At 34.2% G+C, this 234,747-nt stretch overlaps 20 protein-coding genes and 1 long non-coding RNA gene across 30 annotated transcripts; 8 read left to right on the top strand and 13 right to left on the bottom strand.

Moving 5' to 3' along the window:
- Window positions 1-13,838: 13,838 nt before the first annotated feature.
- Window positions 13,839-22,198, top strand: LOC113502509 (putative mediator of RNA polymerase II transcription subunit 26). The gene is made up of 4 exons (XM_026884106.1): window positions 13,839-13,999; window positions 18,575-18,829; window positions 19,696-20,208; window positions 20,290-22,198. Exons 1-4 carry the CDS (start codon window positions 13,957-13,959, stop codon window positions 21,642-21,644), a joined length of 2,166 nt encoding a protein of 721 aa, XP_026739907.1. The 5' UTR covers window positions 13,839-13,956; the 3' UTR covers window positions 21,645-22,198.
- Window positions 13,930-17,883, bottom strand: LOC113502510. The gene is made up of 3 exons (XR_003401359.1): window positions 17,347-17,883; window positions 15,335-16,240; window positions 13,930-15,115 (listed from the first exon to the last, which is right to left on the bottom strand). It is a non-coding gene; the product is annotated as an uncharacterized LOC113502510 (long non-coding RNA).
- Window positions 22,199-24,891: 2,693 nt separating the features above from the next.
- On the bottom strand, window positions 24,892-47,889 carry LOC113502411 (elongation of very long chain fatty acids protein AAEL008004). Its single transcript, XM_026883975.1, has 9 exons — window positions 47,473-47,889; window positions 33,259-33,405; window positions 32,899-33,006; window positions 32,726-32,806; window positions 31,673-31,729; window positions 30,407-30,512; window positions 27,526-27,662; window positions 26,794-26,949; window positions 24,892-26,528 (listed from the first exon to the last, which is right to left on the bottom strand). Exons 2-9 carry the CDS (start codon window positions 33,397-33,399, stop codon window positions 26,382-26,384), a joined length of 933 nt encoding a protein of 310 aa, XP_026739776.1. The 5' UTR covers window positions 33,400-33,405; window positions 47,473-47,889; the 3' UTR covers window positions 24,892-26,381.
- Window positions 47,890-60,311: 12,422 nt separating this feature from the next.
- Window positions 60,312-85,141, top strand: LOC113502299 (elongation of very long chain fatty acids protein AAEL008004-like). Of its 3 annotated transcripts, XM_026883811.1 has the most exons (9): window positions 60,312-60,647; window positions 66,092-66,161; window positions 75,434-75,515; window positions 76,610-76,800; window positions 77,253-77,333; window positions 78,990-79,152; window positions 81,634-81,770; window positions 82,659-82,844; window positions 83,765-85,141. In XM_026883811.1, the coding sequence occupies exons 3-9, from the start codon at window positions 75,467-75,469 to the stop codon at window positions 83,894-83,896; spliced, it is 939 nt and encodes a 312-aa protein (XP_026739612.1). In that variant the 5' UTR covers window positions 60,312-60,647; window positions 66,092-66,161; window positions 75,434-75,466; the 3' UTR covers window positions 83,897-85,141. The 3 variants fall into 3 exon arrangements, with proteins under 3 accessions (XP_026739612.1, XP_026739614.1, XP_026739613.1); XM_026883813.1 differs by lacking the exons at window positions 60,312-60,647; window positions 66,092-66,161 and adding an exon at window positions 69,144-69,331; XM_026883812.1 differs by lacking the exons at window positions 60,312-60,647; window positions 66,092-66,161 and adding an exon at window positions 71,017-71,114.
- Window positions 85,142-106,711: 21,570 nt separating this feature from the next.
- Window positions 106,712-136,003, top strand: LOC113502686 (elongation of very long chain fatty acids protein AAEL008004-like). Its single transcript, XM_026884338.1, has 16 exons — window positions 106,712-106,955; window positions 121,917-121,962; window positions 124,374-124,442; window positions 125,280-125,362; window positions 125,446-125,553; window positions 126,998-127,081; window positions 127,970-128,026; window positions 128,158-128,400; window positions 128,542-128,694; window positions 128,771-128,911; window positions 131,830-131,910; window positions 132,212-132,373; window positions 133,262-133,318; window positions 133,450-133,692; window positions 133,834-133,986; window positions 134,063-136,003. The coding sequence occupies exons 3-16, from the start codon at window positions 124,385-124,387 to the stop codon at window positions 134,204-134,206; spliced, it is 1,767 nt and encodes a 588-aa protein (XP_026740139.1). The 5' UTR covers window positions 106,712-106,955; window positions 121,917-121,962; window positions 124,374-124,384; the 3' UTR covers window positions 134,207-136,003.
- Window positions 136,004-136,106: 103 nt separating this feature from the next.
- Window positions 136,107-139,494, bottom strand: LOC113502722 (formylglycine-generating enzyme). Its single transcript, XM_026884375.1, has 4 exons — window positions 138,531-139,494; window positions 138,186-138,357; window positions 137,654-137,813; window positions 136,107-137,539 (listed from the first exon to the last, which is right to left on the bottom strand). Exons 1-4 carry the CDS (start codon window positions 139,057-139,059, stop codon window positions 137,396-137,398), a joined length of 1,005 nt encoding a protein of 334 aa, XP_026740176.1. The 5' UTR covers window positions 139,060-139,494; the 3' UTR covers window positions 136,107-137,395.
- Window positions 139,495-139,569: 75 nt separating this feature from the next.
- On the bottom strand, window positions 139,570-143,697 carry LOC113502721 (traB domain-containing protein-like). Of its 3 annotated transcripts, XR_003401373.1 has the most exons (9): window positions 143,495-143,697; window positions 143,266-143,417; window positions 143,015-143,139; window positions 141,581-141,710; window positions 141,278-141,420; window positions 140,722-140,879; window positions 140,430-140,535; window positions 140,214-140,299; window positions 139,672-139,735 (listed from the first exon to the last, which is right to left on the bottom strand). XR_003401373.1 is itself a non-coding variant. In XM_026884373.1 (8 exons), the coding sequence occupies exons 1-8, from the start codon at window positions 143,586-143,588 to the stop codon at window positions 139,633-139,635; spliced, it is 1,011 nt and encodes a 336-aa protein (XP_026740174.1). In that variant the 5' UTR covers window positions 143,589-143,697; the 3' UTR covers window positions 139,570-139,632. The 3 variants fall into 3 exon arrangements, 2 of the variants coding, with proteins under 2 accessions (XP_026740174.1, XP_026740175.1); XM_026884373.1 differs by lacking the exon at window positions 140,214-140,299 and having other exon boundaries at window positions 139,570-139,735; XM_026884374.1 differs by lacking the exon at window positions 140,214-140,299 and having other exon boundaries at window positions 139,570-139,735; window positions 141,581-141,707.
- Window positions 143,698-146,435: 2,738 nt separating this feature from the next.
- On the bottom strand, window positions 146,436-151,459 carry LOC113502538 (traB domain-containing protein-like). 3 transcript variants are annotated; one of them, XM_026884147.1, is made up of 11 exons: window positions 151,309-151,459; window positions 150,838-151,054; window positions 150,455-150,553; window positions 150,253-150,374; window positions 150,042-150,166; window positions 149,507-149,633; window positions 149,000-149,139; window positions 148,653-148,804; window positions 148,305-148,410; window positions 147,755-147,895; window positions 146,436-147,578 (listed from the first exon to the last, which is right to left on the bottom strand). In XM_026884147.1, the coding sequence occupies exons 2-10, from the start codon at window positions 151,037-151,039 to the stop codon at window positions 147,781-147,783; spliced, it is 1,188 nt and encodes a 395-aa protein (XP_026739948.1). In that variant the 5' UTR covers window positions 151,040-151,054; window positions 151,309-151,459; the 3' UTR covers window positions 146,436-147,578; window positions 147,755-147,780. The 3 variants fall into 3 exon arrangements, with proteins under 3 accessions (XP_026739948.1, XP_026739947.1, XP_026739946.1); XM_026884146.1 differs by having other exon boundaries at window positions 150,253-150,383; window positions 150,838-151,102; window positions 151,309-151,458; XM_026884145.1 differs by having other exon boundaries at window positions 150,253-150,383; window positions 151,309-151,458.
- A 224-nt stretch (window positions 151,460-151,683) lies between these two features.
- On the top strand, window positions 151,684-153,064 carry LOC113502544 (protein stunted-like). 2 transcript variants are annotated; one of them, XM_026884154.1, is made up of 4 exons: window positions 151,684-151,814; window positions 151,889-152,019; window positions 152,551-152,583; window positions 152,951-153,064. In XM_026884154.1, exons 1-3 carry the CDS (start codon window positions 151,786-151,788, stop codon window positions 152,562-152,564), a joined length of 174 nt encoding a protein of 57 aa, XP_026739955.1. In that variant the 5' UTR covers window positions 151,684-151,785; the 3' UTR covers window positions 152,565-152,583; window positions 152,951-153,064. The 2 variants fall into 2 exon arrangements, with proteins under 2 accessions (XP_026739955.1, XP_026739954.1); XM_026884153.1 differs by lacking the exon at window positions 152,551-152,583 and having other exon boundaries at window positions 151,687-151,814.
- A 94-nt stretch (window positions 153,065-153,158) lies between these two features.
- Window positions 153,159-154,806, bottom strand: LOC113502536 (probable tRNA N6-adenosine threonylcarbamoyltransferase, mitochondrial). The gene has a single exon (XM_026884144.1). The coding sequence runs from the start codon at window positions 154,475-154,477 to the stop codon at window positions 153,224-153,226; it is 1,254 nt and encodes a 417-aa protein (XP_026739945.1). The 5' UTR covers window positions 154,478-154,806; the 3' UTR covers window positions 153,159-153,223.
- Window positions 154,807-154,885: 79 nt separating this feature from the next.
- On the top strand, window positions 154,886-167,055 carry LOC113502539 (1-acyl-sn-glycerol-3-phosphate acyltransferase gamma-like). Of its 2 annotated transcripts, none has more exons than XM_026884148.1 (8): window positions 154,886-155,016; window positions 155,757-155,972; window positions 156,101-156,273; window positions 159,375-159,536; window positions 160,620-160,820; window positions 161,938-162,075; window positions 163,758-163,977; window positions 164,422-167,055. In XM_026884148.1, the coding sequence occupies exons 2-8, from the start codon at window positions 155,762-155,764 to the stop codon at window positions 164,496-164,498; spliced, it is 1,182 nt and encodes a 393-aa protein (XP_026739949.1). In that variant the 5' UTR covers window positions 154,886-155,016; window positions 155,757-155,761; the 3' UTR covers window positions 164,499-167,055. The 2 variants fall into 2 exon arrangements, with proteins under 2 accessions (XP_026739949.1, XP_026739950.1); XM_026884149.1 differs by lacking the exon at window positions 154,886-155,016 and adding an exon at window positions 155,114-155,347.
- Window positions 167,056-167,324: 269 nt separating this feature from the next.
- Window positions 167,325-169,108, bottom strand: LOC113502542 (gonadal protein gdl). The gene is made up of 4 exons (XM_026884152.1): window positions 168,842-169,108; window positions 168,599-168,759; window positions 168,015-168,148; window positions 167,325-167,493 (listed from the first exon to the last, which is right to left on the bottom strand). Exons 1-4 carry the CDS (start codon window positions 168,931-168,933, stop codon window positions 167,356-167,358), a joined length of 525 nt encoding a protein of 174 aa, XP_026739953.1. The 5' UTR covers window positions 168,934-169,108; the 3' UTR covers window positions 167,325-167,355.
- A 304-nt stretch (window positions 169,109-169,412) lies between these two features.
- Window positions 169,413-171,235, top strand: LOC113502540 (osteopetrosis-associated transmembrane protein 1). The gene is made up of 5 exons (XM_026884150.1): window positions 169,413-169,601; window positions 169,686-169,987; window positions 170,069-170,304; window positions 170,706-170,877; window positions 171,042-171,235. The coding sequence occupies exons 1-5, from the start codon at window positions 169,495-169,497 to the stop codon at window positions 171,089-171,091; spliced, it is 867 nt and encodes a 288-aa protein (XP_026739951.1). The 5' UTR covers window positions 169,413-169,494; the 3' UTR covers window positions 171,092-171,235.
- LOC113502541 (chromatin modification-related protein MEAF6) lies at window positions 171,227-172,492 on the bottom strand. Its single transcript, XM_026884151.1, has 4 exons — window positions 172,185-172,492; window positions 171,903-172,106; window positions 171,776-171,812; window positions 171,227-171,693 (listed from the first exon to the last, which is right to left on the bottom strand). The coding sequence occupies exons 1-4, from the start codon at window positions 172,323-172,325 to the stop codon at window positions 171,251-171,253; spliced, it is 825 nt and encodes a 274-aa protein (XP_026739952.1). The 5' UTR covers window positions 172,326-172,492; the 3' UTR covers window positions 171,227-171,250.
- A 477-nt stretch (window positions 172,493-172,969) lies between these two features.
- Window positions 172,970-174,782, top strand: LOC113502357 (peroxisome biogenesis factor 2). Its single transcript, XM_026883902.1, has 5 exons — window positions 172,970-173,155; window positions 173,352-173,429; window positions 173,511-173,936; window positions 174,023-174,244; window positions 174,518-174,782. Exons 1-5 carry the CDS (start codon window positions 173,123-173,125, stop codon window positions 174,599-174,601), a joined length of 843 nt encoding a protein of 280 aa, XP_026739703.1. The 5' UTR covers window positions 172,970-173,122; the 3' UTR covers window positions 174,602-174,782.
- A 43-nt stretch (window positions 174,783-174,825) lies between these two features.
- Window positions 174,826-181,156, bottom strand: LOC113502351 (signaling mucin HKR1-like). 2 transcript variants are annotated; one of them, XM_026883893.1, is made up of 4 exons: window positions 180,563-181,156; window positions 179,114-180,469; window positions 176,437-176,536; window positions 174,826-176,084 (listed from the first exon to the last, which is right to left on the bottom strand). In XM_026883893.1, exons 1-4 carry the CDS (start codon window positions 180,569-180,571, stop codon window positions 175,972-175,974), a joined length of 1,578 nt encoding a protein of 525 aa, XP_026739694.1. In that variant the 5' UTR covers window positions 180,572-181,156; the 3' UTR covers window positions 174,826-175,971. The 2 variants fall into 2 exon arrangements, with proteins under 2 accessions (XP_026739694.1, XP_026739693.1); XM_026883892.1 differs by lacking the exon at window positions 180,563-181,156 and having other exon boundaries at window positions 179,114-180,510.
- Window positions 181,157-198,128: 16,972 nt separating this feature from the next.
- LOC113502360 (cuticle protein 19-like) lies at window positions 198,129-200,397 on the top strand. The gene is made up of 5 exons (XM_026883906.1): window positions 198,129-198,520; window positions 198,906-199,032; window positions 199,176-199,213; window positions 199,412-199,572; window positions 200,105-200,397. Exons 1-5 carry the CDS (start codon window positions 198,500-198,502, stop codon window positions 200,346-200,348), a joined length of 591 nt encoding a protein of 196 aa, XP_026739707.1. The 5' UTR covers window positions 198,129-198,499; the 3' UTR covers window positions 200,349-200,397.
- Window positions 200,398-200,537: 140 nt separating this feature from the next.
- On the bottom strand, window positions 200,538-201,994 carry LOC113502684 (histidine-rich glycoprotein-like). Its single transcript, XM_026884337.1, has 4 exons — window positions 201,983-201,994; window positions 201,479-201,697; window positions 200,945-201,117; window positions 200,538-200,625 (listed from the first exon to the last, which is right to left on the bottom strand). The coding sequence occupies exons 1-4, from the start codon at window positions 201,992-201,994 to the stop codon at window positions 200,538-200,540; spliced, it is 492 nt and encodes a 163-aa protein (XP_026740138.1).
- Window positions 201,995-211,881: 9,887 nt separating this feature from the next.
- LOC113502376 (sarcoplasmic reticulum histidine-rich calcium-binding protein-like) lies at window positions 211,882-213,368 on the bottom strand. The gene is made up of 3 exons (XM_026883923.1): window positions 213,097-213,368; window positions 212,781-212,953; window positions 211,882-212,638 (listed from the first exon to the last, which is right to left on the bottom strand). Exons 1-3 carry the CDS (start codon window positions 213,298-213,300, stop codon window positions 212,083-212,085), a joined length of 933 nt encoding a protein of 310 aa, XP_026739724.1. The 5' UTR covers window positions 213,301-213,368; the 3' UTR covers window positions 211,882-212,082.
- Window positions 213,369-219,066: 5,698 nt separating this feature from the next.
- Window positions 219,067-223,677, bottom strand: LOC113502683 (histidine-rich glycoprotein-like). Its single transcript, XM_026884336.1, has 4 exons — window positions 223,652-223,677; window positions 221,770-222,061; window positions 219,718-219,884; window positions 219,067-219,286 (listed from the first exon to the last, which is right to left on the bottom strand). The coding sequence occupies exons 1-4, from the start codon at window positions 223,675-223,677 to the stop codon at window positions 219,220-219,222; spliced, it is 552 nt and encodes a 183-aa protein (XP_026740137.1). The 3' UTR covers window positions 219,067-219,219.
- A 7,561-nt stretch (window positions 223,678-231,238) lies between these two features.
- Window positions 231,239-232,648, bottom strand: LOC113502361 (cuticle protein 8-like). Its single transcript, XM_026883907.1, has 4 exons — window positions 232,224-232,648; window positions 231,889-232,137; window positions 231,608-231,774; window positions 231,239-231,487 (listed from the first exon to the last, which is right to left on the bottom strand). Exons 1-4 carry the CDS (start codon window positions 232,233-232,235, stop codon window positions 231,355-231,357), a joined length of 561 nt encoding a protein of 186 aa, XP_026739708.1. The 5' UTR covers window positions 232,236-232,648; the 3' UTR covers window positions 231,239-231,354.
- Window positions 232,649-234,747: the final 2,099 nt, after the last annotated feature.

The raw sequence follows: 234,747 nt of genomic DNA, 5'->3' as shown, positions 1-234,747 counted from the left end.
AGGCAATTTAAATTTTAGCTGTGATTTATTGCCCTGTTACATTTATATCCAGCATAAACAACTGTTTCCTAGTTTGAAAAAAAAAATATTTTGTACCGAGAAATAACATAGAAGGTGCTTGATGTGTTGGAGAATGAGTAATTGGGCAACTTAGGTTGTTTACTTTATGTGATTGTTAATAAGCTGACAAGGTCAATATGAGGATGTGCTCCATATTTTATCGAGTGAGGCAATTTTATTGATTGATTAGATTAAAGTGGTAACCATTCGGATGTTTTGAGCGAATAAATTTACAACACGCGAAGTGATGGTAAAATGCTATTAACTTGATGATGAAAGCTTTTAGATGTGAGGTCCAGTAATTAATTTCCTCACAACAACTGCGGATGCTCTTTTGAGGATGAAATCACGAGACCTTTAAGACATATTGAGTTACCTTGACCTAAGACCGGATCTTCCATAGTTTATAGTTATGTATCTGGGTTTGCGTTATTTTAATGTTAGTACGGCGTCTACGATGAAGGCCTCAAATGCGATGACGAACTGTGGGTCTGCCATCTCGTCTAAAAGTAATATTATTGCTGGTGTGAAACAGAGACACCGATCTTCCCCATGCGCCGTCTCTCTCCACACTCGCAATGCCCTCTCCTCGGGGAAGGAAGCGACTATTAAGAGTCTGACACTATCCGATTCCTTCTCCAATAATGTCAGTAACCGAGTGGAAGAGCGATAGAGTATCTTGGCGCTGCAGTTACGGCTGGATAAAAAAAAAAAATAAGCTACATCTCATTCTATGGTATACAATAATCTTTATTTTTTTGTTACCAAAAGCGCTGAAGATTTTTCAAATGGGTTGATGGATGATTAAAGGTCTGTAAAGAAAAATATTTACACTAAATACTAGTTCAGGCTCAAGTTAAAAATATTAGAGCTAAAAATGTAACCGTGTGTTCCCACACTCGAACTCAAGGACATAGATTAGTATATAACAGTAAGTAATACGCAGAGTTTATAATTAAATGTTCCATTGACATTTACATTTGACTTTTATATTTTAATGGATCTATGTTTATTACGCTATGAGTACTTAGGTATATTAAGTCTTCATTAATCCCATTCGCCGTCTAGGCAAATGCAAGACTTAAGTGAATTGATATAAACAATTAAATCCGGGTCTTTTTCGTAAAGCTATTTTCCAACACACAACACGATTGATCCCTGGGCTTTTCTCAAACTAAGAAAATTACATTAGAAAGATTATTTTTCTAGCCATAAATCATGGTATATTTGTTAAAGTTAGAGAGTCATTTGAATAAATGAAGGTATATTTCTCTTATTTAATTGAAAAAGATGTTTGTTTGAGTCAACAGCTAGTTGTCATAATATTGGTGTCAGTGTTAGTACGCAATGGTATTTTACGTCAAAGCTTAATACATGCAGGATCAATTTGAGACTACCTTGGAAAACATGGAACGTAATTGGCAATACTTAAATCGCAATATTACTAACTTGAAGACTTAAAGATTTTAACCTAGATAGATGTGCAAGATGTAATGCAAACACATTTATACATACAATCAAGAAACACAAGTTTTAAAGTAACTTTTTTGAATTGAACTTAATTGTTAAAGGAAGCGCATTGTGATTTTATTCAAGGCTTGTCTTAAAAGCTTAATGAAAAAAATACTTCAAAATATTTTAGATTTTATTTTTTACAAGTTGTGAAAAAATAAGTGTGTCGGATTTCTGGGTAACGTTTCATGCATAAATTACATAAGACTCGTACCTACACAGGTATTGTAAAGAAGACACGCCTGTTTGGATTAGTCAATACTATGGGCGGGACGATACACGCTTTACATTAGCATACAATTATCTGTATTCATTCTTAAAAATAATTTGCATATTTGTCCTCAAATGCTATCTCATAGCATTTGAGGACAAATATAAAAGGCTTAACATTTGTATATGCCTTGGTAATCTTCCATGCGTCGTGAATCCTTAAGAGTTGGATTTTTTTATTCGAATGGTGGTCAATACTTTTTTATTAATGACAGTTATAGTTTAGTAACATTGTTCTAGGTTTTAAAGACTGCATTTAACTGTTTTAATGCTTTATTGAGTGCGTTTATTCCATGGCAAGGAACAGAACACTGTTAATTGTTCGTGTGTAATGTTAACTTAACTTTCAATCTTGTGATCACTATACGCAACGTTCAAATAATTATTTTGTACACAATGACAAACAAAAGCCAACATGAAGCCAGTGATCCGCGTCAACTAGGAGTTGTTGTCTCAAATCTCGTCACACGCAGATAATCAACGAGTACCTGTGTATCCATTATCCCATCTTTGTCTGCATCACAGTTCTTGTATGCATAGTAACAAAGCGCATTGTTACAACAATTAAAGAATAGCCAGATAGATAATATTAAACAGTTTTTGTTGTCCTAATGAGGGGCTACAATAGTCGTGTTTAATTACAACAGAATGTTCACGAATAAACACTTGTTACACCGACATGTGTGGCCTTACACATGTAATTAATTTTGGTAGCGATGCAACCACAAATTGCTATTGGTAACTTACTAATTATATTGCCTATTGATTCATGTTTTTTGTGCTTGGAAAATCTAAGATTATTCTTTAGTGACGAAATGAAGTGTTACAAACGTAAATATGGCTAATGATGTTTATTTGAAGTTGAAGTAATGTGTTGGTACTTTAAAGAAGACGATTAGAGTTTAATCTTCTTACGTGGTATTATGAAACCAAATATGTATGTGCTCATTTTAATTTGTTTTTGTATCTTTTGATAAAGTTCTAGTACTAAAATATACTACAGATAATAAAGACACCTATCCTGATATGTTTGAATAAATCCAAAAGTAATTTAAGCTAGTCAATTTTGAGCAATTCACTGCTTAATTTATTTAAATACTACCTCAAACGTGAAGTGAAGACGAATGAGTCAAATATCACATAATATATGGTAAACAATAAATTGGGTACATCCCTTGGAGATAACAATAGAGAATGGAGCAGAAGCCTTGCGCGGGCGCATGGTCCGCACGACCGCCGCCGCGCCGCCGCCGCCTCGGAGCCGCGGATGTTGCTATTAATTTAGGAACTACCACAGATCACAAAATGCAATAGAGATTCTGATTGAATAAGAAAATTTAAATACTTACGTAACACCGTAAGACGCTAAAGATTAACCATGAAAAACAGACAAGTACGTCGCAAAATAATAATGTAGCATCATACCAGCAACTTTTCATGCTGTGATCTTTTTTGTCGAAATAAACAATTACTTAAGTTAAGTATATTAAAAACTAGCTGTTGCCCGCGACTTCGTCCCCGTGGGTAGAAGATATAAGTTATGATTTATACCTGCCCTGCTTTTTTTCCACATTTTCCATTGTATCTTTGCTCCTATTAGTCGCAGCGTGATGGTTTATAGCCTAAAGCCTTACCCAATGAATGGTCTATTCAACACAATAATAATTTTTCAATTTGGATCCGTAGTTCCTGAGATTAGCGCGTTCAAACAAACAAAGAAACTCTTCAGCTTTATATATTAGTATAGATATAGATATAGATAAACACTTCACCTTTAACAAAGGCGACAAAATTAAGCAGATTTATTTTGGACTTAATTTAAATGTTCAATTACCCATCTACATTTTTGTAACTCTGGTTGATTAATTTAGGAACAACGTGATTAATGATGGCAGCATAATTATGTGGTCGGATGTGCGACGTGAGAACATTCGTTGCACCATACGTGGCTTCTTCAAGTAAAGGTAATTGTATCATTATCTCGTTTAAGGTGTTAGACCTGCTCACTTGGTCCGTGCTCACGGTTAGTGCAGGCATTGTTTTGGCTTCAGCATTGAAGTGAGTACAACAGGGTCATTGGAATAAAGTTTAGCAGAGGATACTTCGACCTTCATGTGACTTCACTTTCGTTAATAAGATATTTTTGTCACAACTTGTATCGTGGCCACTGCTTTGCATTTAAAGTATTAATATTTCTTTTGTACCGTATAATATTGATTAAAAATAGGGTAAAGAAGAGTAATTTCTCAATACACGGTACTGTATAATTTAAAACGGTGTATATAATTTATATGAACAACATAATATAAACTCCCAGGTACTTAGGTTCTCTTGCAACAGATCCAATTTATTCATCACTTCTAAAATACGTAATAGTTTATGGATATCAATAATAACTAGTTGTTACCGTACTGATTGCTGCGTTTTATAATAATAGTATTCTTTTAAATAAGTACGAAACAATGGTTGAGTTTACATATAAGTATACCCTTTGAAACGTTGCCGGGTCGGAATGTGAGCATCCTCGTTAAAGGTCAAACCGAGGTCACAGAATGTAATGAAGATACTGGAACGTACTTTACTCACAATAGGAACGTTACAATTTCGTAGAAGGCTAACCACGGAATTTACTCTAATTAACTTAATTTGCTCCATTTAAACAACGTTTATTATCCAGGTAGTTATTCCAAATAGTTTAATGTTCAAATAATTTTACGGATACATTAATGAGATATGCAATTCTAAAAGCCCATTTGGATATAAATGAGACCAATTTATGTACAGCGCGCATTGAATTCCTTTTACTTGACAATTTACATAACGTCCTCGAAAATAGTCTGCAGACCGACAGACAATTAAAGAACATATGCTGCTACAAATATATTTTAGAGGTTTGGATGTACACGTGTATGATTGGGCAAAGACAACGTTTTCACGGTACCTAGTCACGATTACAATCAGTGTATACAATTACATGGGTGGAGTAAGAGGTGACTATTGGATTGCACGCGAGGATGGTCATTAATTTCAAGCTTGATAACGATTAAACGCTTCCTGAATGAATTTGGAAATACCACAGTACATATGTTGGAAATTAATAGATTTTCACCATCACTTACGAACTTGCGTTATGTCATAGTATTGGAGGTATGTCAGAAGATGATTTAGACTTATTAATACATTGTAGTTTTCACAATAGAGATACATAAATTGAAGTTAAATACAAAATTTGCTTTGCGAATTTAATGGCCAATATATTGTCCTAAACGATAAATAAGTCTTACGACACTCAAACAAACACTAACATTAAAGCCCTTAACATACAAACAACATGCCATCAAACTAACAAGCCGTCATAAAAATAACATTCAACGACACGAGTACTTACTGTTTGGCATTCCTCACTAATAACAACGAAATAAAAGACGGTTTACAACGATAAGGTTATATCTTGATGAAGAAGTTATTCCTCTGTAACGTCGGTGTGACCTCGGGATGACGGCGTGCGTCAGTGGTACCTACCGCGGATGCTGGCGAGATGACCCCCGGCCCGGCCCGCGGCGCTCTGATGCAACCGGCCATAGCGTCGTAACACGTCGCGGTAAGGACTCTAAATTGAGTACCCATAGAAATTGACTGTAAGTTTGGCTTTGATATACGTTATTTAAATATTATTTTTAGACAAAGTTTTTTATTATTTCTTAGGCAGTCGATAAAACTTTTAAACAATAAATGACTTATTAAAATGTTTTATAATGATTTTTATTTTCAAATAAATAAAAAAGGTTTGTATTTAGTTGTTTATTTCATGCTTCAAAATTAATTTACAGTACTGAAATTAAAGGAACGTCTAACTGGCGTGTTTGCGTGAATAATTATATGGAAGCGGAAGGTTTGAGATTATACCCATTGGCACTTACCTGTTTCTGATGTATTTAGTTGCATACAACGAGTAATTAGAACCCGCCTCATAACCACACGTGATTGTTTCAGTGAAAGTTTGTTAAAGTTACATTAGTCAAGCTACGGTTACAAATTTAATTGAAGAATCCAAAAATTTACATTGAATTCTGATAAATATTTATTGAAGGAATTATTTATTTATTTATTTATTTATCTTTAAACAAATAGGTAGGTAACTTATTAACTAAGCCCCACAAAACCGTTGCAATGGTTTGACTGTGGGGTCGGTGAGTCTCTAGACATAGTTACTATCTTACTTAAATGTACTTATTACTAAATATATATAATAAAAACATAAATGAGTCACACACATGTGCACCACATACACATAGATACACACAAAATATAGACACATACATACATACGTACAAATACATGCGTGTACATACACATACACATACATACACGCATACGCATATGCACACGCATATATATACACACATAAACATACAGTACACATATGTACGACTCATAATATTTCTAAATAATATAACTTTAATTTACGTTTAAATCTATTTGTATTTGTTTCATTCCTTATGTCTGCTGGCAGATTGTTCAATTGTATTTTGCATTTTACTGAGTCTGTGTGCAAGTGATTTGAGTGTGTTGACGCTTGTCCTTTTCCCACGAGACGCGTGGCCCAGATGGTATTTAAATGTATTGTTGACTTTTGTGTGACTTGCGAAGTCTCGTTTGAAGTATTTGATCAATTTAAAAGCAATCTATAGTCAGAATACGAATACCAGTATGTCATACAAAAATAAATCACAAAATTCATTTCAATTTGTGCATCTTTAGCCGAGTAACTCTCAATTGTTTGGAAGTGATATTTCGTTTCGATAACATGTGACTTGCACCTGTCATTTCCATACGTTCAAGCGTTTTCTAGTGACCGTTTACTATTGTGGAAATGTACCTTGGCTAGAGAGGCTGCAGTATTGTATCAAATGTTTTGTCATTACCGCGAGTGCGTGCGTATATCGGGCAGCGCGCTCATCTCATGCGAATTAATTGGCTAGTCCTATCCCGCACCGCACCGCTTCGCGCATAGCCGCATTGGGCGGCATTCTACGCACGTTTCACAACGATGCCTTTAACGTAATAGCAATCTCCACATCTCTCCCGTAATGATGCCACCTTACAACTTTGACGTGCTAGATCTTTATAAAACATACTAATCTAAAATACACCTGCAACCCATTTCTTTATTCAATCCCTTGTAATACAAAATATATTGATATTTTAACTTAATATTAATGCAAAAAAAACAATATTTATAGAAACAAGAACATACTGCGTTCATGTTATAAGTGAGTGTCGATTGTACAATTACTTATGAATATCTGTGCGTTGCAATCATTTATCGGATGATACAATACTGATCTGTAATGCCATTCTCCAGTGCGATGGTTTTATGGTTATTGCAACACTCCGAGTTATAATCGATTTGGTTCTATCGAATATGTTGTGAAAACAAAACTTGTTTAAAATCTTAATTAGTGACGGTTGGTGAAAGAGAATAATCTCAAACTGGAACTAAACACTGTTGTATTTATTAGTTTAAACTATATATCGTTACCGAAAATTGTATCAAACTTTCTTTGTTAATCTTAGGTTTACTGCTATTTATTTGTTACTGCTTCCTCTCTCCTAAGATATTGCTGTGCCTGACAGGGTCCATAATGGTTCTGAATTATTAGATTTTAAGACCTTGATGTATATTATGGAACGCAATAAATAATTGATTATTGATTATTTATGAAGGACTCAAATGAGATAAATGGTCTATGTTTTATCACGAAGGAATACAAAACGAAATCCTATAACTTAAACAATAGTAAACAGTTAACAGTTTTTAATTAGTTATTTCTATTTTAAAACAAACAGCTTAATTTAATCAAAGCAAGAACCAAATCCAACAGATGCTCAGGAGTTACGCTCGATCTGTTATTTATACTTTTATACATTTTGTAAACTAGAAAACCTTTAAGACCTTTTAAAATAGGTTTGGCATTGAGATATGAACGGAATAACAAAATTCCATAAAATTTAACGCACCTATAAATCATAATTCAAGTTCACACTTCGTTACCTTTAAAAGACATCAACGCGCGCCACTTTTAAAAACATCTCCATAATAATTTTATAACTATTTTCTGCAGCTGTACTGATAATAAATCATGTCAAAGTCATCACGAATGATACTTAGTTGATTAATTGAAAAATTTAAAGTGTGTATGGAAAACAAAGTTTATCATCATGTATTACTGGCTGGCTGACCGTGTACACGGATGTGCATAGATTCCTTCTAATATTAAAAATTATTTTGCTCATTTGCGCAAAACAGTGTAATAAGAACTTGCATACGCTATTGTGCTGTTATACCCGGGATCAACGTGGGTCAGACCGCGGGACGTAACTAACACATAAATAAAGTTAACAAGGTCGCCCATAACTAGTATACTTACACAAAGTTTCGAAACTGAAAGTTGGCAGCTGATCCCGCACTAACATACAGCTTCTTCATATGTATGCCGTCCAAGAACTATGGAAATACGGGTCAGATGCTCGGCAGTTTGCGACATTAGCCGGAGCACACGATTGCGTCCTTAAACGACTCAAACCCGTTTGATGCATCTAACACATAACGTTTCCTTTAAAACCTAGTTTAATCAGGTGCTTATTATGGATATTATGCAAGTGGGTTATGGCAACGTTTCTGTTATTAATGTTATTTTTAATCAGTCCCTATATCAGGCTAATTGGCTTATGGTTATGCGCATATGAAATTTAATTAAACTTCTGTTCCTGTTGAGTGAACTCACATATCAGTGTGACATAATATTTTGCATATTTCGTTCACGACTGCATGTTACATTAGTGGGTGACAGACCGACAGATGAAAGTGATTATAGTTTTAGTCGGTTACTCGGGAGCATTTCTCTCCAGTTCAAAGATTTCCCTCAGCAAATGTTATGAATATGCAAAAATATACATTAATGAGTACGTGGGGGTGCCTCGTGTTGTCTAACATTTTATCTCGTTTTGTTAACACGAAGTAAGTTAGCGAGACTCGAAAACTAAGATATGAATCAACAACTTTTTACTTTCCTGCTTAATGTTTTGAAACGTGTCTTGAATAACACTACAGAAAAACATCGGGTTTCGTTAATCTTTTACACTAGAGCGTGACTACAGCGAATGCTTTCGATGAAATTCGTTTTCAATATAAAATTTCAAGTAAAAAAATATCAATCTCCTAACTTTTACAGTATTTGTTCTACTACATAAAATTGGATTCAATTACACATCGTGTTTGAATAGAAATATTTAAATTCGTGTCACAGCTCGTGCAATATCGCTCACATAGGCAAGTCATCTTGCACCACAAACAAACAATTTGTAACGAGGCTTCTGATACCACACACGTACGGACGGGGAGTTATTTCTGTTGGTACATCTCCACATTCGTGCGTCCATTGTCTTGATCATTATAGCGGTCCAGACGGACGCAACAATACACGCCGCTCATTAAGCAACCAGGTGACAGTTTAGTAACTCTTATTACGTTGACATAAAGTTCATTATGTATTAATGATTTCCCCGTCAGGAGCAATCATAGAACAAAAGCAAAGAGGTGATAAATGAGGTATAATCGTGACCGCAGCGGATTTCAGCTTGAAAGTTGACCTCTCGTTGTTTAGTGTCTTGAAATTTGGTTTTATTTACAATACATCTTCATTAGGTACATTAAGGCAATGCCTCGAAAGGCTACGTATGCTTTTAAACAAAAGTAAATATATGATTACTTTTTATAATAAATTCATATTGGGAAATGTAATGAAATGTTATAATTATTATTTATTCATTACTAACTTTTAAGTAATAAGTAATGACATATTATATCATGCAACGTAACGTGAACACGCATACGTTCGACTCATCACTGATTTTAACAAAGACTTATTAAAAGAATAATTTATGTCGTGAAAGCGTCCACTGAAGAGAATAGACACATAAACTTTAATATTTCCGCTGTTGATATAACACAGTGCATGAAGATGTATGTTGCACATAAGTCTTAAAGTATCTACAGCAAGAAGGCTTCATACCAGTTCGCTAATCTTCATTATGAAATGAGTATACACTCAAAAAGTTTTAGCATCGTTAAAGGTTTTTATCCAACTCCGGTTGCTACTTCTGCGTAATTGTGTAAGAAATATTTAATCATCCGACGTATTTACAGTATAAGTGTAAGTTTCCTTAATCTTAGTATAATATTGGCTTCAATCGGGCTTCAATATAGGTGAGTAAATAAGTTAGGTAATTATACTTTAGTAACAACTTGCGACAGTTTATCACAAGCGGGGCGTTGCGTCGTGGCGTCGCGTCGTGTCATGTCGTGGTTGGTGGCTCGTTACCATGGGAACCGGCCTCCATCACGATTTATTATTTAGTCTTCTGCTTAGCTCAAGCCTATTATTTATATTTGTGAGATTTTACTTAATTTAAAAGATAATGTCACATTGTTTGCATCCTACATCCGGATCCGTGTCAACGGATGCTAATCAGAGATCTTTTATTTTATTTTTTTACAAATAAATCATAGTATAATTTTATACGCCTCTTTTTAATTTAAACTTTAATAAGGAACTTCAATTGAATTTAACAGTACATGTCAAATTAATTGTCCAAATACAATCAGGAGAATTGCCGCAAAGGCGCAAAAACACTTACTTACAATTATCTAATATATGGCTGATTGGCTTTACTCAATTTTAATTCGGAACTCTTTTAACGAGTAAGTGCATCTTGGTAGATGCAGTAAAACGTGTTCAGTATACACGGAGTAAGTCTCGGGTGAAGCAACGCGAGCAGTGCGCCCGCGCCGCGCGGGACACCTCATGAGAATCTTTCACGACTTAGCGCCGCGCTTCACTCGCGCGCTCGTGCTAATGTCAAATGTTCACCCTTATTTATGCGTGCATTGACTTGGCTAAACCTGACGCAATACATTTTATACATTATCTAACAAAGTTAACGAGTGAGATACCTAAATATGTTCACGTTATAAACTGAAGTAATACCAAAGTCGAGTGCAGTCACTTTCAGGTTTGTTGTGGTACATCTAAATACTTACAAAGACACGGACAACGTTGACGAATGTAAATTTATACAAAACATGTCCTGAAAGACAATTGGAAACTTTTTGGACTCGCAAATATTTACTACTTGAAATTATACACATTACGAATGTCTCATCTAAACAATACACAGTAGTATAAATATATATACATATATATAGTCGGCACGTTTAATTACATAGATATAATGCGCAGCTGTTTAGATAATCCGCATCCTTGTGACTATCTAAATAGTTATTGTATTCCTCAAATAGATACGCCTTCTTAGATAAATAACAGCGGCAGTGTCTGTTGAGCTCAATGGCAGCTTTTAGCCGTGAATCACCAAATAACAATATACTTGGTGTTTAATTACGCGACTAATGTACTAAACAGTGGGCCGCAAGGAACTGCATGTAGGCACCATTGGTATGGCGTCCCACGCTTGATATTCATCTCCAGTCTATGTATGCTAACGACAAAAAGATTACAAAATAAAAAAAATGTGTATAATACTAATGTATTTTATATTACACAGAGATTAAATGTAAAATACTTACAGAACTCAGCTGTGAATCTCGGCGAAGTATGATGACGGTCGACTCGCAATTGTTTACAAAGCTCTATGGATAAACTGTTATTTGTCTAGATACCATTGGACAAGTGACTATTATATGTTAAGTGTTACTACTTGGCTGACCACACAAATTTAAGTTTTAATTTGTGTCGAGTGGTAAAAGCTTAAACTAAGTTTTCAAAGCATTCCCAAAAATGACGGAAAAGTTCACCTTACATTAATTCCAAATCAATACGTTTCCCAAGATATACATGCACACCATTTTTATTTTACTTCTAATAGTATGTAAATCACCACGAACACTGCAATATTCTTCATTGTCGGTACAAACACGCTTCATTTTAACACTATGCAACAGGTATGAAGACACAGCAATCACATTGTTATGACTTTATTATACATATTTACATAATTCGAGTTACGTGCGCGTGAGTGCGTCTGTATCATAATCATGCAGTTTTGAGACGCATTGTATTTGCAAGTAAAAGTGTTATGTTATTATAGTGTTAGTACTCGATATGTTTACAAGCTGTCTCGATTGTCACCTTTCATTGTTGGCGTGTTTACCGTTTGATTGTAAGGTATAATGTAACAGTGAGATGATTTTGGTTACACCGGTTTGTTAATACTGAGGCTGTAAGTATGATTCACATTGATTACTTTTGCTCATATTTATGATATGTGCGAGTCCTGTATAAAGATTGCGGTTGATTATTTAGTGTTATAGAAATAATATGGGTAGAAACAATTAAAAAGCTTAAAAAAAAATTGATCTCTCTTGGACTAAGGCTATTTCCTGAGAGAATGTATAATAATCCGAGAATTTATTTGCCCATTTTTTTTTTTTATATATAATAATTAACAACCAACTCAGCCTATTATTTAATAATGTAGACATTATAAAGGGTAGGTACTAAAATCATATTCTCTGAAGCGAATTCTCGCAGAGAAGCTTTTCCGATCTCTAATTACCAATCATGTTTACTAACGACTTTTATATAATAGTAAGAGTGTATTCCAGTGACCCATGTTATGCGTCATATGCGTGTTCAATGAGGAACCGACGCATAAACTGGGTCACTTTAACTTGTCATAAAGTAATAAATTACAGTTAAAAGTGTTATAAGCTAATGTAAATTAAGAAGGCAATCCGAAATAGACAGTAAATTAATTAACTAAAAGTGAACATTGATTTATAGTGAGCAAACTGTATTCACATATTCGAATATTATTAAATTATAATACTGTTTTTTACAAATTGTTTTCCAGCAGTTAACTCCATATAACTTTTTACCTGTTACTAAATGATCATTATACTAAACTCGCATTACAGTAATGCAATATATGGAATATGATTAAATCAATCTCATCTCACGACATTCACCGTGCGATATTCTCATAATTAATTTCATCTATCAAAATGTTGGTACACTATTGTATAATTTGATTACAATAATTAATTATACATATAGTTTGGCATTTAATGTAGTCATCTAATTGATAGTTTTTCCCAATAGATCGGTATGTAGATATTAGATTCGGCGGTGTCGGGTGACGTAACACGATAAAATGTATTTGACTAATGAGCATGTAAAACAATAGTTCATTGAGATTAGACATCGCTTACGGTTAATAAATCACGCGCATGTTTTCACCACTGAATGCCACAGCGTAAACATAGCGAACTTATTGTACTTACTGTAGTTCGATGAAAAATGTTTCTAATGACATTTTTTCATATAGCATTTTTTATATCCCACTGCTAGGCAAAGGTCATTTGCATTTTGCTCTCTATCTTTTATCTTTCATTTTATTTTAATTATTTTTGTACACAGAAGGTGCAGTGAAGCCGATAAAGTAACACTAGCAATTAAATAAAAAACACAATTAAAAATTCAAACCTCAGTCTTCGTAAGTCCGCCATAAGAAGATACAATGAACAAATTTAAACACTTGCTCAGTGGCCTTGGTAGCTTAGTTAGTGAAGCGATATCCGCGTAAAGCCAGGAGTCAAAAGTTTGAGTCCTATAGAACTGTAGATAGTAAATTTGAATTCCAAAAAAATAAAAAGTATGAAAAATAGTCCGAAGTCGAACGAAACGTCTACTCTTTAGTAAAACATATTAGTATTTATAGTAGAGTTTGACGTAGGTATCTCAGTTTCTATTGCGGTAAACTTCTGCTACACTACCCGTATAAGATTGTTAAAGTACCTATCGATACCTGACTTTGAAAGCACAAATCCAAGAGCAATTCAAGTCAAACAATGAAAATTGAAAACTCATAACAGTAAACCATGTTAATGTTCTGCGAAGAGATTAGACTGTGTTTGCAGCGAGTAGAGCTCGGCGGCGGGGCGGGCGGCGAGCTTTCAGCGCTCCCCTCCCGAGGCCGGGCGGGCGGCGCGCGCGCAGCTGCCGCCAGTCCCTTCGCGACGCACCTCGCGACAACATGTCCCCTCTGTGGATCTTGCTCACATTGCTCCCCGTCCTGGGTAAGTCCCGCGTGTGAACATCAAACCACGCCGTTGTGCTCGGAAGTGACCGGAATATGTTTTTCGTGCAATTTTCTTTACACACCTTTAAAGCAACGCTGCGCTAAATCGTTTGTGTGCCTTTTTGCAGTATATATTTTGATGTGTTCTGCGGGGTTGTGAGGAAATGGTGTTAGTGCTGTAGAGCATCGCGCGTGCGCATCTCTGTGAAAGTATTAATTGTAATTTGTGTGTTCTTAATGTGCAGGACGTCCGGGAGCGTGGGAAACTGACATTAATTAGGAACCAGCAGTTAGACAATTAATTGTCACTAAAGTTGTGTTGTGAAGCCTTCTTTCAGTTTTTAAAGTTGATTGAGTTAATTATTTCAATTTTTTAATAACTAGCTTATTTATTAAAAAAAACTCATGATAACTTATATAACACTCACAAAGAACACTGTTTTGTCATAATAGTAAAATGAAAATCGGTTTTATTAATTAGGATTTTTTTTAATTGTAATTTGAAATTAAAATATTCTTTATGCAGAACTTTTTCAGGCACTTTAGTTTACATCAGAAGTAAATTTGAATCCAATAAGCCACCACTATAAAAAAATCGTAAATTATTGTACTTCCATTCTATTTGTAGAATAGGTAAAGTCGGTATATTTTGTAACACAGCGGCGGCGCCTTCACAAACAGTAGGTTGCACATTAGAGATGCTCCCTGTATGACAGCGCCGTGCACGTCGCTTGCGCAACCGATGCACTTTCCATTCGGCGCTGCGCCCGCGCCGCCGCAGATCGCGCATCGCCACGATAATCGATTCCCCGGATTTGCATAAGTGATTTTCCCACGCTCCGCTCTCCGTAAGAACTAGGGCGGCGTGACGGCCGGCGAACGGATGGGTAGCCTCAAGGTTCATGTGTTTGGGCACTTACCGGCAAATATCATTACTCCGCTTATTCTAGCTGCGGTTGAGGAGGTCGCTGAGACCGTTCTCGCACTCACTCACGCACTTGGGCAATTGTGGCCGAATTGTGGTTAATCATTTGTGTTTGACATGTGATCCCTTCCTTCAATAGCGTGGAACTAGGCCGAATTGGTAGCAAATAGTATTTCGTATCTAGATCACCTGATGAACTAGATATCATGAGACATTCAATACAATTTTGTAATTCGTTATTAATGAAAGAATAACTATAGGTTCCATTGTTAATAACGTCCTTAATACAATGCTATAATATTTTGAAACAATGTAAACCAATATTTTTTTTGCCACACTATACTTAATTGTGTGGAAATTCTGAAGTATTGAACTGTAACAATCAAAGCGTGAGAAAAATAGAATTACCTTGTTATGAATGAGAGCGAAAGTAGATACAAACAGCGACACTCAGGTGTGCGGACGACGCATTTTTCATTGACGCCAACTTAACGACGCCGCCGGTCCATACTTCACTGACTCATCACAACAATGTGTTGCGTCAGTGCATACATTAGCTCAAATCACCGACTGAACCAATTGTCTGAAGTATCACAAATAACAAATAAACAAACATGTTTCCGGTGTAGTTATATTTGTGTAAATTATTGTGACATTGCTTCTAAGTAGGTATTTGTTTTGTAGCAATAGAAACGATTCGTAATTACGTCACTTAATTTCACGGAGCATCAACTGCGGCCTATATGTTTAAGAAAGTAAAAAAGATCGTCGGTTTTGCAATCACATGTTTGGATCTACATTTTTTCCAAATTCAACTCATGTTTGCCATGTAGGCCTCGCACGCGATCCTTTCAATCTAGTTATGTAACCGACAAAAAAGTTTCGTGAATTATGTGATTTTAGAATTTTATGTAGCCAAGTTCCGACTAATAAAAATATTTATAATCTGAATACCGATCTTAGAATGCCGAATATACAAAGTAAACTATTTAAGTTAGTTTTCTTTGCATATGCACAAATTCCAAAGGAAGAGGAAGAGCTAATTAAATTAATGTATCTATTTGTTGTACACCATCATTACAGCCTAATGCTGTTAACGAAACCATTATGAGATCGCGCATGACCTTTGATGGTTAAAAAACTATTACAATTTGATTGTGAATGTTCTATAGTTAGTCCGTAGTCGTTATTACTTACATAAGGTGGTATGGTGACCTTTCGCGGAGGATGCTATGGCACCTTACGGAGCGCGCGCCGTTGCGCAAGCCGATCGTATCGCTCACCCCACTGCCCCCTCCCACGCTCTGCAGGCACCTAACACATGGGATAACAACGTTATTTAACATTTTATGAACCTTACAAACGTGGTAATATTGTAGAATTAATATAATAATTTTATCTACAATTGTTTTCATTGGATCATGTTTTTCATCAGTTTGATCGATGTTGAAGCAGGGATAGGGGTTTGAAAGTCTTCTTGTTGTACTGTACTAGAACCTTGGCCTTCAAAGTTATTGTATTTTTCAGAATTACTGTTTTGATTTTTTATTAATCAATAACAGTAAAATAAAAAATTATTATCACATAGTTAAGAATGGCCATACTTGACATGCCATATCCAAAATAGGAGCATACGGTGATGTTACGTAGCTATTCTTAATATTAATGATTTGTATGACCTTATCAATGTTTCTATAGATATTTCCCTAATCGCCGCGTATCGTAACTCTACCATTGCGTGCACTTTGGCCCTTACATTATTATTTTTCTTGCGTAACTTCTATAGATTTTCCTTTACTGTGATTGCGTACTTATTATTTTGTACACATCTTTATATTGGGAAACAGAATCTGTTTTTCTGTTGCCTTTTAGCCCACATAAACATATTTTATTGCAGTAATTATGTAAATATTTAATTGATTTTAAGCGCTCAAATTGTGCGGTTTCTTTGACAAGCGTTGATTGATTAGGCCATAAACGGAGTGTAGGTATTGTATTTTCAATTATTTTCTCTCGGAAGTCCGAAAGTCTGCTAAAAATAACATCCTAGCCTTATAGGAATACATTATAGCATTATCCAGTAACTTTTACAAAACTACAATAACAAATTTATTGCTACTTACTCAACCTAAAAAGACATCTATTCGATGTCGTTTAAATAAACACTTTTTGTCATTAGCCGTAATAGCAGCTCAATGTATCTTCTCCACAAACTTTCGTAACAAATGGTAACAGATTCGATTTAAACTGTACCGTAATGACTATTCTGTGCGCTGTAATCTACGGAATATCAATTTATTTCAATTACTAAGAAAATCGCGGGTACAAATTGTTTTGCGTTATAAATGTCCATAGCCATACATGTCCAGATGGCTTGGCATTACAAGACGCTACATTCACCGGGATGAAGCATGCCTCACCTAGATGTCGCAATGTACTCGTCTCATTAGCTGCGTTTTGCTTCCAACTAGTTATTGCAGGTTGTCGCAGCCACTCAGTACAATAGTCGCCTTGGACGATGAGAAAATTCTATCATTGCCATCAAATGTCCAAAGTCAAAGGATTGACGGCAATCACTTGTTATCAGTGACAAATCTGGATATTGTGTAAATAACTTTGTATTCTTGGATTTTATTTTTTCTGTTTGAACTTGAAATATGCGTCTGTTGTCGTTTTTATATTAAATATTTTTCTTACAGTTGTAGAAAGTGTTTGCAATGTATATAAATGCAAGCTGATTTTGAACGTTTTCACTGTATTGTTGATTAAGTGTTTTTTTCTTTTAGTCATTCATCTAGTCTTATACGCAATAAATTTAAAAAATAGAATGCACTTCAAAACGTTCAGGAACTTTTGCAATTTAATTCAAATTTGTGTTTTGTAATAGATGCTTTTTCAGACATGGAACAACGTAACCGGTGATTATTGTATAATTTACCACAGAACTGAAATAATTACCATTAAAACAACATTCATAATGTGCACGCATTCGAACTCAGAAACATATCTTACAACTGTTTATGTAACATAAACAAGTGAAACTCATTTTTGCATTTTTTTTCTTGATGACGTAAAATCAAAATACAGTGATTAGAAATCAGTAGTTGTTTAGAGGAGCTCAGAAGTAGTTAGAACATAGTAGGTAGGTAATTATAACATCAGAACCGTGTCAGTTATTAAAGTTGAATAAATACAGTTCCGTAACATCAATTTATGGTACGCGTTTAAGAAACGATGGTGATTTTAGTATGCGTGTGTTAGCGGTTGTATGGTATTTTTATTGAGATAAACGAGGCGTAATAAATCATGTTATGAACTCAGTTATTGGTGTAAACTATAGAGGTTAAATGTATGCCTTTATTTCGATTGCGATTGCGATAAGGCCAGTGGAGATAAAGGCGTTCTGTGATAGATTTTGGGCGTGAAACTTCTCACAACAATGAATAAAATGAGAGAAAATTTCCAACTATAAAAATAGAGAAGAAAGAAGAAGAAATCCAAAGTAATACTAACGTATTCTTGTTATGCAAATCGAACATAAGTATTTCAAACGTTGCCGCAACATTCGGAAAACCACTTTTCGTAAAGAGTCATAAATAAAGAACTATTGTTTAAGAAGTCTATCTTACGTAACACTTTCATTCACAGGGGGAGCAGAAAGGTTCAACTGTAAAAGTCGGATCTTAGGCGCATACTACGCGGACGCCAAGTCAGGATGCAAGGCATTCCATGTGTGCGTGCGCGTCGCCGGCGGAGGAATACGAGACTTCAGGTTCTTCTGCCCCCCGGGCACGCTGTTTCACCAAGAGGCCCAGACCTGCACGGACTGGGGAGACGACGACCCTCTGGCTTGCCCCGCAAACATCTACGACGGTCAGTTCGATCTCTACAGGATCGGATCCGGTGAGACAGCTTTGCTACTAACAAAACACTCACAAATATCTCCTATATTTATTTTAAACTTTTTTTAACCCTCTATTGCCGTGTTTTCCATATTTCGTTCTAAACGGCTCGGCATTATAAGTGTTCATTTAATAGTAAGTATCTATACCTAGTCGTTAGTAGAGACTGATATATATTTTTTAATTTGTGCCTGAGAACGTTCCTTTTCGATTAATATTACTAGCCAGAACTGCATTTAATTGAATAATGTTCTACTTTTTAAATATGTTAAGGATATTATTACGTTTTTCAGTAGGTGTGCAGAATTGTGTCATAACAAGTTTTATATCTAATCACCATCATTTTGATATTTGTGAGTGCTGCGATTTTTATTAGAGCTGTCAAACTTACAAGTAATTAGAAAACGCTTAGAGCAATGTTCTATCTTCTTATCTCTTCTATCTTCTTTCAATGTGTATATCTAAATATCTACCATTGATTAGATGATAAACATTTTTTATTGGTGCAAACAAAACAACAAGGAAACTATGGTATGGCAGGTCATGGGAAAACTTTAAGTCAGACTAAACTGACGATTTTTCTTTACTATGTTGCAAACAGGCGAGTTTGTAGCGTAAATGCACACACACAACTTCTGCAATAGGAGAAATATTGGTAAAGAATTGCAATATCTTTAAGCTTCAGCCGATATACGCTTGCATTTAAAAGCTTTTAGTTTTCGTAGACGGTTCTAAGAAACGCTAGTAAATAACGCCTCTCTGATGAACACTATTTCTGCAAGCTGGAGCCTTATAAATACACTAAACAAGCAGTTGCGAGACATGTGTTTAAAAGATGAGTGTCAATAATTATGTTTTATGTAACAGGATTTGACAACAAGAAGTTGTCGTCTCAAGGAAATCGCGATGATGAAGCCGAGTTTGGTCTGCAGCGTGCTGAGACCGGCGACCGGCGTCTTTCACAGAACAACGCCAATCCTAACCGCCCTGACTCTGACCTCCGCGCCGCACACTCGTCAGATTTCTTCAGTGGTCAGCGTGACCGCGGTCGTGACGAGCTCGCTAACTCCGCGCCCTCCTCCACTCCTGCTCCCTCTCAAAACCCTTACCAGCGACAGTCGTTCCGTAGAGCCACCACACCAAGATCATTCCCCACCACCCAGCGAACGTTCCCTACAACTCAATATACCTCTCCTGCCCCATCCCCGACGACCCAACCTCCAGTACCACCTCAACAGTACGACGTCGCTTCAAAACGTAAACTGGTACGAAAACGTCCAATTTACGTGTCGACAAAAGCACCTCCCACGACCTTGCCCAACATCTCACCCGAACAAAACTACCCAGAACCATTTAAGCAACAACAGCAAAAACAACAAAATTACCAGGAGCCATTCAAACAGCAGAAACAACAACAGTACCAAAAACAACAACAACACTACCAACAACAACAACAACAACTGCAAAACCAGCAACAACAGCAACAGCAAGAGCAGCAACAACAGGCTCAGCAAAATAACTATAACCGTCGTGTACCCGCCCAGAATAAGCAAGCCTACACTGCCGCTCCAAGCGTGCCTCCACAGTACAAACAATACAAGGATGAATATGTTGAGGTCCCCAGAGTGACTCCAAAACAGAGTAACAGATTCTACCCGAGCATCGCTCCTTCTACGTCCTTCCCACAGCCACCATCTACTGCTGCTCCAAGATTTAACAAAAAGGACGGTTTGATCGAGTTATACAACTATGATGCACAGTCGACTCCGGGTCTCAACACACAAAAAGATAACCGCCCCTTTAAAGTTAAGAACAGTTTCAATGTAGAAGACGTTCCAAGAGATCCCGAATTCTCTCGCGTGAAGAACTTCAATAACTTTAATAAAGTGGAAAACAATAGAGAATTCCCTACGACCACTGACTACAGCTTCTCTGCGAAAACATTCCCCACTACCACGCCAGCATACAAGAACTTTAACAGCGTATCGTATGAACCAGAAAAAAATAATTTCTTGCCTTATTCCAAACAAAATCAATTCAACAACCCAACAACTACGTTTGCACCGAGCACAACTATTTACACGACTTCCCGTCCCGAGCCACCACCGAACTTGAACACTGTAGCGTATAATACTAACATCGCCTTCAACACGCAAGCCGCTAACTTTGCTGACAACGATGAAGATGATGGTCAGTATCACCCTCCTCAAGGTGAGGACGACGGGCTCTACCGACCTGAGATATACGAGCGAGAACTGCTCTCGGGCGCACACTCCCTGAACATTGCTGCTAGCGGCAACAGGCTACCAGAAGACAGGAAGACTTATGCGAAGACGCAGCACCCACCTAAACACTCGGGCCAGACCGCTGCCCCTAGACCATTCAGGCCTGCCCCCACACAGACTGTGCCTCCGACTACGAGGGCACCTGAAACAACCTATCCTACAACGTCCCAGCCACAGACAGTCAACACGCAGCGCACATTTGATTACTTCCAAACTTACACGACAACGTCTAGGCCTAGTAGTTATCAAGCAGAACAAAACTTTGGTAATGACGCACCCGCTAGGCCTACGACGACACTAGCTCCCAGAGCGCCGGAGACGAGGCCGCCGCGCCCGCCGAGCCGCGCGCCGCTCCCGCCCGCGCCGCCCTCCACGCCCGCGCCCCGACCGACAACCCGACAACCGCACTTCGCTAACCCCGCCAGCAACAAGGAAGACAACAGCTACGACTACGCCTACTACGACTCTGATCCAGGATTTACAGAATATGATCATATAGAAGAATTTGGTAAAACTAAAACAAGAGCGTAATAATTAATGTATTATATTAAATCACTGCCATTAAATTAGTCGCCTCTTTAGGAACATACTGACGAAGTACTTAGTTCTCTCATGCTACGTTATGTCTATAATTGGCCCTAAAACTAAATTCTATTTGACTATTCATGACAATTAAATATATAAGTGTCACTGTCCGTTTTATAAAAGAACACTTAATGATATAGTGACTATCAAGTACAACATTTGTAAATAAAGCATGAAGATATTTATTAGGATTATCCGTTACGTAAACGTAAAAACAAACACCAGTTTTATTTATATCTAGAGAGGCTTACCCGTAGTTACCCTAAATTATTTGTGATATTACTATTGATGTTTCTATTGGAATAAGTCGTTTGTTACTGTGTTAGTATTTACAAACAATCGATGACGTATTTATGCAAGTACATGTCGTAGGTACTCTCACTTGCTGACATTGGTGTTTACCGATATAGATTTATGTTTTATCTATGTACAATAGAAAGTAAGTTATGACGATAGATTGTAAAATATTTCATTGTAAATAAAGTTTTCTTAATAAACAATGGCTTGTGCAATTTGTGTCACTTCTCAAAGCACGTGAGAACCAGTGAACAATTTAGACGTTTAGCCGAGCACTGCACATATGCAGACAAACAAAAGAACACTTTCGACACTGCGACGGAGATAAGTATCTGCATACCAGCGCCGAGTCACATAACACTGCAACGTGTTAACTTGTCTGGTGAAATGTTTAAACACGTTCTTCCTACACCCAATAGCTTGAATATAGTATGTTACTTTAGAAAAGACCGAACTTTCCTTGTTAAAAATATTTTGTTGCTTTTGTCAATGTGACCACATTCACTTCATCAAAGGAATTTATTATTTGCCTAGAATTCTGAACATTTCGACGGCAATTAAAACTTAATGAGCAATTGAGCTTATATGAGTAAGTTTTGAAGCCAGTTACTTGTTTTCCACTGATAACGACCTGCATCTGGAATGCTACCCATCGAACCATTGCATTGGTTATGCTAGGCTATTTAAACTAGTTGGTCTTACACACAAATTGTTGACTTTTTGAATAATATTTAGCTACGGAATACGAAGTCTTAAAAAGATGTTTACTTTCTAACGACGAGGTAAAGCTCAAATAACTAAAAGGCTTATAAATGTAAATAAATATTCCACAAATCGGTAGGTAAATTAAAGAAAAGAATGGTTGTTTATCTACTTGTATCCTTATTTATTCAAACTTCCTTGAATTAATAACTTAAAGTGAAAGTCAGGTCTTCCTATACATATAGGCTGGTCAGTTCCTCAAATCAAATTCTTAAGCTTTGAACTACAAATTTTGATTTCATTGCCATCTATCGGCAAATAGCGTAACTTTTATAAATCAAATGACTTATAACACAACATTGGCTACTTCTCGAAAGTAAAACTAACTTTTTTTTACTTTTACAAAATTTAATATCACGTAATATCTTCCTTCGTAGAAAGCTATGGATAGAAAACGATTGCAAGAATATTGTCAACTCGGCAATAGATGGCGCTGCACTTAACAACCAAACGTGAAGTCGCATTTATTTTACATTCGTAAGATTGATTGAAATGCTCTGATCTTTGTAAAGGCGCTAATAAACATGAACAAAACTTTATTAACATGACCTATCTGATCATCTCTCCAGATGTGGGTCCACAACACTGACTTGTTCTTTGACAATCTTATTTCCTTTTATTACAAGCACGTACCTCATTAATTTTGTTCTTTTTATTAGCTTAAGTGAATAAAATCATTGCTTGGCCTTCGTGCAAGATGCCATCTCACTCCTTCTTCTTCAGGCGGAGCCACTCCAACTAGTGAAGGTTAGAGATCAGGTTGGAGATCAATTTTGTTGGTACATATTATCGGTCTTATTCTGCACATTATATTCATGTATATCATACAAACTTATTGATGAAGTTTATGTAATACAAAATCATTGTTCAGCAAGTCACCATTGGTAAATTCCGCCCAGAGGCGGGTTTCCCTGTAATCCACGTAGGTCTGGGATTGGCGAAAAATTTGGTCGTTTGTTTGTAGTAGTAGCAGTAGTCGCGCCTCCTGCGTACACAGATGTGTTAAAATTCAAACTGACTGATAGAAATTATGCCGATTTCTATACTAAGCATATTTTTAATGCTATACGGCCTACAGGAGAGCTTCAACCAATCGTTGGCTTAGAGCAGCAAATATATCGAGCCCCCTACTCCGACCTTCCATCAAGTTCCATCACCGCCTCTTTATACAGTTCTGTTCTAGTTGAGGAAAAGGAACAGCGCTCTACAAGGCGTCTTGCGGACATCTCTCATCTGACACATTTCAAGAGATAGTGGTACCTACGTTGGTAGTTAAGGTGTAGGTACCTACCTTCCTATCTACCTATTATTTCATGTTGTTACTTTGCGAATCCTGTTAAGCAAAGATTCCGTTCTCTACTATAATATAATTATAGCAAACTATTCGTACCGTATCCGTCATTTTTATAATAATTCGTTCGATGGTTATTTAAGGAAATTCCGTATGAAGTCATCAATCAATAACGTAGTTGTCCAGTTGTATACAATCATCAACATCCAATAATTGTAGCAATTAACACTTTATAATAATTATTTCTCGAGACAGGCTAAATAATTCCAATATTATATCGAAGTTTAGATATTTAAGTATTCCAGGTACCTACTATTTATATCTACTACTTGCACAATTATTCTTATTAATTATCTCGGAGTAAAATTATTCTAGGCAACCTTCTTTAATTCCTTTCCATCCTTCGCTTTAGGTAGTGTGTAATAATATGGCTCATATATCAGTTTTATGAGCTTACTGACTAGTAAAGAATAATAAAGTGAATGCTAACTCTTGTAGAACGTAAATGTGTAATAGCTGTGAAAGAAAAAAATACGCAGGAACCATTCATTTGAAGGATGGGTACAGACTGGTTGTCTTGAATACTCTATTTTCTGTTTAGTTTTTAAATAATTTTAAATAAGTGTTCTATTAAGCTTCGTAATCTTTCACCCTACGCGCATGACACCTCTATTTCCTTATATTTGCAATTTGGATTATAAGCATGACGTACTTAAAGATATACCTACCCAAGGTACTTACTCGCCCCAACTCTTGAGTACTTCAATGCGCATAGAAATCACAAAAAAATAGAAATCGTTAAAGAGATGGAAAGGGATCAAGGATTTAAGAAAAACAAACATAAATAGTATAATTCTTTGTTATTAACTTAAGTATCACAAAGTATAAATGTAAGATTACCCTTTAGCATATTTACAGCATGTCGATGTTAGGTACCAACCGAGCTTACAAACCAAACATGGATAGCCTTGATTCCTGCTCCGCCCTGCTAACAATCAGGGAAACAAACAGGCTTCTAAATACAATACAAAATAAAAAACAATACAAAACATATACTAATAAATATTTGTAGAGTCCATTTGCTAGGCTACAGGTACCTATATACATAAATGCCATAATACAGTCAGATCACCACAAAAACAATGACCATTCCACAACAAACTTCCTTGTAGCATCAATTAGCATTCAATAATTTCTTTTTAATCGTTCTAACATTGGAATTCGAAGCAATTATCGTTTCCACAATGGCATAGTAAACTTGATATTTAATCCGAACTTGTCACAAATATTGCTTTTGAAATTCACATAACATTTTTAAGAGCTTCATGTTTTAAAGAACTCTTAAAAAGTCAGTGAACTAAAAGCTTCTGAAAAGGAGTCTCGTCATAATCTTGCTAAGATTATGAGCACTCAAACTATCATGCAAGGAAAATTTTGAGTGAACAACAAGCGGTTTTTCTATCTCCTAGCAGTGACTGTCATATTTTATTACGATCGCCTGATAATTTAATAGCTAAATATTCACCTCGTTAGCAATCTGTTAGTAACATTTATTTACAGTTTATTTACTAATTCACGCCACCACAGATTGCTACAATACTCTTCAGCTCCTACAACATCGTGGCTCTAGGTACATAGGGAAAAGTACTGACTGTATTTACCTAACAATTTACTCCACTCGTTCGTTGCGTACTTCGAACGATGTATTCAATAGATTTAGACGACCAGCGTAAGATAGGTAGGTAAACGTATAAGGGTATTAATTTATCGGCAAAATTATATAAACGAAAAATCTAAATAATTATATTTTACAGAAATACTGGCTCTATCTTAGTCCTACCATATCCACGCCCGAATAAATAGTTGATCGTTAAACATCTTACGAAACTTAAAGTATTCGGTTTGAATAAATTACAACTACTATCACTAGTAAACTACGAACTTATATCCAACTTAGAATTAATTGAGCTTCGTCCTGTCGGGAACCGCGGCTGATGCCAATTGTCAGTGTCCCGTTTGTACTTTAACCGTTTTATTGAGACTCTTAATATTACATGATGCTAACATTGTGGGTGCCACGACAGATATATATTTCCATGGCATAATAGGTTACTGACGCACCAATAGCAGGTATCAATAATAACAAGTAATTCATGATCAATGTAATGCACGTTCCGTGCCAACTGTAATTTGTAAAGGTTTTATAGCAGAGCTGCCGCGTCACCCATGACAAGGTTAGTCTGTACTCTGTAATTAAGGGAATTTATGTGAGTACACATAGTGTATTCACGGATGCAATGAGATTCTCTAAGCTAGGGAGTATGGCGCGGCGATCACTGCGAGGCGACAGCTCCCGCCATTCTCTGGCGCACGTCGCCCAGCGCCGACCCGTTTCCGAACCCGTTCAGCAGCGGCAGCATCCTGTCCTTCGTCTCCGACTTTATTGAGTCGGCTTCTACTTTCACGCTGGCTTTGTTTCTCTGCAAGTAAACATAGCACGGTGAGCCATCATACATAAACATACCTACGATGTTATATGTATGTTGTGATCATTACGTAAATACGTTTAATAGGCCGTTCATTTATGATTAATTGAAATTTCGAAATATTCGGTCGTTGACGACTTGATTAAATGTAAGAAACATTTATGCATCGTGTAATGCATATTAATTAAGTGAAAATGTTATAATTTTCTCAACCTCCTTAAGGAAACATTTTAGAGTAGTTGTGATAAGTAGTTCTTACTTTGGCTTTCTTGAGGTAGGCCTGTTTGTAGAAGTCTGAGAATAGGTAGTAGAAGAGTACGGCGTGCATGCCGATCCACCAGACGAAGGCGCGTGGGTAGTCGCAGTCAATGAACAGGAGCTGGAAGGCATGCAGGAACACCAACACGAACTGGACCTGATCGAATACAACAAAATGAAAATCACCATCGAGACTCAGAGCAACAGTTTACTATTTCCCCAATGTATTCCGACCAGTAGTTTTTCAGTGCACGAGTTTCAATGCCTCGGAAGATATCAAGTCTCTATAACGAGCTATTCACACACCCGCTCGGGAAATGTGACGTCACAAAGTATCATTCGTGACAGCGATCAAGGATAAACACTCGCCTGCGTTTAACGATTGCTAAACAATGACATTGATAAAAACGTAACTATATACCATAGCTACGACCGCCCATGGACTTGTCAAATGTGTATTATTAATCGAGCTAATTCAATTTTATCAAATTTGTGTCATACACAAATTTTATTATAATGTCAAGGAGGAACTGTTGCCACACTTTACTAATCTTGATTCGGAATTGGGTAAAATTATACTTAGTGTCGTTCTGAAAACAACTTAATAATAATGTATTCTTATTTAATTGCATCATCAAAATCGTCTTGAAATTTTCAACGTTATCGACCTTAGCTTAAATGAATGCATTTTTATTGTTATTTCTGATATAAAAGTAAATATAACGAGGCTTACCATTTGCAGCGCGGTGAGGTATTTCTTCCACCAGAGGTACTTCTGCACCTTGGGACCGAGGGCCGCCAGCAGGTAATACGAGTACATGATGATGTGCACGAAGGTGTTCAGCATACCGAAGAATGTGGAGTGACCACCTGTAAGGAAAGGCACGAGCATTTTTATACGGATTGCAAGAAGCTGAGGCTCGCTCTGTTTAAATCCATATTCAAGTAGTTTAGCCACTACGCACAGAGACGTCTCAACCCTTACGATATAAAACGGTCGGTTCCTGGTTCCTGATTTAATAAAAAAGATTCCTTGAGTCTTCGAAATTGTTGCTCAAGATCGAAAAGAGTGGCAAAATCTTGGCGAGGTCTATGTCCCTGATGAGGGATAACAGGATTTCATCATCATCATCGTCATCATTCTTTAAGTCTGTGTATACTTCGAATAATGAACTACCGTGTATTTATACGAATGGATTTTAGGAAAATTTTAATTATGTGCGGTATATTTCCATAAAAAATCAAGATACCAAAACGGTCAAAGCACTCGTAACAAAAGAGAAATAAACGAGTCAAGTTCTACAACGGTTATAACTTACAAAACTGAGTGAAGTCTTATTAAATTGTAAGCAGACACTTGACCAAAATAACTGTGAAAATATAACACCGAACATGTATCTTGAATACATATTGAATCTACGTAGGTATAGTCACCGGTCGTTAGCGGTATCTACGCTTAACACAACATAAAACATAAACTAACGAAGCAGTACTTGACCAAATCGCCTTTTTTCATTCTAGAATACTCTCGGATAAGGATACGTCAGTCGTCAAACACTCTTGAAGTCGTCAAGCACGCAGCTCATTGTACAAATATTATTTTCAAGGAACAGACATCGTTCGAGAACTTTACTCCTATGAGAACTGACGCCAATCCGTAATCAAACACAATAATTATTTGTTTTGTATATTATAAGTATATCTTACTCGTATTACGTAAGTTATAGTAAACAAATTAAGAGTGATTTTCTACTTATTTGATGTGTAAATATACTTAATGAGTATATAAGTAGGTTGTAAATTAGTTGAATTATTACTTTATTGCGTAGCTAATGAAATCTTTATGATTGTTCAAAAATACATTTTCATTGATTCTCATTTAATTTATACCAGATCCCTTTTTTAAGTGGTTATAAATGTAAGGGTTAATGTTAATAATTTAAGGGTAGTTATACTATTGACAAAAACAAAGTCTGCAAAAGATTTCTTATATCAACTGTAAGTATCCGCTCCATACTTTAGTACCCAATCGCCACATAAGATGTTGAATGATTTTTCTCGAAAGTTTTTCTCAGCTCGCTTCTGACTCATGTTTAACAATCACGAGCTGATCACGCGGTATTCCACATACAAGCAAGAGTAAACATTTATAAGTAAGTAGGTACTTAGAAAATAGTGTCTATTCTACAATCAACGGTATTTGCTAAACAGTGTCGCCAGACAGGTTAACTTTATATTTTTAGCTACCCCTATCAAAATCTGAATATCCCTTTACTCTTGCAACCACTCTAAACTTATTTAAAGGGGTCTTTGACCTGATATTGGCATATACAATCCAGAAAAAAATAGTGCAAAAAGATGCACAAAGCCGGTACTTTCCCGAATCCTTTGATAAAAAATGTAATCAACGTGCTTAGACAACAAGAGAAATAATCAACCGTCAATTATGGACGTAAAAACTCATGACTTATAATACCTGTCTACGAAACAATTACAGCAACTTAAGGTATTCCCAACTAGTTCTTTTATCTATACAAAAAAAAATGTTTTGATTCATATCACTGTTTCGAGAAAATCCGATAGAGTATTCAAGAATCATGATTGACATAACAAATAACTATTAGGTACGCTTTTATGGCCTTTAAAAATTGAGCCTGGCGTAAAAACAATTAATAAAGTTATGTGGTAGCATAATGATATGCAATTATTTTATTACGGCACGATGAGTACTGAGTACGGATTACTTCGGGGCTCAGGGCTAACTTCTAGTGCTGTTATTATGGATAATAACGTATAATAGTAACTGTTACAGAAAACACATGGTCTTGGATTAAGTAACAGTTAAATAATACTAACAAAAAAACTACGTACTACGAACGTACATACGAAAGAGGTTTTTTTCGTGATCCAGGAAATACTTGAAATAACTCGTAACCAAGTGTGAATCTTATCCACGTTTCAACTGTGCACTAATCGGCTTATAAAAGTACTTTAATATAAGTTATTTTAATGAAGTATTTTGATGCCCTTCAACGTCCAAATGTTTTTGTAAAGATAATTTTTGCTACACATATTGAAATTAAAATTATATAGCTGTGAATTTTTTATTATTATTTACGAAATAAAAATCGAAACACATAATTAATATAAAGCCACTGTGACTATAAAATGAACAATTATCGTTAAATCAATTTGTAATTCAGAAATTTATTAATTCGAAATTTGACTAGCTTATTTTTACAAAACTTTAACAATCAAACGTTAGATTATTCAAATTGAAGCAGCTTACCTTGACATTTTTGTAAAAACGGCTAACGCTACATTACACAAGTACTATATTTTAATGCTAAGCTTCAACCTAACCGCGAAGCAGATTTTTGTAAGTTGCAAAATATCCAAAATATAAACATAAAATGGAAATTTGGAAATACCAGTCTCATCGTTATATATAGTCTTAATATGATTAATTACCTCGGTTATCAAAACGTTTGCAAAATAATTCATTGGAATCGCAATACAAACCGCAACTTTTTAGCGTCGGCGTCGTAGACACAGCTTCAGACAAAAAGTGTTTGAAATTTCGTTTTCTGTTTTAAAATACAAAATAAACTAACCTGGTGTAAACTTAACGCCGAACCACACCGACATGGGCATAATGCCGTGGTGGATGACGTGCAGCTTCGACACGTGGTCAAACTTCTTGCGCATCACGAAGAAGATCTAAGGACAAAGCAATTGCAACATTAAGAAAACAATAAAGAGCATTCGTGACTCGTTAACTAAATCATTAATTATAACATTTTAAATTAATTTATTGGTTGTTCAATATTAAATGCTGAATATTTTTTTACACTTGAATGGGAATGAAAATACAAAAAATGAAAAACGATACCTAGCGTGTAATTTAAAGATTAGAAGTATTAAAAGTAGTCCTGAATTTCGCTTTCATGTAGAAAATTTATATCATTATGTGCTAAATATTATATTCGTTTTATGAACATCATAACGATCTCAGTAAGTTTTTTGGTATTCCTTTAGATAAGAATGCAAGCATATAACACACTATGGATGCGTTTTTCAGACTGTTCTAGTGTCCGATCAACTAAGGACATCACATAGTTGATCTCACACCCAAGTCAATAAAAAACTTCATATTGATTCGTAATTGTGCGGCGGCATTTGTTTTTTTCTATGACCGAGTCAAGCACCTCATCTTCAGCAGTGATGTCTTAAGAAAAAGTTTTTTGCTTGTTAGACGATGACCGAGTAATTCATGATTTGTTGTACATTGATAGTTTTATTTAATAACAAAAGGGCGAGTTTTAAGGAAGGCGTCAATGTACTTCTAACAAAAAGATATGTACCTCCTTTGACCCCTTAGTTTACAATAATTGTTCTCAACATCAGCTAGTACTAATAAAATGACGAGATCTTCTTGGTATTCTATCCAACCGTCTGTTTCTTGAAACAGTTGTATAAAGTCAAGTAAATATTCAAACAAATTAATCTAATATTGAAGTAGTTACATCGTACTTTGTAAACAAACTGTGTAGACAGTTCCGGAAATATCACCTGCCAGATGGCCGTACCCTTGACAGTGAGATTGAATAACTAAGCAAATTTGCACCGGTATTTAAGTGCTTGGCGAGGGCAGGTATTAGTGTTAAGGTTCTAGTACTAGACAAATTAGCAATCAATGGAACATGAAGGCTGCTGAATTATATTTAAATACATCGGATTTACCGCTTACTCTTGTGTTAATGTTAGTAAAAGAATAAACATATTAAATTTATTGAAAATAGATCCAAAAATGTAGTTATTTTGAATTAAGGGATCTAACAACATGTGTGCTTTTTGCAAATTTTTTATTTAAAACTTACCGTGTCGAAGAATTCTGTGAACTTTGAGAAATAGTACCACCAGCAGCCATGGACCGTCTGCAAACAAAATGGGACATTTATAAACATACCATTAAATAAAATAAATATTAAATAGACGATTCTTAAACTAAAAATAGATACTATAGAGTTACGACTTTACCTACAGCAAATAAATACATACTATGTATTTGAGTAGGAGCCACATTCAATAACATATTCTCACATAATTCTTTATGATGATTGCATAATATGTACCTACACGATTACATGGTAATCTGCTAAATATTCATCATCTATTTACTACAATGTACTGCATGTAAAAATTATTCTAAATACCGATACGAGTAATTACATGGCAGTGCGAATGAACTTGAAGGCAAACAACCGCGGTTCACAAGACATGTGGCTCTCCATGCGCTCTCTGGGGGCCTACCACTGTCGCTCAACGTGATATCACATTAATTGTGGAAGCGAGACACACTACATGGCGTAGAGTGGCGTCTCTGTTCCACAACTGCAATAGCATAACTCAAGTAATGATGGTAGGCCGCCTGGTCTTAATTAATTCAAGCCTACATAAGTGACGCAGATATTTCTCTGTTCTACGTAATTACCGGGTTTCATTGTTGCAAATAAGTTGCGAGAAAAATATTCCACTCTAACAGTTTATTGTGAGCTCCTGAACTATAAAGAAATAGTGTGACACATTGACATTCATGTAGGCTTAGCGAATGATTAATGACCAGTTTAGGTGCGGCTATTTGCATAAGAGCCAGTAAAACAAATACGATGCAATTGTAAGATAATAAAAAATAATGTCTTATCCGCTAAAATCTGAATATTAAGTCTTACTTCTATTTTTATAATGCAAAATTTGTGGTAATAAACTGTTACTCAATTTCACAATTCAAATTATAAATGCAAATAATTATAAATTATTTCACTTCTACGAGTCAAGGTTTCTAGGACGCATGCGTATTCTAATACTTAGCACCTTACAGCTAACGTACGAACAGAAACCGGTTTAGAAAAGTGTTAAGCGAAGGTTCTTACCCGCATGGCTTCAGGGGACCTCGAGTAGTCGACAGGCTGACACCTGAAACTGTATGTCGAAAACCAACCGCTTTTTAAACTCTGCAAAAACAAAAATCAATAATTAGTTTCGTATTCCAAATGTGCATACAGAATCAATGATTATGAGAAAGAAAATGAAAACAAGTAGTTACCTCTCGGAAAAGCCAGATACTGAACAGCACTTGGAACAAGTTGTAAAATATCAGCACTTTCTTAAGTTCCATGGGTTTTCTGTTTTCCATTAGCTTGGGCCCCAGCACCTGATAACAAATGCATGTTTACCAACAATCCTGTAAAAACAAGTGACGTCCGTCCGATATAATCAACTGTCATAATGTTTAATTGGACTTAATATGTTACGTAACTACGGTAAGTTCCAGTGGAAGCGCGGTAACTTCCAATGGAAAACATTCCAAATGATATTTAATTTGCTTGACGTGATATCGATTGATTAATTATAATCGAGTCAAGTGACGTGAACCATTATGTTGACATACTGATGATGTACTTACTTTAACTGTGAATACGTATGTGAGGCATATCGCGAGTGTGGGGAAGGGCGACGACATGAGGAACCAGTCCTTCACCCTCTGGTCACTCTTATTGTCCATGAGGTCATGGTAGCCCTCGACCAGCCGACTTAGCGCCTCCATTTTACACTGCAACAATCACAATAACTCAGTATCAAAAGCCAACACTCACTTTGAACGGCACTACCACTCATATATTAGTTAGTATTACATGTGAGTACACGGTATTGCAAATGTAGAATGAACAGTTTCGGGTGTAGCAGCAGCCGCTTACTGTCGAGCGTCAAGTTTACCGAATGTCAGGGTGGACGGGTGCCGATTCGCCAATCGTCTCGCTGGCGCAGGCACTGGCCGAATGAAGTTTTATTATTAAATTAACTCATTCAAAACACTATAATCTAAGTAGTATTGTATAGCTTGACCATCGCATTATTCGTGGTTACTTAATTGGATATTTATGGCTTTTTTACGGATAACAACAGCGCCGGAGTAGGTTTTATAATATTATGTAACTAGTTCCGAGTTTATATTAGGAAGTAATTAGTGCTTCCATTGTTAAATAAGATAAGTACATCACGATTTCTTCGTGGGTAATATTTATATCTATTAAAATTTATTATAAAAATTGTTCAAAGTTCTTTAATACAAGATAGCAATCGGATTACGATCGAAAGTTTGTTTTACACACCCAAATATCAAGGTTTGTTATTTCGAAAGTCAAACAGCGCAAAAACAAATGTTCAGGCTTATTGGAAAATGAGTGAGGTAGCATAAAAACTGTTTGACCATGTGATTCATCGTGAAACATTCTCACCTCGAGCATCACTACTACGCATACTTCATGCATTATGCAACGCATTTTATCTTGTCCGTCAACTTTGCCCCACCCGACAATATCCTTCAAACCCAAGAAAAGTTGACGGAGGTTCCATTGTGAAATGGTTTGGCATTTCATTACAGCTAATTAAACTGATGTCAATATTATACGCACAACGTATTATCGCACTTTACAAATGCAACATTAATCCGTCAGTCTCAATGTCAACATTCAAATTAGTTTCAACACGATATGAAATTTAGAAAAATTGAATCACGATGACTTTGCCTTTTGCCAAAACACATAAATCAATTCTTGTTATTTCGTAACATGTAACTGCGGGCATTATAATAATCGCAGCGTACTATAACCATAAGATAAGCTTTCAATTTATCACAAGAAAAGGTCACAATACATTTATATAGACATCCAAATTTAATATTCCATATGTTGGTAATTGTTTAAAACATCTCCAGCATTACATTATTGACATTTTAAACAATGACCTTTTCTTCATCCTATAAAGTCGCGGCCATTATGACATGTCTAAAATAGTAAGTCTCAAGGTACGGTGGTGTACAGAACTACCAAATATCGACATTCACGATGAGCGTGGAGACATGTGAAATTGATTTTAAATAAACAATCAAACTCAACACGCTTAGGAATACTAGCAATAGAATATCCCATTTATATATGATTCACAAAAGGTGACATAACCAAACGCCGACGCGAAAACCTATTTAAAGTTTCTGAATTATAAATAAACAGTAATATTAATTAAATCTTTGGCACTTTGATAATAATCTTATTAACCTAGGATACCGGTTACCGTAATTCTGAGTATTTCCTAATATTTTGCCAGTCATCATTGATGAGTAAGTTAATGGACTTCAACCGAAGGTCCCGAGTCCGGTTCTAACTAAAGTTCACGAATAACTTCCGCAGCGAAAGCATAAAAATCATATCGAAGCTTATAATGGATTTTATAATATTCTTCTAACCGTAAGTTTTGATTTAAACTTTTTCGGGTTTCTATTGGTATGATTTAACTACAACACTTTATTTTACCATTGTCAAATTAAATTAATTTAATATTTGTGTTTACAATTACATCGAGAAATTCGTCAAAATCGTGTCTACCAAACTATTTGCATAACGATCATATCGAACAAGATCGAAATTAATTATTTGTGTACATCTGAAAACACGCAGACACACAACTCAAGGCTAATCGCTCGGACGTGAACCCACTTATAAAATACCTTATGTACACTGTCCATCGCCCTGATTACAACAATATGCCATAATTTAGGGCGTAAATTAAAAACTGTGCGCCCTTACCTTGATCGCTACTATGACCTACTTGGTAACCTGTTGTTTAATCAGTACTGACAAAATATCGAAATGAAACTCGCAACTACGCAAGACTCAGTATATCATTGAACCTTGCGAAGACGAAGGCGTGTCGCGATATGTAACGATCTTTCGCTAAATGATGAGCCCATACCGATATGAATCAAGATGATTTCAAGCACAGGTTTAAAATTCACAGATGTATTAAAGACTGGTTTCTTATGGGGGCAAACACTAGTAAACACTAGTAATAATAATTGGAAAAACAAGACCTTAAAAAAACGAAAATAATTTAGTACAAACGTTTGACCGCAATTTAAGAACCTATCATGATGCCCTTATCGAGTATAAAACACTTTTCCCTTTTTCAAACAGAAATTGTTGCAAAAAAATAAGTTTTCTAACTAAGTGAAACCTAAACGATCGAATAGATGTCAGCATCTTTCATTTTCGTACACCTAAACAGTATTTTACCCAAATTTTGATAATTGGTTGTCACAAACTGCCGACTAACCGATTTTGGGCTATGTTAAGCAAAGAAACACCATCTGGTAATAATTTGAAACGATTTCGTAAAAAAGTAACATTTAAGAAAGATTGATTTATTTTATGGAACATTCTATGATTTGAATAGCTTTTAATTTTATATTGCTGCTATTATTATAAATACAAGCTCCATGGTCACCGTTGCAATTAACAGAAACTATTACTTACTCCTAATTGAAGGTTATGTTTAAATATTATAATTACATCGAACTAATCGAAAATTATGCGCCCCTGTGTCATAATCTCTGCCAATTTTATTTGTGGTAGGAATTTGGTCAAAAAATAGTTTTGTGTCGTATTATTTTCTCAACTGCACATGTACCTGTAAAACGAATTCAACCTTTTTTTGTTCTAATTTACTACGCTACCTTTGCACTCACGAACCTAATTGCTACACCTATTAAAATATTGTGTTCAAACATCATAATAGCTGTTTTGTCTCAATATTTAATCAAGTTATACTGGTTTTCAATTGATTGAGTAATTAGTAGGTATTTTTCCTCACTACTACATTATCATTTAAAGATCAATGAACTTCAAATAGTATTACCATAATAAATCGAATAAATGCGTAAAACCAACAATGTTCCAGACGTTTGTTGTGATTTCGACTTCTACTAATGGCTGTAAAAATGTCAATACTGTCTAGCTTTAGCTTTATTATTATTAGCTTTGCCAAAAAAGAAATTACATTGATTCAGTCTCTTCTTGGAAAAATACTGTAACCGGAATACTAGAGGACCTTATAAAAACGAGAAGGCATTATCTTCCTTGTATTTAAATGAGATAAAGTATTCAAAGCGCTTATAAAAAAATAATAGCTTGATTGCATTCGTTATATAAAGGTAGTAAGTAATTTTCCTATTTTAACTTTATTTATTTTTTACGAGATTTTGAAACCAATAATTACTTTGTTAATTAGTAAGATATCGGCTAGATACATTCCTTAGCAAGAATATTGATATAATATTGATATAATATAATATTGATATAATATAATATAATAAATATAATTAATAAAACCAATAAGCGATTAAACCGCATAAACATAATACCAGTTACCTAATACGAGTTGTTTGTCTTCGTAACTGTTATTTATGTCTTCCGCATAATTACCATTTGTTTAGAAAAAAAAACATTGAATTACTTATAGATTCTAGAACAATACCCATAGTAACGTATAGCCCGGGCCAAAAGTAGAGTCGAAAACAAACCAATAAATTATTAGTTTACACACATTATGAATAAACCAACTGAATTTTAATATCCTTGTATACTATGACAAAAACAAGAGGATCCAGCCTTATGTCCCAATAAGGTGTTAAAGTAATTTAAGTGAAGATGGCCAGGAAACAATAAACCGCTATGGTGACCGGTGAGATGCAATGCCATTCAACTAATTTGTTTCCGTTAATATATTTGTGAATGTTGTGCTGTGCCGTAAAAACAACGAATTAATGTGAATTCTTATGCATTGTACTTGCGGCCCGCCAACAAGTCTTGAAGTGAGACGTACGAAGGGAGATGGTGCTTTATACGATGTAGAGCCTTGTCTCTTTCCCACAATGCATTTTGAGAGGCAGACTCCCCACCGTATGATTGGAATAACGGATCGTCGCTCAGCCTAATTGTTATTTCTTCGTATGTATATTTCGAGTTTCAAGAAAACCATTACTTGTTTTGTATATTTATGTTAACTGTGTGTGACGAATTTATATGATTAACTCGGAGGCATTCGTGTGTTTTTTTTTTGAGATATTATAATTATATAATTCTAGATCGTGCTGGAATGTTTTGTTTACTATAACAGGGGAACACCGCGGAAACATGATTTAAATTGACAAAAAAACATACGTCTGTTATTAACATACTGGGAGACAAAAATAGATAATTTAAGGTGTGTTTAATAATATATCTGATCTATAAATAGTTGTTTACGGTTTTTACGTAACCAAAAATAATTCGCCGCTAAAATTTCGAAACACGTCATTATCGTTTGTTACTACTTGGTTACTTTGGTGTTTGTTATTCCAAATCACTTTTGGCAATTATTTATCATTTTTATTTGAATCGTAGATAACGGTGGTTACGCGTAGAAGTGTGTGATGGAAGGCGCTCGGCTCGCGCATGCCACGGCCGCCGCTGCGCATCGAGTTTATTACGCATTGACAAAAGAGTCGGGTGTCGGCGCGGGCGCAGCATACACACGACGTCGTTGACGAGCCGCCACCAACACCCGCCTAGGGCTGCTAGCATTATTTACAAACCTTGACGTGATGGTATTTTTAAATAACTTATACCGTAGGATAATAATATGTCGAACAGATGTAAATCTTACAGATGTTTGCAAATTTATAGTGCACCATCCAAGCAACCTTGAAAAAAAAAATTGTCTCAATAAAAAAATTATAATCATGGTTTACATTATTATAAATTTTGCCTCTAAATACTTCTTCAGCATATAATTAGTAATTTTTGAACTAACTACAGTTTGAGACATCCCTGCTTGCGGCCGCGAGTGTAATACTTCTACCCCGCGCTCTAATTATTACATTGACCCTGACATTATCCATACCGAGCCATCACTCTATAAATATTTGCGTAATTTCCAAGCTAACAAAGAACTACGTTTATCGTCCAACGGGTTTCCGCTGAAGATGACTAAGTACACCGTCGCTACAGTAATTGCATCAATGACAACACAAAAGACAGCTAAACAATAACAGCGACTTGGGATTAGTAATTACTGTGAAACAATTATCATTAACGTGTACTCTAGGCATTAATTGTGCCAAGTCTACAGTAACTCTACCTGTCGCTTGCCTAATGGCTTTCCTGGCGGTGTTTTTATTGCGTAATAATGTATAAGATGTCCAAAGGAAATCTTTTATTTTCTGAGTAAACTATGAGTAATTCCGGTCCCTACAAATTAATTGTAATTTTGCTTGTATTTTTATTTTTTCTACCATTTATACCTATAAGACAAATTGTAATGAGATCGTTTCATGAAGTCTCAGACTTCACTTCGTTTATGCCATAATAATTACTACTAGGAAAAGGTAAGTTACTATAAAACACAATCAGATTATGAATGAACATTGTCGTCCAGTTACAAATGAAACAAAATAAAAATGTTCAGTAGGATATTCGAGAAGCCGGTTACTCAAAAACATAAACAAACAAGAAATCCGGAAAAATACTGAATGACGTCAAACAAATAAGTATACTTTGTTATAATAACTTGTTAAACTATATAAAACAAGCCCCTGAACTATGAAAGGAAGTTTTAAGAGACATTTATGTATTTCATTTCAAAATGAATGTTTACATGTCCTCTCCTGATCTTTAGAACTCGTCACGTGGATAAAATTTACGAAATAAGGTCCCAATGTTTATTTTCTTGCTGAACCATCTTCTCTGTGTCCTACCCAAGTTTTGGTTTGCTGCATGAGACATGATGTAATAGACACATTGTATTGGATGCTACGATTATTTTTATTGCTGAGCCTTGTACAACAGCCAGGAAAACGTTTTCCTCCATTGTTGAGGATGCCTTCTTTTCGCGCTGCAAATGCAGTCTTTTTCAAAAGCCCCCGAGTTGCCCAACACATGTAATGATGATGGTATTTTACTTATTCATTAGTTATTGTTGCTGTAGAGTATAAATGAAACGATTATCATGTAATTAAAATTAATGAAGGCAATTAATATTATATCCACGCGCCTCTGGTATGTATGAGACTGAATCTATTAATGTTCTATTGTGCATCTGGACTTTTAGGTTGGAAACCAATAAAAATCCAATCGTATCTCCGATCAACACATTCCGATCGTACACACTACAATAGTGTACCAGATAAGTGTTCTTCAAGATCGCTACAAGAGTACTCCAATGGCAAAAGAAAAACGAGTTTACTCAAAAAGAACGTGAGCAAACCTCTACAAAAAAGTTTTTGTCTCAACATTTAACAAAAAGTTTTTACATCATAAAATGTTAATACGAACATCATATTGTCATGTCCGTGATAAAATGATAAGGAGGCATTAAGATTATCGCATAAAGATGTAATCTTACGAACAGGTTGAACGCGTAATGTATGAGGTTAAATAGGCAACAATCCAGTAATTAGTTTACCTCGAAGTCTCCTTGCCTTAAGGTGAATAAACTTATCGGAATGAGTTTGTACTTCCGCAAAATATTTTTAAAATTGAAGAACTTTGTCAATAACGGATCACGGAAGTAAGGATCGTAAGCGCGGTGTAGGTACTTTATGCTAATGTAAGTAGAACTTAATAAGTTTACATAAAGGCTTGTTAATTGGAAGAACTCTGCCTACGTGGCCAAACATTAGCTTTAAATGCCTGGCCTTAAAGCTTCTATTGATAATTTTTTATATAACATACGATAAAAAACATAATTCTCATGTAATTTTGGGCCAGAGGTCCAGTTGTAAATAAGGAAGTAGACTTTTTAAAAACCAGTAAACCACCAAAAAAAATACAGTTATTTGTGAGTAGTTAACCGGAACTAAAGTTTTATTTACCTTAACAAGTAAATAGTCTCTTATTAAGAACGTCCATAAGTCAAATTATATGAAACATGTTAATTAAATTGCAGTTTTTTTTCCAAATATAATCAATGCGTCAAATCATGATTTTAATGAGCCGGCTACTGTTAACATTCCATTGTCAGTGTATCAATAAAATAGCTTAAGTTATATTCTAACTATGCAATCGCGATTGAACAAAGAAAACCAAGTAGAAAAAGCTTTAATATCAGTATTTCGTAATTACACGTGGGAGGAATCTCAGCCAAGCAGTATTATAAACTGGAACCACAAGAGGCACCTAAAATTTAGCATTCAAAGTATTTTATTACGGCAAAACAAATAAATCTATCTAAAGCTTATCTAGACAAATAAAATGTTCGTCGTGTGTGGCAATAAATTAACTTTGCTCACTGCAAATTAAACGAATGATGTTATTACACACATGCATAATGACATAATTTTTCTTAGTAGGTATGTTCTGTGTATGATCGCGATTTCTTTGAGTCATTGTCCCTATATTTTTAGATCCAATAGACACACGGCATATAAAGCACTCTTAATGCGTCGCCGGGTCTTTGTTGTTTACTGCGAATGTTACGCCTTCATGGTTGGATACTCTTTATATTACGACACTACAAGACCTGCGTAAACTGAAACGCATTCAAATTATTATTTTTTTAATATCACTGTGGCAAATTCTTTTTGAAGCCACGCAAATTTCAGTGCATATATTTAAAAATAAATCGTGATTCTATTTTTAAATCGGTTTCCGTTGGCAAATTCCATGCACGCGTACTGCGGAAAATTTTTCCAGTGCTTTCGGCCAGACCCTGCACTGGTTTCAAGTTCATTAAAACCCTTTATTACCCATAATAATGTAAACACTCATAACAATTTAAATTATTAAAACCTTTTACGTATGAAAGGCAGAAACAAAACAAATATACAGAGCTATGTAAATTTAAGTTCATTATTTCGAATACTTCGTTAATATAATCTTATTATAAAAAAAAGGAAAATTCAGAACAGAATTATAATAATTCGCTCTTAACTGTGTTTGTTTAAACCATATTAAAGACCGTATTTTTATGTTGTGTGAATAAGTAATGAAGACAAATCGACCCGTCAGTCACTCGGTTATAAATAACTCTAAAACGAAACAAAACCTAAAGGTCTGACGTTAGCTATTTAAAGATATTCAGTAAAGTCAAATAAAATCACAAGCCTATCTTGATAATTTATTGATATTGAACAAAAAATCAATATAATATGGCAATATTCGTATTATAAACACGGTTTAAATTGATTTTATCTGAATATTAATAACCATTTGACATTTATCGCTTTAGATTTGGGTAAATACTATGTATCAATTAATTTCAAACAAACACTGGGCTTGAATTCACAAACATACATAATTTAGTTGATGATGAATTACTTTCTGCCAGCTGTACCACAAAATTAAACGAATTGGGTAACTGCAACGTTGCTCTTAGGCCTTACTTATCTCACTGTCTTTATCATCACCTAGCGGAAAGTAGAGACAAAGTAGATACTTTCATTGACTGAGCTAGGTATCAATTATAAGTCTGTTATACAATTACAAATTATAAAAATAAGTGTTTATCTAAGTAGGTACTTCTTACTTGATTTTTTTATTATGAGTAAGGAATGTATCTCCGGAACAAAGTGTGGTTAAGGGGCTCAGGCTTCCAGTTGCGACAGCTAATGGCGCGGTTGCGTTGCGAGACGCGGGACCCGCTTGCGACATACTTGACACAGGCAACATCGCATTCAGCCTTCTTTGACAGTCGTGACAAGTTCAATAGCGACACTACTTCAATCCCTTTACAATTAAAACCTTTGAACTTTGTTAAGGTTATTAAAAACTTCGCAAGTATTGCTTAGTCAATTAGTAAATTATTATATACATTGTCCAAGTGTCAAAATACATCAGACATCGGATTTGAGTTTGATGTCTTACGAAACACTTACTAATCCTTGTTTGTAAAATACAGTCGGCAATGATTTCAACTGTGAAATTAAGTTTGCCGCAAAAGTTGCAAAACTAAACGGAACTCATCCTAACGCCTTTTACTACATCGCAATAAGCTATAAACGAATACTTAAAATTAGCAATAACCATTAGATGTTCCAGGTATTTAAGTAAATAAGGATATTTAATAGACAAGATAAAGACCGGTTCATTCACTTTTCACAAAACCTTCAAGCGCTTTTTAAAAAAAATGCCTAAACTTAGACATAATATTATATGGTTGAGCTGTATAAACAAAGGTTAAACATCATATTATATGCACGTTGTGTGTAAAACAGAGGATTCGAGCAAATGGTCACATTCTAAACCTTCACGTTTTGTCTATCAATCAGCTACGCTTAAGAAACACTTAGACGAATACGGCACGGATTGTAAGATCTACACTCGGGTAAATATTGCAAATAACTGAACGATTTCACTGTAACAACTTCGGAACTTCTAACTGCGTCACTCCAAAGGATTTTAAAGTCAGCTTGCCACCAAAAAGATCGTACTAAAGTCATATACCTACTCCATACACTTACGTGTTGTACTTCAGCTAATAAAGCCTCGCCAAGTTCAATGTAATCATAATAGTCCGTGTCAATACAACCTTCGGACTCGGAAAATATTTTCCTCATATTTCCGTTCCCTATTTACCTACATGATAAGTTGTCACTAACATACATTGTATGTAACTAGCGGCTAACAACACAGTTACTGTACGATTACTTTAATTAATAAACTGTTATTAAGCACTAGACCACTACATAAGTCTTAATCACTTGATAACAAATTACATGCATGTAGTGTTAGTATTACAATTAATTGCATTTTTATGCTAAATTTTCTTTTATACAAACTGCGTTTCAAATCATCCTAGGCATAATAACTAAATTCCACAAAGATTTTCAAGAATAACAACTTTCTTCTACAAATATAAAAATGGTTCTGACTAAAAAGTTGAATAATTCCAAAAGTATTTGATAAAATAAGACGCACGCTTTTAAAAGACTATTCAAAATTTTCCATTATTATAGGAACTAAGCGTTAATGAAAATAAATACTGAATAAACATCATTAGCTATGAGAATACTTACACTAAGTGTGTAGTATTACGTTCTATCAATATGAGTGCGTCTTTTTATTATTAATACGTGTAACAAGCGTTGCCGGCATCCATATTTATAAGTTACCTACATCATTTTGAACGTACCAGCCATCTTATAAAAACGATGGGGTAGATAAGTTTGCTTAGCCCATCAGCGTCTTTGATCAAATTTAATCAGACTGTGTAACCACGGTCTGCTTAAGTTTGATCTAAATTTACATATTGTTTACAGAAAAAATGGCACGCTTCGCCAGGGACTACAGTCTTATGAGTTTACTCATAGATCGAACAATGTGGTTTAGGATATTTAGCAAGAAATAATTTACGTGGACGGATGTGGGATACATATTTAGGTTTTTCGTCCTAGCTCCAAAGTTCAATATTTAATAACCATAAAAATTCTTTCTTCGCATTTCAAAGGAAATACATTCTAGAACTACTCGTAATTTAGGTGATAAACTCTATATATAACACTCGCATATTAATATCGATGACGGAGAACTGAAATCCTCTCGAGTGCTGTGTGTATACTGTATACTTATTTAAGGATGTTTTTTTCAAGCGTAAAGTGTTTACGAACGAAGTAAGTACACAAAAAACTACAAGAATTTGGCGAGCTCCGAGGGTCAATGTAACCCAATAATGCATAATTTATTAAAGGACACATTAATTTGCTTTGTAATCATGTATTTGGAAATAATATCCTTGGGTTATATATTTAGCTCTTAAACACTGATTTCTCAATGTACGCTCAAGTTATGATTATATGTTAATTTTTAATTAAAATATTAATCCATAATGTTTTAATTTAGGTTAGTTTCCGCGCCTTCGGCGTGCGCAACCTATATCAGTTGAGGTCAAACAATCGCTTTTACTAGCACGATGGTCTACCTTTTTGATTTGTAAAACCGTTTATAGATCGGTAGGACAAGATTTCATATTAGAATAGTTATACTAGAGTGAGAAATTTCTTATTTTCTACTTCAATAGAATTTTATAATACTATATTATTTTATAATTTCATAATTAATAATGAACCAGTCTCACTATAATTATTATAAAAAAAATAATAAAGTGTGACACCAATTTACCTACAGATACTTAAAAGAAGAAAAAAAAATCAAAACTAGAGAAAATCTCAAATTCAAATCAATTCTTATTCCTTAGCGAACCAACCGTGTGTTGATCTTTTCCTTTCTCTAAGTTTCCTTGTACTCTTTCTAATCTCTGTTCGGACCTTGGCCTGACACTCCCACATGTCCTTACGGTTGTATATCGTTTATAATAAACAGTAACATATCACAAACAACTTTTGCTTAATAGCACAGGAATTTGTTGCAATAGTTGATTTACATTCACTGGTTCATTCAAAAAGTTGACTTGATTTAATTAGTATTAAGAAGCAAATAGACGTTCCATTATAGAATCGGATAGTCATCGTGATTCTGCCTGCTAAGTATATTGACATAGCTTATGTCTACGATTGAATATGTTTTTTTGTCTACTACTCACATTATTATTAATTATCACTTCCTAAGAATTCTCCTTGAAAACTGAGTGTCAAAAACCTTACATTCTTGTTTGAATTATAGTAAACTAGCTGTTTCCCGCGTTTTCACCCGCATTGAATTTTTTTTCGCAATTTTTTTTATATTTTATCACCGTCCGTTTAAACCTACCCTGGACTAATCCGAATATTTCAAGACTAAGATGAGCCAAATCGGTTTAGCCATTCTCGAGTTTTAGCGATACTAACGAACAGCAATTCATTTTTATATATAAGAGAAGATTGTTGAAGTCAGAATTTATATTGGAAAAACTATTTGTATAAGTAACGTCTAAGCATTCGAAAGCCTGTGGTTCTATGTCCGATGAATTTCGTAAGCTTGCAATGAACTTGATCAAAGCCGATGCTTCAAAGGTCGGATATAGTAATTTATTCGCTTTAAATGTATAAACTTGATATTTATCGGCGTGTTGCAATGTTGAATGAGAATCGATAACATTTCGTGTGAGAATTCATTTTTGATAACGGTCACTGGTTTAGCCTTTAGATGACAACTATCTTTTTTGACCGCATCTAGACATGTAGCCTGAGCGCAGACTTTGACTGTCGCACTAGATTAGTATCAACTGTATCTGAATATCTGATGTAATCTGTAAAGGATATCCATATCCTAAACGAAGAAAAAAATCTTAAACCCCGTTGCAACGCAGTCGAATACGAAATCAGATGTATCCCAGCATTTATTCACACACTAACATTATTGATTCATTAGTTTTAAAGTGATGTTTCCTTAACACTCGCACTTCAGATACACAATAGGTACTAGAGGTCCTTAACAGCTATCTGCTATTTGAAAGGTAACCGTGAATAGGTCTTAAGAGGGCTGTCACCGTAGGGCCGTGACTAACGACTAATGTGTGTACGAAGAAAATCACACTCAATGGAACTTTCACATAGAAAACTTAGAATTAGATATGGTCTTGTTGACCTGACTTACTCCTGCAAATCTGTCACAGAGAAATGTGTGCCGAAGTGCTTATTGTTCAAGTACATTTTTTTTACTATAATCAAGGTCGATTTTACGGGATTTGAACGATACGTTTCCAGGAAATTTTAATGCTATAATATAAATAAGAAATTCAGTTAAATTGTTTTTTTTCTATAAGAAGCAAAAAAATATATTTTAACAGCTGCATTTTTTTTATCATAGTAGTAAGTTTAACGTTTTCAATAAGTTACTTTCAAGTATAAATCGCATTATAAATTATGTTAACAGCTTGACGCAACTAGGATCTTTGTTCGATCGCTTCCTAGACTAATAAACATCGGTGCGTGGCGCACAAAGCCAGGCTGCCGGTAAACAGTCCACTGATGCAAATACCATGAAACAATAAGATCTAGTTTACCTTTAGTAAATTTCCTGATCGTATCGGAAAAGTACATTTCCTTATTGTTCTTTCATAACTTTGAAATGAAAGATAATAATCGAGACTTGGTCTTCAATTCATCTTTTACGCTCCGATGCACCTTTAATGTACATCGTAAAGTAAATAATACCCCACATAATGCAATTTGTGCTTGCTCGAGTAGATTTTTGACCATTATGAAAAGTTATTAAATCCGAGTTCGCGTAACATTAATCATTTGACTGTATTTGTTCATATGTAAGCCTCCGTAACCTCGAATGCAGGTACACAACAAAACTGGTTATTTTAACATTGTAGACAGATGCTACTAGAACTTTCATTTAAAGTTGAATCATTTTTTTGTGAAGATCGGAAGGTTGAATAATTAAAAAAAAAATAGTATAATACTTCTGAAGATGACCTTCATTCTTCGCGTCATATAATTTGATGTTTAATTAAATATTCCTTATCGCACCCTTATTACAATGAAAACGCTGAAATTTTCAGGGGACACAATAAAATAATTTTACCTTATATATTTTTTTTTTCTCAAGTTGAATGTACCGATTAACTTATTGACTTTCACACTACCCCTCTAATAATGTTCGTTGCTTCAACAAATTATGTCAACAACAATGAAACTTCGGAAAATACGCAACAAAATATATGTTTGCTTAAAAAATTCTAGCGGCGTATAACACCTGGTTTCTTAACTAAAAACTGAAGGTACGAAATGTGCAATAAACTATTAGTAAACAAAAGAATTTTCGTAAACAATTATAATACCGGCATTCTGTGCTCTCGTAAACTTTGTTAATTGAGGATGAATATTTGTGTTTTCGGAAATAATAGGTACACATTTCCTTACCTGCCAAAAGAATGCTCTCCACTAGATACAATTAATCACTGAGACACTGGTATATGATAGTGTAGTGTCGTATCAACGAGCGCAAGACAAGTGTACGGCGCGAACTGCAGGCGCGTGGTCATGCGCGGGTCACTCTTAGACTAGTAATGTTCGCGCGCGCTCTTTCAGCCCATATATATCACAGAGCTATTCTACGTCACTGTCGCCGAGATAAGGGTCGTCCATCAACATCTGCGTAAAACGTGGACTATCTTAGATCATTTAAGATCATTCATGTACTACGACATCGATAACGATAACAAATTATAATCGTATATAAATTGTAGAGCTCTGAAATTACACACAATTATCGAGTCTTATGGAAGGTTAGTTGATGCACTATCACCACTTTTATTCTATTATTATTCGATGATCACAAGTTAGTAAGATTATACAATCGAACCATTAAAAAATCTCAAAAAGGAAATAGTAGAGTTTGTGTATATTTCAAGATTGACGTTATATTTTTTCTGTGATGTGTGCATAGCACCTTATTTTTGAAACATGCAATATTATACCTTTTTAAATTTATTACAAGCCAATACCAAGATAATATGTACTAAAGAAAACTTAAAAATAATTTGATGGTGAAAATATTTATTCATGAAATTCTACAAATAAGCAAGAATTGGCATTTATATTTCTAAACCATGCGATTTGATTTCCTATATTGAATTTAATAAATTAATATCGAGTATAGCCTGATTAAGCAAATTTCAACAAGTTATCGAACGTCAAATAGTATCACATCCGTACAAACAATGTAGGTAAGAACTCTCGACACTAATTCAAAAAAATATAAAATAGCACCTTCACCAACCTATTCCGTAAGAATTTTTTAATATCAGTAAATTTAACAACCACCACTTTTTGGTATAAGGATAAGTTCTATAAAATAATAGAAAACAAATCACTGGGAAATCAAAAAGTGAAACGGGCGCGATACCGACCGCCAACTATCAGACGAAATGCCGACTAAGTGAAAAGTTTATGAAGGTGCGTTTTCACAGCGAACATTCAAAGCCGGTCTAAGCCGCGCAGGTGGAACAGTGTTTCGACTACAGCGAGTAAAACAGGATTACGTCACGGAACCTCCTTGGACAATTTTTGTCTGTATTTTTTCTCTTTTTTAGAAAAGGTCTCTGAAAATAGTCTGTCATCATGACTATCTAAAATTTTCTGGACTTTAGACTATGGATGTCCAAAAAAGTCGGTACGCACAATTTCATTTGCATGTGGCTATGAAATCAATATTTTACTAGTTATATCATTATTTTGTCTACTTTAATAAAAAATGTGCAACATCCTGTCTGGCCCATTTGGGAAAATATAAACACATAATGTTTATGGTCTAATAATTATTTTATTAGTACATGTACTCAAGGTTATTTTTTTACGGCAATTACTTTTATAATTTAATAAATCAGTTTGTATCTTCATTTTGTTATAATTATTTGTAAATTTGACTACTGATCTTGGCATTTGAGAGTGACTCAAGTTCGTCTCAAAGTTCGATTTAAATGCTTGAAACATGCTACTGCAATTTGAATATCAGGGATTAATTATCAATTAAGGGATTCACCATTTTCAAATTTCAGTGCCGGATGCAGACGGGAGAGCCGATATCAGGAACGATTACACAATTAATTTCTTGATCGTTACTCCTAATATTTTACCGCGACCGGTAATGACGTATTACAGTGGTAAATAATTGATTACTGTTTGATAACCTGAAACTTAAAATAAACACTCTTTGCTTATTTATTTAGCAGTAACTTAAGCGTGATTTACTAACTAAACGGATAAAAGAGGTTGCAGATTTATCACAAATGAGATTTTAATTCAGATCCAGCAACTGATTTTAGAAGATCGTCAACATATTTATGGTTAAAGAGAAATTTCACTTAAATATCTACTCTCTTTTATGCTTTAACACTATTATATATTTAAAATAACGTCACATTTCTTATGCTCAGACGAGCAAAACCGAAACAAACGGTTTGTCGTCCCTTATCGCACTTTTCTATTAAATTTTCTCAGCCTTGTTAGCTAATACTTGTGATAACGTATATTATTAGCTGTCAGCAAGTTACCTACGATTAAATAATAAAAACAATTATGGCAACAATGTCTGCCCCGCGCCAATTACAAATCGCAGTAATGCTTTTAAAACCTGTTTATCACATACAATATTGACTATTTATTGTATCAATAAAGGGACGTAATTACGCCTACAATACACCTGCCAGTGCACTGATTGTAACTGGCCAGTATTTTACACTAAACTAACATAAAAAAACTACTTATTTACACGCGTTAGAAGTTGTACTTCTTTGACGTATGGAGAAAAAATAACTAAAATGCGGAAGTGATAAATAATATATTAAAATCAATCAAAAAGATTTATTTTATATGAAAAAGGTTTTATTCACACAATACAACACCAAAATAATATTTATTTATTCTCTCTGTTTAATTGTACTGTTACGATTACTTATTTAACGATTTTCATGCCTCCTAGAACTAACTTCACGATGTATAATTTCAGGTGTCGGTGTGCACGCGCTTCGGAAAAAACTCACCTCCATCATTTACTCCATCGCGCCAAACGAAGTATGACTTCAAAAACTTTTAGAAAAATAAAATAGGGGAAAATATTGCTTTTTCAAAAAGAGAATTTCTTATATCCTTCAAAATGTGTTAATACCTAAATACGAGTAGCTAACCAATTTCAAAAATATAATTAATATTTTTGTAATTTATTACATCTCACCGCAGATTAACAGCTGAATAATTTCTGAGCTTACAACACAGTTTCGATTTAAGCACAAGGATATCAGTGATAATACTAATCTACATAATTTAGTCAGTTGAAAAGAGAGAACAGACTGGTGGTGTATAATAATTCACAAACGAATTGTAACTTTTTAGTTTACCTTTGTTGATATTGCTTTAGGTTTGGATTGTTTTTTATATTTTGTTTATAACTCTTCGTAAAACTTTTTTTTGTTCGTGATACGAAGAACCAAAGTTAATTAATATTTAATCCTGGAAGATTTTCCTTATATTGTTCGACAGTCATCCATTCTTGACAGTATTTAATAAATATTACCTCATAACAAATCAGCAATATTCGCTGATGTATGCGCGAGTATTTTGTCTGCAAAAAGTCTGCTTTCGTGCTCAGCAGAATTCGTGGAAGCAAACGGTTTGCTGACGAAATACAAACATTATATTATTGCCCTCAAACAAGGTCACTAGTTCAGATTGTGTTAGTTCAATGTGGAATCTTTCATGATAGATTATCTAATAAGTAGCGAAAACAACAGAAAATAAAAAGTGAATGAAATCTCGTGCCGCTATAAAAGTGGTTGATATTGGTTCTATTACTCAGAAAATTCTCATGTTTCTTTCATTTTGCAGTCGAATAAAAAAAACAACACTCGTCTAAGTGACGTTTTAAAACGCCTTTTGTCTCTACATTCTAGTAGATAATAAAAAAGCGGCTAAGTGCAACATTTTGCTGTGCGTTGTTTTATATTACTGTTGTTTAAGTCAAGAGAGCATTAGGCTGCTTTACCTCTTATTGTAAGACTGTAGCGATCGTGGAAGAGAAAAACCGCTCTACATCTTGATGGTAGACCCAGGACACTATACTATCCGCCGGTGGGGGACTGGACGACATAGACTCCCAGGCCCCCTCCACTCAGGCGAGGTCGGAGAGCCTTTTTAGTGGGTATACCGCTAACGCCATTCACCGGGGAGTCCCACATACCCCTCTCTCGCCCATCGGCGGGAAGGGGATGCGTAACAGCATTTTTTCCCAGCGACAAAAAAAAAAGAAAGGAAACTATACTATTAACAGAGGTAAACTGTACAAGTGCTTCCAGAGTCAATTCGTAAAAGGGTCATGAGAGCTAAACATGCTTTATATCAATTAATTAAAACCAAATCGATAAGATCAACGGATCGGTTAGACTTAATAATAAGTTAGGAAAAATATAATTAGGTAGGTACATTACTAAAATAATAGTCTTTAATATAACTTGTACGCTTCCTCGTGTTTTATTTAGGTTACAATTGACCCTGAATGCAGAGTTCTCTACTTACGATTTGATTTAATAATAAACTATAGATTTATTTATTAAAGAACACCACAATTAATTATGGGATGCAGATGAATCCCTCAAAAAATGGGTTTTCTGCGTCACCATGGTTATGCTACAGGTATAAACGTGTGTAGTGTTACGGCTACCGCAATGTTTTTATTCAGCTTTTGTGGGCTGTACTTAAACAAGAATGCAATCATGTTTTTATGTACCTGAGTATTCACTATTGATTAGGGTTATTCAATGACAATCTATACTCTATATACTAATATATAAAGCTGAAAAGTTTGTTTGTTTAAACGCGCTAATCTCAGGAACTTCTGGTTCAAATTGAAAAAATATTTTTGTGTTCAATAGACCATTCATCGAGGAAGGATTTAGGCTATATAACATCTCGCTGCAACTAATGGGAGCGAAGATACAATGGAAAATGTGGCAAAAACGGCGAAAAATAGTCATCTTCGAGGGCTTCCGTTAAAAATTCCTAACTTATATCTTCTAACCACGCGGGCGAAGTCGGGGGCAACAGCTAGTGACAAAATAAAGTTACTAGTAATCTGTCGGTAACTAAAGAAAATCGGAAGCGAATCGTAAATCGGTATCTCAAGAGTAACTTTCCACAATGCTTTTTAACCAACTGTGTGGCGCAAAGAAGGGTTTTGCGTTTTATTACTATTGTTAGATATTTTCTTGTGTTGTGTTATTTCTGTTGTTGATTTTTAGAACAAAACGTAGACTGTTTTTTTGTAATTGACCCCTCAATACTTTGTTTTTGTGCGTGTTAGTTAATAAAGTGACTAAACCATTTGTTTCTTTGAACTAATAAATGTACTAAAGTCTTGTATTAAAGCAAAAGGAAATAAAGTTATAGCAGTTAATGTTATTATTATCGTAAACATATTGTTCCGGAAATTTAGGAACGAGGAAAAACCTTATTGCCACACACCGAACAGGTTTGTAGGTCTATTTTTATGCTTTACAAACCAACGATCAACTGATTATCATAAAGTGACAAATAAAGCAGGTACGTAATATTCCCACTGGTTTATATACTTTTTATTATTTTATAGGAGGTTTGAAGACTAGTTACTTTGACGATTAGAATTGATTTTTTTTTAGAGAAAAGATTTTACTAAAAAATTCAAATACCAATCGGACTCGTTGCTGAAGCTTCAGTAGGTACAAATCACATCAACGACGAATTATGACCACAACAACCGCGGCTTAACCCCCATTCTTCATTTCTACATACTAGGAAAAGGTGCCAGTTTTCAACTCGTCTGTTTTTTTTATGTTTGTTACTTCTGAACTTTGGGTCATTTGGCCCCATAAAGTTTAGCTCAGTACTTTTTTTATATGAAGTAGTTTTCTATTGTTAAAACATTATCATATATTGTCTATTTCTCTTCAAATTTTTGATCAAACCCCAATAGAAACATTTCGACAAAGTTTATCGTGTGTTGAACACTTGAGTTAATGGAAGTGAAAGGTCAAAATCACACGACTTACCGAATCGAAATATTTCCATACATTTGAGCGTTTTCTAAAACATTTGTAGAAATGTAACTTCCCTAGGGGAACCGGCACTTACTCACTTGCTAATAACAATCCTTACTATCCTTACTAATATTATAAATGTGAAAGTAACTCTGTCTGTCTGTTACGCTTTCACGTCTAAACCATTGAACTGATTTTGATGAAATTTGGTACAGATATAGAGTAGACCTTGAGAAAGAACATAGGATAGTTTTTTCCCGGACTTATGAAGAGTTCTCTTGGAAACGCGATATAACCGACCTCGACGCGGGCGAAAAGCTAGTTATAAAATATTAATGACAAGTTTGAATAAAAGATATTTCTTTATGAGCATATATGCCTCATAACATCACGATTCATATAATTTGTTCTAGCCGCGGCTAGAACAAATTATATGAATCGTGAAAACTATTTTCTTAGGTATTTAGATAAATAAGTTAATAGAATAAAACAAAATATGTTAAAGGATTAATTAAATTATGTGCACGATCTTTTAATTACGACTCTTGCTAATGATTGTTATTTACACGTTGCTTTGTTTTTATTATTGGAAAGGTGATTCAATACAGGTGCCTATTTTAATTATTATATAATGTAGAAAGCGATGTCATTGTGGTGATAACAAACCACCACGCCAAACACACCGTGCGCGACGAGTTCGATCCCCGTGTAGGACAAGCAGCTGTGTGAGAATGTTTGTTTTCTGCGTCTGTGCGCTGTTGTTGTAAATTGAATATTTGTGAAACCCCTTCGATACGAGCATTAAATTCCTTAATGAGTCGTTTTTGTTTTTAAAAACAAAAAGAACTGCATTCCTGCCGACCAATTGAAAAATAGGTGAGTGCCTTTGTTCAACACCCACGCTCCGGAGGAAAATCCATGTATAGGGCATTATAGGTAAGAACTAAGTGCTTAACTGTATAGCTACATGTTAGAGACCATAAAGCAGGTAGATAAACAGTCCATATCAATAAAAGCCCACGCCTTGCCTATATTCTATTAAAAATGCAACGTCATTCCGTAACGAGTTCCAAGCAGTTCTAGATTCAAATCAACTATTTTATTTGAGAATGGTTTAAAAAACCTTTTGAATTTATATATATGTATTGTATAAATATACATAGAATCTCTTAAAACCAAAAAAAAATGAAAGAGAATAAGTTCATTTCATATCTTGCATATCGACGAGTCTCCATTTGGCACAGAAACGCCTATGGTTGGAGGCTTCACTCATTCCCTTACTTTATAAACAAACAAGTATGTAGGTAAGTAACAAAAACAGAAGAAATAAAAAAATAGTTCATTGTATGTCATATGTGTGTAACAACGGTTTCGGTTAAATTCTGATGGCGGATCTATTTAAGAAGAAGAGCTTATAAATAGGTACTCAAATTATACGTAAAACGATAATTAAATGAGTAAGCTGTTATATTAAACGCGTAAGATGGCCACTATGGCATGAAATATTGCATAATAACAGTTATTATGCACAAAAGCTAATCGCCGAGATTTACAGCGACATACAATGTGATAATGAGTACAAACATATAAACAACTTTTATGGTAGACACACGTCATTACAGTGAGTCAGTACATATTAATAACTCAATAACTTATAACTACTGACTAAAAATACAATGGTTTAGTTTCTACGAGTTTCTTTACCTTTTTTTGAAAGGGTAACGTCAAAATATTTGGTGTATAAGTTACTGTTTACAATATACAGGGTGGAAGGGGCGTCCTACCGATCCCGTGATCCTAAGGTTCTGGACAAGATTCCAGACCCCCCTGCGTTGGAAGGTTTCATCGGTATTTTCATGAATACGGTATTTTTATGTATATCTGACGGTACTCAGCTGCTACAGCTAGAGCATAAATTTATGCTATTGCAGTTTTAGAAGCGTGAGAGCGAAATACAGTGGCGTCTCGGCGTCAGCAACGACAATATGACTGAAAAATATCATCTGTTCCGATGTTTTCGTCTGAGAGTCCTACCTTATGCGTCGTCGCATCGACGTCCCAATACGAACTAAAGGTGTTATACAAAAATCAGTTAAGTGTGAGTCGAACTCGACTGTAAGTTTTCCGTACAAATAGGCTGAAAAAAAACAAATTGGTTGGAGCACACATTAAGTTTTGGGCGCCTCAAATTTATTTGTCACCTACCTACAAATTTATGATACATAACCACCGTTGATTAACATCTATGTTTATGTTTTATTTATTTATTGTTATAGCGGCGACAGAAATACACCATATGTGAAATATTCAACTGGACGGACAGACAGCGAAGCCTCAGCTAGGTAGCTCAGGTATGGAACCTTAAACAAGTTGTAACATTTATTTATTTACAACCTATTCCTAATTCGTTTGATTAAAGCATTTATTGTGCAATATAATACTCGTTATTACGTAAACGGTAATGTAAGCAATAAAAAATACTAATCAATTATATATGAGATCAATTAAGATTTAATAGCTCAGTTGTACATTTGCACGCAGTACCTACTTAATTTCATGATGACGATCAAACAAAACTTCAAGTGAGTTATAGGTGGCAAGTTCACTATCACAAGGTGTAAAAAGTGGATCAAGTTCATATTTAAACGTCCTTCCCCACATTCTTTCAATTTGAATGTTGTTTATGAATAATACTATTAACGTTTTTAATATTCAGTGAAATTGTGTAATTTTATTGGGATTTGCAATTCATTATTCATTATTTAGGTGTGTATCACAACGTGAGACTTTGGACTCGGATCGGCACGTGGATAATGTCATTACACTAAGGTTAATACACTAAAGGTATAAAATTATACGTCATACCTAGGTAGGTTAATATCTAGGAAAATCTATAAAGAGCCATGCGAGGAAACTTGCCTCCACAGACGTGATAGAAACATCTAGTCTTGACACTTTATGTAGGTGAATAAACAGTCTTCAGTATTTATTTGCTACACTCAAAGTGAAGGTCAAATTTAATCCAAAGTTACGCCTAAACCTTGTTACCATGAAAAAAAGGATTTAACTAAACTTTAAACTGGGTTTTTACCATTATTTTTATTAAGTTAATGCGACAGCTTAGTGCGTAGGTACCCGGTCTCAAATAACAATATATTATATCTAAATTAATGCAAGGGAAAGCCCATTTCGGGTGGCAGGGAGGGCACCCTGACACTCGATCAGCCAGCAGGCCAAGAAGGAGACGGGCGCGTCGTCCTGCGCACCCGTTTTTATGAGGAGTGAGGGGTGGGCTTTTTACACCCATCCCTTGAGAAGGAGTCCAAAGGACTAGAGCCAGCCAGAGTCGCGCAGAGTATGCGCGAGCGATCCCGTGACTCTGGCTAAAGCAGATCCCCACGCCGTGCCCTCGACGTGGGTTGAAGACATTAGCGTTTCAACCCGGAAAAAAAAAAAAAAAAAAAAAGGTAAAGCCCATGACATGACGTTGTAAGCACCTGTTACTTGTATTATTCCTACTTCTCCATAAACTACCATGTATTTAGGGTTCGGTTTCAATGCTCTCTAGGATACAAAAAAGGCGTCCGTAAAAATATGTGCAATATTTAGAGGTCCAGGTTTCAACAATTAAAACTACCTCTTAAAGCAAGGTTTTTGCAGCTCTATAAGCGAGGTGGTGCTCAGAAGTACACGGTGCGGCGGCGTAGTAAGTCTTACTTCTGCAACTGCAATAATCTTACTTTGACGTTAGTAAACCTCTTTGGATACAGTGGCCCTAGCCGTGTTCAATCTAGTTAAAGTTAAACAAAATCTCTCAAAGCTATGGGAATCAAAGTCTGGTTTCGAGAAGTCATGTGACTGACCTGCCATATCCATACATTCTATTCTTTTCTATCGACGTTAAAGATTGTAAATAATTGGTCTAGGAGGACGTTAATTGCAATCATAAAATTATGGCTACGCTGTATGTACATCCTTTAAAGAATTCGCCAGATGTGCCATCACTAACAAATAACGCCTTTACATTTCGTGCTAAAATGTTTTTTTTCGCATAGCGAATGTAGTTATATACTTACCTATATTTGTATTTCTATTAGACACATAACACAATTTTAGTAAAATCGCGTCATTTGACCAAACACGAAGCTTTATTCTGTGCAAATAACACTACTTATGGAGTAACAAGCCTACTCATAAACTTGAGGTGCGACTCGTTAAATCTTGGCTATCTAATTCGCCATACATAATGAGAAACGCCTATATTTTTCACGTACCAGAACGGGATTTACAGAACTAGGAATATATTAATTAAATTCTCTGCACAGTGCTAGTGCTTTTCAGTTCTATTTGAGCTTAGACACGTTCGATAAACATCGGCCAAGCCATTCAAAAGTTACTGTTGTGGGTTTGAAATATTAACTTTCGCGAGGGATTTTATTTTTTCAGGTTTTACTATCACGTCTACTATATCTGTTCTCTCATAATGTTACTTGCAATATAACAACTGCCGGGTAAAATCCTCTTTCATATAGACAAAGATTGAACATTGAAAATGAAATTTATTCAGTGGATTCGGCGGATTCAATGCTACAGAGTTCAAGCTAAGTTCATAGGTCATCAAAATTTTCAATAACATCTGTCTGTGGCGCTTTCAAGGTTAACCCATAATGTAATTTGTCGATCATCATTATGTATTTGATGATCACCCGCGGCCTACTAATTTTCCTGCATGAAACTAAATATTCTAATAATAAATCAAAAGGTCGTCGTATAAACCATATTTATCTCGGGAAAATACTTAAATAAAAATTGTTTTTTTAATGCAAATAACACTGAGTTATTGTATAAAATATATTTTAAACGGTTCAATACGTTTATATTATTTTTAGTATTATTTACTTCCGTACCAATATGACATAATAATGCCTATATGAGCAGAAGCAACTTTTTGTATGAAGCTTATTATTTTTAATCTTGACCCGAAAGATTCGTCGAGTACAGTCAAGGTTATAAGGCTTTTCTGAATTGAAGTTAAGCGTCGATTATTTGTCTATATAATGGCTACAGCTAACTTAACATGTATTCGTGCTGTCTTAATCATGTTTTTAGGTATGAACAGTCTACAATATTATCTACATTATTTTGTTTCCTAACCCGAAACTAACTTGATGCGTTTTACAGTCTTGTGTTTTTTTTAATATGTCAATAGTCGATTCTTATGGCTGAGCATACCAAAATGCAATAAAAGAGTACAATAATACAGACGAGCAACATTTAAAAAATATAAGCTTTATGTTATATTGTATGCTTCCAAATTTAGTAATACCTAAATAAACAACTGGCTAAGGTTATGGCACTTGTTGATTGTGATCATAATGTTTAAATGAAGTGGTCATAAAATATGCTACACAAATAATATGTCTGAAATGACGACAGACTATTAACTTACTACATCCTGAGAAAGTGTTGCTAAATATCATTAGACGTTATTGTTTTATCTAAGAACCTTATCAAATTTCTTATCACATTATATGATAAGGCATGAACTTATATAGGTATATAAGTAAATCTGTACGGTTCACGTTCGTAAATAAATACGTGCCGAATCAAACTCAGATTCGAAGACATTGTGAAATCTTACACTGATTACCCATTATTAAAAGATATCTCCGTATTTTCTTATTCATTTAAATTGTCGTATATGTTTATTCCCGTTTGCTTATATTATTAAAATCATATAACATTTATGATAGCCATTAAATTTAATGTACCATGCTACCTGCCCTTATAAGTATTAGCATAAAAGTAGGTACTTCGCTTATTTTAATAATATCTAATATAAAGAAATACTTAGTCACTAGTCTTAACCTAAATACGCTATATTCGTTGCCACCCAAAATGGAACTATTTTAAACAGATTTAAATTGTCGTCTTAACCGCACTGTGGCCGGACTGGAACGACCCGACATTTAAATAAACGTTTTATATTATGAGTATAGCATCAAATACAATAGAAAATATTTTTTTACCATTCCAGTTTACCTAGTTTATATCTACTTATTAAGAGAGCTTAAGTATTGATAATCAAGTCAACTTGTTAAACTGGAACGTAGATAATTTTTCTCAATTTTGAAATGCCATGTAATTATGAGTTATTATTCTTCAACTCAACACGTTACATCCAACCAACCCCCAGACGCAAAGAAACAAGTTCACTGAGTACCTACGGGGCGTCAATACATAGTTTCCAATATAATCCAAATGCCATTCATTCATCGCCCATTGTAAATAGCAGAATCACAAGCAGAATCGGGATTCGGGGCCCTGTTGTTTGACACATGTGCTTCATCCTAGCATTTGAAGCAGTAGAGACATCTATTGGGGAGTAGAAACACTATCAATTAAGTAGGTACTAATGCCATCTTGTGACAGACTTTCTGCATTAATTGCTCAGTAGGCAACAAAAAGTCTTTACTATTTGATAATAGATGGCAGCAAAGTTAAAATTCAAAATAAACTTAAGAATGACGGTGAACATGAAACAAATCACAAAATTGGAATCGGTCAGGTAGGGGGAATTTCAAAAAACGCTACGCTAATTATTACATAATAAACAAATGTTTTGTATATTTTGTACATTTCTTTGAGTGACTAATGAACTAGTAAGACTTACTAGTTCATAGTATTCGTTATAAGTTGAGTGAATCAGGGTAAATTCAGGGTTGTTTGTAACTGACTGTTGCGCATCGTGATGACCGCGACGAATGCGTCGATGCTTCATGTTCACCGCGCTAAAAGTTATAGAAATTTGACCCAGTTAAAATTTCAATTTAAAAATGACAGCTTGTTTGTCGTAAAACTTTTTCATTAATAATACATTAATAAATTAAAGAAAGTAAAATTCGGTAAACTATCAGTATCCTTTTAATAAGACGAAATTACAAAACTATGAATACTGATCCAAGACTAAAAGTAAACGAGCAAATCAAACTCAAATAAAAATGGTTTAATTATGAAAGTTGAAAATTTAATAATGTTTTCAAATATCGACTATGGTTCAAAGAATTTCGTCGTATTGCAAAACTCCTCTCACATGACGAATAGTGATGTACACCCCAATTCATCTGAACACTGTTAGTAATCGACTACTCCAAAAAGTACTATGCTCCAACTTCTTCCTTATTCCATCGCGTCACTACGAGGGTGGTGCCGAGTGGGTTGGATTGTACATACTTAAATTATGTATTATTTTTAATTTGTTTAGTTTCATAATTAAGTTTGCCTTCTATTGTTTTTATTTATAAGGATGAAGTTAATTACATAATATACTATCAATAAAATAACACATTGAAGACTAACTTTGGCGTCAGCTATTTTTATAACCTATTACTGAGTAGATTGAAGCTGTGTGTATGAGTAACCGACAGTGCCTACAATTACTGTTTACTGTTGCCTCTTGTTCGAGATCTGTTACCTAATTGTTTCAAGATTTCGTCGCTCTCTTTGGGAATAATATTGTAAATATTAGAGGTAAGTGAAGATTTGATATTTTTAACACATTTGTAATTTGTACACGCCCACCGTTAACTTAAACCAGTTATCTTCATTTTAAGTCAAAAAGTGATTAAAATTAAGTTTGACTAATCAAATGTAAAATAAAAAAAGTTTGAACTGAAGGAATAATACATTTAAACTGCATCAATCTGCGTGAATTATGTTAATGTGTCAAACATACAATAATTAGTCAGTATGTCAAGTGTGAGTGCCTCACTGGTCAAGTTTTAAACGGTCTTCGGAGTAGAGTACCAATAAAACAACAGACGTTTAATCAAAATTAGCAGCAAGATTATGACAATATTTTGCCTGATTTCGTTAAAACATGACACTTTGTCATTAGTTATGTTCGTGAAATACGTACTTTCTCTAAGTTTATCTGTACATTAAATTATTTTAAAAACATGATTTCAGAATTAAACAGTATGAACTACTCTACAAAACATGCAAGTAATGGGGTGCATCAGTATTTGTACATGTTAATTAAACACTTTTATTTTTTTTTATTAATGGGATATATTTGTTAAACTTGTCATCTATAGTAACTAAAAATGAAATTGCTTAGTGAATACCTTTTTGACGTAATTTTAATCTTTGATTGATGGGGATATTATTACTGGAGTTCCTTTACTTGTATAGACTGAGAATTTGAGCCTGATCATCGAAGATTTTAGTAGAAAACTATTTGAAGTAAAATATTAAGATTCTCCAGAAATAATTTTACACACTTAAAATTTATGCTTATTAGGACAGGTTTTAAAGTATTGAAAGATATGGCATAATATTTAATGAAGGTAAACTAAAAATAAGTTTCTTTACCTCATTTATACGTTTGCATGCTAATTTTATGTTTTAGTGGATATTGAATCTAATTCCTTAATAGGCACATAAAATTTGAATTTTAAATTGTCTTAATAAGTTTCAGGAATGGATCCCAAATTAAATTAAAATTTTATTCAACAAAAAAAAGGTGGAAATGGTTTACTTAAAGCTAAAATAGTCCCAATAATTGCCTCATATTAAACTTCTACTAACCTTCCAATTTAGTTTTGGTTGCCGACCTAAACTAATAATTCCTTACCATTTTCGCTAGGACATTACCATTAACGGCCTAGTGAAAATATAAACAATAATTATAATTTTTAGGTAGGCAATTAGTTAGACATATTTGATTTGTCCACAGATTCTTAAAATCATTTAGTTTAAAGTACCATTAAGCAATACAGATGTTTACATCTAATAATTGGACTTTAAGCGTTGCACAAAAAAAACTTATTTAAGCAATCCTACAGATTAAAGTCCAATGCAATTGATTGTGAAACACAGTTATAACCCAAACATGAAACACAATTAAAGTTTTAGGCAACAACAAAAAATAACTTGAATTAATTTTAAAAAGTTACTGAGAGTCAAGGTTGGTTTGTTTCCTGCTCTTTATTATGAGTAACGTATCAGAGAGTCAAAAATATTTAGTGTATAGTTTAGCTTACAGTAGCAGAAGGGTTTTTGAAAACTTAAATAAAAAAGCAGTCTACTAAAAAACAAATATACTATTAAAGAACTCATGAGTTAAAAAAGTAGTGTTATCTGATACTGGAGTGTAACAGATTTTATTAAGACATGTCTGAATATTACCAAATTAAGTTCTATATACTCAATTTATTTAGGTACCTATAAAAGGTGAAACAATCTTAAAATAGGAATCTTAATTTTGGTGTGTCTTTTTATACAAACAAACATTTAACTAGGTACTAATTTATTTCAGACAGTGTTATATGTGCTTTGGTTAAATGTTCGCGTTTTATTTTTAAAGTGAGTTTCAATACAAAAAGAAACAACAAGATTGTTTACCTTTTATAGTGGTTAATGGTAGTGTGGATGAACCGACTTGCGTCATTACGCAATTTTAAAATTTTATTCGAGATTTGTCCACAATACAGAAAACGCTCTTCAGGTAGGTAATTAGGTAATCTTAATATAAATTTAATTGTTTATTTTTCTAGAGATATGTTGACTGACGCAAACACATCATCTATCAATTAAAGTATTATTATTATACTATTAAGTTTAACTAGTTCGTAATGTGGACAATAATTATCGATAAAACACATTATCTTGTTCTACATTGATCATCGATCATAATAATACTCAATACTTCAAAGTAATTCGTAAGTTTATAAATCAAATGATAAACCTATTACATTACATAAGATTAGATGAGTCAGGTTGTGATAGGAATTGTGTGACACATATACCCATATCCACAGATATATCTAAATCTGTTATGACGAGTATTCTTCAAGGCCTGATAAAGGTTGACATTACTGACAAGCCCTCGATTATGAATCTTCACTGTTCTTTTTAGATATGGCGAAAATATTCTGATGATTCATTTTTAAATTTTATAATCAATTCTTGGATACAGGTATCAATACAAATTCTTATCGTCTGCAAAAATATAACACGGAAAATTAATGACTAATAACTGTCGCATTCATTATTTATGTATTATGATTGTTATTTATTAAAACCGATACCGTCGGGAAAAACCGCCTGCTATTTTCATTTTTAATACTTATTCATATTTCGTTTTAAATATTAGTTAGATCAATGTACTTACAAGTGGGTCAAGATGCCTTAATTAACTAACACATATTGTTATTAAATATATAAACACAGTCTCTAAACAATATGATACAAAATGCAAAGAGCAGTTGGTAAATGTGTCCAAAAGTTAGTAAATAAAATTAAGTAATTCGTTGTCGGTTTAAACTCCGGTAAAGTCAGAAACTGAATTCCATTTCTGTGCCAAGGGAGCCTAATTCAATCCGGCACCATCGAGTTGTCAACCTAACTACTCTAATTGTGACTGTTTGCCGCGTTGTTAGAGATCTCTGATGTAATTGTTTAGCACAATGAACTAGCCCACGCCGTATACGAGTTATTTAATTGATTGTAAGCAAGGCAGGTACATGACATTGGAACCTATTTCAGATTTCTAGTCATTAGAGCTAATTGAGGTAAGGTACTGGTTTCATGGATCTTCCCTCAGCTTGACAAGACTTTATATAACAAGCCGTAACAGCAACCGTTGCAAAATTCTATGGAAAATCTCTATTATTATTTTAGTTTATAGAGCATCAGTCGATGTACCAATTTACAATTTTAATTGCGCGTTGCAAACGTAATAAAGCAAGTGAAGATAATAATTCGCTGAATGCTTGCATCTCAAAGAGCTTGAAGTAGTGTGAAAGTGGGCAAGCGTAGAGACTACGACATATAAGTTGACTAATAGTTGATTTAATCTGAAATCTTCATGAACATACAAGTTTAATAGTTTTCGAGCTCTTGAGTAAGACTCTATGAGATCTGCATTATGACCTGTTTGACAGTTTTGATAAAATAAGTTTCTACCGATACGTCACCATTCTCCCGCTCGCAAAAAGAAAAAAAGTGTTAAAGAAAAGTTCTTTAACACTAATTCAAATTGTGCAACTCGACTTTTCCCCATCAACGATCAATCTAATCCTCAAATCTTTTTGAATATAAATTTTAATTTTATAATCAAATCATATTATAAAAGAAGAAATAAAGTTAAATAATTTGAGTGTCTCGTTTAATCGCCAATATACGTCCATTCTAGTGTCACACGTTTTCTTAGAGATTGCTCGGCATACTTACATCTAATGAATACTGATAACTCTTGTTTCGTGCTGTATGAATAGCATTTTAGCGAATGAAAGCTTGTAAAAATCTTTTGTCTCGTGTTTAATTTGGCAATAACGAACGAGATAACGCATTATTTAGTCGTAAAACTCTCACAGTTCGCTTAGCAGCATCTATATGTATAACCCTTACAGTCAGTGGCCACGTCATTATGAGCTGAGAAAAATAAATTATTGCTAAGTATAGGCACAGTCAAGGATTTTTTCGGTAATCATTAATCTTCAATTGTTTGAAGGGCTGTGTAATGGTATAAACGGCATACACTGAGCTATTTTGAAGGCTACTATAGCCTTACCAGTAGCAGCCGAGTACTTTTTTATCTTACACTAGCTGTTGCCCGCGACTTCGTAGTAATGATTTATACCTGCCCAGTTTTTTTCCACATTTTCCATTGTATCTTCGCTCCTTTAGTCGCAGCGTGATGGTGTATAGCCTAAATACTAACCTCGACGAATGGTCTATTCAACACAATTTTTTTTTTCGATTTGAACCATTAATTCCTGAGATTAGCGCGTTCAAACAAGCAAACTCTTTGATTAGTAAGTTAAACTTATCACGACAGACCTGAATATATACATAGGTGTATATAACCTTTGTTCTTCGCATCAGAAACTGCATGTACGGGGGGGAGACGATTTCATTAGAAAACAGCCTTTATTTCCCTTTTCCTTAAAATTTCAATATTGATAAGTATTCATCCTAATAATTGGTTAAAAAATTATCGATATTGGTCTCAATCAATAACGGATATCGTGACGTAGTACTATTTGTAATATTCATCGTATAAAAAAACAGTTCCCGGACGCAATGACTAACTGTGTATCATTTAATTAGTAAGGTAGTGTAAATTAAGCCAAAGTTGTTTTCTATAGGATTTTCATAGGGATCTTGCGTTATCCTCATTGCTGCTCAAATTCATGCAGCAAATAAACAGTTTAATATTCTGCGGGAAGAAGGTTCCGTAAAGAAAGCCGGCCTTATGAGTACAACGAAACATTCCTAGTGGTGTACTGACCTCAGTAAATACTCGTTGCTGAAAAACATCCATACGTGTGTGGTGTACATGCAATAAGTATTGTGTCAATGACATAAAGGTTTATTACGAAAGCATCGTTAGTTACAAATGTTTTATTTGTAATCTATTATACATTTACCGATTTCCGCCAATCGTGCAAGTATGTCATTGCTTTTTATATAATCAAATTATTTCAAAACTTGTGTTTACTTTTCAGATCATCTATGACTTCTTTTGTGTGTCAATAAATGTAACGGTTTTTGGCAGATTAAGACTGAGGAAGCTAGTTTTAAAAGAGTATAGTTTTATATCATCATGTTCTTGAGAATAACTAACTGGTTTTAGTAGAGTTTACATATAACTGTTTAAAAGATGACAGTCTAACAGTTTAATTAATTCGATCGAGTTCAAATGAGATAGGGCAAACAATACAGATACGTTAATTAAGTTTACCTTCAAAATATTTAATTACATTATGTCATTAAATCATCATAAACTTGACGTCAAACCGATGAGAAAACCACTTAAAAATACATAAGTACTCGAAGAGTCAGTGCATATAAGCATTGTGTGCAACAGTTACAACTGTCCGTTAATAACATCCGTACCTTTACTAGAATATAAATTTTCCGGAGTGATTTTCCGTCTTTATTTATATTCGGATAAATACTTGTTTCAGATATCACTTATTAGCGGCGTTTCGGTACATTCAGACCACCATCGCTCTGTGATAAAAACCGGTTTATGTGGTAAGTTGTTTTTGTTTATTTTGGTATTTCCTATTTATGAATTGAAAAACAGTGGAAAATCCTTGTTGTTATTGTAGGAACGCTTTTTTCTATAATTACCCGAAAGATCAATAGGTTAATTGTATGAAGTCTTTTATTCATTTTGTAATGCAAACTATAACCTGTACTCACTTTTTGAGTGATGCAATAATAGTCTGCGAATGCTTATAAAATTGTTTCATCAAGATTTTTTTAGCTTATTTTGATATTGCTTGTTCATTAAAGTAATTAAAATTTTAGAACTTTTTTACTAACTCTTTGTAAACAGTATTGTGATTCTTTCTTCTGAGCCTATCTGAGCCTAAATCTTTCCTTCGAAAACTTACTATTACAAAGGACTTAAATTTTAACGCCCTTCTCGACTCAAGTTACACAGAAAAAATGATGTATTTGCTATAAAAAATTAGACGGGTCGTTAATTCTTAAAATAAACAACTTGTGGATAGTGGAGTTAGTATAACAAATCAAAAGCCAGTATTATTATTATAATAATAATTTTAGTGATGCATATCATAATTATTTATTGAATAAATTTATCGGTTTTGCGTCACTAGTTTCACACGTCCACCCGTACTGGTATCCTCGCATCCGCCGCAACAAATGATTTAATAGCTCAGATAGTGAATTATCATCTTTTTTTAATTATGACTACTTTGTGGCATAAACTTTAACTCGATATTCGCAGTATGTACACGCTAATTGAATTACAGACAGTGCAGGTTTGCGTGTAAACGTGTAAACTTACGGTCATATGCACACACCACCTACCACGTACGCAACGCCCGGAAAAAGCCTCATAACAGTCACAACCTTGACCGATTGGCCAAGCCATTGCCGAGTATTCAGTCAAGGGGATAATTTATTCTCGATGCTTCTACGATTACAATTAATTGTTATAGATCCAGTAGCATACACTTATACACTTAACAGTCCAGTCAATGGAAATACTCTTACATGCCCCTGAAATAGTTCTCGATTCGCCTATGTTTAAAATATATTTTTCTCACAAACTTAGTGTTTGTGTTTCTGAATTGTATGGCGATAAAAAAACTTATTTATGCGTCATTAAAATTTATATTTTAATTCAAATCTCAGAATTTCAGTTCAAGTCCTGGTAAATCACATATTCGCGTCACGCGTCAAGAAATATAACATATTATTATGCTGTGTTCGTTGCTCTGTTTAAGTAAACAAGGCCATACTTATACTGTTTTTGTAGTTAAGTTAAAAGTGTATTAAAATTTCCGGGATAATATATAATTTAGTAGCAAGAAAAATTGAAATGACATCTGTGTATATTTTTCTGGAAACTCAAGATTTTCCTCGTTGCTCCCTTCCATTGCATAAAGACCCAGACTATTTAACAATTAATGCGGAATCAAGTTACAATTCCATCCGTCGTCCGTCTTCGTCATTGCCAATAAGTATCATGGTACGCAAATAAATTATTTTTTAATTGGAGGTTCTACTACAATGCTGCAAGCTTTAGCCCGTTTCATTCGAATAAAAGTAACTTCGTTTTATTTTTATTGACAGCACATCATCTATGTAAAGTACTGAAAAAAAATGTGTTAATCTATAACATTTGACTTAAGTCAAGTTTTTAGACAGACATTGTGTTAACCATTCTGGTTTATTTTATTACTATTATTGCAGTTTTACATTTACTTCTCAAGGTTTTGTCTTTTAATTCATTATTCGCATGTTTTGGTAAAAATCACAAAACATTTATAAGTGAATCTTAAAATCTTGTGTTTTCCTTCTATTTATAGCCTTATAAAATAACTGTCTTTGTTTAGACAAGTTATTCTAATTCCTACAATATATTATATGACATTAGTTTTTCAAAAATCAATTATTTTCAAAACCGATCGCATAATTCACAGAGACATGACGTAACAAAGGACCAGTACACGTAGTGCGTCACTTCACGTCACATTTGGCTGAAAGTGTTAAAACATTGTTCAGCATTCATTGTTTTCACAATATGCCTATTAAGTTTACCTACATATTGTTCTGGAAATGTTCCATGCGTTGTTTCGAAGCAACTAAATGCATAATTCTATTTCATCAAAAAATCGCTAACCGGTGCCATCGTTGCGCCACGAGGGTCATTCTGACTGACAGTTAAACTACACCGGGGGCTTATCTTTAGAAACGCGTTCTTGCTGCGTCTGTCGTTCCTGTGTGCTGAGCTGTCCATGAACCGACTGCCAAGGTGCGCCGGAAGTGCTCGTGTATTGTAGAGCACGCCCATACACACTTACACGGCTTTACGTGCTGCCAAAATATTGAATTGCATACATGTTTTTGCAGTTCTGTCGCTGTTCGCCTTGCAACATTAAGTATTCGAATGTAAATATGGCTACTGCGCATAAAAAAGTTATATCATGCTCTCTCTAAGTACTTATACTACTTACGTTACTTATTTTCTTTACTTTTACATGTAAAGACTATTGTCGACGATACCGTCCAATTCTCTTTTTCCACCCTGCTTCGTAGAATATAAAGTACGTATTTGTTGATAAAAATAATTGCGTGAAGCATATCTTGCTTTGACTGAACATGTACGTTATACTTGTATATCAATATATCTATAGATATTAAGAAGTACCGAAAAAAATGAAAATCAAAATGAATAACGTAATACAACAAAAGACTTTACCTTTAATTTAAAAGCTTCAAGTCATTATCTTACTTTAAAGTGCATAAGAAACGCGTTTATCCAAAATCCTGTAAAAAAGGAGGTTGTATTAATATTGATTTCCTGAGTAGCTCAGGTCAGCGAAAAATATTTTTGACCGTAGATCGTATCACATAAGGTCATCATAGTGATTACTGGTCCTAAGTACAATGACGTTTGCATGACGCGACTGTGACGCAGAGAGTTTGTAAAGACGATGGCGCGCGATGGTCGATCGGCGGCGGCAGCGCGCGCGCATGTCAGTCAGTGTCCGCCGCGCCGGTGGACGCCAACACCTGCGCGTGCACCATACATCAACAACGCGAAAGTCGACCTGCTTGCTTTTATTATTTGTATTCACGCGGTGTACATAACAGGCACACTCCTATAGAAAGGACAGTATTGTCCTTTCGTTGTTTCACGCCCGTTTTAAAGAACTTCCGTACACGTAAGTACTATCAATAATGTCTAATTTTTAATTAAGTTCGGAATTTAGCACAGTTTTGTAAAAAAAAATGTGATGCATTAATTAAAACAATATTTTTGTTGACATTTGATATTGCGTTTTGGTCATGGCTTTCAAGTTTAATTAACGCGTAATCGAAATATTTTCCAATTTATTATTGACATGACTCATTTTTACTTTTTCAATTTTCTTTCCTTTTAAATGTCTTTATTATTTGTTGTACGATTATTCCTAATAACATTTGCTTACTATTAATTTAAATGAGTTTTGTTGCATAGAATCAATTCTGTTATCATTATTACGCGGATTCATAAATGATTTTGACAGCTACTTGTTACTCTTATCTCATAGCTGCTTTGAGTGACCGGTTTCGCGTAACAATCTCGTTTCATGTAAAATCTCAACTTTATCTAAGATGATGCAATTACGATTAGCTTCCTAGTTGAAGTAAGTAGAGTAATGCACGTATGTATTTGTGTTACACATCTGAACACAAGACGTATTTATTACAATTGTAACTGCGGCAGTAATCATTAATATCGCTATAAGTCTGCGTTAACTAACTGTATAAATTAAGTTAAATTTAAGACTCAGAATGTGAATAACGTATTCAATAAAAAAAATCAACATAAATTTGATTTTTAAAACGGGGAAAACGTATTACTCCTGTGTCTTACTTCCACTCTTACGTCCGGTCGTAGTCTAACTTTAATTTGAAGTACACAAACTTATGTCAAATGGTCTGTTGTATAGTATTTATTGTTCTAAGTTACATTATATAATCAGCTGACAAAGATTTCACGAGGTTTCCTATCTAATTGATCATCGCTGCATATCGATGAATTTACGCAACGCTGCGTTCGTGCCGTGTCGGCATCGCCATCGTCGGCGAGACTGCGACGTTCCACATCACTTCATGAACGAGCTCGAATTGCCACATTACAGTTCTTCTAGTCTCCTACTAGTCATTTCACATCAAGCCTCCTTTTTCTTATAGACTTTGTGTAGAGATCCTGAGTCCTGACTCCTTAGTGTCTCGATTCAAGTTGTTTACTGGCCCCATCAATAAATCAAACATATTCCTTTATTTTTACAAGAGGTTCTGTGTTAATACTTACTTTTTTCTGTCAACAAGTTGTTGGATTATTTCCAGTCTTACCGAATTCTTATAGATAAGTTTAACACAGAGAGCCTATCTAACCACTGCACTCCATTAAACTGGATAAACATGCACTCCATAATGATTGCACCACGCATTTCCGGTATTGTAATTAATTGACCTTAATATTGACCGAATAATATGCAATGTGTACTAATATATGACAGTTAAAATTAACCTCGTCTGTCCGATGATCTTTTGCCGACAAAGTTCATTAGAAAATTTATAAAATAAATGTCAAGGAGAAACCGCTATTGGTTAATGAATTAAAGAAATATTTAAAAAACTGAAACAAGAACAAGATAGGAACAGATCCAGTATCCATAGACCACGTTAAATATTGCTATAAATAAACGAAAGAGCAATCAATTTACCAATTTTATTTACATATTTTAATATGCACAAATATTCTTAAACAGTAAGGTATTACAAATTGTAAGAAATAAGTTTCTAGTTATCCTTTGTCAAGTTCATGACCTACCGGTTATTTTATAAATAAAATAATACTGAAATTCGACAGTTCGCTATCCAGTTAGCTGCATAAGACAGGCATATTTACTGATAATATCTACATTGTCATGAATAACTTTAAACCACTCGTTATGGGTAAGAACTATTGATTTTGTTTAAATTAGTTTAAATAGTATCATTATAACATTAATGGTCAATGTCATTCCAAGAAAATCACAGTCATTTCAAATGATTCCTGATCATACATAGCATTATAATCTTTGTTACGGAAAAATACTACGTTTAATACATAATTCAGTTACGGTTGGGGAACGTTACGAATGAGCCTTTATTCATGAATCTTATAATTATGACTGCATATTACGGTTAGACATCCTTCTAGAAGTTTCAAGCGGTTTCAAGTGTCCAACTTATTCATTCGAATATTGCGAATTTACGACATAAGCGACGAGTCGGAACTTTTTTGATCCTTAGCATTCACGTTAAAGGTTGCGAACTATTCAAATTTTGCAATTACTCACTTATATGCATTTGCACAATAATAACAATATACAACAAACATTTTGCACCGTGTGCGATATGTCCATAAATAAATATAACGCAACGCTTAAATAAAAATGCCGGGATGGTTGTCGAATAGTGGTGTGTGGTGCGTACGAGTCTGTGGCAGTGGGTCAGTGGTACCGCAGGGCGCGGGCGCGGACGTCTGGCGCAACACCCTTACGTAAAACCTGCGGACTACGGACCGAGGCCTGGTGAAAGTTGTGACTGCTTCATAGAACACTCGAGACGAAAACGTTTACGGTCCCCTTGCTATGTGCAAACGATTTTTCCGTACCGAAGGATTAATTTGTCGATAATTACTTAAGTCGTATTAATTAGAAAATTCTTGGATAGTTATTCTAAATTTTATTTCATAAAACGTTCACGTTCTTATTGGTAGTGACTTATTCGTAAATGTTTTCTTTAACCGAGACAATTAAAATAGGTTTGAATTAATGATTAACTTTATGTATGCATGAACATTCTGTCTTGATGTTATAGCTTTTGTCAAACTAAGGAGAGACGCTCATTACAGACTTCAGTCGGATTTATCCGCCAGACTTCTTTCCTTTTGTCTGAGTATGAGAAAATCAAACAAATCTTCGCATACTACGTAGATAATTAATTATTCTGTGTTAATTAATTGTTTGTCCTTTATATTAATTGAGTAATTTAAAAATCGCCAAGGGAACTGAAGAAGAACTGGAATCTGTAGCTTTACTTGCAAACAGTTTGGAAATGTAATCTAGTTTTATCATGTAAATTTTTAAGCGACATCATAAAAAAAATAACGGTAATTATTATTGTTGTATGTTTTATAGTTGTTGCAGTGTAGCTTCGCGGAGGTATTGTGTTTACTTTAATGGTGAAATTAAACAACGCTTGCAAATATGTAGATATGCTTAGTGTAATGATTAAATTAGACATTATGAAAAAATTACAATATTAAATGAAAGCATGCATAACTTTAAAAAATCTTATGTAAGAGATACATACTTACAAATGCGTAATTGGGCTCAAGTGTAGGTGAGTGTAAGTGAATATTACCGTGAAGAGCAGGTCAAGGTCGTCCACAATAGCTAGTTGTGCAACAGCTGCTTGCAGCTCGCTCGCCGTAGTGTCATCTCGTTCTTTTCAGCCACTACCGGCTCGCACAGCCGCGACGATCTGCAGATAAAGCGATTTATTTATTTCACGGCCATGATTAATAATGGCCAGCAACCAACCTTGCCACCTGTTCTACCCGCGATGATTATACAAGTACATGGTGCGATGATGTCGAAGACTCTTGCATCTGATTTCCCCTGATTGTTTCCTTTAATAGGAAACTTATTCAACCAGTATGTCAACACTAAGGCTTCATAGACAAAATCATCGTTAGCAATTTTATATCACTTATAATAATATGTTGATACTATAACGGAGATTAACAGTTTACAGAACGTGACTGCAGTTCAAAAACATTATGAGACGTGAGGTTAAGAAACAAACTTACGTGCTAATATTGTTTCCGATCGACCGTGAACAGCCACTGCTGTTGCTGATTAGAATCAATTGTATTTCATTTCAAGATCTGATAATATTAAACGTCTAACAATGATTAGGGATATAGCAAGTAATCTCAATTTCCGATTAACCTGCCATACACCTCATAAGGCAGCATGCACCAAGCAAAACGGCATCGGCACCTCGATTGGTTAAGATACAACGTCAGTGGAAAACCCAATGTGGACATAAGCATCCAACAACACTGTTGAGCGATTACAAGTTGCAACACAAGTCTGGGACTAAATATGCACATTCATCTTTATTTCTTTACTTAAAAGGATTCATCGGATTCAAATAGCCTCCGCCTAATATATGTAGTGTGACCGTCAATTCTCAAATCGACCTCCCTGAATATTAATAAAATCCAAAACTAATGAGCACCATAGATCATTAGGCTTGCGAAATTCACTTAATTATTATTACAATATTTGGCGGTATTTGCTATATATAGCAGATATTTTATGCAAAGATCCGTACGTTTAAGGTTGGTTAGTCGATGTTGACCTCAATCCGCAAAGGGGAACTCACCGAAATTACGTCTTAGGTCCTTGTTTGGTATTTTATAAAATTAAATGATTTTGTTGCGGGCCCTTAAGGTGTTACACGGTCATTATTTTTTCTAATGGTTGTTAGATCAAAGTTCAAGTTTATTAACTCGTGCACACCATAGCAAACAAATTATATCATAAAAATATACACTACAATGTTTTAAGTTTTATCGGTCTGAATTGTTAATACCTACTCATCTTGCCCTTCTTTATAATAAGATCGATTTACAGATCTATTGGCCTATGCATTGTTAGTATAGATTATTGAGATCTATTTTAATATAATTAATTAGTCATGGCGTTTCTCTTTATTACGATGTCGGAGAAGGTCAAACATTAACGTTCGTTAGAAAACGGCAGCCACCTCAAGTGACTCACTCAAAAAAGAACGCATTTCACACATGACAGATTTTGCAATTGATTTAGTCTTACTTAATTTAGAAATTCTCACCAAGAACATGTGACCTTGTTAAATGCACTTCGATTTTGCAAATTGCGGCTAATCCGCTGCCTGTTAAAGAAAAGATGTGTTTAAGTTACAAAACTAACTAGTTTAAGACTAGCTTGTCAAAAACCTGACTCTTCCTCATCGCTTTATTTTTTAATTCTTGATTATGAACCTGTTAATGAGTATAATTTGTTATACCATCCAAGTTCTTTTAATATTGATTACCTCATGTGGCTTTATAACCGAATCCCTTAGATATCTCAATAGAACGATGTTAAAGAAAAAAAGAATAACTAGACACAATATTTTTTAATCCGAAAAGATACCTACGTTGTAATTTATTAAGAATATTGAAAACGCGGTTAGATTCGTATTTTTGAAAATTTTACCTGCAGTGACACACTTCACAAGTTCACAGTTTAAGTTACTTAATAAAAAGTGTAACAATGTTTTAACGCTGTAACAATTGAAACAACTTTGATAATTAATTGTGTACGAAGCTAGCTGATAATTTAGATTAACATTTATTATTCATCCCTAAAATAAGGTAGTGCCGAGTAATAGTCGCTAGTAAAATAAATATGCATGCATGAAATTGCTAATTTCGTGAATATCAAATGACATGGCCTAATACGAATTATAACAGAAATAAACATTGAGTTAGGCTTATAAATTTTAATTATGTCAACAACACTTTAAATTACAAGTACTTTGTCAACGTTTGCATAGGTTGCCTACGCCTACATATTTTTTACGTAACTGTTATACATTCTTACATAATTCGATTGACCACATCCTAATATCCTAGACCTTGGCCTATAGACAATTTAATGTAAACACCAATTTTGAACATCCGCTATTCTTTTTTGGAGATATTGACGGCCGCAATTAAAAAATATGTCACAATAATAAAAAACCGTGTTCACCTGTTTAGCTGATTGGATTTGTTTCTTAAGGTCGTTTAGAATTTGTTTCATGATAAATAATTTTGCGTTACCAAAATGTGGACTGACTGAGAAACAAAGATCTTAATGGTTTCTCTATTCGCGTTTGCATTTACATCAAGTTAAAAAACGTGAGGGCAAATAGCTGAAATAAGTCCTAAGTCTACCGCAGGCGTACTTTATTGAATATATTTTAGCTACTTGTAATATGATTCAGTTCAATTTTAATTGTGTTTCCATGTAAACCCGTTACACGTGAAGTGAGGTGTAATTCGTAGTTTTCGATTAACCTAATTAATTAGTCCACGGCACATCGTAACCGCTGTGGGAAAATATGCCAGCTTTGTAGTCATGCATGCAAACTATATGGAGGCTTACTAAGGTGTTGTTGTTTTATATTAAAATATTATTTCTTTGTTTCAGATTACATTAGTCGATAGAGAAACCTATCCAAAGATGGCAACTTTATATAGTTGGTACAGAGACCTTATGGACAATAGGAGTGGTAAGTTATTTATTTATATTCATTTTTCTTTGCATTATTTATGTAAAATTATTTAATTCCGCGCTTAAATCCCCATTTACGGTATCTCACCAGAAGTAACATTATTATTTATTATTATTTTATTATGTAACATGAAGCGTGCTCTTGGTCAATGTTCATGAGCTCTTTTGAACGTTGACCTTTCTATGAAATAACGTTTTTTTTTTTTCAATATACATAAATGTCGTAATTTTTGCAACGTTAAGCATTTAATGTATAATGAAGTGTTAATAAATCCCGTGGCTGTGTGAAGGCAACCGCACCAGTCGCGTTTAGTCGAGTCTAAAAGTTTGCTCAATACGTTACATAAGAACTGCGGAACGATTCACACTGAGCAGAGCCCCACTATACCGTGTCGCTGCCTTCTCCGGCAGAAGTTATGTCAACTGCTGGCGGCCTCGAAACCTATCAGTCTCGGTTACTGAGCTATGTACCATACGTACAATCTGGGAAATGGATTTTTTGCAAGCATTGTACGATATAGAGCAAAATCTCTTTTGTTTTGTTATCGTGATGTAATTTGCAGGTGTGCATTTCGCCGATAACCGTATTTCCCTGTAAGATTTAACATTATTTATCGCCTGTTGATTATGTCGTCTAAACCAATATTTTCAAACGTAACATGATGTCACCTACTTAGTCTTACACTGATGCTATATTCTAACATCAAAGTCACAAGTTTAACATTCAAGGAAAATTGCATTATATGTACCTGTTATGTTATCTTAGCTAAGTACACATTATCCTAAGTAAATGTGCATGCTTTACGTATTATTATTTTGCGGGTACTAGAGCTAGATCAATAATTATGTACGACTGTGAATTATAGTATCATGGTTTTAAGTGCAACAAATATTAATTAAAAAAAACATACATATAATGAACGCTTTATACTACTTAATACTTTATTCTAGTTAATAATTACTTGCAAATAAAAATGCCCGTGCTAGTAATGAAAGTGGGAAAGCTATTTTTGTTCTGGAATAAACCATAAATATGCACATAATTTTGCCTTTGTTTTTGTCAGCTATTAATGAGTTAGTGTATTTTTCTAGATCCCCGGGTAAAAGACTGGCCCATGATGTCGTCGCCGTGGCCCACGCTGGCCGCGTGCGTGTGCTACGCGTACTGCGCGCGGGTGCTGGGCCCGCGGCTCATGTCCAACCGCAAACCCTTCGAGCTACGAAGCGTGCTAGTCGTCTATAACCTCGCACAGACCATATTCAGTGCCTGGATATTCTATGAGGTGAGGACTATGACTAATATCAAATAAAGTCCCCGGTTTCTGAAAGCCTTATAAATTTCAATCCAAAAATGTGTAATCAGCTATCAAATATTAAACTCTGATTTCTTTGTAGTTGTTGTAGTCTGCCATATCACCGTCACCATCAGTAGATTTGGCAACAGATTAAATTGATCAGTCTTTCAGAAACCTCGTGCAAGGGTAAAGCACGCACAGGCGGCCAATGAACCAGGGATTGCCGTGATTAACTAAAAATAACACTGGCACGCAAGTTAGAAATACTTAGTTTGTTTCTGAATACGTAGATTCCAAGTAATTGGTCTATCAGAAATGTTCAAACTAGCCATCAATTGTAAACTACGCAGCCATAACCTAAAAAGAATTATGATACTTCATGTGTTTAGAAAATTAATCGATGGGGTGAATGTTAAAATGTAATATTTTGTTCTTCGCAGTATTTGATGAGCGGCTGGTGGGGTCAATATAACTTTACGTGTCAACTGGTCGACCACTCCCGGAGCCCGATGGCGATGAGGGTAAGAATACTAAATATTAACATATTTTTACGAAGCGTAAATTCAAACAAAAACTCAAGAATGATAAAGAGTACCTACCTACCTAATAGCCAGAATTCGAGCTTTTTCAAGTGCCATTCGCGTAAGACGAGTGTTCGAAATCAATGACATGACGTATTGTATGTGTGCTCAGTTGCAAAGTTTAATTAGTATAAAGTTATTGCACAATTACAGTCATTTGAGTGACTACTAACAACCGAGGCATATAGGCCCATTTTAGCTTCGCGTTCAGAATGCGTTATAAAAAAACGCTATCCAAGGTATATATTCATACAGATTCAACGCTTTTAAGAAACTTGATTTATCAAGCAGTGTTAAAGATATTACAATGCTCCTTAACTAGACACTTAAAAGACCACAATGGTACAAAAGGATTTTTATTCAATAAAAAATGCGACACGGTAAATGAAACATATGTAGATTAACAGCAAGAAAACTTGAAATGTATTAATTATTTAAAATTGCTCAAATTAAACAAATCTATTCACATAGGTATTCGAAAAACTACAACGAAGGTCAAAAAGTTTCCGCCTTTGACCCTCTAATTAATTAGACACAGTGAATATACAAATAATAATAAGTCAACAACAGTTTTAGGAACATGTTGACATCACACTAACGTCGTAAGAAGGACGCCTTCATTAGTGATTCCCTAATATTGCTTAAACACGAAAACTAGGAAATATATACGATATTTGCCATAATGTACATGAATAGAATAGCTAAGGAGTAAGGAAATAATTGAAGTCGTAAATCTGTAAACATCGTTTTATGACTTGATTTTATATTATTTACAAATTAAAACTCTAATTAAGAGATAATAATTATACATAAATACAATAGTGATTAAAAGAATTAGTTACAAGTTAAAATTACACTATAAATGGTGGGAATTTTCGACAAAAAAAAATGCAAAAATAAGAAATGTTAAAACATTTTCAGTGTTTTTGTAATAAAAATACACTGTAATAGGCATATATTTTTATGTTTATACTCATTAAAAGAAATATAACTAACATTTCGATCGTAATTATGAATCTCTTATTTCAGCTTATAAATAATTTACATTAAACCTTTAATTATTTATAAGGTACTCAAGTGGTTAACGTATGTATTTGCACTTAAGAATTTGAATATAAATACCCTTTAATGTTTCACCGAAGGTCAAAACGGTAAATGTTTCAGTTAATTGATTTATCAATTAAATAAATGTTAATTTAAGTAATATGTATTATAAAAACAAGTCATTAGTTGTTACCAGTTAATTATATCTGATCTACAATTCTAATCATTGACGCCTAAGTGAATTGAACATTTGTATGGCTTAAATATTACGTATGATATGCAACTAACAACTCAGCTTACGTTAGCATACATATTTGTGTAATATGTATTAAGTCAAATGTGTAATAATATGCGTAATAGCTATGCGAGGCAAAACCACTCTTTAAGCCTTTCCTGCCAAGAAAGCAAATCCAAAATTTGCAAATTCCTCTAAATATAAAAAAAATATCAAAATTAGAACACTAACCATATGAGCTTTATCATTCGAAGTGTATTTATCGTATTCCCAAAACGGAATGTAATTTTCATAATATGATTTTTTTTGTTGTTCAGATGGCGAATACATGCTGGTGGTACTACTTTAGCAAGTTTACGGAGTTCGTGGACACGCTTTTCTTCGTGTTGCGGAAGAAAAACGAGCACGTGTCCACGCTGCATGTGATACACCACGGCATCATGCCCATGTCCGTGTGGTTCGGGCTCAAGTTTGCGCCAGGTAAGGACACGGGAATCAAGACGTTCATACTTTATAGTTCAGTAAACCAGGCAAAGTCAAGCTCAAATTTCTGTGAAAAGATTTTGTTTAAGTAGGTTTCAAATACTATTAAAAACATTAAATAAAGAAAGCAGAAAGTTATTCTTATTAAGGCAATGCACTCTTACACAAATCATAGCCTTAGCTTGTCAATCGAGTAAATTCTATAAAAATGTAAAAATCGAGTAGACTGGTTGGTAGTTAAACTCATTGTCGAGCATGAAAGCAATTTCCAATGCGTTTGATAAGATCTTCGGTCATATTACAAGCTAACGTTATCACAGGTTCGTATAATGCCATAAAGAAGTCCCGTGATTAGAATAGGTTGTCTTTTATTTATTTGAATGTTATCAAGCAAGTCTGAATAAAACAGTGTTTTACAATAATATCAAATAGTTAATAAGGTCTTACATATTCAAACATTTTCTGATTATAAATTAATAATTGTTATGCAGGCGCTTAGCATTACATGTTTGTAAAGTAGTCATTAAATTTTATGACGTTATAAGGTAGGGTCAATGACGTAGCAGGAATGAAATTATCGTTGAAGAATCTGTAAAATTAAAATTTGGATACATAACTGCAATTTTGATTTAAGATAGAGCAAAATATTGAATTAACCTTTTTCCTGTTAGTAAAAACTATTGAAATTCCAACCAATACCTAAGAGACACGAAAATTATATTAGTGCGTGTTGGACAGCTATTACTAGATATCTGAGCAACGCATTCCAGACACGCACTTGGTAGCAATTCAACTAAAAGTTATATGAACAACTCGAACGTGTCTTTTCATCGTAAATGCACAGTACGGATTTATTTAATCGAGAGTCCTGTTGTATTTAATATAGTGGTTAAGGTTTACAGTACCCAGGGCACCCATCATTCAAATTATAATTTAGGAATATTTTTTATTATTAACATTATTTTACTTAGTTATTCCTTGGTAATAATACCGTCTACGTTTTTGTATAATTGCTTTTGCATTTTTCAAATTCGTATTATTCTTTGCTCAAAAAGTCAAGCTTTTAACCTTGTGACTGTCTAGAGCAAAACATTCGATTAATTAATTGGCTACCAAACGTTAGACTTAGTGGGCAATTGATTAAGTATAAATAATTTCCTTATTTTTGGGACATAAACAGAATCAATATTATCTGATTTTATTTACGTTCCAAAAACAAACATCCTTCATGTTAATTCCGTATTCACGTACGTGACACCAATTTCTCAATATAGAGATCTTTGATTTAAGAATTATCATAAATTTAAGTGATATCCTTCTAAATAAAATCATTGTATTATCGTAACGACCTCCAAATATCTCGAAGGTTTGTAACCCACTAAATAATGTAAATAGCAATCATTTACATATTTAGACCTCGTTAGTATCAATAAACACATAATTGTACATGTTTAACTGCTTCCGGATAAAACGAAAAAGAAAGCCTATCTTGGCAATGACCTAGAGAAATTCCTAGCACATTACGAAGGTGCCATGATCACGCGATGATGGTTTTCATTTTTTTAGAAGCTCAACATTAAACATTGGCCGCAAATATACCTCTACTAAGTACGACGCCAACTTCGTGTGTTAAAAAGAAGTTTTCTTACAACATCCAGTATATCTAGTTCAAGGCGTTTTATGCTTTCACCACAAAAAATACACGTACAAATGTACGTCAGGCGGCGCAGAAATAATTAATTATAATTATGTCTCAACTATGTCTTAGCGCTTAGTCACAGATGTTAACGAGTTCACCTCGAAATTACTTAATTGATATGTTATTGTAAAGTTCTATTGTAGATAGTAACAATGTATTAGAAATTGCTATTCTGTAAATAGTGTCACATCCGTTATGTCAAATTAGTTGTAAATTTAATTGCATGAACAACAACTAAGTTATTTATTCAAATGATACTGCGGATCTCGAAATACCGCGGTTACTAATTAAAAAGACCTTTGTTTAGGCACTTATCACCTAGCATGTTAAGATTCTTTACGCTCAATCTTAATTATTTTACTTAAGTTTGTCGAATTAATAGGCAAACATACAATAATTAAAAAAACTTAAATTAGTATGTAGTCGTGGATGACAAGGAAAGGTCACCTACGTGCCTCTCGTCTTTTGATGATTGAATAAGCAAATACAACCGTATACATTTTAGCTTCAATACGGAGGTTACTTGAATCCGTCTTCAGTTTACTTATCCAATTATGTATATTATTGAACTTGACGTACTGAGATTTTTATTATTTGTTTTTTGATGTCATCTTTAAACTGCGCAGTGAGATACTTGCGAACTGTACATTTATATCTTTCATTTTTTGTCGTCATTTTCAAGTATCTAGTGCAAATAAGGATGAAGTAAACATAGCACTTGACTTTTCTATAGTTTATTATATATTTTTGCTTATGATGCTGTTGTTTTTTTTTAATAGGTGGTCACAGCACGTTCTTTGCTCTTCTGAACACGTTCGTCCACATCGTGATGTACTTCTACTACATGGTGGCTGCGATGGGTCCTAAATACCAGAAGTACATCTGGTGGAAGAAGTACCTCACCGCCTTCCAGATGGTAAGTGGAACCGACACTTATTTATTAACGCTATACCAGTCCCAGTAAAAGTATCGAGTTTGAAATTTGGCACTAATATATAAGCTGTCAATAGTTACCAATTAGACACAAAATACAAGTCATAAAACGCATTTGTTTGCGCATTCTAATAATTTTTAATTATTGGAATATTCTCATCTTCTTTGAATAGTATACATACATTTACATGTAACAGGTTAATTTACATACCTTTTATGATGAACTGATATAGTGCTAGTATATACAAAGTATCCTCTATAAATTGTTACATTTTATACCGATTTGTTTTCTTTATAAAATATGCTGGGTTCACGGATCTTTTATCAACACAGTCGAAATTATTATTTGATTTAAGTAACATAAGTATGATATTGTGTTAAAGACAATCGGAAAAAAAATAAGAATATCATAATGAATATAAATGATTACACATCCAAACTAACACAAATAAGCTCTGAAGCTTGAAATAATATTTTAATTTTAATGCCAATTAATGTTTTTATCTGACTGCGTCAGCTCAAGTGTAATGTGTAAGATATCATGTTAATATTGCGTATATTTTATACATTTTAAAATATACGCAATTTTAATGCATAAATAAATACAAAATTCAACGTGATTGTCAGAATCGTAGATGCCTGATCCTTAAAGTCCTATTTTACTTATACAACCACGATATTTTTCTTCAGAATTTACTTAGCACCTAATTCCCCCTATATTCCCAGCATTAGCCCCTTATGAAGTGCTTTGTCTTTGAAAAGAAAGGGCGGAACAATGATATCAACATCAAGCTGTATTTTTGTTTTAAAACAAACATTCTAAACCTGCGCACAAAGAGTACTAATGGATTTATCATTTGAATGTCCACAGGTACAGTTCGTGATGATCTTCAGCCACCAGCTGCAGGTGTTGTTCAGGCCGTCGTGCCAGTACCCTCGTGTCTTCGTCTACTGGATCGCCATGCATGGCTTCCTATTCCTCTTCCTCTTCAGCGACTTCTACAAGGCGAGGTACACCAGGAAGGACAGGAAATCCAGAAATAATGGACTTTGTATGGTGAGTACAGACACGCAATATCTCAGCCTGATGTTAAGAGGAAATACAAACAATACGTTTATATACACTTATTATTCTGCCCACTTCCGTACTGTAAAGGACACAAACGTTTAAACTCTTAGGTACACAGAAGGTATCCATGTTTTTAATTAATTAAGGTGAAAATAGCATATACTTGGTAATCGAGGAAATCATGGATATTATTTTTAGAGCATAGAGGTTTTCAAGACATCATTTTACCTTAAAGGCGTAGCCGCAAGCATTCGCTCGTCGCTCGTTTACAGCGACAAAACCGATCACGTGACACCATTTTTAAATTTCCCGCTACTCGAAAAGTCGCTGCTTCATGGAGTCGATCGTCGCTCGTTTGCAGCGACAATCTCAACATTTTCAGCTTTATCGCTACCTTTCCTGCGATCATATTTTGTCGCTTTTTCGAGACGCAGGAAATTTATAAATGAGCGACTAGTGACCATGATGCTACGCCTTAACAAAATTCAATAATATTTAGATGATTTTCCTCTAATTTATCGGGAAACCGTTTAAGATTCAAAGAATTGTATGATCTGTGTAAATTTATTGCATTTCTTGGAGTTCTTGGAGATCGCCTTCATGCCAAATACTTACAAATATTCTGACTACTACATTTGAATCATTTTTATATTTTGGATTTTCTTGGAAAACGTAGATGTGCTTGTACAGTGTTACACTCACAAGTAAATAAGTAACCCAAGTGCAAACACAATTATATCATCAAGAATATTTGTTGAGCACTTCAGGTCACGGCGTGATCATGGCAATGCCATCCTCGACACGTGCGTCAACGCATGAGCACCTGAGTATTAGCATACATGGACTATGTACCTCAGACTTGGAGTTTGTATGTATTTGTTTATGATAATATGAAACCCTGTTTACAGACTGTCATGGACGACAGCAGCAGTTCGCTGAACGGCAAGAACGGGTACAAGCAGGAAGTGGGCTCGGAGGTGCCGAACTCGTACGCGTCGTCGGGTGCGGACGCCTTCGTGCGCCGGCGGCCCGTGTCATAGTGCCCGCTAGTGCCACTGCGCTATGTACAGACCATCTCGAACCTTCCACGATAGTGTCCATCCGCCGCAGACCTGAGACTGATGTTTATACACTACGAGACTGTGTGACGACGCCGATGTGAGTGCGAGTGCCCGCTCCATGTTCGTTGAATAATGTTTCAGACTATATTTCTACAAGAGTTTAGATGTTAACTTTTATTGCTTCTATAAAGTTTGTTGATGCACAAAGTCACTATTTTGGATCTTGCTTAGATCTTCTAAATGCCTTGTAATTTTTTTTAAGTACAAAATATAATTAATTGATAATATTCTATGAACTGTTGAAAATTAATGTCTCGGTTATTGTGAAATCTAGTCGCGTTTTGGCGATTTTATATTGTTTTTCCTTGTTTTGAACTGAAGCTAGGGTTTGTAATGCAATCAATAAATTATGACAACAATCGGTTAGATTATTTTTGTCACAATACATATTGGTATATTCTTGATAGGCGAAAGTGAGATGGGCATTTTGTATTATGTATATATTTTTAATTATTTTAAAGTAAACATAGTTATGGTATCATGTGTAACTAGGTGTATTAAAGGTTAACGGATTTTTGTAAATATATTTTTATCATTAGAAGCTAAATGAAAACAATGAATAATGTTACCATACCTTTGTTAGATATCCAGTGTAGGTTTACTAATAGCATTTCAGTTTTCTCTTCTACGCCCTGTGCTCAAGTATTCTAAACCTTTCTTCCACATGAACCTTTTATACAAACTTGTTAAACTATTTTTGATGAATGCGAACAATGTGAACAAATTGAAGTTAAATTGTTGTTATGCACCTTGCATTTACTGAAGTATTTGTTTATACAAATTTCCTGTAATGGTAGGAGACTGTGCACACTGAGGCATCTAACAGTAGATCTGCACCAAGCAGGACATTTGGCAGTTGGTAATACTGAGATAATAGAAATGTTTGTGTGTGTAATTGTTCAAGGTAATGTCTAGTGGCGTTGCATTAGCCAATTAGTGAAATGTGCACAGTCTCTTACCGCCGAGCCCTCACGATAATATTTAAGTATTATTTTATATCATGTTCTGGTATTACGATGCTTTAAGTGTTGTGCAATGTGGAGTGCCGGTTGCTTAGATCGAAGGCGGACGAGTCCGCGCGACAACAGTCCTGCTCAAGTAATTGCTGCGAAAACACTCTTTTGCAATTTTATTTATTACTTTAATAAAGGATTTTACAATTGATATATTTTTTATTACACAAACACTTGCTTAAGTAGGAGAAGTACAAACTTAACTTGGTATCCTACATATTGTTGTACTCCATTTTATGAAGCGGCAAGATTGCATTGCAAATAGTTCGGCCGATAGTCATAAGGACCTAAAGGTTATTTAGATTAAGAATTAAGAACCTGTTACATAAGAAAATTATAATCTTAATGTAATACATATTCAGCTATCTGTTTTGCAGATATCAATAATAATTATGATAAATGTTTCTTAAAACTGTCCCCTTTACAAACCGAAACATAACAACTAGTAGGTACCACTACTAATACTTATTATGATAAATTAGACAACATTACACGTGGTTCGACAGAAGTCAAGATAAATTTACAAGATAATTATAATCGCAGAGCATAATCATACACACGAGCAATAAAGTTTACCACCGGTAAGTAGACCTGCATTAATTTAATATTATGTAGTTTCTAAAGTATTCTAAACAAAGCCATAAATGGAAGCAAGAATAAAAATGTGATAAATAAATATCATCAACTAGCTTTTCGCCCGCGTCGAGGTCGGTTATATCGCATTCCCAAAAGAACTCTTCAAAAGTCCGGGATGAAAAATATCCTATCTTCTTTCTCAAGGTCAACTCTGTCTGTACCAAATTTCAATAAAATCAGTTCAGTGGTTTAGACGTTAAAACGTAACAGACAGACAGACAGAGTTACTTTCGCATTTATAATATTAGTAGGGATGGGTAGTCGAGTATTATAAAACTTCGAATAATTAATTCTAATATTGCTTTCAACACCACAATGATAGTTTACAAATAACTCCTTGGATAAAGGCGTATAACTAAGACAAAGGGTTACTACAAGCTAAAGTATGAATGAGGTACTAATGGATTAATCAATAATTAAGTAAACAATGATAAGGAAGCTTGTAAAGTTGCATCATTTGTATCGTCACATTCATTGTAGTTTATTAGGTAAATTCAAGCAGTAGTAAACAGTAGTTGCATAGTACAGTTAGCCATTAACACGACAAACACACAAATAACTTATAGAACGCCATTTTTGATAAGGTTTTACGTACTTTTAATCTAATATATCAAACCAAAGTTATTTTAAAACTTTATACTTGTTCAGACTGATCGTATCAATGAAATTGTATTTTATTGCACATACTTAGTGCATACATAGAAACTACACCTACTGATGTTCTACTTTAAGTATGTCCCTAACAGGTGGATCCCCGCGCCTTCATATCGTTGACCCATCTACCTAGTGTGAGCGAATAATGCTAACAAGATCGTGGAATAAACAGGTTTCAGTTTAATCGCGAATCATGAACTAGTTCAACATGAACACTATACTTGCTACACCTGAATACGTCGTTTCAGGACAACTTTAACAAAGTAATTCATAGGAAAAATACATAATCCCTCATTAATTGATCTATCTAATAGTGCAGCTAATTGCTTATAATCTCTTGCAAATAATTACTTATTTATAATTTTTGCGTCGACTTTTTGTTTAAGTCGTTGATTATTTTGTTTAAAAAGGACTCAATCGAGTGGACATGTCAGTTCACTATTGCAGGGTAAAATTGCTTTTTAATAGGAAGTACTTTGTCGGAATGTTTGAATTATTCCAAGAAAAATGCTGCTTGTCATTAATTAAATGGCACGACCGTTAAATGCCTTTTGAGTCGTATTCTTAATGATCAATTTGCTTTTGATTTCGGCTTTATGCCGTTAGGCTATTGTATAAAATTTTGGTACGAACATAAATTCTAGAACGAAAACACACTTGCCTGCCGAACTTCGATATAAAATATTTTTTAAGTCGACATTAGTACAAAACATTAAAACGTTGTCTTCGGCCTAAAATTAAACATCTGTTTAACGCTCAACACCTACAATCACGGTATACTTAGGTAGTCAAGGACAGCTCTAGGTAAACGGTGACGTTTGTATACCTACCTGTTGCCCAATAGCCCAATCATTTGCTTACAAATAATATTATTACGTTGAATTTAGCAGCTCCAGTATTTTGCAAATTGTTTCATTACGCCATAGTAAAATTAGTACCTATTACTAGAGCAGTGTCCTTTGGCAAATACCTTGTACTTAAATGTACCAGGCTACCATGGCTGTTGCATGTGCGTTACCCAATCATACTTATTCCACTCTGGTGCTTCGAGTTATGGTATACTAGAAGATGGTAAGACGTTACTTTAACCAAACTAAGTTGGCATGCTTGCAAAAAAACAAAGCATCCCGATGTCTGCACATCGCGCGCGTGATTTTTGGAAAATGTTCTCCTGGGCCCCAAATCCGCTATTGATGATGATTGATGAATTCATGGAAATTATATTAAATTTGACACTATCCGCATTCTCTTTAGCATTTTTCCAACACAATAATTGGAAATTAATTGTATTGACCGGGAGTCTTAAGCGCTGTTGCTACTGAATTTTCCCTGACCCTGATGAAAAACGGTTGAAGTTTTCAAAGAACTATGGTTACAATTTAGACTAAGTATGGAAGACGTACTCATTGCTCACTCTCCACCCGTGTCTTTTATTAGTGCATTCCTTTAATAACATATACCTAACTTATTAGGGAAGCACGTTCTTGCAGAATTTAATTTTGAACACGAAGCTCTACTTAAACTTACTGCTTCTTAAAGCAGAGGAAAGATATGTAGGGTATTGATGGAGTCTTGCAGATCTCGTAGAGTCGGAGTTCAGAGCGGGCCTGGGGTTTTTAATGCCATGCCAATGCGACATCTTTAGGGATGTGCCGTACTCTCAAAGACATTTCTTTTTCACCCTGCGGAAAGTCAGCAGCACTCGAGTATACCCTTAGATGTGATAAGATAATCTGTAATGATCGCGACACCTCTGCAGCACGTTTTCCCCAGAGCTTCATGTGACCGGAAGGAGTCGCACTCTAGTGATTAGTGTCCACTTGACCTTCCTTAAACAACTTATGTAGATGGGCTTGTTAAGTACCAAAACGTTTGTATTATTTACCTATTTACTATTAGTATTTCCTTCTGGCCGAATATCGTGTTGTTTGGTTCTATTTTGAAGTGTTTAGATATGATTAATTTGTATAACAACATAAATATTGTCTGTAGATGCAGACGTGGTCTGGTAACTAAGCATAACGCATTGTTTACGGCCTTTACTTAATTCTTAAGCAAACTTATTACTTGTACCTACTTACTTGTAATTAGTTTGTGTGTAAGTGGTATACCACATTACGCAAAGGACGAGTAGAGTAAGACTAATGAGTAACTTCTGTTCCGAATTAACCACAATAGTTACCTTCTAAGCTACTACTAAAAATACCATCTGATACTTCCTATTTAATCATTGTTTTCATTTTACATTACAGTTCAGACCTCTTAACATGCTATAGCTACGCGTGTAACTTAAACTAGTTTTACACAAGTAGGCACTAATTGAATTCCATACATATGCATAACAAGACAATGTGAAAATTATCTTGATATAAGAGTATTAAATTAGACGAAACCGTCATCAGTATGTACTTAATCATGAAGTAGACACATGAACAAAATTCGCAAGTATTTCTTATAACAAATAATGTAAAAATGATATTGACTTTTCCATGTTATTTACACAAATAATACACATACGTAGAGTCATAGTATTTTCGGTTCCGGCTGCCAAGCAGATATATACAAAATTATTTTCCACTCATCTATTAAGTATCTATGTAGTAACATCAATCAGAATTTTATTACTGGCATTTAAAATTTGAATATTATAAAAACACTGTTCTTATTTGAAAATACAGCTATGATACAGATACAGCTATAAAAAAACAAATCTAGCCATTGATAGGCATTATAAACCGGTTTCATAATATATCAGCTATTAATCGTCACATATCAAGTTTCAATCTATCTAACAAATTTGTAGAGACCTAAACTTTAAAATATTCACCGATAGTTTGTCGTGATTTTAAACTATTAAGCAACTTTAGTTCCTATTTATATCTGTTATTGTATAAGAAAATGTAGCGAATCTATAATTATATTTTGTAGTTGTTATTGTGTGCCGTAAATAGTCAGGAAATCCTAATTATTTTAAAATGGAGGTCCATCATTAAATTGTTATTTATTATCTATTCAGTTTTTGCTTCTAGAGCCACAGACGATCTCAAGAGATTTGATCATTCAATGGCTTGGTAAACAGTAATGATGTGTGCTAAAGAAACTATAAATAATATTCTACAGTCCACTTTAAAAGTAAACGCAAAGTTGTAATGCAAAAACACGTCACTATTTATTGTAAATTTTGTTTTATACTGAAAAGCAACTGCTTATGATTTCATATTGTGTAAAAATATTACGACTGTCAAGGAAGTTGTCAAATGTAAGCACACGCGGACAAATATTTATCTAGATAATTAGTAAGTAATGTTAAATCATCGACTAAAATTAAAGTTTCAAACTTTGGGCACAAATCGGCTATGATACGTTTCATATAATACCTGCGAGGCTAAGAATGAAAAGATTTTGACAGACATTTAGATAAGTCCAGCGTGTCCTCATGATTTATGTTTTTTTTAAGAAACTTATAATAGTCACTTCAAAATACAGGAACATTTTTCAACGGCAGGTTCGCGTGCATAATACATTAGTATTTAAGTAAATTAATTTATTTTACAGCTACACGCGCGATGCTCAAGGTCGTTATCTTTACTAAAATATGCAACTAACAAAATAAAAAAAAACATTGATTAATCTATTTTGATAAAATAATATCTAATACAACAAGAAAATCAATAATTAACGAGTCTACTGTGTTTATTTCTGCGAATACCGCCAGCTTCCCACTTAGCAATGCTAAAATAAGCAAACAGTAGATACTAGGTAGGTATGTTTACTAAATACGTCGGCTTCTGCGACGCAAAAATATTACAAACGAAAACTCTTTGCTATGACGTTGTTAACAAATATCCTGAATCAATAACTTAGAAATATAGGAGCTTTTCATGACGTCAGAATGAACTCAGTTAAAAATAAGGGTGTGGCCATAAGACCGTAATTTCTTGAATTTTGTGTCACGAAACATCGTCGCGGCAACTTAAGTGAGGAAAGCAATGGCAGATTATATAATGTGTTATTACTTATTTAGCTCGATCACCACTGTTCATGCCATTTCTTTGTTTATGCTGTTTCCATGAATCTCTTGGCCTTCACATCTATCTTAATTCTGCTATTAGATATTTTAATATCGTCTGACCATTTATTACGAAATAAAATCTGGCAACAGGAATTTTCAGTATTACTTAGGTATTTACACCTTAATATTTACAGGTTTAATTAAGTTACTCCTAAAAATAACCTTTTAACTAACAACATTAGTTATTGAACGAATCGCTATAAGCAAAACATAATCCTAAGCCAGGGTTTTCCATCGTGGGTGTATTTATCAGAATTGGATATACCACGGCCTGACCGTGACGAAGTTATTATACCTTACCTTTTTACTAAACTAATCATAACAACATGATTCTCCGCCAATTTGTTTTGTTGCACCGGTTATCCGAAATTATTTTACGAAGATCTTTGGAAGAAGCACTAAGAGAGAGGACCCGGTTGTTTTGCTCTATAAATTTAATATTTGTAGGGGATTTCAAGTCCGGAAAAGAAAATTCTAATAAAATAATTATGTTTTGCCTGATCACAAAGGGGTATTAAAAGTAGATGGGTGCCGATTCTCAGAATCATAAAACATGCATGTAAAATCGAGCATTTAACTCTCATTGTCGAACTACAATTTCATAACTACAACAAGAAATATTAAAATAACTGTTGCTTTGCTTTTACCTTATGTCACAAGGAAAATTCAGAAAACAAAGCAAAGTATATAAGTGTGTTATTAACTTTATAAATGTTAATTGACTTTTTACCGCACATACTGCATACACTTGACATAATTTTATGCGTGAATACCTGCGTCGACGTGTATGTACGATTATGATTTCAAGTTATTAGCAAGCTATGTAAATTAAATCATACTATTATCACTTCAAGTTCATAAAAACATTGAAGTAGGACCTTAGTTGGCGTCACTCCACTTGAGAAACGCGTCACACTTGTGCTTTTCCATTCGAGGCAAATATTTTACTTAACTCACTATTAAGTAAAGGTAGCCTGTTGTTCTACAGTTTAAAGGATGTTATATGTTCACATTACGCAGATTTAGATGTAAATATTACGTCAGCTGCAATTTACTTAACTGTTTTGTATTGCTGTGGCTTATTTTCGGGTCTTATATACTAAACCTAGATAAATTTCAGCTAAAGAAACATAAATCGTCGTTTTTATGAAGAACTGACTCAGAATACGCGCCTTAACCAATTCTGTACACATACATAAAATCAAGCTTTATAGTTTAATCAAATATTACGAGTGAGTGAGATATCTTCTTAACAATGACATTTAAATATACATCTAAGTTCATCATTACATTTACATGAAAACCCATTTGATCACTTTAATTATAATGCAAGCCTTGTCGCTTGCAATTTGATAAACTCGTTTACTAAACTGGTTATGTTAATATTTGTATGTACTTCCCTTAACCTGCTACCTTCGACGCGTATCACGCACCTTTTTTACATTTGAACTACATCGGAGAAATATGTGGTAAATGACTTACAAACTTGTTAGGAGAAATGAGGTCAAGTTCAGGGTTTGGTTTCGAAACCAAAGCGTCAATCCAAGTATAAGTCATTTAATATGTAATTTGGGACCTAAAAATAAAAGCAATACTAAAAATCCGGTTTTTAAATAGAGTAGAGTAATTTTTATGTCAGAAATTGTTCACAAAAAGTAGAAATTCCAAGTACGATACAACTGAAATCATCAATGTGCAATACAGAGACAACTTTCAATTGTTGTCCTACCACACTAACACAGTATTTAATACAATTTAAATAGTAGACAATTAGCATTTGTAAAGAGTAATTGCTATCACTCTTACATTATCTGACCTCTGCAATCAACTAGCGGGGATACGTGTGACGAAGGCTTCGAACCACGGAGGTACGTTTACCCATTCAAGGTTCAACACAACATTGCCTAACACCGTAGCAGTCCATCAGCACGGTGGCGGCTAAACTGGGCTTCTATTTTATGTAAATTACGCCGCACATGTATTCTAAATGTAGAGCCTTGATAATGTGACAATTATACAATCACTGGATTATAACGGCGAGCGATCAATGAAAACGTCTGAAATATGTAGATGTATCAGTGCGAGTTGTAGTTTGATAAGCCTTGTTCTGTAAAAGATGAGACTATTTATGTATTTTTTATGAGAATTTATAATAGGTTTACAAAAGTAAAGGGTATTTTTCAAACGATCTGTTCACTCACGACCTCATTTGTTTGATTCGAAACTAGACGGGCAAAAATGACAAATGCGAAAGTAAACCGTCTTTTCAATTTCTGCAACTGTTGCTTTAATCGATCCAGCTGTAAAATAAATTTGTTTCAAAGATTTCAGTCTCATTGATAACTTAATATTTTCCTTTTAAAATTATTCACACATTTAATACTTTATATACAACTCGACCAATCTGTTTATCACTTTTAAATATATTTAAGCAGATAGTACGCGATACTGTCGATAAAAGTTCTTAACTATAACTGTAATAAACTTAAAAATAAATAAATAAATAAATAAAAACGCCAAACGCCAAACGCCAAACAATCTACTGAAAATCTATTTCTTTTTACTCTGATCCTGAAATCACAACATAGTCTAAACTTCAATGAGGTTTCTTCACTTCAGCCATGACTTTGTCTATGTCATTCTTCAACTTGACATTCCGTATCTAAGTAAGCAAATACAAAATCACTTAAAAAATGACTGGCAATGAATATAACGACCTTTGTGAACGAATCTGTGCAAATACAGGTCGGCAAATGTTTGATATACTATTATTATGTCTGTACGTAAGTATGGCATCATGGACTCGGCAGAAAACGGACGTAACACTTGGGTAACAAAAGGGACATTAAGTTATTAACAGCAATAACAACTTCATAGTTTCGTAACATTGAATTCCTGTGTCATTTAGGAAACAATACGAATCACGTCATTATTTTTTCATAGAACAACTTTGAATTCTAAGAATTACGTTTATATGCAATTTCGATTCCAATGGTTATTAAAAGCTAATTGATCATTTTATTAGTTATCATATAGTGACACAGGTAAAGTTTGATTAGATTTCATTGTTTCTGATTTTAAAACAATTCAACTTTATGAGTATTCTATAATGTTTTTCGTATACACCTCATCTTACACATGTCAGTGTGGCATCAAAGTGGCATATGAAACATATTGCCATTAAAATATTTGTGGAAGCGGAACTATAACAGTGTTGACTAATTTCGGGGGTGGTAGTCGAACCTAACACCTAAGACCAAATACATAGGATAGTTTTTATCCCGTGGTGTTCCCGTGGGTTCATTTGAAGCTTGCGGACCATTTAGAAATAGCTAGTTAAAAATAATACTAAATACTTGTAATATGTTATCAGCAATTATGCTTTTTCGAAGTATATTTCTATAAAAAAGAATTTTATCAATAACATAAATGAGTAAAGTCAGCTAAAGATGAAATGTTTACGACAAACACATAAGTTTTGGAAAATCGAATAACTTTATGATCTATGGTTTTACCAAATGTATATAAAAATAAATCATAGGTAAACGCTCTTTAACTTCTCATGCGTATATGCTTGAAACAAAAGCTCTTTCTTATATATTTATATCTCTAGACACTCTGGACAGAAGATAAGCAAATAGAGAATCTTAGTACCGAAAACAAACCCTTAAATAAATTTTAACGAAGCCTATATTCATGTACTTAGCAACCATGTGAAAGAAATATATTAATAACGCGATCAATTTTCAAAAAATGATTAAAATAATAATTAAGGACTTCCGGACTAGTGAACACTAACCCCGTCTCTGGGTGTCCACATCGCGGCTCGCCTTGACGATCACAAGGTGACCACAACCTTCGCCCCTTCAATTAACAGCCTTATAAAATTTTGCCGAATCGCAAGTCAACGCCCTCAGAGATCATAAGTGTTTTGCTTAACTATGTAAACACTTCTAACTTATTGCGCCTTGACCATGTCCGTACAGATGAACAGACAAATATGCTTGTTTGTTTATGATCTAAACGATAATTTATTAAAGACATGCCAGACAAAAAGCTTCCTCGTCATTATGGTCAAAATATTCAAGCACTTATTGAAATTGACGGTTCTATGGAAAACTAAACTCATAACAAAAAAATCGATTTACAAGTGTAAAATACCGATTTAAAAAGGAGGAGGTTCTCAATTCATATGTATGTTTTTATGTTAGTTCTCTAAGATCTTCGGACTGGAGAATCGATATGGTTGGTTTTTTTTTTCATTTTACGTGAAATAGATGTCACTTGGTCCCAAATTGCATCAAGTTTAGCTCAGTAGTTTTATTTGAAACCGGTAGCTTATTTTTCTTGTTAAAAAAAATTACCAACATATACACGGTACAACATAACTAACGGTTTAGATTCGTATTTTGTAGATAATTGTATGAAAAATACATTTACATTTAATAACTCTAAACTTTCCGCTCTCCATTTTTCTTCGCAGTACTAAAGACATCAACGAACGGAACGAAAGTAAACCATTTTCAGGAAACTTCATAAACACAGGGTTCGTTTCTTAATACCATATTATTTAGAAATGAAACTACTTTGCAGTCCTACCTTTGCAATCTGCCCGTGACCATGATACCTGCAAAGGTTTCGAAACGTCGGGAACTAAAATCTAAAATTAAACCGCGATAAAATCCGTAAAAGTAGTTTCATTTCAATGTCTAACATTCACGTAAACCTAAGAAACCACTACCATATTATTTAGGTTAATAAACTTCTTGTTGTCCAGTATTTATATCAAATGTATTAACATACTTGATACTTGGCTTGGAAAAACCATTACATGACAACAATAGGATTACTTGGAAACTTGAATACGCACAACCACCTGCAACATTAGTTACTAACTAGCTGTTGCCCGCGACTTCGTCCCTGTGGGTAGAAGATATAAGTTATAATTTAGGTATGCCTGCCTGGTTTTTTTCACATTTTCCATTGTATCTTAGCTCCTATTAGTCGCAGCGTGATGGTTTATAGCCTAAAGCCTTCCTCGATGAATGGTCTATTCAACACAAAAAGAATTTTTCTTTTTGGAGCAGTAGCTCCTGAGATTAGCGCGTTCAAACAAACAAACAAACAAACTCTTCAGCTTTATATATTAGTATATATATAGAAGTATAGATTAGTATAGATAAGAAATGGTATAAGTACAAACATCAATTGAAATCAATACCACCTTTTTCTGTATGCGGTAACACACAGGCGACTATCACAAACTACTTTATAAAGGCTCTGAGATTTAGCTAACTGGGCCCAGTTTCACTAAGATCAAGTCTGGCTGGCCATCTCCTTGTAACGATCCTATAATTGCCAATTCTCATTGTCGACGACGAGGTAAGTTAATAATTGTCAATTTACTAGACTACGCACGTAGGAAGGATAACGATTTTGGTCACTGCATATCGATACGTAGAGGCGAAGCCACCCGCTATACCATGTACCAAAGAGTACAAATGACACTTTCATGACAAAAACGCTCCTATGTCAAAGCAGTACAGTCGACATTTGAAATTCACTGTTACCTTTGGCATATAGTCTGCTGTACCGGTAAAAGAAAAATACCTATCATAAACAACCTTGACACCTTTTTTTAGAATATAATTATTTTATTGTTCTAATAAGTATTTGATCAAAACAACTTAATTTTAATCCTCCATAAAAACATAAATTAATTATGAACACTAAAACTTTGATAGATTAGTCTTCCGCTAACTTATATTACCCAATTTATTTAAATTAAGGAATCAGCTTTAGACCGATTGAATACTAAGATCAATTATATTTAATACCCACTTAAAATAATTTAATTTCTTGCTTTATCTTAACTATTGCGGTTTGATGTTTTTTGTCGCACACATGATCGCGGATCTCACAAACAAAACATTATGTCAGTCAAACGATTACAATTAAAATTACACGATTGTGTTTGAATTTCGTTTTAGACGGAACTAGTTCATGGATTCTGTTTGTCTTTAGTTTATTTATAGTTTGAGAACATCTTCATTAATTATCCATAATTTATTCAGCTGTTGACAAGAAAAATATAAGTAGTAGTATTTATTTTGATAATATTATTCTTTACTAGATGGTGCGGCGGACCAATCGAAAATGACCCTTAATTAACATAAAATTGGGATAAAAACTATTCTGTGTGTTAATTCTGGTTATAAACTATCTGTGTGCCAAGTTTCGTCTAAATTTGATAAGTGGTTTTTGCGTGAAAGAGGAACAAATATCCATACATGCACACAATATATACATACAAACTTTCGCGTTTATACTTTTATATATTTGATTGAGTCTGAGTCAGAATTATCTCCATCCTATGGTATCTCGTGTCATGTGTAACGAATAGGGTCGCTCAAGTAATACAGAGTAAACAAACTATTGTTTCTTACTAAGATCTACAATCTAAAATCATTAATAAGTAGTAAGAAAACGAAATAACAAAAGATTTCGAGACTTAAAAAATGAAAGGAAAACTTGCTCATGTAATTATTAATTAGATCAACAGGTTAGAATATAAAGATTACCATAAACGAGTAATACAGGACTGGGGTAGGTCATTCAGAGAACATTGTTTTTATACGCAATGAGATGAGACATGTTTGTCAGCCAGTATATCCAGTTAATAGCACGTTTAATTAACATAATATTCTTAATCGTATAAGCCATGGAAGGAATAAACACTTAAATATTCCATAATGTTTTCACAGGTTTCAACCTTAAGATTTATGGAATTAAGGAAACATAAAATGTTCGTTAATGTTCAAGGTCCCAAGGTGTTATAAACACAAGATATTTTTGTAAAATAGATTTGTATCCAAATCGATTACGGAAACTATATCGTTTCTTTGTTTTTGGAGTTTTTAACCAGTCATCGTTAAACAGGTTGCGACAGTTCGTTGGTGTGTGCCACCGTGATACATTCAATATTACGATTCCTCTTCATCTCCTTATGGAGTTGAAGACTACTGAATTCTATAGTTAAATGATTAACTAAAATTAGTCGTTCATTATTTAATCATAATTTATTTATGTTTTTGTTCAGCAAATATGCTATAAGCCTCGTGCGTTACTAAGTAAATAATAATATTAAAATAAATTAATTCAACGTCATTGATGAACTTTATTAAAAATGCAAAACTTCCTATAAATACCAGTTTTCTGATTCCTTCCAATCGCCTTTATACTACACTTGCTATGCCCGTCGGTTTTATCCGACATTAACAAAAACAAAAAAGTAGGACAGGACCGTATTTATATATACGTCACAAATTTTATCGACGATCGGGTTTTACGCAAAAATAATTTCTCATTTCGCACGGGTATTTCCAGAGATATATTGTAGCAGGTTTAAACAAACAAACAGTTCAATATATTTATATTAGCATAGATTTGTATCGATATGCAAAATCGGTGATAATTTATAGATAACGTATTTTAATCATACACGTATTGCGGAGCACGGTATTTGCTGACTCACAGCGCTCCTGAGATCTAACTGCTATAGAACACGTACGTTTGTACACGGTGTAGATTGATAGAATACTTTTATTGCACACCACATAGATACAGGAATTTGACAAATACGTTGTGATATCGTTTGTTTTTGTGTTAAGGTCTTTCTGTCACTTTTAGAAGCCCTCTATTGGATATATATGACGGAATTCTTCTGATATATTACTATATATTACTTTATTTGAATTCGTCAATATGGAGTGGACGCCAGAACCTTTTTTTAACAACCTGGAATAAAAATATTCCTTTTGTTAATTACCACCTTATCATAACTCACCTTTTAGCATATTAAACCTTTGCTGAAATAAAACAAAGAACAAACAACAAATACAAGTGAACTCGAACGCATCAATACACAACTTTATTTGATATATTTTATTGAATTTTCTCGTTATAAAGAGTTTTCTTGTTCTAGGAAACAACTCCCCTGCAAGTGATCGACAAAAGTTTTTTTGGCGCCAAACTTACATTTTCTCAGTCCAAAATCATTATAATAACCCTTTATAATAAAATATTAATCAACCCTGCCTTGTTTATTCACATTTCAATACACGTGTCAATCTTAAGGCAACACTTGTAGCATATGTAAATTCATCTAGTTCTGTTCGATTGGCAATTATAAGACTATAAAATTACGAATAAAATTATGAATTCTGTCCTCCGCCACATTAAACACAAATAAAAAAGAAAGAAGACTAAAACTGAAAGCGTGTTTGTTTTTAAACTAGTTGATTAGATTTGGATCACTTCTTTGATCGTATGCCCGTCGCGTCTGTCTAAAGCCTTTATATCTATTATTAAATATAAAGTCTAAATCAACCTAGGAGCTACGAAAATGTGATGTTTTCGTTTATGTCGAATTACCGACACATTCATTCAGACTAGAGATGAATAAATAATCTTTCAGCGTTTTTTGATGATATGGAACGTATGCTAATGCAAAGACATTTTCGACGTTCGAGACGTAACAAATTACTTTGTCTGCTGACGATCATCTAAATTATTTGTCATAACATCTAAGTCACGAGTATTTCATCTTGGTTGCAAACCTATAGCAAATTTGTTGAAAGTTTATTATACAAATCTGGAGCAGACGCTATAATGGCATGCATTACAAAGGCTGAATGTAGACAATAAACTTTCCGACTGACTGTTTGCCGACTCTATACCTATTTCATGCAAGCAGTGCAGCATGGTCTATCTAATAACATTCAATGTACAAGTGATAACACCTTTGTGTTTGATTCTTGGAAAAAAACAGTAAATCATTCGTGTGATTTAGTTTTAATGAAAGAGGTATCATTCCAGCTACATAATATATCATGCTATCTGGGCAGTATTCAAAGTTTTGCATATTAATATCCCTACATAATGAACAACCGGTAATACCGGACCGATGGAAACCACATGGTGTGGTTTATTAATAAATAAAACACACAGTTTGACAATGCTCCCACAAGAGCTTTATTATTAAATTTATTTTTTATCAATTCTAAAATCTTAAAACAGGTTCTAACATGGTGTTCATTTCATCGGATAATATGTTATTCTTCATTGATTGCGGAGGGTCGCATTGGCCTCTTCATATATAAATCTTCATAGTTTGATAACAAAAAAAAAACCATATCCAATAAATAGGACGTTTTTTACGCTTAACTTTATATGTAAACAGTCTGCGCCGCATTTAAACTATTAAAACACAAAATAGCATAAACCACAGCAGACTGAATGAAGATCCAAACTATGACGTCAACACTTCATTCAAGTCACAATTGTTTAAGAATATCTATATAATGAATTTCTTTTATTGGTAAGTATACACAGATATAGTCTGACAGTACTGGAAAATAACAAATTCGCGACGGACCAATTGAAAGTCGCTAATAGGCAAATAGACGATACGTAATCACCATAAAGAAAAAACAACAGGATCTAGTAATACTGTCGACTATTTAAACTACAATTAGCAGAAAGCGAATTATATCATACGTTTGTCAAAATGTGTACCCTTATAAGGTTTTTAGTTTAATAAATTTCTAGTTCGGTTCATTTAATCATTTTTCTTCTTGATAAATTACCATTGATTTCTTACAAATTCTAGAACGAAAGAAAGGAGAAGAAGGTTCTTTGAAAACCCTGTTGCTGATGATTATGCCTTGCCTTGTGCTGACAAAGGATGTCGCTCTACGCATTGCAGTGTGCTGTAAACCAACAACTGCGTCGTGACGGTATCCCTTGTGGAACGCAAAATTGTAGAAGAATTCATTTTTGGTCATAGTGTTACGTTAGACTCCATCTTCCTCATCTTCTACTATTATTTTTTAGTTAAATCTCCAGACGATTTGCACCTTAGATAACTGCAATCTATTTTCAATATATTGCGCTGAAAACACGGCACGTTACCTACAAAAACATGTTGCAATTAGCTTGTATTTGATATTTTTAGGATACATTGGCAAAAAGCGCTACAAGACTACTTGTCTGTAAATGGTATTATAAAGATATTTCCGAAATCATTCATCTTATTCATTGACCTCTAACTATCCGCCGAGATAATTGCAAAGACCAAGAGGACTATAGGATTTAAATAACTGAAAATAAGTACGTAATACTCAAGATAACATCATAAGATAAGAGGTTTGAAGATCGAATACATGAACAAAAACTTATAATAGACGGACTTGAAATTTATTAAGTTTTTTTACTGTGGAAAACTACGACAAATCTCATTCATTAGGTTGCACCCGGAACCTAAATAAGCATTCAACTTGTATTTTTATATTCTATTCAATAAAAATACTTGTTAACTGTTTTGAACGCGTTAGTTAATTTGATATCGATTATTAGATAAATTTAAATATTCGTTTCATCTACTTTCTTATAAAATTCCGTTGCCGGAGGGTCAAGTTTTACTCAAAGTGGCTCTTTCGTACTCCGGAACAAGACACTGCTGAAGCTTTGTCTTATACCTACTGTGTCTAGACCACATAAAATATTCAAATGACTATCATATTAAGAATAAGTTAATAATTGTCATAAGCCATCAAAATACAATCTCGAGACGCCATGCCAACATTTTTCGCACGTGTATTGTTTATTCGTTTTTAAAACGTGCAAACAGTCTAGCAGACAAAATAATCCAAACCTGTTGAGTATTGGAACATCGAACCTTGAATTATATGAAATAGCTACAAATACGGATGTTTCGGAGATTTGTCGCTGTGGAGTTGGCAGGATCCTAGGTAATAATAAAATTTAAAGGTCATCAGGCTATTTAGAAAGTTCACAAACATGCAGAAGATTAATTCTCCTTTTATAATTATTGTCCGAAAATTTATTAATCTGGAAACAGTTAGAGATATAGTGTATGTAGGTCATTAATATGCTCAAGTCAAACTAATTAATCTTAAAGACAGTTGACTGTTAGACTGGCCGTATTTTATGTGGATTCATAACATTGACACTAAGGGGCAGAGTTATTTTTTGTATTTATAAATACCGTATGCGGACTTTGAACTATGACTTACCGATAAAAATATAATAACATTACGCCATCGACTAATTTGCTGGGATTTATTGAAATGCAGAGCATAATAGCCGTTGCCTGCAAGGATTGAGGTACAATATTCTAGAATAGATACGTATATTACGTACGATAAATTTATTAAATAATGTTCGCTTTAGTTTCGGCTGATGTAGCTCAAAGTTTGCTCTCATATTTCGTTTCTAACTTAATCTGATTTACTATGTAGCAGTCGGCTAAGATTGTGTACCACGTGTAGTTATTGCACTTAAGTCGTTCCATCACGGCTCAGATGTAGTAAATACAAACAACTTTGTATTGCTCTAGCAAATGATTGATTTGATTGATCGAACATTTTCTAAACATTGCGAAAGAACATTGCGAGCGTATATAATGCAACTATGTGACGCATTGGTTACAACTTACAAGTAGCGTTCATACAAAATTGTATTAAGATACAATATAAAGCACCTCAGTAAATATTTAATATTCTTGGTAATAAAACATATTTTCAATGTTTATGTCTTGTGATTGTTCATCTTCATTATATTAGTGGTTTTGCAAACACTATTTCAACTTTAATTAACTTTAAGACATCTCATAGTTTTACTTAAAAAACGTACGTCAATAAGATCAGAGCTTTCAAATGGAAAATTTTAATGTTGTTATTCGATAAGTTAATATGGTTTTTGTGAAATATAAACTGTTGGGTCCGGGAATACCACTACTTAACGAGGGCGGAATTATAATTTCAAATGGTCGTGTATCAGTGGGATTTTCCTTAAGAAGCCAACAATACCAGAAATTAAAAGATTGATGTACCAAAAAAACATGGCGTAAAAAACTATATTAAAGCTCTGAAGCTATTTTTAGAATGATATACGTATAATAACAAGTTTAACGTTTAACGGGGTTTTTAAACAAAAATCCAGTTAAATGTGTATATTAATTAAAAATTGCAGAGACACGAAGAGCACATGGAAAAATACAATTTGCGTTGTTATTCTTCTATAAGTGTTAGTAACGAAATGACGAAGACTAAAATTGCTTTACAATAATTATTACCGTGATTAATGTTTATAACGTATGATGCGGTTTAATTTCATAGAATATTGCAATGTAGATTTTTTTAAATAATAATGGAAAATACCGATGTCTAACAATGCCCATATAAGAATTTACTTATTTACATCAATGTACCTATAATTTTAGAATCTGTCTTCTGGCGACTAAGACCCGCCCTAAAGGAAAATTCAAAGGTATTGTTCTAGAAAAAAACATAATGTCAAACAAACAATCTATCTAGACTCGCGACACTAAGGGTTCCGTACAAATAGGCCAAGGAAAAACAAACTAGCCAAACAAATGTTCCCCTATCAAATTTATAAGCGTAACAACCTTTGCTGAGCCTTGATCTTTATTTTATTTTCTTATAGCGGCAGGGAATATATAATCTGTAAACAACAACAGTGCACCTATCACCGTTCATGAGATACATGCCTGGTGACGGATGGAAGGACAGACAGTTTACATACGGGCATACGGGACCCTAACCAACTTTATTAAGGAAAAACTGCGATACAATTTCTATTTCAAAATCTATTTCTTTTATTGCATGTTGTATCGCCACGCAAAATTTTCAGTATCTGTTTTTTTCTCTATTGTTGCTTATATCAATCTGTGCCAACATTATTGAGTTATTTTCTTGACGGGCAATAAAAAAGAAAGACCACAGCCCTATTCAATCCAAAACGGTCCAAACATTCAGATATTGCGTAACTTGAGACTCTGAATGTAATACCGAACTTTGTTCTGTTTACACACCAAATTGTATTTTGTAACATGTCTATGCAATATGGACTTAATTGCTTTTGTTTAAACTAGTCTAACTTGTCCATAATACCGAGTTCATGACCTTGCTGTTAATTTAAGTGTTTTGATAATATGTAAGGCAGGTAACTCTATATGAATAATTATTCTCCGTATGTACCGTTTCATTCTCCAAAAAATCGTAACTGTCATGTTTTTTTTGTAGCTTACAGCCGTCAAATCCATGACCTATTAATTGTAGTTCTGACTTCTTAAAATCTAGTCCCTTTAAACATACAAGAGACTTACGACAGACCACATCCGACATCACCCATGGCTTGGATATGTTACATGGATATTTCGCTATCGATTAAGTTGTGATAAGAAGTATCGATTAGAAATCGAGTTCGACGGAAGATAATTTATTGATTACTTATCTGATAGATAGATATATCTACTAACCTTCTTGAGCGCATATAGTATCTTAACGTTAATGTACAAACTAGAGCCAAAGATATGTCAGTTTAAAAGGATTATTACATTCAGTATGTCTAACATGGGTAAAACTGGTCGCGAAGGCAAATAAGTAAAACACGCATAATGCCGTGCGCATACATACATACCTAAGATGTATTTATTCAGTCATAAACCTATGATTGTCAGTACATATAGGTCGGTCAGTACATTTGTACATTACACCGGAGATCCTTGATCGACATGATCATCAGTTTATTCTTACTTGGTTTTATCAAAGAAAAACAATTAGTGGGAATATTTTAAGGAAGGGAATAGGTAGTATAAGTTGCTCTATCATTTGACTGCTCATAATTTGAATGCCGATTTTTTTATAAGGGTCAATATTTTGATCGGCCACAGCACAATAATATATAAATTATGTCCGTCCACCTGCGTATAATAAATCACATAATCGAAAATCAACCAAGCTCTGTTTGAGCAAAGTCTAAAATTAAAAATCTATAAAATATAACACGTTTCGATCATAGTCCACAGGTATAATTTTGTCCTTAAACAAAATGACCGTGACTGGCCGTGTGCCAATATACACAGTTAACATGATTTAAGACACGCTATCAACAGGCGACACGGCAGATGAAGACAAATTTAAAATTTTAATCTTATCAAATATCACTTGCATAATGAAGGTAAGGTTATTTACACCACGAGTCACGCAAATAGGACGTAGTTAGGAAGATGGCACCGCGTCAGGGCCTCGGTCTGTATCAGTATTTTTGTATTAAAACTGGTTTTTTCACATTCTCGATCACATTAATGCAAATTGCCTGTTTTAGAGACAGCATGGCTAGATATACGTTTTAAACAAGCCGTGCCCTCGGCAGACCTTGTAGCAAAGGATTTCTTTTAACAATAAAATATCATTCAAAAGCCTTATAAAACTCTATTTTATAAAGTTCTAAGAAAACAATAAAATTAAACATGTTTTGCAATCTGACGCATAATTAGTGTTCAATATTTTACCGTGTTTATAATGATGTGCTATCTTTTTAACCAATTTCATGGCCGCCCCTTTAATTATAGTTATACATGGAATCGATTAAGGAATAAAGCTCAGTTAAAACAACTACGGGACGGCAAATTTGTTAATAAATAACAAAATGAACTAAATTAATCAGCTTAAAAATTTAAACGAGAAAATAATATAAATACTTATATTGTTATCATATCAATGTGTATGTATGAATGCTGCACGTGACTGAAATATCTCTAGGTCGTAAACGCATGTAAAACCGATTCCTATCGAATTCTAAATAAGCGATAGTCTGAGTCTGAGTTCACAAACAATTTAGGTATAAAGTTATTTATAGTTTGCATTTTGTTATTTTAGGTATAACATTTTCATTCAGAAATAGTTGACCCTTATTTGGGTTTACCTGAGACTTTTTTTTTATTAAAAACCCGCTCTCAGGAATTTAGTCCTTGTATCGCGGCAAGTTTCACAAACATCCAAATCATATGAACAAAGACAACCAAACTCGGGACAAACTTTCGTGGATTGTACAGACGCTTGTACTACGCGGGGATCAAACCTGAATCTTTGCAAAAAACTTTATAACTTTATACATTTCGATCAGGGCCTAGCGATTGGACAGCGTCAATTCTTTACCGTGGGACAATTCAGTTTAGTAATGAAGATATTTCTAACAAGATTGCATTCATAATAAGGATGTGCAATTGTGCATAATAAAGCGGGCAAATGCAACAACATGCTAGAAACCTATTCGATCTGAAGCAGTAACCGACAACACTTTAAGACTAATCATTCTCTTTTTGCTCATAATACAACTAGAATAAAACAGACCTGCCACACTCGTAATTACACTAAAGAATATTAAGGATGCGAAAGCAGCAAAACATTTTAAAGTGATCAAGAGCAACTGGTAAGAATAAATGATGTAATTAAACTAATATTCTGAATGGTATTCAATGTTTCTTGATAACTAATATAAAAACCGCGGAGGTCGAAGTCCTAAGCGAACAACACTTGAAGAAATACAAATATAAAAGCAACACTCCAATCTTTCATGAGTGGCCCTAGCAATTTGCGGAAATCACGAGCTTCATAGATGATTACTGAGACGTCAATCAGTTTTAAGACGTCTTTAAGTATGATGCTGTCTCTGACACTTTAAGAAGAAATTTGCGATAGCATCATAGAGCTACGTTTTCGTTTTCACCTTCTGCACTCTACGCACAGTTTTATTGATATTAGTGTTACCATAAGTTTTGGTTTTATTTCTGCATACTGATGAAGGTCGTTTACCAGATGCCAGAATCTATCTCTCGTTTGCGAAGCGACCTTGGTTTACTGGAATGAATTTCAAAAAAGTTAATAAAAGTATTTTGCAGCCAACGTTCTCAAAAAGACGTTAAAAACACTGGTCTATATTTTTTTCTTGCTTCGCTAGGATGCAAGAACTGGTCCTTGAAATGAATGTCAAGTACAAGTAGTATCATCTTTGAATAAACGTGCATAATATTAATAAAAAACATCAGTTAATCAGCAAAAAGTTTTTTATTTTTGTGTACTTATATTAGTGAGAAAACGTCACTAAAACTTAAGAAACTGAAACAAAAGTGCTATCTCTACGCCCTTTGCACTTTTACCACCAGAGTGAAATCCTACCAATCGTCCGTACCAATGTTGTATTGAGAAAGAGTATCTTTGAATATATAGTTAGTCACTTCAACACATATAAGATAATGCTTGACGATATAGTTTATGTTTCGCGCACCAAAATGTATCACTTGTTCTAGAACTATCAGCTCAGGTGTTAAAGGTGGCTAATTGATGATTAGTGACATCAAAACCAATTATCAAATATTTTTAATTTGATATTAGTTGTACAAAACGATGACATGAGAAGTCAAGTTGAAGGCGCGTGAAGTGCGATGTGATAAAAGCGCGCGGGGGCAGCGCGCGCCGCCAGTACCGAGCTCACCTGTACGCCGTGCGCAGGCGCAGTCTCCGCGCCGCCGCGATCCTAACGCGATACCTTGGTACGCATTCACGCAATACCGCGCCCCCACTATCACGTACGGTTTATTGGACAGGACATCAGCTGTCCGACTCCTAATAACAGTGAATGTGCACTTGGACAGCTCGGCCTGGAAGGACTTACTTCCGAAAAAGGACCTCGCCGGTCTGACAGATCGATCGCTCAGGTGAGGCTAATGATAATTATATCTTAACGAGCTGCGTTGTCGGCTGAATCATGTGATGGGCCCAAGAATCACGCATTGTATCGTCAAGCATTTCGGTTTCGACTGTTTTATTAATTCCACATTCAGATCCATATAACAAGAACGGCAAGTGTCTTGTCGGTAGAAGTTACGACATCTTAATTGATGCTCATTAGTATTAAGTCAGAACCTTCAAAATAAGTACACATTAAAAATCTACAAGTACAGGTAAAAATATCTGTAAAAGATTTAGGTGAGTTGAAACGATTGGGGTAAATGGACAGTTTGATTAATTAAATTAAAAAATAACTATAATTGGTTGGTATGCACGATCGCATATGCTGTTAACTATCTCATAACTTGCATTAAAAAAATATGTCAAGTTCACAATAATTCCCGCGTTTTGTTGCCCAGTATAGCGCCACTTTGAATCTTCCGAGAGGCGCTAATTGAGCTCATAGAGAACCGTGTTCCCAATCGGGGGTCAAATCATAAAGATCAAACGAAGTTAATTTACATAAAGAGCACACAAGATATACGACTGAAACTGTTTGGTTAACTTACCCTTCAAGTATGTTACGATAACAGGAAAGATAACTATGGGAGAACAGTTTATCAACAGTGGTCAACATCCGCTTATCCAGTGCGCGTTTGTCAACATGACATGGTATGCGAATTGTACTGACATTACTACAAACATTAAGTTAACTGTGAACTGAATCGTAGAAAACATGCAACAGACGCAACAGTCTACTCAGAAAGGAGCTCGGTTTTGAAGCCAAGGATCTACCAAGGCGTTCTGGTGGCGTTAGTATTCCCAACGCGTGTGGCAGCGCAAAGCGGTGGGCGCGTGACGTAAGGTCACCGCGCCTGGCCACTGACATGACACGAGATTAACATGCCTACTCCCTAGCGGGCCGACACTATGCTGCGTAACGTGCTCACCACGGGCCATGGCGGCTCGCGACGTCCACATCAGGGGCACCGCCACACTCGCGCTTGGCTCGCTCTTTATCGCGTCCGACTTCAGATAATCGATCGTGTCAAAATCATCCAAACATGATAAGCAACCAATACATTAATCACGTTCTAAGCAGTTCTAATACTTTTACATTCCAACGATTATGATATGTGAACTTCAAAACATAATTTTTCACGTAATGAACACAAAGATAGATGATGACGATGATGTCATTACGTGTCTAAATGCACATATTCAGAATTCAATTAAGTCACTCGTGATACATAAAAGCTAAGGAATATGGAATGTCTAGTTCTTAAAACTTTTTAAGCAGTTATATCCGTGTTGTATCAATTAATCAAAAACATATTTGTACGTGGAAGTATACCAAGAATTGTGAAGGTCAGGGCGTTCAACCACTAGGGTCGAAATTAAACACAGTAAGTGATATTAAAAAGTACACGTGTGTAACATTGTGAGGACATGATGATGGCATCACTGAACATTCAATTACGAAGGCTATAAACTAAATAAGGAAAGCTAACATCGGAAATCTGTGAAGGTCAACAAACTTGCTAGGTACATAAAAGAACCGCGAATAAAACTTGTTCAATATGAGCATTTTTCATTGACGTCAGGGACCCCAGCCGGTAAGGCGACATAGTTATTTATAATCTACTTTTTTTCCTTTAAAGTTTACTAAAAGATTTAGAACCCTGATGAATATCATTAAACTCGCTTGACCCCAAAACGAGAACGAAGCTTTTTAAATTTAATTTCGTTATTTTTGCCTTACTATATCTGCATACTTTGAAAGCAATGCTCACAGGTTTTATTGCAAAGGTTATATTTGTCAGCTAATTGGGCCTATATTTCCTTATGTACAGTAGTACAATAAACACGTAGCAGTATACGCGTGCTGTGGCAAGTGAGTGCAATATCCTTGGCTTATCAGCACGAAATTAGTTTCAAGTTAGTTTCCCTAAATTTTATAACTTCCCTAAAATATAAATTGTCCAGAAAAAAAACTTATAAAACCAGATTTAGACTGCTTTCATTCTACCTTGTCTCATAATTATTCAACGGTGTCGTTGTCAATTTTGTGGAACTGAACTGAATCCACTTATGACCTAGTTCGTACTTGACTATTTCCGCAAAATTGTACCACTTGTCGATAACTTGTTAATGTTATCATGAAAGAGAGGTCCCGCTATCAAGGACGTTGATAAGATTCTGAGATAAGTACTTATTTTGGGAAGTTCTATCCGGAATTAAGTATCTTCTTCTGAAACACAGTTTGCCCAAGAGGAATCTTTTATATTTTTCAGAATTCCTTTTGCTATAAGTAATTCTAGTGGCATGTTATAGTTTCGTAACGGGTATTCTGAACATGAACTCATTGTTGCACCAATTTCAGTACTTAAAGCAAATACTACTCTATGACAACAGTTTTAATGAGGTTTTCAATTTATCAGTAATTAGAAAAACAATGGGATCTTGTAACAAAGGAAACCTAGTGCAGTAGCTAGTTGCATGACTACACTCCAGCCTGTTACGATGTATTTATGACAATTACGGTTTGTGTTTTACGTCCTGTCTTGTTTTATCATAAAAGATTTACTTTAGCAATATTTATTACGTACAAGTAATTTAGTACGTCTAAAACTATCGTGTTTTAAATAATCCAGTTGAACAGCGTCGAGGACATCTTAAATTATGTCAATCTAGAACACTGGTTACTTCGACTAGCCATCGCAGTGAAAGGATTAGCTAATCAGCTCAGATAAAACTGGCTGGTTGCATTGAGTATGGTTTACGTAGCGGGGATATTAATACAGTGACTTGGAATTGTTCATGTGTACCGAAAGCGATGCAAAAAATAAGTTAACAGAGTTGGAGTTCATCTACAAAATTATCGAAACTTAAGAAATGTAGAGCAAAACAGGGTTTACAAGAATATTGAAAATGATTCTAGGTACTCTTGCTAGTATTAACCAAATCTAAATGCTCTACAAAGATAGAGTAATATATAATTTATTGTCACTTTTGTGTGCTTACAACGAATACTGATTTTGTGATTATAGTATTATTGCGTATATTTTTGATAAATAAATTAATGTGCTGCGATTAACATGTACTGATACAAAATGGTGTTCATAGTATTTAACTTCTTAGAATCGTAATATGCATATTATTCTATTGCTTCCCTTTGAGGAAAATATGTTATCAAATAAAGCTGTTAATATTTTTTCTGAGTGAAAAAATACGATCAGACAGATCATCTTTAAAATGCTAGACGTACAAAAAAGATACACGGCAATTAAGTTTGTAGCAAATATTATTACACATGACTTTAATGTCTTTTTGTTGTTCTTTTGGAATGAATAATACGGCGTCTAATTTTAAATAAAACAAAAATAAAAACATTCAAACGACGCTCTACATTCTAATATTTACATTTATTTCATTAAAAGCGATGCTGATCCTGTTCTCATTTGTATAATTACTTGCATACAGGTTTTACTTTTAAACAAAATGAATTGCTATTTTATTGTAAGTGGAACAGTGACTAAGTGGAGTCTACCTCACGAATGTACGTAAACCGGTAATGTGAAAATAACTCAGGTAATCTTCACCATAACGAGACGGATCCTGTTTGATTTGTATGATCCTGCGATGTTTACCAGTACCTAGGTATATGGTTGCTCATTGCATACTAAGACACCCACATATACCTAGAAACTACTACACATTCTATGTGAAACAGCAGTGACTACCATTTAAATTGTTTAACATGAACCAAACTAGTGACTTTTAGGACTGATGATCTTGAATTCGAAGCTAAAAATTTTAATATTTAAAATGACGTTATAATACACGCTCTATGACACAGCAAATTTAAACCACTGACGACATGTGTTAGCCATTTTGGGTCATGGTCATGAGCGAAAATTAGGGTAATTAGAATTTTTAAATTACAAAATTTCGGAGTTAGCCAATGTGGGGTTGGTTTTTGCTATTTAGTGTCACCTGGTGTCGTTACTCGTTTGCAACCCTTTTTGTTCACGCTTTAGTTAACACAAAACACCTACCGTGTCCCCATTCATCATTTTTTTTTTAAATCGTCATGTTAGTGCCATGAACAGTACTATTGAGAACTAAAATTCAATATTTTAATTAAAATTAAAGCAATGTTATTATGATAAGGAGTAATTTGCATATATTAACATTATATATGCTGATTTTAGAAAACGATTTCAGCAAAAAAAACGCATGTCGTACGCCCCTTGCAGATAGCGGGTAATATTAGGTACTGTTTTTATTTTGATAACAATACTTCAATAATTATAATTAGTGTCATTCAATTCTGAAGCGAAATTTAAATGATTTGCCTAATTAACAATAAGTTTGATAGCATAGCGTAACGTGATGGTTGAAAAACCAGTGTTTGAGTTGACTCATTTTAATACAATAATTTTTTGTGGTTTAACCTACATATTGCTGTTAATTTACTGCATTTCTTCTTGCGTATAGTAACCTTCTAATGCACGCAACAACTGTAGCATGTGTAACTAAATTCATGAGTAATTTGTATTCAAACTAGCGGTAACCGCGACCCCGCAAGTGTGAAATGTTCTAACATTTTCAAAATGCTAATCCGAAGATAGAATAAATAGAACAAAATGAAAAAAATATTGAAAAAAAAATGTAGAATTGTAGAGTATTTTCAGCAACGACAATACCATTATCCATTGTATAGTTGGTTTTTGTTCACAATAGTTCACATAAAAGCTAAACACAACACCGCTCTATAATAATAGCATCAGCCATGTTTGTTTGCTGTTAGGCGTTATTATCCATGCAGCGGCACATTTCTGTAGCCACTAGCAATCCACGGTACTTAGGTGGTGAAATTAATTGACCTACATTTTCGGCTAGGAAAACTGACTGAAGCCATAAGTGTCAATCACTAAGAGGCAACAGAAGACTCTACATCAAGGGAAGAATTGATCAAAAATAGTATTTGATAACTACTGATAAACGACAATTATAAACGCTTGAAATTAAACATTTTAATTTATTTATACACGCGATAAGAGTTGTCTGTCTGTGGCGTTGGCTAATCATTTCCCAACATCATTTGGTTGAACCATCACCAAACATTCACATACCTAACGTAGATTAAAATTCAATGTCGATTTCGTGGTCTTGTTATTTTTAATATGCTAGATATACCTCCTTAGAAGGTCATATATCCGTTTAAGCTGAGACAGAGGTTGTTGGCATTGACATTCAAAATGTTTTACGCTGGTGAGTGTGGTGTGGTGCAAATTACGTTATGACTCTCTTAGCTCATTGCACAATAGGCAGTGACGTATTGAATTCGTAAACAGGTATTTTTAAAAATGGCTTAAGGAATGCAGTAGACGTCCTTCGTTAATCAACAATTTTATTTTTTGAAACCATTTTCATCGATTAGTAAATACTTTAAATCGAATAGTAGATTTTTAATAAGGTCTTATAGTCAAACTAAAGTCGCTTTTTAATATGCGGTGATAACGGTTGTTAACATTTAATTAAGTACGTAATGTTCTTTCATACATAAATAAAAACATGTTGTCGAACGTCAAGCATTACAAGGTTTTTGTTAATTTTGATAAATTCCCATTGCCTATAGTTACATATTTTCACATCAAGTAATTTATCATTCGAATGAGGACACTCATTTACATATCTATTGAAGTATGTAAATGCTGTTTCTCTTTGCCAAATAGTAGATAATTGAAAACTTAACTTATTTGATTATTTACCATTGAAAATTAGAGGTGAACTTCAGCCCAAGCTTTATATATAATCGTAATCTATTAAATATTTGAGATGTAGAATTCTTCTAGTTATTCAATATTTAGGCAATATTGACGCACTTTATAAGTTCCATGACGTGAATCTTTGAAGTTTTTAATTTACCTCATAGGACTGCTATGTTAATTAAAAGAGCAAATACGTAGCTCACATGATGCCTCAGTCATGAGCACTTATAATGCCAATAGCTAAATATTACGGTTACGTGTCAATTTTTAAATTCAACGCCTTCAAGTCCTTGTCTGTGAATAGGAAGTTAGTAAGTATAGACTTAACAATATATAGAGTTTCACGTACTCGTACATGTAACTTGAGAGTAGGTACCCACCAACCGCTACGTTTTTGGTGTGTTTAATGTTTTGAGCTATTTAATTTGAATATGGCGACGAAATGTTACGTTTAGCAAGGATAGTCATTTAATGGTGTAGTCGGTGTTAGAGCACGTCCACGGCGGCCTCGCGCGTTCGGCTCGCGCCTGCAAATGTTTACATTTGCGCCGGCGACGTCCATCGCGCCGCAGCGACCGACGATTAGTTGCAAAATGATCGCGCCCGAATTGAGTTCAGGGTCGAGCGTGCTGCCTCCGGGTGTTGCGCAAACGCATCGTGCTGTGCAGCCATTTCACCAACAAAGAGCATATTATTTTTTTTTCTTTTGGATTACACCCTACATGAAACTTAATTAATTAATTTTCTTTTACACAACTAAACCTAGCATACATTTATCTATGATTCTGCAAATGCTGTAAAATCTTATCATTTTATAATAAAACGTGATCGAAACGCATGACAAGGTGTGAATGACTGGTTCAAATAATTAATTTCAGTCTGTAAATGATGAAATCGTTAGTTCTTCAGTAAATCAGAGATAGGCACAATATGTGTAGACAAACGACACGTTCATGTCACACCTAGTCGATAATAACCATACACTCACTCCCATTACGTGACTTTATGTTCGATTGCTATGATCACATCATCGCCGATAATACATTTGTTAGCTTTATTTTACTTGCTTATTTTTAAGTACCTACTAAACAAACTTACCTTTGACGCAATATATTCATTGTGTACTTTTCGTAAGTGTTACTTTTTGTTCCTTTAACTTTTCAATTGGTTACCTACTTAATTATCCAACCATAAATTTGCCAAAAGTTTCCATACGTTCAACACCGTGTAGTTATTACATTTTGCAATCTAATAATGATACTATGTACGTGCGTACGTATAAGTATAATACGCGCGATCCCTTCTAATTTCGTCAATGGCGTATTTTGCGGCGAGTGTTGTCACTGCAGAACCAAGTTACCGCATTTCGTGTAACGAGTACCAGCTGCTTAGCGTGAGCTGAACAATAGCTGGCGACGATATGCACTGTACAGACAGTGAGTGCAGCACGATATGTGCGGCACAACAGCTGACTCGCGTTCTAGACTTTACTTTCTGATCGCAACGATCACGTGCGTGTCTCTAACATTTTCTCCGGTTCTCAGACACCAACTAATTATGTTTCGTTAGATAAATCAAACATCGCCACCAAACCACTTCTTTGCCTTGAATATTTTCTCCAAAATATACGTGTACAAGAACCTTAGAATAGAAACCTTGACTTAATATCATTCACGCATGCTGTTAGCAATATCCATGATTATACTGAACTATAGAATATACCAAATTTCGGAATCAAAGGCCTACCAAAGGCGGACCTTAAGCCGTTATGTAAAAGGCACAAGGCTTCGTCATCGATTAACCACCAGCTTATTAAATCCCGATGAAATTATGACCTCACTACTTGCCCGCATTCTTTTCATTGTATGACTAAAACGTGTTGTCCGAATAAATCTTTGCTTAATTTCTACTTTATTGCACAAATCATTACTCCGCAATTACCTTCGCAAATGTTCGTAAATGAGGTCTCCTAGGCATTTTTAGGTATGTGCTAGTGGGTACACATTGCGCGTTATACTTCGGTCATTTAGTAATTTTCCATTACGAAAATTTCCATGAGCTGGCGGGCTGTCGTTTTTTATACGTAAAAAAGGTTAATTGTAACTAGCACTGGCAATGTTGCAGACATATAATATAAGATTTAAATTGTAACTTAGGCTACTAAAAAAAAAAGAATCGCGAGGTTATCGTTTCATTAAAAACAATCTTACAGTGATACGGCTCTACATTTAAAACACTGAATAATGACTTGTTTACTGCACCTATTGTTAATGACGATTCGAAATTAAATTATGGATTACGTTATTTACAAAGCTCTTCGGTTTGCAACACCAAGAACAATGTTTTTTTTTATGCCATTGCGGAAATAAAGTTAATGACTAAGCAATTTGTAATTTAATAATAGTTCCTACCAATCCAGTTATCTTAATTACGACAAGTGAAGGCTACAGATGCACTTGGGAAAAAACTTCTCAAGCATTTGGCTGACAAATTGTATTCATACAAGTCTATAGATTAACGCCTGATTCAGGGCTAGCCTCGCTTATCGAACATGCAGGTCCTAACGTTGTAGGTAGCATTCATCATTTACTAGTTATAACAATCAAGAACTGAGATGCTCAAAAATAATAATACTCTTTAAGATATTTGCATTGAAGTAATTGAATTACCTCTATTCCCACCAAAAAAAATACATAAAATATACAAAAAAAATATTATATTTTTATCTCTCAAAAACTTATGTAAATAGCTACTTAAAAATTTCAATAAATTTGATTTACATTTACATACTCCCACACTACATTAAACATATTTGAATTTTAAGTTGAAATCACACAATTAAGTAGGTAATCACTTAACATTAAAACATGTTGAAAGTAAGTAAATGTGCGTATCATGAATATTTTGGAACGGAAAAAGGGTATTAGCATTTCCAACTTCCAACTACTTATTTAATGTAAAGAAGTGCGAGTCACACTCGCATTTGAAGGATTCTTAATTTCAAAATATTGTTTAGGTATTTTTAGTATTTGCTCTTTTAGCGGCAACACAAATATACCTTCTATGAAAATGTCAACTATAACTATCACTTTTCATGAGAAAAAATCTTGTAGCAGACGGACAGAAAGACAGAGGGACAGCAAAATCTAAGATATTTTTCGTTATCTTTTGGATACGTAACCCTAAAAACAAACAATTCATTAAATTTTATTCAAATTCATTAACACTATGTAAGTAGGTGCTTAACGTCATTTTTATGTCATTTTAACGTGTTTGTACAATAAGAATGAAATAATATTATTGTGTTTGATAAATGGCTTTTAAAGTCAAAATAAAATATTTGTTACCAGCAACTAAGTGCTTACCGGTGTTTTTATGTGTGTGACTGTATAAACGACATGAAAAATCGTCTATTTCCTCTGAAAATGTGTACATAACAACTACTACAGAGAGGACACTTAAAATTTTGATTTCCAGCATAATTACGATTAAAATTTTAAAAATATTATAATTCCACTCCTCGTTCTGTTCTACTTAATTTCAAAATTGAATACACCAAAGGTAAAACGCTAAGCGTACTCCTACTCTATAAAATAAATATCATAAGACCATCCTAGAACATGTTACTTGAAGAGTTCTCTTAGAAATTACTATGCAGTCGCTAACCGCACATGTGCGCCAACAAATGCTTTCACGAGTTGTTAGTGCGCCGCATCGATACATTTCAATGAAAGTTATTTTCAATTACCGTAGAGTTTTCGTCGCCGCCGGCTAGCGTGCAAACACGCTGCCAATGTCAATGTTGAGCCGAACTGATAGCTACGTAACTATTTGAATACAATTGCAGAAGATTAAAACATCACATTGATTATTCCTCGAGCGTTGTATTATGTATACTAACCTACACCTATATACGTAAGGTTTTTTAAACTGTAACGTTTACGTTTTCCTGTTAGGCTTAAGAAGAGTCAAAGGTTGTTTTTTGCATATAATTCGTACAAAGATAGCAACTCTGATAAGAAGAGCCAGAGCGCCTTGTCACGTCGCGTAGACGCAATTTATTATATGATTCACTTAACTGAACAAAAAATGTATTAAGATTAAATGTCAAAGAAAACTTTAAATAGGTAATCAAAAATGTTTCCTTACTATATACCGTACAGGTTATTCTTATTTATAAATCAAAATAACTATTTTTTGTTATTAAACAAAATCATTTGACTCGTTGTTTTTTAAGACAACAAAGACTTTTAATTGTAATGGAATATAACTCATATACAAATAAACTTAATTCCAACTTGTATCTTAATTGTGAACGTCATTATTTATCTGTTTTTATGCCGTTACGTTTTTTCGTACCTACTGTTTTTACAACCGTTGTTGAATATAATACATTAGATAATTATCTACAAACTGGTTCTGCAGAATCATTATGAATGAGTTTTAAAAACATGTTATTAGTTACTTTGTTGTAAATGACTGGGAACATAATAATGCTAGACGAATTAAAAAAAAGGAATATCTTATACAGATCCTGTAAAATTGCAGACCATTATCAGACAAACTTGCAGTAAAGAAAATTATCCACACTTACACAGTATTCCATACTGTGATTGGCTCCAGTGCTCAGGAAACCTTTACATATATTGTAACCACAAATTACGAGATTAGACCAATCATTGACCATGTTTTAATTACAAATAGCGAATAAGGTAAAGTTCGGAATAATCAGTCATAACTAGCCTAGGACGTAATGACCAAACCAATTGTGTAATAGTGGCTAACAATGACCAATGTCATGTACCATGACGATAACAAACACTGATTAGGATAAACACAAACAGAGCGAATTAGAAAGAATGCATTCAGTCATTCAGATTCGATTCTCCTTATTGTTGTGTCCGAACACAATAGAGCGGGAAATTACACGTGTACTGCGACTACCACATATTTATCAAGCTATGTATTTTTTGTATGTAAAATTTTATCGTTATTGAATGAGGTACCTAAAGTAACTCTTTATCTAAGTATTAAAAACAATGAATTATCTTAGACTTAAGTCCTAGACCTAAGTTTTAATCTAAAGTATTTTTTTTACTGCAAATATAAAGATACACCACTCATGTAAAAGTTTAACGCTGACACTGTATGAATTCTTGAGAACTCTATACATCATGTATATTTTTCCATCTCTTGCATATACACAAAAGTAGAGCTAATTCCGGTACTCCACAGTTTCCACTTATTCTACCAGCCCCAAAGATTCCAACTAACTTTTTATGAAAATACTTAGTAGGTACTTTGTTGATTAAGTACTTACGTATTTATAAACTAAGGAAATGAGTACAGCACGACCTTAAAGATGTGAACGACCTAAATAATTTATAGCGTCACTTGTTAACACAAGCACATAAAATAATTAATCATCCTTACGCATCTGTCCATATTCATTGCATTGGTTATTTGTAATGGACACACAATAACCATATTTTATTTATTGCGTGTAAGTTATGCGTTTATTCTCATACGTACGGTTGTCGATACGTAACGTCACCTGAATGACAAATGACAATCGCATCGGGATTCCCCACAACCGTCTACGCACAATTGTTTCCCAGTTTCAGAGTGATTGTTTAGTGTCTAAATAGACTATTGTGTATAAAGCTAATTTTAATTCACTTGTGTAATCGATTAACGCATCGATTATTAAATGTGAGGCCGTATCGGTATTACTCATAGGCTTTAATTCGTTGATTGCGTCTTTACAGTCTGGCTCTAGGTTGGTATATGTAAATTGATCTTAATCAATGATAAAATCGTATTCATGATAAGATTAAGGTATCGGGTATACTAAGAATTGTAGAAATTTATCATCTAACATATTATTTTGTATTGTACGTAGATTGATAAACAACATGATGTAAACATCAGTCTTGTGTTGTAATTGTTGTAAAGACTGTTCATTCTGCTAATTACATGAATATTTAAAAGTTCAAGTGTTACAATATTTCTTACTCAATTGTTACTTTCCTTGATACCTTCCTGCCAATATTGAATGTCCAAAACTTGTACACTAATGTATAACGAACACGTAAGGCACACGCTGGACGAATAATCTTAATTAATGCAAGTTAATGTAGATTTAATATGAGTTCCAGCAGACAAACTATTTCTAAGTAGTAGTTGTTGGACTTTGTACCGAATTAAATATTGTATTGTGTGCCTTTGTAAAGATACCTTAAAATAATAAATAACCTAGTACCAAATGCTAACTTTTTGTGAATAATTAAATAAATTAGATCTTCTTGACTGGCGTTATTATTAGTAAAAACAAAAACTTGTGCAGTTTTAGTTTCAAGACGAGCACAGCGGTTGGAGTCTTGTAATCCTAACGTAAGCGTCAATCCGTTTTCCTTGTGAATACAATCGAGTGGTAACGTCTTTTGTATTGATGTCATCTTTGCTTCTTTCACAGAATTCCTATTATGCTATCGCTTCTTTGTTGTTCGAAGGCACTTTACACTACAATACCGACATTAAACACAGTACACAGTAAGAATGTAAATATAATTATAATTCCAAGTACGTGTATTCCCACGCGACGACCATGGCAGCAACGGTCTGCAAGGTATACTCATCTCTCCTACGCAAACTCTAAAGTTAAAGATGAAAAACGCTTAGAATCCTCATTTACGTCATTACAGGATTTTACTACACTGCAATGCACATTAGTCCTTGTGCAATTCTATATTGGCAAAATTACTCCAAGTTATCAGATGCTAAACGTAACTAACATTCACATGCTAATGCTTTGCCATCTGATAAGTTTCAGTCTAAACATTTAGAATGTTACCAAGATTAGATACTCGAAGTTTAAGAAATAGCTACTTATCAGGATATACTAAATACAGGAGTGGCTCTTCCTAAATGTAGAGACCTGCGAATGTCCTCAAGATAAGGAGATATTAGTCGCGCGGTACACTAGCAAGCACCTCGCCGAGCACTGCTCAGCATTACATAACCCGACGTGCAGCCAATGACCCACTTAGACACGAGGCAATTGCTCCGTCTAATGACAACAACAAATTATATTACCTCTATACTAAAAACACGAAGAAACTACAACTCTATAGGAAAGTATACATGAATATTTAGAAGGTTGATTGATTACAACTGATGCCAAAGACAGAACCATCAATAACGTAACCGGTTATCTCGGACTTATGGTGTAACTTTGGATTCTGACAGTTCATTCATTCATCGGCCACGGTGACCTTCAATAGTTCAACCTTGACCAAAAAGGTCACAAGATAGGCTTAGGTGTCCTACTTCACAACTATGGGTACTAATCGTCTACAAAATTATCAAGTTAAGGCAGAGCTAGGCTTATTTGATGAGTCTAATTGGTGCCTTTAGATACCTCCTACACATTGAATGATAATTAAAGGAAATCAAGACTTTTATAGAATACTTCTGCGTAGAAATAAATAACAGAATTAAAATGTAGGGCAAACATAACCTTGGAAAGAGTTTCATCAGTCATGCAAAAATTCATAGAACAATACTTGAATGGTCACTTAAACACATTAGAATATCCCGAATTCCTTGCAAACGGAGTCGAGGGCAACAACTAGTTGGTCCATAAACAAACAACGTCGGCCGTCATCGGCGATCTGCTGCAACTTGCTCCGTACACGTTGTAGAGCGTCGCGGGTGTTGCAACAAACGCATTCTTGTTACCACATCACTACCTTACTTACTTACACAATACTTATTATATTGCCTTATCAAAATATCGCATTACCCATGTCTGTGTCGCATTACCAATGTGATTATCTGCGTAATACTAATTCAAATGTGATTATGTTGATCATGTCTAGTATTAATTTGATTAAGACTTAATTACTCGTAATACAACAGTATTAGTATATTCCCACACTGATATAAATGATTTTATTTTTATAAGGTCATTACGCTTGATGTGCTTCTTTTTTTAAAATCTTACCTAATAAAATTAAAATATTAAAAAAATACCTACATACACTTGTGATTGTTTTTTACAATGATTGTTTTATATTCATATTAAAAAAATCGTAGGTACAACATTATTAATGTAGTTTTAAGACTAAGTGAGTTCTTTAAACTTTATAACATACAAGCACAATTATGTTTCATTTTCCTTTTGATCAGTTTACAACATTTTAAATTTCGAGTGTTATCTGTGACCAGTAATTGCGAAATATAACGTATTACAGATAAGTTATCACGATGAGGTGAGTCGGAGTTGCGTCTATCTCACTGTTTCACGACTCTGACGCCAACGACTCCCCGTCATGTGTAATTTTTAACTCGATATCTTATCACTAACAATCACGCAGATACGCTAAATAGGTCACATAAAATACCACCTGAATACACGCTCTAAATAGAACCAACAATTTCATGAACTCTCTTCTCGATGTGTTAAAGTAACTATTACACTGCTATGAAGGTTAATACAACGTAATAAAACATAATTGTTACATTTTCTTGCCAAACTTGAACACGGCGTGAAGACCGTATAACTGCTAACAACATGTAACCGTTTATTGCACGATATTGACCATCGAGATTCCTGAAAACAATGCATAACGTCATTCATCGACATTGTAGTGTTCGAACATGTAAATTAAGTGATAAAGACAGTACATTTGTGAATTTGAAAAAATCTTCTTCAGGTATTTCGGTTGCGTATAATTTCTAAGTAGATACCACAAACGTTCTATCAACATTTTTATTCGCGTACCGTTATTAAGTCAGCAGTACTGTGACTATTTGAATACAGATGTTACACAAAGTGAGGACATACATCAGCTTAATGTAATTTTATCATACCAGGCCAGTCGTAGAATTTATCGTGAATAACTGGTTAGATACCACGTTGCTAGAAGGCAATTGGCATGGCAACCGCCCGCTAACTCTACTATCATCTAATTAGGTATATCAAATCGTTTAATTTAACTGAATGCTGATTGAAGGAAATTGGGTTTCGGAGTATTGTAATTACATACATGCCATATTTTTTTCTTATACATATATTATATACTATGAATTATTTAACACCCAATCAACGAGCTCTACATTTATTGCCTACAGTTTCAAAATTTTAACAAAATCTTTTTCTTCTTTCAGATAAACGGAAAAGAGTCCAAAATTGCCTCGAAATAGTTAAATTAAAGTGAGTTATTTTTTTTTAAGTGACAATATATTAAGAACCTATACCTATGTAGCAAGTTGTGACAGTCCTAAGCGAATGTAAAGGTATTTACAATATAGTAGATAATTATAATATAGACAAATTACTTCAAGCACAGTCGCAAATTGAACCATTCAAACCCGAATGTCTAACATAGAGGTAGCCATGTAGAAGGGCAAACCACAAATGAAAACGGTTATTGATTATGACCATAATTCTACAGATTTATTTAAATTCGTAGAGCTTGCCGCAACTGATGACATACAATATAAAATACAGTTCGAAACTTTATTGTGGCCCTACTATTTCTGTAGCTATGAACATGCTATAGGTACCTTATTTCGTTAATACGATTACGTAAGATATTTAACGGTCTATTGTGCTAAGCAACTCCTGATACGTCACGTAGCAAGGTAGCCAGTGTAACCTTGCTCATGATTATAAGTTTGGCTAAAACTGTCAAGTCTTCACTGATTACACGATATAAGATGGGAGACATTTGAAGAAAAATCACGTGACCTTGACCTTGACCCTGACCCCACGAATGTAGAACTCTGTATAATAGATCAATTAACCTGAAGCATGCTGAATGGTGAATACATGTGATACATGTACAATACTTGCAGTTGTAAACACTTACGACAGATTATTTAGCCTTGAATTCATAATATTAACGTAAGCAATAATATACCCGATATTGACTCCTCAGTTTTACGTGTTGATAATGCCCACATTTCGCAATTTACCTGTACATTAAACGAATGCGTGCCGTTTTAATTATTGTGAGTAAATATTGCAAATTGTTCATAAAGTTATATTTACATATATTATATTTGTTTTTTTTTTGTTTACATTTCATGAAATTAAGTTAGAATTAAGGTGGAACCTAGTTTGATTAAATTAAAGGGTGTATTTCGAATTGAATGACAGATCTAAAGTTTTTAAATTAATGAGCAGGTACTTGCTGTGTCCTATTTAATATAGTAGTACCTCATAGCTATAGACCACCCTATAACCTTTTTTCCTATTAGACAGTTGCAACACTTGCAACAGACTACCTTTTACATTTGCATACATTTTTATAAATAAAGACAGGTCATAAGAGAGCAAACGATAAAACGTGAAAGACGTTCACGACGTCAGCGTCAGTTAAAAAGCATTTGCACTCGGTGGTAACAAAATATATCTTAATACATAATTGGTCCTACCTAGTTTTGAAATTAGAAACATAATCAAACGAGCTTTACCGACTTTTATAAAAAAGCTCCATACGTCCATACTGCGTCTTTCATCATTTAATTACGGTTCTATTATTAGGTGCCTAAACTTATGATGGTTTACTAATAGATAATATAAAGTGGGTAATAGGTTTTTTATAGGTAGGTGATTAAAATCACACGAGCCCTAACTCTAGTACCAAAGTTGAAGACTTCCTATTTACTAACCTATTTGATTAAATTAATAATAAAAGGTTAATCCGCATGGAGTTAAAAAGATAAGGTAGTAAAAAAAAAACATGTTTTGTCCCTGTCTAGGTCTCTACATATATTTCGCCCTCTATATTTTTGTCAAGCTGCGTTCCGATCATCCAGTGACGTCCAGCCTTCAGCTGTTTGACATAATTCATTTTGTGAAAATGTCAACGTGCAGTTCCCACTGTCCCAGTCGAGCAGACGTACCTGACGTACCAGACGCGTTCATAGCATTATGAAAATGTAGGAAAATGCCAATTATTCTTATAGAACTTTTAACAAAATATTGCTATTTACGTTCCTCAAAACATTGCTACGAATTAAATAAATAACATGTTAATATGTCATTAATGCTTCCAAATAATTAACTAGGATGATTAAAGTTATACTTTAATCGTCTTTTTTAACTCAATGCCCGATAAAATTACATTACTTTTCACGATAAAAAAAGCAAACGGGTCTACTGCAATCGATAAATATATAGAAATATAATTTTTTAATACACCTATCAAGTTTTATTTTTTTAAGTAGGTACTTGCAGGATGCATTTCTTTGCCTTCGATTAATTTAATAATTGACTATAAAAGATTTTGCAGACAATGTTTACTATTGCGCCATCTGTGTTATTTTATTTTAGGAAGTCTAACCAGTTCCTACTACGCTGCTGTCAGTGCGCCAAAGCCTGCATAACCTATTTTCGTTTCGATGAATGAAAAAATATATTTATTTTATTCTATTAGCTAAATAACAGTTATGTCTATATTAAAAAATAAGTGCTAAACAACGAGTGGTGTTCTTAATGACTTGGTCAGTCTTTATTTTCATTCCGCTTGAATATGGCATAATCGCGGAACTGTTACTGTCTTGACGTACAGTGGTTCTAATTCATTTGTTTTAACTATTTTTAAATTAAATTTTCAGAAATCGACACAATGGCGCTAATACTACAGTATATTAACGATATGCATGTGTTTATGGACAAATACGGAGGTAAGTCTAAAGATCTTAATCATATCGTATTGTAAAAAAATGTAATTTAACTTCCTATCCGAAGCCCTATTACATATCTTCCACTTAAAATTAGTGTTTAAATAGTTAAATTTTTACGCAATATATATTGTCCTTAGATTAGAAATGTATGATTTTTAATCCAAGAAAACTACTGGGAAATTGTCATTCAACTAATTCTAATACACATAGATTTAAGTATTACAAATTCTAGAAAGTCACTAATTTTGACACTATTTGCGTAAGATATTTTTAATGACCTAATCTTGTATCATGTTCCCAGTATGCAATCATGTATGATGTAGGTATACTAGGTATGCTCACAAGTGTGACAAATTTATCTCATAATACTGATCCTATCTACTGCCAACACAGTTCCAGTTGTAACAGTGGATTATTTATAGATGACCCACTAAATGGCTGGGATTTATACTATGCACCTCATTTGTGTAATGATAGTAGCTATTTAAAATAAAACTTCAATTTAAATACAATATGTTAATGGGGTTAATTGATGTCAGTATCCTATACGTTCATTAACATTTTTCTTCGTGAATTAAACAAGTTACTCATGTTTGCAAAGTGCCTAAATTTAAAAAAGGTTCTGAAAATATAATATTCTTACAAGAATCATAAGAGTTCTATTGTAATGAATGTTTGTTCCATGGATGGGATTCTTTATAAAAAAAACAAATTCCAAGTAGTTTTTTAGTAGTCAGTTTAGAAACATATATATTAATGACTAGTTTTACAGTTTCAAACTATCACCACACTTCTTATATCTTATAGCAAAAGGAATCAAATAATGATTTTTTTCAGACCCCAGGACAAATCCGTGGTTCCTGATGAGTTCGCCGTTTCCTACACTATTAATATGTCTAAGCTATGTCTATCTAGTCAAGGTATGTGTGTTATTGTCTATCTTGAATATAAAGGAGAAAATAAAATTAGCAAAAATAAACTAAAAACTTTTTTTATTTTTCAGGTTATAGGGCCAAAATTTATGGAAAATAGAAAACCTTATGAACTAAAGAATGTTCTAATAGTATACAACTTTTTACAAGTAATATTCAGCGCGTGGCTGTTCTATGAGGTATTTTTTAGTCTGATTTAATTTCTTACTATTTTGATTACTTGATGCTCAATTTTATTTTGTATGAAAAGTGTGTGATATTGTTGCATATTGTAGCTAAAAAGATGAATAACTTTTATGGTGACTTGACCTGACCTTATTTCAAAGCTAGCAAGAGTACACACCTTATTAATTTAAATGTGAAAAAAAAACACATCTTCAAAGCCTGATTTATATGATTTGTGTTCATTACAGCCAAAGGGTAAATATAAGTGTGATCTGTAACTAATTATACTTAGTAAGTCTATTGTTTCACTCAGCTTTCCCCTACTAAGCTGCGCTGTTTCTCAACAGCCAATGGTGCTGCTGTCTTTAATAACTTCTAGCACAGTAAACACAAATTTACCTCAATATTTTATTATGTTACAATAACAATAACCCTCTTCGGTTTATGATGTGAAGGCATAAAATTATATAATTTAAAATAACAATACAATGGGATTCATTCAAGCATCAATATCATTTGGATTTGGAATGATCTTAAAACTTTCCAAGCATAAAAAAGTTTAACAATACTTTATGTATTTTAATAGTCAACCAAACAGCTGGCAAACTATAAAACAACATATGCCATGAAATAGCAAAAATAGAAGGCTTAATATTATCATCTGAGAACTCAAACCAGATAAATAACCTTGGCAAAGTAAATAATGATAATATATTAGTAAGATAAATTCCAGTCTACAATCATAAACTATTGCCTTTTATTAGTTGATAGTGAACACATTGTGTAATGTAACTGCCTGTTGATATAGAAGTAAATGTACCATCCATAATTGCACACACTTAACTAACTAAGTTTCCTAAATAATCTCAAATACTTTACCTCTATCCTGATACATTTTTTAATATCCCAATTAAATGCTTTTTATCCAATTAATAAAAAATATTTCTCTTATGTTGTCTCCATACCAATATTTTTCTTTTTTACCATGCCATGCTCAGAGTATGATGGGGGGCTGGCTGAATCATTACAGCTTTAGATGCCAACCTGTGGACTATACAGACAACCCTGTAGCTATTAGAGTAAGTGCAGGCGTCACAAGTGACGTCACGGGCATTGGTATCAGATGGAGCGGACTAACCTATGCTCATTGTAAATAGACACGCATCATTTTATTATTTTCAGTGTACGCCGGTTATGCGATGTGTAAATATAGAAACGGTGCATATGGTTTTAGTTAGCTTTAAAGTAGTTTTGTGTATAGATGTAAGCATCCAAATTACTACTTATTTGGACTCTAAAATTGCCGTATTAACACTAGAATAAGTAACATAATCTTGCGCCGACATTATTACGCTAAACTGATTATGCACTAACATTTGAATCCGCGCAATGAACAGCGCGAAATTCGGTGATGTGCAGACTTTGTATATAAGGGCCTGGTGTCGGATATTGTTTCAGATCGGAGCAGCGGGCTGGTTCACAGGCAGGTATAACTTTCAATGTCAGCCGGTCGACCACTCCAAACATCCACAAACAATGAGGGTGAATTATCACTTCCATTTATTACATTAGTCCCAACATCCCAAAGCTATTATTCCGTTAATTGATTACATAACGACTTTCTATAGACAGTATAAATGCCCTTATAAAAATTGCCCTTAACTTTGCCTTGAAAGTTGAAATTTACTTTATAGTCAAATTCCGTTTGTATTTTGTTTTGTTCCACTCTCATTGAATCACATTTTCACTAAACTCAGTAACGCTAATACATACTTCTTATCAAACATAATGCACTTCATATTATTATAAATAGCTTCTTAAAAGAAATCAAAATACCATTCTATGACAAAACATTTGGCACATAATAAGTGTAAAACTTTAATACCACCTAAGTATGTATTAATTAATCCTTTCGTTTACCGTGCGTTTTTTCCGAACGATAATTAATTTATTTGGGATGAATATAATTGTCGAAATCATGTGAGTTCTAACGATTAAAAATGGCCGCGCTACGCTCTTCGTGCTAAGCAAGTTGCTTCTGCCTATAAATTAGCTGGATGCAGTAAAGTATGCAATCAACTCATCACCATCGCCATGATCATTGCTATAACATACTTAACCAGTATTTTACCATTACCTCATATTTCATGATGCATGCAATTTCAATACATGTTGATAAGCCTTTCGTAACGTATAGAGCAAAGTAAAAGATAGTTTGCATGACGAAAAAATTTGTCAGTTTTGTTTTTTTTTAATCAATTAATTAAATTTCAGTCATTTTCAACAAACATTATACATTACAACACCAATATTCCAATCGACATTAGAATCGAATAGTGTTGCTTAAATGTAAATTTAAAATTTCCCCTAATTAAATTCGATGTTACTACCTATCCTAGTTCCAAATATAAATATTGATTTAATTTTCAGATGGTTCACGCATGTTGGTGGTATTATTTTTCCAAGTTCACTGAATTCTTTGATACGGTAAGTTTTGTTAAGCTATTAAAACAAAATATTTAGTCACAGTCAGTTGCGCATTCAAAGCAATTTCATACGCAATAAGTATTTTCAATCTAAAAATATAATTTGTGTAACAAAGTTATAATTTTTCGCAGATCTTCTTTGTGATGAGAAAGAAATTTGATCATGTGTCAACCCTACATGTGATCCACCACGGCGTGATGCCGATGTCCGTGTGGTTCGGCGTGAAGTTCACGCCCGGTGGACACTCCACCTTCTTCGGCCTGCTCAACACCTTCGTACATATCATTATGTATACGTACTACTTGCTGGCGGCTATGGGACCTCAGATGAGGAGATACTTGTGGTGGAAGAAGTACCTCACCACTTTACAAATGGTAATTAAAAGCGTCATATTAACTCTGGTGTTTACGTAGCAGGAGTATTGAACAAAATCGAATGCGTAATGTATCCGAATCAGTCATATTTATAATTTTCGAACGAATTGTTATATTCATAATATTAATTAATGCTTTCAGGTCCAATTCGTCGGCATCATGGTGCACGCGTTCCAGCTGTTGTTCATCGACTGCAACTACCCGCGCGCATTTGTTTGGTGGATCGGAATGCACGCTGTTATGTTCTTCTTCCTCTTTAAAGACTTCTACAACCAGTCTTACTCCAAACCCAAGGTAAATCTATCAAATAAATTATATGTTAGATGTATTCATCATTATACCGTAATATCTTAAATAAACATTTTTATAGGTGCGAGCAAGGTCTCCCCAACCAGAGACAACGGAGATCAAAGACATCACCTACAAGAACGGCTCGCTGAAGAACGGTTTCAGCAACGGGCACACGAACGGCACGTTCTTGCGAGCGCGCACTGTGCTGCCCGCCGGCAACTGACGGCGGACCAGGCGCCCACCTTAGCATTCCGTACTACTCTGTGATTCATAGCCTGAAATTGTCACGGGACGTTAATATTTCTTATTTAATGCGTGGACCTTCGGGGTAACGGTGTCGGATGTAAGTGAGGAAAACGTGAGCGCAGCCCAGGCCACCGCCGCGTGACTCCGTCAATAATAACCCTATAGATGTAGTGGTACATGTGATTTGTCTAGTGTACATACAGTTGAGGCAGAACTCATGGCGCGAAGAGCCTCGCGCCGGCGTCCGAGCGCAACTCCCGTAGATGTAAAAATTGTAGGTAATGTGAGAGTGTAGCTCACGGTGCGATGCGGGTAGCTGCGATCGCACCATGAGTTCTTACTCTTAGGTGGTATCAATGGTGTAAATTTTATTTTATTTGATGTAAATGTATAGCTAGATTTGTGATCGCATAGCGTTTTATACTTTTATTGTTAGAATTAGATAATATGTTGCTTTTAGAGTTTAGAAAACCTCTAAAAGAATACAGTCATAATACTTACAGAAACATGTATTTTATACATGGTGCTTATTAAATAAATATACTTAATGATGAGATGAGCTTGTAAACAATAATTATTGAAACCACCATGGTATACTCCACCATAATGGTTAAATCAATTACAGATAGAAATGTTGATTTATTGTTGTGCAATATATCATCTTGCTTCATATAGAAGTAAAGACAACGGCTCATGTAAAATAAATAGAAAAATCTACATTAATAAAATATTATGGGTTAGTACGACTCTATATGATAGTTATATGGAAGCTTTGTTAATAAAAGCTCAGGTGAAATGAAATTAATTAATTCTATACCCTAATGAAAAAATATTAAACAATATTTAATCGTCGGCACGTGCAATATATTTTTCAGTACTGTCTGTTTTCCGCTAATTCGTGTCATAAAATAGGTAAACAAACAAGTGCTTAACTTCAAAGGCTATGGTTTAAAGATTTTTATTTACGGGACTAGCACCAACATGGGCTTTTCTAGAAAATATATATTTAAACCAAGTATAAACGTTTCGATTATAAGTATTAATCAGTATTTTTACAAGCTCATTATTATCAAGACATTCACAATTATCAAACGAAATGTATGTTTTATGCCTCTTGGCAAATGCCAGTTATAATGTAAAAAAGCTGTTAAATCAATATCACCGCCATTTGCCTTTTGTGTTACACAATTACACATTATAAAGGCGTTTATTATTTGGATGACAACTTTCAAATCAACGTGATTATGTTTTTATTTTAAGTACAACAACTGTATTTTAATTTCAACCGAATGTTCAATTTAGATTTAGATTACTATGACACTAAAGTGGTTGTGTTGGTTATTTATTTTGTTTAATTTATCTTTTATTTATACCAAAATTATGTATATAAGAACAAATCGATAACGGGTTTATAGCAGTAGCTCTGTAACTTCCTTATTTAGTCTTCCGTTTTGTTTTGTACTTACGCGACGCGCCAAATTTCATGATCGCTTTGAAAACCGAAAATGTTTTTTTTATTGACTTCTTGACTCACCGAGATTCACCCACTAATATTTTTAGGAGCGATCAAGGAGTTGGGTGCTTACTTTACCCAAAATTAAAGGTGCTTTTTGTACTCCGAACATTCTGCTTTCTTTAGCAGTCAGGCAGCTGAAGCTCACCATTTTGTAAATAAAAATTTTGTTTCGTTAATCATATAGAAATCAATTTATGTACCTATTGTAATTTTTATACAAAAATATGCAATTAAATGATAAGTGTAATATTACCATAAGGCTGATCTTATTTCCTTTCCTTTAATAATTATACCTGTAATATTTTCAAACAGCAAGACTACTGCTGTAAAAAAAACAATTCTCCAATACAGAAAAAGTGTCCGAAATGAATAAATATATTTTTATTACTATTTATAAATTATATCAAATTGTAAAATTCAAAACCTTGAGACTACATCTTTAATTAATATATTCTTGAAAAATAACAAAAACACAGTAAGACGATATACAATGACATAAAAAAACATAATATTAAAAATTAAATATTTAGATCCAACACCCGAATTAACAAGTAAATGTATAAATAATTCGAGCTGAAAGTGAATAGGCTCTAATAAATTACAATACGCAAATTGAACTGCCTCGACCTTCCATTCATCGCAAGTGCAAGTGACAGGCCGATGCCAAGTAGTAGATTCGAGCCCCAGGACAGGCGGAAAAGAAAACAATTTTATTAAGAATAAAGAGAAGAGCTCTGGGTCAGGAACTTAGGTATTATAAATCCGTACCTGGGAAGTCAAATAAAGCTACAGATACCTACCGACATTTTGAGCCTTTGTGAACGTTAAATATTACAATTCCTAAAACCAGTCTTAATATACTATAGGGACAACCATTATTAATTAAAAATCATTACTGTACTTGTGAGTTTCTGAAAAAATTAACCTTTTTAGTTAACGTAAGTGTATATTATATACCATTCACATTTAAAAAAACATGTACAATCAGTACCTAACTAACCGACCTAAGACTAGTATTCAAAAATTGAACCTACAATTTCTTTTTTATTATTCGGTATTAAATGTTTTTCAAAGTCTTTTCTTTCAGAGTCTCAAACTCGTTTGTATTTGGAACCTGTTTGCGGCAGTGACGTTCATAAAATATAATGCGATACTTCATTAGCCTACCCTATTCATTATCCATTGTAAACAGTTAAGTAAGTAATCATTTTACCCATTTCTTCAACTAAGTTTCCTAAATAATCTCAAATACTTTACCTCTATCCTGATACATTTTTTAATATCCCAATTAAATGCTTTTTATCCAATTAATAAAAAATATTTCTCTTATGTTGTCTCCATACCAATATTTTTCTTTTTTACCATGCCATGCTCAGAGTATGATGGGGGGCTGGCTGAATCATTACAGCTTTAGATGCCAACCTGTGGACTATACAGACAACCCTGTAGCTATTAGAGTAAGTGCAGGCGTCACAAGTGACGTCACGGGCATTGGTATCAGATGGAGCGGACTAACCTATGCTCATTGTAAATAGACACGCATCATTTTATTATTTTCAGTGTACGCCGGTTATGCGATGTGTAAATATAGAAACGGTGCATATGGTTTTAGTTAGCTTTAAAGTAGTTTTGTGTATAGATGTAAGCATCCAAATTACTACTTATTTGGACTCTAAAATTGCCGTATTAACACTAGAATAAGTAACATAATCTTGCGCCGACATTATTACGCTAAACTGATTATGCACTAACATTTGAATCCGCGCAATGAACAGCGCGAAATTCGGTGATGTGCAGACTTTGTATATAAGGGCCTGGTGTCGGATATTGTTTCAGATCGGAGCAGCGGGCTGGTTCACAGGCAGGTATAACTTTCAATGTCAGCCGGTCGACCACTCCAAACATCCACAAACAATGAGGGTGAATTATCACTTCCATTTATTACATTAGTCCCAACATCCCAAAGCTATTATTCCGTTAATTGATTACATAACGACTTTCTATAGACAGTATAAATGCCCTTATAAAAATTGCCCTTAACTTTGCCTTGAAAGTTGAAATTTACTTTATAGTCAAATTCCGTTTGTATTTTGTTTTGTTCCACTCTCATTGAATCACATTTTCACTAAACTCAGTAACGCTAATACATACTTCTTATCAAACATAATGCACTTCATATTATTATAAATAGCTTCTTAAAAGAAATCAAAATACCATTCTATGACAAAACATTTGGCACATAATAAGTGTAAAACTTTAATACCACCTAAGTATGTATTAATTAATCCTTTCGTTTACCGTGCGTTTTTTCCGAACGATAATTAATTTATTTGGGATGAATATAATTGTCGAAATCATGTGAGTTCTAACGATTAAAAATGGCCGCGCTACGCTCTTCGTGCTAAGCAAGTTGCTTCTGCCTATAAATTAGCTGGATGCAGTAAAGTATGCAATCAACTCATCACCATCGCCATGATCATTGCTATAACATACTTAACCAGTATTTTACCATTACCTCATATTTCATGATGCATGCAATTTCAATACATGTTGATAAGCCTTTCGTAACGTATAGAGCAAAGTAAAAGATAGTTTGCATGACGAAAAAATTTGTCAGTTTTGTTTTTTTTTAATCAATTAATTAAATTTCAGTCATTTTCAACAAACATTATACATTACAACACCAATATTCCAATCGACATTAGAATCGAATAGTGTTGCTTAAATGTAAATTTAAAATTTCCCCTAATTAAATTCGATGTTACTACCTATCCTAGTTCCAAATATAAATATTGATTTAATTTTCAGATGGTTCACGCATGTTGGTGGTATTATTTTTCCAAGTTCACTGAATTCTTTGATACGGTAAGTTTTGTTAAGCTATTAAAACAAAATATTTAGTCACAGTCAGTTGCGCATTCAAAGCAATTTCATACGCAATAAGTATTTTCAATCTAAAAATATAATTTGTGTAACAAAGTTATAATTTTTCGCAGATCTTCTTTGTGATGAGAAAGAAATTTGATCATGTGTCAACCCTACATGTGATCCACCACGGCGTGATGCCGATGTCCGTGTGGTTCGGCGTGAAGTTCACGCCCGGTGGACACTCCACCTTCTTCGGCCTGCTCAACACCTTCGTACATATCATTATGTATACGTACTACTTGCTGGCGGCTATGGGACCTCAGATGAGGAGATACTTGTGGTGGAAGAAGTACCTCACCACTTTACAAATGGTAATTAAAAGCGTCATATTAACTCTGGTGTTTACGTAGCAGGAGTATTGAACAAAATCGAATGCGTAATGTATCCGAATCAGTCATATTTATAATTTTCGAACGAATTGTTATATTCATAATATTAATTAATGCTTTCAGGTCCAATTCGTCGGCATCATGGTGCACGCGTTCCAGCTGTTGTTCATCGACTGCAACTACCCGCGCGCATTTGTTTGGTGGATCGGAATGCACGCTGTTATGTTCTTCTTCCTCTTTAAAGACTTCTACAACCAGTCTTACTCCAAACCCAAGGTAAATCTATCAAATAAATTATATGTTAGATGTATTCATCATTATACCGTAATATCTTAAATAAACATTTTTATAGGTGCGAGCAAGGTCTCCCCAACCAGAGACAACGGAGATCAAAGACATCACCTACAAGAACGGCTCGCTGAAGAACGGTTTCAGCAACGGGCACACGAACGGCACGTTCTTGCGAGCGCGCACTGTGCTGCCCGCCGGCAACTGACGGCGGACCAGGCGCCCACCTTAGCATTCCGTACTACTCTGTGATTCATAGCCTGAAATTGTCACGGGACGTTAATATTTCTTATTTAATGCGTGGACCTTCGGGGTAACGGTGTCGGATGTAAGTGAGGAAAACGTGAGCGCAGCCCAGGCCACCGCCGCGTGACTCCGTCAATAATAACCCTATAGATGTAGTGGTACATGTGATTTGTCTAGTGTACATACAGTTGAGGCAGAACTCATGGCGCGAAGAGCCTCGCGCCGGCGTCCGAGCGCAACTCCCGTAGATGTAAAAATTGTAGGTAATGTGAGAGTGTAGCTCACGGTGCGATGCGGGTAGCTGCGATCGCACCATGAGTTCTTACTCTTAGGTGGTATCAATGGTGTAAATTTTATTTTATTTGATGTAAATGTATAGCTAGATTTGTGATCGCATAGCGTTTTATACTTTTATTGTTAGAATTAGATAATATGTTGCTTTTAGAGTTTAGAAAACCTCTAAAAGAATACAGTCATAATACTTACAGAAACATGTATTTTATACATGGTGCTTATTAAATAAATATACTTAATGATGAGATGAGCTTGTAAACAATAATTATTGAAACCACCATGGTATACTCCACCATAATGGTTAAATCAATTACAGATAGAAATGTTGATTTATTGTTGTGCAATATATCATCTTGCTTCATATAGAAGTAAAGACAACGGCTCATGTAAAATAAATAGAAAAATCTACATTAATAAAATATTATGGGTTAGTACGACTCTATATGATAGTTATATGGAAGCTTTGTTAATAAAAGCTCAGGTGAAATGAAATTAATTAATTCTATACCCTAATGAAAAAATATTAAACAATATTTAATCGTCGGCACGTGCAATATATTTTTCAGTACTGTCTGTTTTCCGCTAATTCGTGTCATAAAATAGGTAAACAAACAAGTGCTTAACTTCAAAGGCTATGGTTTAAAGATTTTTATTTACGGGACTAGCACCAACATGGGCTTTTCTAGAAAATATATATTTAAACCAAGTATAAACGTTTCGATTATAAGTATTAATCAGTATTTTTACAAGCTCATTATTATCAAGACATTCACAATTATCAAACGAAATGTATGTTTTATGCCTCTTGGCAAATGCCAGTTATAATGTAAAAAAGCTGTTAAATCAATATCACCGCCATTTGCCTTTTGTGTTACACAATTACACATTATAAAGGCGTTTATTATTTGGATGACAACTTTCAAATCAACGTGATTATGTTTTTATTTTAAGTACAACAACTGTATTTTAATTTCAACCGAATGTTCAATTTAGATTTAGATTACTATGACACTAAAGTGGTTGTGTTGGTTATTTATTTTGTTTAATTTATCTTTTATTTATACCAAAATTATGTATATAAGAACAAATCGATAACGGGTTTATAGCAGTAGCTCTGTAACTTCCTTATTTAGTCTTCCGTTTTGTTTTGTACTTACGCGACGCGCCAAATTTCATGATCGCTTTGAAAACCGAAAATGTTTTTTTTATTGACTTCTTGACTCACCGAGATTCACCCACTAATATTTTTAGGAGCGATCAAGGAGTTGGGTGCTTACTTTACCCAAAATTAAAGGTGCTTTTTGTACTCCGAACATTCTGCTTTCTTTAGCAGTCAGGCAGCTGAAGCTCACCATTTTGTAAATAAAAATTTTGTTTCGTTAATCATATAGAAATCAATTTATGTACCTATTGTAATTTTTATACAAAAATATGCAATTAAATGATAAGTGTAATATTACCATAAGGCTGATCTTATTTCCTTTCCTTTAATAATTATACCTGTAATATTTTCAAACAGCAAGACTACTGCTGTAAAAAAAACAATTCTCCAATACAGAAAAAGTGTCCGAAATGAATAAATATATTTTTATTACTATTTATAAATTATATCAAATTGTAAAATTCAAAACCTTGAGACTACATCTTTAATTAATATATTCTTGAAAAATAACAAAAACACAGTAAGACGATATACAATGACATAAAAAAACATAATATTAAAAATTAAATATTTAGATCCAACACCCGAATTAACAAGTAAATGTATAAATAATTCGAGCTGAAAGTGAATAGGCTCTAATAAATTACAATACGCAAATTGAACTGCCTCGACCTTCCATTCATCGCAAGTGCAAGTGACAGGCCGATGCCAAGTAGTAGATTCGAGCCCCAGGACAGGCGGAAAAGAAAACAATTTTATTAAGAATAAAGAGAAGAGCTCTGGGTCAGGAACTTAGGTATTATAAATCCGTACCTGGGAAGTCAAATAAAGCTACAGATACCTACCGACATTTTGAGCCTTTGTGAACGTTAAATATTACAATTCCTAAAACCAGTCTTAATATACTATAGGGACAACCATTATTAATTAAAAATCATTACTGTACTTGTGAGTTTCTGAAAAAATTAACCTTTTTAGTTAACGTAAGTGTATATTATATACCATTCACATTTAAAAAAACATGTACAATCAGTACCTAACTAACCGACCTAAGACTAGTATTCAAAAATTGAACCTACAATTTCTTTTTTATTATTCGGTATTAAATGTTTTTCAAAGTCTTTTCTTTCAGAGTCTCAAACTCGTTTGTATTTGGAACCTGTTTGCGGCAGTGACGTTCATAAAATATAATGCGATACTTCATTAGCCTACCCTATTCATTATCCATTGTAAACAGTTAAGTAAGTAATCATTTTACCCATTTCTAACCACTAATTAAAATATTTTGCAAAGTTTAGCTTAGAATTTAAATAGTTAGGAACATATAAAACTGAATTAATAGACTATTTATACACATAAAGATAGTCAGCGCAGGCACGCATCTATAAAACAAATATAAAATATAAAAACCTTAATAACACATTTTTACAGTAATCACACATCTCCAACAAAAGTAAGCCTGTTTTAAAACCCGACGGACGTCTGTGGTTGTGATAAAAATATATATACCCAACCTAACGCGAATAACATATATTATCTAGATGTTGCTTTTGCGGGACCAAAATTACTGCATATACTGAAAGTGTGTAAATTTCAGTGTCATTGGTCACAAGTGTACATTTTCTACGAACGTAAGTCCATCATAATAACTACTAAGTTTTACAAGATTAAGTACAAATTTTCAAGTGTTCAAAATTATTGGACAGATTTCGCACATCGGAATCCTAGGTTTCCAGCAGAACTGTCTTCAGTGTTGTGAGATCGTGAAGAACATCTGTAGCGATAACAGTAGGAGAGGTGACATAAATATGATCCACCTTTTTTCACTTTTTCTGTAGGCTGAAAACATAAAATAATAACTGTAGAAACATATTTAGTTATAGCTAGATGAAGATATTCTAAGTACAGTCTGTAGATACTGTCCTTGAAACATTACAAATAAATCAAACTTACATTTTTCCCAGCCCAGGAGTCTTCCGTCCATTCCCAAACATTACCTGCCATATTGTAAAGGCCAAAATCATTTTGTGGAAACATGTTCACTGGGTTGGTTCCTATGTAGCCATCTTTTGCAGAGTTATGGGTAGGAAAAGTACCTTGCCAAATGTTAGCCCTGCAGATTGAAAAGATTTTTAGTTTTATACTAGTGACCTGCCCTGGCTTCGCACGGGTGGACATTTACTTTTTAAGCTTATTTTCCGGAATAACATATAGCCTATACGGATTCGGAAGAATCCCTATAGTTATGGTGAAAGAAATGTTGAAATCGGTCCAGTAGTTTTTAAGGCCTATTCAATACAAAAATACAAAGGTTTCCTCTTTAATATTAGTATAGAAGTATAGATTACAATTACCAAAATTTTATTGCACAACTTATGGTCTGATTAATCTTGATTGGTGATTTGTTTGTGTAATAATATGGTGGATAGTAATCCTTACTCAAATAAGTAAGTCTGTTGTGTACTATAAAGTACATAATACTAACATATGCTTTCGTCCAGGAAACAGCTTATCTCCCCAAGGGTACTTTGTATCCTTATGTCCGCCCCGACATGCTGCCTCCCATTCTGCTTCGGTTGGCAAGCGGGCGTTCCTCCACTTGCAGTATGCTTGAGCATCTTTCCATGACACATGAGTTACTGGGTGGTTCATGATTTCTAAAACATATAATGTTTTTTTTTAGTTAAATACATAACCATAATAGTTTAAAAAAAAAGCGGCTTAGAGGTACTACTATCCAAACAAATGTAGTGTCATGAAATAGATTGTTCGACAGAATATAATCATAATTCGAATCTTAAGCAAGTTACATTACAAATCTGCTAGGTACCTGAAATATCAGAATCTGGGCCAAAAGGATGTAACCAGTTAGCTCCAGAAACTTTGTACCACCACACAGCTTGCACTGCGCGGAAGTCCACAAGCTGGTCTCTAAAAGTACTATTTAAAAAAGCTGAAAATACAAAACTATCTCCAAATTGTTCAGCTTCAGTCTTATAAAGTGTAGTGTTTACAAATATGCTGAAGTCTTTGTTTGATACTTCATACTTATCAATATAAAAACTTTTTAGATGGACGATCCTTTTTGGTCCTTCCTGATCACTTTCTATAGCAATATCATCAGTTCCTAATTGGTACTCATCACTAGGTATAAGGCTCATCTTTTCTGCTTCATTAAAGCTGTCTTCGAAATTTCCTTCACACTGATCTTTATTATTCAGGGAGCTACTAAATATACTATCCTTGACTAATTTATCACTCCCATCTCGATTTAAATTACAGCCGCATCCAGACGATCCGGAGTCTGGTATAGAAGTTAGAACTGGTTGTAGCAAACAAATAATGATTAAATTTAACATTTTTATTTAATAATTAGGTATAAGATATCAGGAAAACAAATATAACACAGAACTATGAATCTAAAAGAGCGTCCGCAGTTCATTGATCTCGCATTTTGTTGTGAAGTGAACACACTACACAGTACACACATGACACAGATGACACTCTTATCTTCACTGTCACTTTGACAAGTTTGACAGTGTTGATTGTTCACAAATTCAAAGTTTTATAATCTGTGTTGCTCATCATTAATTTTATAATCGCGGCAGGCATTACCTTCAAACCGTTGGCAAACAAAATTAACATTACTCTTTCTTCGCGCGGCCCTGCATCACGTACTTGCTGTTCGCATCCGATTATTTAATTTAATTGCCAAACAACGGCAGCTAGCGCACCGCTTGGAGCATGAAAAACTTTTAAAAGCGAATACTGAGTCTGCTTGTACTTTCAAGCATTACAAATTTCGCAAAAGTTTTCTTTTATCAAAATATCTAGTTAGGATCTAAGGTTAAGATAGTGAAAGAAAGGTCTATTATGGAAATAAAGGTATATTATGGACAGAAAAGTTTTTAGTAGAGCCAAAGCACTATTTTTTATCCAAAGATTAATCTATAAAAAAAGGAAAATATCAAAAAATAAAATGTTAATTTTAGTCCTTTTCTGAAGAAAATCCTGTAGTAGGGCTCGGGAGGGATTCTGAAAAAGAAAACTTTAGTAAAACTTTTATACCACAACCCTTTTTTTCTGTAAGGTCACAGGTCCTTACGACCTGTGACCCAATTTTAATTATAATTGGTTCAATAGTTTTGTGTGAGAGCGAGACACACAGATAGACAAGAGATTGGAAACGAATTATATTACGAATTTATAATATTATGGTATGGGTAGCGCCTGGCGTAGCGTGATACTGGGTGATTGTTTTTAATAATGTAGGTAAATATGACTAAAAATAAAGAAAAGTGTGTATGTGGATATTTCTATTTTTTCGGAAAAAGTACTCCTAGTGAAGGCTTGGTACTACAGTAATATGACTAAATCTATTGTGATAAAGGCCACTATTAATAAAAAGCTCTCTTACTTAAATCTTATTATGAAGTTGTCATGAATATGGCTTTGAATAGGTTTATGAATGCTTATTTAAAAATAAAATTAACGAAAAATAGTTTATAATTACACTGTGACCACGGCCTATTTTTCTGTGATGACCACAGCTGGAACATTTCGGTTTGTCACCACCCGAGCCTTATTCTTAGTTACTTACTGTAATAAAAATTAAATAAAATAAAAGTTAATTTTAATAAGATTTATAGAGTTGTTTATTAATAATGGCCTGTATTTTTTTAATAATATAAGCTTCTATTTTTAGAATTTATCAATTAAGTTTACTTACAATAGTAGCGGTACAATATCCTCCTGTCTCATTTTCCCGTAGTATTTTACAATGCCATCTACATGTCCCATGCCCACGACGGCGAGTACTCGCGGACCGTCGACTACTGTAAAAATGGTGTATTGTGAAAATGGCAATACTATAGTATTAGTATAGCATAGGCGTACTATAATAGGACCTACTAAGTAATATTTAATTAAAAAATATTTAATTTATTTACCAGTAAGTGACTTTTGAAGAGAGTCGACTAAACATACCTAAATGTTTAACTATAAAGCATGTAGGTACTTACCAGAACGGACACACTCTTGTAGAGAATACGCTAGACATTTGTCACGCTCATCAACGAAGACATGAAATATTTTTTTAAAAGCCGGCACATCTTTTGTAATTTCTTCAAATTGAGCCTGTACAAAATCTCTATCTTTGTATCGTTCTAATTGTTCTTTGCTGTAATAAACCACTCTCATTATTTCTATTTATGCAACGTACTTAAAATTATTAAATAGTCCACTGTCGAGTGGAGAAACGGAGAAATATTCACCATGAAACGGTTTACTTCTGATGGAAGCGAGTTGTATTGCCGACAAGTGGCAAATCGCGTCGTGGTCGAGTTGCAAGACTAACGATGCTGATAACCCTGGATCGCTATTCGATCTTAGTTTGCCTCAATACAATTTCGGGACTGAATCGAAAACCAAAGAAATTGGAATAACAGTAAAAAGCAGAGCTGAACCAGTTTTGGGTGTGAGCCTGCCATAAAGGATTGAAGATTTTATGCAATCGTACTCGTTATTATTTTCCGTTTCTCCGCTTTTCTCTCTTAATAGGTAGGGAATAATACATACTCGAGTGGTTTAGGATTTGACGTTGTAAGATGATATAATACTTGACCCAATTCGTATACGCTCAAAGATTGAAAAGCTCGAGCAATAGTTATTTGTATTGGTCGATCGCCTAGAAATAATTTGCAACCAGGTATCCTTTTCATCTAGAAAAAAAAGTCATTTTAATCGTAAATACTTCTAATGCAATACCTACTACTTACCTATAGGTACCTCGATAATTTTGAGTCACAGGTAAGTTGTTTTCTCGAATCTAAAAGCATTCGGTATTTTTTGTTTTTATTATATAATTAAAATAGGACTGACCTCATGGTAAGCTCTCCGGAATTCCCCGCCTGGTGCAACTCCTAATTCCTTAGCAATATCAGCATACGTTTTCAAAAGCATTGCATGTAACATACCCGACACAAAGTTTTGACCTCTCACGGCTTCTCTGCTAAGCAAAAATTTGTTAGGTTAAATAGGGCTTCCTAAAATTAGGCTTTTACTTAAATATCTAGTACTTTTGTCTGGATTTGATAAGTTTCAGTCTTTTAGCTATTTTTGTCTAAATTAGTCGTTCAAGTTCGTGACCGCACGGATAGCCAAGTGGTTGAGGTCACCACGCCAAAAACCACAGTGTGCGTCGTGGGGTGGGTTCGATCCCTACGTAGGCAAGCATGTGTGATCCACGAATGCTTGTTCTGAGTCTTGGTGTTATCATTATGCATGTGATTTGAATGTTTGTAAAACCCCCCGCTACACGAGGATTGAATGACTAAGAGTCGTTAAAAAAAAATCAACTGTCTAGACGACTCTAGTCTGTGTAATACTGTTTGAGCTGTGTCGGGAACGAAGCTTAAGACTATAGAATGATAGAAATATGAAAAACTCTCAGTCACTTAGGTAACTGCGTCCTTAAATTATTTCGTTAACACCTTGCTATTGTTTTGCTTAAAGGACTCCCGCACTAAAAAAATAATCCTGGTGACGCGAGTATTTTTACAGACATTCAAGTCCCTGTTACAAAGACACACAGATTCAGAACAAGCACTCGTGCAGCTTGTAGACACCCATATAAATCGCAACTAAAATCCAATGCCACTTTAATATAACAGACATTTAGTTCGGGACAGCTAGTTTTAATAAAATTATCTCATTTGACCCTCTCTATGATATCTCTATCTCTATCTCATGTATTTTTTTACTAAACGAATTCCACTTTTTGACTGGAAGTAGGGGTTGTAAAGGGAGCTAAGTCGGGGTCAAAGTTTATATGAATCTTTTTTTGGGATGTAAACTGCGGTTTTTGGGTATTTTGATTTTGAGGGGGTGGCAGTTGGTGGTAGGTTTTATACGCTGTAAACTGAAGTCTACGCCGACGGAGTCGAAAGCTATTAATTTATAAAGGGAATTGAATCCTACATATCTTGAAAAAAAATGCAATTGGCTACACAAAGTTTTAATGGACTAAAAGGGTGGAATATTACTTAATCTGTGGAGTTTGTAAGGAAAGACAAAACAGGACAAAACCGATTTTTTTTTCCGCCAGCCATACAAAAACATGAGGAAAAACGGGGCAAAGAACCCTCATTTTTACAATACCCGATCAAATAAGTATACATATAGCTCCTATCTACAGCTAATATATGTACAACTTAGTGGGTTACACAAAATTAATTCATTTTTCTTATTATAATAAGAATAGATTAGCCTTCACCCAAATACAATTAAAAAAATACTATAATAAAGCACACTCACTTAATTTTTTGGGCGTCAAAATTCTTGGCATCTTCTAAAAATTTCTTATCGTCCAGTTCAAGAAGTGATACCCGCTGACGACATAACTCAACCAGTATAGCATTTGGATTTAATACCTTCACTATCTGATGGAAAACAATATTAATTTAGTGAGTTATAAGTGTCTAGAGAGGATCTAGGGAATAAATATGCTTTATTTTGTATGTAAATTTATAAGGATACTTCAATGCAATCACATCTATAGGCCATACCTCGGAAACATCTTCCACCGACTGTTTACTAAAATGGACGGTTCCCAGAAGCACAACAGTTGCATGTTTATCTTGCTGCAAGAGTGTCGCAGAGCGTGGCAATGAAATAGGCTGGCGTGAGCTGGTGTGCCTTATGTACACTGAAACGGCCGCTAGAATAACAGTGCCAAAAAAGACAGTTAGTTAGGTTAAGTAGCACAGGTACAATATGTATAGAGCACCAACTCACGGTGTAAGATCCTTTTATCCGGACTGCATAATACTGGAATGTCAAGTGTTTTGCGTATAAGTCGTCTAACTAGGAGGCATGATTGGTATTTCATATTTAGCTTAAACTTTTAAATGTACAATTTTGTCGCATTATTAAGAAATTACGAGAAATTTGAGGTGAATTCATGATATTACTCCATATTGTCCATTTTTGACTGATTGTTGTTTCTCAGATCATCTGACGTGAAAGTTTATACATTTTTATTTTTTTGTTCAGCCAGTGAAAATAAGAATACGCATTTTCTAAAACAGGTAGGAAGAAATAGATCTCATACGCATGTAACTATTAGGTATTCAAACTTTTTTTGCATTACCGAAGATCGTTCAAGCAGTTCATAATAAAAACTCTGCGGTCCATCAACACATAGCACCAGCTGAGACTTGTGCACGCCTTGCTGGCGATTCAATTATCTAATGATGAGAGGCACCCGAATCCTCTTCTTTTTGCACAACCATTAATTCAAAATTATTTTGCTTCGTCACAGGAATATTGGGTAATGGAATGGAATAGGCAGGTCCTAAGCTAAGCTCGGTGGAGGCGATACGGCGTTTTGACGTACCGCTTCAGACAGGTGCTGAGCGGACACGTTGCCTTCAGGCACTACCTACCTGTTCGAGTGGGCCGAAGGGGGTCACTACAGTGTATGGCAAACTGTGCGGTACAGTGCGGTGAAGCAGATGACTGCGCAAACTGGCCGCGTGTCCGATCTTTGCGGAGCTTCGCGCCGAACTTGTGTCTGCGCTGGGTGGAATGGACGTCGCTGAGTTGTCGGCTGTCGTCGCTGCAGCAATCGGGAAAGCGACCCCAATTTTCCCGCCATACGCCGACGTCGAATTGGGCGGCGCAGAGCTGCGCATGAGCGCGCTCTCCCGCCCTAACTAGGGTTCTGGGCGACGGCACGGGGGTGTCTGTCGTCCGATTACAGGACACACGGTGAGGGGCCACGGTGCTATGGATGTGGTCCCAATATGAGGCGAGGAGGCCGACGCTCTTTCCATGTCGGCCCACACAACACGTATGATGACGGATGACGTAGCACGGCGGTTCAGGTTTAGTCAGTAAGAGTCTTACACCACCCATTTCCTCCCCCGAGGGCATGTCCATGAGTATTCTCCCGCTTTATCAAAAGAAAAGACCCTAAGCTAAGCTAGAATATTATATATAAGCAATGCTATGCACGGACTAAATACAGGAGTTTACACGGCAGTGCAGTTTGCCACCACCATGTATCTAAAATAAAAAACTGAAGTAGATCCGTGTTAAATTGTCATTGCTTGTACAACAGATACTCTTCTGTGGTAATGCGGATTATTAGTATTAAATAAAACGAGTAAGTATAGTTTTAATAACGATATTTATTTAAAAATGTGAACAATTTTCGATGTTATTGTATATTTACTGAACTACAAGCATGTGTATTTCCATAATTATTACTTTGACTATGATAGACAGTATTAATCCTCTAATAAGACTCTTAACATTACTTTTACAACTGGCTTAATGCATTAGATGGATGGAAATTTATTTTTACATTAGGTATCACAGTCCTTAAGTAATTCTTTTTTAGTTAAACCACACTGAAGAACTGCGGCTGATCGCGACGCACAAATAGTGCCGTTGCCGTATTTTAAACATCGTCACACACTGCTATCGGTTGGGTCGATTCATAATCAATTTAATCTCATGAGGCATTTCTTCTTCGGAATTTCTTTAGTGTGACTTGACTCTTAGGAAGGCAATATAAATAGGAAAATTTAGCCAATTATAAATCAAACGCTTTGTATTAGGAGCGTCATAGCAATGCAATATACCGTTCATGTCTGCATCATTTTGTGTGTAAACAATATATATGGGTGTTGCCTACAACAAAATCAATAGGGATGATGACATTTTTTTTTGCAGTGTCCGTCTTGTAGCTTCTTGTATAATAATGGATACGTATTTTTTATTTTGTCCCGCAAACATAAATTGACCAAATTACAGTGAATGAAACTTACGCGTGACCTCACGATTGAGTATAATTTTACCATAATCGTTACGTCACAAGACCCCTCTCCTAAACTTTGTCAATACTAGTTTTTCTGAAAAAAGAAAAATACGTGTCTCATACTTTTCAATTATCTAACTGAGGGACTGATGAGATTTTTTATTTTTATACCCAGTCATCATCCCTATTCTATTAAGAGATACAGTTTAAAAATTTTAACGGCATTTTTAATAATACGTAGGTAGTCTTTTTTTATAGAAACGATTCTGTGATGGCTATTTATTTGGTAAATGCTCAATCATAACTATTTATATTCTTATTCGATATGATAGATGTCAAGAAAATTGAGATAAAAAATAACATGTCCAAAAGCAATCAAATTCAAAAACGCGTAGGAGTATCAATTAAAATGTATTTTAGTCCAACACAAATACTTTTTGTTTATAAGCATACAGCTCTAACAGCAATAATTTTATTTAGAGAGCTGGATAACCTTTGCATAAGTAATTTGCAAAAAAAGCTTACCATTAACAATATTATGCTCGTGATGTATTTACAAATCATATTTGTTATCAACTGTACAAATAAGCGTGAACAGTGTTAACAATAACTTAATTCGAAATGCAAGTTTGCGGCTCGGCTGAGTAAAACCAAACTAAGCGGGACCTTACCATTAACAAATGACGTTATATTAAATGACTTATTAAGGGAAATACAACTTACTTTACAAAGTTCTCTCTAATTATTTTCTTTTTAGATAAAACACCGGTGAGGACAACAATGGCCCAATTTTGACTAACAAACTAAACATAATCCTAGGCTATCGGTATCAATCGCCGCGCGCCGTGATCACCTAAACTTGAATTATGAAACAGATTTAAGATGCGGGCAGTTAGCCTGAAGGTTATTATATTTTTTTTTACCGTAATAAAAACAGTAGAGCATAGCTTATCTATTACTGATATATGTTTAGTTTGTGAACAATTGAATCGGTATCGATAATTGCCATGCTTAAATTAATGGAAAATATTTTGAGGGAACTTTACCTATACAAAGATAGTTAAATAATGTAAGTGTTTTGCATGAATGGGCCCATTTTTAAGTGTATTTTTGTAATGATTTGTCAAAATAATAATATCGATCAAGAGAGTATAATAAAATCGAAGATGTTTTACAGTATTTAAGTTAAAATTGTATAGATTGTGGACAAAATCTAAAACAATATTTTTTAGATTTTGTCCACAATCTATATATTTTAACTTAAATACTGTTTTAGATTTTATCTACAATCAATCCATCAGAGGATTCATTAAAGATAAAACAAATTATAATATCTACTTTATTGATATCAACGGGAAAACGGGTAATCTTCTTTTTTTACTGTGGTAACTAATATCCATGTGGGTTTAACCTTCTCTTGATCAGATCTTATATCACTCGTAAATCTATGGTCCTATTCATACTTTTAACGTGATTTAACCTTCATAATTATAATTATACATAGATGATTCTCAATTTTAGAAACTTCCGACTAGTCATCGTGTAGCGACAAAGCCGCATTTTGAGCACTTGATTTTAAGACAAAGTATAATATGAAGACCTCTTTCCATCTTATGACAAAACGTAAAAATGAGATATATTATAATGTATGTGGTAGTCTGGTTTTGTTAATCTTCGTGTCGTCAGAAGAATTTTTTTGATCTATGGTTTCGATGAAGTTTTTTATTAAGTTTGTTTAGTAATTTCTGTAATAAGACGGTAAAGGTATAAACTTATTGTTTCTGAACATAAAAATCACCTTGACTGATAGTAAAATATGTTTCTAGAATTTCTATCCGAATTTCAACAACTATTACTTTTTCTAATACCTCAATCCCGTTATTTAATTGTTTATCACTATTTCCAATAACAAGTATGGCAAACTATTTAGTTTTTCTCTTCCGAACATCAAATTGCATTTTGAGTTACAATTTTATTGTAAGATTTAACGCTAGAATATGATCCAACAATCATCTTTTCGATATTTTTTTACTTCCCACGTACAAGAAGATTACCCTGAAACAAAAATCGGCACTTTAGTGTGTAGCTAGCTTTAAAAGTTACGCAGTATCAGTGTACTCTTAGCGAGAATACTAAGATATTCAAACAAAAATCCATCCATTGGAATTTTTGATTGCTTAAGTAAAGTTAAGTATTTAATCATAAACAAACAGTTTCTCATTACAACTTACCACAATATAAGGCAGAGTTCTAGTCATCAAGGCAACCAGCGCCGAGGAATAAGTTTGTATCCAGCGTAGATAATGGCGCCAACGCACGCCACGCGGATTGACACGCGAATCACACGCGTCGACAAAGATGGCGGCGGTACGCTATAGACGAAAAAAAACTTATGAACATGAAGTGGTCATTCTATTCTATTCTATTAGATTTTCGAAATAAGGAATAAAGGTTTGCCTTAAGATGTGAAGTAATATTGCGCAGACCTGATTTATAAGTACCTTATCTATAATTCTACGTGGCATATGATTCTTGGCTTCATATAAAATAATTTCATCATCTTTAGGTACTGATTTCTTAGACACTATTCCCAGAGAATTATAGAAGTCGGTCAAATTACTTAACTACACCCTCGTGCTTCAAATACGATGCTTGTATTTTGATTCAGCATTACTGCTGATTAGATTGAAGTAATCCATTCATGTTAACATAATTAAGGCGCTTAGAATTTTGGTATCTTATCTCAGGATAACGATAGTGTAATCTTAAATTGTTACTCACATCAGTAGCGGTGTTATGTCCTGTGGACCGATTTTACCCCAGTGTTCTACAATGCCCGCCACGTGACCGATACCGACCACACCCACTATGCGACAGGGTTCTCGACCTAGAAAAAACAAAAATAATGTACTGACAAACATACTACATAATAATTGAAGACATAATAAAGTCTAAAAATGATCTTTGCTTGGTCTTGAAAAAAATAATACATTTATCTAGCCAGTTTAATTAAACAGTCGTGCGGTCTCCAAAATCGTGCGAGCATAAAAACGCTCAGAATTAATTATTATAAATACCTTTAGTATTTTTAGTCCTTTCTAAATTTACATATAAGTTAGTCAAACTCACGCGGTTGCAAGGCAGCGACCTGCAATGAATGACAGAGATACATGTCTCGCTCCACGACGAACACCCGCTTCAACGCCGGAAACTCTTCAGCCATTTCTTCCAACATGTCTTCCAACATTTTCTTTTGTTTGCATTTCTCTACCTCCTCCAGGCTGCAATATAAATGTACCAATTGAGCTCTTCTAGTTGCGACAGTTTTCCAGACAAAGATTGTGGCATAACATTGTAAAAACATATCTAATCTGTGCAAGGCAAACTTAGGTAAGTTCAACTGGCGATGACTTAACTAAACTGTACTAATTTATCCATGCTACTCTTGAGATATAACAGTGCTCGACAATACTAACCTAATTGTCTGATTTGATGTCAGCAAATGCCAGACAAATCTGATAGTTTGTCCCCAAGAGAGTGACGCTATTGCGCGGTGGAGGGTGATGTCTATCGCTCTGTCACCCAGCTGTACAATGCAGTTGGGTATTTTCTTTGCCTGAAAAAATGTCGGTATATTGTTATTGTTATTGATAACAATCGAATATAATACTTTGGAATTGATTCATGTTTGAGTATAATAGTGCATTCTGGATGCTGATGTTGAAGAATGTATTTTTAATCTTGAAATAAGTCAAGAATCCTTTTTAAAAATTTATAACACATTGAGGGTTTTCATAGCCGAGTCTAACTTCTGAATCAGGATACACATATAATATGCCATGTGTCAAGCAAGTTACTGAGAAAAAAAGAGTTACAAAATTTAGACAGTCAAAAACTATACAATTTTAAATCTAACATCAATACTTTTTTCATCACACAAGAAATGTACTTTATTTCCCTTAGAATAAAAGAATAAAAATAACCTCAGCCATAGCCCTTCGGAATTCACCACCAGGTGCCATACCCAGCTCTCTTGTTATATGTGCAGATGTATTTAACAATAGTATATACATCAAGCCATTGAATACACCATTCTGTGCCATTGTTGCTCTGCAAGAAAAATAAATAAACATTTATTGTAAACAACTCACAGCAACTTGTACTATTTCTAAACATATCAGTTTTAATTATATGTATATTTTTAAAGCATTTGTATTACTTATAATCTAGCTATGTATTGGATGTGTAGGTCAAAAGTTGAAGGTATTAGAAATCCTTCTTGACACACAATTGAGATGTAATATTGCATGATTATGAAAGTCTACTTGCAATAATTATATATATAATAATGTGGCATTTACATGAGTCATATTATGGCCAATATGGGAGTTTTAATCTAACTAACCTAACCTATCTTCCAACATTACAGTAAGGTATTTATTGCTTTAGAGTTAATGTTTTGATATTCAAATTGCTGCTTAATCTACTAGAAATTTTATAATCTAAAATTATACCAACCTGATCTTTTTAATATTAATATTCTTCGCTTCTCTAAGTATGACTTCTTCATCTAATAAAAGAATATTAGTTCTTTGTTCACACAACTCCACCATCACAATATGTGGGTTCACTTCTTGTATTACCTAGAACATATCACACATAATTTCAAAGCATAAAAACAGGTTTCAATTTATAAAAAGAGGTTGGCAATGTTAATGTAAATACTAACTCTGGATACATCTTCCTGAGACTGTATGCTGAAGTGTGCAGTACCCACTAAATACACTTTCCCCCCATCGGGAGCATCTAACACAGTCACAGTACTGGGAAGACCATCATCCATGGGCAATTCTGAAACACCTGCAGAATTAAACAAACATTTTTATAGCTGCAAAAACAAATTAATAAAGGTTTATATTCAAATTATGTACCATCTTCCATATCACATTCTGGATTTGAATCAACAACTTGATTTTCTGATATTGCTTCTTTCTTTGGAACTGGCGTAGAAGTTACAAAATCAGGATTATCTGAAATTTTGTAGAAGAATAAATAATAAGTAAATATAGTACTGTAGCAGTAATACAATATTGAAGTTTCGAAGCAAACATGAATGTTATTGAAAATACATAAATTAAATAAGGGACAAATAAGTGTGTATAATCTAGATAATTGCTGATTGGTTATGCACATTATATTCAGGTTGGCTTCTAGGATTAAAATAAATGTATGATGCAATAATAATATAATATATCCTGGGACAGTTTAAACAATATCAATAATATAATATACTTTACCAAGATTTAATAATTACCTGACTTTTCTGGCATCATGGCATTTGTAATGTTCAATTTAGCATCACCACTTCCATCCTCTGCCTTGATAAAAACCTTGCATTCATTAACTATGTCACACTTAACACCTGGGGGCTTCTGTTTCAGAAACAACTGATCTTCTTCTAAGTTACTATGATTCACAGGTTTATCATTGTTTAGCAAACGATCAGCGGCTTCCATTTTATTATTGAATTACTGCAAGTACAAGTGTCATGCAATGCTTCAAGTACAACAGCTGCAATGCTAATTTGATATAACATTTCCATTAAAAGTAACATATTATATTGAAAATAGAAGGTAAATTAAGTAGTTTGTTTTTTGAATTCACATTTTTTATTAAATTAACAGGCAATATGGAAAATTGGCGATTAATTTATGCCAACTCATTTTTTTTTCAGTGAAAGTATTTATTTATGGATGTTTATTAAGCTAAATTAAATAACACCTACCTTTAAAAGCTTTGAAGTATTTTCCTGATAATTATTTATTAAGACCCAAGTCGCTAATTTCCGAAGAATAAGGCATCTATTTCTTTTATTTTGATTTGTTAAACACTTCGACACTCGCTACAGTTTCTATTGCCATCTGTGCGAAATTAGTAATACCAGACGAAAATTATGACGTTTTCGTTAGAAAATCGATCGCCACGACGGGTAACAGAAAAATGTGGAATTATGGAATAGTTTATTAAGATCAAATATAAAGTAATTATATCAAACCAGCTACAAGGATCTTGAAACTCCAACATGCTTTGCCCATATTTTAATATTTAGCATTACTAAAAATCGACTATTTCACTTCACGTAACAGTACCACTCTACAAGAGTTACGTCACTTCAATCCAATTCCGACATATTCCAAATTCGATTTTATATCGGGTTTTCAGGATTCTACTTTGCAGATCCAACCAAAATAAATAACTCAAAATGAGTGCCTGGAGGCAAGCCGGTTTAAAGTACGTATTAATTTATTTTAAATAAAACAAGTGCTAATGTAAAAATTCTGGGACTTAAGGTTATGTTTTTCTAGTTACATAAACTACTCCAACATCGCTGCAAAGATGTTGCGACGAGCTCTGAAACCCGAACTTCGTGCCGATGCTCTTAAACGTGATGAATCTCACGTTCGCATTACTCCTTGGCTCAACGGCAGGCCAGCTCGTAAGTATTTATGTAGTTTTACAAATAAGGTTCTTCAACCAAGTCTTACTCTTAAGTTCTACTGCTCAATCCTTTGTTAAGGATTATAATAAATGAATAATAAATAATTCTTATTAATTCTCTTCTGATTTTGGTAAATCTGTCAATGGTATGAAGGATTGACAAAGTTTTTTGGTAGTAGCCTCAAGCTTACCAAAAAACTTTATGTGAGTAAACTGATATATAGAAGACCAATTGGATGATGGATCAATATTGAGACGAAAAGTCTAACAAATTTAGTTACACTTTGATATGGTAAATTGAATGGGGATGGCCAAGGTCACAGAATCATGAGAGATGTCAGGTTGGACTTTTAAGGAGGACCAATATTTATAATAATAATTATCTTAAACTTTGGTACTCACTGGATTTCAAGTATACCATACTTGAATTTATTGGTGCTTTGTGCAAGTCGGTTTATAACATGACCTACTGCAAAGTGCCACTGTGTATTTTGTTTTACATCACTTCAAATAATAATTGATTTTTCAGATGAAAAGGACTAAACAGGACAATCTGAATTAGGTTTGTCAAAACCAAAAAGGTTTACAAGGCTTGCTATCCTGTTTCATTGTATTATGAAAAGGATGTTAACTAATCCATAGTTTGCAGTTCAATTTAACCTTAGTTTAGACCATGCAACTGTTTGTTTTTGAGACTAACATTCTGAGAATTAAAATCTTATAGTCCCTGAAAAAAGTTAATAACACCCCGTTTATTATAGATTTAGAAAAAATAACACCCTGTTTTATATGCATATCTGAGTGACCCTATAAAAAATATGTCTTGTGTTACCCTGAAGAAGACAATGTCTTGTGTTTGTCAAATTGTTTTTGCCACATTGTTCTTTATTTATTTAATTCAATGAGTAATAAAGAAATATAACTTTCAGATCTGAAAGCTGCCGGTGCCAAGTAAATAAGGAGGAATTCTTTACCAGCATGCATGATCATTTGCAAATGTTAGTTTTATGTAATGTCATCTAATAAATTATTGTTGTAAACATTTTTTGTATATTTTTTACTGAATATTCCCCACAGTTTTCTGTCATATAAGTCGGTATAGGTTTAATTAACTAAAAGATATTTAACATTCATTAAAGTTTTTATTCTGAACTAGGGTAGATGACTACAAATTCTTCTACAAACTAAACAGATTTTTGTTTTTATGTTGTCACCTTCCCCATGTTATTATACAATCTTTTCAATCTAGTTGCTTTGGTTTGTATGTTGGCAGCTGTAACTTCATTAATACAGTTGATTCCTAAAGGTGCTTCTGGATCTACTTCTTGCATACTGAGTTCTGATCTGATATCACACTGTTTTCTTACTTTTTCTAATCCATTCCAGGCTATCATAACACCATTGTCTGTACACACATTTGCAGGTGGGCGATAAGTGTTGTAACCCATATTATTACATATAAATTTTATTGATTCAAATATAAAATTATTACAAGCTACACCTCCAGATACAACAAGCCTTCTATTTTCAGGACTTATTAAATTATTCTTTTCACAATACATTAAAGCTCTTTGAGTTCTGTGGGCTAAATGTTCTGCAACTGCACACTGAATGCCTGCACATAAGTCATTCACTTCAGGTATAATTTCATCCCCCTTCAAGTTGTGTTCATGTTCTTTTTTGATCAACTTCCGCACTAAAGCATCCTTGAGTCCACTGAAGCTAAAGTTACAGTCTCTATGTCGAAGCAGAGGTAAAGTAAATTCAAATAATCCAGGGTTTGTGGATAGCTGCGCTGCCATTTCCACAGCTCTTCCTCCACTTACTTTGGAGTACTCGCTTATGTTTTTTAATTTCATTCTTCTAGCTACTTTATCTAAAACTTCACCTGGGGCATTGTCAAGACTTTTTCCAAATAATACAAAATCATTTATGTCCTTGACAAGGGCTAGTAAGCAATGACCTCCTGATATTAGTAAAACTATGTATGGAAATGGCAAGTCATAATACATACGAGCTACCAAAGCATGAGCTTCCATATGATGTATAGGTACAATAGGTTTAGAATACTTTTTTGACAGGTACCTAGCATATTTAACTCCCACTTGAAGACTTACGAGTAAACCAGGTTTAGTCGTTACTGCAATAGCGTCTACTTCGTTACTGGTTTTATTGGCCTTATTAAGTGCCTCAGCAACAGCTTTTTCAATATTTTCCCTGTGTAATTCGTGAGCAACTAGAGGATTCACTCCTCCAAATCTTATATGTATTGCATTCTGAGAATATAAAGATTCACCTAAAAGACTATTTTTACCATCGATAACCGCACAACCAGTATCGTCGCAAGAGGTTTCAATTCCTAATATTATTGTATTTTTTGAATAAGTGAGTGCTCTGCAACTGTATGCCTGTACGGCATAGATAGTCGTTCTTCTGAGATACTTGTGGAACAACATTATTTTGACTAAATATCATATTTTTGTAAATAAATATTATAATTCGAGGTTATTCATGGAATAAGTCTCATTGACACTTTGACAAATGTTATGTCACCTTGCCGGTCCCGGTACTCCCGGCCCGGTCACCTGACTGACACACTGATGACAGCACAGATGTCATCAGCTGTTATTCAGAATTCAGTAACGCTGGAAAATAATCCTAAAACTGGAGAAAAAGCAAGCCAAAAATTAAGCTTTCCACAAAATATTAAATTTTGATCTTTGAGCAAATAGTAAAAGTGAAATGTTTATGCTTACGTGTGACCAACCACCAGATTAATTTTTAACATTGATGCTGAATAGTCGATTTTGTTACCAGACAACACTACCCAGGTTGTACACTGTACAGACTTCTACAATTACCTTTACCAACCTCAGATAAAAGTAGCGGTGTTCGAGTAGGATAGACACACAATTTTGTTCTTGTTCTATTTTGTTTTTAATCGAACTGTGTGGTGTGTACCTCCGGCATTTACCTAAAAAAAGGAATTGACATGGTAATTATATTTTTTTTAAGTACAAAACCTTTTATTGAAACAAACAAAATAATGCAAACTCTGCTTTCCAAATTGTAATCTGAATCTGACTTATTCTGTCATTGAAACATTGCGAAGAAAGTTTCTAAATTTTATTTCAAAATTTATAAATTTAAACGTATTAGTGAACAATAAATTTAAGGTCAACAAATCTGAAGCTCATAAAATAACGTAAAAATCATGTGTTCATGAACCATGTGCTGATTGATATACAATCACGTTTTATTTATGTATGCTGTGAGTACATACTCCAAGGACTTCAGTTTACTTATTCACTAATTGACTTCAATAAGTAAGAAGTTAACTGTTTATTTACTATCTGATATATTCCCAATAAGATTTGATATGTTATATAATTGTGTATTAAATAAAAACTATTTATATTATATAATTTTATGGAGTGCTTTTCATAAAGTGCTCATGAGTAATGAATGTTATAAAATTGTTGTATATTCAAGAGATAAATAACTTAAACAACCGAATTTGTTGCCAAAATTAAAGAACAGAAAAGGCTATAAATGTAAATATTTTATAAACTGCACATAACTGTCTAAAAAGTAGTTTTCATTATGAAAGTCAATTTGTAGCACATATTTAATAAAAAAAAATTGAATAAAGGGGATCAGGGAAGAAAGAAATAAATCATGCATGTTATTTGTGGTGCATAGGAAACTGTAGTTTTTAATGTACTTTTGTTTCAGATTTCATGACTAAAAGTGCAAGAGACACAACCAAGATGATTAACCTAAATATTTTGAAGCAATCAACAATTGTCCATCTATGTTTTGCTATATCATACTTCACGTCTGGTTTGATCCTGACCTTTGTACAAGCCATTTTATACTTTGGACTCAAGCCATTCAATAAATCTTTGTATAGAAAGATAAACTATTATCTTTCATATTCATTTTATAGTCGTAAGTATTGTTCCCTATTAATTTTAATAGACAATATGCCTAATTTTATTATCAATTCCAATTTTTATAATCAATCCTTTTTAACTATAAAAAGGTAGTTCACTACAGTTCAAGTATTTTTTTTACAGAATTAGTGTTTATGTCAGAATGGTGGTCAAATACAAAATTAACTTTATACATTAAGAAAGATGAATATGAGAAATTTTATGGTAAAGAGCATGGATACCTTATAATGAACCATAGCTATGAAATAGATTGGCTCATGGGATGGCATTTCTGCAACACTATAGGAGTTTTAGGGGTGAGTATTTTATTAATTATACATTATTTTATAGTTGAAAGAACATAAGAATATAGTCAGAGCGTTGGACATAGTATTTTGATTACAAAATGTATTTGCAATGATTTGGATGTGTAAAGAATGTATTTTATTTTTAAGTAATTTAATTATTATTTTTGGTTTTATGTGTTTATTATCTTCATAAATTAAAACGAAATTGTTGTTCTTACAGTCATAGTATATTTCATGTATAGTTTATATTGAACTCTCAAAAAGCTTTTATTCACCATGATTACTTTATTAGGTTCATATTTGGATTTCAACTAACTACATAAAGGAAGAAAGTACCAAAAACGACAGAATCTTTTTCATCAAATTGGATTTCATTAATTTCAAAGCAAACTTTTGTGTACATCAATTCCAAAACTTGGTGATGAACAGAAAATATTTATTTGACATTATTGTGATTACCTAAAAATTTTTAAAGCTAAAATTTTCTATTGACAAAATGCTTATGAGTTGACATGATTCCTTGATGAACTTTAATATCATATCTGCCGGGATGTCGGCTTTTGCTGCAAAAATATAACCATCCTTTAACGAAGTCGGATAAAAGTAGCCATGTGCAATTAGATAAACACACGCGTACTTTCGCATTTATAATATTTGTGTGAGATGAAACGTTTTCAATACGGAAATATCTAAAATACTTATTAATCTAACTATCATGATTATTAAATGCCATTAAACCTACCGTGACCAAGGTTGCCTGCGGTCGGCCAGTCACCTAATCATGTAGATATCGTGGTGAATGAGTAAGGCTTAGTAGGGTGAGCAATGTCTTATACATACAGTAGTTATAGGTTTCGCGGTATCGCCAATTGCGCAGGTGCCACGGGTTCAACATACGCGCAAATATTTAAATAAACTACATCTTACTGCGTAATACATGTCTAACCGGGTACTGCACATGCCTCTAACATCACGAAAATATTCTGATAACTTAGCATGGTAACTATGGTTACCTACATAAAGTTCATCACCCTGTCACAGTACAGATATTTATTTCGTAATGCGACTATGATTATGCCCAACAAGATACATGAGAATATTTATTGGGTAACATGGTCGTGACCCTGACCACCGACAACTGTCCAACACGTACTTTTAGAAGGTAATATGGCCAACTTAGATGCACGGTTTGTACTTTACGTTAGATACTGCGCAATACTTGCCTGAGACCTTTAACCATAGTCCATAACGTAGAATAAAAAAAGTGTCGTAAGTAAGTACAACAATAATTCATGTGTTAAAAAAAAATTGTCACTTAGTATGGCACCAACTCAGGCTCATACTGCGAACATTCGTTAAATATGCAAGTTTAATAGAATTTCGTAACTATTACCTGAACAAATAAAAAATATCTAATATCAATAATATTTATTTACATTTAATGCTAAATTTTACTCTGCTTACTACCGAGTAAAGATAAAGAAATCGCATCACTAATCTTGATAATGATAAAGTAGACTGATTATGAGTTATGACACGAGCAAATCAATAAGTTCCTGTTTACAAACTTGTCATAATGAACGTATTCGACCAATATGCGATGGTCACCAAGGTCCCTTAAACAAAGAGACATTCAAATGCTTAGATAAAATGTATTCATTATAATCCTATATTGCATTCCAAAGCCTTAAATAAAAATCTTATTATTGAGTCAGCTGTAGATCCAGTCGTAATAGGGTTCAGTCAAAAGTACACAGAAAGCTTGAAACTGTTAATGTACCTAGTATTAAAATAGCGAAACTCAAACATGCTCTAACTCCGTACTAGTAATACTTGTGTCTAGTTCAAATAGTATAACTTCTTCCGTAAACAATCGAAGTAAAACCTAGCAAACCTTGAAAACTCATATGTCGTAAAATACAAACTTGATGATTCGTGTCACATATAACTGGCTTGTAAATAAGAAACCATAAAAAATGATTAATTATAATAATATTCCTTATAAGCGACTAGGACCAAAATACCCATGGAGAAAAAAAAAGAGTCATCATAATGATTAACAGTCATTTGTAAGGACTAAACAACTGCTATCGTCATACACAAAAATGGATACGAATGAAGTTAAGAAATAAAACGATAATTTACGTGTAAAATACCTGCACCCAGTGTTGCAATTACAAATATTTCGTATGTTTTATGATAATGTGCTACTATATTTTCGCTGCAATATCCGTTTAAAATCGACTTTGAGTGAGAAAAATGGTTTTATGTTTATTCTAAAAGGCATTTGAGGGTGAGGTTAACAACATAAGAAAGAAAATATAATCTTCTAATATATAAAATTCCCGTGTCACGATGTTAGTTACCGTACTCCTCCGAAACGGTTCGACCGATTCTTATGAAATTTTGTATACATATTAGGTAAGTCTGAGAATAGGACAACATCTATTTTTCATAGCCCTAAGTGACAAGGGTTGCCCACACAAAAATATTATTTCTTATTTTTTGGACGAAATTTTTTGTTTTATTATTTTATAATGTAGCATTGAAAAATATATTATATACAACTAGAAATAATTTATTAGGCAAAACAACGTTTGCTGGGTCAGCTAGTGTTAGTATAGAAATTAAAATAATAAGGTTATATTTAGATTTCTATTAATATTAGGGTTTATTTATATTTAGCTTATTAAGTCTATGACCTAATTTGTAGGCCATTAATCTGATCTTTGCCTTGTCTTTAGATCAACGGTTTCAAAGTCTCAATATAATTGCGTTGTTTGGGTTTCTTTTGTTTGTTTATATTGGTAACCTAATTTAAATAATTTATATCTTCGCAATTAATATTCATGCGTGACTGGATTGTTTATGCGGCAATATTAATGAGTCTTGGTCACTGGCTGTAGAGGAAGATGTTTGCCCACATACTTTACCTTTGTCTATGTACTGCTCCCTAGGTACACAATTAGATATTATAAAACGTGAGGCTTCGTTTGTTGAAGGATCTTTTTCCTTCAGGATCAAAAAAATAAAGAAAATGTATTACGCTTTTCGTCTTATATTGGGAATGTCTGAACTCTTCGTCTCTAACAGCTCTCTCCCCTTTTCAGAACTGCAAAGCCTACGCAAAGAAGTCCATCCAGTACTTACCACCCATTGGTTGGATGTGGAAATTTTCCGAGTTTGTATTTTTAGAAAGATCTTTCGAGAAGGATAAGGAAACAATTAAACACCAGATATCAGAACTATGTGACTATCCGGATCCTGTATGGGTGAGTAATCTACTATAAGTCTCAAGATTAATCAATTACTTCGATAGTAACAATTTTAACGAGACAACGATTATATCTTAATATAATAAAGCTTATTTTAGTGAATACGAAAACAGTCACATGCCTAAGTGCATTCTGATAACAGTATAATCAAAGGTTAATTGATTTTAAATTTTAATAAATGGAAAGGTACAACACTGATGATGTCTTTTTACTTATCTCATAAGTGTGCGACATATTCCACTCAGAGAATCGAAAACGATGTCTGTGTCGTGATTGCACGACCAGTATGCATGAAATACTAATGTTGTGTTAAAAAATAATAGGTTTAATAAACCTGAATACCCACGTTGTTAAAAGTTGTAAAAATTTATCAATTTTTGACAGTTTTTATAAATGTAAATTGCATTGTCATCGGCTTTGAAGCTACTCAGTCAATTTCAGCCTGCTAGCTTATCGGGAAGTGCCTCAAAGTTGAGTTGAGAGAAAGATAAACAAGAAAGTGACTATAAAAACGTGGAAAAAATAAGACCTTTGTCCATGACCAGTTATTTTACATGCATTCAAATTATGTCATAAGGCCTATTGCTCGACGTTTCTCAGAAATAATCAATGAATTATTCATGACAAAAAGTCTCCTCATCTTAAAAAACTGTAATTAATATGATAAACACCTACTAAGTACACGAATCATAATGTACATAAATTTTATGTACATTATGATTCCTAATTACGTACGAATTTCGTGAACCGACATTTGAAAATGCGAATATGGTTGGTTACCTATAGCGTACATTTTACACTCGGAAAGCAACTTGTGTCCTCTCGGTACCAATTGGACCACAATAGACTTTTTCCATTAAGAACGCTTAAATTGATAGTAATAACATGAACATTATTTATTTCTCGTCTTAGTCCTGAAATATTAGCATAATATCAGCTGTGTAGAGGACCCTTCCTTCCTGATAACAGATAACCCAGCCATAGTCAAATATTCGTAATCCCTCCGGTGGTTTCCCTCACCATTTTCAGGCTTAGAATGATTAAAGCAGAATAATACTTACGGTATTTTTTTTCCTCCAGCTACTCATGACACCTGAGGGCACTCGGTATACGAAAAAAAAGCACGAAGCATCGTTGAAGTTCGCGAAAGAAAAGAACTTGCCGCTTCTGAAACATCACCTAACACCCCGTACCCGAGGGTTCACCACAAGCCTACAGTTCTTCAGAGGAAAAATACCCGTTATATACAACATACAGTTGGCTTTTGAAAAGGATGCCAAGGTAAGTTAGAAAAACTGTTGAATGTTTGGATGGTTTTGGTATTGCAGTAACCTGATACTTGCTGATACTTGCCGACATAGATAGGGGTCATTACGACAGAGGCTACTTTTTAAATTATTTAATGGCATTTACCTCCTTTTTAGCTTATGGCTAAACTTTTCCAATAATTACTTATCACTAAACTAAAGTAACTAAGTTACATAACAGACTTCTGTTTGGTTTGATTTTTATATTTACGGTGTTTTTTCTGTATAGAAAATATCACCCTGATGATTTATATGAATATTTTTTGAAAATTAACACTTACATATAATTACTGGCCTGCCCGCAATCTTATGGCCATTATCATAATGCTAAAAAGCATTCTAGCCTCATCCGTTAAAGGTTTGGTTTGATGTCACGATTAGTGTCCATTAACACCTTTATGTTAAGAATAATTAAATATTATCACCCATTCTTGTGGTCAATAGGTTAAAGTTCATTAATATCCGATTATTTGAGACCTTGTTTTATGGGCTTACCCACTTCATAGATCTTTCTTAGATCTGCCCATTTTATTTATTGTAGTTCAAGGGATTACGTCGGCTGATCTTTTTATAATATTTGTTTGTTTTGATAATGTCAATAACGGACAAATTCAATGGAATTATAATTATAAATTAGAGGATTAACGTTATTCTCGCTGATAACTAATAGATTGCTGTTAGGTAACACTGATGATTGACTTTCGATAGCGTGGCCTTAAAACAATAGGCAACTATAAAAATCATCTCGGATACGAGTCAACCTGTTGTCACAGTGTTCTACTAGGTAATTACATCTTTGTACAATGTACGGCGTGGAACGTGAATGCGCATTGGACGATAAGAATACACGGCACAGACGTGCTGCTGATATCGAACCATTGTTCTATTATGTTACTTTGACACTTATAATTTTCTATTATCTACACAATAAACAGATTAACACTGATATTATTTTGAAAGATACAGTGGGAATTACAAGAAACTTTTTAAGTTTCGTAATACAATTGCCGAACCCTTGAAATATATGTTTTAAGATTGACTTTATCTATTGAATTCTTTGGTGCAATTAACGAAAGTCCCTTTACTTTCAGACACCGCCTACGTTAACAAGTTTGTTGTACGGCAAGCCGGTGCATCCTCATTTATACATTGAACGGTTACCAGTCGACAAAGTGCCTGAAGATGAGGCCGAAGCCGCCAAGTGGCTGCACGACCTATTTGTTGTAAAGGTAAGTTTCATTTTATAATCAAACCGTACAAAGAATTTATGGTAGGATTTTGTTATCTATTAAACATGTTGACAATCGTACAGCTGCAAGATTGAAGAGTATTGTTGATAAATGAGTATTTTAGCCGATTTAAAAAAAGGAAGAGGTTCTGTTTGCTGTCTGCTGCTCTGTTCTACTAGATTTGTTTAGAAGTATGTCACATATATTTTATTAGGATACCCAACCCAAAGGATAAAAACGGTACCCTATTGCTGAGGCTGTCAGTCCGTCCGGTCGTCACTAGGCCCTATCTCATGAACCGTTATTGCCAGACACTTGATTTTATTATACACTAGCTGTTGCCCGCGACTTCGTCCGCGTGGTTAGAAGATATAAGTTATAATTTATACCTGCCTTCTATTTATCTTTCTGCCTTCTATCTATCTATCTGCCTTCTATCTATCTTGTAGGATTCAGTCAGCGTTTGCGCAAAAAATGTGTTTTTTTACGACCTCACATTAGAAACTTCAAAAATTGTAGCCTATGTGACATTCTGATGTATAAGCTATATTGTGGTAAAGTTTCATTCAAATCCATTCAGTAGATTTTACGTGAAAGAGTAACAAACATCCATACATCCATACTTACAAACTTTCGCCTTTATAATAGTAGTAGGATATTATAATGTAAATCTGTAAATATAAAAAACAATAAAATATGACGAGAGGTTGTAACAGTCATAAATTTGTGGGTTCCCACCACAAATTTATTTGTCATCAACCAATTTGTTTATCTTAGCTTATTTGTACCAACTTCTCATGCCGCAAGTTCGACTCGCACTGGGCTTGTTTTGTGGTACTGTGTGTGAATACATACTGTAGTCCCGACTCTCACACACAGACAGTCCAATGGACACGCAAGCGAGTGCCGGTCGAGTCCACTGGGTCAAATGCCATTATTGCATTTAAACGCCTCAACAACCCATTTCCGCGAATATGTTTGTGACGATACAAAATCTATTTTTAACTTTCACACTAGATTATCATCGAAAGCAGAATAAATGCAGATTTCGTGTGGCTATATGAATACTACGATTCTAAATTACGATATTTAAATATCTTATAGTTTGATTCGTAGCCGCTATATGCAAAGTCTTAACCTTGAATTTAGTATTTAGTAATATGACGAATTTCCGCGACCTAACTGATACATCAGCTTACTGTTAATGCTACCGGTATAGGTAAGTTTTGAACAGGAAGAGTATCGAAAATGTGTTTGTTAGACTTTATCTTTGTTTTTTTACACGCATGTAAATTGTGCTGCCTTCTGCGTCACAAACGTGTAACTGCGTATGTCGTTATTAAAAAACATAAATACTTGATACTTTGTTGGTTAACACAATGAAAACTTTAACGACACTTTAGACGCAGGTCCACAGTTATAGGTGATTTTACGATTATTTTCACCTGAATATAGACTCCTAGACATTGAGTCAAATACAATAAAAAAAGAATACAAAGAGAAAAAAATCACACTTAAGATAAAAATGTGTATAGAATTTGACTTGTACGTTATTGCATCAGCTTTTAGCACGATGATGGGACGTGCAACTCGACATATTGAAAGGGTTAAATATGGAAAGATCACGAGGCCATCGCGTAAATAAATAATATGTATATTTATGATTGCTTCTTACATTACAGGACAAAATGCAAGAGTCCTTCATCAACACCGGTGACTTTTTCCTCGAATCAGGAGTTGAACGAGTAGAGCCATTTACCGTCTCCCCGCCCATCTGGTCGCTGGTCAACGCTTTGGGCTGGGCGGTCGTTACGCTCACACCTATGCTCTACTATCTGATCGGTCTCCTGTTCAGTGGAAAACTCCTGTACTTCTCCATAGCCTGTGCTATATTCGCCGCATGTAAGTATCACACACAAAAATAATGATCAACTTTAAAACATTGTTGTGAAATCTGGAGAATAAAGGCAGGCGATTGCCTTTAAAAAGGATGCAGTTAACGGAAAATGTAATTAAAACTTGAACAGTAATAAGTAATGGTTACATTACGTTACTTTTCTTCATAGTTGCGTCAGATATTATCAGACCGTTTAGGTATTTGCTGGTCCAGAAATAAAATAACATTTATACACTTTTAAAACTTTAAACTATAGCTCACTCGCTAATTCATTGCGAAAATTAACAGCCCGCCCCTTTTCATGATAAAAAAAAAATGATTTTCGGCCTTGCAGCAATAGAAATTCTATAGTATCAAATTGAATTTATACATTTATTACTTACGCATTCATATGCATACGTGCATGCATTATATCGGTCAAAAGGTTTATACCCAATTGTTTGTTTCAGTTTTCATTCTACTTCAAAAGTCTATTGGAATGTCGCAAATCAGTCAAGGTTCTTCCTACGGAACAGAAAAGAAGTAAGGTACCTGTTACAGTATTTAAAAATATACTATGTATTCTATACATAATACCTGTATACTATATTTTTTTTAAACAAACTAGATCATGTAGTTGCATACATTATAGTTTTGTTTATAAATAAACATAGTAATTTGGCTGAATCTAGTATAAATAAAAGAAGAAATGAAATACATAGAGCGTATTGGGTGTATAAAGAATGTTAAAATTGTACTTTAAATGTATATGTTTTAGTAAACTTATAAAAACTGATTTTTTATACAAAAAAAGTAATTACTGCCCCATTGTTTAATTTGTTACAATGTATACTGTGACTGTTCAGTTAATTTATTGTTATTTTTGTTTGATGAATCTTCAGTTGCAACGTTCGAAGAGCGTTAGCCTCATGTGCTCGCACTAGCCTTTTCAGCCTGACTTTATCTATCACAGATAAAAGTTGCGCTGAGAAGGCCAAGTGCAGTTTTAGTATATCCTTATTTATAACCATGATAACATTTATCTGATGTATTAATCGCTAAATTTACAGTCGTGCCGTTTTAGATAACAAATATAACATTTTAATCCTGATATCATTGTTACTATGGAAATTTAACTTTTTAATTGATGATGTTGGGACTGAATTAAAAAAATATAAAGATTTCGTAATTTAGAACAAAGTGAATTTACTTGCACACTTGAATGCGTTCTGTATTTTCTATTTTTATATAAAATAATTTGGATGTTGTTAAATTATATTTCCCTTTTTAGAATCATGTTTATAAAAATCTTTATAAATTTTGTGTGTATGATGGATCTACTTACCTTATAAAAGAGAACCTTCAAATTGGCACGACAATCTTGTTACAAGTAGGTTGGATAAAAATATGTACCTGTTAAATTACATACTGTTATTTGACTCATACTAGACACTTTGTAAATATTGGATGGATTAGAAGAAAAGAGATTTTGATATATGTTTTTAGTTTGTAACTACGTAACATTAATGTTTTTCATGAAAAGCATTGTTATTACTAGCTGTACGTAGAAAAGCTTACGCAATAATTAACTATGAATGACTATGATGTGCAACGTGTGTAGATATACAGATACGTGTATTTTTGTACAACCTGCAAACTATGAGCAAAACTAAACAATACTCGAAGCTAATTCAATATTTATGCACAAATATACATTAAACCAGCACAAAGCTATAGGTTATACGTGCAATTTTGTTTGTTTCTAAGTGTGAAAATATATTAAGATATTTTTGTTTTTATTGTACTGTGTTACAAGTTTTGTTTGACTGTCAAATAGCAATGTTTTTATATAAAGTTCAGAAACGAAGTTATTTTGAATAACGTTTTATGTATTGCTTACAGCATTATTCATTAAAATGTGGTAAAAAGAAATTAGGTAGAATCCGATCGTGTATCCCTTATGCAATGCTCGTGCGGCATGAATTCCTTTGCCGTTCCTTGCGTATGCGGTCTTAGCTAAACATTCATTACCAAATAACAGAACGATTGGAATAAATGCGTGCAATTAATTAACATTAAATCACGCACAGCACAACTTCTTTAATTATTTCTCCCTATGTCGCATTCTTGTTTGATTACTATTTAACCAATTTATAACAATAACTCGTTTGTTTGGGTTGCATTAACTATAACAATATGTTATTTCAAAATAGGTTTATGGTTTCATTTTTAGATATATTTATTAAATCTAAATCGTACAGGTAATAACGATATTTTTGATATGTCTGATGTACTTTTGATTGTTGAACTATTTGTATGTTAACAAGATACCTTGGCCTGCATTCGCATCTTGTAGAGACATAGTCATGTTATTTTGGTTGTCACTAAAATACACTTATTTATAAGAATACCATCTTAAATCAGCTTCGCAAGACCAGAGCCCATTTTTTGTTGGAATGCATTTATTAGAATTAGTGTATGTAAGTGTTGTTATTTTTTATTATGATTTACACGCAATATGGCGTTGAAATATGCATAACAACTCAATAAATAACTCATGCGTGACTGGACTCACTATTTGTTGGGTAAATGGTTGTATATGTCCTCATCTAACTTTACAAGATGCTTCTGTTGGTTAAATCACCACAGATATCGAAATACTAAATAAAATTAATAAGAACCATAGGAGGCTGCTTTGCTTCTTTGAAATAGGTATCTTATAGTTTTGTTAAATATTTTTTAATTAAATAAATGAGACTACAGATACCATGGTCGCCAACGTTTACGATGAATTGCAACTGTAACATATTGAAAGATGTTAGCCAAATATAATTTGTCCTATACGTGTGCGACAAAAGCTTATTGCTTACTACGAGATCGAACCCATAGAGCGAATAACTTGCCGCTAAAAGAGTAGTCGTTGTAGTAAGCAATGTGCTTTACAGAATTGTGATATGCCAAATTGACTCGATAGTTCTACGAACATAGCACAAAACTTGTGTAAATTATAGACTTGTATTTATGGTTGGTTATTTTCATTTCAAATAGATGATGTTGTAACTTTGTACGTATCTTTATTATTATTATTAAACTTGTACTACTTATCCGCATTTTTTTATTTTCAATCATTCCTTACCGAACATCCCTTGTTGCCAGTTGATCAAGAAAAAATGGTTCTAAGAAAACAAGTATGTATTTGGCAACCAAGGAAACCTGTAGGTATTCGTTTTACATTCTTAAAACATGGCAAAGCTTCACTTAGTGTGATAGAGGGCGCTATTGCTGGAAAAAACAAGGGTTTGTTTTTGTCTAGCAATAGAACCCTCCTTATACCCTCATAGTTAACATGACAAGAAATTAATACTACCTTTAAGTATGTTTTGCATAGTTTATTGAAAACGACCCTAATGTGGTATATCCATTTTACTTAATCTAAGTATAAAATCTAAAAGGTACATTTGAACTTTAACTTCTATCGGTTTATTTGTCACAAAGAATCCTGGTACTCCAGCTTTTTCTAATGTCACTTGTTGGTCACTTACCTGTAATTAGTAATTTTATAAATTAAATAAAAATTACACACTTCAATTATCAGAATTAGCAAGTTCTAGAATAAATCAGGGCTGGTTAAAAACATTTTGCTAGCCATTGGTGCATTGGTGCAATGTGATATGTTTATTAGTAAACCAATTATAATATTCTGAGTATGACTAGGTGACTGTACTAATACAAAGACAATTTGGTTAGCATAATCAGATTTGCGAAAAGCCTTATTTTTTAGTGACAAGTAGAAAGAAAGTGAGGTCTTCAGAAGGTTTTAACAAAAATACTTTATAGAGTAAAGAATTATGTAGATAATAGCACATCTCCTCGTACTAGGTGTCTGCACAAAGGCTCCAAATTGGTCCATTGTATATAAAAAGATTTTATGCATTTTACAGACTAGCTTTGAAGACCCGATTGTGTTAAGCACCTTTTATTGATAAACACCAACCTCTACTTTATTTAATCTTCCAAAATTATAATAGTAAATAAAATTCCAAGTTACAATAGAATAACTTACTTTTTGATCTAACTGCATAACTAGTTTCATATCTGTGTGTTTGAGTTCCTCTTTGTGTCTCGCCAGTAGCAAGGTTTTCTGTAGTTCCTGTTCTTCAGGGCTTGGTGTGGTATTTATCATGTTGCTTATTTCCACTGGAACAAAAGTCTAGGTTATAAACAATACCTCTAAAAAACCTTAAGTTCATATATGTGTATAATTTTTGTTGTATCACTGTCTTCTGGATTATTGAGTATGGTAAGAATAATAAATCATTATAAATAACATGAGCAATATGAAACCAATTTCCAGAAAGGTAGTATAGACAAATTATACTTTTAACAGGAGATTAAAATACATAGTACCTGTTTGCTAAATTGCTTTGTTTACCTGATGTCATAAAAAAAACAGCTTTTATGTTATAAATTATATTTAATTTATTTAGATAATATGTTAATAATGTTAGTGTATTTTTATTATATTATTAGTGCTGATTTACTCTTATTTCGTGTACTATTTATAAATTAACAGAGTCTTGTCTTTGAACACCAATGTTTTATCTTTTTCTAGCTAGGTACTAAACAAATGAATAATAAAGTTCTTACTGGTATGCTTGTGTTGCACCTGTTGTATTTGTTGAAACAAATGCTTTTCTGTTACATGTTGAATTTCCATTAGCCCTTTTACTATTTCAAATACAGTTTCATTCAAAAGACAGTTCGCCAGGCCAGAAAGAAGTTCTATAGGCACTCTCATTTGATACTTCCTGCAATTTTTAAATAATACATTATAGACAAATAGACCTCTAGCTAGCTAGAAGAATACCTTTAGACGAAAGTATTACTTACGGTGGCAACTCACGAGCCATATCTTGAAGCTGTTCTAACAAAAAGTATAATTTTCTTTGCAATGCCTCTGGAGTTGGTTCAATGAAGTCCATGATGATTGTAGGTAATACTGGTACATAATATTTTAAGAACCAAACGTATTTCTTTTTCAGTTAAATGTAAGAAATGCAGGTACTCTAACGAATTAAAATCAAATTAATAACAAATTACAAAATAACGACATGGCCTTGACCCAGACACTGACGTTTCATGCATCGGGATCGGGATCATCTGACATTGACATGAGTGTGGTCCACAGACGTTCTAAGAGAAGGTTATCAAACTTATTAAAGGTTTATTACACAGACTTAGTATGTTCTCTTTGCTATTAACATTTATGAGTCACAGAATTGTTAGAAAGCCATAATATTATTTGTAAAGTAAGAGTTTATTTCCAAGAATTAAAACCAGATACAATGAGATCTTGCATAGGGCATGACTACTTAATTTATTCGACTAATCTTAAGAAGGCTTGCCAATTAAAAAAATAATATTATAATTATGTCACTTTTGAACGACAACACAAATATGTCAAAGTCAGATTATTTACAATCCTGTATTGTTAATTTGTTGGTGTAATGTAAGATAATAAATAGTTTTAGGAAAAAACGAAAATGGACATCAACAGTTATCATGTATTCTTCTTTCTGTTCTTACATTCATTAACCATATTAAAAGCTGATACATCTATCAGAGAACCTATTAATTTAGAGTTATTGCTGTAAGTATATACCTATATAAGTATTCATCAATGACCTATGTATGTTTAGTTTATATGTAGTAATCTTAATAAAACATTTTTCAGAGCTAGAACGGGGGAAGGATATTTGACCTCATTTCCTGAGGAATGTTCCACAATATTGAATAGATTTGCTGATGCCTCGTCTAACTTTACAAAATGTTCAATATTGCATGCAAGACCAATCAGAATTTGCTCCCGTTGCATTGAGCAATATATGCAATTTAAAACTATATACGACGAGCTACTAACCACTATTGTAAATGGAACTTCATGCAAATCAATATTTATTTCTCATGATAGGCTTGATGCTGTTTTAGAATACCATGACAATATATTAAGTATCTGGGACAAAGGACATTGCAACAGTAAGTATTTAAATAATTAGAAACCATATAAATAGTATTTTCAATCAACAAAATATAACTTTAAATTTTATTATTTTGCAGCCTGTTTTAACTGGTCAGATAAAGTGCCAGTGTTATCAAATGAAACAAAACTCTTTAATGAGAAGTTTAATGAGACTATGGCATGTATTATGAAGTACATTGACCCCTCTACAAATGATACTCAGCCCGTCTGTGAAAACTGCATGCAGTCTTACATACAGCTGGACAATTATTATAAAACCCTCAGTGATGATGCAATTGGAGTTGACAGTATATGCATGGATGTTGTGGACTCTGTAAGTATTCTTTTATTTTGACACCAGCTTCTTTATTTACATTTGATTTGGTGTAAACTGTTATGTTGTGTATGTTATTTGATAAATAAATAAATTGTAAGACCTCAGCAACCTCAGTCAGCATTAACAAATAATGTTTATTTGTAAACTGTCCTACAGCTTGTAATACTGTACTCATTTACTCATGTAACCATTTATGAGTCAAAATATTATCTAAATCTTTTTTTTCTGGAGATATTTTTTATAATAGATCAACCCAATGTTGAATAGTACATATTCATTCATAATATAATTAAAGACCAGGAAAAAGCCATACATGAAACCAAAATAGATTTATTTTTATTTTCCTTGAGTTAAGTTGCTGCTATTAAATTAATGTTTCCCTTTTAATTTATTCACAGATGAATGCTACTAGATCAATATGGAGTAAAACTTTGAATTGTTGTAAAATAAGAAGAACACCAGAGATCATATTTTTATGCTGCACGGGTATAATATCAGCGTTGCCAATATTTTATTATCTTGTCCTGAGATATTTCAGCCCAATGAGGGATTTGCCAAATGTACTGAAGCGTAAGTTTTTTTCTACAAAACTAGATTATTTTTATTTAGCACACAGCTAGCCAATTCAGGGTACAAGACAACCTACCTTTTTGCATGTGTGGAATTTAAAACAAATTTCCGTTTTTAGTTTAGTTTGTGTCAACTACAAGATAAAAATCCTTATTAAATTTCAGAGTCCAGATTCAAACAAACAATATTGAGATCTCTTGGAAGAACAAATTAAGAAGCAGAACAAATAAAAGTCTATGTAACAATTAACACATAATGTATTTACAATTGACCAAAGAAATAAAAACTTTAATTAATTAAAATTGGGTCTAACTGATAAGTACGGAAAATTTAGGTACATAAAAACAGGTTTAAGTAACGAAATAGTATTTTATTACCGATGTCTGGCCTTCTTATTGTTATTTTTCTTAATACTATTATTACTACTTGTACTGCTTGTGGACATTTTGTGTTTGAGAGAGTTGGGTGTCATGTCTCCTTTGTTTAATGAATTAATACTAGAGTCCTTGTCTTTAGGAGTACTTGGTCTGCTGTCTAGTCCTACAGCAGAGAGCATTTTATTGTCACCGCCAAAGGCTTTCTGTAGCATTCCTGAAGATGTAGCTATCTTTTGTGTCAAGCTTTGTTTAGTTTGGGAATGGCTGATAACTTTTTCAATGTTGCCATTAGTGTGTTGTTTCCCTGATGGCTTTGATGCTATACTTTCAGTGGAACCATGTATTGTTGTGTGGTTTAAACTGCCAACAACACTACTGCTCATTTGAGTGTCTGATGAGTCCTCATTAGTCTGTGATTCAGTCTCGCTGTTTCTTTCATCTGAAAGAGAAATTAGAAATAAAAACAAGGTTCTTTAGAATTCAAAATGCATTAAATTATCAACATTATAATTATTACTTACTTTTAGCTTCAGCAGGATCGACAAGGCCACTGACGGCCTGAAATGAAAATAGGCAGGTTTTATGAATAATTTCAAATTAAATAATAACAACAACATAACCTGCATGTGCATCTCGGGTGAAACTTACAGCCATAGATGTAATACTGGATTTAGAAAACAGTCTTTCAGCTTCTTTGAACTTTCTGTTACGCTTGTCTGCTTTTGAATTAGTACTTTTATTTGTGGTGAGATATCTGTCCCATCCCCTTATAATGTTTCCATAAAGTTGTGTATCTTCTAAATAGGATCCTTCAAATGCATATATTTGACGTTCCAAGTTAGCAAGTGTTTCCTAAAATGGAAAAATAAAACAATTACTAACAAAGTGCAATAATGAGATTTTATTTACACAGCCATAAACTCTTCTTACCGCAACTTCAGCTTTCCTTTTTACTAATTCAGCTAACTCCGCTCTTGTGTCAGCTACTGACGACTGTTTAGACGCCATATTGTTTCTTTTTGCTTGCACAGTTTGGGTTTCGTTGTCGGGGGTTTGAGGTGAAACAACCATGACGCCAGTTGATTTTATCGTTTTTTAAATATCCATAATGTTTTTACTATACGAGAGGTAGTATGTTGCCTATAATAACGAAATAAATACTAATATCGTTCAATCAATAAGCACAATGCGTTCGCCTGTTAATCAACGAGTGTCGACTAATGTCATAATTGAGAATGACAGTTGACAGAGCGTAACTATAGAGATGTACATTCAAGATTAGGCGATTTTATGTAAATATTCTGAACTAGTCCTAAACTAAAAAATTGATTATTTTAATTATATTTGAACATTTTTTTGATATTATGATGGATGACTAGATGCCTCATTATAGATTAAAGTTCTCTGTCAACAAGGCCTCTGCACGGTGGACCTGTGTCCCCAAGCTAAGCTAGTATAAGCTAACTTACCAAATCTGATATAAATTTATAAATACAAAAACTTGCATATTTATTAATAACATTCAAATTTCTATTATTATTTGTAGATACTTGGTCTGAGGGTTTTATTATTTATTTCAATGTTTGCAGACAATGTCTTAATTTTTATGCATTGATAATAAACACAAGACAAAAACTGTAAAAGTCCGACGCTTTTTAAATTTGCAACATTACCAGCTTGTTTGACAACTTGTTTGTCAGCATCACTGATGTTGACAAACAAGTTGACGTTTATAGTAATGAAATAGGTTATGCGAAGTGAATTTAATCTTGATGTGAATTGATAAACATTATCTCTCATATGAACAAACTGGGTTTCTATGATGTTTGATTAAATATATATCGGACGGACTAGCGTATCTTGCAAAAATGTCTGTTAACTATATACCACGAGTAACTCAGGTAAGAAACCAAAGTAGTTAATGTTACTATTAAAGAATTTATAATAATCTTAAAGTTGTCATTATTATGCGTCCTCTATGTTATTCAATGCAGTCTTTGTACCTAGGTCAATATTAATCAATATCGATTTCACATGTCTTGTATTATAGGCATTTAAATAACAACAAAACTTAATTAATTCATTTTTTACTTTTAGCTTGATGCTGTACAGTTGGACCTTCAAGTAGAAGAACTATTTAAAGAATTAGTATTCCAAGCTACAAAATATGTGGAGGTTGGTATAATACTCCATACAAGACAACAGACAAATTTATTTTTTAATTCTCATTTATATTCTTACTCTTTGTTTTTTCAGCCTCGATATCTTCAGCCTCTTCTACCAGAGATTGAACTATTAATTAGAACATGGATTTTTAAATACTCAGTGTATGACAAAAAGAGTACATTTGGTCAGCAAATGCTGTCTTTAAGTTACAAAGCAGACAACTTCTCTAGAAGCAAGTTATACTGGTATTATGGGTATACCATTGGATTAAAATACCTAAAGGACCGGGCCATCTACAGTTTTACCTCAAACACTAAAGTTCAGAATATTGTTAGTAAATTGGAGACTTTTCAATTGATGGGTGATATTTTCAGTTTCTGTAGATTTATTCAAACTGGGAAATATCCTATGTTCATAGATTTATTATTAGGGTTGAGACTGACTGCTGAGAAATTGACTAGAGAGGACCTCACTGACTTTTCTTGGACCAGAGAACTTTTATGGCACAATTTAATTGTAAGTACTTTACAATTGAGGAAATAATTTTTATATAACCTTTTCATACACACAATTTAATGTAAACCTTTTAATAAATCTTTCAGGAACTCATTGGTACGACAATAGCAATAATAAATATATTTGGTCTCAGAAGAAAGTTGACCAGTGTATTGAAGTATGCATGGTGGAGGAAACATGTTAAGTCTAATGCTGTCTCCACGGCACCTGTGATGTCTCTCCAGACAGTCTGTGTCTGCTGTAACAACAAACCTGTTCTACCTCACACTATGGGGTGTAACCATATATTCTGCTATTATTGTATAGTGGTATGTATGAATTTTGATTTTTTTTTATGATTAAAATAATAGTTCCAGTAAGAGTGCTAGGATTTGCAATTGCTGTATACAGCTTAACAGCTCTAGGTTAATAACACTTATGTTATCAGTATAAAAATATTTAGTTAAAAATATTCATACAGTTAGTTATCTAGCATTTAACATCCCACTGCAGAGCAATGGCAGCCCCCAAAATTATTATATCCCCTAAATATAAGGAAGATGTATTATGTAACAGATATATGAGTGTGTATTTTTTTACAGGCTAACAAGATAGCAGATGAAGACTTTGCTTGTCCAAAATGCTATTATAATGGAAAGGAAGTCAATAAATATATAATGCCTTAAAATGTAGCAAATAAGAACATTTATGTTTATGGGAATATTGGTGCTGTGATAAATAAATTTAAATCTTTCTTCTGTATATAAGTTTAGGTGATATAATTTTATAGCCTAAGGGTGTGCTGAACCAAAGGGATTTATTTGTATTTTATTGGTTGAATATATGACAATCTAATTATTTCTTGTATGTCTTTTGTTTCATTTGCATAAATAATAATAAAAGAAGAAAATATTCATCAGTCACATTTAATTGTGCACAAACTTACACAAGTATGTACAAAGTTTTGCTTATTTTGTATTTTATTTATATAATAGGTTACAAAAAATATACTTACCGATTATAATAACTTTATATTATATACATTTTAGAATTCTATACAAAATTAAAAATACTCAGTTTGTTTGAGTGCTTAAAAACAGGTAAACAATCTTGGCATGTCATTTTGTCCAGAAACTTAGTTAAAAAATAAAACGCGACTAAAAACATATGCAAAAGACGATAAAGATTACTAATTCGAGTATATCACTTATTTCTTTTTTAATATTGGTATGGGTTTGTATAAAAAGCAACACCAAGATTTCACCTTTTTGAGTACCTAAGCAAATCGATTATAGATAGTAATTTCAAATACAATAGCATGACTAATATTGATAGCCTAGCCTCATGGCATTAAAGGAGCTTTTACATAATTCTGTAAAGAAAAATGTACTTCATACTTCGAATATCTTAATGGATATAAACGCCTTTGTTTACATTTTGAAAGGATGGTGAATGCGGAAATAAAGTGAGCGGTACTTTGTATTTGGTCTGCCTCAGTGTTCAAGGCCTGGTTCCTATCCAAGTTGCGTATACCAACAATTTAAAGTGTAGAAAGGAAAGTTCGACAATCTGGGTAACAAACTTACGATGATATGAATAATGGAAAGGATTTTACTTACTTAATGGTAAGTGAGAAGTGATGTAATGGTAGAGATGACGTAGGCGGTCCTTAGTATTATAAACTCGATATAAAAAATATTCGGAACTTTTGCGATTCTAATTATGGCATTGATTATAATGAACCTTAAACTACTCGGCTAATTAAACCGGGTCGGTATCTACTTACTAAACATTTATGATAATGGCATTTACTTGAATCTAATCCTGGTAGCTTTCAGAAGAATTTCCCTTGACAAACATAAATCATGTTTTACCAAACATGCCTGACCGAACAAGGCTATCGACTTCCGTTCTTATCCAATTCGTTACGTTTTCCTAATTTATTTACATCATAAACTACGAACGACCGTTTAGGTCACTAATTTAGGTTTCGACAGGTGGTCAGACCGAATAAGGAATGCCGAATGCTGAGACAATGTTCCTTTCCGAATTTTATCTAGTGTTGATTGTCTTTGCTGTTGCGAACGTCGGCGTGGAAACCAGTCTCCCAGTCGGCAACGTAGTTCACAGTTCGCACGGAACCGTCCGGCTCCACGAGGGAATACTGACCTGAATAAATAAAAAACGTTTATTAATAGATATTGGTCACGTTTCCGTTGCCATTCTAAGGCCCTTAAATCACAAGTGCGGGGTTATGTAAGGCCTTACCTCTCTTCTAGTTTTTTTACGAAATATTTTTAATTTTTACATCAATTTTCCGAGACAGTTTTGAGCTTTAATTTATAGGATTTAGTTGCTACAGGCAGGCAGACACTTGAATAACATGTAAAAAAATGAATGTCAACTGGGTTTTATGTCACATAAAATCTTGAAAAGGTAATACATTGCCTGCACAAGTTTATTTACAGGCAGGCTGATGTAATTATTATTTATTTAAGAAAAAAAATCCATTTTCACATACCTTTGACGACTTCACCGTCTCTCTCCTCCTTCTGTTGTTTAATGTCCCCGGTGTGGGGGTCGTTGACACTGTATTCGAAAGCATAGCGCGGGTGGGCGTCCTGCAAGAAGGGTTATCACAATTTAGATGCCGTGAGAATGCCACCGCACAAAGGTCGCCTGTGAATGAACTTTAGTGTACTTTAACTGGGCTGCATGGATACAAGTAATAACGAAGTTATCTAAATAAGTCAAGCTATGCCGCGCCTAAACCCAATGCGGACTTCGTGGTTTTAGTTTAATATGTTACAGATATTGCTGGTTGTCTCATAAATCAATATCGTTAAAGGTATATTTTCAAGTCAAACGTAAAATCATTAAACTCTTCCATTTTTCTGGATTAGGCAATTTAGGTATAAACTTACTCTATTTTCGGAATCGTTACTTTAGTCAAAGCTACTACTTGTGTGAATAAAAGCAGTATCTTCTATTTTGGGAGCAGTTAACGACAATAGTACATATGTACTCGTATTTCTGGTATAGATAGATACCTTTATGTCGCAAACAGTTGCACATCAATTGCCTGTTAGACAAAGCTATGTAAGAGAAACACGTTTGAAATCGGACACTGACATTCAGCCGGGACCCTTTTCATCGGTCCACTCGTCAAGCAGAGGGTGTCAAGTTAAAACAGTGAAAGTAGTCTAGATTGAAACGGACGAGTTTGTACTAATTGTTATGTAAGTGAATGTTGATAAAACTCGTCCGACGTACCCACGCGCCCTCGGTAACCCAATAAAAAGTGTGGTCATTCGAAATCCAAGTTTCGTGCATTTCAAAATATCGAATGAGCGTAAACAAATCACCAGCAAACGGTCTAACATAATCGTGTAATCTATGACACATGACTAATTTAAAACAAATATTTTGATATTATTGGTACCGAAACAATCAGGCTTGTTTCGGTATTCGGACTGCACAAATTGATATAAAGTTTTTATTTATTCTACAAGTTTCTCTTAAAAGTGCGTGTTGATTTATTAGCAAGGTTAGCTACTTAAGTATATGCTGGAGGCAACTACGCATTTCACGATTTAGCATTGATGGAGGAATTCACAACAATCAATAATTGTTTTATCTTGCAAAGGCGCGCCCACTATGAAATCTATAACAAAAGCGTGAACCTTCCTACGTTAAACCCGTCGGAGGCGCTAAACTTAAGCGAACGATGTTCAATTAAGGCGGTTCTACTTTAATAACATCAGTATAATCGCATTTGACTTATTCCATCTCTCTATTGTTGTGGGTCGTTGTAGTTGTTTCGTAAACGAGAAAGCGCATAAGACAACATAGAGCGGTGTCTCTCATTTACAACTGTAACAGTCTCATTTTTCCATCCCCGACGCAAAAAGAGGGGTGTTATAAGTTTGGCGGGTCTATCTATCAATCTCCTGAACTGATTGACCGGTGTTGGCGTATTACGTGCAGTAATGACATGTTTGATAAAAGTTGGTCGACCCATTTAAAAGTTGTGGGGGTGAAAGGTTTTATTGTAAGGTTTTTTTTATTTCGTCTTGTAGAGACTGTAGGTACGTAACTGGTCGTAGATCTGAATTTACGCAACTGTAAGCACCTTAAAGTTAAGTCTATCTCCGCATACAAAGTACCAGATAACTACCTACAAAGCTGGCACAATAAATTCAATTGCCTTAACCCATTTATGCTCAAAGACTAATATTTATAATGTATTGAGTTTAGATTAGATTGTAAATAGCATTTTAGAACGTGTTTTGAGTAAATACCTGTGCATTATTTTAACTTAACAAGTGCAGTAGCGAATTATAAAGACTAGAACAATTATTCACTCTGTTTACTCGTAATAAAAACTTTTTACTTACAAGAAAATTTATATGTTTACTCTCAGAAAAGACTGACCTTATACTGCGAAATTACATATTTAGCTTCAGATTATAACAAATCCATAAAACATCTTGGTACTTAAGAGTTAACAAGCCTATGACACCTATACTTATAGTATACAAAAATAGTGTTTTAAATATGTAAGTTGGCAATAAGTAGGTATTATTGAATTACGCATGCATAATCAATTAGTAAGTATCATATAACGTATGTTTACTTTGAGGTTTAATAACTAATTAATCAAATTCTATCTAATGAGGTTTGTAGAGCATTGCTCAACATGTACTCGTATGTAAACAAGACTAGTTACCCTTTGACAATTTCTAATATTTGAGTCGAGTGAGCATGGGGCACAGGTAATCGGTCAAGATTTCGATGTGGCAGAACCAGTCCTGGATCGAACTCGACAGCCAATCAAACTGATTACGTCATGCGTTAGTCGTAGGGATATGTAGTAACCTATGGTGTGGTATGCCGCAATGTCCTGAGTCACATGCGATACAAGCTCATATCTTAGTTTAACTCAATGTGTGAAAATGTTAAACTACTTTACGTATATTGCTCAGTTAACACATTGAAATAAAAGCAGGTTATCATAACTCATGCGACAGTGATTAATGTCATAGGTCTTTTATGACTTTATCATGAGTATAACTTAATGTTTATTTATTTAATTTATTAATTACTGTAATTAATTAGGCCGTTTTAGTGTCTGGTATAAGTAAGGTATAAGTTGCACTTAAAAGTTTCAAAGCTGTAAGATAATGTAAGGTACTCACATAATTCTCCAAGAACTCGGTGTGAACATTCTTGACGAGAGGTCCAGCTGCTACCTTGGTAACTGCAGGAGCAGCAGCAGGCGCAGAGTATGCCGATGAGGTCACGTGCGATACCACGGGAGCACTCGCGTAATGAGACACTGAAGCCACTGCTGGGGCCGAGTAGTGCGCCGCAGCTGGAGCTGAGTACTGACCGACAGCTGGCGCCGAGTAGTGCGTTACTGCCGGCGCTGAGTAGTGTGCAACTGATGGCGCGGGAGCAGAGTGCTGCACTACCGTGGGAGCCGAGTACTGAGCCACCACTGGTGCAGAGTACTGCTGCACTACAGGCGCTGCGTGCTGTGTCACTACAGCTCCAGAGTATTGACCGGAGTTCACTGAACCGGAATGCTGCGAGACGACTGGTGTGAAGTAGTTAGAAGATGACGCAGTACCGTGAGATACTGAATTAGCGTACTGTGATACGGATGGAGCAGCGTAGGACACCGCTGCAGGCGCCGCTACGGAAACGTGGCTGTACTGGGCGACTGCAGGCGCTGCAACTGCAGAGTATTGCGCAACCTGGGCTTGTTGCACTCTCAAAGCGGGCGATGTTGCATAGCCAGAAGACGGAGCGGCATACACTTGTGATACCACGGGACCACCAGAATGGACGTTGCTGTAGGAGTTGAGTGACGCCTTAGCCAGTGAACCTGTTGAGTAAGCTTGTTGTGCGACCAAGTTCTGTGTTATGTATGAGGTCTTCGCGGGAGCCAAAGAAAATTTGGCGATAAGTGGAGCCGCTGTCACTTTGGAGATGATTGGTGCTTGTGCGTAGGTTGCAAGAGGTGTCACGGTCTTGCTGTTAGTCGCAGCTGATGAGAGTCCAGCTGAAGTGGCATATCCGTGAACTTCTTTAGTACTGTATTCTTGGGCAGTGGCGTAGTTGGAGGCGAGCGACGATGATGACTGGTAAGAAGAAGCTGGTTGTGTCGCATAGGTAATTTGTGGTGCCACGGATTGATAAGTGATTCCAGTGGAGTATCCGCCTCCTCCTCCAGCTGAATATCCTGAACTTCCACTGGATGAATATCCTGAGCTTGCACTCGCGGAATATCCTGCGCTTCCACCGCTTGAGTACCCAGAACTTCCAGAGTATTGGATGGCAGGTGCTACTACAATTGGTTGTGAGACGGGAAGGTAGGTGTTGGCGGGTGCTGGTGCCTTAACACCTGTCGTGGTGAGCTGGACTGCAGGTGCTGCGTACGAGTACCCTTTGTCACAGTTCGACACTTTCTGTACTTGGCTCAGGTGATAATTCAAATCGGGATCATGATAAGCAATCGCAATTTGAAGAGCTGTCGCTATGATAATGATCTGGAACAAAACAAAACATAACATAAAATTTTAAATATTAATGTTCTGTGTATTCAGTGACTAATTAATATTTTTTTACAACATTATCCTTACCGACTTCATTTCGATGTTTATTATAAGCAAACTACAATCGCATAAAGCTGTTGAAAGCTCGAAGTGTATTTGCCAAACTTAAGCGTAAATCGAAATGAGAGCAAAATGGGTCCGCAAAGTCTTATATAGCGATCTCATATGTGTAAGACGCAGTCACACTTTTTCACGTTCGCCGTCACAGTATGGGCACTTCGTTGGGCGCGGCACTAGCGGCTTAAGTACGGGTTATTTACTAATTTACGACTACCACACGTTTGGAACACCATTATGTTAACTTACAGATATGTTAGCACTATAAATATTACTTAATTAAGTTTAGAATACGTGAGATACATTTGGATTAAGCTCAATTGTTTCTCAGTTAAGTGTTATTGAATATAGGTCAACAGTTCTATGGAAGTTGAGTTATTTCCTTGCATTCTATCGATACATTAGTCACAGACTAGAACCAGTTTATAAATAAATTATGGTCCTATTGTTATATTTATAGTTTGAAATATTTTCGGATGTCAAAAACGAATGAATGAAGTTAACCTATCAATACCTGTCATGTGCTAAAAATATATCACTTTACATATTCAAATTAAACGAAAACAAAATATCTTCTTCTAATATATAAAATTCCCGTGTCACGATGTTAGTTACCGTACTCCTCCGAAACGGTTCGACCGCTTCTTATGAAATTTTGTATACATATTGGGTAGGACTGAGAATAGAACAACATCTATTTTTCATACCCTTAAGTGACAAGGGTTGCCCACACTTAAATTTATTTTTTTATTTTATGGACGAAATTTTTTGTTTTTTCTTTTTTATAATGTAGCATTAAAAAATACATCCAACTAGATATAATTTATTCGGCAAAACGACGTTTGCTGGGTCAGCTAGTATTATTATATAGATAATCGTCATTCTATCTAGTTTACTAAGATCTTCAACTAAACCAACTCTATATTTTACCTAATTACCTTTGATTGAACATTTTTATCTTAAAAATAAAACGAGTTGATCACAAAGGAATACCGTGATATAAAACAAAGTGAAAACCTATTTATTTATGAATTATCTGCACCAATCAGTGAAACTATATAATGTTCGTAAAACATGTGATAATGAGTATTAATGGGCCTTATTTCCGCAAGATAGTCATCTTGTCGTTTATGTTATATAATAATGATTTATTAAACAAAAAACATCTGATGTAGTGTTAGCAATAATTTAATTTGGAACTGTTGGTTTTTATGAGGTGCATACTGCTGGTTACAACGTGTTATTTTGGATTTTGTTAGAGACAAAATACATTTGATAGTGGTTATTCAATGTTTTTTTGTCATCTAAAGGTTTTGTTTCCGTTCGACTTAAAAAAAGGAAGAGGTTCTTAATTTAGAAGATACGATAAACTCAATATTCTGCCGAGGTGTAAAGCAGTAGTCATTTCACATAGCTCAACTGTGTTTATTGTTAAAAGATATTTATTATCTGGTAACTTTAACCACGGGCAAATCCTAAACTAAATATAAATAATACATAACTTCGTGGAAGCCTTAAAATAAATTAAAACAGGTCACAAATGACCCGCACATCGATTACAAGTGCCTTAACTACTGGCGCAATAAAAAAATCCTTGAAAAACAAAACCGTAGCGAAAACCAACATTAAGTGCTGGTGTAATAATCCTTAAAAATAAAATACAAGCTTGTTTGATATTAATGAAGTTAGTTCATGAACGTCATTGGACATTAATCCGCAGAACTGAATAATGAGTTGCTTCACATCTTAATGTAAGTACTACGAACTTTTAAACCAGGACTGTCATGTGTGGGAGCAAGACAGCGCTCTACAATCGTATTGGTATCTCGCTTCAACAACAGCAACAGTCCTGCTTTGGGATGTCATGGTAAGCACCCAGTTTAACTAAATGAGTACGTATATGCATGGCACATAATTTATCCGCTAGTTACGAAACTAATCCTACAATTAGACACTAATACTATTAGCTATCTTTATATGTATATGTCATTTATATAGGTTCTTAATTGTATTTGGGCAATTGAAACGTTTTACTATTCAATTACTTCAGTCATAAGTCATATCATATTTAGGAAAGACAAGGAGAAAAGAAGACGATTATTGGAGCCTGACAAGAAAACATCATTTTCTATCAGGATTAGAATAAATTGAGCGACTGAATATAGAATTTCATTTTTGAATAACTGAGAAAATGAGATTGGTCTGATATTTTTGATACCAATTTTTCATTTTTTTTTTAAAGTGTTGTTGATAATTTATTTTCAAAAGTTGTGGGTTGTGGTAGGTTTATGTTTGAAGACTTTATTTCGTCGGTCTTAATACAGTATGGTGGCGATAAACCCCGAAGGTGTAGGTCGAGGTTTCTGATGTTGCGCGTGCGCAATCATTTGCCGATACGGTATCATGTTACATTGATTAGTAGTTTATAAAAATCTTGTTGATTGAATTTAGTAATTATTCAGTCTTATTATGTCATTATGATTACCTGTTGCGTATTTTAGTAAGTCACACATTATCTCATACAAGAAGTAAGAATTTGTCAATTCATACATAATTTCATACACCTTACGTACGATGGTATTATACAAAGAAGGTAAATCTCCGAATTAAGTTTTTCAGTCAGTAAAAAACGCAAGAAAAAAAGCACGTCTCCTAATTGAAACACATGTATCAATAAAGTCCCATGTGAGCAGTAATAGGTTTAACGTACTGTTGAGTATAGGAACCACAGTCTACAAATGGCTCTACAAGTTTTTCGTTTGATCGATGTTTTTCACACCAGACTTGAGCGTGCATTCATCACATAGACGCATTGAGAATACGTTTGAACGTTTGAATTTTGCATTTGCTCTAATTACGTCGATAAGTTCAACATTTCCTCACACGTTCGTGTAAGTAATTTACGTCATTTCAAACGTTGATACGGGTTCGACTTGCATAAGCACTAGCCCCTAAGCTTTTTACTCACAGCAACAGCACATGCAAATTACGAAATGTATGCCTTCTAGAATACATACATGTTATGCTTTACATCTATATGTATATTAAATGTGTAATAACTTCTCACATATATAATCGTAATTACAAATACGGTTTTCAATATTCATGGTAAAATGCTCGTTTCGATATAACAATGATGATTGCCAATGAGTATACTAGTCAAAGCAACGATGATTGTAAAAACAATATATATTTTTTCTAGAGCTTTTGTATGCTGAATAACATATTACTCTTTCTGAGTATCAAACATGCCCATCATCATCATCATCATCATCATCATCAGCCTATCGCAGTCCACTGCTGGACATAGGCCTCTCCAAGTGCACGCCACATAAAAACATGCCCGTAAAAAGGTTTAAAAGGAACTCTTCTGGTTATTCAAAAATGTTGTAACCACAGCTTGTCGAATCACTGTTTGAAATATAGTGATTATAAATGATACATATATAAATAGATCACTTTGATGTGAGTTTTATGTACTTTATATATTTAATTGCTATTAGATGGAAATGGATCGAGCCTACGAGGTGTATGTTAATGTTAATGGGTTAGCGGATATTGCTAAACGTAGCGGATATAACGAGAATTTGGTAATTAGATCCGAATTGATACGGGCTACGGGCATTTGAATAAAATATGTCTTAAACCATAATTATATTGAAAATTGGTTAACTCTGTGTTAAGGTTAACTTTAAATTGCCAGAGTTTTAATTTGTTGTCGGTTGTTAGTAAAAAGTTGATCTGTAAAATATAATAGTTCATTTTAATATGTATTTTGAAAGTTTTATTACCATAAATAACATATTAAAATCGTACACTTTATATGTACTACCATTACCATTCTATTCCATTTCTATCACCGTGATCTATTTTTTTTAATACAAGTGGCCGAGAGATCATCAGAAAACAAAATGAGTAAGAACTATTTAACCATTCCTTCTCTGTTTCAGAAACGCTTTATTCCTGGCATAGAGATGAACTTCAAGTGCTAGAACATACAGTTTATTTTTTATGGAGATATCTAAAAAATAAATCATAATTCAGTAGAATAAGGTCCATTTTGTCACCACTTATAACAACAGAATTGATATTCGGGCCGCGGTACAATAACAGGCGTCAAACATAATTTAAACGATCAGCTTTTGTGCCCGTAAGGCATTAAAAACCTCAATTAACTGAGGTGTAACAATCAATTACATAAAATAAATTAACATATTTCCTTTTATCTTGAATGCTTGTTGTGTGATATAATTGATTTATGTTTAAATGCTTAATTACTTAAATATATACCTGTCTGTGCAAACTTGTCGATTGCTCGAATAAAAGACATCAACGACATTAACAACAAAGGTGCACCTCTGATTTATTACATGAATGCTTTAAAATGGATTGTTGGTGTTGTTTTAAAGATTAATATATTTTTAATTATAGGTTTCCTTAAATCTACATACCCTTTTTTATTATTTTAAGGCCATGTTTCATCAAACCTTAAAATTATTTTGTGGGGTAATTTCAAATTTGTTGCCCAGGTAACTGGGTTGAGGAGGTCAGATAAGCAGTCGCTTCTTGTAAAACACTGGTACTTAGCTGAAACCGGTTGGACTGGTAGCCGACCCCAACATAGTTGGGAAAAGGCTAGGCCGATGATGATGATGAATTTCAAATTTATCGCATGACTAAAGTTGTTTCTTTTTTTAATATCAGTCATTGCGTTTCTCTTTGAAGTCTCTTAATTGAACCAGTGCAGTAGTTACATCTTATGACACACGGCTAATTCAAAAATTCTTGATAAGATTAAAGTTCTGGTTTTGCGATATTATCTGATTATGTAAGGCTATCGACAAGAACCAGTTAAAGACTGCAAATGTACCAAACAGTAATAAAGTCGGTACTGATCGGAGAGGAGATAATGCTGTTTACGTGTTCAATAGTGATGTGTCTTGTCACCAAATAACTAAGAGAATGGTGCACAGGACCTGCTTTTGATACAAACCTGATTGATTGTAAATTATCGAGTGGTGTCAATGCAGCGTTATTTGTTTTACTCGCATAGATTTAGTAAAAAGTAGACAAATATTCTTAAAACAATTGTTGAAATACTTTTTGTTGTTGGAGAGGATTTAAGAATATGATTATTTCCATAATTATTAAAAAAATACACAACAAGCAAAGTGTTTTGCAACAAAAACCTACTTAAAATCAATTATACTTGATTTACCTATACAATAGAACAATTTAATTTATTATAAAAATATATAGAAAGGACCTTTCCAAAATACATTTTACATTCTTCACGTCAGTCTTGACCTGTATCCTTGCATCTATATTTTCTTAAGCCTGTATTTATTGACTAGTTTTTATAAAGTATCAAACACATGGTACGAATGTAATGTTTTTACGTAACTCTCTAATATCTGGCGCGAGGTTCCTAAAGTAATGGTCGCCTTTATTAAGCGAGCAAGGTCGACTCACTTATATAAATAAAACATCGAAAAATGCTCTTTAGTTAATGAGCTTTTGTTCACCTTGAATTTTATTGTTTTATTCACTGAAACTTTTAAGGAATTAGTATTATATTTGTTTTGCTTTTTTTGTATTTTGAACTTGTATGTAGTTAGCCTCGAGGCACTCTTTCTGTTATTAATTTATGATTCATGAATTTCAGCATGTGCAAATAAAACGGAATGTTATTAAAGTTTTGTTACCAGAAATATAGTAATTATCGTTAAAATAGTTTTATTGTGGGTTTACACTAAGTGAAGTAACAGCTTCCTCTTAAGAAGTGAAGTAAATTCTTTAATTTACTATAATGGAAATCTACATCATTGAAATAATTAATTAGCTATTGAAACTGTTCTATAGCAACAGGAAATCAATGTCGTCTTTGTTTGTATATCAATTCAATAACAGGTACTAGACAGAGTGGTTCCATAGAATTAGCCGCAAGGAAATATTCAGAATTTATAGTTGCGAAACCAAACATAATTTGTCAGAAAATCATTTAGAAAAATATCTTCAAATTGACGGTCTGTTAACATAGCATTTTGAAATATTACAAAAAATGTAGCATTGTTTTATTTTTGAAGTAAGCTTTGCGTGGCCACAGTGACATGCCCGGACCAAGGAGGTCATAGTTCAATCGTGGGCAATTCTCGTGAGGTCATAAAAGTACCTTTTAAATCAATCGGATAGATTTCCATGAAGCATGCTAATTTGTCCCAGTTTCCTAGTACGCGACAGTGACGGGACATTTCGTGATTAAAGTCAATTAAACGTAACTGACATTTTACCTTTTAACGATGGAATTGTAGTGAGATATGAATCACGGTAGACTGGGGTGCAGTCTAAAAACTAGTCTGCATAGTCGTACCTAGATAATAGTAGCAAAGTAGGTATACGTAACTAAATGCCATAAAACCAAACTTAAAGACTAGAACTGAAAGTTGTCGGCATTTATTACAAGACAATTGTGAATTTGAATTACGAAAACTCATAATCCATTCATACTTTCTGTTTTTGGACATGTAGGTAACCAGAGAAATGGCTATGCTCATCTATATCACATTACCTGTCCAGAGGGCCACAAAGTTTGAAAGTGTAAAGTATTGTTATACTTGTGGAAGCGTGGCATAATTGATATAGGTATACATTTTGTAGAGCGGCATCTCTCCAGAATCACAAAAATATTACTTTAAGACGTAGTGTTTGACCTCCTGTTTTCTTATAGAAGTCGTCAAGTCAGTTTTGTATAGTGCTATTTAATTAATAGACTTTAGTGGATGACAATAACCACTCATGTACTCAGCCTTTCAAGAATCAATCTACATAAATCAAGCGGCAATCTTTGATCAGCGGTATACCCCAAACGCGCACAATTTTCGATACCACCAGCTTTACTCATTATTCCCATGTAGGTAGGTATCTAATGATATCTAATTTCAATGTTCATTACCTGGAGCCGCGTTATACCGTAATTTGTATGACTTTATTCAAATGTCTCCTACCAGACGTTATAATGGAGTTCCATTGACGTTTGAACTGACGTACGATATGGTTAAGTTTCAGCTAACTAATTTATTAGTATTCATTGGTGACGAGATCTGACTGCGGGATTAAGATTGATGGTTCTTGTGTATAGTCAGTATATAGTTAAAGGTGTAAGTTGTGACTTGAGTTTATCTTAAAAAAAATGCCTTGAAACATGATTACTATTATGTTTGAAAAACTCAGTGTCATCCTATGATGAATATATTAAATAACAACCAGTATAAAATGTATGTGTTTGTCTTAAGAGGGGATAATATTAATAATTCGATTGCCTAACGCATTGTAGTGTATAAAGACAGAAGAGAAAGCAAATTAGGATCTGTAAAATAAAATCCTGCCTAAATCAATTTCAAAAATGAACACGAATATAATTGAATGGATTAAGCTTAAATACCGCCGGTGTCACTCACTATATCTTAGGGAGCTAATAATATGCTAATAAAGCAGTGCTTAGCTATAAGCTACGATTACGGGTACATGTGTGACAGAGATCTGACATAATACACGCTTCTGTGGTCGCGAGATGGAAAATCTGACAACTGGACTAGATTAACAAACACGGTCACGTTTTTGGTTAAGTTAAGGTAAAGTAGGTACTGAAAAAAATATGTAGATGATGAAAACAGCAGAGATTTTTTTAAACTATTTTAGAGAGGGAGCTTATGATGTTATTTTTGGGTAATCTCACGAGTTAGTTAATCCATTTTTTTAGTCTTTCCCTAGCAGTGGCGTGCACAGAGATTTTAGTCAGGGTAGGCAAAAAGAAACGGACAAGCGCGATTCTGATTCGCGACTCTCACAGTTGGTACAAAATCTAAAAAAGGTTACCCATCAAATTCACGACCGTAACAAATGATGCTTAACCTCGATTTCTCGGTGATCTATGAAAGTGTTCACTCTCTAAATAACTATCAACGTTCATGCCTACAGCCGAAAGACAGACGGACAGAAGGTTAGCCGGATTTAAAATGTTGTGCGGTAAACTTTGTAGTTACCTACCTAGTGTACCTAGCCTACGTATTTGAATATTAAACTTTTACAGCTATCTTTTCGTCAGATCATTTATCATTGAATCGCAGGTAGTCAATAACGTATACATTTCTTTAAACTTTTTTCTATTGACAACATACCTATCGTAATATTGTAACCACGTACGTAAACACGAAAATAACCTTTTCGTTGAAGTAGGAACCAAGCGGGAATCTTACCAATAAATCGTGTCAAAGGTACTAAATAGATATATTTCTGTTTTTTTTTGTAAATAAGTTTAGATAAGTGAAGTAAATCTAAGTATAGTTTAAAATAAATGGATAGGGAAACAGAACAAGCGATTTCTCTGTATCTACGAGCAACTCGTTAGATTAAAATCATTATGTTTTCTACGTATTGTTTTGAACGATTGACTCACCTTTCTTAATTTATTAGATGTCTTGCGTAGTTTTATCTATTTCAAACACTTGTTTTTATCACAGAAAAATAGTTTTAAAATCGCACTTTTTGTGTTATGAGCACACGCCGCTTGAAGGTTCACAATTAGTAATCAATTTTTCACTCTATTATCGACTTATATCAAATAACTTAAAAACCAACGACCCAGAAAACGAATTATGACAAATGAAAACAAAAATGCATCGAAAAATATTGCGGCTCACTTTACGATAATCACTGTCAAAACATAACCACAGATAACCGCTCATGTCATCCGCTGTCTTTGTCGTGCAAAGGCAGTGTCTATTTTATCACACACACTTACGAAACGCCGACTATTTTGACATTGTGTGACAAATATGTATAGGAAAACAGACATAGACACATTGTCATGACTACGAGTCTGTCACACGCACACATGCTTAAAGTACCTACGTCACTGAGACATCGAGTTGAAGTGTCTTTCCGTGGCGCACTTCGGCAAAAAAGTGTACTAATTTTGAAATATTGATAATCCTCCCTTGATAGAATATGTTACAACGTGTAATAGATAGATGGCGCTGATACGTGTTCTACGAATATTGTTTATTTTATGAATAGTAATTATGTACCTATAATATCTGAATTTCTCAGGGTAGGCAGTGTCTTTTTGTCTCTATGGACTGCACGCCACTGTTCCCTAGTAACAAATTGGACAAGTGTCAGCTTTTCAGATAAAAGGAACATGGAAACTGGGAGGGCTATTATCATTTGGCTTGGTACGGTTGAAATAGAACAACTGAACATTGATAAGGTTTATCAATAGCCTCTTGCGACCGGAGGTTTATACAAAATTAATTAGTGTTTGATTTTCATGTCGGATATAGTTATTGGCCTTTGTGATATTATCTATAGTGAAGGGTAAATGTGACGATAAAGAGCATTGGGCTTGTCCAAGATTACATGACTCTCATGGCTATTAGCGTGAGAATATAAAACTTATTGTAATATTAGTAGGTGATATTTAGAGAGGTGATTTTTATTAGAATCTGTTTATACCTTATGGCATCATCAAAAATACCTTAATCTTAAAATGTCTTACATAAAAGAATATGGCGTTATTATAGTTTAGATCCGAAAACATTTGTACGATAGATATACTCGTAGATATCAATAATATGTTTAGTGTAGGTAAATATTATCTTTTTCTGTATTGAAGATTTTCACTTTCAAGCATAGATAATGAGGCTGTTTAATCACGTATGCTTGCAGAGTAATCTGCATACCAAAAGTGGTATAAGTAATATGCTGCGGGTAATAACATCAACCTAATTTATGCTTAAATGCTCTGAGCCTGCTGAGGGAGTGAGGTCTTACGAAAGAGTAAGTAGCGTACACTCGCGAGCAGTTGTGGAGGTATTGTCAAACTATTATTCGATATATGATTTCTATTACCAACTTACTTCTAAGACCTAATTTATTACTCATTTGCAGTACATTTTTTTATGAATGAGGCATTAAAGTGTATTATTCTATGAATCTCTATCTTCGTTTTAAAATTAGTGGCAATTAATATCAAATCCATTGCGCGCTAAGTGTGTGTCGGATTTGATCTTTGCGTAGGACAACCACCGTGATCCACGAATGCTTATTCTGACTCTAGATGTCTTTCTGTATCAGACTAGAATATTTGTTGAACTTCCCTAAATACATTTTCTTAAAAAAACATGATGTCGATTATTATATTCTCATTAATCTTGTAGGAGACCAGCAGAGATTGTATTGTCAGGGTGACAAGGGAATGTGATACAATGTCCACAAGAACACTGGCGCCAATTCGATGTCATTCTACTTTAAAAAAATATGTTCCCGTCAATATTTACTTATTAACCTAGACCTCAATGTAACTGCCTGAATATTTTAGTATCTCATTTAAACACCCATAACACTTGAATTACATATCCTTTATCGATAAAACTGAGTTCATTGCGTGTGCTGATCAACTGTGAAAGCTCTCGGATTTGTGTTAAAAAATAAGTTGGTACTGGCGTGTACTCGTACTTGGATTCTTTATTATATGTATGTGGGCAAGGCGAATTCACACATTGATCAGAATTTAGAGTAATATACTTTTTACCTATAGCTGTGCAAAATGTACCTTGTAAGGCAGGCTTCTTTGGATAAGACTGGTTAGATTTTCTTTCATTTGGTTGATTTTTGCTTAATTCTAGGTTACCACCTCAAACTTTAGACTAAAAAAAAACATGACATTGAGGAACAAACGTGAATGCAAATTTACCTATTTAGTTAACCTATTTTACACACACAATTTTTGAGTGCCTATAAAATTGGGATACACGCAATTTCATATATAATCAATCTTATATCAATCGATAGACTAGAAATAAATCAGACTTTCGCGAACCGGGGGGGGGGGGGGGGGGTTGATTTAAAAAATCTCATTACAAATTACCGACGATTAGTCACTGTAGGCGTATGATGTGTCCAAAGTATATCGTTATGTAAGCTTGATCGGCGATAGCAAGGATCTGTAATCTGGCGTCAGATCGGGCGTGCCTCTACCTGACAGTTGAGTAACTGTATCTTTAAGATCTGCTGGCCTATATGAGCTCGATCGGTATCAAAGGTTCAATGTGCACGTGGTATGTGATCTTTGATGGAGTGATTGGTGCAGGCTCATTGTTTAAGTATGTTTGAACCTACGTGGATATATGAATATATACATATCACATTATATGTGAAAAAAGCGCAGAGATCGTGTTTTTTTTTCTTTTATGCTGAAGACTTAGGTTTAATGTAAGGTTCTACAATTCTTTGTATATTTATAATGGTTAATTAGTCTCGTATTTTCAGCAAGTTTTGGGGTTAAAGCATCACTAGTGTCTGACCAAAAATAAAGGGGTATTTTTTGTCGATTTCGAGTTGTATTTTTAGGGTAACTTAAAGTAAAACGTTAAAGTTCAGATTCCATTAATACACAAAGAACATTTACTTCAATTCCATACAATCGTGTAAAGTTCGTTTAACAAGATAATCATTACACAATGGTTACATGTAGGTTGTTAACGACCTCTGGTTGTTTACAGCTTTAAGCATTATTACCGATTTCTGATATGTTCAATTTACAGTCATTAGTACGGTTTTAATAAACCAATATATCATAGAACATTCATTCAAACCTATAATATTGAGCACGAAGTTCTGAGGTAATGAGTTTAAAATTCTACATGTTTAGTTCACGCCTTGAGACTAATATTCTACACCTGGTTTTGCTCCTTAAAATTCATGTTAGCACGCGACAATCATTTCAAACGATCTAAGAAAAATATATACCATATATCAATAAATGCCAACACACACATGATCGAATAAATTGGAATTGGAATGTTGTAATATTTATTTATGTAGCGGTATATTTTGTTACACCACGGAATTGCTTAATTAATAACATTAAATTATATCCTCAGGTAGTCTGTAGCGAATTGATAATGTCATTACACCGACGATAAAACATTAAGTTACATTAGGAAATAGTTCTCGCTTACTTGCTCTGACATCTAATTACATTCATTTTGTTATCTTTTAGATCTTTGGATTGATGTTTCCAAGGGGTTTCTACTTATGCATACAGACTATAGATATTTTAATAAGTTATGGTAAGCGCAAATTGCTCAGGTACAAAAGAGACAGTTTATGCATTGTAGAGCGTCGTCTCCCTTCCACTATGGCTTAAGTTTTTTAAGAATTTACAGTAATAGCAAAGAGGTTTTACTTGTAGATTTCATATAACTGGGTATAATATTGAACACTACTTTTCCAAAGATTTTCTATTGAACTTGTTGGCATTGGACTACAAACTAAAAAAGTATTTGTAGGCAAGGAGGTTGTGTAAAAACGCGAATAACTCGAGTCGGATTATGATCGATTATTTAATCCACGACTCGCGCTACTTAGATACACTAGTAACACACATATGTCGACAATAGATTAGAAACAGTAGCTAAGCTCAACAACAACCTTATCTATAAGCAGTAGAGTCCAATTTCGTAAATCATAGTTACCAATGTCATGTTACACCGTACGTGTTAACCAGTAGCTTAAAACTGTTACAATATTTATTTGTGGTAATGTTTTTATGTAACAAACCTATTCTCTTATTTGTCAGTGTATCTGAAATTATCTGAGATCGATAATTTGTTTAGAGCCCATTGTATGTAATTATGTAAACGGTTTTTAAGACTTGATCATTTGATAAGAATATAATAAGTTGGTCTCAACTGGTTGGAATAGACCAAGCTTAATCAATGCTACTGCTTAAGAAACACTTTGTGTACTTACTATTTAAGGTAGGTACACAGAGTTGATTAAGTTTATTTATTTATAAAAAAACACTTTTTATCCAAATTCGTGTTTCGCATAAATATTTGTCCAACGCTTGGATCGAGCCCGTGCCACGTCGCACGTTGCAACACATCCTTTTTATTTGTATCGTAGTATCAGCCAAAAAATAGGTCTTTGAAAAAGAAGCTTATTTCTATATAATTCTTATTGGAATAATTTAATTATGCAATGGAAATAATTTACAACAAGGGCTCCATTCCCACTGATCGTGGAAGAGACTAACAATAAATATAATTATTTCCTTCAAAGATATCTTTAATAATATCATGCTTATTCATTACGTGTTCACAAAGCTTCTTAATTGAGTGTCAGTCCATGCCTCTGTTGACTCATTCATGCATATTTGTCATCATGACAAGCCATGGCTCTTGCTCAAGTTTAGTCATTACCCTGAGAGCTTACTATCACACTAAAATGTATTTTATTTTGCCGGGTGTTGAAAAGAGATGCTGCTTTACGCCGTGTAGCGCTCTATCTCTTTTCCACAATTGCTTAATAATAATTTAAGCGACGGTGGAGGCCCTCTGGTGTTGTAGCTTTATGAAGTTAATATTAAGTCCTTTGTTGATATTAGTCCGGGTAGTAATTAGTCATATTTATTTTTGTTTCGGAATATATCTAGATTGTAAGTCAAGGTATTAAGTTACGGTAATGCACCAACCAATCAACATACATATTTGTCAATTTTTTCTTCAACTGTTTTGTTATTATTATGCGTCATGTGGTTGGATTTAATTTAAAAAAATACATATTTTCTAAGATAATTCGAAAACTGATTATTTATTGGTATTTTTACAAGATTAGTCTAAACTTAACTTAAGCTTATATCTGTGTATCGTCAATAGATCAAAAACTAATATCTAACAATTAATCATTAAAAACTAAATTACAAAACTTCCAAATGACACGCGTCACACATTAATATTGTAATACTTATCGATTTGAATATTTGATTACATAACTGTTTAGCGATTGTCACTAATTAATTCAGTTCCGATTATAACTCTTATATAATTATGACAGGCCTTAATAAATTACATTAACTAGCTCGCATAAGCCACTGCGTTTTAATTAGAGAATATGCAAGTGTTAGAAGTTTATGTCACGTTTTATTTTATAATAACAAAGTTCAGAGGATTACAAAAAAGTTTTTTCAAAAATATCTCTGGACATTCATCATCATCATTTAGCCTTTGTCTTCCAACTGTTGGCCTCAGCTTTTCGTGATCATTTCTACGGTTATGTGCTAGCCTCATCCAGAATAGACCCGAGACCTTAACGATATCGTCGACCCATTTTGCTGCTGGACCACCGTCGTTTCTATTGATATTTACATTAGGCGGTCATAACAAATACTCCTGAAATGACATCTTTCATAAGCAACGTTCTTGCTGTAACTAATGCATTGCAAATAAATAAATAAAAACTGTCTTCAATTGTTTTGTTTTATTGCCAGAAAAGAATGCAGACTGCGTATTTGTAATACTTTGGTCACAGAAACTTTCGTCAATAACAATTCTAGTGTTCAGCCTCCGATTAATACAGCCGATAATAAACATTATGCTTTGTGCACGAACCATTCAACGACTGGTAGGTTGGTACTGTTGACAATGAGATACAGGATTAAAGAAATCATTACCATTGTGTAATAGCTTATCCGGTACGACTTGACAAGGTCTAATATTTATTGGATTACAGTTTCTTTAATCGTGTCATGATACTATTATGATATACCTTTGTTACATGACCACATAAATTCTAACATGTAACTCATGTGTCGTATAAGCTCATATGGGATAAGCTAGATTTAGTTTAAGTGACAGTGGTGAAAGTTTAGCAGTCGATGTATTGCGAAGGCAGTCCGTTACAGGTGGCCGGTCCCACATGAAACATGTATCTGCATACATGTAGGTACTATTATAATGTCCTAGTGGAATATTAAAGGCGCTGACCATATTCCGTGTCTAACTAAGGGTGCCTAACTCACTTGCCAGTTTGTGAATTCTTGTCGAGAGCTAAAAACTTCGAATTACTCATTTGTTTTCTGATTATTATTGGTACTGGTGTATGTTTGATACTGAATTCAGTATAGATACATTGACACGTAAGTGATGAGGTAGGTTGCAATAACTACAATTTTGAGCCGATGTTGCGACATGCTTCATTTCCATCAATGAGTAATTGATTTGGTATCACATTATTTATATTAGTAAATGCTCACAGCCAATACAAATATTCAATACTTTGTTTGTACCGTAGTAAGTGCCCAGCAATGCATCACACAAACACAAAGACTTAATACAATTGCGTCCTTAAGTAACCATATCTGATGTTACATAATGACACCGAGATATCAGTGTCAGAGAAATTAATGCACTGTCGGAAAAGGACCAGCATGTGTGTAGGGGCGCCACTAGGCTGTCTAGACCGATCTAGATTTAATTGGTCGACTCTCGTTGCATCATGCCAACAAAGTACGCGATTATTAGACAATAATCTGCTTAAATTATTATTAAGATTGGTCTTGATTGAATCGTAAAACAGAAACCGGTTGAGAGTAAGCATACGTTTCCTAATTTTATGATCGCTTTAATTGATGTATGAATTTATTGGATGACATTCTTTGATTATTCTTTATGCAATTTCATTTCAGAAACTGGTTCGATTTTAAATAGTCATTAATGTAGGTCTTGGAACATATTTACAAGTTTTTGATTATTTTAATGTACTAAGTATGCTCTTGTAATATTTTTGTAATCAAGTGACCCGGTAGTAATTGTATCGAAGGAATGTGGCAGTTACAGTAAATTTAATTATTTTACATGTTATGTAATAACTTCGAGAAAATAAAACAATAAAGGTCAAAAAGGTCATTGGCTTTTGCAACATTCACAACATTCGATTTTAATGCATTTCTTGGGAGTGGTTTTATTGTTATGCCGTACAAGAGGAGGGTCATACAATGACTTAAAAGTGCAAAAAACTGTAGACTTTCAATTGTTATTTGCTTCTTATTCTTCGTATTATCTACTTAGAGTCTAATAAGTGCACGTCGTTTGGTAAATTATAATGCGTTTGGAACGAGGTGCGGACATTCTGAATTGAAATCGTACCAATTTTTGCAAATCGTAATTTGATTCACCTTCTTTCACACTGTCTGTGGCAACACGAGATTGTACAATGACGTTCAGTTCATTTTTGAGTATTTAGAGCAATCTGTTACTAATAATAAGTGCTACAATTAACACCCACAATTATACGTTAGAGGCATTCTTAATTGCTTTTATATCTCAGATTGTTTTAATTACCTGATATTTAGTCGTCCAAATTCAATAGATTGGATTTCAGGTACTTACGAAATAAGTTTCGCAAAATACTAGTGCGTATGAGAATTTACAAGTTTGTTGCATAGATTAGTTTTTGAGATATGTGGACAGCTTTTACGAGTTCACCATAATGCATAAACTTGTGTCATAATGTTATCTAGCGTTGCCCGTACTTAGGTAAAGGTATCTACAATGTAAGTTCCTTTAGGGATTCAAGATTTGGTGCTGTGTCGTAATCCTTTTGACTTTAGGCGACATGACTAATCTTTTGTTTTGAATTGTGTAAGTGTGTTTCTATTCAATCAATCATATGTTCTATAATTCAATATACTTGAATTATGATCGGTACGAATTAGGAGGTATTGAAATATAAATTTAATCGTTTACTTTAAAGCTTTCATTATGCTTAATGAAATCATTTTACTACTTATTTCGTCATGATAATTCTATGACGATGTATCAATTCGAAATGAATAATTTGCAAAAAAATAATAGTTTCATTTCAAGTTGCAATATTTTTTCGCAAGGTTAGTTATCCACATTTCTAATTGGGACTTGAAATTTGAGATTTATAACAGTCACCAATTAGAGTCATGTAAAACTCCATTCAAGAGTTGAATGTTACCCGGGGCGAAAAGTGATGTTACTCAACGTTTTAATTTTGAAATACTTTAGAATTTATAAACCTACTAATTGAAATGAAGTAGTTTTTATTATGCCTGGGTAGATTTCAATATGCAATTGTCATTTTGGAGTTATACTTTTTTAAAAGAAATTTCATCTTGGCTTTTACGAGAGCCATCATTAGTCAAAACATAATCTCTTTGTGACACAGAGTTAGATATACCTAACCTACTAGTTTGTAAACTGAACACGCTGACTCAGATAGTGATAATGTACTCTGATACCCAACGCTAGTAGATGGAAGTAGATATAATATGTTAGCATGGCGCCCTCTAGCGAAAATATGAAACACAAATTTGAAAGTATTGGGCACGGACATGATCTAGATTGTTCAAAGTCAAGCCAAACTCGAATCATGCTTGCTCTACAGTTTCAATAATAAATACATAGAGGGCTGTACATTTTATTATTATGTAATAACAGGCATAAAGGCTTATTTCAATCTACAACGTTGTACTATTTTTGTTGTACATTCTTGTATTTTGAGAAAACATTTTGCTTTGTGAAATTATTGAAGGTTAGTATCCATTAGCTTTTTATCCATGTATGATATTAAAAAAGTGAATTATTTATCAGTTATTGTATTAAAAAAGACAATTAGGTCCCCACATAATAAAATCTGTAGGAAATTAGATTACGTTCCTGTAAAACACAAAAACTGAGAATAACCGTATGTGTGTCAGTCGTGCCGTACTAAGATCTCGAGCTAAGAACCTACTTGTAACAGCAAATAACAAAACAATAGACAAAAAGCAGACCAACAACGTCGGCAAGAATATCAAATTACAATCAGACACAAATACTAATGTTTTACTACATATCTCATTTACGTTTGCATACAGTACTATCAACTATTTTAATTGACAAGGACCTTTGCCGAGGCATACATCCGCCGACAACCACATTGTTCCCCTTATCAGATGAGATGACCCTATAAAATGCAGTTTGACGAGACGAGTCCCTTCAATCCACTGGCTTACCTTATTTACGTCTTCATTGCGCTCGGAGTCTCGGCTCTATCATGGATTTCGTGTATTTAAAGGCATGTGAAAAATGTTTTATGGGATAAAGAAATATTAATTGGATTAATTTAAAAATTAAGTTGATCAATTTTGTAATGCGATATAGTTAATCTCGAGCAAAGCGTTGTGTGATAAAGACGCAGTGTAACCAATAAAGTATTGTTGTGACACTTGTTTAGTAGCTTTAAACTTAACTTCGTGGTGTGATTTGATATATTAACTGTAGTTCTATTATAAAGATAAACAATTTCAAATTGTACTAAATAATTCTACAGAGCTAAATGTGCAATGGCGCAGCACCTTGTCATGATTCCGAAATGTACAGCCAATAATGTATAGTTGTACGCAAGAAGTTTTTAATACAATAGAGATCTAAGCGAATACTTTTGTTGGCTGTTGTTTCAGATGGTGTGGTTGTTGAACAGTTGGTTGTTTGCGAGCGGGGCGCCTGTAGCCATGCTGCAGCACGCAACTTCTTCCCAAAGCATTGTGTTCCACCAGCTCCCGGCAGCACCAGCTGCTCCAGTTACTAGTAATACACACATTTTTCATTATTGAGCGTATAAGTGACAACTGTCTTTTACTCAATAAAATAATCGTATAATTTGCTGATTGTGAATATAAGAAACGATAGTGTTCTGTTTTTTAGTTGTTGTATAAGTGTTTCTTTTTTAGCGCCAACGCCCGTGGGCCCTAGTAGTAGTGGAAGTCACGTAAGTTGAAGATTATGTAATTTCTTTCCCTTGTAAGGTGTTCCTCTGTCTTTGTCAAAAATCAAGAATATTTATTTGTTAAATATAGGTACATTAAGTGCTGGTGTTAAATATACATAAGGAACATTTACTATATTTGTCACTTTTATATCATTACAGAAAATAACAGTTTAACTATATTTCAATTTTCCTTCTCAGGCTAAATATGAATACAAATACGAGGTGTCTGACCATCAAACAGGTGACCGTAAGAGTCACTGGGAGAGCCGCGACGGAGACAAGGTTCGAGGAGTGTACACCCTGTATGAGCCCGACGGTGCACTGCGTACTGTCGAGTACACAGCTGACGCATTACACGGGTTAGTGTATGACGTCGGCCACCGGTGACCGATGTGATCTGAAACGGTAGCTCACCGGTGACCGATACTGCCTGCTACTAAGCTAGCTAAATTTTACTTGACCACTTTTATTATTTTAGTCTATCGATGATTAATTGTTTTGTAATACGGATTTGGTTAATTATAGACTAAAAGTTGTATGTAGCGTTTAAAAATAATTTTCTTGCTTTTTTTTTCGTTTCTATTAAGATGATTACTGAATTATATAAATCTGAATGAAAGCAATTTGTAATATGAGCTGTTTTGAAAGTTGAGTTTCTAACCCGATATTTTTTTTATTTCAAATATTTATACCGTCAAGTAATAAATATTACCTACAACCTACATGATTTTAGAATAAAGATTTAATTTGTTTTCGATTTTAAATCCGCAGACTTGTACTCAAATTACGAATTCCGTTGAAATTTTATAGTTGTACATTGTTTAATATGAAAAGTATTTTAGACCATGCTTCTAATTTTAAAACTGACATTTATTTAATTCCTTGTCACAGATTTAACGCAGTAGTGAGAAGAAATGAGCCAAATAAGCACTCTCATTTGGGTGCGGGATATAAACCCGATGTTCCTGTCAACACTGTGCATAGTTATGATGAAACAGGACCAGGGTATGCTGCCGAGAGAGGGACTTACCCCGTCCAAAATACGGTGACCAGACGACAGGGAAAACCCAATCAATACAACCAAGGAGTAGAATATAGTGTCGACCATGGACGTAATCCAGATAAAGCATATTAATTGTATAAATTATCAGAAAAATGTATAAATAAAAGCGTTAAATGTATAAATTCAGGAATAAATTAAAGACTTCAATTTTTTGTATAAGTTTTATTTGTCAGCGCTGACTTACTTTGCGAAGTTAATGGTATATGATGATTACATAATTTAGTCGAGATCGAAGAGTTCGGAGTTGATAAACAGTCCAGATTAATGGTGACCATGATCATGATGATGATGATGATGGTGGGGGATGATGTGGTGGTGAGCCGTCTTGTGGTGAACATCAGCTCTGAAACTGTAACAACAGAAAAAGATTTGTTAATCTTAGTATATAATAAAGTGATGCGAGATGGGGCAATTTAGAGCAATTGGCGATCTCATTTCTACATTTGTAGATATATGTATGTTACATGACTGCAAGGGTTAACTTTGATTAAACGACTCAAATGTATTGAGTCGACGGACCGCAGTCACTTGTCTTGACGTGTCAAACTGTAAAAATATTTTCACTCGTTTGAAATTTTCTAATGCAATTTAGCATAGTCTAGGGCATCTAGAACTCTTAATAAACCAGATGCCCTAGAGCATCTGGTTTATTTAAAGAGGTTACATACCCGTGGTGGTCATCAGCGGAGTAATGAACAGTACGCTCATTGCCATCGGGCTCCACGAGGAAGTAGTGTCCCTTGACGACGTCGCCGTCGCGGTGCTCCTCCTGAGCCTTGTGGTCGCCGGTGTGCTCGTCCTTCACGGAGTACTCGAACTTGTAGGACGGGTGGTGCGAGTCCTGAAACATACGGCATTTGGTAATATGACGTTTGTGGGAATACAGTGTGCTTGTGCTCGGGAGTAATGTTGAATTTCCCCTTAAGGTCGTGAGTACGTAAACGGTAATTCCACTTTAGGAGCATAGTATAGGCACTGATGGAATTTTGGTCACCAATCATTATTTATGTCCCACCATTGCTTTCAAAGGATTTTTATTTGTTTATTATGGTGGTAATAATAATACACCTTTAGTGAAAATAGCTATCACGCCTCATAAGATACATACTGGTAACAGACAAACGTATAATCAGTGAAGCTGGTTTTATATCCTTTGCATATAGAACTACTGAACCATTAAAAGTAAGAGTATCGATACTTACGTAGTGGTGTTCATCGTGATGCTCAATGTGGTGTCCGTGGTGACCATCGTCATGTCCATGGTGCACTTCATGGTGGTCATGGTGGTGGTCATGGTGAATCGGATGGTGGACCTTGTGGTCGAAGTGGTCGTGGCCGTGCTTGTAGTGGTCGACCCGGGAATGGTGCGACACGGCCACGTGCGCGTGCGCACTCACTGCCAGCAGACATAAAGCGGCTACCTGGAACCACACATGTTCACTTACTACGAATATTCATACATGTTAATGCAGTCGGGTATGTAAAGCGATGTTTCCGCGACTATTTGATGGAAACCGATATAGGAAAACAATTGTTATTATTTCAACACCAATTAACAGTGATATCAATCAATAGTATAATAAGTCAATCAATCTGTAATTATTTTATTTATAATATTTAATTAAGACACTGACACAATTTTATATTTTATTTTTTGCACTGTTTATATTAACAATTTTTAACTAAACAAAAATATTAGAACTTACTTGCAAAAACATCTTTGAGACAATATTTGTTTGTTAGCTGGACTTCAACTATAATAAAATCGCGAATCGTTCTGCTTATATTCCAATTCGTGTGTCGATTTGGGGGTGTTAGACAATTTTAACGACATTAGGTTGAATCCTTGCCAATTAGTAGAAAAATAATAGTGTATAATACGTGAAACCTAAGTTTCTTTTGCCGTTTCAAGGGCTTCACGATCCATTACACAGATTAATTGTAAATCCGTCAATACCGCTCATGCAAGTAATTATGCTGCATAGCGGTAATTAACACGCGATCACACACGCCTATTAAGGAAGGACTATCACTAATCACGGCTTATAAAGATACATGTGCTGACAAATCGTCCCTTTAACTATACTGACCGCGTTAAGTAAACACGTCGATAACTACATTAACGCTGAAAAAGAATCGTTAGTCTTAAGTCAGGGATACACTAGGTGACAAATGTTCTGAAACTTGAGTTGCCAATAATGTAACGTGACTTCAGCAACATTGATGTCGTAAGGACACAGTGTAGCGACATATTTCAAGCGGGATTATCCGATTTTGCTTGACATATGATAACAAATTTAAACCTATTGTTTATTTTATAAATCGTGTTTAAAAAGAACCCGATCATGGCAGCCATATTTTAATAATTGGTCCTGTGCTTAAAGTGATCACAGTTCACTGAGAAAGCTATAGATCGGGAGAGATGTATTTTTTTTTCTAAATCTGGTGCTATATTAGTCAGGTGTTGATCTCCAGCATAGTTTTGATTTTTAAATATAAAGGGGTCTGCTTAACATAAAATGTTTAGTACTGTAATGTCTTTTTTGCAGATCAGCCTAATTTCAGCTCGGCTGTATAAGGGGACCCGCGGAGCAGTGCCTTGTTTTTTTTCATATCTACAATAATAATCATTTAGGATGTGCCACTGGGTCTCGAGGGCTGATCGAACCCCGTAAAGAATGGTTTCTTTAGGCAGTGAAATCACAGCGTTGATTCATCTGCAATGCTGTTCCGTACGTAACGCTGTAACAGTTTCATAAGTACTTCGCTGTAATATATCTAGGAAAGCGTCTAGTTGGTAACAAAATCACATCACACAGTTTGGCGATTTTTTGAGTTGTATAAAATAGTTTTCAATTGGTTTGAATAAATAACAATAAATAAAACAAACAATATTTGATTCTTAGATATGGATATTCAAGCTAGCATGAAGCAAAAAGGATTTAAGCGTTTTGTTAAACACTTATTTGCATACTTAAAAGATGCAACTGTATTTATCGGAATTTCTGATAATTGGATAATTCATTACCGTATGTAATGCATCCTAATTGCAAGAACATTATCATAATGTACAAAATTTTATTTATTATAATTTGTTTGGGGAACGAGGGTCTAAACTCGAAATTCTCATTTTTATACACTAGGCAAGGAGCACATACATTTTTACACATTAGCTTATGATTTACTGACTTTAGGAAAAGAAATACAAGGGGATATAATATTATCAAGTTAGACAAGCCCTTTTTTTCTGGTGATTTAATGTTATAAAAATACATTTATTAAATTTGGTTATAATATAATCAGGCAGAAAGTAAAAAACTACAAAGGTACAGAACAAATCGTTTTTTATTCAAGTTAAAAAAGTTATCGTTTAACTCATTTATGCCCATTCGAACCATTGTTTTACCTCTGTTTTTATTATTTTTTGTCTTAGTGGCAATAGTAACACATTATATGTGATATATTTTACTATTTAGATCATGACTGTTTTTGACTATTTTTATGACTATGTTTTTTTTAGAATTAGGAAGCTTCGTATTGAACTTTATTTTACTACTTTAGATCAGAGCAGGTGCTACCTATTCATGTGGTCCATAAAATAATTGTTCTATGTCTGGGATTTCGTTGCGTATGTGATTGGAATGTTTCTAAACTCCGTCGAAACAAGGATTAAATTTTTAACGCTAAAATCATATGCAAATTTATAAAAGAGTGTGTTAAATATAAACTGTTTTTCATTATTTTATTCATTTTTCACATTGTTGTAATATGGACATAATTATTGTTGACCGTATCGGCATCCGAAAAGTAGAAGAGAGATTAAACTTAATCAAAGCAGTATCAAAATACTGAGATGTGCAGCATTTGTGTCGATTTCAGTTTTCTTGATAAAACCTAAGATAAGTTACAGGATGTCAGAAGACTGAAAGACCACCATCTTCAAAGTTGCGTCTGGGTTGCGAAGATAAGGCTAAAATAAAATCGCATAAAATTCGAAAAATAAAGACATTCAGAACCAAATTTTGGAGAAGAGCTTTCGAGATAAGAGGCCGTGTAAAGTAGTTTTTTTTATTTCACTACAGCTTGGCAAAATGATGAAAACAGCATACTTAAGTTTGTTAAGTATCTAAGATCTAAGTCTAAACATGAATGATTCAACGAAAATAAATATTGTAGAAAATTTTATCAGGTTCTGTAATACATTGCGGTAAAGCAAGATTTCCTTTAACTCTAAATAATTTTGTTTTATTTCTTAAAGACGACGAAGCAAAACTAAGGTACAAAAATTAGACGACTCTTGCTGATAATCTAAACGACTTCTAACTAGTAAAAAGCAAAGGTGCTAAATAAATTTATCTTCTACTAGCTGACCCAGCAAACGTTGTTTTGCCTAATAAATTATTTCTAGTTGTATGTATTTTTTAATGCCACATTATAAAAAAATAAAAAAAAATCGGCCAAAAAATAAAATATTTTTTTTTCGTGTGAGCAACCCTTGACACTTAGGGGTATGAAAAATAGATGTTAGTCGATTCTCAGACCTACTGAACGTAACGCATATAAAATTTGTTAAAATTTGGTTGAGCCGTTTCGGGCGAGTACGATAAGTAACATCATGACACGGGAATTTTATATATTAGAAGAAGAAGATGTATCTTTTGTTTTTTATTCTTTGCTTAATTTTCTGAGAAGAGGTAATCATTATTTAAAATAAAAATAAAAAATATGTAAGTGACACGATTTATTAAGAGTTGAGTAGTTTTTTGGAAGAAAGTAACAGATTAAAAACATGGACAAGTAATTAAAGTTTTGTCAATTTATTTAAGTTTAATTTTGAGAATAAGAAGTTCAGAAATTATTTTTCTTGTTGTCATAAAATACGGATGTCAATCCCACTGTAGTTTTATCACAGAATTGGTGACTTTTCAAAATACTTTGTCAAGTACTAGTGATGCGTCTTCCACCAGTTTGATTGATGTCCACGATGGTGTGGGTTGTAGTGATAGCCGTGACCTGCATCGTGGTCATATCTGTAGCTCCCGCTTCTGGCGTGCTCCGATAAGCGACTCAAGCGGAGATGCTCGAGCAAGCTGTCGAAGTCAGGGAACTCTTTGTGCTCGTCGGCGCGGACGCCCTTCGGCAGGATGAGGATCTGGCCTCCCGGTCCACGGGTGTAGTCCCTGCCGCCGGTCTTCTGATATCTGTAGTCCAGGATCCAAGTTGGCTGATGGTAATCGGGGCTATATACGTCAGCGATGATTCTAAAAACAGACAGAATAAGTCAAGTAAGTAAATGTCAAAAATTGTTTAGTCTTTTTTTTTATTAGTTAATGTATACAAGTGTTGATGGTACTCACTTATTTTGACGTTCGATATCCGGATGCCCCTGAAAAGAGAAAACATCATGAGCATCATTGGAACAGTGTTCATATCTTTCAAGTATTCAAAAACATTTGACTCACGTGGCTAGGAAGTGGGTCAGGTGATCTTAGGATGACCGGACCATGTTCATCAAAGCTCTTATAATCATAATGATGTCCGTCATGGCCTTTGTCGTCGTCATGGAAGATTTTGTCGCGGTACTCCTTAAAGTCATTGCGGTACTTTTCGCCGCGATGTCTGATCAGCTCTAACCCATCCTCGAATTTGTAATGCCTTTCATCTTGATGCACTCGGACTGGTAATGCGGATTCCGCTGGCTTAGGCTCTGCTGGTACTTCTGCGTCGGCTGCTAACGCCACCGAGACTGATGCTAAAAGTAGTATCTGAAATTTCAAGCAAGATGTTCAGCTATTGTTCTTTTACTTGCTTGGTATACTTTATGCGTTCCAGCTAATAGTAACTATCAGTATAATATCATCCCGACGCGAAAGGTTGTTAATTATAGCTGTCTATCAGCAGTATACAATGTAATTGTTTCGTCGGCATGCCAAATACCTAATAGAGCGAAGAATGTATTAACACCTAAGTTTCTAATATCGCGTCAATCTCGGTTTAGTCTGTTTCAATGTACTAAGTTAGCAAGACATCATAAAAAAAGGTTTCATTCCTAGTATTACATCATGAATTCTAAGATAATGTTGAATGCTGTTGACAAGATTAAGTAAGAAGAATACGGAGTGTGATGGATAATAGGGCGATGAGTGAAAGAGAGAGAATAACTCACGTAAATCATGTTGCAACGAGACAGTTGCTTGATGTTCACAAAACTAACTGCACAACAATACTGATACACAACCGATATATTTGTACTAAATGTAATTAAATTACCGGATCCACGGATGATTGTTTTTAATTCTTCTAGTTTAAACGTTTTTGTAATTATTCTTTAGGGTTATGTATTTGCTTAGGTCTTTTATATCTTAGTGTATTTTTTACCATCTAAAACAAATAATAGGTTAGATTTAAAGGAGATAAGATGATAAACCGATTCTGTATGGATTACTTTACCTTTTAGCACCTTTTAAAGAAATATTAGCCGTGTAGTGCCTGCCACGCTTTGACGATTCCACAACTGTAATAATATAACTGTAAGAAATAGCGGTGGATCCGACAAAAGGGACTGTTGTTTTCTTAAATTACTGTTAGGATCCTTTCGTCCTCCTTTCCTAAACACGATGTTTAGAACAGATATCTGTTTATAATGAGGAACCACCGGCTTTTAAAGTATTTTACTTTAAGATGTTGGGCCCCAGTATATAGTTGCCCTGTTGTAGTTTTGGAAGCGAGATGGCGCTACGGTCTCTCTTTCGCAACTACCCATAGATGTACGAAACTATGTAATAATATGTTCAACTCGCTCTTGGCTGACGTTTTGGTACCAATTGTTTAATGATTGTTAATTATAACTAACGTGCTTTGTTCGGATTGGTTGGAGTATAATGCATTAATAAGAACAAGTGTTAGTTTTTACAAACACAATTATAAAAACATATGATTGCACATCATATCAACTAAATAAGCACTCGAATAGTCTATCTAGCTACCCATCGAGTTTATTGGAATGAGAGATTATTTCATGGCAAAAAAAGAGTCATTAGATCTGTAAATAACCGTTGCTTAGGTGTCTGTTTAGGTCTACCATAAAAAAGGTTTTGAATTTTGAATAGTTGTTATAGTGTTTTGTAGCTTCAAGAGTAACTATATTACATAAACAATTGTTTTTTTAACATACTCTATTTGGAAGAACGGAGCCCTAAGCTAAGTCTCGTTTCGGCTATCTATAGCGTTGATAAAAGATGCTCGAATATGCAATGACAGGTCCAAGTCACATGATTAAGCGTAACGTTTTGCCATTTCTCTTCATTTTAGTGCTTGTTACTGTAAAAATGTAGCTGTTATAAAAGTTGTACTCACATTCATTTTACGAAAGATGTCTGTAAAGTCAAATTATTCGGTAGGAACAGATTAAATTAAAGAAATTGATAATAATTTATTGACATTGTTAAGAAAAAAACATATTTTCGTCATTTAAGACATTCACTGGGTAATTTTCAGCAGCTAATAGTGATAAGGTTTGGACCATGGTCCGTGGTGGTGGTGCCCGTGACTGTAACCGTGGTCATATCTGTAGCTGTGACCACTCTTCCCTTGTTCCTGAGTTTTGAGATAATCGAGAAAACTATCGAAGTCGGGAAAGTCCTTGTGCTCATGGGTGCGGACTCCTTTAGGCAGAATGATGTACTGGCCACCCGGTGCGCGTGTGTAGTCCCTTCCTCCAGTCTTCTGATACCTGTAGTCCACGGTCCAAGTTGGCATTAGGGCATCGGGCCTGAATACGTCGAAAATAATCCTGAAAACAGTATACGTAGTAAGTAAGAATGTCACACAGTTTGCTTATAAGGTTTTTTTCTAAGATGTATTGAAAGATACGTACTCATTTTGACGTTCGATATCCGGATGTCCCTGAAAAAAAGAATTTCAGAAATATACATATTTTGTTTTCAGTTTCGAAGAGTTTTACAAAATTTGTACACTGGAAGTAGCAAATTATGGATTTCACTTTACGTAACCCTTTTTTAAATTTTCCTTCCTATTAAAAGACGACACATTATTTAACGATCGCAAGAATGAATGAACTATTATATTTTACTCACGTCACTAGGCAGTGGGTCGGGTGACCTTAAGATGACAGGTCCGCTATCCGAAAGATGATAAACATCTGGACTTTTGTGGACACCATGGAATATACTGTCACGATAAAGTTTGAATTGGCCGCGTTGTTCTTCGGCACGCTGTCGCATTAGTTCCAACCCATCGACAAATCCATCGTGATGCGTATAGACTGGTGATGCGGATTCTGCTGGCTTAAGATCTGAGTGTACCTCTGCGTCGGCTGCCAAAGCTACCGAGACTAAAGCCAATAATAGTATCTGAAAATGTTAAGTGAAGAATTTAGGTATCAAATACTTGTGTGGCGATCTACAAACGAAGAGTAAAAATAATCAGTTTCTTGATTGGAATATTTTCACGTTAATATTTTGTTGAGACAAAACAAAAGATGTTAAGCAGTCTCAACTTTTCTGTACTAATAATATTTGATTGAGTTGAAACATTTTTAATTGTTTGATAACTAAATTGTTTGAGAACACTGCGAATTAATTTAATATTTAACTATTATTTTGCCTAACAAATATTTAAAGGTAGTTCAAATGTAAGAAAACAAATGAATAAATTCCTAAAACGGGCACGGAATTCATAATGAAATGCAGGAATACTACAATGATAGGAGAAAGAGAGAAAAAACTCACGTGAATCATGTTGCTACGCGACAATTGCTAGACGTCCACAAGACTAGTTGCTGACGATACGTGATTGATATTATTATACTTACTGTGTACAAAACTTACCGGATACGCAACATAAAAATATATTGTTTAAATTAAATAAAAGATTTATTAAAATCTTTAAAAGCTATTAAATGTATAACGATTTTAGGGTTAAATATTGACACAGTCATTTAACTATTCCTGTTACATTTTTAGATTTCTTTCAGTATTGTTTTTTGCTGGAGTTTACACATATACTTACTAGGTTTGATTTTTATTTTCATTTAAACTTGTCGTTTCACCATTATGTCAGTGTTCAACAGCAAATAGTGAATATGAGCAAACTGCACATCATATTCTGTGGGAGTGTGGTCTATGGCAGGACGAACGTAACATCTTAGATAGTTTGCAGCCGACATCCGGTGTTGTTTACTATGAGGACCTTGTTGCAACCAGAGCAAATTTCCGTGCTTTCAGACGTTTTTGCCATACCTATTATTGGAACGAAAATAACAGCTCCTAAATTGTAGGACCCATTAAATTATAATTTATATCCGTGGTGCCTGATAACTGAGCCTAACTCAGTTGTCAATCTCTTTTCTTTGCTACAACTAGCTATTTCTTCCTTTGTCTCCCGCTTGCTATGGAGGGAAGTGGAACATTTTTTCTTACTCCTCCTTTTTACTATTTCTGATTAATTTCGTTGCGGGTTCACAGGCAGTTAATTGTTCCCCCTGGGACACACCGAACTTAAGTGTTTCGGTGGTTTTTCTTTGGTTTCGGTGAAGATCCTGGCTTACAGGAGTTGCAATGACGGGCATGTGTGGCGGCCTAATTACTAGGTTTGGTCCGATGACGCGACTAAAACTGCACTCAGGGTAACTGCTAGTTCTGTTAACAGGAAAGATTAAAGTTAAAGGTAGAAGACTTTCGATCTCAGTGGTACTGGTTGGGTAAATAGATACATTTACCAAAGTTGACCAAATTTTTAAGTGTAACTTTTCTCGGTATCGTTTGCTTTCATTTTTTATCGGTGAAATTTTTGTTGGGTGTAAGCACTCTTAAAATAAATAATACATTGATTAGAATACAAAATTTGCGTTCGCTCTTGACTGGAATCCTCCTATAAATTGCATAATATTCGTGTATTATTTTTAACGTGCTCGATACTGGTTGGTTGAAATATAAAACATTAATGTCAATAAATGCTAGAGTTTTTGAATTATAATTATTAATAAAGTTTCTTCTATAATCGTAAATCATGGATTATGTTTTTACGTAAGTTATATTATCTGTACGATATAAAATGGTCCGAATACAAACAAAACTAATTAATTCACATGAATCTCTGTTGACTAACGTCTTTTATTTTGTACAATTATAAATAACAATATTTAAGTGTTACTAACAAACATGAGACTTTTTCCAACTTGTTTACATATTGTGGCCATTGGTGGCCTTGCAGTTACATGGATTTTGGCAAGTGACTTTTCCAAAGTTATGTTTATTTTCTACCTCTTTTAATGAAACTACTGACAAATGGTGTAGGAATAAATAGTTGACTGCACGGATAGCCAATTGGTGTAGGTCACCACGCCAACCCCGAATAGGATAAGAATATAGTATATAGTATAGAGTACACATGGATAACACCCAGACTCTTAAACTCTTTGTAAGTGTTTGAAATAGAATGTTTTCTGGATAAACGAAGAGACCCTAGAAGTGGTATCCTACAGTCCTAATTTCTGCTTAAAGTAAGAAACTCATATACTAGCCTTTTAACGAACCACTCCAATTATAACGCAAAATAACTTTAAGATAAATTACAACTGAAAAATCACACCTATCCTATCCACCTATCCTGTTATTTCAATTCCAAAATATTCCTCTCCTGTTGGAAACTTTAAGCAAATATGGTAGATACAGTTTAACAGATCCGTGCCGTTAGCATATGCGCAGGCTTTCACTGCTTTATTCAACTATTTGAAGACCGAGTCTACTCAATTGCTCAAGCGAAATCCAAATATTTGAAATTACAGGAATTTCAGTTATTTATTTCAAATAATATTTATATTATTTAAATCTGATGTAGTCTGAATAAACATTTTAGTATTTAGTTGCTTGTTGTATTAATGTTTGTAGTTATCAATTTTGTGTGCACAAAGTTAAAGGTTGAAACATTTGCATCATGCAAGCTAATATTTAATATGGGAAGAAAACATTGTAAGGAAAATGAGTACAAAATTGATAACTGGAATCGTCTGGTTGTGAAAAATATCTAGGGCAATCTGGGTCTATGGGCGCTGTTGGTTGCTGGTTAGGCGCCTAAAGGGGTCTGTGTAAAGAAACTAATACGAGCCGTACGATTGAGAGCCATCAACGTTATATTTAAGAAAATACATTGTATACATTATTAGATTGGATTTCACATATACGAGTAGTTTCACATCCGTTCTCAATATTTTTTCTATCGAATGATTGTATGGTTTTGATGGATTAGCCACAGTTTTCTGGAACTTGTACATGTTTCAAGAAAAACTCTTCAGAGTAAAAAGACCAGCAGAATAGAGAAGCAGTCCAAACTACGTAATCATTGGACGAAACATATTGCTAGTTAGTTTCAAACCACAAGTTATACAAATATTTATTTTTAGTGTGTTGTTCTGTAATTAAACTTGTAATGATTAGCTAATCAATTCATATACTTATTATACCTTCAACGTATTATAATTATTTAATTCATTGCGTAACTACCTTTATCTACGTCGTTTTATTCGTACTCGTAGGAAACAGTTATTTGGTATTTACGAGTATAAGCAGAAATATTTCAAGTAAAATCTATTTTTTTATTTTAACTTTAAAACAAATGAAAAAAAAACGGATGTATGCGCTCACCAAATTTATTTAGGTTCGCAATTGCCAACAGATTCTATATAATTAGGTAAATATCTACTTATCACATTTATATTTTTCGATAGAAAACCGTTTAACATGCCGTGTGTTCAGTCTTCGGTTATCACTTTTAATTGTAACTTAGTTTAAGTACGTTGGAGTTGAGGCTGGAAGCGTGGGTTGATGCGGGAAGCATGTCCGTAGTAGGGAGTGCTGTGGGTTTTGTATCCACGGCGCTCATCGAACTTGCGGCGTTCCTCCCTCAGAAGAGTCTCTTCATGACTCTCGTCTCTCTTCCAGTCCCCACCATGTCTCCTGCTGTCACGGTGACCATGACGGTACGTCCCCAAATTCCTCACAATGTGTATGCCGCCGTAGTTGGCGTGTTTGTCATCGTGGTCATGTTCATGTACGCGGTATTCTCTGTGGATTTTAGGAGCATAGCTCGGGCCGTAGCCCCATTTGATGGCTCCGTTAGGTCGGCCACGGCTCTCTGCAGCGCCTTTTCCGTCCTCTTCTTCACCGGATTCCTCGCTAGATTCCTCACTGGATTCTTCGCTAGATTCCTTCTTTTTCTCTTCTTTGTGTTCTTCTTTTTCTTCACTGTCACTTTTGTCATCATCTTTGTGTTCTTCCTTACCGTGTCCATAATGTTCATATATGTCGTGGTGACCATCCGAGTAGTGGACGATAGCATTGAATCTAACAAAAAAAATTAAAGATGTTATTAATTAGTTTCATTACTTTAAACATTAGGTCAATTTAATTATACTAATTATGGTGCAGTTGTACTACAGTTTTGTTAATAATACAAGAGTGTCAAAAGAGGTTGATATGTTCTCACCCGCTATGTTTGTCCACGTGGTATGAGACGGTTCGCTTACGACCGTCGGGTTGGATCAGCCAGTACTCGCCCTTGACTTCGTCGCCGTCCCGCGACTCCTTCTGACCTTTCTTGTCATGCGTATGGGGATCGTCCACACTGTATGAGAACTCGTATGATGGATACGACCACGCCTATAAAGTTAACAAAGGGTTATGAAAGATTTTAGTTATAAAATATATGACAAGATCTCACCTGTTTCAGTTTCAGTTACGGCTCGCACGCTGTCGCATTACGCAAATATAAAGGATTGTAAAATAATTTGATTTTTGCTTACGTATTCGTCATGATGCTCAGGCTTGTGAGAGCCAATATGTGAGAGTTCACCGTGATGGCCATGGTGTTCCTTATGGTTTATTTTTATGTACTGCTCAGATGTCGCGTGATGTCCATCGCCCAACACACACAGTGCAAAGCCCAGGATAATAATTGTCTGTGAAATATCAAGCATTTTAGAATTAATTATTTTTAAGGGTGTCATGCCTTTCCGTCTCTTATCCCAAAATTACGATAAGAAGGTCACTAAGTTTTATTTTAAATAGCGTTAAAAGTATCGGGCAATTGTCCCTAGTTAAAAGGCATGTTTGTTACAGTGTTGTGCAACGATATTTTTTTTATTATGAAAAACTAGTAACATACATTAACCTTAAATGGATTAATACACGGATCCGAAAAAAGTTACATCCTGAAACATGAATGATACTGTAAACTAGTGTTTTTCTTACGATAAAGGTTAACGGAATTTCCCTGTGTGAAGGTTCGTAGGAAGTAGAAAAATCAATAACTATGCCTATTTAAAAAATACTTCAAAATCCAAATTGAAATAGTTTCGAAAAAAAAACTTATGACCGCATATGTGTCTGCATCCTTAACACGAAATAAGTAAATATCCAATGAAGTGATTAGGTATTGACTGCTAGTTTTCATTGCAATTTCGCATTTATATCGAAACTATCAAGTGTTAAATCAAAGTAATAAAATAATTGTCTCTAATTCCGTAGAAGTATAATTACAAGAGCCAATTAAGAAAACTCAGATAACGATTCGACCTTGCAGAGAGTTTCTAAAATCTACGCTGCTGAAATAAACATGGGTGGTAATTGATCTAGTAATTGATGATGTTAAGTATTCCCACGAAAATGGATGAGTAGCATGCGATTCAGTTTTTATACGTATTTTATTCCCTGAGGCGCATACAATAGTGACGTTATGAGCCAAAGAGTGTTTTCTACGGGACCCATTTATTGAACTATTTCCTATACGTTGTACTGCACGGATAGCCGAGAGGTTGAGGTCGCCAGCTCAAAATCCACGGAATGTCAGGTCTTCAATATCCGCGTAGGACAAGCGTTTGTGTCATTCCGCAAGCTTGTCCTAGGTCTGGCTGGTTTTGTGCATGTGAATTGAATGTTTGTGAAGCACCAAGCCATTTAAGAAATAATTATGTTTTTATTTGTTATTTTTTACCTTTACAATTTATAATGCAGATACAATTTTAATCATTGTAGATATTCGTATTTTTGTCACTAATTCATATTTTGAGGGGTTCTTTTTTCAAAAATAGTATAAAAGTTATGATGCGCTGTTAGTTAAGAGGTTTTTAAAGATTAATTTTAATTAAGTTAAAACATTTCTTAACTATAAAAATCGATGAAATTTTACGCTTAAAGTTTCAAATATTATCAACCGGGTACTACAAAATGATTAAACACTGAGATAAATTTCTATGGAACTGTTTAAAAAAGAAATAAGAAAATATTGATTTCAAATATAAATAGGTAGTAGGTACGTACCTTCCGAATCATCGTGAACCTTCAGTGAATCCCTGCACTGAATTGATATCGATCGTGATCTCGTCAAGTATTTATACACATATCGTTTTTGGTTTAAACATCAATATCCTGCAATATTATTCACTTAATCGCAATTACACATGATTTTCTCGACTTATGGATGGGCGTGTGCCCATCAATGTTAGCCACAGGATGTTGGATTTTCCAAAGAGTAGTGTAAATTGTAGTACGCGTGACTAAAACGTTCCTTTTTATTTTTTTTTGCTGGTGTATGAGTTTGTTGAGAACATACTGTATTAATTTATTGTATTGAGTTATTCGTGTTTTTACGTTTAGTGAATTTTAAATGTGCGTTACTAAGATTTATTGGTTGGTAAATTGAGATAGCATGTTTGCTGCATAGAGGATTCCAGATTTTGGGTGTGCAGTTAAGGTAATCATTTGTTTTGATTTTTGGTTGGTTCGTTTCTTTTTCTTCGTTTATATGAAATAAAAAAATGCTTTAATTGTTAAACTCGGATTTGTAATTAATTTTGTTTGCAGAAATAAATGAGTCTTTGTCCTATTTGTTTCTATAAAACATTGATTAAACGGTGAAGAGGTTTTGAACGAAGGATCTTAACTTTTATTACTCACTTTTTCTCATTTTCATTATTTCATGTGACAAAACAATGTTGCAATTGTGTTATTAGAGTGTAGAGTTTCTTTTTAAATATATTTTTACTTTTAAAGCTTGTTGATAATTTAATGCTTATGGTATAATTTACATAAACCACATTACATGCAAAACAATTTAATGTGTCTTCGTAACTCGAAAATGGATTATCTCAGTATCAGAAACAATTTAGCGCCTGTTCAGCAGAACATGGCAACAAGCCGTGGTCATGAAGTAAAACTAGTTTTTCCTTTATTTGGGATGAGTGCCTTGATGTTTGGAAGCTATCAATATTACGGAATGTAATTTTGCTATAATTTTTATATTGATTGCATGAATAGCTGAATGTACTGTTACCTGAATGTTATAATAATGGTCTCCATGGCGAACCCACTGGGTGAAACTTTTCGCGGGTTCTATCCCTGTGTTATGTTCGACGATTGTGCCTATCTGAGTCTGTCTTTTTTGCAAATGATTTGAATGTTTGTGTTCAGGAAAAAAATCTTTAAAGCGGGAGTCATTCTTAAAATATCGAACTAAGCTAAGTCTAACCACATATCAAAAGTAAATAATTTGAGCAACGTGTTTTATCAAAAATCTACTCTTATCAATCAAATTACTCAGCTTATGGTAATCCATTGCTGGACTTGCTACTTCTATATTCGTGGTTTATTTATTTATCTCATTTTTAACATAAATGTGTTGTGTGATTTTTTTTTTTTTATAAGGTAAGACTCAGTTTTCCTTCAAACCAGAGGTGGTTCTGTACATTGTAGTTAGGTGAACTTTACTAGCTGAACTTCACTTCTATGTTTTCATATCAAACCATTTAATTATTTACTTCGAAATACATATGTATTATTTCTTTCTGATTCCTGGTTTTCTTGGTTCTTTATCACCAAAGATACTGTTCTTATTTTTCATCTCGTAAACCACTCAAGTAACATTAACGAAGTAAAGGTAAAATGGGGTAAATGGAGATATATATGGCGTTTAACAAGACAAATTATTATTACAAATACATAAATACCTATATATAAATATAGTTAATATCTAATATATAAAAGTCTCGAGTCACGATGTTAGTTACCGTACTCCTCCGAAACGGTTCGAGAGATTTTTATGAAATTTTGTATACATATTGAGTAGGTCTGAGTATTTTTCATACCCCTAAGTGTTAAGGGTTGCTAAAAATATTTTATTTTTTGGACGATATTTTTTGTTTTTATTTTTTTATAATATATCAGTAAATATGGTATTATGGTAGTAATACATACAACTAGAAAAAAGAAATCGGCAAAATAACGTTTGTTGTGTCAGCTAGTAAATACATAAATACATATATATACAACACTTAGATTTTTGCGTTACTATATGAGAGTCAACTGGAGTCCACAGTTAAACTGTTCAAAACGGTTTTGTAGACCAATTTATTAACATAAGTCTTATATTTTCTGTATTTAATAATTATAAATAAATAAATGAATAAAATAACATAATTAAATGATGATTCGAAAGCATTGAATGAAAAAATTGTGTTCTATTAGTATTTATGTAAATAACCGCGAAAGGCACCACAAAAGAACACTTTTTTCTATTTACCCTGTTTTACGGTACTTAGAGGTTATGGCTTACAGGGTTGAAAAGTTCTAGGCAATAGTGACTACTTATACTACGGTTTAACTTTGCAAATTTGTTCCCAAGGTGTTGACGTCAAAGCTCTATAGCGTGACTCGACTCTCCTTTTCTAATGCACAATATAATCTATATCTATATCTATATCTATATATCTATATACATATAATAAATCTGTAGAAAAGTAATTTTTGTACATTGAAGAAATTGAAAAAAAAAATAGCCAGCGTGTGAAAAGATAAGTAACAGAACCCATTTCCATCATTTTTGAAATTTTTGTCTGTTTGTCTGTTTATCTGTTTGTTTGTGCGCGCATCACGTAAAATCTACGAATTCAATGCAGACAATGTTTATATACAAAAATTATACGCAACTTGAGGTATAACTTAGTTTTTATTTCATCGAAATCGGTTCACTCTATCAAAAGATATGATTAATTTAGTGAGTTCAAGAAGTAAAATATTACGAGTACGTTACGCAATTCAGTATAGTACTTGCAACGACATCTTAAGACTAAAAATAGAACTAATGTTGATAGTTGAAATCCAAATCCGATAGATGGCGTTGTGCAAATGACGTCATTTTCTGAATCGCGGTGTTAAGAGATTCCGCGCGAGAATCACGTCGACCGTGTTTACTTGAAAAATTGGGTTTCGTTTGGTGTCTTAAAAGTTCTGGAGTGTGTCGTAAAAGGTCTTAGGTTGCATGGAAGATAATCGTTGTTCTAAATTGGTCGAAATATAAGTATTGGCTGTTTGGTTTCGTTTGGTCATTGGTTTGAAGTAGGAAAGTAGTATTTTATTTACTTCGTAGTTTGTATCTAATAGTGCCAATCGTTTTACAGTAACTTAGCCAATTCGTTGAGTCACGACCACGAACAGACGATTCGTTGTCATACTTAAGGCGCGTACGCACGTACGAACACGAACATAGCGAACACAAACACCAGACCCGAACATTTGGTTCGTACGTATGGACGGCATATTCGAACACGAACGCAAACATAGTTCGAGTCGAGTTCGCGAACAACAGTCGTGAACTCTATCTTAGTAAGCGCTAGGCGCCGTTGGAAGTGGTCGATTGTGAAGTAGCGGAGAATTTTTTGATGTTCGCAGTGATTCACGAAATGTTGTTTCCTAAAGCGGATCCTAGATGGATCCGCACTGCGATAACGGGCCCGCACCCCGCCCAGATCTAGGTATACGAACAGTTTTATTGCGTAACATTTATTAAAGCTCTTCGAACACCGTCCATACAGAACACACTACAAGGATCGCCGCGAACATGTTTGACGAACAGAGTGTTCGATGTTCGATAGTGGTACGCACGTGCGAACCAAGTTGTTGCGTATCATGTAACTCAACAAATTTGTTCGTACGTGCATACGCGGCTTTAGACTGTTCGACGCACCGTTCTTTTACGTTTGTAGGCTATTCGGTCATAAGTGTTGTTGGTTTTTTTTTTGCTTAAATTTTCCTTGAAAATGCCTCAAAGAAAAAAACTAACCTTTCGCTGCATAGCTGAAATGCGAAAAGGATGAGACTTTGTAGGTCTCAGGAATCGGAAGAAGATCGTGAAGCACGGTTATCTGCTAACCGAGAGCACATCGCTCTTTCACGTGAATCTGAAACGTTCACCGAAAGGGAGTCACGTTTAAGTTCACAAAGAACACGGACCGCAACTTGGTGGTCTCAAGAGAGCATCGAGACGCAAACGACGTTGTTTTGTTCTCAACAACCACGCGAACGAAGTCGCGGGCACAGCTAGTATAAAATAGAAGAGTTTTTCTGTTTAACTCTAACAGCATGGTGAACAATAAATAACTTGACTAAGTTTCGTATCGCGTTAAATTCTCACGACTCGACACTTTATTATTGAGATTAATATCACTCACGCCTGCTGTTTGTTTTTATTTCTCTTGTTTTTTTGGGATATGAAAGCATTTTAAAAAATGTTGAGTGTTAAACGGTGTTCTATGATTTTCGTTTTTTTTTCTTTTATGCAATTGATTACCTTGTTTCACTTAGTTTACTATTGTCAATCTTTTCGATGTTTATTTAGAAAGTAGTTTGTGTAATGTTTGCAATTCATCATTTAATTGTGCGTGTTTCTAAGTAGATGATCCAAAAATACTTATAATAATAACCGAAGGTATCACATAAATTGTTTGTTAGGTATAATTAAAAGCCATTATTTCGTAAAAAAATTAGCGCTAATCAATTTAATTTGCTTCAAATAGAATTCTACAGTAATCAGTACATCGGGTAACTTGTCAGTCTTGTGAGGGCAGCTCTCGGGTGTGGCCGTCTTCTGATGATCAGTAGTGGTGGTGGGCGAGATGAACATGATGATGAGGCGAAGAATGATGGACGATGGCGTTGAATCTGAAAAAAATGAACATAGGCAGTAGTTAAAAATATCATAGCAATAGTACAAAAAGGAGATCTCGCGGTAAGCCCGGAAGATTTCGTGCGAAGTAGTATGGGAAACTGGGCAGGAAGACCTTTGCTCTGTAGTGGGACACCTTAAGGCAGATAATAATAATAATGTTTGAACGGCCTAGGGAAAATAACTATCTTATTTTATGAGCGCGTGTTTGCAGATCGTAAGATTTTGTCTGGAGGTCAGGGAACTCAGGGATTAACTATTGCATAATAATTATGTTGTCTATGTAATGGAAAAATCCGTTGTAACCCGATGGGGTGCTGTGCCGGTTCTTCAGAAAAGTAAAATATTTCTGATGAAAAGAAGCGCCTTTGCAGGTTTAATGAAATAAATTTTAGATATCAATTCAAAGTGTTATATTTGTTCTTACCCGGTGTGGTCATCGGCCTTGTATTCCACCTTCCTGTACCTGCCGTCGGGCTCCACGAGCTCGTATCCGCCCTTTACGATGTCTCCGTGGCGGAGTTCGTGCTGGGACTTGACGTCGCCGGTGTGGTGGTCGTGGACGGAGTAGGCGAATTTGTACTCAGGGAACGCCTGTAATAATTGAATTGTCGATTAAATTAGCTTGTAGGTGTTTAGATATCGAACCTTCTTGCTTAGAAACGGGACTATCGTTGTTCTGAGGGGGCGCTATGCATATTGAAGTCACGTCCCCTTTTCACGACGGCAATATTCCTATTTTTACAGATGATAGGACAGTTTCTGATATGGTTAATTATTATAGATATTTGTGAATTCGAGAGACTTTGGGATTTGCTACAATCTTGCATTTAATTATCAAGTCACAAAACCTTAAATATGGGTCGGATTTATGGGATGTGATTGATCTAGTTTGCGTGGACAGAACCGATTACTACCAAGTTAATACAATTGCATGTTTTGTAAGTGACATTATTTTAACTTCATAGCATTATAAATTGCCTTATCTTGTATCTTGGGCGGTCATAATATAATATTTAGATTAGATCAAGACGTACTAAACTAGGTTAGAATAACGATCAAACGACAGGTAAGGCAAGCGAGTCGAAATTAATTTCTCATTTCATAATATGTTACTTAAAGTATCAAGATAATAAATCTTCAACTATTTTAGAACGCAAAGTTTTTGTTTTATGTATGATGTGTTTGTATCAATATAAAAATATGATACCTAGGTTTTCAGCCGCTGAATTTGTTATATAAAAACTATGTAAAAGTATAACAAGTTAAGGACCTTCACGTTAACATTATTTATGACTAATCCGATCAGCTGTTTTTTTTTTAACAATATAGGTACCGACATGGTCACGTAGGAATAACAGTGTTCTATTGCGCATATAAATTGTAATAAAAAAAAAATTATGAACTTTTATTCGTAAGTAATTAAATTGTGGTGACCGGTTACGTACATTCGTTTTCAAAGAACAATAGTGACTGAAGTGGAGTAAAATTATAAATAGGTAGGCATTTGTTTTTTTGGACATATCGCTGGTCGTTTTTGATTAAAAATAATTATTTTGCAATTCAGAGAGACGGAAAAACTGTACCACTAATTACTAAGATACGCGTAAATTCTAAATTTGGGTAACTAGAATGTTCTACCTAGTGATGTATCCTAACGTATTATGACGTCAAAGCCGTGTGAGAGGATTGGTAAACCTTTTTTGTCGGTAGAGCGTTGTTACTGGTTGCTAAGAACAGTTTTTAGCGCCTTATGCAAATAAGGATTTTACTTAAACTGGTCTTATACAGGAAGTGGACAGTGTAATGCAACCGCAAACCTTTCGCTTGCTTCACGGTATATTTTACCGAGCAATAACTCCTTAGGGTATTTGTAAAATTTGTTCTAAGATAAATTGCACTTTTATGTTAATTTTTAATGACGCATTCTCAAGATTGATTTGGTCTTGTAAAATGCGTTTAAATCAATGTAAATGTCATGATTTGACGTCGATTTAACACCCTATAATTTAAATTAACGAGCAAGTAATTTATGGGTAGTAGACTTTTTTCGATTTAGAAAGTGACTACATTATTTTAAAGTTTTTGAACATTAGGGCTAGCGATTAAAAGGGGCTAATAGGGGTTAACAATATGACTGACATGTCATTCTTGGTTTAGCGTGAACGTAATATTAACAACATCATATGAAAATCTAGACGGTCAGATGTTTCAGCCAAAAAAGAAAGACGCGGGTTGACAGACAATCTAGTCAGGTTTAAATCCTAGTCACTTAAGAAGGTTTATGGTGCCCCGTACACGATTAATCTTCATTGTTCTTCGTGATTGAATTCCGTAATATTGTCCATTGATTAAACGTCTATAATTCACCTCAATATCCTTGCATTTGATTTATTTTCTGCAGATCACTGCGCTCTCTAAATCTACTTCTATAATTGCTATTTGTTTTAATAATTTACTAAATTGATAATAAACTTACATGATAATCATGGTGCGGCACATGGTGAATAGGGATATGGTGGGGCACGTGGTGATGCAGCAGAGGTACGTGGTGGTGGATGGGGTACGGGATGATGGGCTGGTGGTGAATGGGCACGGGGTGGTGAGGTCCGTCGTGTTTCTGCACCTCCTGATGCGAGATGGCCGGGTGGTGGTGGTGGTGGTGGATCGGGAAGACGGCCTGGCACGCAGCCACCAGCGTGAACAATGTCAGAACCTGGAGGATACAAGGGATTATGATGCTTATTCTATTGATAATTAAGCCTGAATTACTTTTTTACATTGTAGTTTGTAACAAAGTCCACGAACACTATTCAATTTACTACAATTAGCTTAAACATCAAAATTTCACTGAAAAATTATAGAAATTACATATTTTTAGTTCATAAGTATGTATACTATTACTACTACTAATACTATTTTCTTATTAGCCTCATTTCCATTTAACGACGGGAAATTAAATAGTAAATTATTCACTATTGATCAATTGAGACAGTAAAAATACTATTTAAGTGATTTGTTTCATCGTTAAATTATTATAATGCACTAATTACAGTTACTTACTGACTTAACGTATAAACTCAACAAAATGCGACTTGTTATATTAATTACAGATAGGTTTATTTGTATATATTATTTAGTAGAGCCTTACTATCATCTCATTAACACTGTTGTTGAATAAAAAATATATAAGAAACGTGTAAGGAAAACATAACCGACTACAGATCCACTCACTGCGTTGGTATACACCTCTACATTCTTGTTCTTTTTAGAATATAAAACACTACTATTTACAAAAGAGAAAACCAAATTTAATTTTGAACGTTAAAAAGCACTGCAGTGACATAGCTAATGCAAAAGTATTCGTTACACAGCTTAAATATTTTTATTTATTTACAAATTACACTTATTTAAATTATGAACTTACTTTGGATAACATTTTCGATTAACACTTAATATGTTCTCGATATGAATACTAAAAGACAATAATGCTGGCAGCTTTGGTTCATTAGTTTATATAGAGGTTTTAATTGTGGGAATTATTAGAGCAAAAATCCATTGATCAATTTCTCAGGGTTTGCTAACCGCCCTAACGTAATATCTGTGGAAGTATGCATGTTTACATGTGTGTATGTTAAACGGTCCTAAGTGTCCGAAACAACGGAAGTTAACTTTAAATCTAAGTATGTGTGGGGGCTAAGTATGTATAATGGCTCGAAATATTGCAATTAAAAGGATGCTCATTTTTTTGACGATGCTTACAGCCGTCAATCATGCCGTTAATCAGTTTTCCGATTTGGGTTCAAAAATACTAATTAATAAAATTTATTACTTGTATTATTTTTTAATTACCAAGTGATCTAGTTCGCTTCGCCGGTGTGTTAAGCAAAGTTTACGATTCTCAATTATGTGTGAAATATTAATTAGTAACCAACTATATAAAGTGCGGCAAAATTAATTAATTTAATTAGAATAGCGCTATCTTCGATTGATAGCACTCGTAGAAATAATACTTAGTTATAAGCTAAAAGGGGCTTTTTCAGCTGCTCAATAATTAATTTATTATTCCGGAGTTACGTCTTTTATATCCATTTTATTATTTATTACATTCTTCTTACAAAATATGTAGAGAAAAGAATTCAATAGGTTGGTATTTAATACCTATGGTGATTTACGCATTTTTGCACCGTTTGCTACTCTGTTAATAGTGCGTTATTAATATGTTCAGTTAGGCAAGGCATTCAATAAAATCAATAACCGCATAGCATGTTTCCTGTTTAGCAAAGGCAATAAGATCTAAGTATTTAGTGGTTTCATTCTCAGATCACGAGTAATTGATTAACCGTTTATAGTTTATTTACCTTTTTAGTGGTTGTAGTGCAGCCATAATTAGGTTTTGTCGATAGTGAAACAGCAAGGAGGCTAATAGCTACGTCATCTGTCAACCCATTTGAAAAATAAAAGTAAATTAGTTCCAAATTTAAAAATGAGTTTTTTTTTAATTTTCAGCCAGTGGAATTTCACTGCCTGATCTTGCTTCTTTTAATTAAATTTCTACACGTTTTTATTGCATTATATGCGTAAATATCTATGTTATTGTCATTATTTTTAATGTTCTTACAACCCGTTAGGACTCTGTATGCACGACGTGCAAGACTGGTTCAAATTATTTTTATTTCTCTTCTTTATACGCTTGTTAAAAATAAAGTTATGACCAAATAATTCATATAATTCGCGCTACAATAAACGTTGAAAACATTTTAATGAATATTTCAAAATAATTTAAAATTTCTTGCTTTAAGTAGAGCAACAAGGTATTTGTTTAGCGTCTACGTTTTCCGCAAAACAGTGTCAACGTTAGGCCAGTGTTACACAAGACGATTTGTTATATTGCACGAACACGTGTGAGAATGGTGGGTACTAAAAAACGCGACAATAAGACACAGCCAAGTATACCACTGTCTGTTTACATTGACTTGAGCAATGTGTAGACATCAAGTTTCAAAAGTACGTTGTATTGTGAAAATATAGCATCCAAATGACAACCTTATTTGACCTTTTCTGAACTATTCTGACTTATTTGAAATGCATAGATTTTATTTATTTGTTTCTTACAGCTGACAATCTTATTTATTAAAAAAATGTTTTTTTCTCAGTTGAAATTATAATAGGTCTATGGAGTATCTAATTAAATTAACAATATTAATTTAAGCTACAATAATTCCAAAACTATTAAATAGGTGTAGATATTTTAACACGAAATACTTAAATGACTTTCTTCGATAATTTGACCAGAAGTCTAAGTATATACTTACTAATTAACTAATCTTATAACTATTTGTAATTAGCTACTTCTTAAATACATTGACTATTATTGGCGCTGTAACGTTCTGAATGTCATTTTATTGGTGTAATTATGCTCAAGTTAGGGGTTTCTTAATGTTCCACAATGATTGGTTCGACTGTACTTTATAACATTAACCTATTTCCAAAACATAAATGACTTGTAATAACGACATAATTCGATAATTAGAAAACAACAAATTAGCGTGATATCTACTAATTGATGTTAATTGTTTAATGTGATACTAATAGGTAAACTGTTTCAGACGGCGTCTAACCACCTCTTGAAGTATTATTATTTCAGTTGAGGGAGCGTGACAGCGCACTACAAGGCGCAATGGCGTCTCTCTTCCACACTAACAATAGTACTGCTTTAAGAAAAGACGGTTCCCTTGATTCTGTAATTAATGGTAATTGAAACTGAGTTCATTAATACGATTTTGTTTTGAATGGGTTGTATCCGGAAAATCTTGGTGATTGTAGTCGAGTATTATGTATCAATGTTAATGATGTACTTATGTGCATCCGATGTGTTTACCAATGAGCTTATTAGCGTCGTGTTACGCATCGTGTAGTCTTTAATGAGCATGAAACTCCTTCACCATGCTATTGAGAACTTACGTCACAAGATTGCCTTGAGTACCAACTGCTATGTTCTTTTGTTTACTTGGTAAAATACAGAAATTCTTCTGAAAGATTATAAATAGCTAGCACTTCTTTCTAACCTATCCTGTCTCGTGGTTATACGAAGTAAAAACATATAGGTTAGGAAATAATTTATAAATCTGTATAGTGGCATGTGCATGCGCAATGTTATATAGTAAAGATTAATTGGCGCGATTTGTAGTTCTAAACAATTTGTAGTGACTAAACTGTTATAAACACTTGTAACAAATAAAGGGTCCGATAATAACTAATTACGGTAATTATAATTATTATTATCAGTTTACTATCGAAGGGAAATTACTGTAACAATCATAATACCTTGAAAACTGACCTTCATTTTACATGAATCAATTTTACAAAATTCAAAGCAAATTAAAAAAAAAAAATCATTCCTAGGTATCAGTTTAAAGATATTGTAATATTTTACGTTTCTTTGAATTATTCATGAACAATATTAGTAACAATTACGCAAAATTTTTAAAGTGGTAATTTAAACACACGAAATTATGCCTTAATTGAGATTTAAAAAAACAAGTCATAATGATTCTAGTATCTGTCAAAGAAATAATTAAGTATTGTTGTATTTTAAGGTCTGATTCAAACAATTAAGATATTTTAATTATTAAAGAGAAGTGTTGTCTTATTAGAATAATAAATATACATTTTTTTTTCATTTCACGAGTATAATATATATTAATAAATTTCTTTGAGACTTTAAGCAATACAGCACACTCTAACGGATAAAAAATCCGCATAACTTCAATTACTTCAGTTTCCTATCTTTTTTTTTCATTTGTAACAAGCCCACCTTGACCTCAATTAAATATTCTTACAGTGATAGCGTACAATAAATAATAATACGTTTAACGCACCTATTTAAGTGAAATGACTGTATGTTAAGTAGCTTTGTTTGTCAGCCAAATTATAACTGAGTAAGTTGGTTTCACAATACGCATGCCAGCCTTATATTTGTTACACTTAAATTGTTTTCAGGTCAATGTCTGGCGGACGGACCGACGGCACTGCTTACGACACATAAACAAGTGAAATATTGTTGTTATCTTTATAAAAATCTATTTTGTGGGCAGTATTGCACGTGGACATGGTTCACTCTCTCCGATTCTTATCTAGTCTAATATTGTTTTTTGAGGTTGCCTAATGAAACTGTCCTGCGACGCGAGCGCACGACTTTTGTCTACCAACACTACAACAATATTATAAGATTATCTTTTCCAGAACCGACTATTTGAAATATTTACGAATATTTACACTAAGTATTCTGCGAATTTTTTGCTGCAAATTATAATAAGATAGACCCACTGTACTTACCTACTTACATATCTTTTTGTAGTATTATAATACAACTATTTAAATGTTGCGGTTGATTTACTGATTTCATTTCTATTCTATGCCTTTGTTGTTGAACCAGACATTCGGAATGGCGTACGTGCTACTAAGATCATGAACAGTGTACTGGGAATTTTGGTTTTAATTGTTGCCATGAAACCCCAAGGTTGTCATTATGAATTTAATTAATTGTGGTCTGTACTAATTTGAATGGAAAATTTGGACATAGTACAAGTTTCTTCAACGCTACACACAAGCACACACACAAGTTTATGAGCCTAATGTCTTATTTAGCATAAAAATAATTAAAGTTACTACGAATGGTAGGTACATCTCTTTCATTATCATAAACAGACGTACAATGATAAAAATAATTAATGTAAAACATTAATCTTGTTAAGGCATTGCGTAAAATCATTTATTTATATCTTTAACATCTAATTATACATCTACATGGTAATCTGACGAAATTAAACAATTAATTAAACTTCAAGATCACGTGTTATCAAATGTAAGCGTTTTATATCAGTGAAGAAACAAAACAATTATTATCAGCTAAATTGTTGGTATGCACGACGCGTAAAATCATAATTGTTGGTAATTTCTCAGCGCAGTACTTGCAGGCACAGAAACAGCGTGGGAATATTTGCTTCGAATGCGTCAAATGTAGTACATACTGTGGACAGTATTGCCCTCGTTTGAGACAAATACGTAGTTTTTTATACTTGAGTGCCTGAGTGTTTATTAGTCGATAGTCGACGGTTACCAAGAAAAAAACCACTGTGCGCGTCGTGTACTGGTTATCGTAGACAAGGCATTGTATGATCCACATATGCATTTTCTAAGCCTTGGTGTCTTCTGCTGAAAGTGCTTGTCTTGAATGCCTGTGAAATTCCCGCGAGACAAGGTTTAAATTCCTGAGGACGGGAACCATTTATTATTAAACTAGAAAAGATATATTAAAGTTAGACAGGTACAAATTTCAAGTTCAGTAAACTATGATGTCAAACAACCGAAACGCGGTAATAGCGCGACGCGGGCGTTACCGTGACAAATCAACACCGCGACATTGAATCACTGTAATAATTGAATAACCTTCAAACTTATTGAATTGTAAGAATTTATCTTCTTAAACGTGTTTGCTCTCAATTTACCTTTAAAATTACTGGATCTAGTGAGACAGATTGATTACAAGATATAATTACCGTCGTGATTTATTCGTCACGTCGCCCAGACTTAGCCTGTATAGAGTTAGATAAAGAGGTTAGCCTTTTGTTTATTGGTTTTCGTAATGCGTTTCAAAAGATGTATTGGGCACAGAAAAACATAGTTCTTTTAGTTTTAATGAGAAGGACACGTGTAGACTGCATTAGTATAAAGCTGTCTTAATTGTTATGTTGTAATAAACTTGATCCTTTTAACCGAAGTGTTTATAGGAATATTTAACTACACTAAGGTTGCGTAGAGAGATGAGATGAGTCTTTGCAGGGTATTTTAAGGTTTCTGCGGTCGGTGTAAGATAAATTTTGAATGCATTACTACTGGCCAAACGCAGAAGACATCGCACGACTTTACAGGGTTTAGTAAGAGTCTGATACATCACTTCTTCCTCTAAAGGAGTTTCTGTCCATAAGGATTCCATCGCTAAACCCAAAAAAGAACAATTTAAGGTTTTGTATTTGTAATAACCTAAATGTTACTTATCCATTCGAAACAGAGTGACATAATTTGTCATAATAGATTTCAGTCCTATTCAGGAGGACAAAAAGCTGAATATATTAAAAGAGAATGAAAACTGTACTGTCCTGAGGAAAAAGAATTACAATTGTGTTTTTAAAACATTTATAAAGATTTCCCCATAAATGAAAGAAAACAAAGACTGTTTTGACACTGCTAACTCTTAAAAATGAAAAGATTTCGACTACGCTCAACAATAGGTGTTGCCGTACGTTTGGCTTTAATACATTATGAGCGCGGTGCGTGTCATCCACAATAACATCGGACAACTATTTGTACCACAGTGTCCTGTTTATTTTTGTGTTTCATTGTACTTTAAATGTACGTCGGTATAGATGAACATAAAACCTTTTTTTTCTGCTTTTTTATTATAATTGTTGGGTAGTGTCTTCTATTGATATTTACTCTAAGATTGTTAGCGAACCCACTATAGGACAAGCTTTATTTAAACTTACGTTACATTCAAAGTGTATAAATTTTTAAACTGTAAGATTATTACTACTATCACTATACTACACTATACACTATACAACTCCAAGTATCAGTGGAGTTGTTTACTTTGAAAAGTCCTTTAACAAAATAAAACATTCATTTAAAGGTAATATTAACAATATTTAATCAGTAACTGGGAATCAAAAACGAGTTATTAAATCCGGAGCATATAGATTATTTAATTTGAACTAATTATTAAGTAAAACATTGGTTTTATTAATGTTTACCGAAAGTACGAACGCTAGCATTCCTGCGATCGATAGAGAATTGTCATGAATGAACAGAAATGGAAACCAATCCCGCGCCACGAAACAATGCAATACAAGACCACGCTCACGCTTGAACAATACGTAGGGCGCGTTTACACTGCTCTGATAAAGTTGTTAATCATTTTGTTTATGTTTTAAGTAATATAAAGAATAATTTTTAATACGTGAATCTATGTATTGTATGTGTATCTGGTAAACATGTTTTCGTAGGAAAAAAGAAATACGAAAAAAATATTTTTAATGATCGATAGAAAAATATTTTTAAACCTCTATCGGATTTGCAAACTTTGACAGAAGCTTTCCTTTGCAATACAGCACATACAATTATGACATATTGTTGGGGTTTAATGGACTGTGCAAGCCGCTATATATAATTAATTAAGGTATTTTTTTAATCCTTTTACAAATCCTGATAAGTTTATTTTTATTTTATTTTATGATATCTAAAGTTAATAAGGTTTAAGCTATCGCATTATAGATGCGGCCTAAGTCACGCGTCGTGTTGCCGTCGCCGTCGGAGACCATTATCTCGTGGAGTCGCGGGCCCAAGGTCGAACCCAGTCGAAAGGTTCAACCAACCCGAATCATGATTCACCCCATTCTCTCAATACTTTCAGGAAGTTAATCTTAATTAGGAATATGTCATTGTAGCTTTTAATTAAGAATTTAATGTTTTACATATAGGTCTGATCAATCATATTTTCTAAAACCATACCAGTAGTGCTAAAATGTATTTTGACAGTGTTTGTTTGGGATAATTTTTAGGGTTCCATACCCCAAGGGTAAAAATTGTGTGAATCTAATGAAAAGTGATAGCAGGTCAGTTGAAATTTTCACAGATGATTATACCCCGTCTATGACAAGAAATAGGTACTGCGGTTGGTACGGTCATAAATGAATAGGTGGGTTACAAATAAATTTGTGCATTTAGCCCTCCGAATTATTTGTCACCCAAAACGTCTTAAATACTTTTTGGGTGGGTATTTTTAAGTGCACATACTGTTTGTGAATGTACACAAATAAAGCATTGAGCATCAAGACTGAAAAACGAACTTCAACGAGAGGATAGTATTCTTGAAAATTAATTTTTGATCATAATTACAGTCAAGCAAAATGTATGAGACAGTTTTCTATTGTTTACACGTGAAAAACATTAAGGGCTGATCGGCATTACTAAGATGATTGATCACCAGTAGCATGATGTCGAAACACAACCTTTATTGAACCCACATGCGCACATTTTCGTAGACAATTGTAGCAATTTATATCATTACGATTTACACATAATGGGATTTTGTTTGCAGGCTCACAAATGTCCGTCGTTTCAGTGATTGCATTTAAATTGATGTCATTTATAACAGATATTATAGTCTTATGGAAGGGTGTGAATGAATGAATATAACGAGCGAACCTTCTAGAAACCTGACCTACCTCATTATTTTGCGCTCAAATTAATGTACTAACATGCTAACAAAGTGTGAGTAAGTAATACAAATTACTATGAATTATCGAGACAAAGATGCAATAACAAAAATGGTGAGTTTTTCTAGGTCGTCGCGCAGTAGCTAAGGTGGTTAAGAATTTTGCGCAACTCATACAATGTTCTGTAATTATCGCACCAAATCACTGGCGAGGAATGCGCGGGCGCCGCGCTGCCGCTCAACACGCAACGCAACTACGCGTGTCCACACACATATATAACAACAGTAATTATTCGAAGCCAATGTCTTACGATTCAAGGGCAAAATCGAAATTAATTGTACTCAATGCATGCATTTGTTACCTAAGGGCAGCGAGGTGCGTAATCTGAAGGAGCTGCGTATTGTTGTACGAGCTTTTATTGCGTTCCAATGTAATGGTATGGCTAATCGATGATTTTGTATGTTGAAATGTCAATACTGAGACTTGTTCAGCAATTCATGCTTGTTGTAACATTGTTTGTCAACTAAGCTTGCTAGATTGCATTAAAATGTTCTCATGGTGTGTTTCATTTGGGATTACAGATTGGGTTTTCTTATTGGTGTTGTCAATAATAAGCTTTTACATATTTGTACGCGTTGTGCCAAAGTGTTGTCAAAAAAAGAAACAAAAGTATAAAATTCAGCAGCTGAGTATTTTATTTACATTCGAGTATAAATTCATATCATCATATGTACACATAAATATCACAATCAGTCATCCGTCATCATATCACACGTTTATGCTAGTGTTCAGTAGTGGAGACCATGATGTCCATGAGCCAGGGGAAGGGCGTAGTGTGCGAGGGGAGCGGCGTGGACCACGGGGGCGTGGACGACGGGGGCGGGGTGGTGGCCGGGGGTCTTGTGGACAACCGCGTTGAAACTGAAATAATAACCAGAAATCATTAGCACTGCAGCTCTATGGGGTTGGAGTTACTTATTTTTAGGGCTGTTCCAGATTCATATTCTTTTGATACGAAACACTGAAGTTTTGTAGACTTACCCGTTGTGGTCGTCAGCGGTGTACTCTACTTTGCGCACGGAACCGTCAGGCTCAACCAGGGAGTAGCTTCCGTGGACGGCACCACCGTCGCGGCTCTCGTGCTGGGACTTGTGGTCACCGGTGTGAGGGTCAGCCACGGAGTAAGCGTAGTCGTATTTGGGGTGAGACTGTTGAAACAAACGAGGGTGTTACTTGTGTGAATTCTGGCACGTTTGCTGTTTAGTGTAAACTTTTTGATTTGTAAAGGCATATTCTTCTGAAATATTGAGCATTTCACTTACGTATTCGCCGTGAGCGATGGCAATGGGGGCAGCGTGGACAACAGGGGCGGCGTGGACGATGGGAGCGGCGTGAACTACGGGAGCAGCGTGGACCAGGGGAGCGGCGTAGTGCGCAGGCGCGTAGTGCGCTGGGGCGTAGTGCGCGGGAGCATCGTGACGGACGATGCTTTGGGAGGAGACGGCGGCGCTGTGGTGCACTGGCAGGAGACCAGCGCTGGCGGCGGCCAGCACGGCGCTGAGGGCGAACACCTGGACAAACAAAAGATACAGTAAATATTCGCTTTATTTGCGTTGCAGTACATTTTATTACACATTTCAAAATACACAAAGCTTACTTTGGTGAACATTTTGCACTAGTTAATCAGAGCAGGTGACTGATACCATTATCGGGCCGGAGTGTGACTTTTATATGAAAAGCAAAACGGAGCCGCAGTCCTGGCTGTGGTGGGGCGTGCGGTCACTTCAGTTCCGTAACTTTGACACCGCGAGGTCGTTGGTTACTCGCACACATAGGTCCGATTATAATTCAAAGACAATCGCCTTCCCTCACTGCCCGCGGGCGCCCAGCGCGGACATGTCTGCGCCGGCATTATCTCAGATATCGACGCTGCGTGAGTAATGCCGATAATCCATCTAGTTTTTATTGTGTTTTGTCTACGTAAAGAACAAGGACATAGTTTGAGTGATTTGAAGTAATTTATTGCACAAACAAAATCTATCAAAAGCTCTACAATTTTTTGTTATGTCATATCCACTATAACAAATTTACTAAATTGTTTGAGTTTATTTCTTGCATCGCAAGTCGTTACAAAATTAAATAAATCTTTTGGCTAGTGCACATGTTGAATTCTATTTTTCTTTCATCGAAGATATTAATAAATAAATAAATATAAATAAATGCGGACAACATCACATACAATTGTTCTGAACCCAAAGTAAGTTGCTCAAGCACTTGTGTTATGGAATTCAGATACAACGAAGGTGCCACAAACACCCAGACCCGAGGCAATGTAGAAATGTGAATTTTTACATTGACCCGACCGGGGATCGAACCCGGGACCTCAGAGCTAGCGACACCTTGAAACCGGTGCGTACGCCACTCGACCACGGAGGTCGTCAGATATTGTTATTGTGCTTCTTGTATTTTTCAAAATTTAATAATGTATTAAATAATGTAAAGCATGAGTTTTCAATGCTTCTATTCAGAAATTAGAGCTGATGTTGATTGAAGATTTTTTGTTTTTCAACATTCCAATAAGTTAATGTAATGAATGACTGCAATTGAAACTCGCAATTACAAAGTTAACCATTAAAATTAAATTGATTGTTGAACAAGTTGATTAAAATATTGAGACACATGTTTTTGATATTGGAAACGTCGATTGAAATTTGATAACTTCAAATTATCGTTGTCTTATTATTACTACGAGTATGTGATTGCGACAAAGCAATATCGAATGCACTGGGTTCGACCACATGGCGGTCAAGCATAGTACCTTCCACTGGACACTGGTATATAGTTTCCTAACCGAAGTTGGTAATGTGATCATAGACAGTCGATACCATTAATGAATTGTTGTTGTAATTTACCAGACGTTGGTACACAAAAACTAATTTTAATAATAAGTCAACCTTACCACACGCAGACAGTGTTGTGAGTTAGGCAAAGCAATTAACTTTGCTGGTTCTGAACTTAATTGGATATTACCTAAATTATTTGAAAACCTGTTAATTATTGGATATTTATTAAACGCCTATAGGATTCTACAATTTAAAGGTAAATGATTTCAAATTCTAAATTCAGGAGACTAAGGATCTATTTGCCTTTGGGTGGGTAGCCGCAGGTTAGCATACACTGCAAATATTTTGAAAATATAGAGTCTTTGTTTTGTTGGGCATAATACGAAAAGTAATTGCATTGAGATCTCTTATTTGTAATTAAAAGTTTTGCGAATAACGTTACAAATAATACAATATACCTTACTTCTTTTGATATCATGAAATAAAAGTTCTGGATGTTTAAAATACCTCGAATATTTTATAACCTAGCGAAAAACAAACATTAAAAAATATATTAACAATAAATGAACTCCAATGATAGAAGGCTTTTTTATTTCCCATATATAGACCGTGATTTTTTAGTCTTCTAACAAAAGCAGCTCAGCTCATGTATCCAATGACTAGAACACGTTCAAGATAAAAAAATGGGTATTTATGAGATTTGAATAAGTTTAAAATGCAATTTTTATTCAATATTATGATGCAATTGGGTTTTAAAAACACAGCTCTGCTGCGAGCGTGGTCCGAGCCTTGTAACAATGGTGAGGGGCGCGGGCGGCGTCGGTTTTATCATTTTTAACAGGATGTTTCAGGTTTCTCATTTTTCATTTTTCTTCGTACCTATTATCTTAGTTGCAGATGGAAGAATGGAAGAACTGGGCTTCTTTTGTAAGACGACTAAAAAATCACCGTGTATGTATTTAATAACAGCTGTAATATGTGTATTTTTCATGAAATAAATGTCTCTAAACCGAATAATTACTTTCATTTTATTCCTTAAATAATTCAGCAGACATGTTTCATTGTGTGTATCGCTAGCACAGTTCAGCTCCATAAATTATATACGGTAATGGTCACTGATCATTAGAAATAAACCTTGGGTTGTTGACGTTTAGATCATTTTAGACTGTGGTTTAATGTCATATCTATATTTAACATTCTTGTTTCGTCAATAACTACCTTTACTTAGTGTTTTATGTCATCTAATAGGTCTTCCAAAGGGCTTATGGTTGGTATTTTAATTTAGATTACAAAGAAAATCACCACATATACTACATACTAAAACTTGAAAACCCTGCA

Source organism: Trichoplusia ni, chromosome 17 (assembly GCF_003590095.1).
Source record: "Trichoplusia ni isolate ovarian cell line Hi5 chromosome 17, tn1, whole genome shotgun sequence".
In the NCBI taxonomy this organism is placed as follows: Eukaryota; Metazoa; Arthropoda; class Insecta; order Lepidoptera; family Noctuidae; genus Trichoplusia; species Trichoplusia ni.
The sequence above is the reverse complement of the archived record's forward strand: the minus strand, read 5'-3'. Positions and strand labels throughout refer to the sequence as shown.

Coding starts and splice junctions, on each gene's coding strand:
- LOC113502509 (XM_026884106.1), top strand. CDS start 13,957: ATGTCCCCTCTGTGGATCTTGCTCACATTGCTCCCCGTCCTGG. Junction 18,830..19,695: donor TCTCTACAGGATCGGATCCG/GTGAGACAGCTT, acceptor TTTATGTAACAG/GATTTGACAACAAGAAGTTG. Junction 20,209..20,289: donor ACAACAGCAAAAACAACAAA/ATTACCAGGAGC, acceptor AACAACAACAAC/TGCAAAACCAGCAACAACAG.
- LOC113502411 (XM_026883975.1), bottom strand. CDS start 33,399: ATGGAGGCGCTAAGTCGGCTGGTCGAGGGCTACCATGACCTCATGGAC. Junction 33,007..33,258: donor CATACGTATTCACAGTTAAA/GTAAGTACATCA, acceptor ATTTGTTATCAG/GTGCTGGGGCCCAAGCTAAT. Junction 30,513..31,672: donor TCACAGAATTCTTCGACACG/GTAAGTTTTAAA, acceptor CTTTGTCCTTAG/ATCTTCTTCGTGATGCGCAA.
- LOC113502299 (XM_026883811.1), top strand. CDS start 75,467: ATGGCAACTTTATATAGTTGGTACAGAGACCTTATGGACAATAGGAGT. Junction 75,516..76,609: donor CCTTATGGACAATAGGAGTG/GTAAGTTATTTA, acceptor GTATTTTTCTAG/ATCCCCGGGTAAAAGACTGG. Junction 82,845..83,764: donor GAAATAATGGACTTTGTATG/GTGAGTACAGAC, acceptor CCCTGTTTACAG/ACTGTCATGGACGACAGCAG.
- LOC113502686 (XM_026884338.1), top strand. CDS start 124,385: ATGGCGCTAATACTACAGTATATTAACGATATGCATGTGTTTATGGAC. Junction 128,027..128,157: donor TCACTGAATTCTTTGATACG/GTAAGTTTTGTT, acceptor AATTTTTCGCAG/ATCTTCTTTGTGATGAGAAA. Junction 133,693..133,833: donor ACCTCACCACTTTACAAATG/GTAATTAAAAGC, acceptor TAATGCTTTCAG/GTCCAATTCGTCGGCATCAT.
- LOC113502722 (XM_026884375.1), bottom strand. CDS start 139,059: ATGTTAAATTTAATCATTATTTGTTTGCTACAACCAGTTCTAACTTCT. Junction 138,358..138,530: donor CCCAGATTCTGATATTTCAG/GTACCTAGCAGA, acceptor TATATGTTTTAG/AAATCATGAACCACCCAGTA. Junction 137,814..138,185: donor TTTCCTGGACGAAAGCATAT/GTTAGTATTATG, acceptor TTCAATCTGCAG/GGCTAACATTTGGCAAGGTA.
- LOC113502721 (XM_026884373.1), bottom strand. CDS start 143,588: ATGAAATACCAATCATGCCTCCTAGTTAGACGACTTATACGCAAAACA. Junction 143,140..143,265: donor CGGTGGAAGATGTTTCCGAG/GTATGGCCTATA, acceptor GTTTTCCATCAG/ATAGTGAAGGTATTAAATCC. Junction 139,736..140,429: donor GATATTGTACCGCTACTATT/GTAAGTAAACTT, acceptor TTTCTTTTTCAG/AATCCCTCCCGAGCCCTACT.
- LOC113502538 (XM_026884146.1), bottom strand. CDS start 151,039: ATGGAAGCCGCTGATCGTTTGCTAAACAATGATAAACCTGTGAATCAT. Junction 150,167..150,252: donor CTCAGGAAGATGTATCCAGA/GTTAGTATTTAC, acceptor GATATGTTCTAG/GTAATACAAGAAGTGAACCC. Junction 149,140..149,506: donor TCCGAAGGGCTATGGCTGAG/GTTATTTTTATT, acceptor ACATTTTTTCAG/GCAAAGAAAATACCCAACTG.
- LOC113502544 (XM_026884153.1), top strand. CDS start 151,786: ATGAGTGCCTGGAGGCAAGCCGGTTTAAA. Junction 151,815..151,888: donor TGGAGGCAAGCCGGTTTAAA/GTACGTATTAAT, acceptor ATGTTTTTCTAG/TTACATAAACTACTCCAACA. Junction 152,020..152,950: donor GCTCAACGGCAGGCCAGCTC/GTAAGTATTTAT, acceptor TATAACTTTCAG/ATCTGAAAGCTGCCGGTGCC.
- LOC113502536 (XM_026884144.1), bottom strand. CDS start 154,477: ATGTTGTTCCACAAGTATCTCAGAAGAACGACTATCTATGCCGTACAG.
- LOC113502539 (XM_026884148.1), top strand. CDS start 155,762: ATGACTAAAAGTGCAAGAGACACAACCAAGATGATTAACCTAAATATT. Junction 156,274..159,374: donor ACACTATAGGAGTTTTAGGG/GTGAGTATTTTA, acceptor TCCCCTTTTCAG/AACTGCAAAGCCTACGCAAA. Junction 159,537..160,619: donor ACTATCCGGATCCTGTATGG/GTGAGTAATCTA, acceptor TTTTTCCTCCAG/CTACTCATGACACCTGAGGG.
- LOC113502542 (XM_026884152.1), bottom strand. CDS start 168,933: ATGGACTTCATTGAACCAACTCCAGAGGCATTGCAAAGAAAATTATAC. Junction 168,760..168,841: donor ATGGCTCGTGAGTTGCCACC/GTAAGTAATACT, acceptor TAAAAATTGCAG/GAAGTATCAAATGAGAGTGC. Junction 167,494..168,014: donor TTATGCAGTTAGATCAAAAA/GTAAGTTATTCT, acceptor TACTAATTACAG/GTAAGTGACCAACAAGTGAC.
- LOC113502540 (XM_026884150.1), top strand. CDS start 169,495: ATGGACATCAACAGTTATCATGTATTCTTCTTTCTGTTCTTACATTCA. Junction 169,602..169,685: donor ATTAATTTAGAGTTATTGCT/GTAAGTATATAC, acceptor AACATTTTTCAG/AGCTAGAACGGGGGAAGGAT. Junction 169,988..170,068: donor GGACAAAGGACATTGCAACA/GTAAGTATTTAA, acceptor ATTATTTTGCAG/CCTGTTTTAACTGGTCAGAT.
- LOC113502541 (XM_026884151.1), bottom strand. CDS start 172,325: ATGGTTGTTTCACCTCAAACCCCCGACAACGAAACCCAAACTGTGCAA. Junction 172,107..172,184: donor AAAGGAAAGCTGAAGTTGCG/GTAAGAAGAGTT, acceptor TTTCCATTTTAG/GAAACACTTGCTAACTTGGA. Junction 171,694..171,775: donor CGATCCTGCTGAAGCTAAAA/GTAAGTAATAAT, acceptor TTTCTCTTTCAG/ATGAAAGAAACAGCGAGACT.
- LOC113502357 (XM_026883902.1), top strand. CDS start 173,123: ATGTCTGTTAACTATATACCACGAGTAACTCAG. Junction 173,156..173,351: donor ATATACCACGAGTAACTCAG/GTAAGAAACCAA, acceptor TTTTACTTTTAG/CTTGATGCTGTACAGTTGGA. Junction 173,430..173,510: donor AAGCTACAAAATATGTGGAG/GTTGGTATAATA, acceptor TTGTTTTTTCAG/CCTCGATATCTTCAGCCTCT.
- LOC113502351 (XM_026883892.1), bottom strand. CDS start 180,493: ATGTTATGTTTTGTTTTGTTCCAGATCATTATCATAGCGACAGCTCTT. Junction 176,537..179,113: donor CCGAGTTCTTGGAGAATTAT/GTGAGTACCTTA, acceptor CCCTTCTTGCAG/GACGCCCACCCGCGCTATGC. Junction 176,085..176,436: donor AGACGGTGAAGTCGTCAAAG/GTATGTGAAAAT, acceptor TTATTTATTCAG/GTCAGTATTCCCTCGTGGAG.
- LOC113502360 (XM_026883906.1), top strand. CDS start 198,500: ATGGATTTCGTGTATTTAAAG. Junction 199,214..199,411: donor CTAGTAGTAGTGGAAGTCAC/GTAAGTTGAAGA, acceptor TTTCCTTCTCAG/GCTAAATATGAATACAAATA. Junction 199,573..200,104: donor ACAGCTGACGCATTACACGG/GTTAGTGTATGA, acceptor TCCTTGTCACAG/ATTTAACGCAGTAGTGAGAA.
- LOC113502684 (XM_026884337.1), bottom strand. Junction 201,118..201,478: donor ATCACGATGAACACCACTAC/GTAAGTATCGAT, acceptor CGTATGTTTCAG/GACTCGCACCACCCGTCCTA. Junction 200,626..200,944: donor TCCGCTGATGACCACCACGG/GTATGTAACCTC, acceptor CTGTTGTTACAG/TTTCAGAGCTGATGTTCACC.
- LOC113502376 (XM_026883923.1), bottom strand. CDS start 213,300: ATGACACCCTTAAAAATAATTAATTCTAAAATGCTTGATATTTCACAG. Junction 212,954..213,096: donor CTGAGCATCATGACGAATAC/GTAAGCAAAAAT, acceptor TTAACTTTATAG/GCGTGGTCGTATCCATCATA. Junction 212,639..212,780: donor CACGTGGACAAACATAGCGG/GTGAGAACATAT, acceptor TTTTTTTGTTAG/ATTCAATGCTATCGTCCACT.
- LOC113502683 (XM_026884336.1), bottom strand. CDS start 223,677: ATGGCTGCACTACAACCACTAAAAAG. Junction 222,062..223,651: donor GCACTACAACCACTAAAAAG/GTAAATAAACTA, acceptor AATGTAAAAAAG/TAATTCAGGCTTAATTATCA. Junction 219,885..221,769: donor TGCCGCACCATGATTATCAT/GTAAGTTTATTA, acceptor CAATTATTACAG/GCGTTCCCTGAGTACAAATT.
- LOC113502361 (XM_026883907.1), bottom strand. Junction 231,775..231,888: donor CCATCGCTCACGGCGAATAC/GTAAGTGAAATG, acceptor TTGTTTCAACAG/TCTCACCCCAAATACGACTA. Junction 231,488..231,607: donor ACCGCTGACGACCACAACGG/GTAAGTCTACAA, acceptor TTATTATTTCAG/TTTCAACGCGGTTGTCCACA.